Source organism: Microchirus variegatus (genome assembly GCF_963457635.1).
Source record: "Microchirus variegatus genome assembly, chromosome: 5".
Lineage (NCBI taxonomy): Eukaryota > Metazoa > Chordata > Actinopteri > Pleuronectiformes > Soleidae > Microchirus > Microchirus variegatus.
In genome coordinates, this window is record NC_139806.1 from 19,441,331 (window position 1) to 19,723,504 (window position 282,174).

Consider the following 282,174-nt stretch of genomic DNA (forward strand, 5'->3'; position numbering starts at 1 on the left):
TTAGCTTTGAAAAGCAGTTTGCACATTACTTTATCTTGTCAATCAGATTCCTGGAATGGAAGAGGTGACTGATAACTTGAATTAATTATTTTCTTATTGCATGCATGTGTTAATTCATGTTAATTTATGTCCCTTACAGGCCCAAGCCAGAATATCCAGAGTAAAGCGCCACCTCTGGCACCCAGATCACCACACTACTCTCTTTGCATATATTTATATCAAATGAAGAGTTTTTTTTCTTTTTTTTTAATCCTGTTGGAACAAGGACAGACTGCCAAATTAGATTTTTAAATGTACTTTTAATCTGTTCTTGTTTTTTTGTTTTTTTTCATTTTTCCCCGAACAACTAGACAACATGGAGCAGTGTTTACGGCTATGATGGGATTTTAAAGTTACAGATTATTTTTTATAAGCAAATCACACCCCTTTAAAGCATACCCACTTTGATTTAACGGGATGCTAAATAATATAAAGTCAACAGTTAACATGCAGACCCCCTTCGATCATTAATTCTTCATGTAGTAAATCTAAATTAATTAAATAGCCCATCATCCAAAGCGGGGCTTATGTTCATAAATGGGGCTTCTTCTATTTTTTTCCTTTTTTTTTTTTTTGAAGTGAATTTGAGCCGCTGAAATTGTGTGGCACGCACAGAGCACACTTTAAACAATTGCATTTCGCTAAACGTCTTTAAACATTTTGACAAATTTAACTTCCCCTGAACACACAGGATAAGAGGAAAACATTTCTCTGATGAGAACAGAAACAGCAAGAAGTTCTAACAAGGAAAAGCCTGCCAGGTGGCGAACTGGCTGCACCAACAGAACGCACAATCTGTCTGCTTCTCCTTCCAAACCATTGACAGCTGCCATCACCAGCCTTGCACACTCGCACTCAGTGGCTCCTCAGCTCCCTGCCCATCCCTCTTTAGTGTTTCCTGCTAACCTCCGAGACAGGGTCACCTGGCCCCCTAGTTGCCCGTCTGTGGGGCCCTGCTGGCCCCCTGGAGACCTGCCTGCATGGGGGTGCATGGCTAACAGAGGTCTAGTAAAGTCTCTTTAATATGCAAACCAAGGGGCTATTCCTTTGACCTGAGACCATAGCTTTTCTAGCAGTGAAATCCAAAAATATTCCAGTGATGTATAACCATCAGATGTGATTAACAGTTTTTGATCTGCTGGTTATTTGATATCTAATATATTTGGGTATTTTCTTCAAGCGGGTAAGTCATTTATCAGTCATGATTGAATGAGATTATATTCTCTTTATTTGGAAAACAATTAATACATTGTGCACTTTTAACATTTCTGCTAAATTGGAAAAGCATTCCTCTTCAGTAAAACCTCAGCACACTGATGCACAGAGGCTAAACCGAGGAGAGCTCCACAAAGCTAGCATTGCAACTGGGCTAAAAATAAAACCTGGCAAAGTTATTCTGATCCCTTATTGGTCCCATAGTTTGATTTCACATTTAGCATTTGCATTCCCCTCCGCATAAACATTTCATTCTTCCTCTCCGGCAGTACAATGAGACTTGAGTGACTTTGGCAGCAGATTTTGGATCGGTGCTCCTGAATCCACCAGTGTATGTTATCAGCAGGTAAACAAGCTTTCGAACAAAGCCATAATGGAACTGCAAGCAGCATAAAGAGGCTCATCTCAAAAGCTATACAACCCATCAAAGCTGGTGTCATTTCCCCAACACTGCACTGCAGCTGGAAAATGCATGGCTGTTAGTTACAGTTTAAATCGTCTGTCTATTTTCAGACACTTCAGAACTATTTGTATTGATTATTTACTTGTCAGTGAGAAGCCAGATTACCAAAATAAGACAACAGATTGTAATGTTTGCTTGATTCTTCTGTTTTGTTTTGTCGTAGGAAATAAATAAAAAAAAAAAACGTGTCATGCACTAAATTAATGGGATTTGCACTATAGGGTATTTGAATAATTATTTTCTACTGAAAATGTAATACTTCTGTCTATATTTGGAAGGATTACTGATGGCATTGAACTTAATGTGAAAATAATTTGCCTTATGTAGCTGTAGCCTACACTTTCCTCTCACAGATGCAATCTTGTTAACCACACGCATGAATGTCTGTCACCAAAGTTTCCACATATTTGCCTTTTGGGCCTCGATCATGCACAAGTAAACCTACGCACTCTCCTCCCAGTGAGTGGAGAAGCCTCAAAGCTTCCCTTTCATATGCTGCATTATTTCTATGGTGGTAATTATCCATAAAACTGTGCCATCAGATGTTGATGATTCCCAATATGAACCCAATAAATGTATTTAAAATGTGAAATTATCATTTTTATGTGGATATGTGTTACTAATAGTGATTATGTTCGTCATGTGGGTAGAAAATCAAGCATCCTTGTATCGCGCGCATCCTCACATATTTCGCAGACATTTCATCACACATTTAATCTGCCCCTGTCGAAGATTTCCCTCTGAACCTGTCGTCAAGGCAGAGAAGGGGACAATGAGGGATGAGATTATGAAGCATGTCTGTTAAAGCATGTCTGTTTGATCATCATTCTGTTTAGGTGAAGTTCTCTTCTTGGTCTCTTCAGTCCTTGACAGCAGATATATAACCTAATCTCTTTCCCTAACCCTTTTCTTCGGCATGAATAGGGAGGAAATGTGATGGCATTAAGTCGATTTACACCTTGGTTTGCAGTTTCAGCCTTAATGCCTCTTGGCTCTTCTTCAACACACTCGTCCCATTTAGAATTTGAAAATATAAAATGTTACGTCGAGGCTTTCCCATTTATTTTCATTTATCCACCATTTGAAGTTCATCCATATATTTACTTCACAATAGAAGGCTTGTTTATTTGCAGCTCCATCTATCGAGTGCAGAGTCAGAGATGCTGGGAAATAAAATACAACTTGTGCATTATCTTCAAATGCAGGCGATATCAGTGACAAAGGGCAAGATATGAGACTGCGTGACATTCTTTGTGAGTCGTCTCTGACACCATTTTGATATTTCTCATTTACTCATCTAAACCTTAATTTAGTGCCTCCAGCACATGTTGACATGCGAAGAAAAGCTATTATAATGCGCCTTTGAATTTCAGCTGATGGCATTTGAAAGCTGCATTAATAAACCTGTCCTCATACAATCATTGCAGTGCACAATGTGATGTAAATAAAAAAAAAAGTTCAAGTTGGTTTCAGACCTGACACCAATAACAGCCTTGAATCTGAATGTTTCCTATATTGTCAATAAAGAGTGTAAAATAAAATTAAAATGTAAAGACTTATTTTGCAGGAAACTGTTTATTCAATTCATTAAGAACTGATACATTATCCAAAATAAACATAAAATCATGACTTTATTTACATTGTCAACACTACATCTGCAACTATGTTTGTGTGTGTGTGGCCCAGGCCCAATTTACTATATAAACATTCAAAAGTCATTTTCAAGGTTTTATCTTCCTTAGATATTTTATTTGAGTATCATCGGTGTACATTATGTACCCTGTATGTTTGTATGAGTAGATCTGAAATGTTCTTGTATTTCCTCATAATAATAAATATTATATTCTCAGGTCTTTTAAATAAAAGTCAAACCCTTCACTCGTGAAATCTTGACTTATAACACATAGATTTATTTGATAACACAATTGTTCCTTTTGAATATATACAGATCGGTTAAATTAAATGCATACAAAATAAAAAACAAAGACGTAGACCATGCTTTGCTTAACAATAGACATTTTTATGGAATGTTGTATACAGCTAAAGAGAATTCATTGTGTGTTTTAAATCTAAAGTTTGACAGCAAGTCAATGGCTGTTTTAATGATGGAAATAGCAAGAGACTACACATGGCACTGGTAAATCCCATTCAGCCTGATGAGAGTGACTCCCAGCAGCACTGAGCTCAGTGGGGGGTGGTAAACATTTACACTAAGAGTCTGTCCAGTGCACATGGTTGGTGCTTGCCAGCCACCTCGGTATTGAATGTTGTGTTGCATATTTTGTCATTCAGGCCTGTCCCGAAATTGTAGGAATCACACCATCAATTTATGAAGGAGCCATCCAAATGTGACAACAGGCTTATGCTAAATGGAGAAAATAGAGCTAAACATTGTTAAAACACCCCTAGACCCACATGGTAGAGAGCGCTCGGCAGCGAGCTGCTATGCTCCCCGCTGTGAACTGGGAAAGTGATGTTGGTGGGCTTCCTTCTCCATGAGGGCCGCATCGTTCTTGGGCCCCGATTTGAAGCCTTTTTGAAGTCTGTTTTCTGCAGTAGCGTGCCAACATTAATGTTTCCACGAAAGCAAAAGTGCGAAATCAAGTGAATACACTATACTGTGCTATTCCACACCGACTCCTGAATCCCCAGGAATATATATATATATTTTTAAAAGCATCATTAAAAAGCCATTTACCACAGATACCCCAGCTAACTATATTCTTTGTTTTAGATCAATAAGCTGTAATGGAAAACAGTTTTCATTCATTTATACTTTGCAAAAACAAACTATTATTTTTTTTTTTTAATTTATTAAACAAAGAAACATTTCAAGGCTGAATCCACTTAATAATAAAAAAAAAACAATAACTGTCGGAAACAGCAGAATATGTTTGGGATCAATCCTTTATTGTTTCAAAACTTAATCTTTTACAATACAGTCATTTATTGTTACATGTGTGATTTGATGGGTAATGTACAATGTCCTCTGATAATGAAACACAGTCACAAAGTATTCCTTTCTACATATCAATATTCTACGATAGTGAGAAGTTTTGGGCTGATATACTTAGTTCTGACAGCTCAATTACTTCCCTTTTTCAGTTCAACAAAAGCATGGTTTTTGAAAGTGCATTTCAAGGATTGCAAAGACGACTGTATTTCATCAGTCGGCCGTAATGTACATGTCAGTATTGACGGAGGGCCATACTGCTTTGTGAGTAACAAACAGCGTTAACTACATTTCCAACTACGACATTTATCTGGATAAGTAAATCAAAGAAAATATATCAATATGCATGCCATGAACATTCCTCCATAAACATTTATAATAAATGTATATTTTTTTTTATCTTAATCGTGTTGATAATGACAGTATTTTCCACAAAAGGACAAATGCTGAAAATGAGAACTAATGTTTAACATCCAAATCTTGTTCAATTGTACACACAGGTCGGATGGCACAAAGCCACAGTGTCGATAGGGCGATGCCCTAATAAGGTTAATAGCATTTGGTCCACAATAATAAATCTGTGTTTCAAAGAAAAGCAAAAAAAAGAAGAAAGAAAAGTGGTAGAATGTGGGATTCTGAACTGAAAATCAAAACTGTTTGATGACAATCTCAATTCGTTCCATTTTTCAACAAAACCTGAATTCGTTTAATTCAAGTTATGAATTATATGATGACATGTTTCTGATCAGAAAAATTCTGCAATATAAATATACATTTTTAGCTCATTACTTGGCTATTATACTTTTCTGTTCCACGGAACAGCTTTGACTCTGTAGAACTTGGTTCCTAAAGGAACCTTGAACCTGTTCTGGGCCTGGTGAGGACAAGAGAGAGAAGGGAAGACAAACATGAAGTTTAACCTGTGTGTGTATACACAACAAAACATACATATATACATACATGTAAAACAAAATGTTGTATTATTATTTCTTTTTAAGTTTCTAAGTTTTCCTTGACAACGCCACCACATCTTAAGTTACAATACTGATTCTTAAATATTAATTAAAACATTTAATCAACAAATGAAGTCAGTACCTTCTTTGCCTGGCAATATTCCTTCTCCATCACTTTTCCAAGTACCCACGGCCGTCTTGAAGCCCCTGATGCTTCAAAAAAAAAAAAATAATAATAATAATTGACACAACAAACACTCGGTGAACCACACAAACACAAAGCCATATTTGAGCGCAAACACTGTACACAGTTACACTTGACATGTGAAACCTAATTAACAACCTAAATGCTAAACAGTGGCATCACGAGACCACATTCAAAAAGTGCATTCCTCATGAAGCCTGACCTGGTTTGAGGTCCAGTGCGGTGAGAGACTCTGAGTGGAGGAAGTAGAGAGTGGGACCGACTGTGAACAGCACGTAGTTATCGTGCCTTTCATCCAGGATGATCAGAACCAAATCGCCTACCTGGAAGCTTTAAAACATTAAGGAGGACAAAAAAAATGCTTACAAATACACCACACGCTGTTATTTATGTAACGCTTGTGTTTAATTTTACTGTATATAACGATATATTTTTTATTTATTTTTTTTAAAGATCCCTTCATAAACAACATGTTAGGACCATATGTTCCGGGTTTTTTCCCCACTTACTCTCTGATGGCTATTTTGTCTGAATGCCGTGACGACACAGACGACATGCTTTGAGACATCTACAAAGAAAAGGATTAGAGCAACATTACACATGTTACAGAAAAGCGGTAACAATGCTGACAACAAATTGCTTCCAAGAGGACTTAGTTGTTGGACATGTGTCCATCAAGAGATTTGCTAGAAATAGGCTTAGTATTTGTATTTATACCCAACTGACAGAATCACTGGAAAACTAATATGTTCTTTTGAATAATACAAAAAAAATAAAGTGTGAATTTTCTTACAGACAGTTAAAGTTAAAATTAGTCTTAAATTCCTCCCTGTACATATTCTAATGTCAGTCTTTTAAAATATGTATTTGTCTTCACTGAGCTCTGCGGTCTTCAGTGTCAAGATTTTACTCTTTGATGCTACTGCCACCTAGTGGAGCAGGTGTTACACAGCCCGTGGTGTTGGTGATCAACATACCAGTCTCTGACTGAGGCGTTTGTTTTCTTCTTCTTTCATGTGTAAAGTCTGCAACGGAAATTAAACTTAGTTTAAGTAAAAAGACTCCTATAACACACACACGTGGACACTGCGTTTTGCTTCAAAAGCAAATATTAAGGTGTGGACTCACCCTCTCGAGCAGGAGAATCCGCTGCTTCTCCTCTGACATCAGTATGTTGTCGCTGTAAAAGAGAAAAACGTACATTTGCTGAAAATCATTGTCTGAAAATGTCAACATGGTGATTCCCCTTCAATAACACAACCAACTCTCCATCATCAAATCATGAAAGGCTTTAAACGTATATATCTTCTGGTCTTGATGCAACTTTGGTTTCTTGAACATGTTTTTGTTTATTTTTTTTGTCCATTTGTCAGCAGGTATGAAAGAATTCTTTTGATTCTGGCAGTTTCACACATCGTAACACTTTCATTTTGATTCTGCCGCATGTAAGAGCAAAACACGCAATAAATGATGTGGAAAACAGTGAATGGGTTTCCTTAACAATATTATGTTATTTATAATATAAAGCAGGGGTCACCAACCTTTTTGAGTCAGAGAGCTACCTTAAGGGTAAAAAATAATATGGAGGGCTACCATATAATATTTTTTTGTTTGTTTACCATTTAAATGATTAATATTATGCATTCAACTGCATACACATTCCTTCCAGTGCTTACTCCTAACGATTACCAGTTTTTATAAACAATATCAAAGATATTTTACTGACAGATCATACGGATACATGCAAGTGAGGTGAAGTGAAGTGAGCCCGCGGGCACCGTATTGGCTGCCCGCGGGCTACCAGGTGCCCGCGGGCACCACGTTGGTGACCCCTGATATAAAGTATATATATATAATATTATATTTGACTGTATCATGTAATGTCACTTTACCTTCTTAAACCACAGTGTAATGAGACATTTCTTGAGATGGTAACCAATGATTTTACCAAAACCAATGCACATTTCATGTCATTCTGACATTTATCTAAATTGAATGGGAGAAATTTTAGATAACATGTTTTTTTGTTTGTTTTTTACCGTTACATTTTACTGCTAAGTTTAGCTACCCCAGCTAATCATAAAACAATACACTGAATGCTAAAATTTGAATGATAAAAATATTTTCCTTTTATCTCCCCCATTCACAACAGTAAGTGAATAAAAACACGCTTACTGGACTGTCACCATGCTGGCTTCCACTGCTGAATCAACATGTTCGTCATCTTGAATGGTTGCTACAGAGGCCAGTCTGTCGCTGTCGCCCGTGGACTCAGAGGAACAAGCCCCAGCAACAGGCAGAGCTCTGGCTGTGGCTCCTCCAGCCTCTGTGATCTCCAGAGCTGACAGGTGGGGAGAGAAGAAGGCAGAGGAGACCAGTGCTGTGCTGCGTAGGCGATTAAGCTCTTCTTCCAAGTATTTCTTCTCCTGCATGACACTCGCCCGGTCCTCAGACAGAGTCTCTATCAGAGCTGCAATAAGTGAAGATAAATGAGGAAGACTGAAAAATGCCAATCTCCAAATTAAGGAGAATATGATTTTCTATTTATTAGGTATAATAATAAATCAATAAATAAACATTCTCTTTATGTAAAATGGTCTTTAAACTTAAAAACTTGATTGGCATAAAGACCATTATAACCTTTACCTTTGTCCCTTTCCTGCTGTTGAGTAACTTTCTGCAACTTTTCTGTAATGTCATTGATGATCTGCTCCTTCTTCAGCTTCTCTCGGGTTAGAACGGTGTTAAAGTTAGTCTAGAAAAAAACAAAAGACAACCTTTTTATGTACATAAAAACATATTTGTAGAATATCAAAGCACAGATGTGTTGAGGAGAGGCCCTTTACTTGCGAATGTGTAAGGATTCTTGTTTTGGTGGTTTATCTTTTACGAACCTGTTGAGTTTCTAGGATGTTCTGTATTATCTTTTTTACCATTTACGATATTCGGTGAGGAAATAACTGTTAACAACGCTCCTATTGGTCAACACAACAGAAACATAGCAGCATGTCCATACATTTCAGTTTAATGTGCTTGAAAAATCCCCAGCCAAGTGTAAATGAAGCATAAGTGATGCAAAACTAAAATATATTAATGTGTGGACATGGCCTTAATATATCAGGGCATCTCAGTGTGAATAGAATAAACAGTCTGTGATTATTAAGAACAAAATACATTCCATTATATGATGAGCTCTTATACATACTCTTACAAAGACATTGGATTAAGAGAGGTTTAGTTGCCATTTCATTACACAAAAGAAGACACTGCATAATTACAGCCCTAATACGAACCTGCTGCTCTGCAATTAGTGACGTCTTGAGGTTCTGCATTTCCTCATTCTTCTTCTTCTCCAGGAGCTCCATCTGGGTCTGCAGGGAGGCCCTCTCCTGCTGTAGCCGCTCCTCCAGCACTGAGTCCAGAGGCAGAGGTGCTGTGCTATCTGTTTGTCCCTCATCGTGCAGTGGCAGGCCTTCGTCACTGAAAGGCACACAAGAAACTTAAATCCTGACAGGATTCAATAATCTTGTTATGCAAACAAAGACATTAATGGTTCATTGTTGGCTTGTTTACATTTCTGATCGTCGAGTCCCTTCTTAATTTAGGCACTTGGTGCGTTTACATGCATTTAAGAGGTCCAATTTCAGTCGTACTAAGACAACAAATTGTTTTTCTTAATGTAATGTAAATAAAAGTTAGCAACTAAAATCAAGCTTGTCTTATTCTTATGTATAAAAATTGATTGTGTATAACACACAAATGAAAGCCTGTTTGAAGTATATGTGTATGTTAATTTTATATTCATTTTTGTATGTGTCTTGTGATGGTAGGCATTTACCTTTGGGAGGACTGGAGCTCACGAAGCTCAGTCTCAAGTTGTTTAATTTTCTCTAACATCTGCCTTTCCATCTCCTCTTTCTGCTGCTCCAACTCTTTAAAGGCATCTGGTGATGGAACCTTGGCTGACTCTTGTTTTTCTTCATTTTTCTCTGTTGCTTCTCTGTCCTGCTCTACTTTTTTAGAAAGCAGGTCATTTTCTGCCTGTACTTTGTTGATGACAGTCCTCAGCTCTTGCTCCAGTTCTTGGAAATTCATCAACTCTTTGTCTTTTTCTTCATTTAGAGCAGTTTGCTGGTCTACTGCCTGTTTAAGTTGCTCTTGCAGCTCAGCATGATTCCTCTCGGTGTCCTGGGCTTGCTGCTGCAGAGACAAGAGCTCATTGCGCAACAAAACAGTTTCTTCCTCGTGTCTGTCCACCAGTTCTGAGATGCAGTTATCCTTCTCAATCCTCATGAGAGTCCTCAGTTCTGCTAGGTCAACTTCATACTCCTCATTTTTAGCCTGAAGCTGTCGTTTGACATTTTCCAACTCGAGGCTAAGGGCCTTGGTCTCAGCCTCTACCTGGGACTTCACAGCCTCAGACTGCTGAATCTTGGCCTCCTCAAATAAGAGCCTTACCGCTTCTGTCTCCGACTCTTTGAGGGCAAGCTCCTCTTCTACTTTGCAGCGGAGTTCTGCAAGCTCAGTAACACGTGCCTCAAAGTCCTTGATTTGGTTGTCCTTGTCTCTGAGAGCAGTGGCATGGAGATCAGCAGCCTCACTTAACTTTGCACTATTTTCAGCAGCCAGATGTTCCAGAGCCTCCTGATTGTTCCTGGTAAGAGCCTCCAGTTCTGCTTTGTGTTCCTGCTCCATTCTGACTTCCATCTCCTTTAACTGAGATTGCCTAACGTCTTCCATCTCCTGTCGAATCCTCTGCTGGCTACGTTCAATCTCAAAGTGCAGATTCTCAAGCTGACCTGTCAGGGAGTCTCTAGCAGCTGAAATCACCTTGATCTCTTCACCTTGATCACTGATCACCTGCTCCAGATTTGTGATCCGATCTGTGAGGTTGCTCTCCGTTTCAAGCCATCGCTCTTTCTCATTCTCAAGCTGAGTAAGTTCTTTCTCTTTGCGCTCCAAAAGTCCCTCTAAATCAAGCATTGCACGCTGGACATCTCGAACAATATTCTGATTTACTTGGTTTTCCTCCGTTAGTGTTTCAATCTGCTTCTCCAGGTCTTGCCGAACAGAGAGAAGCTCATTTTGATGCGTCTCCTTAAATTTAAGTTCATGAGTGTGGCAGAAGCTGTCCACAATTTTGCACACCTCTGTGGTCGTATACTTGAGGACGAAGCAAAAGTCATGCTGCTCTTTTAACGCCAGACCTTTTAAGTGATGGAGGTCATCCTTCACACTCTTCAAGTTGGATTGTGACTCCTCTACAACGGACTGGTACTTGTCAATGACTTGTTTAAGGACAGTGATCCTTAAATTTTCCCTCTCTAGCGTTGTGGTGTCCTGCATGCGCTTATGGTCGATAGCATTGATCACTGAAGAGTACAGTGACTCTACCATCATATCAGGGCTAGTGGGGTCACTGATAGGGTTCGGGGAGATAGGGTTCTCTTCAATCACAAACTCATTGACAGCTGACATGAAGTCAGATTCAGGGCTCTCTGCTAGAGAATCCAGGTCAAGGGAGCCCTGTTGCAGGACAGGATCCATGTTTGGATGAACAATGGTTTCAAAATCAAATGTCTGTGCATCGATGCTGTCTGGGGACAAATCCTCTAGAGGAGCTGGGACATGGACATGAAGAGGTTGGCAGCTGGGTCCCTGAAGGCTAAGTGAGGCGGGAGTTTTGGAGGACACCAGGCTCCCTGGTATACTTTCAGACTGTGGGGTGCTCTGACAACTGGATGCCTTGAAAACAAAAACAAGTGAAGGGACATGGAGAGAAGGGAGAACTTATTATAGGGATAACTGAAAAACTGAAACTACATCAAACATCTGATATATTCTGTTTGTCATACAGAGTCATTTTAAACTGTCTTGCTATTAAACACCAATGACATTCCATTAGTTTCATAACAAACCAGAGCTGAGTTAAAAAAAAAACTGATTCATATTGATCTTCATTTAAAATATGAAATCATAAAATCTATTATTCTGCCATTTCCTGTATCCTCTGCACAAGTCTGACCACAAGTGTGATCTACAGATTTGTTTGCCATCTGTGTCAAACAAATATCCCTACACATTACTTTTCAGATCTTTGGTGTTGGGTTTGTCCACTCAGGAGAACAATTTAGCTTGTTTTTGTCCAAATTGCAGTCACAGCGCTCTCTGCTGGACAATGGTAATTACTTCAAAATGTCGTATGCGTTTCTATGCTTTCAAACTTGAGCAGGGGTCAGTATTTAATGATGCACCAGGTTATACAGATTCCTATTTGTACATTTTTGCAGCACTTGTTCTGTGAAAATCTCTTTCATAACTGAGTCAAATTGGTGTGGAAGCTAAATTAATCAATATTGAACCAAATCAAATCAGGACCTTGTGAATATAGCAAACTAAAATACATAATTATCGATAACACAAATAAATGTTGTTGATGAAGCAATCATTACCCTTTGTTCACTTAACAAGTTGGTTATAGTTTGGGACATCTCATCCACACTCTGTGCTGCTTGGACCAGCCGGTGAAGGGAGTTTACGTGACGATTTAAGGGTTCAAAGTCACACATTGTAGGAATCCTGGAGAAAAAAAGGATGAGTCATGAATTCAAGGAAATATTAATAAATACTTTCTGTTTATGCTATCATTAATTCCAGGACGTTTTTGAAATTATATTAAAAGATGAATCTGCAAAATCGTCAATACATTTTAAAATATAAATAACTTTAAAGCGTTCCTATCAAGATGAGCCTGTCTGAATATTGTAGCTTGGAGCACACCAAACCTGAATGAACGAATAACTATCTCATCATCTAATCTGGGTGAATATAATTTTGACTGTTGAGTTTATAAGTTTCAAAGACTTAGTGTAGAATAAGGAAGGAAAGGGAAGGAATTAGAAATGCACTTTAAAGAGTTATAAAACCGACTAACTGCCTTTTCTTAGAAATAATTGTCTCTTTCAAGTTACTGTGTGTTCTATACCTTGAAAACACCTCATTTCCACAGAAATAACATTACTTTGCATAAAAGATAACTACAATATTTACATTTTCAAAAGGTACATAAACTTCAAAAGATAACCATTTCTTTTGATGATATCCTATGAATATTCTTAAAATTTTAAACCATTTGAATGAATGATTTAAACAACTGAAGTGACTTACATGAGGAAAGGCTGGACCTCTACAGGACAACAAGATTTCAAGTACTGCAACTCCTCAAGGGAGATGTCTGGGAGTTCATCATCAAACCCTCTGGGCCTTTGTGTCTATAAATAATAAATAGCAAATGAAGATGACCCTTAAATAATCTGTAATATTATACATGAAAATACTAAATTGATCAAAAGACAACATACGCAGAATGACGATGAAGGCCACGATTCAAGTCCTCGAAATAAACTATTTTTGAGGAAAGATTTCTCTGAAAAGAAATACAAGTTGGTTAATTTAATAGCACATCATGACTATTGTAATCGACTGATTTTTTTTTTCCAGACACTTACTGAAGAGTTTCCCAAAGGATTTCCTTTTCAGTTTCTCTGCCTCATACAGCTGTTCCCCATCCTTCACAAGCGCATAAGCCCACTGAAAAGATTGACAGTAAAAACTTTACTGCAACAAAATCAAAATAATTCTAACTTAACTGATAAGACAACATGTTTAAAAGTCACAAAACAAGAGGATCGTGTCATTCCAAATCAATGTCATATCATGCCCATAATTCAAAACTAAGAAGCCTATCTTTTTAAAAGAAACTACTTAAAACAGAGTTTTTTTTTTGGGGGGGGGGTAAAAAAATGCAACAGTTTGCAGGTTCCTTTTGTATCTACCACTGTCAACAAACCAAATCTCCGTTTAAGACAGATAAGCAAAACCAGGTACATTGATAGCTTCCCCTTAGCAAGACGCAAAGCAAGACAAAGAGGAAAGATGACCGTCATTATCAGTTGACAAGGAATATATTTATATACATACAGCTGCCCTGTCCTAAGATTCAATGTGAAGAGACCAAACATCACTGAAGGCCAATACAAGTCATTCATGTGCCTGCAGAAGAGGATGAGCCACATTAAATGGCACAAAGACACACAGAACTGTTCCTTTGTTTGGTCTTCACACAGGACCAACATGTCCTGAGCTCATAATGCCAGCTCAGTTCATGTTTTATCACATTTTGTTAGATAATTCATTTTATAATTGTTAGACAGAGGGGGTAAAACATATAATGCCAAGCATTCCCTCCAAAACATAAAAGCCCACAATAAAAGAACAACTGTTCAATTAGAGCATGTTTTTTAAGCACCAAGAGCTACGCATTTCAAAAAACTAGAGTGGCAAAAGAGCTTGCCTATTTATATCACTAACTATGTCTGAAAGCACAATTAACTTTTAAATAATGCTGTGCAGCACTGACCTCTTTGTAGTGGTGCATAAACATTTTCCTCCTGACGACTTCCACCACTGCCAAGCAGTACATCTGGGGCGCAGTACTGAGGGCCTCGACTACTTTCACTCTTTCCTTCAGCTCCATCAGAAGTTTGAGTAGAGCCAGAAGTTTCTCACTGTCCTGGTCTGCATGAAGCATCACGTAGCAGCACCATCTGTTTCAAAAACATTACCACCGTTTAAGTTGTAAATGAGACAGTGGCTTTAAAAACAAACAACAAAAATAGGACAAAATCACTATGTACACTAGGTTGTGTAATGAAGCAATTAGATCAGATAAGAGGTGGTTTTCAGCTTTACTTGAGTCTGACTTGAAGGTTGTTTGCAAGTTCTTGTTTGGCAGTAGTGCACTTCTTTTTGATTTCAAGCAGCTTCCTGTGGTTGTTCAGCATGATCATCAGCTGGTTGGTGTGACTCAGACACAAGTCAGGCAGAACAGATGTATCCTTCAGGTTTTCAGCCCGCTTCTGATTGGCCAAAAATCCCTGCAAGAGACAAAAATGTGAGCCCAACTCATGAAAAATAGAAGCTAAACAGAAATATTGTTTATCACTAACTATACATACCTGAGCAAGTTCTTTTTGTTCATTCACAAACTTGTTACAGATTTCAATCATTTGGTCTAGAGCGTACAACCTGTCCTCAAGCCCCTTGATGGACTTCATGTTTTGATTATCCAGCTTGGCAATTGTTTCACGGCAATCTGCCAGGAAGGGTTGAATGATCCGTGGGTCAAGCTAAAAGAAACACAATATTTCAATGAAGCCTTCTATGCATCCCATTTAAGACTTTACTACAAACACAACTTTTCCATTTCAGCTCATTGGTCTTAGACTCACCCGACTGATGGAGTCTAAGCATTTCCTAACAACCGACTCCACGTCGTTGGGTCTGTCTTGCACATTGATCCAGTCTAGTAGTGTGACATTGAAGGAGGATGGGTTAGCAAAATCTGGAGAGTCATCATCCAGTAGGGCAGCTCTCAGCTCACCACTGCCAGTCATTTGGTCTGCTTCCTGGTCACCACGTTCACATGTGGCCGCCCCTGAAGCAGAGCAGGACATCGATGACTTTGTCTTTGCCTCAGTGGTGCAAAGCACAGAATCAGTGGACTTTTCTTCTGCCGTCTCATTTGAATCCTTTTCTGTGGTTGAACTGGACTTCTCTATGCTCGCTCTATAACTTTGTCTCGTCAAACTTTCCAGCAAAGGTATCCTTGCCATTACAGAAACTGCTGTCCCTAACCTGTAAACAAAACAAAGTGTGAATTAAGAACAAACATTTATAATAAGCAAGCATAAGCATTTTTACTGTTATTTTAGTCTTTTAATTAAGCTAAAATTGTGATTATATTATTCAGCGTGTCAATGGTATCCTGCAGATATTAATTATACAGTTTCTTCCAATAAACAGGATAGGACATTCAAAGTATAAAATAGCATGTTCTTCTCTGCAAAACTTACCTTGTAAGTTTCAGCTTAATTTCTTCCAAGCCATGTTGATAATTTGTATATGAAGTGTCAAATTTCCAAAGCAACTTCCGATAAGACAGAGAGCAGTCATCCAGATTAGCCATAATGGCAGCCCAGCCTTGGTGTTGAAGGTGTTCATCATGAACCAAGCGTTCACAGAAAGAGCAAAGTTTTTTGGCAACTTCAAACATTTCCTAGAGAGGCAATATCAGGACAAGTTATCAGTATTAGGCCAGAGATGTCTCAATATCACACATATCATGTCTCAATGTCATGCATATTTAGAAAAGAAGCAAGCAAACAAAATGTAGGCAGCTACCAGAGCAAGTTGTGTTCGTGAGGCAACAGTGTGAAAAACAGCTGGCATCATTAGACTCTCCTCCACCTTGACCTGAATCTCACTCTCAATCGAGAAGGTGGTTTTGGGGATCGTTGGATCCCGGTCACACAAGATCATCTCTTTGTTAAACAGGAATATGGGGTTGGTTTCCTACAGATGAACAGCAAGTTATCAGTATAGACATCACATGAACAAGTATGCCAAAAAGGCAAATAATTAAAAAATAACAATAATAATAATGTATAAACTTACAGTGCCTGCACTGTAGCTGCAGACTCGTCTCTCTGCAGACATACATTCCCCTCCACTGACAACAAGGACTTGATGTTGTACTGCAATCTTATATTTGGTTTGGATGGCATGTTTGAGCTCCAGCACACTGAAATAAAGGATGATTGTATTTAGGTCACAAGTGCCAAAATGTACTGACCTGAAATATGTTGGGGGGGGGGGGGGGGGGACAAACTGCTTTCTTACGTTTGGACAGCAAGATCGGTATTAAATGTCAATGTGCTGCCATTGTTGACCTGGAACACATACAACTTCATGTTGGATCAGCCAGAGTTGTTCTCATTTGCCTCTCTTGCTCATTAGGTCACTCAAGGACACCCTGGGGAAAAAACACAAACATGAACATAAGATAGTTAATAATCTCAACTTTAACAATAAATAAGTGGTACTGACACCGAGTACAAGCACAAAGCAACATTCAGGACCTTTTGCGTGGTGTTTTATCTGGGCTACAGCAGAGACTATACATGTTGTCCTAAATAATTTATATGAACAATTACATTTGTAACATAAGAGGTACATTACTGCAGGGTATATTTTTCCTAGTTACTTGATATGAAAGCTTAAGTTGTCTTACCTTGTCTTTCTTTAAAAACATCATAATAAACATCATACTGTACACTTGTTACTGAGGTATATTGCATTTTAGGATATTTGGCATTGTCTCATCCCTGATAATATAATAATTTTAAAGGACCATAATTTCACCTTCCCCTTCCACCTAAACTTGTAGGGCTCTTGAAGTTTGTTGTCTATAGAATACTTGACTTTAGAAGTGTTATTTTAGATCTGCTAAGTTACTTGACTTCTCTATAGAAAAGCCAAGTTTAAGATATTTGATATGTCAAACTGAGTTCATGTTAAGGCTGTCAGATTGACAGGTTTCTATTATAGACACGCGCGTACCTATATAAAACCACGGAGGAGCGGATAAAAGCAAAAAGACAAAAGGACAAACGTAATAATACACAGGATAACAGCTATAAGGACGACATCATATAAAGGCACGTCTGTTAACACGGGTTTTAAATGGTGACTTTTAAGAATACAATAATACTACGAGCAGTGTCACCTCAGGTATGAATTACGCTTGTACAAACTATTACAATTACAGAGACCCACTTGACGTTGTCATTAACCTCGAGGCCGCCATTTAGACGTGGTTACAGTGTCATACAAGGAGCCACCAGCAGCTACACTTAGCAAGCTAGTCAATAATAAAGCGCTGACTGGTGCGCTAACTGGCTATTGGCTAACACAGCTGTCAGGCTAGCGCAAGACGGCTATATGGAACGTATATGATTTTGACAAATGCAATACGACTGGCCAACATAACCAATCAATGTCATGTATAATTGTGGTATTACAATAAAATGACTCAAATGTAATTAAACACGATTACGTGTCTTACCCCACTTTGATCGCATCTCCCCGTTCTTGGTCTCCACCTCGCAAAGGCGAGTTAGCTAGCAAACAAGCTAGCAACTCAGCTAGCTAGCTAACCTTATTTAGCTTTGCATACATAGAGGGAGCTTCCCAAGCCACTTAGCAAACGTCAACCGGACCAGATTTCTGAAATGGTTTACGACAAGACGGTGTAACACACAAGCTAGACTATCAGTTGTTTTTCTCAAGTAGCTAACTACGCTAACAACCTATCGGAGTAGCCCTGACTGTTTTGTTGTTGTCATCTGCTGGTGTGCGATCCGTGAACGAACTGTACTCTCAGCTCGTTTTTACTGGCTAAAGTCACAAACCGCTATTTTATTTTGACAATGATAATAGTGTCGCATTCAAAATTATTTGTATAAGTAAGAAAAAAACAAGATACATTTATTAAATATTGTAAGGTTTGGAATGCTTTTCAACAACCCACATGTGATCAAAGTGCTTTACAACATATCAACATTACAGGCACACATCATTAAAACAGAAAGGATTGTCATAAACATAGGCCAGAATGATGGATTTATTTGAATGTATTTAACCAATATGTGTGTATGGCTTGGTACAATTACGTTTAACATAACATTTAGACCCTTGAATGAGTATGTGGTGATAAAAATATCAAGAGTTAATAATTTAACATGGTTTGTACTACAACAGTTGTGTTCCATGTTTGTATTCATAATTCATTCATAATTACATGTTAATTGTCCTGCATATCTTCCAATCATAAGAAAATTACATCTACTAAACAAGTCGCTTCTACCGATTTGGTTCCAAAGGTTCGATTCTGAAAACTGCGTCGAACTTCCCATCAGTTGTTGCGTTCGTCACTGTATTTCTCCAGGTGCATTGTGGGAAATGAAGAGCGAAAACGCCGTGGTGTGTTTTGCTGCAACACTAGAAGGGGTGTGGTTAACACAAGGAAGGCTGCAGTGACTGAGTGGATCATCCGTTTGCTGCAGGCAGTTTTGGTTTGTCCCATATAAAAGTCCACTTTTTTCACTGACATTTTTATCGTGTATAATTTATTGTTATTATTATGTTTCAGGCTATAAACCTGTGACAGTATTCATCCCATCAACACAAACGGTGTATCCCCTGAAATATATCACAAATCAAATGAGAATCTTAATACTTCTAATAATAATACCATTATTAATACCAAAATCGTTCAGCCCTACCTTGCAAGGTATCACATATAACCTACAAATAAAAAAATAATAAACAAAATAGGCCAAATAATGGAAAATGTGGGTCAATTTTGGTTAATTATCTGATAACTGATCATCACACTGCTAGTTTAACTAATTTAAATGACCCAACACCAACTACTGCCTGTTCTTTGATGTCCGAGCTAAAAAAAAATATCCCACGTTATATCTGAACTGACTTCCTGTTGACAGAGTACAGCGCGTAAATGTACTGCCTTGAAGACAGTTTTGTCATGGTGGCCACTCTGGGTACTGCAACAAAAAATACTCCTTGGGCTCAAAAAGCAATTTTCCCATTGACCACAATAATAAGAGAACTAGTAAAGAGACGCTTGTAAAAGTGTCCAGAGGACACCTCGAGACATGGACTTTTTTTTTAATCATCATAAAAGTACTTAATGTTGTCATTATTTTCTTGGATAATAATATATATAATCCCTGAGTTCTGTGACAACAAAATGTAGTATTTTACAACATTTTTGATAGAGCATAGAGTATAGCAGTGAATGGAAAATCAACATTTGATTTGATTTATGTAAGGGAAATCAGGCAAAAACATCCCTGTAACAATACATACAAACTAATAGCCACAGTCAATTAAATAAAACATTACATTTTAATCTTTAAATACGTCAACATACTTACTTAGCGTACTGTATTCACTATCGTTGGTTTTGCCATTTACAGTTTTTCTCAGTCACTCATAATTAATAGTTCAACCTCCATGACATTTAGTCATTTGTGCAACTTGTTCACAGTCACTCAGGAATGAATCCCATGAACCCTCACAAGCATATGAACCAAGCAGGACAGTGTGTACCATCTCTGCAATTCTGTGACACAGAAATGGAAGGTCAGCATCGTGGAAGAGGGGTGAGTATGCGAGGAGGAAGGGGAAGGGGACAAAACAGGGGAAGAGGGAGAAGAGACCAAATACATAGGCAGATTCCTAATGAAATTAGAGCTACAGTTGTGGACCATGTTGTCAATCAGGGTGCAACTAAATGTTGGAAGAACCATTGTGAATTCAATCATTCAAACATTTCTTAGGTAGAACAGGTCTGTATAGTATTGGACAGTAATCCAACATCTCACAATATCTCACTAACTACAGCAATGTGTAACTGTAGTTTTCAAATGATGTTTTGAGCATTTCTCTGGTAGTGTCACTGAGTTCTGACCCTTTTTTGTTGCATTGGAAAACACTGAGAATAAACTGTCATAATGAAAACATGACAAAGTCATTTAACTATCTTGTTCATAAACGATGGTGTCAAGACTTCTCATTTTGATGACACTGGCCGTTTCAATGACATGAATACTTGATTTTGAGGAATGGACGATGCATTTTGAGCAAGTGACACGCTTTTGCAGATTATCCACTAGGTTTTGCAGTTTGCACTAATTGTTTTTAGAAATGCACGAACTGCTGTGCAAATGTTAATAGTGATGTGAGAAAAGCACCAAAGCGCCTGAGAAAAACTGCAAATCCGTCAATATACGCCTGTCATTAGCGTACTCCCATCATGCCTTTTCGCTGTTCATGGACGCGCCCATAAATCATCCATGCAATAAATGCAATAAATTATTGGTACAGTGCCAAACACCACAGAGTAAACAACCCGCTACTGACACCTGCTGGTAAAATCAAATACTGTCCTCGAGTCCAAGTCAAGACAGAGACTTTATTGTCATTGCACAAGTGCGATAGATAGATAGATAGATAGATAGATAGATAGATAGATAGATAGATAGATAGATAGATAGATAGATAGATAGATAGATAGATAGATAGATAGATAGATAGATAGATAGATAGATAGATAGATAGATAGATAGATAGATAGATAGATAGATAGACAGACTGACAGACAGACAGACAGACAGACAGACAGACAGACTGACAGACAGACAGACAGACAGACAGACAGACAGACAGACAGACAGACAGATAGATAGATAGATCGATAGAGATCTATCTTAGTTTAAGAAACAATACACGTAGCAAAGGTAAAAGCTATCCATCCAAACTTCCTTCAGTGCATTAGTGACACTGATTAACCTTTGATCTACGCAGGTGAAGCAGAAGCCAATCCCAGCTGACATTTGGCGAAAGGCAGGATACAGACTGTTTGCCAGGGCTGTACTGACAACCCACAACATATTGTATACTGAATGTCTTCCCTTCCAGTGTCAGTATCTGAGTATACATGAACATAGAGTAAACCTACACAACTATGAATGGAAATAACACTACAATCTATATCAAGACTTGTTTTTTTCTGTCTCTGATGGAAATCTAAGTTTACCAACAGTTTACAGTGCCTGTTTGGCACTGATACCACTGCACCTATTCTCAGATGGGCTCTGCTGTTTCTGGCTAAACATCCCAAAATACAGGGTGAGGAGCTTAGATCACACATGACTTTATCATAACAAGATGGAGCTAAAAAGGAGAAGTTCTATCTTTGTCTCTCTATCTCCGAGCAGGTCCAAGAGGAGCTCAGCAGGGTGATAGGGAGTTGTCAGGTGTAGGTTAAAGACAGTAATAACCTGCCCTTTGTTAACGCCGCTATCCATGAGACACAGAGACTGACCAACATTGACTCACATCACGAGCCAAGATGTCAACCTCCAGGGTTATGGCATTAAAAAGGTCAGACTAAAAAACATATTTTTTCTACGTGGAAACAGAACTATCCCTATACTATCTTTTTGTTTTTGTTCTTAAAATGTTATCTATGAACCCTGTAGTATATATGCAAGGACTTTATATGGCGCTGTAATGCTGCCACAGAAATACAACCAAAATCTAAGAAGACGTGGAGCATACACATAAACCTTGTGCACTCAAGTGGGGCTATGACATCATCCTTTTCCCATCCACAAAAAGTTAGGCGTGGTGTTGTGAGATTTTTTTCACTCTCTGACTCTTTCTGTATATGTATTGAATATTACAGTTTTCTGACCTGGTTTTGTTTTGCTTTTTATTGTAGAGGGCAGTAAAATCACTAAAAAGTCACCTTGTTTTAAATTTACACTTTCGTTTTCAAACATATCTACAGATATCTTGATTTCTTTATTATGTATGTATATATATACATATAGTAGGGGGTACTTGTGCCTGCATCATTTGGGGGTCCTTGGCCTGAAAAAAGAATAGTTTCTAGTATCAAAACATGTTATGGTAACCTTTTTTTTTCAAAGCTGATAGTTCTGCAAGTGTTATATCCCTTATGACACCAGGTGTCTAGATGAAACAATGGCCCATGTGAACAGCAACACAACATTATCATAGAAATGAGCCAGTGAGTTTACTACATAATTCATGTAATCACAGAGAGGATAAAGCAATCATGCATATAATCAGAAACAATAAATGATGGTGTCTGGGGCAGAAAGTAATAATCTGTTTGATATTGAGATGTTTTCAGAGCCTCTAATTTGAAGTTCGACAAACCCTGCTATTTCAGTTATTACCTATGACACTATTCGAAAACAAACAAACTGGAGAGTGGCAGAATGAACGATCACTGCTGCTGACAATGTTCACAATGAAAATGGAGAGTAATCACAGACATGTCTGTGTGGAGCAGTTCCGCCTTTGGTCAGCAGGTGGCGGGAGAAGGCTGACGATACCCCACACCACTGACAATGAGGCATGCAGTATGGAGCTGAAAATGTTTGTTGTGATGTTATAAAAGTATACAAGTTTGTTGTTTCAGACAAAGTGTACGTTTTCAGTGAATAACCACTATTCAAAAAAATGCTTCTAGGTCTTGAGGGATTCTTAAATTTAACTCATGTGTCATAAACCACAACATATTGTCAGCAGGAAAGATGTTGACTCGGAAAAACACAGTCAGCAGCACAGTCCAAAATGTAAAAATAATGAGCATAATGATCTTAATCCTCAAAACAGAGCTCTCTGTTGACTGGTGACTTTGCTCAGATACAATAATACTGCCACACTGAAGAATGAAACAGTGTCTGTCATAATGCAGCAGTTTGGAGATGTGCATATTTGATGTCTCTGCAAGTCTGGTTACACAACGGACTAAGTAAACATAATTATGTACACACAAAAGACAGCATTTCTGAGCATTAAAACAACAGCACCACATTTAAATAAGCTACATTTGTGTTGTCATAGTATGAAAAAGCAAGATTTTCATCCAAAACTTTGTTTGGTAGAAGTTCAAGGACTGGAATGATGTCTTTTTGTCCTCCACCAAATGAATCTTTTTGACATGTTCTATTAATACATGTATTTTCTGGATCAAAAATCCTGACCTGAATGACAGTCAAATTACTTTCATGCCTTTCAGCCAATCAGTCACTATCTGCATGCACGTCACGGCTGCTGCTGCTGCAGAGCTTGGACTCGTCTGTCATATATGGATAGCAGCTGTTGGTGTAAAGCACATGTGTACCAGCAGGTGGCTCTGTCTCTTCCCTTTAAACTGTGACCCATATCACACCACTTCTTTATGAGCATCCCTAATGTGAGGCTTTCCCTATGTGACAAGAACTACACAAGACAACAGAGTACATGCTTAGATTGTCTTGTCTATGATATTGTAACACATGTGGACGCGTGCAGAGCTGGCCCAATACATAAGCGGCCCAATGCCCCTGTGGCCACAGAGGGGCCCCTAAGAATGCTAAAGATGTTCTGTACCCAACAAGAGAGTATTTTGTAAAATATTGCATTATGTCAGGGGGGAGTCATAAAGATGTAATATTGTGTCAACAGACTGAAAACAAATGCTACTGCTGCTACAATCTGATCTTTTCAGACAGACTGCCAAACACTGTTATCTGCAAGTCATCGAATCAGATGTGTGTGTCTGGACATAACCAAACCCGTCTGCCATGGTAAAATGCATCAGTAAGAACATAAGCATACTCATGTTTGCTGTGAAGTAGAAGAAGAAATCTGAATAACATTGCATGTCAAACCACCTCTAAACGTGACGAGTCAAATTTGGATAAATTAATTTCATATGCATTATTGCGACACAGCAGTCTGGACAATGTTTCCTGTTGTGGTTTACAGGGTTAAGTCTATACTTCTGCTTTGGGCTTCAATCTTGACACACACGTGAATTGTTGATCATCACTTTCATGTCACTGCTTGTATATGGTGACGTTATACTTGTCTGCCTGCCTGCCTGACTGCTATCTATCTATCTATCTATCTATCTATCTATCTATCTATCTATCTATCTATCTATCTATCTATCTATCTATCTATCTATCTATCTATCTATCTATCTATCTATCTATCTATCTATCTATCTATCTATCTATCTATCTATCTATCTATCTATCTATCTATCTATCTATCTATCTATCTATCTCGACACAGTCTTAAAGCCCTTTCTCCTTTATGCCAGGATTGGACGGCCACCTTCATCTGCCCTTGGAATCCAGTCCCTGGCATTATTATTATTTTATGATTAACTCTAAACTTCGTCTGCTACATTATGGACTTCTTTTTTATTAATAAATGTCCCAGAAGACATGTCTGCACTGATGTGGGAGACAAGCGTTTCACTTTGCTGCTCCATCAGCTTTGATTTACAAAAACAGACGAATGTAAAGAGCTGGTGTCACACAGTATTTTGAAAATACTATAACATTCTGATATTTTATCATTCTGCCTTATATTTTTCTTTCAGGTTTTTTTATTTTTTTTATTTTATTAATATTTTATCTTTTGTCTCTTGTTATTGTGTCTGTAACCCTGTTGAATGTGCTGAAATTATGTTTTTTTTTTTTTTTTAGATCTCAATAGAATAATACTAATAAGACACCTATAAGCAGTAACAGCATCAGCACTCCTTATGTCAGATCTTTAGTATCTCAGCAGCATGTTTTCTTCCTGTTCTTTTTCTTTTGTGGTTGCATAACTGTCAGGTAGCTTTTATTATCATGATGTGCACGCTGCGTTTTTCTCCCCCTCCGCTCAAACCCAATCACACCCTCCCCCATCTCAAGTACAATTACGTGATGGGTGACGTTTCAGCGTGCGGAGGAGGGCGCTGGGCAGGGACCACTTGGACCAAAGAGGACTAAACGTTATTTCGTTCCATCGCAGAAACAAACGCATTGACGGCAGCGGAGCAGGCTGGCGCCTCGCTGAAGCAGCCGAGCCCATTGTCTCCTTCAAACAGGGCAACCACGGAAAAACGGCTTTGACTCAAACTGCGGTGTGTGGCCAGTTAAGGAGTGTCCAAGTGCTAGTAGGCATTGCGGGAGAAAGAAGGGGGGGCCGTGGACAGATCTGGCCACTCAACGAAAAATGAATCACAGTCAAGTTTTAGTAATATGAACAACAAGAGCCGCGTTGTGTTGTTGCAGTTGACGAACAACTATTGACGCGTGTGCTGCTGACCGTTTTCCACCGCAGCTGTTCGCGCGGACTTCTTTTGTTCGCGTCGCCCGAGTCTCCAAATTCTAGTGTGCACGTTTGTGTTTGAGCCGCCGCTGCCGCTGTGAGAGAGTCACAGACGTTCGCTGCCGGAGAAGAAACGACCGGAGATGAATTTTCAGTCCGGCGTCCCAGTGTCCGGTATCACGCAGCAGTCTCAACCAGCCATGCCCACTCCAGGCACCGTCCCCGCGCCCGTCCCAGTGCCCCAGTCCATCCCGTCCCAGTTCGGATCCGGATCCTCTGCGAGCTCAGGAGCCGGACAGTTCGGCTCGGGGACTGTTTCGGGCCAGACTGCACAAGCAGGCGGCCCAGCGGGCTCGCAGTATGTTTTGTCCAACTCAGCCGCCATCAGAGCCGAGATCCACCGGTTCGAGTCTGTGCACCCGAACATTTACGCCATCTACGACCTGATCGAGCGCATCGATGACCTGGCCCTGCAGAACCAGATCCGAGAGCATGTAATCTCCATTGAAGGTGAGTAGAGGGGACCACACTGGACTTCCATTCATTTAGGATTTGGGGGGACGGAGGGATTGTTGTTTATGTTATGTGTGTATACGTGTGTGTGTGTGTGTGTTTCCTCTCCTTTGATGCACACATTGTCATCCATTGGTTCACAGCACAGTGTCAACAATCACACTTTGAGGCTGGGGGGTGTAGCAGAGCTCATTGTCCTGCTGGAGGATTGAATTGCCCCCCTGCTCTGCAGTGAAATGTTCAAATGCAGTCACAAGAAGCAGCCTTAGCAAATGTAATAATAAGCTCCCCTCTTTTATATATTTATAAAAAAGAAAACAGGTTCTGCTGCTTTTAGAGGCTTCTGTTAAAGAGGATTCTGTTTTCCCATGTAACCCAGTGGAGTGAGAGTCTGAGGTTGACTGTGAAAGAGAGGCTTTAGGCAAATTGTGAAATGTTCCCTCAAAAGTAGCACAGTGATCGCCGTAAAACAATGCAGAGGCACATTCACACTCACATTTGTAACACCGGGGACAAGACAAGACAAGAAGGAATGATCTTGTACCCCAAAGGGAGGACGTGATAGACTGTGTCAACAGACAAGTTCTTTGTCACGCCGGAAATCAAGTCTAAATGTTATCAGCAGCCCAAGGAAGAGTGACAGTGAATCACACAAGCGTGCGGAACGCTATACAACAGTCTGTTAAATCCAAGTGAGGGTGATGCACTCACTGACAAAATGTGAGTGTCTTCAATTACGGTGGCAGTTTCTTAACATGTTCCTCTGTGCTCCTCACCCACACAGACATGCTGTGGCAGAGAGAGGAGCCTATACCTGTCCATCAAAATCAGCTGTCATGGGTCCTGACAAACTATTTTCAAACTGTTTTCAAATCGAAATAGCAGCTTGAAACAACGCGGCTAGTAAACATCAAAGGGCTTGTTGTATAAAATCAAACGCATGCATGCCAGAGTTCTCAATGTTGCATTACAATATAGTGTAGTTAAAGGGCCACTTCACCCAAAAAAAAAATAAAATGTGTTGCACATTTCCAGAGCTAAATGTGTTTTTCAATCATCAGACAGTGGATATGAGACACATGTCTCATTCCCACAACAACAGAGGACAATGGGATCGAAAACAAAAGCCCTACACGGCTCTACAGTGCGTTTCTGTCGTTTTATGAGTAAAATTTCTGAAAAAATTCTAATAAATACAAAGAAACCTGGTCAAATTTAATCTGTAATCCAATGTGAATCAAACATACACAGCAGCATCACAATAATTTTAAATTCATTCTTCATTTTGACCAAGTGAAAAAAAATTGGGTGAAAATGCCCTTTAATATTTTACGGTGCTATGTGGTAATCTTTTATCACATTTAAAGTTTAACACAGTGGTGCAGTGGCTAGCATTGTTTCCTAACGGCAGGAAAGTCGCTCTCTGTGTGGAGTTCACATATTGTCTCCCCGAGTGCGTTCTCTCCGGGTACTCTGGCGTAGATTATCATTATTATGGTACTAAATTGAGTTTTGTCTCTGTATGTTGGCCCTGCGATTGGTTGGGACTTGCCCGGGCTGCACTCGCCTTTCACACCCTATATCAACTCCTTCATGTGGAGGAAAAAGTTGTAGAAATGAAATGAATGAATGAATAACTATTGAACTGAAGCTGCAAAATCTCACTCTAATCACAATTAGATTCCCAGCATTGTTGAGCCCTAGTCTTTAGTCCTTCTTTGTCATATGTCTTCCAACGTTAGTTCTAATATTATAGTTGCTACTCCTAAAAGTCAATAAAGCACAAGTGCTTTTGATTTATTGTTTCATTTTAGAGAAGTCATTGGGACCAGCTTTGTTGTTGGTCAAAATTATGCGTTGACAGTGTTGGTGATAAGATCGAAGATAAAATGTCTAGCCGTGTTATTGGTTAGTATTTGACTTCCAATTGTCAATTTAACAAAGTCAACACTTTGTATTTCGGTCATCAATCCCTACATTTAGTTTCTATGAACACTTGAGAGCACACCGGTGGCAAAGATTCATCGTAAATGTGTTGTTGACTCCAATTGAATCAGTAGCAACTGGAGGGATGGTTTCCTAGGAGACGTTTTACCTCTCATCCATGAACTGAAGAAGCCCCTTGGCTTGACATTTGACATGTGACCTGGATGAATGAGAATCTACAGGGACGTGTTGTTGCATCCTAACAACATATCAACATGTACAGTGCATTGATTGACACAAAGCCTGCACGCTTCCTGGTAAATGCAGATTTGTCATATTTCATGGTTATCATCAGATCTAAAGATTGTCACAGAGACTCTAGATAGTCTTTCCTCTATGTGGAAGAAACTGAATTTACAAGTAGCATTGGTTATTTACCAGGATATCAGACAGTGATGAGACCAACTGGGTAGTTTTGTCTTGGTTGGAGAATTGGGAGTGTTATGAAGAGGTAGATTGGGACAAATCACAGCAGAAAATAATAGTATTCTTGATGTGAAAGTCAAAGATCAGCATGTCTCCGTTTGAGTGAAGGATACATGTATTCATTTTCTCTCTGATCCCTGAGTTTAGTTGCATAATTTCCTTGGCGAGGGCGTGCGTCTTATTTAGGATAACACTGGAGCCTTTTATGAGTTATTTCTTTTATAAACAGAAAAGAAATTGCTTGTTTTTATTCTCAAAACTGTTTTTGACTTTTTGTGTCTTCTTCCTCGGAGATGAGCCAACTTCATTTTGGCATACTATACTAATTGTGTGGAGTGGAAACTTAATAATTTGAATCTATTCTCTAACATAGTTATCTAAAGGCCACCTCTAACGTATTCAACACATATGAGATAATGATATTGACATTGATATTACAGACATTGGATTATTCACTGCAGTGAATGCAATCTAGACACAATCAGACTATGCTCTGTAACATAAAGACATGAATGTGACTGGAAGTAGTTGAAGGTACTGATCTCACTGCAACATCTCTAGGTCCTTGTATTTTTGTTGTGTGACTATTGAACATGAGCAAAAATCTTAGAAATACGTGATTCCAAAGTGATGCTCGCCAAAGTCAGTGCTCCCTGTTGTTGTTTGAGAATTGATTTCCCTCGGAAGGCCGTCACATTGTGTTTGTCCTTGGTAGCCTCGGGCTTAAAAACAAAATGATGTTGTGGCATTATGTTCACACTTGCAGGCTTACACAAAGTTCTAAACTGAAAAAAACATTTAAGCCCAAAGCAAAAAATATCCAGCGGCGAAAAAAAACAGTCAGAAATACCTTGCTACGCTGTGTTTGTGAATGAGTTTATGGCACTGTGAATACTGTATGTTGAAGGTCAACGTTGGAGAAGTGATATTTCGATGCATGCACTGTATGTCAAAGGACGTTGGAGATATTATGCCATACATTGCATTAGCTGAAGTGCTGAAAAGCATTTTCTTATGTAAGTGTAACCTTAAGAGGCTGCAACAGGAGACTGGCCAACTCATCTTCCCCTGCACTGAAGAACTGCAGATCTGTTCCTCTTCAAACTTGCATCATTGCAGAGTCTGTTGCTAAGGAACCAGTAGCTCATGCGTTTATCTGAAAATGCTGAAGAGAGTGAATACAAATTACAGCCTTTACAAAATGAATTCCCATTGTTACTTAGGTCTCACTGTTGTTTTGTGTAGTAATAAGAGCTATTTATGACAATGACACACCATGCTGGTTTTTCCTATAGTTTTTATGTCTTTCACTTGGTTAAACGAATCGGATCACATGCTGACTTCTCTCCTTTCTTTTAAATCATGTCCTAATACAGGAATAATGTACACCGAGTTCAATGAACTGTTGGAATGACAAGGCCAGGGACTGTGTAAGCAAAATATCTGTGCCAAAGATAGGTGGACAGCAAATGGATTGCTTAAGTATTTCAATAGATGTATATCTCTGCGTTTTTGCAATCCTGTATGTGCCCCAGGACAGATATTTACCTTGTGTACTTCATTGTGATGTGCTCACAGGCACACACCAGACTTCACATACTGCGATACCTGTGTCTAGACTCTCTGCTAATTTGTGTTAGTTTAATTCGAAGACACACCACTTAAATTATGAAAATACACTATGTGAAATGAGATGTTTTAGATTCTGGGTCAAAAGATAATCCAGTACTGCAGGATGTGGTTGTGCAAATATGTGTGGAATTGTCTGACAATTTTCAAATCATTTAATTACCAAAAAAGAAACTTACAAATGGTGAATTTGGGACTTTACCAGTTGGATAAAACAGCCTTGCGGATAAGAGAGCCTTTACTGATTTAATGCTACGGTGAATTTCTCATCTTACTTTTTATACCAAGTACCACCTGAGCAAATATTGAGCTCTCAAAGTAACACAATTATCGCCAACGTTAAAATACAGTGGTGTAAATAGGCTGAGCAAAGACTGTTCACAGGAGGCAGATTTATTCCCAAAAGGATAATTTGCTCTCTCATCGTCCTCTTCCTCACGCATACTTCACACACTGGTATAGTGACAGATGAAGTGAGAGATACAGTCACTCTAGTTATTATTATTGTTATAATTATTATTATTATTTAGTTTATTATTATTTTGTACCACAAGAGGAAGTTCACGTACCACCCGTGGTACATGTACGACAGTTTGAGAAACATGGTCAACAAGACTTGAGAGCAATAACAGTAAGAGAAAGAGATTGATAGATTGAAAGAAAGGTGGGTAACATTAGTGAAATATAATGAATACATTTGATAAAACACATCATTTTGTCGGTCTGTGTTGAAGCATCATAATTGATAACGGCGCCAAAACCTGTTCTCTTTGTCTTGACATTTCACTGTCCGTGCCTCTCCGCAGCAGCCATCTTAAGTTCTCCCTGTGAAGTAACGTTGATGATGCAGAAGAAACACGATGTGTGTGGAGTTGTCATCCATGAAATGCAAATGCAGCAGAGGATTGCACCACGGCAACAATCACGTGGTATCAGGTTAAACTCCCAGTTGTGCAAGAATTAAAAATAGCAGGAGAAGTGTAGGGGAAATACACTTGTTGTATAAAATAATGTGACAATGTTTGACAGTGAAGCTTACTAAGTATATTTAGTTTAAAGCTGCTGTGCATAAGCTTGGTGATTTTGATTGTTGTTGATGTTATTATTATTATGTCTCAGTTTAGTCTTTGTTAACAGAAACAATAGAACTTTATTTGTATGCATATATATGTATCATATGGTTCATCAGGCTCTGTCAAGCAATACTATCAGACTTGACTGAGGGAGTGTTTGTGTGTTTACAGCAGCAGCGCAGAGGCGGACAGAGACGAGAAGCTATTGTTTTTAAATTGCAGAACAAAGAGGTGTTTAAGCAGAAGTCGTGGACGCTTCTTTGTGTTTTCAGTTTTATATTTTCAAGATCTAAACATGGCTTTACTGAGAAACACTGAGAGAGTTGTGGTTTGGATGCAACTGCAACTTTAAGTCAAGTTTATGTTGCTCACTGCAGTAAATAAATCCATGTTTTAGAGTATCTGTTTATCCAATCAGGAGCCAGAACTTGACATAGAGGCGGTCCTCTCTGTTTCTGAAGTAGATGCTTCTCTGTCAACAGAACATGTTTGAAAGGTGACATAGGGAGAGGGAGGGGAATGATAATAGTAGCTGTCACAGCAGCTTTAATAGATATAGTTAAGATATCCAAGCTAATATCCTGCAGTCATCTGGGAAAATACCATGCCCCTACTGCTTCAACAATAAGCAGTATTTAGATGTGTGATTTTTTAAAAACTGAATTAAAATCTGAATCGGTGGACTGTGAACTTCAGTGGTAGGAAAGTGATTTGATTGGCAGGATGAAGAGAAAAATCCACATCACTCAGATATGGACACAGCTGCAGAGACTGTATCTATATTATGGTTCCAGTTATATTTTTAGCCATTCATATCAAAGTGGAGGAGTGTTCAATTAACGAGACGATGCCCTGGGAATAGTGTTCTTTGGTACCGCTTGCATTGAAGTTCAGATTTTCTAGCCTGCTTTATATTCTTGTCAAACCTGTATGAACTTCTTCTAGTTTTCTGAGGACTTCCTGCAGATGGATGAATGACTACTGGGCGTTTGTGGGCATGCGGTGCACAAATCTGCCTGTAGTGTGTGCTGCGTATATTGCAAAGATCACGAACTGCACGGATCAGCATCTGACAAGGCCTTTTAGCCGCAAGATGTCATTGTACTCGGTCTACAGCTGGCGGTGACTTCAGGACACTGACTCCTGTGTGTGTGTATTTTGCGGGGATTTCCTTGAGCCAAGTATTATGATGTTGCATTGTTGTCCTGTTATCATGTATCTTGAGTAATTACTCCATAAGCTCACCCAGGCATTCATGTCTGCAACATGCAGTCCAATGTCAGAGCAAGGGCAGTCACCTAAATCCACTGCTACTCAAGAGGGGTTCTCTGGATTTCAAGAAAGAACTAATAAGACCCACACAATGGGACTTTGTGTGCTCAAATGGCACTAGGGACGACACAGAGAGACACAAAAAGCACACAGATTGAAGCCTCGCAGCTCTCTGTTGGCATTGTGTGGCATCTTTGCGGCTCCCTGGTACACACTGCGTCTTCTCTTCTAGTCAATTGCCAAGGAGGACATGAGTGCTCATCTGCTAATCACAAGCAGAGAATTATGATAATGCATCTCTCTATTGCTGCTAAAGCACAATTCATTTCCTCATGACCACAGAGATGTAAAATGGAAATATCTTAATTAACGCTGTTTTTATTGGCTGCCTGCTGTAATCATACAGTGTTGAAAATCGCGAGACATGATGGTAAATGTAGTTTTTAGTAGAGCTTCAACAATTCATCGATTAATTGATAAAAAAAAAAAAAAATGAAAACAGGTTTTTCCATCTTCTTAAATCAATATTTCTAGTTGATTTACTACATATAACAAAGACAAAATGACACTAAAACTGAAAGAATATCATCCTTTTGATGTTTGGGAAACACTGATAACTTAAATAATCAACAGATTAATCGAAGTTGTATTTGTTACCTCTTAAGGACATTTTGTGGCACAAACACTGACCTTGTCAGGACCACTTGATCTCATGGAGACCAAAACCTGGCCCTAATGAGGCAGAACCTAATTTCTGAGGAAGTGTGTATGTTTGGGGCTAAGATCTGCAATGTTGTTAGTTTAAGGTGAGGGTTAGACATTAATTGGTTATAGTTAAGGTTAAGCCCAATTTATACTCCTGCGTAAAGTGCCCTACGTAGGTTACGCAGAGCCCACAGTGTCGTCTCCGACTGCACTAAATATTTTTTAAGTGTCCGTCACTCCGTCAAGGGACAACGGAGAAGGCAAGGGCTGCGATTGGTCCTCAGGACAGGCCGAGCTAACGCTGCTCTGTGTCGGCTCACACTGCGCACCGAGTGTCCACAGAGGCGGAGCTGATCACCGCCGACAACGTCGCTGCCAAACTACAAATACGTCATATCTTAACACACACAGCACATCTTTAGACTCTAAATGGCCCATTTCTCGGCTCAAATTATCTTAAAACTGCGCTCCGTGACACAGAAAAGTGACGGCCACTGTTTCATTGTTATTCCGCTGCAACAGTAACAACAGTCTTTCTCTCTCGGACACCATTGCTCACTGTAGCCAAAAGCACAACAACCTTGCGTAGCGACCCCTACTGATCGGGCGGGAAATTGCAGTGCGTATCAGGCACCACGACGGAGAACTATGAAGGCTCGAGGGGTCTCCGTGGTTACGCAGTCGGATTAACGCAGTCGGATTAACGCATTACGCAGTCGGAGAACTATAATGTGGCCTTTAGGGATAATGCTTTGTTTAGGCTGTCCGAAGGAATGGATGGAAGACAAATTTGATTCAAACCTAAATTTAAAGGGCTTTTTGAGGGTTAACATTTGTTTTTAGGGTTAGAATTGGGTGGGTTTAGGGTAAGGATAAGGGTTAGGGTTGTAGTTATGGTAAGGAGCAAGGGAATGTATTGTGTCTATAAGTGTCCTTACTGACAACACTAAAAGAATGTGTGTGTTTAAGTTAGCTGGACTGGACAGTTGTCTCTGAGGGCCATCTGTGTCAGTAGAATGCTGCTGCCACTTCTGGCAAAGGGAATCTCCACAATGTGCTCATTATACTGTATTTCCAAACTGTATCTGCGAATATGGATCAGAAACTGTTGAAATGTCTGTCACAATCACCAGCTGTGTCCTCTAACATGGTATAGCAATGTAAAATTCTGTTAATGTAGAATGCCTGTGTTTATATAGCAGAGTAGAGTCGCTCACTGAGTATTTACTAGTTGTGTAGATCTTGTGCCCAAATAAAGTCTCAAACAAATGCATCTGTGAAGCATGGAGTAGGTCCCCTCCCCCTGTTTTTTCATTATACTAATGCACTTCCCTATACCATAGCATGAGGATTTGCGGAAAGGACGAACAGTTAGCTGCACTGCACTTTTTAAATGTGAGAAAATTATTATTTTTTCTTACCAATCAGCATCTTTCACATTCGTCTGTTTTATGTATACTGACAAGCTAACACAGGGAAATTGTTGCAATGACAAAACTCCACATTTGAAGTGTTTTTAGGTTGTAGTTCACCAAGAAATACTGAAGTTGCAACATTCATCTCCCTGAAACAACAGCCAACCTTTTCTGCATCCGAGATGCATGTGTTGATAGCAATACTTTTGTCAAGGTTGTTTATTTCTGCTGCCTCAGTCCTTATGCCAAATTAAACTAGAATAAAATCCTGACTCTAGCGTTATCATTAATGCACGAACACGAGTGTTGTATTCTTATCCAACTCGAGAAGAGAAAATAAATAAACTAAAATCTCAAAATATGAAACTGTAGTCCGTTTCATATCAGACACGTCGTTTTTCCATTACTATAGTACCTCCTCAACAGTGGACGGTGTCGTCATAGCACGGCTGCACGTGGACGTCTTTGTTTTCAGTGTAGTGAATCATCCATCCATCTTCTACTGCTTTATCCTCCACATGAGGGTCACATGTCAGCTGTGCCAATCTCAGGTTGATAGGTGGGGTACAGGACAGTCTATCACAGGGCCACATAATGGACAACTAGCCACTCTCACAATCACACCTATGGTCAATTCAGAGTGTCCAATATACCTAATCCCCATATTACACATTTTCGGGCTGTGGGAGGAAATCGGAGAAAACCCATGCACACACAGGGAGAACATGCAAACTCCATGCAGAAAGGCCCTTGTTCCGACCGGGTCGCGAACCCTGGTCTTCTTGCTGCAAAGGCAAGAGTGCTAACCACTACCCCAACCACGTGGCCCTCATTAGAATCGGTGAATTAAAAAGATTATTTCAGTACGTCCTGTGTGAGCAGAGCACAGACTGCGCTTGAAACAGTCACTGAACTGAAATACGGCTGAACGGGTTGCCAGTCGGCTCACAGTCACTGGTTTTTAGCAATTACTGTCACTAAATACACCAGACTAATCTGTTAAACATTGAGATTTTATACATTTCCTTGCTAAATGTCGAAGATATATTCAGGACGTGATGTGTTGGACGTCGCTGTGGCTTGCAGTCTGTTGACGTCACATTTTTGTATCAGCTTGAACCTTACAAAAACCGATACCAAAAAAAAGATCCAGGTACTTTCCCTAATGGAAAAGCAAAGAAACCAAGTAGAGTCAAGTCGAGCCGAGTCGTGCTAGAACTGTATATTGGAAAAGTGCCACTGAGAATCACAGGCATGCCACTATGATGGCGCATGTCTTAGACTAATGGACTTCAGGGATGTACTTCATCTCGCTAAATGACTGATCCAGTTACTGAGGTGGAAAGAACTCCAAAGGTCTACAGCCTTGTTGATGTGATGCACGTGGATTAATCTGAACTCCAGATATGTGCATGAATCCTCCACGTCAGTCAGGGGAGCGATGATTATGCTCTCCTTTTTTATTAAAATTTCTTATTCTCTTGATGTCAGACTCAGATTGCCTGTAGCACCTCTGTGCTTTGCATGGCAAGTGTCAGGTTTCAGCCATGTTTAATCTCCGAGAGTGGTGTTGAGAAAACACTTCACGTCAGCTTTACTGTACGTCACTCGTTTATTCTTGGGAGTGTGGTAGTAACGGATTCACACCAGCAAACCAGGGTTTGCACTCCCCTGACTTTCAATAGACACCCTGTTTTGTGTTAAGCACATCCAATTTTGCTCATCAGCAGCCACAGAATGCTCATTACATCCCCACTGAAATGTGTTTTAACACTGGAGGCCAACTCTTGAGTGTGGGTCAGCAGCAGAGGTGATCCGAGCTGGTGAGCTGCGAACAGAGCCCCGGTCTGACGTTTGCGGGAGGCTCGCGGGGTCACGGTGTCATTTCTGCGTTAGCCCTTCTGTCCTCTCCCGACTGCAGCACCATAGTATTGGCTTATTGAATGTGACACTATCCTCTACAACAGAATGTCCTCCATTGTGCCATTAAACAAAGGCTCCCTCTCTCTCCCATTGATGCACTGCTAATTTTTTTTCTTGTGTTCTGAATGGGGAGGGGAGGTGGTGAGCAGGTCAGATTTTTTTTTTCAAAGGGAATGTAGAGTATACTCATCCCTGTCTCTCATGAGTAGAATGTAGAGGGCTGTTGTTGTTGTTTTTTGGTAGTCTGATTGTTAATGGATAGCGTAGGGTAGTTCTGATCTAATGTTTCACTGAGTGTTTTCTGCTATAGGATATAGGAAAAACAACGAGAATCCATTTTGTTTTAAATGACCATGTGATGGATGGTAACGAGGTAGCGTACTGATTTATTTTATAGTATTCACCACAGAATAAAGTTTTTTTTTTTTTTTTTTTTTTTTACCTCCTAGTAGAAGTCATTCATGTTAACTGGCAGAACAATCGGTTGTAATTTTAAAAATGTGATTGATTTGTTGGCTATTTAGGAGTGCTGCTAACTCTCATTTTCATTGATTAACCTGCTCGTCTTTTTACCTGCAAAATATCTGTGATGTGATGTCTTGAAACGTCTAGTTTTGTCTGAATAGCAGTACAAAAACCCAAAGATCTTCTGCCTACTAATCATAAATGTCGAGGTCAAACATCATATTTTGCATCATTTTGGAATAAAGTGTGGCATAAATAATAATTTTATAGATCTCTGCCTTTTAACTTAATACCGTCTCTCTGCAAACAATAAGAACATCAGTCATGTCTCGTCTTATTTTAAGTTTATTAAAATTTTTTGATTTAAGGTTGAGACAATTTAATTTTCTATATAGGCTCTCCCCCACCCCCCTAAATTGTGCATCCACCATGTCCTATGGTGGAAGTGCTCACATTTCCTGCCAGTGGGGTAGGGTTGGAAACAGATGGCTGCTGACAGAGGAAGGGGTTTGGAAAGCAGTGACTGAGCAACAGATGGAAATGCGCATATGCCTCCAAGTCCCCTCAGCCTGCCAGCAGTCCCGTGACTAACTGTGGGAAGATTCTGGCCTCATCCAGGTTGGGCATGGACAGAGAATCATGGTAAAGACTGAAGTGTCCTTCCAATCGTAATGGGCTCTGGAAAACTCACATTGGGCGGATACATATTTTATTTAATTGGAATGAATGGATGATTGGTGGCAATGTCTCAGCCTGGAAAACCGGAGCGCTTTGTTTTAAAAGTTATATTTAAAAAAAAAAAAAAAATAGAAGGAGTGACCTTGATTTGGTTGTGTTCTGTAGGAAAAATAAGCTGCAGTCACATTTTCTCCTCGAAGAGAAATATCTTACTAGGGACTATTTTTGGCCCTTAAGGAGCACATTTTTTGTCTGAGTAGGACATGTGGCCCAGAGGCTATAGTGTATAACAGTGTACAGCAAGTTATAGCTTTGGTGTTTGAAGTATTTTGCTCATGCTCTCAGAGAGCCATGTAATTGAGAACACTCGCAGTATTTAAAGGTTGTGGAAAATTGAATGTAATTCCCTAAGGAGCTCGGGCACGTGTCACATTTATCTCTGCATCACGTTGTTCTCAAGGACGTGTTTGTTTCCACATCAGGTTGTTGTCGTTTTTCATGAAAGTTACTTTTACTGAAGGCCTGCGCTATTTGTATCTGCATGTTACTACACTTTCCAGAGCACCCTGTAAAAATCAGACCTCTGCGAGGAGGAACTCGGTTCATATTATCTCCCGTGTCCACCAACCCAAGGGTGTATTTATAGTAGTTATTGCTCCGTGTTTATGTAACAGTTTCTCATTTGCTCCATCATTGGGCTGTGAATAGGAAATCTTCACTACATATTAGGGATGTCACTTTTTCCAAAAATCAAGTTTGGATGTATATTACGTGACGTGCTGCACACACAAACACACACACACACACACACACACACACACACACACACACACACACACACACACACACACACACACACACACACACACACACACACACACACACACAAAGACATTATTTATTATCACTCTTACTATTATTCAAATCAGGTTGAACCAACTGGCAACTGGTCTTGATGTAAGAATTTGAACTCTCATTTAGAATCACCATTTGGTCGGCAGAATCACCTTCAACCAGCTGTCAGTCCCACTGTTGTCCGACTATTCGTGTCGTACTTTATTGACCTCTAAACGGGAACATAATTTACAAAATTGACATCATGTTCTGTTGAAGGAGACCTGAAGCTACCGAGTGAGACCAATAACTCATGAGGACACTGGAGGACTGCATGGATTTTTTTTTCTTATGTACGGTATATGGGTTTAACACTGCTCTGTGATGCCTCCTTTACTCAGAGGCGCTAACAGATAAGCTCCCAGGTGAATCTGCAGATTTGCTTGTTACTGTGCCATCTATGGCACGGAACCCAAAATACATCCAAACGCTGCTTTTCAGATGCTCTTAAAGGTCAACCAGTGCTCACAGCAACCTCTACTACTATATCAGAGAGTGTGATGGGGTTCCAGGCTGTATATTTTGAACTCCCAGCAGGTTTTTTAAGTTTGAATTGCCTCTTGAGTTTGAACATTTACCTGCATTTCAGTTAAAAAGTCCCTATTGCATATTATTTTTCACAGTTTATTTTCAATGAACTGAGAGTAGTTAAAGTACTGCCAACGCTAGCTTGCTCGGAGTACGCCTCTTGTCAGTATAGTATGTTTAACATGTGCCAGCTGACTGTTATCACACAGATCCTACATTCCTTTTGTATGTGTCATTGTTTTGATGCTGTTTCGACTTGTCCCCTGGCCTTGTGTTTGCTGTCTTTTCACAGCTCAGGCACCATGCCAGGTGCTGGTTTCCCACCTTATTTTTTATTTAGCTGGTTATTGGAAAATACATGGTCATCATGGGAAAACAAATTTGCAGTGGACAGTTGGTTTTAATACATTGACAAACATGTTTGAATCAATGCTGAAGCATCTGTTCCTCAGCTCAACTCTGGATTAACTGTGATATTTTGGTCACTTGCTTTGTGTGTATCATAAAACTTGTTTGTTGTGTTGAGATGTTTTATACTGTGGGAATCATTAGAGAGGAAGTGCAGTGTGACTCCCCTATTTGCTGTTTATACTGCCGTTTCCTGCTTTCTGTGACTGGAATAACCTTAAGTTATTCCGCTGCTGAATCCCCTTGGTCATGACCCAGGACTGATGGAGTATGTGAACTGCATGCACAGCCCCTCTTGGAACACAGCGGTTGCCATTTTGGACCCAACATCTGAGGGGCTCTAATAGCACAGTGGGTTGCCTCCAGGCCGTAAAGATTCTTCCTTCCTGCAGCTTTCTTTAGCTTTATGGTTACTCTTTCTATTTGAATTTATATTTGTTTCCTTTGTGTCATTTATCAATACCAACGTGTTGCTTTAAATAGACCCCACAATGAATGGACTTAACGGTACACGGACCAGATACTGCCAATAACTGATATATGCATAACTAACAACAATAAAATAACTAGCAATAAAAACTGTGGAACACAGTTTGAAGCCCTTGATTATTTGTGGTGAGCAATAATCACAAGGGTCTAAGGCTACATCCACACTGGCCCCTTCTTGTTTGAAAAAAGCATTAGTTCTGCTCCAAATACGGCTGCTGTCCACACTAACCTACCATTTTAGACTCCAATGCTGCGGTCTCCTTTTTAGTTTGAAAACTCCTGGGTTGTCTGGACAGGCAAGAATGGGATACCTTTGAAAACGACAACATTGGTTACTCACATTGACTTTCTGATCGGTTCCTATTGGTCACTATTCAAGTATGAGCTGTGACCGAAAAGCTCCATGAACTCAGTTTCACCTTGTTTTCAGTGTAATAACAGGAATCTTTGATTTTACTTTTCACCCAATGGTAACCGGGAGTGACATCAGCTTCTAGAGTCTGAACTAGGGCAGAACGATTTCGGATGAATCTAATTGTGGTAATTTTGACAGAAATTGCAATATGATTTGTGATATCAGAGGGAATGGTACCTTTTACATAATTTTTCTATTTTTTTTTCAGATTTGAATGGAACTAGTGATTGAGACCGTTTTTCTCAGGAAAATGTTTACTGACGTAAATCATACGAGAAGTCGGCTCATTTTCACATAGACCTCTATTCAAATGGAGTTCCTTTTGCAACCATCATTCGTCATTCCCTGGTGGATATTCAATTTATTCTTACTTCCTGGTTGGCCTCACCGAGCAAACCGGAAGACTGCATCCTCTTTATGGTCTGTGCTTATTACCATTGTTGTTTTTTTCTAAAACTATATGCAAACAAATGCAGAGGAGAACATTGACTTCCTGTTTACACCAGCTTGTAGTGTACCTTGTCAGGAGACATGTTTTTAGGTTAGTGTGGACGACGTAGATAACTTCTGATGCAGAGCTGAAATGCTCGCATGGAAGCGAATAGTTTTTTTCTGAAAACACAGTTTTCAAATGAACACGTAGTATGGGTTAGCCCTTTATTTTCTTACTTTTCTAGAGCAAATATGGCGAATGTCTATGTCTGTAGGAAGGTTAATGACTTAATAGAGGTGTGTGTTTGTCCTGTGTTACAAACTACTGCCTTTGATACAAACCACACCACATTAATCTTAGTGTCAGATGACGTAACTGAATAAACTCTTATCCTTTATAAGTGTATTTTTTTTCACTGGCTGCCAGTTAAGACCAGTGTAACCATGGAGATTGAGAAGAAAAAGGTTTTTACCAGAATGCTGGATGTGTTTCTTCTTCTGCTTATTTTTAATTCAGCATTCACAAAATCAGACTGCAAACTGAGTTGGTATGCGAACAAACGCTGTGCTGTGCCCATTTGATACTTGATACGTTAAATGTTTCACAGTGCAGCTTCTCAACGGCTCTGGTTTGGACGATGACATTTTATTTTCCTCATTGAGGAGCCTGGCATCAAAAGTGCACTGTTCAGCAGCTTGACTGACTCTGCTCCGAAGATGAGTTCTCCCTCTCGAGTTTGTGTTTGTACACTGGAAAAAATTGCTGGGATTGAATAAAATATCTTTAAATTATAATGGAGGACGTATGACACACATCTATCCCCAGCCCAAGCATGCTGTTAGACCCATTCTTTTGAGAAAATGGACCCGCTGTTGTCTCGAGATGCACCCCGCTGCTGCATTTAAGTATAGAATACCCTTTGTATTCCTGTTGCAATACATTTACAACACATTTATTCCATCCTCGGCAACATCGTTCTGATGACCTGCAGCTCTGTTGCTGTATATCTACCAAAAATGTGTTTGAACGTAGTGATAACTTGCATTACAGATGTTTTTCCAGGGCCTCTCTGAAGGTATTCACACAACTAAATTGTGGCTTTTCACATATTTGGCTTCAAGAGACTTCAGCTCACAAAAGGGTATTGTTTTTTTTTTTGTCGGAATCAGACATAAAATCTGGCTTTGGTTTGAGAAATTGGCGTATAATGTGTGTCCAAGTTAATTCAAAGCCACATTTTGTCTGTTTAAACAATACAAAATCTTCCTGTGGTCTCTCCATGCCAATAGGGCTTTTAGTAAATAGGACCCTACCTTTAGTGGGCTGGCCAGTGAAAGCCTGGGCATGATTAGTGGTCCACTCTGAAAAGAAATCCTTGCCTTTTCCACATGGATTTTCAGATGACACATTTAGGATCGGGCCATCAGAAATGAAGTCTGTGTTTACATTATCAGGTCATTCAGCATCAGCAACCCATAGTAGTCTGTCCTCGTGCCTGAAACGAGTTGTCTAGGCAGAGACACTGAGAAGTGAACTGTTTTACTACTGCAGTGTACATGCTTTGGTGATGCATCGCTGCTTGAGCGTGGTGCAGCTCTGCTGGTGGATGGGTAGGCAGTGGCATATGTTATGTAACAGTTGTAGGTGGCTGGAGGTAGGTTTGTGGTGTGCATGTGGTGGTGCTCTGTGAATGTGTAAATGCCCCCCCCCCCCCCCCACACACACACACACACGGAGGCTTTTGCCCCTGACCTCGACATGAGTGATGATGGAGATGGATGTGTTGAGGGTTGTTGTGACTGTGTTGTTGGGGGTAGAGGTGGTGAAGGTGTTGTGACAGAGCCTCAGGAATAAGGTGTCAGGCACAGTCAGCTTATAGATTTCTCAGGGATTATAACTATCTTTTTTTCTGTCATCTCGGTATCTCTGCAGCCTCCTGTGCTGATAATTGACCTCATATCGCAGTGGGTGTTTGCTAAGACCTCTTTGTTTGCAGCTGGACCAGGACCAGAGCTCCTTATTTCTGTCAAAGAACGGCTCAGATCTCATCAGATAGAGTACCCAGAGGGCAGGTCGACCTGAGGATATCAGAGCCAGAGCTACTGGTGTGATGTATTTGGACGGCGATCAACGCAGGATTGATTGCAGCAGTGCAATCACACGAGGAAGAAATTTCCACTTCTTTCACAGTCGACTGCCAACATTAACTGAATTAATAAAATAAAATAAAAAGTTATTGAATACATTTTATTCAAAAACTTTTTGGAAAATGAATTAATTTCTATTTAATGTCACAGGGAGATAAAACAGGCATTGCGGGAAGGTCATTGCAATGCTCTCATTGGATGGTTCCTGTCTACAGACAGACTAGGCAGTGCATGGTATTATCGGCACAATATATACTTTAAAATGTATTATTCGATATCAGCAAACACAGCAAGATCTCCTGATATGACGAATGAATGACTCAAGCAGTAGGCCGGATAGGCGGCTGCCTCCTTGACTTCTATGCTTGTGTACCCTCTCCATCTATTACTTTTCTATGTTTATGGTTATTTTGCCTAATGAAGACAATCTGCTGCGACACGAGTATGCAAATGATGATGTTAATTTCACTACAGAAGAGACTAAATGACCTCTCCAGTTGGCTGCAGGGAAAATGTATATGTATCAATGTTTTTCATCAAGTTAGAGTGAAATAGTTAATCAGGGAGTCGAATTACTGCTCTTTACACCACTTTTATAATCACTTAAACATATGCTATGTAAAGTGTTTGCATTAACAAATATAAAATTGACAATCTCTACTTTGTTGAGTCGTGTTCTTAAATTTGCCAAACCGCTTCCTGCAGTCTTTAAATGCATATTTTTATTCAATGTAATTTCACCGGTTTTATTGACGTCATCCTCTTTATCCATCTCTACTATAACTTCTGGAATGAACCACTATAAAATGAAGAAAATATTCAGAACTACTATTTAGCCAGTGTTTTTTAATTTTAGTGTTTGCATTTGTCACTAATGGATCACAACTACTCACTGACATTTGCTATGAGTGCGTCCCACACTGCTTCTACAAGTCAAACTGGGTTATTTGCTATTGTTTTGATTGAACGACTCCTAGAGTAGAAATGTGGGGGAAAAGGTTATATTGTGAAATATTGTGTTTTTTTTGCATGATGATATAATAGCACTTTTCAGACACCAAGTATTGTTTTTTTTCTTTAGCATCTAATTTCTTGACGGATGTTACGAACTTTTGTGGATTAGCAAAAAAAAAATCAAAAATCATCTGACATTTCAGTCCACTAGAGGGTGCCAAGTGCTCACCCTCACAAGCTGTTGTGCGAGGATATGATGTTGCAACTACTCAGTATATCACACTATCGTGATAATATTGTATCGTAGTGTCTCTGGCGATTCCCACCTCTAACCCTAACCACATTCTCTACTTTTAAAGGTCCGGTGTTTATATAAATGAAAATTCTTTAGCGTGAGCCTTTTGTATTAACTATAGGCAAAGGACCTTGGTTTGTGCCACACTGTTTCTACAGAAGTCAGCTTTCAACAGAAGCTGGCTCCACAAACAAAGAAGAGCAAGATTCTTTCCGGTATTAGACGTCAAGAATTCTTCCACATTTGACATTTTTAGTTGTGTGTAAAAGTGTTCACATAGCTTGTTGAATACTTGGTTGTCATCTGGATCTTTCTCCGGCAGATTAATTATTAGTTGTAACCGAGCAACTAAGGCCACATCACACCACCTTACTGTATGTCACAGATCGAGTTTTATTCCACATCTCGTCTGTGTTATTTTTGTGTCTTAACCATTGCGTCCACGTCAACGCCGGTGGAAGTGAAGAAGCTATTATATGATGCAGCATGTGAATTGAGTGGTCTGCCGGTGACTCATTGAAAATTCTACGAGCTGCATATAACCCATGCTGAGCAATGCAACACCTCAGCCTGTACTGACTCAAGGACAGGGACCGCTACTGCAAAGCCAAACATGGAGTGGTTTTGGATGGCTGTGAGTTATTGGACATGCCGTGGAACTGAGCACTATACACACAGTCGTTTTTCCCTCAACATGGAAGCAGTTTAGTTTGTGTGGTTGTTTCTAAAGAGCTCAACTCCAACATCCTGGATCATTTGTCCTTGTCTCCATCTGGAGAAAATAACACCCACTCGCACCAAAAATGTTTTGGATCCCATGTTTATGAAGACTTTTATGGAGCTGAATTCAATTTTACAGAACCGTTACATAATGTTGGGAGTCTTGTATGAGCTGCCCAATATCAATCATATTCTGTTTTCTTTCGACACGTGATGCCGCTGCTCCTGGTGTGATTGTGTAGGAAATGGTGAACTGTTGTGCGTCAAAAGCTTAAATTACTGTGTGAGTGCAGACACTAACTCTGAGTAAGTGTACACACTGTGCGAAATGAAGAAGTTTCATCTATGTCGAAACTTGGACGCGGAAATGTCAAAGCATATGCTGATAAATTACACCCTGACGACGTTTGTTCGAGTTTTTATGAATAATTCATTGCATATTTTGACTTGCATTATTCATCTCCTTTATTGACTTATCATTGATAGATTGCAGTGTCATCTGCAAACAGTCAACTAAAATCATTAATTTTCAGAATATATTGATTGTTGCACTTATTAAACACAACGCCTTCTCTAGCAGGTGGCTCACTGAGTAGTTCTTTGTAAAGGTGAAAAAAAAATTGACAAGTTGACAGCAAACTGTCATTAGCATTCTATAGAGCTCTTCATAATATTAATGTAGTAATATTTAAACTTGAATGGTGAGCTGCAAGGTTTGGATTCGATCACAGGTTTCTGAATAATCAGCACACAATAATCAGTATATGCAGTGCATAGGAAAATAGATTTAATTTATTCATAATGAAAGCCACTGTCTTATTGAGCCACCTTATGATGTCGGAAGTAATTTATCTCCAACTTAACGTGTATTAATTACTAATCGATTTCCTTTCCTCTTTCCTTCCCCTAATGCCCTCGCTGCCATCGGACCCGCTTGATGAATTCCCAATAATGTGCAACTCTGTAGGTAAGTCACGCAAACGCATGACATTATGAACTGGCACTCTGCAGCATATTGAGATATATTGTTAAATGGATGGCCCGTTAGCCAGCCACAGTGGACCGTGTTTCACCTTACCTCACCTTACCTCTGCGCTGTGGATCCTGAAGCAGTCAAAGCCTCGACATATTGCCCTTTTACCCTGAGTATTATTAAGAGCCAGCTGCTGGATTGTATAAGTACCTGTGTATCAGTAAAGCTGCGCTTTGTGGCCACTACCATCTGGACATCGTGTGTGACAGCAGGTACAGAGGGGGTCACTGGACTCCATGAGGACTGAATAAGAAGCACTAAAATATTTGCGTTTCATTAACTCAAATGTCCAAAGAGTTTTAACTTTCGGACTTAATGTAAGACCCTTGAACGAGCCAATCCACCCATAAGGCCTCTAAATGTGTTGACTTGGCTGATTCCACATTCTAATCTGTTGAGGGATAATGTGCAAAAATTGGGGCCAGTGATTATCTTTGGTTTCTGTGCTGAGTAGATTCCCACAAAGTGTTATATTTCTAACATATGCACTGTGAAAGGAAGGGAACATATAGCCTAGAGTGGGATATAAGCAGGGCAGTAGTGATGACGCATTGAGGTCTAAGGAGCACAAATCTTCCTCTATCTTCTTCTGGAACATGGGGATAGCTCATCGTGATAACCACCAGACAGGATCACAGATGGGCTTGCCGTCCTCTCAGCTGGCCTACTTCCTTGCCTCTCTTCATACAAAACAATTTGTCCAAATCCTCCTGTTCCTGTTCTCTTGCTAAGTCAGCCGTGTAATTATTGTGTACAGTTTGGCCTTGGCGTCGGTGGAAGACACTTGTCTTACTGTATGCAGAAATTCCACAGGGTTACAGCATCGGTGGTGGTGGTGTCGGCGTCTGTGGTTGGAGCCCTGTGTGACATAAGTGATAGAAATACTCAAGTATAAGGAAGAAGAATTAAACATTTATTTTCTATGCTTATCTTTAGAAATCAGGGCAGCTGGTTTTTTCCCTCATCAGCGATTCCATGTGTTTCAACAGCATGGTTTCAGGCATTTTCTAACCCCTATAATCTAAAAAATAGAAGATATGAGACATAAATGCAAAATATACGCACAGAAGCCATACAAAGAAAATAATAATGCATATATGTACTATATAATAGTATGTAGTATAATAGTATATATATATATATTATATCACGTTTAAAAATATAAGGACATACGCCACAGATACACAGAGAATAATATATAAGAAATACATCCTTCACCGATATTTTTTTTTTTATATACTTGACAGGTTTTCTCTTTTTCCTACCATCTGAGTTTAACAATAACATATGATACATTTGATACACCTATCATCTCCAATCTGCATTTGCTGGCTCCACTGCACTTCCATATTTAAAGTCAAAATAATATATTCAATACATGAAACAGGGCGTCAAATAACCAACGTTGTCAAACAAACTTTTGGATGCAAAAAATAGTTGGCAACATTTATTAACTTTCTGTAAACATCAATGTGCAAACTCAAATATTGACTCAAAGACCACTCCACACAGGAACTAAATGGATTTATACACTTCTTTCTGGTCGCTTTCATGATGGCACAGAATTCTAAACCAGTAAATATTAGCTCAATAACACAGTTTCACTGATTGGGAAGTCTGTTACAAGCAGGGCCAACGTGTTATACAGCAATCTGTTGACATTTTCCACTACCCAGTTCCAGCACGGCTCAACAGGTTACACATCGACATGTTTTTTGCTTTTCTATTAGTTGTAGTACCTGGTACTTTTTTAAATACCTGCTTGGACGAGGTTCCAAGCGAGCCGAGCTGATACTGTGTGACGTCGACACACTGCCGCCGGCCACTGATTGGCAGAGTCTCGTCACAGGAAGAATCATGAGCGCAACGTCCGGCACAAGAATCGAACCGAACAATGCCGACCTGTGGATCAGTTAAAAACAGATGAAAATCACGAAAACGAGTTAATGTGCAACATTAACCAAGGAAATGTCTAAAATCTCTAATAGTCTAACCGTCTGGCATGTTTAGTGACAGCACTTCTCGGCCCCTGCAGCTGTATCTCAGTTCAGTGACTGTGTCAGACGGTCATGTAAGAAGCACTGAACGTTTCTGTGAACAAATCCTTTTTAATAAACGGATTCTAATGCTTCAGTATACACTGAAAACAGCTGCTATACAATCTATCTATCTATCTATCTATCTATCTATCTATCTATCTATCTATCTATCTATCTATCTATCTATCTATCTATCTATCTATCTATCTATCTATCTATCTATCTATCTATCTATCTGACGGGCATTTCTCGCTGACCGTTAGTCTGATCGCCCTATGATTTTGGATATGGGTTGAGCATGGCCCGATGGTGTGCATCCTTGATTTTCATGTTTTTTGGAGTAATTGTAATTTTTCGCTGAATTAGCACACTGCACTTTCGCTCAGTGTCGCAGTGTCGACAACGGGTAGGCAGCAGCTCATCAGCGGCAGCTGCGCTGTCCGGAGCAGGGATGTGGGAGTGAAGATGCCGTCCTCACTGTGGGTGAGACATTTTCACACAGTTCAACGCAGAATGTGGTGTTATACTGAAACGACAAAGTGGGTGTCCATTCACCATTACGCAACCACATATTTATTTAGCATTAGCATGCTACTATTTTGCGGGTAACTTGGCAAACCTGTTTCCGAAGGCAAACTAGCGAGGCTACGATTAGCATTAGCGTAACTGGCTGTGTTGTGACCGTCAGCCACGCTGGAATTACTTTACAAGGCGTATTTGATTTGCGTTGTGCCTAATGGAGTTGCAAAGTGTTTGTATTATGTTAGCCTTTACGTTCCTTATCATGCATTACCACAACTTAAAAATCTTCTTGAGCTCCCACTATAGGAATACATACTTCCTACGGGCACTGCACTCGTGCATTCAATTGCATACACATTAATTCCAATGTTTATATTATTATCACAGTTTTTTTTATAAATGATATCAATTATATTTTATCATATGGATTGATGGAGGTGATTTCATACAACATGCAGTTATCCCATGATAACAAAACATGCACAATTTTTCACCGTTTTTCACACACACACATGCTCTCTCTGTCTCAGTCAGCCATTAAAACTCTGCCGACACCTTATTGGATGTACCACTGTACTACCAAACCATGTAGAGTAGAGCCTTGCCGCGCTGTATAGTGGAAAAGCGCCAATACATTTTGATCACAGGCGGCAGGACATTGTACAGAGTCGGTGGAAAAAGAGCATTGGTTGTTTATAGCCGCGTCAAACTCGAAAAAAAGAATTCGCCATGAATCATGGACTGATTGCAAGATAGTAATTTGAGCTCGGCTTCAGTCATCTGTCATACCTGAGCACTGTCCGGTGCTTTATTTATATTTTCTGGCCTGTGTGGTAAAACCCTAAGCAATAATATTTGATTCAGTGACATGATTTACTTTTTGAAATGGTCAAGGAAGAATCCAAAGTGTAAAAATTGCGAAATAATTTACAGTAGTTTTGTTTTACTGCACTGATTTATTCTTGGTTGTCATGTGCAGTGTTTTATGGTTCTTATTAAATATATTCAGTGAAGAGGAATAAATCGTGTAGCGTTTATATCATGTTTGAACATTGATATGCTCGGGGGCTTGGTCTGATTCAAATGTTTTTTTTTTAAAGGTGCTTTTTATGGGATTCTTCTTATTTGGACAAACATCATGATTGTTTTTTTTTAAAAAACAGATGAAATATGAGGGGAAAATGATTCATCGGCCTTATTTACGCTTTATCATTTCACATCAGCAGTGTTTTTCATCTCACATGTGTGCAGGGTAATGCGATGTGTCAGTTAGAAGCATGAACATGGACAACCCTTCAATTTGACAGACTGATAGTGATCCCTACAGTTGGGCTACTTGTGGGTGAGAGGCGCATGTCATACGTCAACCCATTTGTGTAGATTTGGCAGTGGTTGGCCATGTAAGCAGCATCTAATGCATCGAAGTGTAATGAAAATCAAATTTCTTTTGCACGACAGACTCTGTTGATTTGGAGGCAAATTGTGTCTGTGATGTTGGGCTATATATAAATAAAATTGACTATGTGATGTAACAGCTGCTCTCACCAAATGTTTTGTGAAATTCGAGGCTCAACCAATCTCACATTGAACTCATCTTTTTTTTTTTTTTTTTTTTTAGCTTTTTATGAAGCTATTTTTAGCTATTTCATTTTTTAAAAATCACCCTAATTTGAAATGTTCTTATTGTGAAATCCAACTTTCGTCTACTGATCTTTCCAGTTGTCTTCTCTTTAGTGTTTGTAATAGTAAAGCAGAAATGGAAAGCACAAACTAAACAATATTCAGTGTATCAATGTGTTATCCAATTAAGTTGGATTTTAGATGACTATGAATAACTAATCAAGTCATCTAATAGTTTCCTATTCTTATGGTTGCATTAAAAGATCTGGGCAGCAATGTAGAGAACACAAACATTGGAATTGTTAGCAAATGTTATACTATATAGACTCTTTATTGTGCATATCAATGACCATTAGGTGTATTATCACTGACTCCAAGTCCAAAAATATGGGGTGTCTTTCAACCAGAAATTCGTTTGATCCCCGACTTTTCTCGCCTACTTGTCGATGTGTCCCATTTAATCTCAAATTGTCTGATATATCCAGTTAATTGTGGGTGGACGTGTTGTGGAGCTGGTCCCAGGCCTGGATTAATATAAAATTAATGCCAAATCAACAAAGCAGAAAATAAAAATCCACTGTCATGTCTCCTAATTGGACACAGCTAATAACTCAACACCTGTAATTACAAGTCGTATATAAATCTGGTTTAGCTCCTCAAGCATTGTTGGAGAAAACCACATAATATAGTTCAGTGTACTGAGCTGTATGTGCTGCAAGCGTGCGTTTAGGGTGATGCCTATTGTTGTGTGCTGTAATTGACTTGGAAGAGACGATGCTTGACTAAAGCATCTGGTGATGGGAGACTTTTGTGATCCAAGAGGCTCCAGACTTTCTCTGCTTTCTTGGCTTTTACAGCCCTGTTTCTGTAATAACTATATAATCAAAGACATGCAGTAGGAATCTCTCACCTCCTTAAGAGTTGCTCATTGCTTACAAACTGAATGGAGATATGTAAGATCTATGCCATCGTACTTATTCAATCAGGGGAATCATAAATCGTCTGGTACAGTCAAAACACAGTCGGCTGCTGCTCATCTCTTATTCCTCTTTGTCCTCCGCTCTCCTCTCTCTTACGCCTTCCTTTATGCCATCTGGAGGAGACTGTGAGATGCCGCTCTCATTTGTCCTCCAGCACTGAGGATTTGTAACTGTTCTCAGCTTCGAAGTGTATGAATATTGAAGACCGGAGAAAAGTCTTTTTTCCTTTGTCACATCAACACTGCTCTTCACATGTCTTTATTTCGCTTTGAGTCCATAATTTTTCTGGAGAGTTGCAAGAGTTGCTACTTTCCTTGTCTCATCAACTTTTCCAAATTAAGGGGGAAGCCTCCGACTCTGTGTTTCCTACTGTTTTCGAGCATTCCTTCAGCATCACATAGTTGGGTTTTGGCTGAAGCATCTTTTGAAAGTCTTCCAAAAACTTTTGAGAAAATAGAAGCTGATGCAACTCTTTCCACGCTAGTTGAATTTAGCATTTTCAGCCAGATGATTCGTTTTGCTGTTCTTGGAGTGTGAAATTTGCTGTGACGCTCTCTCTGTCTCTCTGTCTCTCTCTCTCTCTCTCTCTCTCTCTCTCTCTCTCTCTCTCTCTCTCTCTCTCTCTCTGTCTCCCTCCCTCCATCTTTTGCCATCTCTCATTCACTTTGCCAAACAATCTGTACCGCTTTTTTTCCCTCACCATCTTTTTCCCTACTCTCTTTCTCACTCACTCTTACTCAGGCTCTAAAATATTTCACCTCTATTTCTCAATCATTTTCAACAGCATATATCTTTTCAATCTTATATTGCACAATTCCACATGCTTTTACCTATGGCATTGATTTTAAAGAAGTCAATCTCCTTTCTCATTTTTTTTTGCTTTTTTTCATTTTCTCACATAAAAAAATAACAATATTTTGGAGCACACTTGTGTTGATTCTATTGCACCCAGTTTTCTTTCATTTTTCTAATGAACATCTTCAGGAAAGAATTAGTGCCATCTAATGGTGAGTGTGCAAATTAAAAACATGGAGGAGTGTGTCAAGACACTACAGTAGCAGTAGTAAATTCATATTGATTTGTGTAGCAAGCGTTTTCTTCGAATCGTGAAATGGATGCTCTGGTTTAGTTGTTCATTCCAGGCTGCCGTAGAAACATGGTGGCACAAGATGGCAGCCTTAGTAAATAGAGGCTCTTGTCTGAAGTACATATACACAGCTTATTCTAATGCTCTGAAAACCCAAATGATTTGACACACTGAACTTTAACTGAAGCGCGGAGAGCGGAGCATCCGGCCTCCATGGCCATGCCTGGCATGTGATGGGAGTATGAGGAGGAGAATGGGACTGAGCCACCGGATGTGTAGTCAGGAACCAGTCATCAATCTCTTCCTGATCTGTCTGTTCACCCCCCTGTTCATTACCATCTGGAGAGGATGCCAGGGACTGGCCTGGTGGCAGAATTGGACTCACAATCTTGGCGCGCTACCAGGCCATAGAGGAAAATCCTGCAGGGAAAAGGCCTTTCTGCAGTTCACACTTGTCTGTCCTGCGTCCTCGCTCTGCGGTGTTGGCCGGCAGCATGCGGTGCTGACGTAAGCTGCCCTGCCTCTCAACAAGACAACATCTAGCTCATCTGGCATCCAAAACATGCCCATAAGAACAAATCCCCTCGCCGTGGATTAGTCACAGGCTGTAGACAAGCATCAGCTCTGGGTTTATTGCAATCAAGCTGCACCTTGGATCGATGCTGTTTTTTTTATAATCTTTGCTGTTGCAGATTTCATTCAGCAGAATAAAAAGGATTTTCTCCCTTCTTTGCAATAAGCACCTCATTTAAAGCAGTTAAGGTCAAAGTCGAGGTAGAGGTGCCTGCACTCTTTCTAAGCTCTATTCCTTGGAGAGCACCGAACTGCCGAGAGCTGTCTTTCTCCAGGTAATGAGAGCACCAACCACCTAATAACTGACTGCAAACGTAATGAGCCCAAAGATGCACCGAGTATGTGTGCATGTGTTCATATACTGCCTGCTGTATTGACTGTCATGTGCCTCTCTCTGGGGAATGGACATATCAAGCAAAAATGGTAGTTGACAAGCACTGGATATTTTTTGACGGTTTTATACTCGCTGTGAGCTACAGAAAGGGACATTTTGTCTCTGTCAGTGCGGTTGATGAGCCAGGTGGAATTCAGGCTGCGTGGAGCAATAATTTAAGTTCACTCAGTGCACTGCTGGTGCCAAAACATCTGATTATCTGCCTTTTCCTCGCCTTTTTTTTTATTTCATCACCACAAGCTAGACAAACTTGCCATAATATAGTGGAGGCTACTGCTTTGCTTTCACCTTTTAAAATCCTGTCAGTTCAGTGTTACTGCAGCAGGAAGAAACAAGGACAGGGAGTTATAATTGGCTGTTTGAAGGGAATTGGATGTTAGTTGCCTGTGTGTGTGTGTGTGTGTGTGTGTGTGTGTGTGTGTGTGTGTGTGTGTGTGTGTGTGTGTGTGTGTGTGTGTGTGTGTGTGTGTGTGTGTGTGTGTGTGTGTGTGTGTGTGTGTGTGTGTGTGTGTGTGTGTGTGTGTGTGTGTGTGTGTGTGTATAAACAAAGTGGCCCTTGAATTAGAGCCACGACTCGCATCCCATGAAAGGAGCTCATCCTCTCTGATGAACTGCCTGTGATGGATTCCCTCCCTCCCCCCCTGCGATAATGTGGGTCACAAGCAAGAGACATCCTCCGGTGAAAACACGGATCAGTGAAGTCCAACATGACTTCCAAATTTCTCGCACAGCTACAATTTTGCAATAAGCGTCGGGCCTCAACGGCGACGACTGCCGCCAGGGGTTTTTGTAATGCAGAAGTCACGTCACCGTAACCTTCTCCGCCCTCTGAAAACTTTCAGAACAATCATTTACCATTTTCCCGGGTTAAGCGTTCATTTACACGCTCTGTAATTCACGTTCCAATATGAATCTCGAAATGGCGGCCAACGGCCATTTCTACACTGCCAGGAAAACCGTTTGAGTGAGCGCTGCTAAAGCCCTTATTTGTGTTTTTTCTTTTGGCCAAGGATTCGTCAAGTTTTAAAAAATAATTACGAGCTCATAAAATAATGCCTGCATGTAAGTTTGTAGTTGCAGAGACTGCTTTTACTGTTACAGAAGACGGCGGGTTATAGTATTTTGAACTTGAGCTACATTTCTTCACTCGTCTCCCCCTGATCTTACAGTTTCTCTGACATGACATTTTGTGTAATTTCCTGCTCCGTAATTAGGAAAGCTGAGTCAGAAACACAGTTTTTGTAATTGGGCTGCAGTCGCGCGGATTTGAGGTAGGAAAAGCATTAGTTTTCTAATGGAAGTTTCATCAAACTAAGTGTTGTTCTGACCTGAGGGCTAAACTGTACCTGAGCATTCTAAATCAACCTTTTCCCCCCAGTCTAAACCCTTTCACCTGGAAAATAGTGCATTTTGGGATGATTTAAAAACATAAACACAAGTCGTCAGTGGGCAAGGTTTTCGAGTACATGGATTTCCTTTTTCACATTGTTGTTGTGTCGTGTGACTGCAGCCACAGTAATCAAGGCCTCGCATGCCACTGTGGATTTGCACAATATGCGAGCGCATTGTTGGGTCGTGTAGTGGTTTGTAAGAAAAACAGAATGGAGCAATATGGTTTGTCCTCCCATAATGTATGGTTGGTTTCTCGCTGCGGAAGCAAGGCTTTCTCTTCTTTTGCCTCCCTCCCACTCTCTCTCTCTCTCTCTCTCTCTCTCTCTCTCTCTCTAACACTGCAAGGGTGAACGTGGGCGGCTGTACAGAGCATGACAGCAGTGCTCTGTTGAATGTAGACTAGGAATAAGGGAATAAAGAAACACAACACCCATGGAAACACTGAGGCAGTCTTGATAGAGGTGCTTGTTTGTCTTTAGGCCCGTGGCTTTGCAGCTGAGGCGAGTTGCCGCCACCATTTTGTTTTTGTCACTCCCACATTCAGAAGAAGGTTGATTGCACGACTTTATTTATTTGGAAGGCGGCGTCTTTAATTCACGACAATTTTATACACTCGTCCCCCAGTTGACAGTGTTGACTAATCGCGGTTGTTATCCGTCTGTGTTCGTGCCAAAGGATGTTTATATTCTATCAAACTTGGGATCAAACTGGTTACTATGTATGCCTTTATGTAAGCTTCCTCTTCCTTCCGTCGTTTGCGTCGCCCCCCCCCCCCGCTGTGATTTGTGCAGCGAGGGGCTCGGCAACAGTGACACTGATGAGCACAGCATGATTCCCCTTGTGTGTTTGTGCTTTGGGGTGAGTTAGCCTGTGTGTCACACCCCCTTTGACAGAGTAATGGCATGGATATATTCAACAGCAGCTGACTTGAATGAGCTTGAATATTATTTGGGATTGTGTTCTCCACTGCGGCAGATTTCAATTTCAGATTTTCGATTTTCTAACCTGCGTTGGGAAATGGCGCTGGTGTGTCGGATAACTGCACAGCGTTCAAACTGGCTGCAGAGCCGAGGCGACTTTGTGACGCGCTGAGTGATGAGTGACTGTGCAAAAAAAAAAATCAGCGGAGAGTAGATTATTATGTGGATGGCCTGCATGAAATGCATTTAAGATGAGCTGTTTCTGAATTATCTTCATACGATTTTTACGTGCCCACATGTCATTATATATGTATTAGGTACAACCTTGTCAGTTTGGATTATGCCAGCGTCAGTAATCAAAGGCGTAGTTTTATTTATATGAAGGTGTTATTATCTGGCATGAATATTTAAATGTTGTGTGTTTCTTTTAAGTATCAGGGCTGAACATGGGAGTTGCACATCCTTCAAAAACTCTCCCTTCTTGCCATTTTCTAAAATCAGGATTTATAATTTGTTTGTGTCTGATGAATGACTTGGATCGTGTCTTTGGCTTGAGTTTCTGCACATATTAATTGCTTTGTTGGAATGGGCACGCTGGAATTTAAATGATGAACTTTTTGGAATGATAATTTCTTTCACTCCCCGACGTCTACTCTGCGAGGAAAGACGAACGTCGTGTGTCACTGTGACAGCCGACAGCAGTGTTACAGCTGCAGTGTCTGCTAAATCACACATTTTCTCCGGAGAGCGAAGGGTTAAAATGTGAGAATGGGGTTTGCTCACAGAGGGAGACGGGCAGATGTCGGAAAAAGATTCATGAATGAATGGATGAATGGAGAATGAACTGTTCTGCAAGTAAAATGTAAAATAGAATTTGTCTTGACACTTAAACAGGCGCGAGGGTTTTTGAGGTTGCCTAGGCAACTGGTTGCCTGTGCGATGGATGGGCAAGTGGGTGTGGAGTCAACAGGGGTTTGTGGGCCGGTGAGAGTGGAGGCAGGCGATTGGTGCACAGTGCACAGTGCACACCACTCGCTGCATGGAGCTGCTGATGATCTGACAGCGGTGTGTTGACCCTCGTCCATCTGCCTGTGAAATGAGCAGGGTCACAACAATGAGGCGGTTGGGGAGTCTTTGTGCCACGCGGCAGCTGGAGACTGACAGTGGTTTGTGAAAACATCACAGCCCGGGGAACACCTGGCGACAGGATGTGTCCTCTGTTCAGCCTCTGATGAGTTGTAGTTTATTGTCTCGTGTACCTGTTGTGCAGAAGGTCACGTCAAGCTTTTCAGATCACACTTTTTGGCATGAGGTTTAAAATCAGCATGGGAACAATTATTTCAGTGATCAGTGAGTGGATGATTTCAGAGGTTCTAGCTTCTTGTTTCTGTTGATTACAAGTGATTATATTGTTGATTATATTGTGGCCCAGGCAGAAGTATGAAAATTGCTTGTTGTCAACAGTCCAAAACATGAATTTCTTCAAAGAAGATGTGTTCAATGAATCGCATTATTTGAATTTTGATTAATTAAGGAATGATCAAATTAATTGAATAGACTGATGTTTTCTTTTTATTTATAGAATATTTAATCCAGGGCCCACGGTTGGTGTAGTGGTTAGCGCTCTCGCCTTTGCAACAAGAAGACCCGGGCTCCCAGGTTGGAACAACTTCGAGCCCCAAGGGCCTTTCTGCAAGGAGTTTGCATGTTCTCCCTGTGTGTGCGTGGGTTTTCTCCGGGTTCTCCGGCTTCCTCCCACAGTCCAAAAACATGCAATATGGGGGGGGGATTAGGTAAATCGGTCACTCTAAATTGATCGTAGGCGTGAGAGAGAGAGTGAATGTTTGTTTGTCTCTATATGAGGCTCTGTGATGAACTGTCCAGGTACCCCACCTATCGTCCTATGTCAGCTGAGATAGGTACAGCACCCCCCAATAAAGCGGTAGATGATGGATGGATGGATATTTAATCCATTAATTAATCAGTCGTCCGTTGCTTTCTCTGACTCTGTATTTGAGTTGCTGCTGATGCAGAGTTCAGAAAGCATGAGGGTATTTCAAGCCAAAGGTAAAGGATCTTGTGGTCTTTTGTTCACTTTACTCTACACCGGAACCGCACTGACGACCCCACTGACCACACTGTCTGTGCTGTGAAAAACAGGTACGTGGAAACAACTAACCACCGCAGGTGCATTCACTAATGCATGCGTAATGTTTGCTTTGCTGTCATGAGCCTAATTATCATTCCTTGTAAACATTTAACTGCCCAGATCATTTGCACTGGGTAGTGTCTGAGTTAATAGCTAATTATTTACATAAATTGACAGCCTCTTCTGCTGCAGTTTTCTTCTCAGCCATTTTGTTCTTCCTTTGAGTAAGAGGCCGCTCAACAGATTCCACAGAGGACACACAGTACGTGGGCCACTACCCCACTGATGAGCCTCTTATGTAATAACTGTCTTCCATCCTTTCTCTGCATGCAGGTGGTGGGTTGTTTACTGTGAGCACAGGCTGGCAGAGTCTGCTTTAGCATAGATGTGGTTTATTGACTCAAGATCCATATTTTATGTTGTTGATGTTGTTGATGTGTGCATGAAACTTAAAGCAGGGTTTAGAAAACATACTAAACTATACTTTTTCATTTTTATTATCATAACAAGAATTCAGGAAAATATGAAAACAGTAATTCATATTTAATGTATATACAACAAATTCAGGTCTGTAGCTGCTGATTCCTATAAATATTTAGTATTTTCAAACTGCAACAGTGACCCCCTGTGGTCATGCCCTGCCACCGCATATATTACTGCTTTTCTTTTGACCTATGAGGTGAATCCCAGTTGACAGCGGAACAAAGAAGGAGGTATTGAAGAGAGGCTACTAAAGAGTTTCTGCAACGGATGACATTACCCATGAGCACCTGGGAGCCAGAAATAGAGGGTCTCTTTACTGTTGTGTTACGCTTGTCTCTGCTCGGTACGTGGGCAGAGCTTATGTTGGGATTTAGATGAATCTCCTCCGTTTATTGTGTCAAGGCAGTACTCAGTTGTTGGCTAAAGTCAGATTAGCTGTTTGTTTACTCTCTGCAGCTGTCCCTTCTCCAGAGCCTCTGCACAGATGCTATTATTATAATAATATCTATTGGTATTTATCTCTGGATCTAGCCCCCGTCTATTTGGGATGTCTGAATTGGTTGAGTGAACTGGGACAGTTGCGACATTTTTGCCAAGCGACCCATGAGATTTATTAAACGGGACCCTTTTTTTTGTACATCTTTATCCCTGCAGTGAAGTTATTTCTGTTGGTTTTTGTGCCACAAGCCGAGTCCATGACTGTGACTGTTGCCTCCAGCTACTATTGAATATGTTTGCTGACACAGATGCTCATTGAGAAGTGGAAAGCGCACCTGCACGGTCTTCACTTTAGCCACATGTTCGTTTTTTTTGGTAGTAAGACATAATCTCTCACTTTCTAATGCTCACACATCGAGCTGAGCTATTTCGGGTAAAATATGGAATTGGCATTTTTGTAAAATACACTTAATTTGCGATATTGCCTTTAAGACAAAAGTAGCTTCAGTACTCACTAAAACTAGAAAAGCACTCGGAGAGCGCAGCCCTCCGCCAAGGCAGCTCGGTGCCTACAAAATACACATTGCTGGCGCGCCTGGGTCGGACATCGAGTGTTGTAACCAGTGATAGTGTTTACGGATTACGGCCAAAATGTAATCACTTGTTCCTGGTCCCATTGCGGACATTTCCTGAAAATATCATCCAAATCCGTCTGTGACTTTTCGAGTTATGTTGCTAACTAACAGACAAACAAACAAACTCCGGCAAAAACATAACCTCCTTGGCAGATGTAAAAATGACGGAGCCGTTATTGTAACCATTGTAATATCAACGACTATGCACTAATGCTAGAATAAGAACACAAAAAGGAATTGTTACCAGGCGTGCTACTTTCTATTCTTTTCATAATGGATTCATTTGTTCAAAAAAAAAACCCACTCAAACCAATTAATCGATTATCAAAATAGTTTAATTTAGTAACCAATTCGTCAAATCAAACATTTATGTATTACATTTTAAAAGGAATAGAACATAGACCAATTAAAAATAGAAAATGATTAAATTCCAGCCTGTGTTAATTGGAACCATTTTTTTTTTTTAGCCCTGCTTGCGTGCATAAAGTTGATGACTTTACTCTTGAGTAAGTTTAGCCTTATGAAAACTTGGATATTAGTTATCTGTGCTGTGGATCCATTACAGCATGAGTCATGGGCGGACCATTAGAAGAAAATGGAGAAACCAATTGGATTACAGGAGACCAAGCGGTTTCTTACATGCGAAGTGGATAATCAGCAGCTCAGTCTCCCACATATCTTTTATTATTAGAATGATTATTAAAATAGCCAATATAGAGTTTATTCATGGTCAGTGCGCCATGGGGTCCCAGCAAGCAGCGCAAGTTACTCAGTCTCAGTAGTGTTTGCTTCACGGTGAGCGTGCATGTGTCATGACTTTAACACTGTCTGTGTTCAAAGTAAAGTCTGCTTAGGGCTGAGGAAGTGAAAGTCAGTTGCAAATCTGGTCGAAGTATTACGAGCAAACACGAATTTACTCTGCAAGTACTTTGAGAGGCAAGAAATGACCACCGAGATAGACAACACGTACGGTCTCTCGTTTCTTAAATGTATCCTCGTGGGTTTTCGTTCACAGTGAAAACATCAAATATAGATACCTTAACAAGAATAACATCTATCTGCTACGGCAGCGGACTATAAAAGAACTGTTCCATCACTGACAGACTCGCTGTCGCCCGCATTTACAATGAGGATTGAATTAATATCCGCCTGTTTGAAAGCTTCAGGATCCACCAGTTCATCACTGCTTTAATTTATGCATTAGAATAAAAATCACTTTTGACTCTATCTGATCAGCGCTCCGCTGTAATATATCAGGTAAGTATGATGATCCTGACATCACCATGACAGAAAGGCTTTGTCTTCCACAGCACACATTAGGGTTGAGGAGATTATCACTTGACGTCACTTTAGGATTAAACAAGTGATGTCACCTGAATACATGCATGGATATGTTCAGGTGCTGTTTGGCTGATTATGAAATATGCCACAGTCAGAGATAAGTAACATTTAATAGAGCGATGTATCATCTGTCTCCTTTACTTTCAGGTATGAAACTCTTTCTCAGCTTGTTTTAATTTAAAGTTAGGCATTTTCAGGGACGAAAAATCATCTGTTTGTACCTGTTTAATGGAACCCAGTGCATGGCCTCAGACTGTATACCACCACAAAGCAGTAACATCAAAGTACACAGATGATTTTAATGTGACTCTAGTAGGTTTTGATTATGCAAATCCCTCTTTTGTAACTCGTCACTTCACACTCGAATTATGACAGTTTGGCCTCAGAACTTATTCTGAAGCACAACCTTTATGTCTGTTGTTGCACAAAGGTTTATCCCTTTTTGAAGATTAGTTTCTTTGCACAGGACGAGGCTGATTCATGCCATTTAAACAGTGGTTTCCAGGAGATTGGGGACATTTTGGGTAAACATTTTGGGTAGACAGAATTCTGGCATTACTTTTATATTTTAAGTCCTTGTCTGTGTCTTCTTATTAGTCAAATATGTACAGAGCCACTTCATGAAATAAAAAATCAATGTACTGAGAGATTTGAATGCCTGCTTGAGAAGATTCGTGCTTCTTTTGTTCACTGCTTGGCTGGCCTTCAGGCGGTTTAGAGCTGACATATCGGATACCTTTCTTGTTCGGAAAAATACCATAAAAGGTGGTGTCATGAAAGCCTGCCGCGAGTGACAAATATCCAGGGTTTTGTTCTGTCATTCATAAAGTTTTTTTTTTAGTTTTTTTTATCAGCCCTCCAAATGTAGCAACTCTGTTTGACTAGACTCACGCACACCACATGGGTGATAAGAGAAGGGAGTCTGACATCGATATAATGCCGGCCATCCTGCAGCTGTCACATTATGATGAGGAGCATAACTGACACTGCTGCTGCGCTGACGATCTCATCGGCGTGCAGCCGCATCAATGACCAGGCAGCCGCTTCAGATCCGATACAGTCGACGGCTCCTATTAGTCAAAAATAACCGCAAGTTACATGAGCCTTTACCTTTTGATGCCCACACACTGACCTTGACTAGCAACTGTTCCAACAACCCTCGTCACAAGTGAGGTAAATCAGGCACAGAGCTGGGATCCCTGCTACTTTTCTTTTTTTTTTTTTTTTGCTTTGCACCACGTGGTTTCTTTCCACCATCACAGTGAAGCTGTTGAGTGCTGTAGCACCTTTCAGCAGGTCCCCCCCGCCCCTCTAGAGCTCACACCTGTCTCCTCCTGCCAAGAATCCAGAAATAGTGCACTGCAGCAGTGTGTTTCTCTAGGGGTGGGTTTCCATGTGACCTCAAACTATAGTACCTACGGAATTGCATGCATAAAAATAGCAGAACTGTCGTCTTCTCCAAGTCGGGCATTGTGTGTGTGTGTGTGTGTGTTTGTGTGAGGGGGTGGAGTTGGGGGGGCTTCCCCCTGAATTGCATTAATCTTGGAGTGACTGCAGTTATTTATCACACAGGATTACACCGAAGAAAATCACATTATAGAATCACATCTTCCCAGAAGGTGTGGGTGCAAATGAAGGCGGTGAATCTTGGTGGTTTTTGAAGTGGCAGTAATTCGTAATGGTCTAGTTAAAGAACAGGTCTCCCCTTCTCCTGGGGATGCTGCTGATGCAGTGTTCAGTAAGCACGAGGACGGTGGAGGGCCGTGGGCGGGTAGCATCAAGCGAAAGGATGGAGAGAGACGCAGAAGGTGGGAGGAGGAGAACCTGGAGGAGATCGTGTTATTGTGTAATTTCTGCTGCTAAGGATTGTTTTCCAGGAGCTGAAGGCCTAAATTCTCAGCTCATTTGGCTCCTCCTTTCACTTTGGATTACTAAGTGTGTGTGTGTGTGTGTGTGTGTGTGTGTGTGTGTGTGTGTGTGTGTGTGTGTGTGTGTGTGTGTGTGTGTGTGTGTGTGTGTGTGTGTGTGTGTGTGTGTGTGTGTGTGTGTGTGTGTGTGTGTGTGTGTGTGTGTGTGTGTGTGTGTGTGTGTGTGTGTGTGTGGGCTCAAACACAATCCTCTTCACTGGCTGGGAGAGAAGTTGGCATTCATTACAGTGTAGGAGGTTATGACACTTTTAATCTCAAAGAAGTAGTAATGTAGAAAATCTACACTGAACATGCTTCTGCATACAATATACTTGCCATTAAAGTGCATTGATTGAAGAGGTTTCTGCTAAATGAAAAACTGGGCCCCAGCATGAACATCTCAAGTGCACCGTGTTTCTCTTTTGAAATCATTAAATGCTAATTCATAGCAATTAAATGTAATTTTGGTCCTTTGCTACAGTTGGTTCACATGGAAATGTTCTGGAGTGTTTGGTACGTTGCATGACATTAGTGCATCAGTGTGGTTCGGACCCTGTGTTGCACACATTTCACTTAAATCTGAGAGGTGGTGGTGACTAGGGCTGAAATTCTGATTTTGAAATCACAATACAGCCTACTGCAGTTTTCAAATCACAGGAGGTGAAAATGTGTGTCAAAATATCCATCCATGCATTTTCTACCACTTTCGGCCTCAACATGAGGGTCACAGGGGGTGCTGTGTCAATCTCAGCTGACATAGGGCGATAGGCGGGGTACACCCTGGACAAATCACCAGTCCATCACAAGGCCACATAGAGAGACCATTCACTGTCTCTCTCACACCTACGGTCAATTTAGAGTGTCCAATTTACCCAATCCCCATATCGCATGTTTTTGTACTGTGGGAGGAAGGCGGAGGACCTGGGAGAACATGCAAACTCCATGCAGAAAGGTCTGTGTTAAAACCGGGTCGCGAACCCACGTCTTCTTGCTGCAAAGGCAAGAGCGCTACAACTATAGCTGAAACTATTAATCGATGAATCGATTCTTAATCGATTACTAAATGAATCGTCAACTATTTTGATAATCGATAATCGGTTTGAAGCTTTTTTCATGATTAAAACAAGACTCCTGATTGTTTTAGCTTCTTAAATGTGAATATTTTCTTTGTTTCTTTGCTCCACATAAACAAAGAAATCATTAAAATTGAATAATTTTGTTTTGTGGACAAAAAAAGACATTCGACGAGAACATCATCATTTCCAGCTTTGACAAACACTGATTAACGTTTTTTTAAAATTTTCTGACATTTTATGAACTAAACGATTCCTCGAGAAAATAATCGACAGATTAATCGATTACCAAAATAATCGTTAGTTGCAGCTCTAGCGCTAACCACTACACCAACCGTGTGGCCTGTGTCAAAATATCATTGTAGATTAATTGTTGTCTTGACCTATACACGTCTCATTCTACAGACGGAAGAGAACATCTTTGTTTCTCACAGATCTGCACAAATGTCACACATTTCATCATGTCCTTCTGAAAGAAAATGAGAGTAATGATGTAAAAATGATCATTCCCTCTGATATCGTGAATCATATTCTGTCAAAATAATCGCAATTAGATATTTATTCAAAGTCGTTCAGCCCTAGGCCGCGGCATGAGCATCTCAAGTGCAGCGTATTTCTCTCTTTTGCTCATTAAATGCTTATTCATTGCAATTAAAGGGACAATGTGTAGTATTTATGGGTTTATATAACCCAAAATCCACTTTTTTATACATATTATGTGCTCCTGCATTGTCTAGTCGCTGTATAATAGTTTTTGTTTCATTTTCGTAGTGTTTCAAAAAGTCATGTAAAATAACATGGTCGCGGGCCGCTGTTGCATAGCCACTGTTAGCAGCGAGACGCCATGTTTCTACCGAAGCCTGTAAGGACAAACGCGAGAGAACAAATCAAGCGTCTCTTTACTTGTAGCGGAAGTCCCGCCTCCACTCTCTCCGCTTCGTCTGCTATGGCCGCGGTAGCGCGCCCTCTCCCTTGCCTCACGAACCTCATCTGCTGACACGGAGAAAGACGACGAGGACGACATTTGACCAGCTGAGGATACCGTAGCGCTCAGGGAAGGGAGGGGGTGAGCAGAGCAGCAGGTCTTTGTTGTAAATTTCAGCCTCTCCTCTAGATGGCACTATAAACTACTTATTTCCCCTTTAAATGCAATTTCCTTGACGAAATGTCCTTTGCTACACATAATTGTCTGGTACGTCGCGTGACATGAGGGCATCAGTATTGTTCTGACCTTGTTTTGCACACATTTCATCACTGAAAACACTGAGGTGGCGGTGACTGCGCCATGTATTTGCTTCATGATCTTAAGTGTACTTCTATGGCAGGTGCAGAGCGGGACACTCTCCACAGAGCTGCAGGAGTTATTAAAAATCTCTCTTTGGTACAACTGATATCCGCTGCCATTAAATTGACTCCATTCTGACACCTCCCGTAGGGCGAGCTCCCCCTTGTCTAATAAAGATGGCTTGTCAGCATTTGGAAGAATTCAATCTCTAGGCTGGATGTAAGTGTGAGCAAGTCCTCTGTAGTGACGCAAAAAAAGAGTCTTTTGATTGATATCAGTTAATATAAATTCTGAGTACATTTTCTATTTTTGCCTGCAGGTTGAATACATAGCACTCGTCGTCTCCCCCTATTTTGATATCTCTAACAAACTCTCGCCCCTCATAGCTCGTCGTACTTTTTTTCGCTTTGCTGATGTGGTGTGACGAAAAAAGCATGTTTTTGAAATAACCAATATTTCTGTTTAATTCTTTCACAAGAATCAGTTGTCAGAACCTGACGCTGCGGTAAAATATCAACACAAAAAAAGCACAGAAACTGCATATTCGGCACAGTGCGGTGGCCTGCAGAGAATCTGATCTTCTCATCAGCAGTTTTGATGACCTCACGAGAGGATGTACTCATGCTGTACTGTTGTATTGAACCGTTTTTTTCCCCTTGATGTCCCTACTGACTTGGGTGACATTATATCAAATGGCCTCCAGCAGGCCTCATTCCTCAAAAGCTAAATTGCAGGTAAAAAAAGAAAAAAAAGGGCTCTGGCCATTGGACCATCGCTCAGTGTCTCCATGTCCTTTGTAATCACATTCAGGCTCACCTTGACCTTTTGTCCACGCTTGCATCATCCGGCACTGAAGCAAAATGAGATATTTCCTCCTCCAAAGAACCTTGCACATATAGAATGATATGTCATTATGTTTAAGGGCACCTAAAAATATCACAAGGTGGATGACATGTAGCTGCCCAGTGGCGACTTTGACAAATGTGAGCTGTCACAAAATGTCAGTAATTAGGTTACAGATGTAGGTGCTCCCCCCCCCCCCCAAACCAGCTTCCATGTGTAATTCAACCTCTGGAGATGATGACTGAGCCTGCATCTGGCTGAGAATATTCAAGTATTTATTACATATTTTATTGTAGTGCTTACAAATAATGAGGTTTATGTTCTTTATTTTCTCAGTAAATTGGTGGAGGCAATCTGGACACAGCAATTTGAATATTTTGAAGCTATTTAGCCCCTCTGTCTTTTACATTTACCCTATGCATCATTAATAACCACTCTTCCACCGCGCCTGTCGCACTCCCGGTCGCATAACACGAGCTGCTGGAGTGTGACATAATTGCCAGTCACCTGTTGAAGTTAATCTCCTAGAGATGCTTCACAGAATGAGGTTTTCAAATTTTCATCAGTCACAGATATGCATAACAATTAATCTCACGTTGAATACAGAATCTATGGTGCGTCATTATCCTGGAGCCATTCTCTGGTGAAGGAGTGATTGCATAATGGCTCGTGGTTAAGCCGGTGGCACTAGATCAAGGGAGGAACACTGAAACACTGAGTCTTATCACATAGTTTTATTTTGTAAATATGAACTGCATCACCTTGATGGAAATAAATAAAGTCAGCAGCTGCTCCCGGTTTGCATGTTATTAGCACCGGTGGAGGGGGGGATTATTGGTGAATGATGGTATTCCTTCTGGCTTTTTGTAAAATGGTGTTGTCAACTTCATAATGAAGCTCCCAGCCTTTTGTCTCAGCATGTATGGGCGGAACAGGCACGGAGACAAAAGATGTGGGAAATTATTACATGGGAGCTTGTGCCCAAACGCGTCGCTATTCTTGGCCTTCTTATTCTAATTGGAATGAAAAAAAACCTTGAAAGGTGTAAAAACCAGACACCTGGGCAGAATCAAACATTGAATATTGTAGATTCAATGCTTCCTCTATGATGGACGTACACTCACCAGGCACTTCATTATCAAGTACACATGTTCAACTGTTTGTTAATCAGCCAATCATAGGGCAGTGTCGAGTGTTGCTGACCCGCATTGCAAGGCTGTTGCTTTGTTTTTCCCATGTTGTCTGCTGCAGTATCAGAGAAGTGGTCGAGTGTCCAATCATCAGTCATAATCGTATCATGCTATGCGTATATAAGGAGATAACCAATCAAATCATGTTTATGTGTGTAGTTCAAACACAACACAGCCCAAATGGAGCACTAACGACGAGGTTGTTCTTCCTACTGTTCAGGTTTCTGTTGGACAAAGTGCATTTAACAACTCTTGCTACATAGTCAGCCATGCCATACACAGCTCTGTTAACCTCTGGTTAGCTATCGTTCACCAGGCCTGCCCAAGGTCAAGCATTAAGAGAATAAAAATAATAAGAAAAAAATGTAAATATCCAGTGAGCTGCAGTTCTCTGGGCAAAAACATGTCTTGTTGATGCCAGAGGTCACAGCAGAGTGTCCAGACTGGTTCAAAATTATAGAAAGTAGGGGTGGGGGGAAAAAATCGCACACATAGGAATAGCGATTCTAATCATCCACAATTCTGAATCGATTCATAAACTTCAATAAAAATCGAAAAAAGAAAAAGAAAAATTCATTTGCTATTTTGAAAAAAACACACAAAACACCAGCTTGTGTGTTTTGTGTACAGTTTATTTTTGTAACTTCTGGGAGAAAAGGGCAGCTAGCCTTAGCTTTTATTTATGCAAGTTATTTTTTGTACAGTATTTAAGTTTTTATTTGTTTTGAATTAATAAATGTTAACTTTTGTCTTAAGTTTGCCTTTGTGTGATCACATTATCACATTATCTTATACAAACTGTGTTGTTTTGATGCCATAATTTGCCTTAACACACTATGCATTGTATCAATTTTTGAATCGAGAATCGGTTGAATCGAGAATCGATTTTGAATCGAATCGTGACCCTAGAATCGGAATCGAATTGAATCGTGAGCCACCCAAAGATTCACATCCCTAATAGAAACCCACCAGTAACTCAAAAACATACTTGTTCCAACCATGTGCAAAAGTCCGTTTCTGACCGCACGACGTGTTAAACCTTGAAGCAGATGGGCTGCAGCAGCAGAAGACTACACCAGACACTTCATGTCTAATGATGTGACTCGTGAGTTTGAACAACACATTAATCCAGAGCTGCTGAAGATGTTTCTGAGTAGCACCTAAAGAGCATCATGACCACCTAATATAGAAATACAATCGCACAAGTTACTGCACTACGTCGTAACATCAGTTTGTGGTCGACTGATGCCGTGACTGACGGTTCCATTTATTTTAGCAAGTGCAAGAATAGATGCAAGAAATACACGAGGTGCAGGAAGGCAGCTGAAACCCAGATGGTGCAGGACATATTACATATGTTATCATCCGAGGAACGAAATTGGAGATAGGAAATGATACACGATCACATGGGATATTGGTGGTAGTTCAATGTACAACACTTCCAACTCGGAGCTGTTCTGTGATGTAAAGGAGTTGCATTCAAATTGTGGGTTTCAAACTTCACATCACTTCCAACCTCTCATAGATAACAAGAGGCTGGTGCTTTATAGGAGAAGACCAATTACATCGTATTATAGCAATCACTGGCAATTATTTTCACTGAAGTGATTCACCAAATTCAAGCATATTTTATCCCAGCTCCCTGAGGATGACCTTAAAAGAGGCCTTTCTGTGCTACTCTGTAATAATACCAAAAATAATACTGATACTGCTGCCACTCCTACATTAAAATAAAGATGACAGAGAGCAATACCACATCAAAGCTATTGCATAAAAGTGAGTCAAAAGCAGGTTTTAAAAGATGACACCAGAAGTGAGCGGGGGTTTGCAAAACTAATGTGTAGAGGAGGAGGAGGACTGGGAGCTACCAGCCCACACAAGCCCGCCTGTGAAAACAGTGCATCTATGTGCGCAGCTTCCTCCTACCTCCTCTCACTGGTCATTTTGTCATCATCATCAAACCATTATGTTGCCTTTGTGTTCCCCAGTCCATTCCCAAATCACTGAAATGCACACGTGTTTCTATTTTCCGTACTCACCCTCTGCACCTTGTATTTCTTCAGCTGAATCAAAGACATCAAAGACACAGTAACATTCCGTAAAGTTTGTTGTGGTGGTTGTGATAGATAAAAAAAAAAGAAAAGAAAAACGCATCAGGAAGTCAAGATTGACACCTGTTTAATAACGAGTACACGTTCAGCTTCAGGCATCAAAACACAAACAACGCTGACACTGATCTGTGGCATTTTATGTTCAGTGTTGTTTTGTGTCTGAACAGAATGGGAAGATAAGCAGCGAGCATTTTGAATGTCAAAGATTCTAATAAGAGGACTTAATGTTGAATATATGGCTCGAGATGCACTTGCTTTCACTGTCTCTCTCCCATTCACCGATGCTTTGCTTCTCTTGTCTCACACACACATGCTATACAAATGCCGAAGCGCTCTCTCAAAACCTGAATTTTACAGACAGAAGCGTCTGGAATTTTTCACAGCCTCCCACAGACGTCCTCGAACCTATCATTTTCTCTGCAGTGGAGCAATAGTGACGTATGCTTGTCGCTAGTGCAGCTGAATTTTAAAAAGCTCGACACCCACGCTCAGTACCACTACTGCAAGCCTAATTATCATAAACTTTCCTTGCTGTCTGTAGCCCTTCTGCCTCTGTGTACGATTCTCCTGTCTTACTCATTTGCCAACATTAATTCAGTGTCGAAGCAGAAACAAGGGTGTGAAAGGGGCTTTTGGTAAATGTGTGTCTTTTTCTAAATTGGCAGGTCATTGTGTAATCACTGTTGCTGTGTAATCATCTGGGTATGTGTGTGTGTGTGTGTGGGGGGGGGGAGAATCAAAGAACATGTTTTCATCTTTTGACCGTGTGTGTTTTTTGAGTGCAGTAATGCATGTGTTCATTGCATGCACAGATGCACAGATTGTCTCGGATCACACCCAAACTGCACCCTAACTGTTTACACGTATCGTCTGTGAGCGTTTCATGTCGTGGAATTTGGGTAGAAACGTTGTGTCGTGCATTTTCATTTCACTTTTCCCGGGAGCAATAGGTCCTGTGTGTGTTCCCTTATCGCAACATTCAGAAGCTTCTGGGGGAGTTCACTGTTTTTCAGACCTGTTTGTATTGTTTGCGGGGAGCAACAGTGAGTGTTAATTATGCCTCCGAGAGCCGAATAGTCACGCCCCGGAAAAAAACATCCATGTTCCACAGGAACTTACAATTAACGGTGATAATTTATTCCCCCCGTTTTCTTAAAGATGTAGCGACAGATTTTCTTTATTTTCTTCCTCGTCGTGTTGCCAAAGTTTCATGATCTGGCAGGGAATACCTAGTAGGTTATGTAAGATCTTTGATATATTGAATGACTAACATGCACCTGAGAAGTAACGACTAGAATAGTGCTCCACAAACCTCCATCGAGAGTGTTAGTTGCAAATCGCAATATTGTTCATAGATAATAATGCATTACCAGCTCGCAGTCAATATAACAACCCATGTAGCTCAACATTAACAAATCACTAGACTCGATATCTGGAAGAAGTTGGATTATTGAGGGACGTTTGGACCTTTAAATTACGTTATAATAATTCTAACACAATTGGAGCAGGGAATAAATGAAACAGTGCAGACATTCGTGGAGTCATGTACCAATCTAATGATGATGATCTCACTGTGGCTTGATGGAGCCCTCTCCATTGCTTTAATGAGCATGTGGGAAACTTCAGCTCCCCTTCTCGACTCGTTCATCCTCCTTCAAATAAAGCAAACTGCAGCCAAACTGCTAATCAATTAATTAAAAAAAGTTAAAAGCAACCGTTCAGTAGATAACATGCATAACTATCAGTAATAACTGATTTTTTTCACTTCCTACGAATGTCCAAATCTCCTTTTTTAAATGAACCGAGTATCATCATATAGTGTTTCCTTCAGCTTTCTACCGAGAAGCATTTTTTGATTGCAACCGGCTATTATCAGAAAACCAGACGATGGCATCAGGAGTAATTTTGCTAATACGACTGCAGCCTCGGGCAGAATCTGGTACATGGGTCTATTAGCAGTTCAGAGCTGGTCCGTGATGACGCTAATCACAGTTTCTGACTCCAATGAGATTAGACAATCTCCTCAAGCGAGGACTCTTTTTCTGAGAGCTGTGAATAATTTTCTTCACCGTCTTCACCATGTTGGGCTTCCTGTGCACGGACATGTTGCTCACGTGGGGCTATATTTAAAAAGCATGACATCAATACCTGTGAAAATCATTCTGTTCTCATAAAAAAAGATTTGTCATGCAAGGCTCTCGTGGAACGCCGAATAATGAGCTTGACGTGTTTGTGTGTGTGTGTGTGTGGAGCTTTTGTTTGTGCGAGGTTGTGTCTTTCTACGTGGTACTGGAGGGGGATGATGAATGCTAATCAAGCGTGAGTTGTGATGCTGTGAGAATGTGGTTGGCCACACCTGTTCGACAACAGCCTTGTGCCCGTCCAATGCTGATTATTTTAGGGCATCTAATGTTCCTGTCACCAGAGGAAGTAATCTGGCTGTCATGAAAGCGTGTGCATATGTGCATGGCTGACTCATTTCCGAGTACTGACTAAGGGTTTGGGCGTTTTACTCACATTGCATCATGAGATCTGTTAGACTAACACCAGAGTTCGTCCCGCAGAGTGTCTCTGGCCTTATATAAACACACCAGTGTTGCCAGTTTGACACGTCTGCTGTTGAGACTTATTGATCTTTGCTAATAGGTTTTCAAAGATGATCACAACCCCTGGAAATTGCCTAAGCCCCGAACGTAATTGTCTCTTACTACAGTCTGTGGCTGCAGTGTGACGGCGTCTCAGTGTGCTGATTTAGTTTCAAAAGTTAGCTCAAACTCTGACTTGAGCGCTTTGCTTTTGACAATACTTTAAAATGCAATCTTCAAATCAATGTGAAGCTCCTATCTGTTGGGTTTATTACATCAAATCATCTCAAGTGAAATTGCAAATACTGTTGAATAACCAGTGCCCTCACAGAATTAGATACAGAAAATACAGAAAATGTAATTGGGTTTTTTCCAATAAAGCTATACAGTAGTGCCTGCTGTGAATTTGATTTGTGTGTTATTTCACATAAAATAAAACAAGCTAAAAGTTTCTACTCTTTTCTGATTTAGTTTAGATAAGCTCTGTAATACGTGCTTTTAGGATTCTCAGTGAAAATAATGTCATTTTTTTATCATTTATATTTACTGACATGTTTAGATTGCTATTAGAGTTGCCAATAATAAAATATAATGGCGTCAGTTTAAATGTACCAGGTTAGGTCTGAGGTGAGTGTAGTCCTAAGTGAAGTAAAGCTCATGTCAGAGCCTTGTTGGCAAAACAAGGACATAACACTCGTGTTTGTCACAGCGATGCATACAGGAGATAAATGAGTACGTCATTCACAAACAATCAGGCAGATGTGGAAACACATGCAGAGAAGGCGGCTGGTAATTCAGGAACCACAAAACATGCTCATCCAGTTTTTCTGAAAAACCCTCCCAGCTGCCATCAAGATACGGTTACAAGAGGGAGAAGCATTGAGCTGTGGGACAGAGGAGGAGAGAGGAGCACACACAAGAGGAGCTCTGTTAACCTGGTCAGCACTTTGAAAACCCCAGGATTTACCACAGCCCAGGTTTCCTCTGGATCGAACCACAACAAAGGAAAACAAACAGGATAGGGGTTTAACGTTAATCCTATCAGTGTTTCTGATGCAGGACATTGCTGAAACGACACCTGCGTTACACATTACCACAGAGGAAGCGACTCCAAGTGAACTGTGACACATGGTTTCTCTGGGCCATTTCTGCTGTCTGTCCAGCAACTGGAGAGAATTCTGCTGGTAACGACATTATCAGGTGTGCATGGAAGACGCATCATGGCCACAGCATGATACAACTGCCAAAACAGTGTTGGAGTCATGTTGGCCAAAAGAGGATTTACATATTCTGGATGCGATTTTCACACAAGTGCCCTTAAGAAAGAAGAGGACAAGGAAAAATGACAATAATCTGGAGTGATATGATGTTTCAGGCACCCTGATGTTTTCCTTTTGAATTGTTTTGTGAGTCATGGAGAAGGCCCTGAGGTTGTAGATAGACTATGTTGCTGTGCTTCGGGAGTCGTAGACGAAATCGACACCACCGTATCCAGTGGAGCGAAAAGGACCGTTTGCTTGATGATGAGCCCCGTATCATTTCAAACCCCTGCTACCTGGATGAAGGTAAAAAAAAAGTACCCCAGCAAAGTTGGCTTAGAAGATGTAATACTTACACCTAAACCTAAACCTAAAATCACTTTCGAGCCATCGTGACATGTTCTTCTGGTAATATTTCATACTCGCTCACTGATGAGAATCATCAACGTTGTCTGCTCGTACATGTTTTGTGTTGTTTTCGTATATATAACACAAGAGCAGCAGGAGGTATGAAATGGCTAACTGGATTCTGCCAGTTAAAAGTAATATCATTTTTGAGTGAGTGTGTTTTCTTCAGAGGGCTTTATGGTGTTTATTTTTCTTCATGAAAAAAGTTTTTCTTTTTCAATCAATTGCTGTAAAATTCCCATTTTGGCACAAAGCTGCTGAGATGCTTGAAGCTTCATAGTTCTACTGGATTTCTCACAATGACGACCTCAGAATGGACAGCCAGTGTTTCCATTTTGTTCTTAATGTTTTCTTCACCAAAAGCCCTTATGAGCTTTAAAAATAGAATGTAGTAATGCACGTATCCAATGTTGTATATAATACATACATATAATGAAAATACATTCATAATATCAACAGAATGTCCTATATAATAGCCACATAGAGTGTTTTCTGATTAGGGATAGTGTCAAAATCAATGTGTTTGGCTACTTATAGCAGTGTGTTTGAATCTCAATTGGTATTAAGCTGCCCTGATGGAAAATTACCCATCTGGGTTCTATCAGCATTTCTTTATCTTGTTGACCACAAGGGGGCAGTGTTTTAATTCTAACAGCACGTTAATGAAAGCTGCAGTGCTGGGTGAAGTAAAAGTAAAATCTGGCTTCAGTCACATGGCACTCTTTATGGTCCATGGCTCTTTTTCAGTTCATGAATGCATCATAAAGCATCCAACAAAGACTTAAAGCATCTCCCATCACCATTAGATGCTCCACAGTCTATCGTGGACACACACTGAGAAGCTGAGATTGCATGGAAGTTAATGTCCAATGCAGTGTACCATTTTCTTTAACATTTAACTACCAATGCTTAAAAACAGAAATGACAGTTTCCTCAAAATGAATAGCTGTCGGCCAATCTTGGAATGAAGTTGAAGCTCTCCCACATTGTGTAGGCTGTGGAGTGGGAGCCACAGGAAGCGTGGTATGTAGTAGTTGTGTGGAGACTCTCATATTACCAATGCAGGTTCCGTTTGTAGTCGTGCTCTCTTTGGTCCTGTGGTGAGAGGCAGACTTTTTTGGTATTCCTGTTTTCCCCTTACACAATAGCTGACCATGGAGTGTGTGCCACCTAAACAGTGTTCTTTAAATTTTGTGATAATAAATGAATAAAATACTTGGCAATTGCTCTGTCTTCTTGTTCCATTAAATGTGGAAAGGTGTCCCCTTAAAGTGTGACAAAGAGTCTATTAATGGTTGCTGTGGATTTGTAGTCTTCTTTGTTAACTACAGCAATGTGTTATCGGCTGTGTTTTCTCATGACCTCATGTTCACTGTAGTCTGCTCATTTCTCTGGGGGCTTTCTAGCAGCTCGGGACGGTGTGTTTAATGCCTGTGGGATCCACTCCTTGTTTTCCATGTTTCCAGGGGGTTGGAAAGCAGCTGAAAGTTCAAACAGAGACACACTCCCTCATGCTCTGCATGGAAAGAGCTCTGAGATTAAGAGGTTTGTCTGCACTGCCAACAACAGGGATCGCTCACTGTTCGTTCGTAACTTGCCAAAAAGGAAGGGTTATTCCTTCTTCTTCTTTTTTTTTAAAAGTTGCAACTTTTGAAGACATCACAGATTGGACTCTGTTGCAAAACATTCTGTGGATAACCTGCTTTTTTCCATCTGCTTGTACAGGACAGGTAGAACAAAGTGTGGGGGAATTACAGCTGTGTGAGTCTGCTGAGTAAAGGAGCCAGAGGATGCAGGTGCCAGCGAGGCTTTGCTTTAACTTCTTTGAAGTTTTTTCCCATGTCAAAGGTGACGGATTATGCCTGGCATAGGAAGTTAGTTCTCCAATGAACGGCTTCATGAGCTGAATCTCAACAACTTACTGGCAGAATGTGAACATTTGCCCATGCTATGCGCTTGTATTAGTGTGTGAATAAGTGATGCATGTGTGAATTTGTTTGAGTGAAGTGCCATGCTATTCTTCAGTAGTGGGCCAGTGGATGCTACCCCAAGGAGTATAGCCATTGACCAGCTGCAGCAGCAGGGGAAAGCAGCGTATCACAGCTCTGTAATCCTGAAGGAAACACAGGGAGATGCACCGGTGTCCATGCTGGGAATGGGCCAGATCACCCGCACCCTGGTGGATATTTGCCAGTCAGGAGCAGAGGTAATGAGTTTAATGCCAATGGAGAGCAGCCCCAGGTTGGGCAGGGCACAACAGGAGCTCAACAAGTGGCCATCCCTGAGCCGTACAGGTAGACCTGGGAGGCCTAGAGAAGAGGTTGTTGTGGAGGAGAATGAGGAGGAGTTGGAGGAGGTGGAGGGAAAAATGAGAACAGACAGGTTTTCAAAACAACTCTCCAATAACCTGGGGAACTCCTCACATCAAGGAAGAGATGTGGTAGCGATAACTGCTCCAATAGGCACCCATGAGCAACGCAATCAGAGCTCAGCGTCACACTCTGTCACTGTTCATGCCAGAGGGCTTGTGTTTGGAGAAAATGGCACCATCTCAGGACACAGCACTCTACCGCGGGCTGTGTTGCGAAGACCGCATCAGGATGAAGCCTCACTCAGGAGGAGAACGGTGAGCATGTATGGCGACCCAGTTGAGCAGCAAAACGTTTCTCAGCCTGAACAAGAGAGAGTGCTACGGAGGCCTAGAAGTGTTTGCATCCTGGCAGGCCCAGTCCTGACGGCACCCCAGACCCTAAAACCCCTCAAGAAGGCAGGGGTTTTAGAAAGCAACCTGTACAGGAGCAGGAAGGCTGAGCTGAGGGCAGTGGATGGGCTCAATCCAATGGTCTCCGCTGAGGTGACCCCCAGGGGTCGTCAGAAGAGCTGGAAGCCCCGGCCTGTCAGCATGACAGTGCTGGAGCTAAGAAAGAGGGGATCTGATGATGAGATTGACAGCCAGAGGAGCAGCAGTCACACAGGCAGTGATGGAAGTTTTCTCAAAGGGGGCTTCCGTTGGAGGCTATTTGGCAAATCACCTCAAGATAAGAGCAAAGAGAAGGACAGTGACAAAGATAATAAATCTTCTTCCAAATTCAGCAGAACTGATTCTTCAAAGAGTACACTTAGCACTTTGCGAAGGAGCCTCAGTCTGCGCATCAGGAGGAATCGGCCTCGGGACAAGGTTACTTTAGGGTCTGAGGGGGAAAAAAAGGAGGGCTCTCAGACTAAAAATACTGTCGAGGAGACAACAATGCCTCCACGGCCTTTCTCGTACCTCACAGGGAGAATGCTTCCAAATTCTCATGAGCAAATAGAGGATGGGGGCATGCAATACATTCATTACCACAGTAGGGGGAAGGTCAAGGTAATGGAAGTACCTCTCTGTCCATCAAAACTGTCCTCCAAACCAGTTCTGGAAGAACCAAGCATATGGCAGCTCATAGCAAATCGTTTTCGGAGGAAGGAACAGCAACACACTGGCAAATGTGAGCCCCAGCAGTCACAGAGCAAAAACACTAGCCAGTATCCCTTGGCTGGTAATAACAAGTCACAGCTCATCACCATAGAGACTCTGGTAGGCACCGACTCCCACAAAGGTCAAGGTAAGACCCACAAGATTTCTTCATTTATTTCTCTGCTCAGTTCTACATTTCAACCCCTCATTCACTGCACAGAGAAATGAGGAAATGTGCTTTTTCTTTTTTTTTAAAAGAGCGACAGGCAAATGAAAAACACATGGGGAATTGTGAGTTTGGATTGAGTTCAAAAACGTCTGGTTCCAGAGTCCTTCTGGAATTTCTATTTCGGGTGCTTTATTTCTCAGTGCTCTTTGTGTGTGAACCGCCTGTTTGTATGCACTTACACAGCAATTACTTGGTTTTACACAAGATTTTTGAAGTTTAGTAAATGAGTAGGTCAATAAAGTAAACCAGTGACTGATAAGAATTTGTTATAATGGGTTTGTTTTACAGTGGTTCGGCTGTGGTACAACACAACCCCAGCGCTGTCTCTGTGTCACCCAGACACAGGACGTGATAGTCTCTATAGTGCTGTCTGTTGACTTCACAGTGATGCAGCTGAAAGCAATAGCATTAAAGCAGTTAGTGGCTCTAATGGGGATGCATTTGGCTCCCTAGCAGGGCTAAATTAAGAGGGCTTACATGTTATAATGATGGGGCGAAGGGAAGACGACTTAAGCGCTGTGTTTAAAGGTTAACTCTGACACTGGGTTGTGTTTGTCCAGTTGCCTGCAAGAGCAGTGAACTGCAAATATTTGTAACTCTGAATTAATAGCCGTGACTTGCTACATTTTCTACGTTAAGCCCCAATTTTACATCTTCATGTGATGGCCTAATTAGTCGACTGTGACAACTTAATGACTTCCTTTAGTGTCATGTTACGTACACGGTACATTCACTCTCATTAAGCCAACCTTTGAACTACCATTTCAGATATGTAATCATCTCACTCACGTAAAGCTTGTTATAGGTTCTGAGGTCAAACCCGTTGGTGTCTATTTGTATTTGTGCATGACATGTTTCCAAGGATACCTTTTCCTTTGTGGGGGAGTTTCGTCACATTTCTCCATTTATTCCACTGCAGTCAGTCAGTCAGTCAGGCACTAGGAATGTAGGTGTGCCGATCAGCCTGAGCAAAGTAAGGTGTTCAATGCCCTGGGTGGGACTTGGTGCCTGTTGCTACCTGCTTAAGTGTTTGCTCCTAAATTAAATCCAGAAAGCTGAAGCTCAGCCCTCCCACAACTTAACACATGCACTCACACACACATGTGCATGCACTCAGTTTAAATGTGTCCTGACTCCTCATGATAACATTGGGGGAAGGGCAGTAACAGGGTGAGGGGGTTTGAGGTGTACAGACTGTGTCCCCACCCCCACCTGTGGATGAACAAAGCCACTCTGTTGTACTTGTGGAAGCATGAGTGATCAGTGAACTGAGTGGAGGGATGGGGGGGGGGGGGCTCTCTGTTTATCTGACTTGGAGAATGGTCAGGAGTGCAGTTACCTAGTGAGGATTGATGTGCTGAGGGGCTGTACACACAAGAACAAGGAGAAGTTTTGTATGGTTTCAGGTTTTTAATCCACAGGAACCAAAATTTTGGGAGCTCTCAAATGCCATGTTTTGAAAATTGGTCCCAGAGTGAAACAGATCTCAAAACATCGTTTATACTATGGTTTGGGGAAACAATGAGGTCATAGCCCCACATCGATCTTGCTCTTGCATTCGGTGTCGCTTGCTTCATCGTCGTTGTCCTCCGCTTGTGTTTGTTTGCTTAATGATAACTTGTGTTTTGTGTTCGTTTTTCGTTCCCCTGGCTGGCGTTACAGCGCCATATACAGGCTTGGCATATGTACTACATATTTGAGTGTGTGCGACATCGCTTGAAACAATTCCATATGTACAAAAAACTTGTTTATACTTTCGAATATACTAATTGCTTTAAAATAAAATAAAAAATGTCATGGCCTAAGATTAAGCTTTCTTATATGGGGCTTCTGTGTTTGTACAGCAACACAAAATGACAAATCTGCCCAAAAAAACAAACATCCTTCTCTCTGTTATGTCATGCTATCATACTTCCGTGACTCGCATGGTTAGTGGAGGAGTTGTGTGTTTGTCTCACCATCACTAATTCTTACACACCATACCTTTACTACCCTAATAGAATTTGTTTTTAAGCACCTGCTGCTGTAAAGTCTCCTCTTGGGTATGTGTTTTGTTTTGGCAGGTGAATAAATTCCTGCTCTTCTCCCACAAAGAAACCACTCTTAAATTAGTTGGGAGTTTCGGTAGCGCTCTAACATTTGTTGGTGTCTGCAACGCTGTCTTTAATTCCTGGTGGATTGTTTCCATCAACATGCTCTCCTGCTCTGTTTTGTGTCGCGGGACAGATAAGCTAAACCTGACACATTCCTCTCTAAGCTCCACAAATTGAGTCAATCAACCTGAGCATTGTCCTGCAAGCTTTTCGTGAAAACCCAATTTGCACAGCTCAGGTTAAATGAGGATGCTGTTTGAACCACAACGTCCAATTTATTTTCAGGGGAAGTAATCAATGCTTGTCAGCAGACAACACGAGGCTTTAAGAGCCTAAAGTAGGCCAGGCTATCCAGGCTGCATTAGACTGGCAATGCACAACTATTTTTACCTTGTTTTGTGCTTATTGTTTCTCTCACTTGCCTTCTTTGATAGGTACAATATAGTGATGATTTGGCACCCAGTGGAATAAATACAATACAAGCTCATACTAGATTCTTTGCTGCGTAAATTAGAGACCAGTAAACAATAAGAAGAAACTAGGGGACCGTTTTTGTTAACATGTGCGTGAAAAATGTATTCAGACATGGAATGTTGCTTGGTCGTGAGGTTGGGGAAGTAGAATTACTAATTGCCAGCTAAAATAACACTCTGTAATTTATGACGGTGGGAAAGCATGGCTGGAAAGTCAGTCAAAGTTGGAGTGGAAGTTTCGACCTCAAGGTTGTCCTCTCTCATCTCAAAAACCACTTTAAATTCACTGCACATACAAATGCATGCATGTGTGTGAATGTGCCCACACTTAAATAACCATATGCGCTAGGTTTTTGCTCACATTGCATTTTCTTTTCCTCATGAAACGGAATAAGTGGGTGGATGGGGAGGGTTGTGCTTCGCTACCTTCAGTCTGAGCGGTCATATTTATTCGAGTAGACATGAGCAGTGAAGTGAAAAACCTGACAAACAAGCTGGCAGCACAGTTTTCCCCTCACAGAAACAAAGACACTGGTGTCCTCTGTAAGCATCACACATGCTGGGGCATTCAGTGTCTGTCGGCATTCTGGGACACAGTGATGTGGCGATGCTCATATTCAAAGAGTGACGTAACGCGGCGCACATGGATTCAATTTGGGCTTACATTTACAGGCGACCAATAATGGTTGCACTGCAACGGCTCCAGTGATGGCACAAGTCATGCATAGGTCCTATATTACTATTACTAGTTAAGGCATTATTTGTGAAATGAAACACAGGCGTTCTAGAACATATTCAACAATGTCTGTGTTGGGTCCTAGATAATCTGTGTAGGGTATTTGTGAGTTTTAATGTCTTTGAAATGTGGTGCTTTTTCAGTAATTAGAGGAAAGTTGTGTTATCTGGTGATCAGCTTTTGTTTGAATGAGTCCATCTGTGAAATTCTGATACTGAGGAATATGAAACATGTGGCTGTTTTTGTTTTTGATTTGATTTGATTATTTTAATCTTGTTTTTCGGCTCATTTGTGTTCATGTCGGGTTACCACAGCAACTAAAGCTAAAGACTGGATCCTTTCGATGTGTTTTTCTAATTGTTAGTTGAACTCTTTTTTTCTTCTTTTTTTTTTTTTAAACAACCCTCCAATTATGTAGATATGAATATGAATGTCACGTTAAGTACAGAGAACACGTGGGAATAATGGGGGTGCAGACAAAAACAGGAAATCCAAGGAAATGAGGCAACAGATAAAGCTCTTGGAGATATCATCTCCAAGAGCTTTGACCTGTAGTCGGTTTCCTGCACTTAAGAACCAGATCATATTGTGTGTCTTCGTTCATGTCTTGACATGTCACACCTGCGCTGAGAGGGCTCCAGATGAGGCACGTGTTGTTTAAACACTACTCTGCACAAAGCTTGGTGAAAGGCCCCTCTGTTTGGGAATCACTCTCCTCCTCTCCTTCCTCCTCCTCTCCCTTAACAATTGAGATATCCAGAGCAACACAAAGCTCTCTGTGGATGTAGAGGTCAAAAAACAGACAACATTTTGGCTCCACTTGTACTAAGTAAAGGAGTTTTTGGCTCAGATTTGCTTATCTGTGAATCACGTCTACTTTTAACGCATATTATTTTTTGAGATAAATATTAAATGTTATTTATAGTGACAGTGGTTACGCCGGTGTGTCATTCTTCCATAGTCACATTGCCTGCGGCACAAAAAGAAAACCACTATTGCTGCAACAAAGAGGCTTACTGTAATGATGGGTCGCTGTTCGAGGATGAACACTTTAATTGTTATGGTTTGGACATCTGGGTGGTGGGGGGGGGGGGGGTTTGGTGGATCATTGCACACCTTGTTACCTGGAGACAGGGAGTCTACACTTGTGTATTAGAGATAGAATCTTCTTGGTGGAGGGTTTAAACCCAAAACAGGAAGGTGACCTTAGTTCTAATAGCTGTTATGACACAGAACCATGTACTCCATCTCTGTGGGAAACTGGCACAGCTTGCTGAGTTGTCATTTGTGTTTTTACTTCTAAGGGGTTTGCGTTGCATTCTGAAGCTAGTGCTCTTACCCAATGCCCATTTTCTCCAAATGTCAACATGCTGAATCAAGCCTGTTAATAGCTGTCCTTTCTTAAGTGGATTAACTAAAATCCTCCTCAGAAATTGCACTGTGTTGAAACCTTATATTGAGGCGGCCTGCGTAGATTGCACTTACACGGGCGTTTCACAATTCCTTCTTGGCAGTCGGGAACTTTTATAAGTCGTAAATACATAAATAAAACTGAGAAAATAAGAACTGAGCAAACTGGTGAGGGAGATGGAAAACTCTTTGTGCACTAGTCGGTGCTTTGTTTCCTTGATGTCTGAATTCAATGACGACTGACTTACAAAGAACATCCAATACTCCAAATATGACTCAAATGATCAATCAATAAAAATCAATATATGAAAATTAATGATTTTGATTATACTCACCCTAAAGATATGGCAAAAATAGGTTAAAGTTTAGCTTGTTAAAAAGTTGTGCTGTCAGTTACACGCATTATTAACAGCGTTTAACGGCATCACATTTTTTTGTATCGCAAGATATATCGCCTACCAAACTTGTTTTCCACATGCCGTTGCACCAACTAGTAACATTAGAAAAACTCCACCAACACCACACTGGATCTAGCTAGACCGGAAACAAAACAACAGGCACGCTGCACACTTGTTTGGGCTTGCTTATGCTTAAAGACGCCATATGTAAGAATGTGGCCAAAACGGTTACTACACTCAAATTCAAAATACAGAGGTCTTTTAGGTTTAATTTTCTCTGCCATTGTAGCTCAGACATAACTGGCAACCCGTGGTTACTCTGCAGCTGAGACCCTACTGACTGCAATGATTGCTAAAACATGATTTCAAAACATTTGATTTGCAGTCCGCGAAAGATTTTTTTAATGTGAATATTTTGGCTGTACTGTTGATGGTGAGTTCAGTATGTTATGACAGCACAATTAAAAAGCTATAGCTTCTTAACCATGTGACTTCTCGACTTCAGTCGGCCTGGGAAAGCAAGCCCCTGCAAACCCCTGCAAACCCCCAATCTTCTAATCCCCTTTGCAATCTCTGTGGATAACCTTGTGTGCGGGGAAATTAAAGATGATGGTAAAAGGACACAGTGAAAGGATGCTAAACATTGTGTATTAAAAAAATCAATCCTCCTGTAGGTTAACGTGCACTTACACTTGACAAGACTGTAGATGGATTTTGTCATATCTGTTTAACAGATGAACAATCCATCATGAAAACCTGTTGCACACAGCGACAGATAGCCTATAAACTGCAGCTGCAAAGACGTTTACCCATCGTCCAGTGGGAAATACTGTTGATAATGTATTGCCTGTAGCTCAGGTCAAGTGAGACACGGATGAATGGATTACTTTTCAGTGCGTCTTGACTTAACGTCTTTTCTGTCCTTCTCTTTTTAGACTCTTTCGTCAACAGTCAGGAATGGACATTGAGTCGGTCAGTGCCAGAGCTGAAAGTGGTGAGTAGCGTTTGATATTCCTCTGCTGAGTCGCCCTCACGTGTTTGATAGCATCATTGTCAGCGGGAAAGCACGTTCTGTCCATGTAATACTGGTTTTACATTTTACGGCTGGACTTTTTCCCCCTGGCTCATAGTGGGTGATTTTTAATGAAATGTGTTGGCATGGAGACGAAGGGTGGCTTGCAGCAGAACACGAGCTGAGTGACAGTTTTGGGCTTGACTAGTGACACATTCTGGGTCGGAGCCCACCTGCTAGTGAAGCACACACACAGCCCCTGCCAAATGCACAGCTTACATCCACACATGATTTGATGTCTTACACCCAAAAAGACAAGCAGCCTTAAAAATATCAACACCTCCACTCTGCCAGTCGATATTTTAAATCTGCTTTCATTGTTGGAACAGAGAAAAACTTCAATGGAAGGAAAAAGAGAGACGTCACAGCAAGTTCAAAGACTAACGTGCTTCTTTTTTTTCAAGTACTTGAAATGCATTTCCTTTTATATTTCTAAGGTGTTAATTGGAAGCCTCCACATTGGGGTTTTGGTAAGTGGACCTGGTGAGACTGATTAAGTGTTTCCAAAAAGCAATCATTCTTCTCACAAGTTTCTCAGAATTGCTCTTCAGCAACAAGGTCACACAGAACAAGAGTTAGTCTTTTGATTTTTTTTTTTTCAATGACGGTTATCAGAAGTCTGGACAAAATATGGGGGAAAAAAAACACCAAAGTATCTGTGCGACATGACTGTGAGCTGCACCCTGCTGTGGTAAAAGAGCGAAGGAAGCTTGGTTGTGGTCCAACCTTACCTTTATTTTTATCTACACTTTGCAGTATTCCTAGGTCAGAGTTAAGCAGCTACAAAGAAGAGTAGAAGTTTTCGACTTGTATAGTGCTGATAGGGCAATTTGATTTCACGACTTTATACCAGCAGGTTTACAAAGCCGGGCAGTTAAAAGCAGCAGGAACACTCGGTCTGCTGTAGGTTTAAAGTCGATTTTTGTTGACTCATAGCTTTCACAGCACACAGCCTACAACTTTTGCTAACTCTCTGCTTATTCATAGTTTATTCTGCCAGGCTGATAACCTTATGATAAACGTACATACTCCTGTAGTAGGTAGGGTTAGAAAGACACAAATGTCCCTATAATTAGAACCAGACCTGACTTTAACACCCACTAATGATCTGAAAAAGAGGGCCATGGTGGGTGGAGGAGGAGAAGGAGGAGGAGGAGGAGAGGGATGTTGTAGCCTTTGTTCTTCCCCAGACATGCTGGCATCATCAGCCCACCCTCCACCATGCATCACCCTGAAGGCACCACTGTAGTTAGGTCTGGTCTTGACTCCAGGGACAGGAAGCAGGGACTGGTTGCAGCCACATCGATGTTTGCTGAGGACTTTCCTCATTATGTTTCAACCTCACACTGCCTGCATATAGAACCAAGCCATCGCCTTTATTGTTTTGTTCCTTAACTACAAATAAAATCTATTCCTGCCCTCCTTATTCTTTCTGGAGTTTGTTTTGCCACCTTCCGGACAACATTTGTTTTCATTATCATTTCCATGTGTGGAGTACGAATCTACGTGAGAAGCACAGAGTTCCTTTTTTATTATTATTATTCTAGTAAAAGCTTATCTCTGCATGGTAATTACAGCCTGAACAAATTCTTACATAGATATTTAAAAGAAGAAAACAACACAATAATAAGATAATAAGATAATAATAATAATATAACAAACATGGTATCCCTTGATTTGGTTACTTGGAGTTTTGACCTGGATGTTTGATGATATAACTCATCAATACAATAATGATATATTCCTCAAACATTTCTTCTTTTGTTAATTTGATTACATTCCTGCATACAATATGAACAAGTCAAACTGTATGTCAGTGTTTCATTTATTTTGTCCTCGTACTGACCTTCCTTTGTGATGCGTTTGAGGCGACTTTCACAAAGATTTGATATTTGTCTGACAATTTTATTACCCTGTTCTTTGGACAATGGTTCAATTTTCAATAACGCTGTGATTCAATTTTTGTTCCTGTGGAACCCTCCATTACGACAAAAAATGGGCAGGTTGAGGGATTTAGGACACATTTCAAGGCTGTTGTCAGATGAACGCCCAGGACACCTTGTACTCTGTTTTCTTTCTACAGATTCACCATTGTGGTCCTTTATGTCTGTATAAGCTTGCGGGTTTAAACATTTACATCATAATCACATTATTTTGCTCTTGGCCTTGCAGGGCATTGTGGGAAATCTGTCCAGTGGGAAGTCGGCCTTGGTGCACCGGTACTTGACAGGCACATATGTGCAGGAGGAGTCTCCTGAAGGTAAGAGTCTGCTGGAGGGAGGTGTGGGTCAGGAAGTGATTATTGTGAACATGTCGTACACTGAAAAATGAAGACATAAGCCTCTTTCACACTGAAATTACCTGGTAAACTTGGGATTTAAAAATGAGGATGCTTTTCAAGACCATAATTAGAAAATCAAGCATGTTGGCACTGATTGCTGCACTGAATGGGTATATTGGGATATTACATGAAGCCACTGTTCTGCATTCTGCCCCGTGAGAGTATTACTAAAATTATACAAATTATATATATATAATAACAAGCCTCTGGAGCCAAGCTTTAGAATTGGTGTGTGGCTCAATGAATAGATTTTCTTATCACTTCTCCACAAACACTGCAGAGATAATGACAAAACTTAAATACTCTCAGTAAATTAGGGCTGTGAAGGTCACTGTTAAATCAATAAGCTTGAACTAAACGTCATGATTTCTCAGGGACTGTAAATGAAAAATGTTATCTCTGTCACAAACCTTTCACTGCCTTGATGTCTTGATGAAGAAAGAGCCAGAGTTTACCCTCAATATGAGGTCCCATCTCTAGAAAAACACCACTTTTCAGTTGAATTCATTGGTTACAATGTGATATATATAGTAGAACGCCCCCTTCTGGCCTGAAATGTAAGCCCTCTGTATAGAATTCCGCAAAGATGTTGGCAAACCCAGAGATGGCTGATGATCTTTGAGAGGGTTTGCAGTGTTTCATTTCTGTGTAATTATAGTGAGGATGAGACATGAAGTGCATAATTAGTTTCTGGCATTTTGCTGCACCAAAGAAGGAAAATCATCATCGCTAAATTAGTCCTTGAGAAATCAATGCTGGAAATGCTGGAAAAATGAAACATGGGTTGTTGCTGTAATCAAGTGTGGTGTTGGGTGGGGTGGGGGGGGGGGGGGACCCCGACACATCACCGTGTGTTGCTGTGATACAACATACCTGTCTCATGATTAGCAGCTGCTTAAACACTGGCTTCACGTTCAGTCAGGTCATTTACATTGTAGCTGTAGAATGTTTGCCCAGCGGAGAACGATTCAGCCATGACTGGTTTCTCAGTGTTTTGTTCCTGGGCTTTTGCTATGATATCTGAAAAAGAAAAAAAAAAAGAAAAAAGGTACCGGGGTGTGTTGCCATGGCAACACCGGATGGAGCTCTGTCGGCTTGTGGCTCTGTGTCAAGGTCTAAGCCTCTTCGTAAGCAGTGTGTGTGCCTACTGCGTGTTAACTGTGCCTACCAACTCTCTGTCTCTCTGTAGGCTTCGGGGCGATTAGTCGAGCTCTTTTCATGTGTGGTTTAACAAAACATGCAAGATATTCATCTTTCATTTTTTTTATTAAAGAAAGAGGAGAGCATGTTAGTATGCTTCGTTTATTCTCAGCACTGGTTTTCTTTCTTTCTTTTTTGACATGCTTTTAATTTGTCTCTAAATAAGGACAACCGTATCCTGTATGATTATGTAACTGAAATGGTGATTCCAAATTCCATGGTCGTACACATACTGGCTTCACATATACATGTGAAGCCAGTATAATGTATATATATATATATATGTGTGTGCTGCCAGCTTCTATACAAAATCTGCATTCTGATGAATCTGTTTTCTGTGTCATTCTCGGTGTAATGAGATCCCCCCAAACCCCACCCCATCCCCCCTTTTTTTTAAGACATGATCCGTTCCAAAGATCTGTGAGTCTTTCTTTCTCGCTTTCTCTTTCTCTCTCTCTGTTATACAACCACCATCCACCTCAACTCAAGAGCCTGTGCTAAAGGCTGGGGGAGTCCCACATTTGCCAAGCAGGCTAAAGTGGACTTAACAGGGTGGAAGTGTAGCTCATGTGGAGATGTGCTTTGCTTGCACAGACAGGAAATCTTCCTGCCTTTTCAAAATTACAGTGATGGCCGACTGTATTGTCCCCACAGCTCCTCTTTGATGTGAGATCTGTGCTTGAACAGCACCATGTACAAGTCCTCATTATCTAATCTCATGAAGGTTCTAGCTAGCCTGCATGCTTATGTAATTCCTGGGAAAGAGTAACAGGTGTACACTTATTTTTCTTGCCTTCACACCTGCTGTCAACAGTTTTTGTCCACGATCAGAATTTGTACATTATGCATTATTTGCTTTCAGCATATTTTTCTAATTCATATTATTGTTTTTTTCATTCTGAGCTCTATTCTCTAGCTCGCCGGCGTTCTAATTTCCAACCTTTTTAATCTCCAGAGAATCGAAAAACTATTCGCTTTATATGTTAAAATGTAATTTACTGTATAATTCTCACTGTGGTCTCTTGTTTATCCACAGCCAGCGTTAGCTAAAATATGTATTAGAATAGAAATGAAGAATGGGAAAGAGAAAGCCAAGGTTGCATTACACTTATCCAGTGCCAAGTGTCAGCTCCTTTAGTCCTGTCCTGGGGGCATGTGTGACCCAAGACACATCAGTTCAGAAGAGTTTCTCTGCCTCTGATTTCCATCTCCCATCGTTTCCTTTCCCTCCCGTTTAATCTCCGAGTTTAACTGCGAAGATGTTCAAACACATAAGAGACATAAGCAGACGAAGCCTGATGATAAAATGAAATAAAATATATTTGGATTTTCATGTTTTAATTCATGATTTTAAAAAGATTTGTACAGCTGCCAATTTACCTCAAAGTAGTGGATGTTGTGTTTCATTTTGTATGCTCACACATGTTTGCTGTGTCCTGTTTTGAACGTCTCTCTTCGTTTTGGCCCAGCTTCTTTTTTTTTTCTTTTTTTTTACAGCACTAGATCAGAGAACACTGTGTAGACAAAGTAAAAAAAAAACACCCATTGTATTTATTTTATCATAGGCAGGGGCAGACAAATGTAGTAATTAACTTAAAAGAAGAGATAAATGTCTGACTGACATGGGCTCTGCTTTGATTTCTTTTTAGAAATGTGACTCATTAGTTTGGTCTGAAGAATGTCCCCATACTTTGTTTATCAAGTGAAAGTTGGGTTTCTCCAGGACTTGTGTCAGTGCTGTGACAGGGCCACTGAACTGACTCCCTGAGCAGCTGTGCATTAGACATGCTAAAAGGCAATTTCTCGCCCACATAATTGGCTCCACAGAGACCTGTTTTCCTTTCGGCATATGATCACAACAGCTACACATTCAGGTCTAAATCAAGAAGCTGCATTAAAGCTCACACGCACAACACCAAACTTAGTCACGCCAAGCTGTGTTTTGATATTGAATTTAGTTGCATTTGATTCGTCGTCATTATTTTTTATGATTAATGAATGGAAAAATGTGTCTCCAGTTGTGGTTGACTTGAGAAAACCCCCTGGAACTGAGTTGTATCAAGAAAGACTCTGTGTTTGTTCTCTGTCTGACTCAACATATACGCTCTGTTTTCAGGGGGACGGTTCAAGAAAGAAATAGTCGTGGACGGACAGAGCTACCTTCTCCTGATCCGAGATGAAGGCGGGCCACCAGAATTACAGGTAACACTGTTAATTCCTTTAAACTGTCTCTCTATTGTTGCAAGATGAGTCACCCAGAGGCCGTTGGTGCAAACTCCCATGCAGACGGGGACTTGTTAAGAGACACGCCGTCATTTCACTGCAGCGCCGTCTGAGGCCGCGTGACCACACTCTGTGGCTGTTCCACCAAAAGCACTTAAAAGGGCAGCAACAGATCAATGAGCGTGCCGAGCCAAAAATCATTTTCTGTGGTCAAAGGGACAATGCGGCACATAATTGTCCTATTAGTATGTGAAAAACGGAGAGTCACCGAGCCAGTGTTTCATCCAGAGTGGGCCACTATTGATAATGTGATAAGACACTGCTTCATGGTTTGTTTTTTTTCAAAGGGGATAAATGAAGGAAGAGATTCCTGCCTTGTTTAAAGATAGAATCAGATTATTTCAGTTATTCTTTAATCATGATTTTACAGGGTTAGTTGTGTTTTCTCACCTACTTTCAACACTTCCAGGGCTTAATTATGTTTCCTAAATGTATTTATTTTTTGAAACGAGAATAGACACAGTGTTTTGATTATTTTTAAGTGGATGTAAAAATATAGCGATGTAAATTAAGAGTATAATAATGCAATATTATGTGACATGTGGAGTGGAGGCAGAAATGAGCATGAAATGGAAATACTGTAATACATTAGAAGTGTCTCAGTATTGCAATTAAAGCTGCTAAATTTAGTTTTTTTTTATATAAAAAACACTTAGTAGTGGGCAGTGTGAACGTTTGAACTCCCACGCAGAAGTGCCACTGAACTTCACTGTTCCACTCAGCGCGTCAGGATTATTTTATCTTAGTTTTTTAAAAATGTTTTTATTTTATGAATTGGCTGCTTTTGATTCAGTGTCTTTTAACATGAACACAGTGTTGTGTACAGATGTAGGAGGAAGAAAAAGCCAGACCCCATCTAGCAAAATAAGTAAGCAAAATGGAGGGTGAATTTTTAACTTTTGTGTCATGTTCAGAAACAGGATCCTAAATTAATACAGTCCTTTATCTGCTGTGCCGTGTGGAAACGAGCAATTATTTTAAAATGATACAGCACCGCGGCGATAAAACTGTGTATCCCTGGTGTGTAAATACAGTATATAACTGGCTCTTATTGCTAAGTCGCCAAAAAAATAATATAATGCAGGTTTAAACACAGGCCATTTTAGTTTGTGGAGTTATTTCCCACCACTCATGAGAGTATTCCATCATTTAACACTCTTATATTAGCAAAGAATAATGATCAACATATGAGTTACAAATATGTAACATATACAGTAAATGACTGTGGCTTTTATGTGCTAAACCTGCAGTAAACAGACAGTAAGAAGAATAGTAAAAGTATGAAGCAGCCACTCCTCGGTGATGACACGTTAGACCTGCTATTGGCTTCATTCACAAGATCCAGTGTTTCATGTCACGTGTGATCTCGGTGTTTTTAATGAGCACCCACAGGTACCTGGCTTGGCAAAGGTCACAGTCAGAATTACGCTCGCCTTCGCTTGCTCAGTGAGATCAGGGAATAGAAATGAGTTCAGCTTAGTTGTCAGCTGCCTGTATAATTAGTGGCATAATTAAAGGCCTCCATTATGTTCCCACTCACTGGAGGCTGAGCGGAGTTGTGGCTTGCAAGCCTGATTCCCCCCCATTCACTCCCTATGGGGATCGGAGGGTGAGATGTGAAGGCTCAATGAAATAGTGGGGAATACAAGGGAATAGTTATCACTTGATTGTCAGCGTTGGTACCACTCTGGGTTCTGCTTAGTCTCTTCCTTACAATGGTAGGTGATTACGATTGATTTCCTCCGCCCATGGGAAGCGTCTCCCCGCCGCTAGATCGTAAAGTATACGCAGAGTTGATGAATGTATATGACGCAGCAAATACAAGGATTCTAACATTATGATAGCAGTGGGAAATACAGAAAAATCACCAGGATGCAGCAGCGTTTGATCATTCACTGTCACCTCACCCGCTGTAAAACACTGCATCATGAGCGTTGCTACACTGCCCCCTTCTGTCCTTACATGTGAGCTTCACCTAAGAGATGGAAACATGAATCTCACCTCAGCTTTATTTATATCCAGCCTCTCGTGAAAACATTCAGCCCACAGTGTTTCAAATGGCAGGATGAAGCACAAAAACATGAAATACCACAAAATGTAGGCTTTATTCAAAAGTCTTAGACAGCCATTTGTTGTTCTAGCAGTGCTATCATGGCCATAAAGTGTCATTATTTCTCAATCGCATTAGTGGAAGACGTCCAGTTTTAAAATAATACATTTGTCAGAAAAAAAACCTATTTCTACAGGATAAAGTGTCAATTATTTGACCTATGTTTGAACAATAGCACAATTTTGGCTTTCGTAAACCTGGAACCATGATTCATTTAACTGGTAAAACCTGTGTTTGTCTGTATTTCATGTTGACAAATATCTTCTGTAAAAAAAGTTTATTCACTAGTTTATTCAATATATATAGACATGCTTGGGCTTTATTCACACATGTTGTATGATGAGTTAAACTCCAAATGCCAACATTCAGAATCTGACAGACCTAAAAACAACGAAGCTGGTGGTGCTCAAAGGCTTTCACACTTCAATTTATTCATAAAAAAAATGATTGACACGTATGGTTACACACATGTTCCAGTTTTCCTGTGTCTTCATTGTTGTGAAGTTTCAAGTTTCACATCATTTCATAAGCTTTTCACAGACACACGACCCATTCTCGTGTGTGGAGCGGTGGCAGAAACGCGTGCGAATGTCGCCCGCGTTCTAACGAGGCAGGTTTTATTTCACAGTGCGTCAACAATCCTCCTCTGCTTTGTCTTCAGTTTGCTGCCTGGGTGGATGCAGTGGTTTTTGTCTTTAGCCTGGAGGATGAGATCAGCTTCCAGACGGTCTACAATTACTTTCTGCGCCTCTCCAGCTACAGGAACACAGCTGAGGTCCCCATGGTCCTCGTTGGAACACAAGGTGTTTGCCCTTCATCTGATATATTTAGGTTTTATGAAAATATGGAATAATACTGTCTTTCAGGATGTGTTTTCTTATACAGTTTTACACTATGACTGGGATGAATCCTCTATTTTTCTCGCAAAAAAGATCTGACATTTAAGTGATCCCAATAATAAGCTGTCTTCTGTGAAACCAAAGGCTGATATTCATGACCTCGTTGTGACGTAGAGCTATTAGAGTATTTGAAATACTCCTTCTGAATACTGAATATTGACATACTCAACCTGGAGACTGACAACTTAATCTACAACTTAGAATAACCCTGACTGAAAAATGATGGTTTGTGATTGAATGTGCAGCCACAACACATTGTGGGACTTTTGGTTGACACACACAAAAAACAATTTCCTCCAAGTTAAAGGTCATTTCTCACCCCGTTCTCTTAGATGCAATCAGTGCTGCCAACCCCAGAGTGATCGACGACTCACGGGCCAGAAAGTTGTCAAATGACCTGAAGCGCTGCACGTACTACGAGACCTGCTCCACCTACGGCCTGAATGTGGAGAGAGTCTTCCAGGATGGTGAGGCAGATGTTTAATGAGGTGGACGGGCATTAGATGGGGAAACAAAAAAGTGTGGCTTGTACACGATGATGGTATAGTTTAGTGTAAAGTGAACTTTGTTTATTTATCCTCAGGAGTTAGCGGTCCTGCACCATGATAAAACAATTAGGCTGCATTTACACTGATGACCATGTCTCATGTTGCTTATATCTGATATCTGATTTTTTTTGTGATGACTTGCTTACATTGTCTTTTGAAAGTATCTGAAATCCTGAAATCCTGAAATTGGTTAGTTGGCTGAAATGAAAGTCAAAGAAATGTTGAAATCCCTGCCTTGAGGCTTAAAAGGCTTAAAAGGCATGAAACCTTGGCATGAGTCCATTAGCTTGTTGCTAAAAAAAAAACTGGCCAAAAACAAAACTTTGAATATGTGATTTTGATTATTCTGTGACATTTACAGACAAAATGAAACCAGTTTATTTCAGCTTATCACCTTATTGCCAGGCTGTACTCGCTGTAAAACCAATAGCTGCATTTATCGACTATAATCTAAATGATTCTTGCTGACCAGTGGACAACCACTAAACCAGTCACATTTCTGATTGTTTGGAAAGGCCACAGGATTTCACGACCAAATCCACAGCTTCTAGTACATGGATGTCTTCCCATTTAAAGAAAAGTGATTGTAAATGCATGTTAAAGAGTGATATAATTGATCAGCTATGACCTCTGAGGATTAGACGATTAGATCAATACCACCTTGAAACACCATTGTTTTTGTGTTCGTGCAATTAATTTATCTTTCTTTTAATGCCAGACTAATTACTAAGTAAGTACTTCATGCCATTTATGAAATCTGCTCATAAACGCTTGGCTCAAATTGAGCAGTGTACATATGCAGTAATTCTCTCTATTCTGCAAGGCTCAGCCGTTGTGATTGTCAGTGAACAGCAGTGGGACATTAACACACTCACTTCAATTAATGACACAGGGCTCATATTTTAAATTCAATTTAATGTAATTGGCAAACGGCCCCAAGTAGTTACAGATGCTGAAATCACGATGTAAGATTTCATATAAATGTGGCGCTCGAAGCGAGAGACCAGTTTGTGTAGCGTTGCCTTTAATTAGCGAAATATGCTTTTAATGTCTCTGAAAATTAAGATTTTCCCGGATCCATAACCAAAGTGATGTGAATTTCATTTGAAAACTTGACTGCTTTTAACTTTGGCACATTATCCCAGAGGCTGCAACTCCTTTGAAAGCCTGTCAACCTTTCACAAAACATCTGAATATGCAACGCAATGTTCGCTTTGCATGTCATTGACTGTTGATGCACAGGCAGGCATGTTGTCTTCCCGCCCTGTCTTAATTGCTTCCTGAAGCCCAATTTGAAATAATTAGAAGAGATGGAGTGCTGGCTGACTGGTAGGAGTTGCTGTGCATCGTGCGCTTCCTCCTCCGTATTTTTGCCGCGCTACAGCAGGCAGCGCACGATGGTCCCAGCTGTCAGCACAACTTCAAATCATCTCTCTTTTTCCTGCTAATTCACGTCACGCTCCCGCGAACATCACCTCCCTCCCAGTCCCTCACTCGAGTGTGCCGTGAATTAAATGAGTTGCACCAACTGCGTGGCAAATCAGGATGTTCCGATGGCAACAATAGTCTCATTTGGTTAACATCACGGTGTAGAGTTCAGTGAGAGACAGGAAAAAATTGCAGCTACCATTTTGTGTGATTACTTCTCTTGGAAATAGAGGTACCTTTTTGTCCCCGGGAGACGCGTATGAGCCATTTAGCATTATGTTGCTTACTACCTGACTGGAAAACAAATGACTCGAGGGCTTCAGGTAATGTGCTCATGTGGCTCTGTGTCTGACTGGAATTAGCTTTGCTTACTTTGGGGAAACAGAAAGTAGTTTTCAGTGTTTGTGTTGTAGAGCACTCGAGACATGACCAGCATCTCTAAACACTGTTTATACCAGTGCAAACATACAGTAGTGTCCCTGCACTGACCTTTTTGTCAATACAGGGACACTAAGGGATTTGTGCCATTGCTTTGTTGACAATATACTAAAGTAGATTAAATTATATTATAATATCTCTCCTTAAAATCTAGAGTACACATTAGGCAGATGTATCCAAAGATAAAGGCACTGATGATCAGTTTCCTTTTCTTCTCCCATAAGATAAGATTTGGTCTTTTAATGATTGTACTTACTTACTCATGGTAATTGTTAAAGCCAGAGTGTGAGACCTTTAAATATAACAACCAATGGTCAAACCATTATCAAATGAGTTTACTGATTCCGATTTAGCCTATTAGCTGCTCATGACTCCCTCTGTGTTTCTTAGTATAGCGGTGTTTTTTTTACCTCGTGTTGCCTGGCGACATTCCCGAGCTGCACATACAAAGTGATTGTTGTTGGTTTTTTGTCAAGATAGAGGCAATAGTTACACTGTGCTAATAAAGTCAGAAGCCTGCAAACGGGTAAAAAAAACAAACAACGGTCGTTCAACCGTTCTCGTCTCCGTCCACTCCTGCACTGCTGCTGTATACTCACAAACGCTCCCTCAGTCCAGTCACGTCTGATGGGCTTACATGTCAGAGTCAGTTTTCAGATGAAAGACACAGCATATAGATAATGTTACATCGCTTCCGTTTATGAAGAGCAAACAGTGGCAGAATAATAAAATCAACAACAACAAAAAACACTGAAAACCCAGCTTTAACTGCACCTTGTGTTCACATCTTTAGTGTTTTACATGTGAATTATTTGAACTTAAATTGTCAAACTCAACACTATTTGGATGTTTTCATATTTCTGATTAAATGAAAACAAGTCAAAGGTCCAACAAGAATATTTTTGGTTAAATGTGTTATCCATTCAGAAATATAGCTCTTTTTATTCTCAAATCAGTCAGAATTTTCCTTTCTTGCCACAAGCCCTGAAATATAGTCTGTTACTGTTGTAAGGGAGAGCTGTTACCAGTTCTCTACAGAAACAGTCAAAGTGCCTCATCTTTATGTTCTCGTCTCTTGAAGAAAAGAAAAGAAAAAAACTTTAACAAACTATTAACTGCCACTCTCTCTCCTCCAGTTGCCCAGAAGGTCGTGGCCATGAGGAAAAAGCAGCAGCTCTCTATTGGACCATGCAAATCTCTCCCTAACTCTCCCAGCCATTCATCTGTCCCTGCTGCATCTATTCCTTCTGTTCACATTAACCAGGTAATAAAAACATTTTCATAGACAGCAGCACTCTGTTTTACTGACTGATCATGAAGGGTACAAATCCACAGGACATAAACGTCCACTGTTATGTGATATTGTTATATCTGTCCTAAATTAACCTGCGTGTTTGTTGTTTTTTTACTCTCCACTTCTGATTTCCTCTCCATATTTTCCCCTCTCGCTTCCATTCTCCCTTCTTCCTGTGTCTGTTTGGTCCTCTTAATCTCTCCAACTCCCCAGGCGGCCAACGGTGGGGGTGCATTCAGTGACTACTCCTCCTCCGTTCCCTCCACCCCCAGCATAAGTCAGCGGGAGATGCGCATTGAGACCATAGCTGCCTCCAACACACCCACGCCCATCCGCAAGCAGTCAAAGCGCCGTTCCAACATTTTCACAGTAAGTATGCGACAGCTGATGCAAAGCAACACCCACTCACACTACTAGGAGGCTCATTGCCAAGCACACTTTGTCCACCAGAGGGAGACAGCAGGTAGCTCAAAATGCTTCAAAGCCACCTCTCCTGCCTCCGATAGCAGGTAATGAAAGCGTCTTGTTCACACGGCACTACGGGCAAAGGAGAAAAATCAACAAATTATCTTAGTTCCCCTAAAAGAAATATCAAAGAAAACACTGTGGAAAAAAAAACATCTCAACTCTTTTTACTTCATTTCTTTTTCTAATTGGATGTAGTAAGTGCACATGGATTAAGTTTTCCATCTCACCCGTATCAACCTGGGTCTTAAGGTTTGACTTCCCTCCCAACACTGCTCTCTTTTTCTTTCTTTTTTCTTTTCTGTGCAGTGATGTCCTTCCCACTTGGGGAGAGATGGCAGCAACAAACTGCGCACTATTGCTCTTCTGCCTAAGATAAACTTAAAAGTCCAATCTCTGGCCTGTTTACACTGTTTATACGGCACGTGAGCCACTTTTAACTGCGTAAGCTTAAACGGAGAAACACTCCATCTGCCCACTAAACTGACACCGAGTCTAAAGAACTCCCCCAATTCTGAAATCGGCCACCGAGATTCACTACCACACCAGTAACCCGACCCCCTGTCTGACTGCTCTATACCCCCCTGTCCTGTTGTACTTTCCCTTTGCTCTAACCAAAAACATATGTGTGCACTAACTCAAATTTCCTTAGCTGTCCTAAGCTTGTCTTTTTACTTGTAGCCCCTGCCCTCTTCCTCTACCCAGTCTGCATCCCTCTTTTCTTCCTTTCTCTTCACTCCTACACCAGCCTCCCGACTCTCCTAATCTCACATAGCCAGACCTCGGTCTCTTCATGCTCTCTGAAGTGGTTGAAAATCCGACCGTGAATGTGATCGAACCAATTAAGTCATTCTTTGACAACACACACAAACACACAAAAAAGACTTAATGCATTTTTCAACCCACAACTCAACTCCGTTTTTTCCAAAATGTATTCCTCAGTTTTTTGTTTTTTTTTTACTTTCATGAGACAGAGTTCAAGCTACATGAGATTCCCTCTTTCCTAGCTCCTCACTGATACTCCTCACATCCTTTCCCTTCCTTCTCCTCCTCGCCTATTTCCTGCTGCGATCTGACCCCATCCTCTACCTCCCGCCTTCTTCTCTCGCCCCACCTCCTTCTAACTAACTCCCTCTGTAACCTCTCTATCCATTCCTTCCCATCCTCTGTGTCTCTTACCGCCTCCTTCACCCTGTTACCCCAGCTGCTGTGGGAGCTGCAGACTTTGTGGCCTCTGAGCAGTACAGGCTGTGTGCTAGTTCCCCTTGTTGTCTCCCTTCCCCCCCGCTAGGTAGTGACTAACCATGTCCACCAGAGAAATGAGCCTCTCCCCGTCCGCATCATGGAGATGCCGAAGCACGCCACCTACCCAGTGTGGGTGCCGGAATGGCAAGCCGAACGGGAGTTTCAGCTCATGACCTTCTGAGGAGCGACGAGACCTGGGTGGGAGGAGGGGAGGGTGAGGGAGGAGGAGGAGGAGGATGATGGAGGAGGAGGAGGAGGGGATGGAGAATTAACAGGGTGATGTCGACATGTCCTCAGTGACACTTGAAGAGTGCGATGGGCTAAGGAGAGGAAGACTTACAATGCCAACGTTTTTTTTTGCCATTTTACAAAACAACAGAAAAAAAGAGAGAAAATACTCCATCAACACAAGAATGTCAAGGATCTCCCTTTCATAGTGTTGTCCCTTCTAAAAAAAACACACAAAAAAACAAAACTGACCTCTGTGTTAAAAAAGTTCCTCTAAAGGTCCTGCTGACAGCTTGCCAGTTGCCATTCATATTTTCTAGCCTCACTCCTGTAAAAAAAAGAAAAGTTCAGTCTGTTCATTTTTGGGAGTTTTAAGATAAGAGCTCAGTGGAAGAAAATATGCCTTAATGTCGCCAGGGAGATGAGTTTTGTTGAACAGCAGCAGACTCACACCTCAGTCAACACACGCAAGATTGCTGCGAGACTTATACACTGTCATGGCACTGGCATTGGGACTCTTGAAGTTAACAATATGCTTGCAATGTGCAGTTAATGGCGTTAATTCAGTGTTGGAGAGTAAAAATGAAGATCTTTTTGGCCCAAATTTAACATGACGACAAAAGCAACACAAAAGCCCCTCACAATAGATCAATAATAGAAAATGAGTTTGGCTGTTTTTTTAAAGTATGTTATTTAAACTCAAAGCTTTACTACACAAAATCTTATCGCTCTTGTCTTTTCACCGCCATCATAAATCTATCTTGCCCATCAATCACATCCAGTCAGTTTTTTACCATATCTGTCTGCGGCCACTAGGTGTCAGCACAGTACATGTTATTCTTTCCTAGTGCTTCCATGGTCAAAAACTCTGAACAATCTTGTTTTGTAATGTCAGTGGTTTGTTTCCCTGACGTCTACAGACTTGTCTGTCCCTTTTTTGTGTCGAGAAGCACACTGTTTGAGAATCGAAGAGTAATTATGGCATTTTTTATACTTCAATTACATCCCACCCGTTCATTTATATTCATAATCCATCCATTTATATTAATGTCCGTTGTTCCGTTTATCGCCATTTCATATATTTAGTGCATTGAATTGTTGCTGGATCTCAGCATATGAAACAAAAAAAAATAAAATAAAATAAAATAAAAAATAACCATTTGACACTGTTTTTCAATATTTGCAGATTTGTGCTTCTGTTTCCAACCTTTCTTCAACAAAAAGGGCTTTCCAACTCCTTCCGAATTAGAAGAGCATGATGGTTTAAAACAAAAGAGTCCCCCTGCTTTGCCAATCCTGATAGAGCAGAGTTTATTGGTTGAGGACTTAAAGGTTGTCACTGCTTTAGCCTTGCTGCTTTCTTGCATTTAGGGTAATGCATAATAGCGCTCGCACTTTGTGGAATGCGTAGGACTTTTGCGTCTGACGCAGGCTCGAGTCGAGCCCAATGCGAGCGCGTGAACTTGCTCAAAGTAGACCGTCATTTATCAGGACGTGAGACAGACTTTAGGGACTCTTCTGGAAACGCCCCGTCCATCCCCACCCCACCCCCCTCTCTCTCCCCCAACCCCCCCACTCTCATTCAGACATCCCACACAAAAACACGCTGTGCAGTCAAGTCACTCTTGGAACTGTTATCCAGCCGCCCAAAGGACACAACCTTTCCTTACATGACATCAAACTGCCTTTTGCCATAAATAAGGACTCAAGGACTAGAGGTGCCAAGTTGTTCTTTTGTTCTTCCTTTTAGATTTCCCTACATTTCTTTGGTCTGTTCTTTTTTTCAAAAAAAAAACAAAAAAAAAACTTTATGATTCATTCCTGCTTTTCAGAGAATATTTGAATGGAAATATGTGGTATAAATGTGTTAAACATAGAGGTATTTTAGATCCAGAGAGTTATTAGGGGGTAATTTTATGAAGGCCTTCATAAAAAATCTGGGTAGAGTGTGTCAGGGTGTTAAATATGACAGAGATAATATATGGAAAGTTGCCATCAAATGAAAATGGGTTGCACCGACTTGTATGAATGTAGTTAAACTTAACCTTTGATTTGATTTATTTAAATTACTTAATTTATTTGCACATTTATTTATTTTTGCTTTGTGTTTTATTTAGTTTTTGGGGACAGAGATTATGAACTCTTGCATAATCGCTTTTCTATCATGAAGGGATTGACGGAAAAAAAAAAATATAGACTGCTGTATATCTTGTATTGTATTTTATTTACGATGGTACTCTATACAAAGTACATGCATATAAGGAATATATGAAATAATGCCTTTATTGTCCATCCTATATTTTGTGGGAACTGCGATGTTTGGGTCAATCTGTTGAATATTTTGAAGTGAACCTGTGACTTGCTTTGTATGGTGTCTGTATAGAAGCTAAACAAGTCATCATTAAAAAGAAAAATAAAATGTTGGAAAAAAATATAAATGCCAGAGTTGGTTTACTTGAACTCAGAGTCTACCTCTTTTCCATTGGTGAGTGGACATTTCTCATGTTCTGAGTGAGACCATACACACTCATGTCTGTCCCTGCCTGTTCCTCATCTCTTTATTTGTGTCGGGGTGGGAACGTTTTTTTTTTTTTTTTTTAACATGATTTGTTTCTATGCAAGGTCTAATTTACTACCTAACCACTTGTTTTTTTCCCCACAGGCCTAATCAAAACTGAAAATGTTACTGCATTTATTTATGTTTTTTGAATTCTGTAAGGTGACACTGTTTTATCCCTGCATTAACCGTTAATGTCCCACCAGGTTTTACAGGTCAGGAGTCAGAGGAAGCTTCATGTACTGAAGTTGCTCTCAAAAATAACACGTTTTCCTTTCTCTCCCTTGAAACTGTGATAAACTGTGACTTATGTACCGAGCTGCACGAGCCAGTTGTGCCAGTGCAGCTTTGCTAAAGGCACAGCTGAAGCTCCACTGCTTATAGCAGCAGTTGGTCTGCAGGTCTCAGAGGGAAGGATCTCCCCCCTCCTCCTCCTTCAAAGGGTTTCAGGGCTGAGTCATGACTCAATGTGTGGTCGTCCTTGGTCTCCTCTGTGTTGAGATGTGTCTAGTGTGGTCTTGGTTTGGTTTTTTTTCGTTTTTCTTTTTTGAACTTGCACGTCAATGTTACTGCTGTTTGTTCCGCTGGTCTGCTTGTCTGTTTCATTTCGAGCTTCTTTTGAGACTTTTTATTTGCAACGTCGAGTTTCTCCACAAATGCTCCAAAACACACACACCTCACTCCACTGACCCCCACTCTTTTTTCCCTCTCCTACACACACGCACACAGACACACACATCCCAGCATACTGTCCACAACTACACCCAAAAACTCCCCTCACTACCCCCCGAACTCCCACTCTGCCTTATCGTCTGTGCGTCGCTTGAGTTGCTGATTGACTTTCTTGTTTTCTTGCAGTCACGGAAAGCCAGTGAACAAGCAAAGAGCGTTGAGAGTAAAACAGACAGCATAGGCAGTGGAAGGGCCATACCTATCAAACAGGTGAGCACTTTTAACACTCCTCTTTGTGCCCAAACATGTTCTCTTCTCGTGTGTTTGCCTCTCATATGCTGAGCTTTGAAGATTTTAATCACACAAAACAATGTGGATTATTTGGTATATCAGTGTACAGTACGTTGTTGTCACCACTAGATGGAGACATAATACAAGGTAACATAATCGTACCATGCCAAGTGCAAGTGGCGCTCAAGAGAGTGTAAGGATAGGGATTTAGCAAATCAGTTCTGAAAAAAGAAAGAAATATCCCAACACTGCACCTTTTATGAAGTCAAATGTACATAGTTTTATATTATTATTTTATACTAATGGAAGAATAATCGGAAATATTAAATATAGATAACTTGTCTTTCTCAGATAATTTAGGCCTATCTCAGATTTTTAGTTATCCTGTTAATCCATTAATTTGAACTCATTCATTTAGAAGATTATTCCAACTGTGTCATCAATTTCAATAATAAAATTATATTTGACATCCTGTATTATTATAATAATACTTTTAATATTGAAAAAAACATTTGAAGTGTGAATACTAATGTTATTGTTGTTCATAATTGTGTGTGGGTGATATTTCCCCATAAATGTTCATTCATGCTCATCAGTACCATCACCTGAGATAATTGTTAATTTGGCATAAATTTAATTTGATGTCCCAGTAAGCATGGTTTTCTTTTCTAGTCTGGCTGTTTTTAAATGTGATTTTACATTATGTTACTTACATTAATAATCAAAGATGTATTGGTATAACATTCTATGCTTTTTTTTCTTTCCATTTATTATTTTTATTCTTAAATTATTATCTCCATTTTATTTCTTTATATATATATACATATACCAGATAGGTGAATACTAAATGACACATTTGAGTAAGGGTACAGTAGTTTCTACTATGTAACTGTCACATTGATTAGTAATCACTCATGATTGTGTGAGGGCTTTTGAAGAAGGGTCAGCACCCTTACATTATCCTCTTTACCTACAAATGATAGAAGATAAAACATTCAGCCAGACCTTTTCCCCTGTTTGGAAGAAAATTGCTTTGGTCCAGCTGAAATAATGGCAGGGGAATTTTTCCAAGCCCACTCACTCAATCACAAAATCTAAGCTATAGGAAAACCACGGTGAAACAGATACAGTATCCATGGCCTGGAAAGAGTAGATGTTCATATCATAAATACAATTTTATTTATATTTAGTTTGTAAAATAAAAAATATATATATATATATATTTGTTCTTATCTTTCAAAAGAAATTATACTTTCAGCATTTTATTTCTGCGCTACCCCAAGAAAAAAGGCACTAAAAATCACAATAAAAAAGTTTTAGTTTGCCAAACATGGCATTTCTATTTGATCTCGGTAAAGCAGTTAGGTTTTATGTAGATTAGTGTAATTCCCTGCAGAACCTGGCTAATCTGCGGGTTGATTTTCAGATTAAAAAAGAATCCCCCTCAGAGCAATCTTTACTGTAAACTATCCCATTCTTATCTCATCCATTACAAGAGTCGAGGGCCAATTTCCTTCAGTGTCATAGCAACTTTTGACAAGATAACCAATCCCCCTCTTCTTCTTGTGGTGGTGGCGGGGGGCATGAAGACAGGGGGGGAGACACACTGGTGTGACTAACTCATCTCCAGGCCAGTCAAATGCACAATCAAGGAGATCAAAGTGTCAATGTGGCTTTAATTACCACTCCCCACCTTACACCCCCCACCCTCTCCTCACCCCAGTGGCCTAAATTACCCCACCCCACTCTCTCTCTGTCGCCCTCTCTCTCCTTCTGGTCCTCACTCCTGTCACCCCTCCCACCCATTAAAATAGTGAGAGAGAGGATAACAATGCATCCACCACTGTGGAGCTCCTCAGCTGTGAGTGCATTCCCGCCCCATCGCCGACCCCTCCCTACGCACACACATATGCCCCCCCCCCTCCCTCCCCTTCCCAGGCCTCTTACAAAGGGCCGGCCTATCAGTCAGCCACAGTGGCAGGATGCAGCTTTTCTCCTGGTCGTCTGACAAAAGGAGGGAAAGACGTTATCTCCTCAGTGTAGATATGACAATTGTGTGGAGACACCGCGCACGTCTGTCTATGGGCCTGTTTCCTTATGTCGCACAGGCTGAACACGTTCTTGTCTGTGTGTGTGTGTGTGTGGAGGGGAAGCACTGGACTACACACACGACCCTCTGATGTCAAATTATCGTGCTAAGACCAAATTGAACGAGTCCAGTGTCAATTAATTATTTTCATCCAGAGGTATTTTAGAGTCAGAAGCAGAAAAACTTTGTCTGCCATGTGGATGCAATTTCAAAATTCAAACTAGAATATACTATTTATAAAACTAGTAAAATACACTCTGTACTAGAACATAATTTAATGACATAAATGTAAAAGTGACATAGTGTCTGAAATATCAATTGCCAAAATGGATCGTGGAATAATTAATCGTCATGTGTAGACATAATTGTCTTCATAGATCCGCTTCACAACGCTGATAAACACGGTGTACAGAGCCCCACACTGATTGTGTGTATAGATTTATCTGTGCCTCAGTTAAGACCATGAGATGAGCAGCATATATGCTTGTAAAACATGCATTATAAAGTTGCTAGAGGCCGTGTGACCGGATCATTTACTTTGTATGATTAGAGGGCCATTTAAAAAGTGTTTACACTTCTTGTATTGACTAAATTGAGAGGAGTAGGAGCGGGTAGTCTGCAACTTATTGATTGAGTGACACAATGTGTCCTTCTGGAGAATTATCAAAGGTGTCAGTTACTAGTTAAGCCATGATTATGTAGATTTTTTTGAGCTATTAAAGATACATTTCAAAACATGCAAAACCATAATTAAATATCCTTTTAATTTAAAATCCTTTTTGACTTCTCTCACTGACAAGGAGAGGAGAATTTTATGCTGCTCAATTCTTGAAATTGATTGTTTTCTCATTGGTCTCAGTCATAGTTTTAAAGCAATGCCTTTGTTGGATAAGATACTATTTGAAAACATTAGTTCTCACTCGGCACTGATTTGTGCAGCAGGGAAATTGCCGTGGGAATAATACACAACTCCTTTATATGGACTTGAGGCTTTACAAAATGCATTTTATAAACAAAAACCAGGAGTAGCGATAAATGTGCAGAAGTCACAAAGAAGAACAAAATAGACCCTTTTTTCTTTTTGATAAAATAAATGAGCCAAGCGAACTTTGAACTTTGACGTATTTCCACATTTCGCAAATTCAATCCGATTTAAAAGAATTTGAGTACTTTTGACTCGGGTGAGTTTTCTATACAGTCTGTCGAGGTTGTGCTGAAAAAAAAAGATTTAAAACGCTCTATATTGCACATTCTTATAGCCTCTGAATATGTTTTAACATAGTATTATAATAATAAAACAGCCTAAATACTCTTGTGTTCTAAGGGTTGGTCTAAATTAATACAATTTAACTTGTTTATTTTAGTAGTAAAGGAATATTTCAGACATATTTGATGGTGGACACCAGGAAAAGCCTATGAAAACACTCTGAGAAGATTTGGAGAATCCCAAACTCTTGCCCCCCCCCCGCCATCCCACCCTCCAAAAAAAGAGCGAGGGTTTGGATTAGGGTGATTGTCGGCAAACAGCCTGGTGCCCAGGTCACCAAGGGTCAGCTCTTCCTGATGTGTTAATCAGGATTAAAGCCTGCAGGATGGGCCTGGCTAGCAAAACACAGCCCCTTTAACCCCCACCCGCCATTCCTACACACACACACGCACACAGAGGCTGTGGCTGTAAAAGCACAAACATTGCCCCGGCTTAATCCTCTAATTAAGCGGGCCCCTCCTCACTGTTTAACCCCAGAGAGCCTCCTGGCCCGTACCCTCAGCAGCATTTGGTCACCTCCAGCAGAGGAGCTGCATTGTTTACCACTGGATTAACTCGGCAGATAAGTTCGCCCTAAAAGGCCTCAGAAGATAAAGTAGAATAGAATAAGAGCCGAGTGGGCTTTGAAGAGCGGAGATCACACTCCCTAATTCCAGGATTGAGAGGTCTTTCAGAGTTCAGCATGTTATGTGTATGAATGCAGGGAGGAGGTTTGGCAAATTGGATTGTCTCCCTCTCTGAATGGTCACTGAGGAACAATCCAACCTCCAAATCAAACGTCATATTCAAAATAAGGATTAAAAGATATAAATGTGGTATAATATGTGTAATATAATGTGTACAAATAAATAAAGAATGTGTGTTTAAGAGGCTGTAATTACAATTAACGGTCTAATTTTAATCGCCTGCCTTCTAATTATCACTCACATTGTTGTTTGTTTGCCTCACGTCTCACCGTAATGAAAGAATTCTATGTAACCACCCTAACAAATGTGTGATAACGACAATAACGATGCCATTTTATAGTATTTAACATCCATAATGGCTCATATCATCCACCATGCTGCTTTGAGAGGAGCATATGCTCACCGTGATGCCTTGTCTCTTACAGGGAATCCTTCTGAAGCGAAGTGGCAAATCCCTCAACAAGGAGTGGAAAAAGAAATATGTCACACTGTGTGATAATGGCGTCCTCACTTACCACCCCAGTTTACATGTGAGTGTGAAACCTACACCCCCCCCCCCCACACACACACACACACACACACACACCTACCCCACACGCCTTCCCCATTTCTTTTTCAATCGGCTTTATGTGTTTGTTGCACCACTGTTTGCACTCGAGGGTACTGCCGGAGGTTTTTAATGTCGGGCGTTTTCAACCGCTGAGCACAATTCTGTTTGATTCGATTACATTTACAGCCACTGCTGAGGTGAACCGGATCTCAGCCACGTAGCCTTCGCGCTTTCTGCGGATGTGTATCAGCAGTGTTGGCTAAACCTGTGACTTCAAGCTTAGTGTTAAAAAAGCCCGGTGTCCTAGTGGTCATTCCGGACTCCCCGTGGTGCACATCCCCAGCGCTGGCTAATGGAGACATGGCTGTGCTGCTGTGTGCCCGCTGCGCCCGGGCTCCATGCTGGCTTGTATTTATAATGGTGCTCGCTGCATGGCAGCAGAGCCTGACCAGCCTCCCACATCCATCTTTGTCAGAGTCCCGCTGGGCCGCTAATACCTCTTAAACACTCGGCTGGCTGGCAGCACACAGCCTGGTGCCACACTCGGCGTTTGCCAGTCACTCTCAGAAATCACTCTGATTCCTTCAATCACCCTCCAATATTTGGTATGTTTAGACGTATGCGTATCCAGGTAAAATGAAAGATGTGTGCAGCGTCCGGTGTCTAATGAGACAGCTGCAACTTTTATGACAAGCCCAACAGTTACACATGAACCCTGTTTGTGGCCTTGTTGCACTGACAGTGTGTTAGCGGTTTAATTTACAAGCAGTTATTAGTCGAGTAGTGGTGTGCTACAGTGATGTATGTAATTGACTGAACGGGCTATCTCTTGATCATTACAGCTATTACAGGTCATCGGGACAATCTATGAATCTATGAATCTGTTGACTTTTGGAGAAAGGTGAAATAAGGGAGACAGTTACATTAGCGCAGTAACGGCTCAAGCTCATTTGGAGCAGTGGAGCAGAGAAGGAGTAAGAAAGAGAAAAAAGGGGAAGAGAGCGATTGAGGGGAGAAGAAAGGAGGGAGGGAGGCAGACTGAGAGTGAAAGAGGGGAACCTTTAATTTCGCAGTCAGCCAAGCCATCCACACAATCACCTTCTGTTAATTCTATCTGCTACATCAATTAAATTGTTTGTAGAAACTAATTGAATGTGGCTTAATCACACATCTTAATAGCTTTGCACGCTTCGATCTGGCTGTTAATTCCAGCAATAAAATGAAATGAGAGCGCTCACTGGGTAATTAGCGAGGAGGCTTGGGAAAGAAATGAGTGCTTTATGACACGGTAATAAAGCAGAGGAGCCGGTGGGGGGACGGCAAAGGCCGAGCTCGCCTCTATCTGGGTCTTTTTCTGCTGAGCCCAATGATTTTCACCTTGGCTTCCCACATTTGGGCGGTAGTCGCTTTAAACCAAATCAAATAGCCAAATTGAAAGCGAATGAGACTGTTTGCATACATTAAGCCTAACATCTTGCTATTTGGAGAGACTGCGTGGGCACAGGTGATGTATAATGGCTTTACAATAATTTTCCCACTATCACACACAGCCTTAGTGCAGGGTCTAAGGTGGGTTGTGACTAATGGTGATGGAAATTGTATAGTCTCATAGTTTGTTTTCCTTCCATAATTCCTGGATTTATGTTGGTCCACTGTGTATAATCAGTTCCCTGAGCTCAGTGAAGTAGTTGTAATATTTGGACTCTAACATGTGTAGAGTGCAGAACACTTACCGCTGTTATTCCTGTTTCTCGACTTAACACAGGACTACATGCAGAATGTGCATGGGAAAGAGATCGACCTGCTGAGGACCACAGTCAAGGTTCCCGGGAAGCGACCACCGAGAGCGGTGGCCACCGTCGCACCCACTGCTAGTCCCAAAACCAACGGGCTGACCAAGGACCGCAGCACCCTGCAGCTGGGCATAGGAAACACAGGTACACATCACTGCCTCCTTCAAAAAGTCAATGTAAAGAGTAAAAGTTTGGTTCTTTTGCATTTATTATTTATTCAAGCTACGTTATATCAATCTGTTTCCAAGAGCCAAAAACATTAGTCATATCTGAAGATAATAATTTGATGGTTCTAGTTTTGTGGTATGAGCTTTTTTAGCATTTTATCACCAAAACAAAGAACCTGAAAGCCTCACCTACAGCGTTAGGAAACGGTGATTGTAATCTTTTAGTACTTAATTGACAAATGATGGGCAGATTAAAAAAATAATCATTAGATCCAGCCATAGCTTGAGATTTATGCAAATGACGCTTGTAGAAGCGCCCAAATGAAATTTATCTAAATTACATTTGTACTGTGTGTACTGTTTTGTCAAGTCTGGAAGTTGTTGTTCTAAAGTTAGTTACGCATAAACATAACCTGAAAGGACAGACGTGTCAGGTAAACAGGGATCTGATACATTCAGTGTATTACTAAGTGGGGAAAAAAGCAGTCAGAGGTACGACGTGTAATGGTTATTCAATGAGTCTTTTATTACCGTGCTAATTTTCTATGTAGTCTGTTTGTGATTATTCATAAAAATGGCTCCCAACAGGTTAATTATATGCTTTTGATATGTTTCATTCATGCAAATTAGCTGCCTCATATTATACACAATGATGACTTAATGATCATCTTTTTCAGAAATCTATTAATTCTCGAAATTATCATACAGGGAATTGTCTTTAAATCACACGTCTGTATTTGAGAATAACACAAAATCAAGGTGTGGAGTTGTTATGACACTGACCAAGTTATGTTTCACCCTCTGTGGAAGGCGGGTCGTATCAAAGATAGTCTGGTCCTGACCCTCGTACCAGAGTTTCTCCACCTTAGAAGTTTTTTATAAATAGCGCCTTTTTTACCCCAGCACTCGGTGCCAGCGGAGTCTGGCGGGTGTAAAGAGTGGAAGTCAGTGATTGGATTGGGGGTTTTAGGATTAAGAGTAATTAATACTAATTAGCAAAGTGATCCCCAGAGGGAGGTGGGGCCCTTCATCAGCTGTGAAATGGGCACAGTGTTTCCATCGCTCAGGCTACATCTAAGCGTCAAGAGTGTGGGTACGGTGCCAGAGATGGGTCAGCGGGGACCATTAGCACTGTCCAGGCCAGTTACCATTAAACCTGGCCAAAGTTCTACCACTGCTGAACGGGTTAATCGCTCAAAATCAGACGAATGTAGGAGTTTACACAGCAGAGGACATTGGATCAAGGTTGCTTCATCCCACAAACTGTTAACCTTGAGTGTTGGGTTGAGTGCAGTCATCGGGGCAGAAAAGGGAGCATGAAAAACAGGCCAGACACGGGTTCTTGGAAAATTGTTTTCTCCCTCTGTTTTTTTTTTATTCTTTTTTTTTTCTACAAACCATTATTTTCTCCTCGTGTTCATGTCTTGGACAAGATGCCTCAATGACAAATTTAAGATCGTCAGTTTCCATCCATTTGTGCATCAGGGAACAATGTGAGGGAGATTTGCCTTAATCTCCACTTAGGAAAAGAAAGGTTACAAATCACATCAGGTCTCTCTCCGGGTGGAGGACCCTCTTCTGATTATGCGATTGGGATTTTGATTTCATTAGACATGCAATTGATGAAGGGAACAAAGGGATAATTTTTTATTCACCGCATCCAAATCACAAGCCTTGTCTTTGCCTTTGGTAATTCATTCATTCCTTAGCTCTAAAGACCTTTATAATCACTGGGAGAAGAGGGATAGTGACAGAGGGAAGGAGGGGTGGAGTGGATGGGGGGGAAGCTGGGAAGATGAAGAGGAGCGGTTGAGAAGACGGAGAGTAAATGAGAGAACGCATGCGCCCAGGAGTTTGCCAAGCGGCCAGGTTTAATTCCTTTGCTGGGTGTGGAGCGGAACCATTTTAAATATGATCCTCCCTGTTAACACGCATCCTGCCATGTCACCAACGACAGATACATTGTGTCAAAGTATTAATGGGCCCAGTCACTTTTAATCAATCCTGTGAGCGGGGGGGAAAGTGTTGAGCTCAGTTCCTTCCTCACTCTGCACCACAGTTTTTTTTTTGTTTCCTCCAGAGCTGCTCTTTAACATCGTAGTCTGATATAATCTGACCAGCACGTTCTGACACTGCTGATGTCTTGTCCTTTGTGTGTTTTTTTGTAAATCTGTGGATTCCTCATCTATTTTTTGTCCGATACCCTCAAATATTGGAGGTGTAAAGTATCTTGTATGAAGTGGAATTCAAATATGCGATTGTTGAATTATCACTCATTTGTAAGGCAAATAAACAAGTGTAACTTATTCAAACATACATTTACATCTGTAGTGTTTAGTTAGTGCCAGAAGCTGGATATTATGTTAATCCAGCAATTTTATGGGGCAACTTTTCTGCTCACTTGTTTCCATAGTTTCTATACACGCTTTGTAGTGTAAAGCAGCTTTGACTGGTCACCAAGATATACACCATTTTATTCACCATCTGTCCTGTTAAAATATAGTGTTTTTAACTCCTATGAAAACAATGGATTTCAGTAAATAATATTTCAATAAAGAGTTTAGCTGTGCTCTCTATATAACATGCCCTGAGATCACGTCTGTCATCATTAGAGCTATAATTATAAACTTAAAATAAAGTGGCCACTGAGGTTGCACTCACTGAAGAAGGTGTAAGAGGTGTCCTGGTTATAGTTTACTGTGACAATAAATGTACTAAACATAATCCATTTTCTACGCCATAAATCCAGACAAATAGGTGTGAGACATAAACGTGTATGGAGAGATGCACAAGTGCTCTCAATACTGCGTTGAATATTACCAAGCTTCATCTCTGTGGAAATTGCATCAAAATGTTGTCGCCCCCACAGTGACACAGTAGCGTAAGAGCAGTTGCGTGGCTCTGACAAATTAATTTACATTACATTAAACTGAAATGAAGGGGGGAAAAAAAGATCGTAAATTGATTCCGAAAGTGAGATATTTAAATACGATACGGAATAAGGCTTGTATGCCCCGCACAAGAGTGAAGTAATTATTGTAAAGTTGTTTTGATGCATATATTGTGTGAAATTACAGTGTATAATTCAGGGATGCAGGGGTGCGTCTGGGCGGTGGTTGGGATGATGGTGGTGGATTACACACAGCAGCAGATGATGTGCTGCCCGGCCCACATTAGCATGAATGCTTCATTATCCCACTACTTGTACATAATGGCAACAACTCCACGGAGGGGTCAGGCCTCGTCACGGCTCATCAGCTCACTGACGGCCCGGCCTAAAGAGAAATGAGAAGCAAGGCAGCACTGCTCCCCGCTAATCCATCGCCTCTACTTAACACCGCAGCCCCAGATAGCCTGCAGTACACGCTACTATATGGCTTTTGTTATCTCTATATACACGTGATGATAATGTCAGCACCAAATACTCTTTATTAGGGTTGGTACTTTGTAAGTTTTCATTAATCCTGACAAGAAATGTGCTGGAGGTGACATTTTGAATCAATAAATTATCAATTTACACTTCTTCTTTTTTTGCTAGTAATTATATTTTAATAATAACATGAAGTATGTGTATTCATATCCATTATTTCATTAGATATATTCATATCACAATTTAAAGCAGTCAATGTAAAAATCCTGTTAATGTGATATTATCTCACAGCATGGCTACCCAGTGTCATATTATTAAATATGATATTAATTCCGATGTTAGCCGGTTTTAGTTTTTATTACTTTACATTACCGTATATTTTGCATTTATGCCTAAATCACTTGTAGACCGTGCATGGCGTAAAGTAGCAGAAAATGAAAACACACATGTACAACAACGCACACAATTATTCTTTCTTTCCCTCCAAGGTGTTAATTGCTCACCTCAAAAAATAATCTACAGATGCTATAGATATAATTCATAGTCGGGTCTGATTCAAGAAGCATCAGGAAACTGTCAACAATATGTTCGTTTCCTGTCATTTTCGCAGAAGGCCTTAAGGAAACTGCACATAATCATCTCCTAAATCATTCTGCTGTAGTAACGTTATTTATATATATTTTTTACTAACTATATTACCTGCCATATTTGTATTTGACTCTCTTTTGGTGTCTGCAGTTGCAACATCCAGCCATTAAATCTGATCCTCTGGACCTCAGAGTACAGTGCACTACTACAGTGAACTGCACTCGTAGTCCACTATAGTGTCATTACATTAAAAAGGTCACGCAGACCTTTAGCCGGCTATATCTGCGTTCAGTGTACAGTGCTCTTTTAATGCCACCAGCTGATTATTTCTCCACTGTAATTACATTATCCTCCCCTTTATGCAGGAGTGGTCTCTGGGGACTAATGGATACATCCATGTATAATTCATTAATCATTAGCATCCAATCTGACAATTAGACGTGATTGTTGAATTTTAAATATCAATCGAAGTTGCCTTGTAGTTTATGGGGTGTTTTTTTTTTTTTTTACCCCGTCTCATTTTTAAGGCATCTAAGAGACAAACTTGGGGAATGAAGAATGTAGAAGAATCTGATATTTGTATTTGTGTTTAATGAAATAACAATGTGTTATTGGTGTTTAATCTCAGATCACGGCTGGAAACAAAGCCACACTAGTGTTTATTCGCTCACACATTTGTAAATGGGTTTAATTGAGTAATGATGCAAGCAATCAGAAGTCCAGAGCTTATTTTATCTCATTCATCCATCACTTTTTCTCAAACAAAAGTTTCACATTTTCATTTTAGTACCCCTAAAACTCCTCGGCTCTGTCTCCTCCTCCTCCTCCTCCTCCTCTGCTCTGATTTCAGCATGCTAATTTAGTCAGTGCTCCTCAGCATGATTCCCTCGCTCTCGCGCCCATTCTCGCTGCGATTCTGCTCCCTCCCCTCTGGGACCTGAAGATTAATATTCCTGGGCCCAACAAGATAATTACTGATACTAATTAGACATGATTATGTGAATTTGATACACTTATTACTCTAGATAATGAGTAGGACATATTATCCTAACAAGCACCCGTGCCGCTTAGTTTACTTTACACACGACCCACACACTATATTTTCTGTTATTGTCACCTCAATCAGAAACGGATATTCTCTTGTAATTATTGAATAAAAGGGCTTGATGTGTGATACCTATGCGACGGAAAAACACGTTGTGAAGAAAATCGGAGAAGTCTGGCTTTGTTTTTCTAAAACAAAACCTCTTAGGGTCAGAGCAAAATCTGCCTCATTATATTTGATTGCTTCAGTGCAACCTTTAAATGTGTCAACATAGGGAATACGTTCTGAGATCACTGTGACGTCACCTTAAATACGCTTTTACATATTTTTTTTTTTGGAGGGGGGGATCAACTTTCAACTAAATCATTTTGATTTATCGCATGGTTCTATTGGTTTATAGCATTTTTAATGCTTAAACAGTTCATCAGATTCCCTTCACATGACTGTAAGTGCGTCTACGGAGTTTTTCAGAGTAGTTAGGACGTGTTGTAGCGGCTGCTTGTGAACAGGAGGGAAGGACCTCACATGGCGCAGCCTAGCCCATGAATTAGTAAAGAGAGCCAGGCGTCCGTGGCTTGCCTGATTGGAAGTTAGGGAGAGAACGCCTGCTGACGCCAGTGGAGATCGATGTGGCAGTCAGAGGGATGAGGCGAGATAATTAGCGTTCAGAGTGTATCTTGTTAATTAAGGGCTAATTAGAGGCAGAGGGAGAGGGAGAGGGCTTCTTGTGTGTGTGTGTATGAGGAGGTTGTTTGACTGAGGGATGTGCACAAATAAGGTGGCAGCCGCATTAAAGTGCTGTAGAAACTACTGAAAAGCTCAATTACATCATTGTCACTTCGTTCGCGCTCAAAGAAAAACAGTTCCACAAGTTGAAAACTCAAAAAGCTTTGGGGAAAAAAATAAGAAGTGGGGGATTTAATGTGCTTGTGTCTGTCACTTGTCTTCCAGGTGCTCCTCACTCCAACAGCAGTACATCCCTCCAGACGGGCGGGTCGATATTCGGCGGCAGCAAAGACGGCATGCATCAGCGCTCCTTCTCCGTGTCCAGCGCCGACCAGTGGAATGAAGCCATCAACACGAGCACAAGCAGCGGAGCCCGTAAGAAACTCCACCCCTCTGCACATTCATCCTCCTAAGACTCATCCAGTTCAAACATTACCACAAAGTTCAGTGCATTTAAAACAAAACAAATGAGCCTAAACTTGAGGGATAGTTTGATGGAGATGCCATTTCCTGAATTTCTGACAGTCGAAAACAAGCCTCATTTTCATAATGAGGTGATCAAGGGCTGTGATGGCTGTGACCTTTTTGGCAGCAGCTCTTTGATAGAGGCGGCGCGTTTCACAGAAGAGGTGCAGCGTAGGTTCACTTGCAGCTACCGATGCAATGCATCACCTCTCACTGCCACTGTGTCACATTGCACCTCGTCACTGTAGTTGAGTGAAATAAGATAATATATTCAGCATGCATGTCTGCCCCCACCCCGTCTTTACCTTCCATCTTACTCTCTCACCCCCCCTCTCCTCTGTTTCCCTCTTTTTTTTCCGAAGAGGAAAATGAATGCTTTTCGGGGGTACCATTCATCACCAGTTATTTCCCTCTCTTTGTGGTTGGCAGTAAAAAAGCACTTAAATGCACATCAACAGAATAACAGTCATTTCCATGCATGTTTGCACTCTGGTAGTTCTCATTAGCGCGGCGGCGGCTCCCTCCCTCCCCATGGGCTCCCAGGGGCCCCGGCAGTTTAAAGAGCGCACTTTATGAGCGCCGCTGGAGTCCAACTGCATGGCCCTCGTGGTTCCGCAGACAAGCCTGTCTCTCATTTGGAGCTGCCAAACGATCAATTCTGCGTGGACGCAGGCACTTCCATCACCCCCTACCCCCGTCTCCCATCAGCAGCATGCCCAAAGCAGAATTACTTAGATTCGTGGGGTCCTCAAATAAATGAGCGCGACTGTGCGTTGAGTATGTGTGTGCGTGTTCTCGCAGAATATTTTTGTAGCTGTTTGTATGGGAGTATTTTCCACGGATCGTGTTTGTGCCTTTGTTATAATGTGAGTGGGGGAAAAAAAAACAAAAAAAAAACAGGCTTCATAGTGGATGTTTATGAATGTGTGTTTGGCAGTCGGTCTCCGGCAGACAAATAGGAAATCTTGAGCATTGCGCTGTGGACAAATAAGGTGGCTGGAATTTCCCATTTTCTTGATTGGTAAACTGAAAGCCCTCGATATTAACATAGCTCATTAACCAACATCCAGTCCTCAACTAAATCAAATCCATAATTTGCCCCATTATTCTATTTTCTTCAATTATTTTCATGCTACTCTTAAGGTAACCACAAATGAGCTTCAATGAGGCAAATGAGCTGAAAAATAATACATGAAACATCGCGTCAAATGATAGATATGGTGTTCGTCCTCTGTAATCAGAGCGTCGTCAGTGCAGATAGCAGAAGATTTGCAATGAGCAGTGGAAGCGGCGTCTATGCAGCTTCAAAAAACTTTCTCAGTTTCTTGTTGTTGTTATGTCTCCTCACGACTGAAGAATCAGAATGAAAACAGGAAAAATGCGTCTGCGGAGTGAAGCACGACGGGGTTTATCAGAAAATGTAAACTTGATTGAAATGCGAGCCTCTTTCATCCTAATGTGCATTCAATAATCAATAGAGGGTGTTCCACAGTGAAGGCTGCTCATGTTTTGCCATTTCAATTGACTTGAACCAAGCCCAATCACTCCATTATCCTTGGTGAAGGTTGCAGGTTAAAACAAAATGTGATTCTCAGATGCAAAAACAGCAGATTGATGATTCACTGGAGAATGAATGCATCTTAGCCATGTAACCATTTCCATATTATTTAAAGAATGTCCTCATTTGTAAGCCTATTGGCAGAAGCAGGGGTACTAACATCTCTTGAATATTGAGCGCAGATTTTTGATTAAATCCAGGCCCAATTTTTCTATTGCTTGCATTCATAAAGACTCCCATTCTTAATGCACCAGATGCTTGTTTAGATCCTGCTCTCCTTCACACACCTCAATCTTTGAACCTGAATTAAAAGCACGAGGCTCAAACAGCTGCATGAGCAATGATTGGAAGGCTGATGACAGTAACTAAAGTCATTGTCATAGTGTGAGTGATGTCACAAAGTCAGACCGTTACTATAAACCTGTCATCCTAATGTGTCTGCAATTCAACAATTAAATTAATAATAGCCCAACAATTTATGCTAAAAACTGTATTAGTTGTTGTTAAGCTTATGGGTTTGCTTAAAAAGTCCTTAAAAGTTGCCCTTAATTCATGTAGAAACAAAACAATGATTCACTTGCATCTGGGGATGAAATCATTAGTTGATTAATATTGATGCTGATCAACAGAAAACTTGACTTCAGTAAATATACTGTATTATGTGTTTTACACTCGCATCACCGTGTTTTTAGAGATCTTAGAACCATTGTGTTTCACTATGTTACTAAAGAGTTGCTAAAGAAGATCATTGTTATATAATGATCTTCTTTAGCAACATACACAATATCATTTTATAATACATTTGCACCACTTTGCCTCCATGAAATCTCTCCCCCCCCCATTTTTGTACGCGGTGTTAATGCATGTAAAGTGTTTTTTTTTCTCCTCTTAAGTTTGCATATCAGGACACAGGTAGTTAACGCACAGATAGCCTTTTCCTGTGGCACAGTGTTTTATATGTTGGCCTCCCGGCGCGAGGGTGATAGCATGTGGGGCGTTTGATTTCTACGTCAGGCCGTAATGAAGTTTGACATTTAGTTTGGAGAGAGCAGCAGAGCGCGATCAGGCCTTGATTAGTACACTCTAATTGAGGATAATAAGGGGAGGCGGTGATTGTTTCTAATTTTTGCCATTAATTGCAGCTGTTGGTTTTGATTGAGGACAGGCAGGGCTGCCATGTCAAGGGGGCTGGCGGAATCATAGTGCTCCTCACCCAAAAGCCTCTTGAATAACAATGAAATGACTCCCCCCCTTTTCTTCACCCCCTGTATCTCTCTCTCCCTCACCCCTTTTTCCCCTCTCCGTTTGGCATTGGTAAAGGAAGGAAGCTTTTAGTGGCCCCCTCTTTGTCTTACCCGCAGCCTTCATCCTGAAACATGTTTAAATTGTCATCTCCATGGTGGCAGTATAATACACTGTAATCACAGGTTAGGCTGATACCGTTCTGCTACCCAGGTGATCTTGGTGGAGTAGGAAAGAGACTCCTGATCCCAGTGTGCTTCATTACCCAGCTTGGTCCTGATGGCCCTCATACTCACTAATAGCCAGCTAATAATGCCAGAGTGAATTCTTGGCTTGCAGAATCAATCCAGCTCCAACTTCATAGTTCTCAACTTGCAAGAAATTACGTACTAATCAGAACCACTAAGAACCACTTTAAAGGCAGCAGACTTAAAATTATATAAACCAATTAGGGCTGCGCGATATGGCTAAAAACCTTACCACACTATTACATCAGTCGATATTGATAATTAGCCTGGTAAAAGTCAGATGATTACGTTTTGAGTCCTGAGTTAAAGTGACAGAAAACTGGTTAGGTCTGATTTGTGAAAGATATTTTTCTTTATGGCTTTGTGACTTTCTAGTAAAATTCTTTCAGCTTACCCCTCTCTAGGGGTGGTCACAGAGGATCACCTGCTCTTTCAGTGATCTGCATATTTGATTTGGCAGAGAAATTTCACGCAGAATGTCCTCCCTGACGAAACCCTCCCATTTATCTAGGCTTGGGACCGGCACGAGGAGTACACTGGACTTGGCCCCTGTGGCAGGGGGCAAGTTAACTGGTTGACTTTCTAGTAAAATAAAGGTTAAAAAAATAAAACATTTTACAAATTTGATAACTGATAATTAAGATTATTTCATTATTACTCAGCCCTAAAATCATTAGGTTCCAGGTGTTTTGATATTGTTGATCACTGGTATGTCCTTTATACATTTGCTGTTACACACTTTGAGGCCGCTGTGTGCAAACAAAGAAAGGTATATCACCCATTATATGTTTCAGGTGCAGGATGAGCAGGGCCGGGGTCATTTTCCACAACATTAGGGGCAGAAATTGATAATTAGAGGTGTTTATGACACGGTCGGGGCCCCCGAGGGGCCGCCCTCCCCTTTAACCTCAAGCGACATTAAACAAATGCTTGCTGTCACATTGGAGGCAGGTTGGAGCTCAAGTCTTCCACCCGCCATACGGAGCTGTACTGGCGGGACAGACGCTAGGATAGAGAGGGAGGAGGAAGCAGAGGGTTGGGGAGGGGGGTTGCATTGAGGACCCCTGTGCCCCCAGCTGTCTGAGCCAGCTAATGACTCGTCTCAGGGGGGCTGTTGTAAGAGAGCAGGGAAATTGAAACAGACGCCTCGACTAAGAGCTGCTACATGTGTGGCTGTGTGCTGCCATTCAAAACACCAGAGAGCGCAATGTATGTAGTGCAGCTCAAGCATCAGTGTAATGTTTATTAATGTGATGACATATAATCAATATTTTTCTTTTTTTTTTTTTTTTACTGAAATACTGACCGTAAAGGATGGTCTTATTTATGTAACAAATTTGAGTTTTTTTTGCTTTTTTTTAATGAATTTGGTAAGTTTCCCAGTAATGACATCAGTGTTGTCGTCTTTGTCGTAATGCTGAATCTAAAGATAAGTATGGACACAGTAATGTGTGTCTCAGGTATTGCCTCCTATGTTTTGCCCATGTTCAAACAATGCATCCCCGAGCCTCTAAGCTCCACTCTTCCCTCATGTTAGCATCGTCAGTCCCCTGCTGAGCCCATCTTAGTCCTCCAAGACAGCCCCATCTCCCTAAAGGTAATGACCGAATTAGGCCTAATGTTGTACACTGGCTAATGGCACAGTGCCTCACATTATAGCATGTGCAACTGGCAATGACAACAGCAATAATCCCTGAGCCCCTTGTCCTCCTGCACTCCACCCCTGGGGCTGGGACGGTGCACAGGGAAATGAATGGAGTTTGCCACACTACAATGAGCTTTTGATGGGAGACAATGGAGGAGGCTGCCAGCACCACACAGGGTGGTAAGAGCAGAGCAATATGGGGCCCATCTACTGGCCCTCCCTCCCTCCTTCCCCGAGGCCCCTGGCCCCCACTCGCAGATTCATAATGGCATCCGGAGGGGGAGAGACGGGAAAGTGATGTCAAATGTCAGGAAATCAGAGAGATGGCAAGCTGACAACCCCCCTCCTATCGTCCTATGCCTTCTATCCCTTTGCCCAACGGTAGCACAGGTTAATATCACATTTATAAAATCACTTACAAGAAACAAAGCCAGCTCTTAGCCCCCTGTCATTCTCTGACAGTCATATAGAGAGCTTTGCTGCGGGCTAACAGAGGTAACCATTTGTTCACTGAGAGCACCGTACCTGTGCCAGAGTCACACAGTTACTTTTGGAGCACTCAAAGCCATTTTCAACTCTTACTCGTGAGGACACTGTCTGAAAGTGACAAGTCTGCCCCAGTTTTGCATGAAGCTTTTATATTGATACATAATCACACATATTTCCTCACTTGCAATTGAATGTTTTTTTCATTCCTGTGTGAATTACTTTCCTGGCAGATATTTGTAAAGTTGGACATGTATTCAGTTTATCGAAACAAAGCTTCATTCTCCTCATACTACCAAACCATCAATGAATTAGTATTTCAACTGCAAACTATTAACATGAAACACTAATACTTGTTTTTCTATCCATCTCCTTTCAGCAAATGGCATGGGCGATCCAGCAAACTCCAGTGTGGGCAGCGCAACGAGTCCTAAACTTGAGCCGCCTCCTTCTCCTCATGCCAACCGCAAGAAACACAGACGGAAAAAGAGCACAGGCATCACAAAGCCAGATGGCTTATCTGCAGGCAATGAAGGTACAAAACTTGCACTGCTGCACTAGTACTGAAATGACCAAAACTTCTGAAGCGGGAAAGAACAGGTGCCTAACTGGCCAAACATTCACCTATCAATGTAGGTTAATTTCCTATGAGTGCAAGTACACGGACAAATATATAACACTTTCAGATTTATTAATGATCTTGTGTCTATGTTGCGCACCCACATGTAATTTTCATTAGAGTCAAGGGGGAAAAAACAGTGAACTACATAGATACTGCCCAATCTCATTTATATGCCTTTATTTGATTTATTTATTGTGTATTGTAATTAAATACTCAGTATGCCAATCATGAGCTGCAGTCAGACATTAACTGAACTCACTTGGGTGCTGTGTATGTGAATCCACGGAAGTCGCTCACTCCAGAGATTCTCTGGTTAATGTCCTGGTGAGATTAAGCAGATAATACTCTGGAGAATCCACAGCGAGTGAAAGGATGAGTGTGAGTGTTTAAGCCCAGGCTCTTGAGGTTTTTGCAACCAGAAATTCACAGACGTCTCACTAGGCACACGTTGGATTATCTCAGCTGTCAGTCACACTGGTGTCCACTCCTGTACTGTACTGTACTATATTATCTATTGTCCTCTACATTGGAAAATAATTTACTATACTTTACTTTAAACTAGTGATTGAGACCATTAGCTCCTCAGGAATATGTTTACTGTCATTATAAATCAAGTGAGAAAGACTTCCTTTCCAATGAGTTGTCCCCTAGTGGCTATTCAGTATATTTTTACTTCCAGGTTGTCTTCATCTGAAAAACCACCACCACACTGTACTGTCAAAGACTGTGTCTAGTGTTTATCTGTGGTCCCACTCAGTCCATATCCCACTGTGTTCTTCATATGTCAACAGCAAACTCTGGAGAGTGTCCAGACAAAATAAAACATCATCCGTAGTTCCTGTCAGAAACGGCTACGAACACACTGATTGAGTTCATCCACTTTGAAGTCAACATTTTTTACATACTAATCAGGTTTCTCTGGTCATTGTGAAATAGAATATGTCATGATCTATATTCTAGAAGAATGCGTCTATGAAGTACATAAACGGTATGTGGTTCTGAACCTCAATGTGGCCCCCTGCAATGTGCTCTGTCACAGCCCCCTATTTCTTTTACCGTCGTATGAAAAGCTCCAGAAGCCGTTGCCCTTCTCAGCAGGGGAGTGGCAGTCGGCTCTCTACCCAATTAATAATGATTCTCCTGCCCAATGATGAATTGAGTACCCTAATTGGATGGCATTGTGAAAACACTGAGACGCATTTCAGAGGCCATAAAACTGATGTCACCGGGGCGATGATCAATCAACAAGATTGATACGCTGGATAACAACAACAATGGCATTGACACCTCCTAAATGGGGCCTAGCATTTATAATCATTATACTTTTTTATCATGGTCTCTGACAGCTGCTCTTTAAAGTCTGAATGGGTCTGTTGACCACATTGTTGTTGAGAGGGAACATCATCAGCATCATGGAGATAAGTGCTGTGAGATAAGTGGGGCTGCACTTGGCCCGTCCACCATGGTTCAGTGCTGTGTCCCCAAATATTATCAAGTTACACAAGTGGTCTGCCAGTTGTCATGTGACTTAGAGAAGTTTCACCATTGGTCTGCTGGCTAAGTTTTGGGAGTTTATACATTACAATAAATACATTTTGTTATAAAGCAGCATTTATCCATAAAGCACCGACCAACAAAAAGGGCTGAACAATGAATCATTTGCAAATGGAAATTGTAGTTAAAAAAAAAATGCAATTGGCAAAAACACAGCTGCAGCAATTTAATCATCCTATTTTTAAAATTTGTAGTACTTATGAAGAATTCATTTATTTGAGTTCACATGCTCTGGGCTTCAACTAGAGCTAAAACAATTGCTCAATTATTAATCGATTAGTAAATGAATCGACAACTATTTTGATAATCGATTTATCGTTTTGAAGCTTTTTTCATGATTAAAACAAGATTTGTGATTGTTTCAGTTTTTAAAAGGGAATATTTTCTGTTTTCTTTGCTCCACATAACAAAGAAATCATTAGAAACTGAATCATTTTGGTTTTCTGGACGAAACCAGACATTCAATAACGTCATCATTTCCAGGTTTGACAAATACCGATCAACATTTTTTAACGTTTCATGACATTTCATAGACCAAACAATTACTCGATTAATTGTGAAAAAAATAGACCGATTAATCGATCATGAAAATAATCGCAGCTCTAGCTTGTTTTTGTTTTGATAACATTTGAAATGTTAAATAATGTTGATCTGGAAATGATGATGTTCTCTAATATCTTGTTTTGTCCACAAACCTAAATGATTCAGTTTTAATGGTTTCTTTGATATATGGAACAAATAAACCAGATGATATTTACATTTAAGGAGCTGAAAAATCAGAGAACATTTTTTTAATTATTAAAAAAACACTTGAACCGATTAATCGATGATCAAAATAGTTGACGATTAATTTACTAATCGATTATTAAATCTTACTATTACTAAGACTTGTTGCAGCCCTACCCATCCTTGCTTCACAGTATAGTAGTTAATATGACTGTGTCATTTGGTAATGACTCTTCTTTTTAAAAACAATAACACAACAACAGCAACAACAAGCTTCACCTCCCTCTCTCTGCATCGGCTCTGTCCTGTGACTGGCGGAGAGGCAGAGCAGGAGTTTGTTCCACAGATGGAGGCTGTGTGCCGCGTACCAGACAAAAGCTGATTTCAGACACGCACTGCAACCCTGAACTTTTCGAGACTTTACTCAGAGGAGCCGTAAGTGTGCGAACGCAAATGTCCGAATCGCTTTAACTGGACATTAAGCAGACTCTATCCTGCCAAATCCCCCGTGCAAAGTCTGCGTAATGTTGGTTTGAGCCAGCGTACAAACAGATCAAGGGCTGAAACCATCTGACACTGGTCAGAGTGAAAATACAACAGCACCATGAATGTATTCAACGGTGTGTTCAGGTTCCAAAGTGGTTTTCAGCCACACCGTTTTTGTCATTGTAATGTTATGATACTCATGTTAGTTTAAGTAGTAGTGGGCATCATCCTTCATATTTTGACCAGTATATTTACAGAAGCAGTGTGCAAATCCCGGTGTCTCATCAAGCCCGTTAGTCTTTGATGGTGTGACTTGACTTTTTAGCTCCTGGTGGGTTGTCTCCTGTCAGAACTGCACCTTAAAACCTTGAATGAGTGATGTTTGGCATTGTCAAACATTGGCATATCTTATTGATGAATGTCCCACATTAGACGAAAATAGCAGACAGCTTTGTCCCGGACTTTCTGAGGAAGAAGGTTCAAGAGTAATCAGACTGTAAAAAGGAAGATTGTGAATGTTTCTCACGTTATCAAACGTGCACATTTTGTTTTCTATCTTCCTCACTGTTCCTTCCCGGTGAGGTTTTCTATTAGCATCAACCTGTCTGTTCTGCTGAATGCTTTGGAATACAGACGTATCACTTAAATATTGGATTCACCCACGTCTGAGGTGTGAGTTGCGTTTCCCGCTGAAATAGCGAGAGGAAGAGAGTGAGAGAAAGAGGGAGAGAGAGAGAGAGTTGGGATCCTTGAATAAATTGCTATCAGTTTGTCTCATTTACGGGGCAATCAGAAGCGTGCAATGCAGGCTGAAATTGAATTTTAGTTGCTGTGAAGTATCATCAATCAAAAGCCGCGTGAGTGTCTTAAGGTGAGAAATCATTTTGGCCAAACATGAAATGTGTAGGATGTACATGCAGCCTAGAGAAACTGTTGCACCATTATTTCCAAATGTGGCACGACAGTAGTTAGCGAGCGTCTTCTGCTTGGTTCAGACAATCCTAGAATGAGGCTTAATGACTCACAGGAATTTCAACACAACAAACAGGAAACACCTTTAAATAGGTTTGATTAACTCAATGCAGAATCCAGCTAATGGCCTTAAAAACCACGTTCAGGTCCCTGTCTTACTCCCGACCTAAAGCAGCCCAAACCACAACGGTTAACAGTTTCCTGTTTAGTGTCCTTGTTTGTTTTTATTTGCTAATGCACTTGTGCACCTGAGCATATTTAAGTTTGTGCAATTTGTGAAGGAGTCAGTGCTGCAGTTTATTTTGTGCCTCACACAGTGCACTAAGATTAATTGAAGTAAAAAAAAAAAAAAGATCCCACTATATGTTTTATTTGATATAAAGGTAAATGTATTTCATATCAACGTAAAGCCATATTTATTTTGAATGAATTTAAAGCCATATTTCGATAGTTTGTGAATCTGGCTACAGTGCTGTACTTCCTACCTAGGATATGCAGAATGGACACGGTCCCTAATATCCTATGCACTGTCAGAGCTGTGTGCTGTAATGAACTTCTCATGTGCTTAAAGAATGATGCAGGATGCATGGCGAGACAACTGACAGCCCCGTAATGTGTTTCCCAGCAGCCACCCGGCGACGAGCTCTCTCGGTGTGTCGCTCGCCATAAACCCACTGGAAAATCGATGGCCGATAAAGAGTTGTGTTCAGGGGGAGCCCCCTCTGATTAATGCAGACTGTCAGGGAGCATCATTAATGTATTTCTCTTTTAAAGAAAGTGTATCAAATACTCATTGTTTTGGGGCTTCTCGCTCGTCCACTGTGAGCAAGGAGGGGAGGGTGCAAAGATGGAGTGGAGTTGTGAAGAGAGTGGCATCTTCCTTATTCTTAGATATTTATGGGTGAAGATATTTTTACCCGTGCGAAGGTCACAGAAATCAAGGTGAAAAACGAGCTGGATGATTTTAACATAAAGGAGGTGTTAAGGTCTTAATTTACATCTTCATCACTAGATGTGATTTGATGCCATTTCAGAGAAACACATCATCAAAGTTATTATGCATTTTTGGAGCATTTTTGATTAAAAAGACCTACAGTTCAAACAAATGATAACAATCCAAAAGACTGAGGTCAGGTCACTTCATTTTGAAAAACTCTTGAATCAATTTAAATAAATACCTTATTTAATGAAGTATTCTCAATAATACTCTTTAATTAAAACACTTAGTTTTATTGTATTATTTTAACTGATTAGTTTAGAGTGGATAACAGCACTTCACTGGATTGTATCAGCAATTGGAGCAGGGTGGTAAAATAATGTTCATGTTTATTAAAGGATGGTGATGTTGTTTTCATGTCACATAGTGGCCAAGGTGCGATGTCATCTTTATTCATGAATTCAGTGCAGAAAATATGAATCGATGGCAACCTTCAGCGGTGTATGATAAAACGTATCGACATAGAGTATGTTTTCCCAAATTTGAACATAGCAATGAAATCCTTCCATTGCTTAACTTAAAACAAATGATAAAGCAAAACCAAAGTTTCCGAGGAGTAAACCGAAGTAATGAGATTACATTGTGATCAGTGGAAGCGTTGCTACTAATAGGTTAGTGGACAATTCTGGATCATTGAATATAGTTTGCCTCAAAACTTTCTCTACAACACTATTATCCTCACCACCTGCTCCCAGATGTTCTTCATGGGTTCAAAAACGCTGATGATTCCGACTCATTCAAAAGAACCAGAGCTCATATTTCCTCTTCGCTCTTCATCGCGAACCACGCTGCGTCCAGTTCTGATCAATAATCGTGTTACGTTTGCACGGACAGGCCAACTTAATCTACTATCCTATTGTCCTGTACCTTAGTAAACGAAGGGTTAATATCCTCTGGAGTCCAGCTGAGGATTAGGAAATGGAGGTTTAACTGCCTGTGCTAATGGTGGGTGTTTATCTCAATACTTTGTTTTGTCACTCCCCGACTCGCTCTCATTTCCGAAAGCTGTCCCTGGAGCCTCCACTCTTGTAATGGCTTAGCTTTCTGAGCGCCACAGTATGGAGGGAAAGGAATAACAAGATTCTCATTTGGGCTCTATACACACTGCCCACAGATACATGTATAATTGGCCCTGTTTTCATTCTGCTCTGTTGTTAAATGCACTAGCTATTAGGGTAGTGGTATTGGTGCTGATTTCATGTGTTTGTTTATTGTTGGAAGGTGTGCTCCTTGTTTGTTTGAGCATGTGCGCGGAGCCTGTAAAAGTGTTCAGGATTGTGTGTGTGTGTGTGCGTGCGCGAGTGAGTGTGTGTGTGTGTGTCAGATAGATAAAGAGTGTGCTCTATCTCTCTCTCTCCCTCCCTCTCTCTTCTTTCTGAGTTTGGTCGTGGTTCCCCTGGGGCCCCTGTCGCAGTAATGGCCTGCTCCTGATTGCTCTGATACAGGTTAGGAATATTGGCTTTAATGATGTGTAAAATGAGCAAGCAGTGCCTGTGACATTTACAGATGGCACCGCCTTGGCCTGTTCTTCCCAACTGCTCGTTAATTCACGGGAACGGCAAGCACTTCTTTAAGTGACTGCCTGATGCATACACACGAAACAACAAAACACATCCTGCACACACCACAACAATCCCTCACCTTCTGCACCTCTGCACCTTGTCATCATTTCAGCCAAGTGTTCACAACAAAATGGATTTAAAAAAAAAAAAACACACAAAAAAAAAACGAGGGAGTCCTTAAGGCTAAAAGGTGTTTGCGAAGTCCTTTTCGGAGGGTTTGTCACACTAGTCTCCGGAGCTTTTTGAGAGGCTTAGACAGAATAGATGCTATGCTGCTGTATAGACAGTCCAGCTGGGCTCAGCACCAACAACCCTGGGGTCATAATCTGGTCCACAGGTCCTCAGTGGTGCATCTGCAACATATACACCATAAAAGAGGGATTGCCGTCCTCGGGTCACCCTCTCATCTGTGCGTGTTTGATTTTCAGGTCAAACATATACTGTACCTTTTATATTGTACAGCACATCAGAAACGGTAACTGTTTCCTCTAATGACTGACTTTCATTGTGTATAACACTTGATTTCAAGGAAAGGTAATTCTAGTCAACGTTGTTGCTCGATGCCATCTTCTCATAATGTGCAGCTGTAGAATTTTCCTGTATTCCAATATTTTGTTGCACAGTCACTGTCCTCATGTTGGTTTAATATCTTCAGATTCAGCTGTCTGACCAAAACACCTCCATTTCTTGCACTCCTGTTGTCCTTTTTAGTTAGTTAGTAACTCAAAATTTATTATATCAACATCTCCATCAAATGTATTGATTAACAGCTATTGATACATGTACATAAATTGTAGATGTAGTTTACTGGTTTCTTAAGTGTTATGTGAGGAGTAATGGTTACACTATTCTCTCCTTTTTGTGAAGCATTAGATGTTTTGTCCTTTTTGGGCCAGTAACATTTAGTTTGATAAGCTCATAAGAATCCCAACTAAATCCAAGTAACTCACAACTCTACTTAATAAATGTAATTTGATTGCAGTCAGTCAATATTAAAAAGACACTTACCGCTTATTTTTGTATCTTGAAGCTGTTAGTTATCACTGAAGTTTATTAAAGTGCTGTTTTAGCAGCCATGAAGTATCTGATGAACACCATCTGTAACTGAGCATTTCTCCTGTGAATGGTGGACGACGGGTATCTTTATCTTTTAGTACCTTTACATGGCTCTCTCTGGCCATTACACTCCAATCTCCTTTTTTTTTTTTTTTATTACACTATGTTAATTAAGGAAAATCATATTTCGCTCATTCTTCACAGTTGGGTTCCCCGTTGCCTTTAAACTGTGCGCTGCCTTGTCCGCCCACTGGCAGGGCTCTGTTAATTTATTTCTAATTGCCAAGAACTTGTTGATTGTAGGCTCATAGACAGATATGGTCAGGAGGTTAATGCCCATGTTAATGTGACAAGGTGATCGCTCGTCTGCTCGCCACGTTCTAACTGCGATCGTTGAGTAATAACAGACGCACTAATGGCCCTTTTACAAGCTCATCATGGCAGGTGCCTGTAAGATAGCGGCGATATCTTTTAATACATTGTTCAGACTCTGATTTACTGTCTGTGACATCAACACTTTGACCTCAGAGATGGATGGCATTTAAAGTAATATGAGTGTGTTGGAGCTGGATGTAGTAACGATACCGGTGTCACACATAAAAGATTCCTGCTGCACACACACACACGCTCTCTTTAGTGAGGGAACTGTGTCTCATGTGCATTACTTTGCATGGAGAATAAGATTTGTTTCCCTTGTATACTCATCAGTTTAAAAAATCAGCCATCCATTGCTTTTTTAATCTCCATAATGAAAGTGTTTTAATGCCTCCAATTTATTGCCTGGGCAGCCAACAGAATAATTAGCTTTGTTCAGGTTTTTTTTTTATTTTTTTTTTAGAAAAAACAAGTATAAGAACATTTTAGTCTGGGAGCCACAAATTATAATCAAATGCACATGTACCTAAAGATACACTGGACTAGAGGAAATTGTATTATTTACCAATTAAACAAAAATTGACCGTCTTTTTTTTAGGTTGCTTAGCTGCTTCAAATGAAGGATGATATTATTGTTTTAAAACATCTCGCTCCAAAAAGCAGACTTTTCCCACTGGAAGTCTAAATAAAGAGGCTCCCAAGTCTTTATTGATTTTCTGTGACCTGTAGTCAATTTCACAAACTAAATCAGATAATTGAAGTCGGTGTCGAGCTAATTGGATTATTGCTTTTCCCCTGAAGAGCTCGCCCTCCGCCGCAGCACAGGGATTGCTACATTAGTGGCGTCCATCAGGCATCTGTCATTTAATGTTACAGGGCTGTTGTCTTGCACCACGGAGGGCAAGCACATTAAATACGGGCGCGTGATTCGTCTGAAGCTCTTTTTCACCATCGAGATCATCAGTATTTTATAAGGAACGAAGTCGGTCAATGTCAAAATGTGTTTGTGAAACTTCATGACAAATGATGTCAATACTTTGGGTAATTATTACAGAACAGTCGGAGCACATCAGGAGATCTAATCCCACAACATGTAGTGGATCAAATCTACACAGGGAGAAGAAAAAAAAAAAACATCCCCTGTGTGTCGACTTGCCTCCAGTCCTGCAAACATGCTGTATGCAAATGAGACGACTATTTGCATAGACATAATTAGGTAATTACAAATCATTTGGCTATGAGCTCAAGCATGTGCAGAGACCAGAGACATTACACGAGTCACATTGTACAGTACAGACTTAATGAATTGCTTCCGAACAGCGGAGGCATTACAGCATGTGTTGGAACATATGTTGTGTCAGGCGTCTTGTTTGAAGACGACAGGTGACATTTTCATAAGTGTTAGTTAAGCGTGGATCGCTGATGTAGCAAAACCCTGCTGTTTCGCTTTTGACCGCATATGAACATATGAAATGAGCAAGATTGGGATTTACATGTATAACACTCGACAACCTGCCCCTGTTCATTTTGTGATTGTCAAGGGGAAAAAAAGTATCACTCTTTAGTCTTAGAAAAACAGTTTTGACAAAAATTATTGGTTTATTTCCCTCCCAACAAACAAACACCCAATATGTAGTTTAGTCTCAGATACAGAAGGCCGAATTATCAAAATGTCAGAGTTTGCAGTTTTTCACAAAAAAAGATGGTTGAAGAGTCTCTGTCACATTCAGATTTCCCCAAAATGTCAACTCAATTATTGCCACGTCATACTTTAATGCTATCTGACCAAACATCATCCTATGCAGCTGGGGCGATGATAGCTCTGTTTCAGAGCAAGTCGTCTTTCAACTCAAAGGTTGTGGGTTAGATTCCCGGCTCCACTAGTCTATCAATCAATCAATCAAATTTTATTTATACAGTCCTCAGTTTACAAAACACAGTTTGTCTCACGGGGCTTCACAGGGTTGGTAACATCCTCTATCCTTAGACCTTCGACCAGGGTAAGGAAAAACTACCAAGGAAAAAACCTTATAACAGGGAAAAAAGGTAGAAACCTTAGGGAGAACCACATGTGAGGGATCCACTCCCATGTCGATATGTCCTTGGGCGAGACGCTTAACCCCATGTTGGTCCTGAAGGCTCCAACGTGTGAATGAGTCTGAAAGATGAGTGATAGAAAATGCACTGCGTTGTATGAAAGTGTGAGTGAATGGGTGAATGGCAAAACTGTAGTGAAAAGCAGCTTTGAGTGATCATCAAGACTAGAAGCTGTGACAACGTGGGGGGAAGAAAAAAATGACTCAAATGTAGAGAAACTCTTTGAGCTTAGTTATTACAAAAGTGCAGGCAAGATGAAACTCTCTTGTGACTTAAAAGAGTCATCAACAACTACAAAACTGATTTCCTGAACCAGTAAACTCACCAAATGTATTAGAAATATAATTGTGAGGCAGAGAAACTTGCTGCAACACAGAGATGTGTTTTCATCAGAGCTATAGGGAGTCTCTCTGTAAGCGCACAGGCACACAATGGTATAACACTGATGATAGCTGAGTGAGTTTTTAAGGGGAGTGGTTGTCATGATTTCTGTTTATCCACAGGTGGGAAGACTTTTAGTGACCATTCCACAGTGTGCTGTTATGTCTGCACCATGGAAAGCTCTCCTGACACTCTAATGTTATACATTTTAAGGAACTTCACTTTTAACCTCATTTTCTGGACCAATTTAAAAAGAAAAGTGATGACTAGAAGAACACAAACTGATGGAAAGGAGGAAAGGAACTTTATGCATTATACAAAATCACAAGGTCGTCAGAGCTGCTGCGACTGAACGCGCTGCCGCACAGGACCAACCTGACCCAATGTGGCTAACATTCATACATGTTTTGATGGTGGAGCCATCGTATTTCCACTCCTAGTATTTATTTATGAAATAAATAAAGTCTACTTCACACTGGTGGAATGATCTAGAGAGTGCTACCAGAACAGGGATGTCCCCCTCTGTCATCAAGAAGCTCTTGAAGACCCAGCTTTTCCAAAAGCATCTTCTGTCCAAGCACTTACCTTAATACCTGTCCCTGCACGATCTCCATCTGCACTTGGATTTCCCAAGACTTATTCTATGTATCTTATTCCTCTTTTGTGAGTCACTTTGGATAAAAGCGTCTGCTAAACTTTAGGACACGTCTGATCTAAATGCTAAAGTCGTCAAAAAAGGCATGAAATCATAAAATGTATTTTAAAATTTGGAAAAAGGAGTCATTTTAATGTGTCGCTGGTGAATGGTAATCGTGATGATCTTTAAAGTTGTTCCACTCTATCAAAAAAAAAAAAAAAAGGAATCAAAATGCATTATGTTTAGGCCTCATCAAACAAAGCAGGTGCCAGGAAAATCACTTGAATGTTGCTGAGTTTAACAGGAGCTCATTCCACCGTGCGCTTGTGCATAGATGGGCTTCAGTCACTGAGCTGTGGCGCTGATTTGCAGAGTCAGATCGTGCAAGCCGCCGTGTGTTGTTGCTCATTCTACTGTGTTCCCCTTCACTGTGGTGACAGGTGATTTTCCATCATACAAATGTGAAACTGAAAGAAGTCTAAACCTGTGCCAGAATCCGCTTTGTCCCAGGAAACAGAACTATCACCCTTCAGTTCACTGCTAATCATACATTTCCCTTTGTTTTTTCAGAGCAAGAGGATTCCTTTGAGTTCGTCATTGTGTCGTTGACGGGTCAGACGTGGAACTTTGAAGCGTCCACGTATGAGGAGAGGGAGCTGTGGGTCCAAGCAGTCGAGAGCCAGATCTTTGCCAGCCTGCAGTCTTGTGAGAGCATCAAAAATAAGGTAAAGAAATAAAGAAATAAAATCCCAGGAGAAGTGGCCAGAGTTGGCAATTTCCCTACAATTACAGCAGCGTCACTGTCCTGCGATTCTGCTGCTTCATTTACATTCCTCTTTTTCCCTCCCTTCTCTTCAACCTTTATTGTGCCCTCATCCTCCTCCGCCTCTCCTCACCCTCTACAAGCTGTCACATGTATGAGGGTGTCAGACAGGTGCACCGCAGTGTGGGGGATCTCTTATTAGTACTGACAGACATCAGAGATAGAACACGGCTTGTGTCAGCATGCTGGGGAGACACGGCCTCATTTTCATATTCATATTTTCTCTGCCTCAGTCTTTTCCCTAAGACTTTGAAACACGTCCTTCCTCCCTCCCATCACTGCTCATTTATGATCTGAGTCCGGCTGTAATTGTTTGCCTTCTCTTACTCCTGCGGTGATTAGTTCGAGCTGACTTGTTCTTTCCCTCGTTCCTTACAGTCTCGGTTAGGTAGCCAAAGTGATGCAATGGCCATTCAGTCCGTACGGAACGTGAGGGGGAACAGCTTCTGTGTGGACTGTGATGCACCCAGTGAGTATTAATCTTCATAAACCCTGATATCATATTGATTAAGGTTAAAAAATTAATATTATCTGTATGTATTTGAAGATTAAAGCATTTTCTTTGTTTCAAGACAACATCCACACACGCATATACTGTATATACTATACTATACTATACTACTATACTGCTAAGTGTTTTAGAGTCCTAAAACGTTTTTTTAAAAACTGCTTTCTTTGTTTGAAAACTGGCTTTGGACACAATAGTTACCTGCACAGTTCCCTTTTTGGTTGCTTCTTATCAACTGACTCACAGGCTCAGTTTCACCTAGTTCCAGAGCTTTTAAGCAAACAGTTCCACTCAGACAGAATTGGCTTCCTGTTCACACCAGCATGCACATGTCTCATGTACCCGATTGGTCACGTGAAATAAGTTTTTAGGTGTATTAGTATGGACGCAGATAACTCCTGAAATTGAGCTTAAATGCTTGTCTGGAAGCAGATTGTTTTTAACTTTTATTGTATGGATGTTGGCTTAGTCATGGTGGGTACTGCTTGGTTCTTCCCTTGCCCACAGTTTATCTAAAATCAAATCAAAATTCAAATACTGACTTTTTTTTTCAAAGCTAATTTGATCAGTGTAGATGCAGAGTCTACACAGTTCCAAGTTTAAAAATGAAAGTTATCTCGATAAAATGAGATAAATCCATCCATCCATCTTCTAACGCCTTATCCTCAATGAGGGTCACAGGAGCGCTGTGCCAATTGTCCTGCTTTTAATTTTTTGGAACACATGAACTGTGCAGTAGAATCATTACTCAACCAATTCGCCAAAAAAAAAAAAGAGAGATTTGCAACAAGAAAAAAAGGGAGATCATAAATCTCTGTTTCCGACTAATGAATAAAGCGTTGCTTGTCACTTCTCTGACTCCTTCACTGTCATGATCCATTCCCGTCCTCTCTCATGCAGACCCAGACTGGGCCAGTTTGAACCTGGGTGCCTTGATGTGCATCGAGTGCTCAGGCATCCACAGGAACCTGGGTACCCACCTGTCACGTGTCCGCTCCCTGGACCTGGATGACTGGCCGGTGGAGCTCAGCATGGTGATGACTGCCATTGGAAACGCCATGGCCAACAGTGTTTGGGAGGGCGCTTTGGAGAACTACAACAAGCCAGGGAGCGACAGCACCAGGTTAGCAACCCCTCTGCAAATAAAAAGGTGCTGCTTAATGAAGCATTCAGAGATTACAGAATGAGAAGCCCGCGCTGCCTTCCCTCCATTAGCTGCCATTTATTAGCCACCCACATTTCAGCGCAGGCACTTGAAACCACAAAATGCTTCATAAGAAGCACCAGGGGTCCATAAGTGTCAGTCTATTGAGCCAGGAACACAGTATTTATGTTTCAGTCAATCCTGTTCACAGTCATCACAATAACTCCAGCAGAACCTTGTTGGCATCTACTCTGTGTCTCTTTCTTCAGCTCTGGATATAATGCCTTACATTAATTTCCACCACTTTATCTGTTGTCCTTGCACTAACTCGCCCCGAAACCCCATAATTCATGAAAGGAGTGTTGTGTGTGTGACATTTTGCACGTACCAGATAAATGCCAAGGCTTTGCTCCGAGTCCGTCAAGTTTTGCCACCTGACGTGTAAGCGCTAATCAAGAAGAGATCTCATCATCTAAACCACATCTGAAGCCTAAGCCCATTTATTCCTGCTTAAAGCTACAGTGTGTAAACTGTATTGGTGAAGTTGCATGTTGCAGCTGAATATCAATGACATTTGTCCATCGTGGGCTAATGTAAATGTAGTCCCAACTCATACATTACAGGTGAATACACTAAGTATGAACATTTTATTTTCAATCACTCAATGAACCGGTGGATACAGATGGGAGTTCATGTAGCCCACTAACTTAAAACCCTTTCACACCTAAGTGTCAAAATGTCCGACTGGCCTTTTTTTTTGCTCATTGTACTCAAAAAAAAAGGGCCAAAAAATGTCCCGTGAGTATGTGCTTTTACTCATTTTTATTCCAGAACACTTAAAAATGTTAATATCTGGCACTTATTTACAATTTATTGCATGTTAAAAGAGTGTATTGACAGTTTAAGGTCAAGAAAAACTTGAAACATGTAGTAGTTGTGCATGAATATAATATTTTGCATTTTAATTTTGAAATTTGAATAAATTTGAGAGTATTTGTCTCTCAATGTGCAATAACAGGCCAACAGAACTGGAAACTATGTACCTCGGCAGTGGTTTTATCAGATCTTCAGGTCATTTTGTGCAAGTGCAAGTTCTTAACTTTCAGAAACCACAGAAATTTTTCTGATAGCACTAACCGTTGCATAGTTACGGTAATGTAAAGAACGCTTGCCCAAAAGTCTCACACACACACACACACACACACATATATATATATATATATTTATTTATTTTTTATTTTATTTTATTTTTTTAATAACGCACCTTCCACCACTTAACCCATGCTCCCTTGCCCTAACTCACCCCGACGGCCTGTGTTTGCTTTCCTCTGAGGAATCTGGTAGGAGGATTGTTTATCTCTCAGTGACAGGTGAGACCTGCCGTCCCAGTCTGACTAATGACCTGCTGTGTGGCTGTGCAGGTAATTAAGCACACCATTATGGTTAACTCCACCCCCAGAGCCAGGCCCTCGGGCCCCCGAGCTGACCTGTCACATATCCATCACACGAGGCCGGGTCATCACTCCGTCTGTCACAGCAAAGACTGTCCGGAGGCTCTGCCTCGTGGCATCAGACGGTTTTCACGTCACAGCTTTGGAACTTTGTTAGGAAAAGTCACATACAAATAGCAAGACACTGATGTTTATCGTTACTGCTGCGGTTGCAACAGTCGATACACTTTAGAAGTCATGAAAATGTTCTAAAATACAGTATAAAGGCTTGAGAGGGGACACATTATAATATACTATATTATTAGAATTAAAAAGTAATGACACCACATGAATTAATGTGTCATTCAGTGGCATGACCGTTGTGTACTTCGTTGATAATAAGATTTGATAACAGATCAATTAATGGAACATTTTTATAACCTTTTTTTTAATTGTAAAAGGTTAAATCAAAACAAAAAACAATGTAGAAATGAAGTATTTTATATTTGACAGATTGGGGAAAAAAAAGCTTCACCTGAACTGATGATCTGACCTCTTCACAGTCAATGTTGGAAAGAGGAACGATTCCAATGTCTCCTTCCTCCTTCAATGTACATATGGGCTTATAATTTAGGGCATTATTTTTGCTGATGCAACAGTATATTACAAAAGGATTGATCCAAAATCCAATCCAACTTTATTTATAAAGCACAACAGATACAAAGTGCTGTACATCAGAGATAAATAAAACAAATAACAACATGAGATGTAATAAGATGTACATAATGTCTGTTTAGACCTTTTAAATTGTCAGTTTTTGTCTCCAAGACGACTCAAACTATCAGCAGTGGAGAAAATCCCAAGACTTTTCCAACATGCGTCACCCAAAATACTGTTAAAACCTGTGACATATCCATGTTATCAGGAGTTAGTAAAGGTTATTATAAATGAATAATATGAGGCCCAGCTTTAAACAATAATATCAACTAAAACACTGTTTGTATCTGAGCGGTTTTTCACTCCTCTGGGAAATGTTTTTTCTCTTAAATCCCTGCTCCGCTTTTTGGCCAGTTCAGAGCTGAATGATGGCCTACAGTTATTTATTGAATGGTATCTGTGCTAAAGTGCTCCACCGTGGACTTGATGAAAGATTATTGATGTTGATTCCTCTCCCGACCACTGTCAGTCCCACGTCGCCTCGAGCGGGAAGGTTCTTCATTGTCTTAAAAATCCGATCTTGTCCCCGCAGCGGCATCTCCATTAGTTTCCACTGTCAAACAATAAATCTCATTTTCGGCGTAACTAATCCTCAGACAAAAAGCTGCTTTTGTAAATATCAAACATGGCCACTGGTTATTGAGATGCTGCTGATTTTGTGGGCCTTGTGGGCCAAACGATGATTATTTTTGCTTTATCGTGAATGATGAATTAAGACCACCTAAATGTTTTTTTCACCTTCTTTCAACACAATAATTCCTCACCGGACTCCTGTGTATGATTCTCATGACGCACATATGGAAAGATTTTAATTGTGTGACATCAGTGACATGAAGCAGCTTTTTGATGGCACAGTCAGGCAGTGTACGGCTCGCGACTCCCACTAAACATTAGTGACACCTAATCTAAACGATTCAGTAACTACCTGAATATCAACTCGGTATCTGATTGAATGTCTCCTGCAAGACTAGCTTTACCCCTTTGCATTTTTGAGATTTAACTTAAAAGCATTCATCCACAAGATCGGTTTAGCTTATGATATTCAGGATCAAAAGAACACAATATACAGATTTGTCGTACGCAGGTCCGCACAGCAACGCTGAGATTACTGACTGATTACAGGCATTTAAATTGGAAACACGCTCGTGGTGTTGCACACGAACATGCATGTCAGCATCACCTGCATTTCCTCTTTCCACTTTCTAAAGCGTCACCTGTGATACTGCATTTTAATGGCTTCATAAAAATGCTAAATAAATAATTAGATTATGCTTTCAGCATCAGAATGTATTTTTGGATAGCCATGTTTGTGGAAAATCTATTGGGCATGATTCAGAGCGTACATTTTCTCCTAATGAACTAAAAGGTTACTAATCTTTTAATAAATGCTCATCCTGTTTGAATTAGTTAGAAATAGTCTAAAATAGATTTGAAGTTGTCTGCCTGTCTTTTTCCCACACACTTCAACCAGGCCAAACCATTTAAAACAACCCAAAGGTTGTTCCTGACTATAACTTATACTAAATTAACAATTAATTAACCATGAAGACATTAGTTACAATTAATAACTCATTTACCCATGATGCCTCATTAGGAGCTGATACTAAGTGGGTCAGAGGCAGAAGTCATATCTGTCTGTGCTGATGGCACATTTATGGAGACTCTGTATTGAGGCTGATCTCATATTGTGTGTGTGTGTGTGGGGGGGGGGGGGTTGTTGCTTTAATTAGCACCTGGGAGTCACTGTGTTTTGCATGTTACCTCTAATTGCTTGACATGTTCATGTTAGAAAACACCACACAACTATTTTGACTGATACTGTGGGGGGAGGTCCAACTACCGACTGTACCCCCTCTACTACCACAGACACAATAAACACACACACACACACACAAACACACATAGAGACACAACTTCTCATTTGGGGGAGATGTCCTGGAGCGTGGACGGATGTGGACGGCTATCCCTCACTGACTCGGGCCTCTCACTGTCACCCTCTGTAGGCTCCGCGCCGCCCTCGGCCACAGGCAGGTAATAGCTCTGATGAGAGCCCTCCACTTTGTTTCAGAAATAATTTGCCACTCCTGCCGCCTGCAGGGGCTGCGTGGTAATAAAAATGAATCACTCCGCTAACCTCTCCAAACCTGGCCCCGCTGCCGCTTTTAACCCCTTGTGCTCTGGCGGTGGCATCGTGGTTTCCGTCCTCTCAAGCTGTTTGTTGTGTTTACAACATCAGCGGTCAGGCCACTGGACCCCTGTTAAAGGATTTTTGTTCTCACATTGGCCTGTGTCCTTAATGCTAGTCCCTAAAACACAGAGCAAAGATTCCCGGCGACTCACAGGTTAGGAGTGCTGAAACGCCAACTCACAGAAGAGCTGTTAGAATAGCCGGCCTTGCCAGGAGCCCTGGTGGAGGAAGAGTAATTAATTAAGACAAATTAATGACTGGGTCTTCCCCTGTCCTCCTCTCTTGCTCGGTTTCTCTCTCTTCCTCTCTTTTTCTCTCTCTCTAAATGAAACCCACAGGTCAGTAATTAGCCCTGTGTGGGTGGAATGGTACCACAGCCTCTAATTGCCCACATGCCATCAGGTTTTGGAGCCAGGTAGATGCAGAGGAAGGACTGATTCATTATGACGGAGTCCATTCTACCACGCAATTCAGTTTCAGCATTACAAGATCATCAATAAATATTCTTACAAAGTGAGGTGAATTATAAAGGATACATTATTGCTCTGGTCATTCCCACGTTGTTGTCACTTCACACTTCCACATGCACATATGGTCATGGTTCCATTCATATACCCATAAGTCCAGCCTTTCATGTACAAGTTTCCATAGTTACCATCTTCTTCGTCATTTAAAAAAAAAAAATACAATTGCGTAAAGTGTCGACTTGTGCTCGCACTCTTCCGCACGGGCCATCGTGTTTACGTCACGCAGTCTCCAGCGGACATTCGCGCAGACACAGGATTCAGAGACGTGTCGGGTTTGTGTAAAGCAGGCTGCATACACAAGCAGGGTGTGTGTGCGTGTCGCCTCAGCTTTGTGTGTGACGCGAGGGGTTCAGCAAGGGTTAACAGCATGAGCATTTAAAGGTATTAGGTTTGCTGGCACAAAACACATCCACTCCATCATGAGGGGTCTGACAACCTCATTAATGTCACAATATATTCAGCTCTATAGAGCCCAACACGGCAAACCCTCTGCTTGTTCTCTCTGGTCATCTGTTCACTCCGCTTTCTGGTAGCAAGAAAAGCGGCATCTGTCCCACTCGTGGAAATATTTGTCTTAATTCTTTCGCAGCCGTTTTTCTTGGAGCAGAACATACCATGTCATCACTGTACCCGCTGGACCATAGGGGACCTTATTTAGCACTTTTTTGCTGCGGCATTTACTGTGTTGCTCCTTCATTTCTGGCCCTTAGCAACCTTTGATGCTTTGGGGCCCAGCTTTCTTTCCCTGTTGTGTTCGCTTTTTTTTCATCTGACGTTTTCCCTCTAAGCCCCCTCTCCGTCTTTCTGCTGCTGTCCCTCTTCCTTGCTCTCTGTCTCTTCCCTCCCCTCGGTTTGTGGAAGTAAAGCTGTTGGCTGTATGGGAATCAGGCCCATACAAGTTGCCCACCCCCACTGAGAGGTCTGTTCAGGCTGCTCAAACCCTAAGGCCCCCCCCCCCTCCAACCCCTCAACTTCACCATTTCTCCCCTTCAGTGCGTCTATTTGATGTGTCCGCAGTGAATTTGGATGCTCGGGGAAGAGTAGGAGGAGCCGTCGAACTTTGATTGTTTAGGAGGACTGTGTCTGTGTTTGAAAGATGGGATGGTGGTGGGACGGACATCCTCCTCTTCCGATGAACCAATGCACCTTTATTGCAGGCAGTCAGATTGGTCATTCTGTGGCTACTCCACCACTGGCTCCACCCCCTCCGTCTCAGTTTTCCTTCCTATAAATTCCCGTTCGCCTTTGTCTTTCAGGCTTGACTAATTATCCTTGTTTGTACCTCTTTATTTGAATTCAGTCATGTGTTCTTGACTCCATGGGCTGGGTTTAGGAGAATCATTCCGCCATTTGCCACTTAATTAAGTCAGGGTCAGGATCCATTCCTCAACAGAGAGCTGAAGGGACAGAGCTCTAATAGAATTATAAAAGAGGCCTTTCTCTACTGTTAAGGCTGCTTTTATCTAGGTGGGCTCTGCATAGGCAAATGAAAGGGGACACCAGGAATCCCATTTCCACTTACGACTCTGTAAGCATTTTGATGTTTGCCCAAGATTTCTTTTAAATAAAAGGCACTGAAAGCAAGTTAAACAATGATGCTCAGCTGTGAGATAACTCTGAATAATGGAGGAAGTTTGCGGCGAAACAAACAACATGGTCTCTCTGGCATTTTTATTGGGAACCTAGCAGTGCTCTCTGTCCCCTAAGCAACAGAGAAATTTAGAAAAAGCATGTGCTCCAGCCGGGGTGGTGTCTCGTAACTCATGTCCGTGCGTAACCTTCATGTGTATATAACAGTAACCATCAGTTGGATTTCCTTAATATCCCCCATGCTGTGAAACTTCACTCTCTTTTCCCTTGCCACCTCCCCTCCCACTCTGACCAGGCGTTTTGACATGCTAAATCTTCTGATTTTATTTTTCTTCCTCCTGTGGTGAGGAAGTGTCCTTTTCAAGGGTCTCAGTTTCCCCCCGACTGTCTAAACCCTACCTCTGTTTGGATTGTTGTTCTATTTCAAACAAAAGACAGAGGGGATTACCATTTCACTTCCTTCCACTCTTTCTTTCAAGTGGCAGCAGCTGGGGGATTTTTTTTTTAAACACACTGCTTGCTTGCTTTCTTTCTTTTTTTAAAAGTGCATATCTAAAAAGAGCTGTGGTTGAATTTAGAGCCCAGCATCAGTCGTGAGCGAGGCTTGGCTTTGGGCTGGTTTTGCAGCAGAGGCTAACAAAGTGTCCTCGGGGCTCCTTTCTGAGATGTTGACGTCTTCTTAATGGCTCTCCTCAGCCTTTTTGTTTTGCATCTTGGTGCTAACTTTCTGCCTCATTTAGCTCATATCAATTCACTGGGCTCCACAGATCCAGCATCTCATTCACGGCCAAGCTTTCTGCTCCACACTTTGTGGACAGCAGCTCTGACAAAGCTCGGTTTTAACCATGCTTTGGCCATGTGTTTGTTAAAGGTTTGAGGGTTACTTTATAGGTTACAGAGTTTTCAAGACATACTTTATCCTCTTTGGCAGTAAAAAAGACACTTGTTTTCAAAGGGTCCACCGGAAATAAGAGGGGAGGGCGGGACAGCCCCTTCCTGCTCTGAGCCGTCCACTGATTCTAAGACCAATTGATTTGCTAACAGGATTGTCCTCACATAATGACTGAGTAGGGATTGATGGAGGTCTTACACCATAAAACTCCGAGCCACTGCAATTGCCTGCCATTAGAGTTGTATTGTTGTTCACATAATACCCTCCATCCTTAAGAAAAGATTTGCTTATGGCATAGCAGGGAAAAAAGACTCGCTCCTCCACATTTTCTTCCTCCAGCTTTAAGACAATTTTAAGTTGTTGGTGGAAGTTGCTTTACGAGCTTCCAGATGTGTTTTGCAGTTCATCATTTTGTGCTTGGGTGCTGATACAGGCTTGCCCCTTTTACATCACATCCAACTCCTGTAGTAAGGGCGAGTGTCGTGCTCCTGTGTGCAAGACAAACTGCTCTGTGAAGTGAGTCTGGCAGCTGACATATGAGTCTCAAAATGGTTGCTGTCTGGGGTTTGTTGGCATCCCCGACATCGAGCCACTAAGGTCGTAATCAAGGAGCGTGGCAAATGTTGAACCACTTACTCATTCAAACGGCTGCTGTAATTGGAAATGAGCTATTTGGTGGATATGCTTGTCATTTATTATATTAATATTTCTTTGTTTTTGAGATGTCACCCCGGATATCCTGTCCTTGTCCCAATAACACTTTTGACGTTTTGGTAAACTGTCTGTAAAATGTAAATTCATACCAATTGATACATCAGGATCAATGTGGGGTTAAGTCTTATGCCCAAGGACACATAGACATGTGCCGGACCCGGGAATTGAACCCACTACCTTCTATTTGAAAGACAAATGGCTCTACCACTGAGCATGCAAACGTGTGGAGTTTGCATGTTGTCCTACTTCCTCCGACTGTCTGGAAACATGTTCCTCTCCCTATGTTGTCAGCTCATGTGGAGGATATAGTGGTAGAAAATAGGATCATTGTGTGTGAGGCTAATGTATTCTTCTCAGTTGTATTGAAATTAAAATAGAATTATTTAAAAACCTGGGCAAATAAAACCAAATATGTAATAAAACTAAATATTGCTAATTATAATTTTAATAGACCAATAATGATAATAACATAATGTCATATGAACATGTTTCATTGCTCATCTAAAAGGTTTATTTTCATAATTAAATTGAACTCTCTGGGTGTTTTTTGTTTGTTTGTTTGTGGCGGGTTTTTTTTGTGATTGCAAAGAAAACAAATTGAAGTGGATTAGATTGTCAGTTAGCACTGGCTACTGAGCCTCTGCCCATTGATGGAGAGCCCCATGAGAGAGGTGTCACTCCAGCTAAGCGTCGCTGCTTAAACTTATCCGTGCGAACCGTCGTCTCTCTGTCACTCATCCACAAACCCAAACAACAGCCTCTTTCTGCTCCTCTTATCACACCGACCGGCAGGGTCACAGGGTTAGTGCCACACTGGGCATGCTCAGTCATTCACATATTGATATTGATTTTATTTTTCCTTTTTCGTATGAGGGCAGAGCATGAAATGGGGTGAAGATGGAGAGCAGTAGATAGAATTCTGCCTGGCGATATACAGGACAGAGTCTTCCCCCAGTCTCTATTCTCTGGTGCAGGCTGGAGTGACGGAGCCCCACATCGCACTGTTCCTCCCTGGCTGCCATTCAGCCCCATCGATCTGACTCTGGGCCCAGCCACCCCAAGGGAGACTGGGGCTTAGAGACACACTGCCTCTTTTGTGGAGGATCCATCAGTTCAGACTGACAGCCGACAGTGCTGATAAAAAAAAAGAAAAAAGAAAAAAAACAACGTCCCACTCCTTCCTGTATTGTCCACAGCAGACATGCTGTTCAAGATGTGTAACCTTTAGAAAGCTGGCCAGACTATAACCGCCTTTCTGTCGACAGTGATCACTAAAAAGTGGAATATTGCCCAAAGTGTCGCACCCTCTGGCATTCACTCATCTCTCCAGCCAATCTCGCTGTATTATTTCCCACTGTGATCACAGGGGCTTGTGGTTTTCCTGCACTCAAATGTGACTTTACACCAGTGAGTCTCTCAGGCCAATTACTGTAATACTTCCCTTGTGTTTTTTTTTTTTTTTTGCCTTTGAATTATGAGATATGCATTGAAATTTCCTTAACCCAGTCACTAAATTGCATATAGCATGTTCATCATGTTTCACCCTGCCTGACCTGTAGCGTCCCTGTCATTTCCGTCTCTCCAGGGAGGAGAAGGAGCGCTGGATCCGAGCCAAGTACGAGCAGAAGCTGTTCCTCGTAGGGCTGCCCCAGTCTGACGTGCCCTTGGGGCAGCAGCTGCTTCGGGCTGTGGTGGAGGACGACCTGAGGTTGGTGGTGTTGCTGTTGGCCCACGGCACCAAGGAGGAGGTTAATGAGACCTACGGGGACGGAGACGGGCGCACCGCTCTGCACCTATCCTGCGCCATGGCCAATGTGGTCATCACACAGCTGCTCATCTGGGTGAGTGAGCGTCTTTGAATAAAAAGTGAAAAAGTCGGTAGTGTAGACATCCTGAGGTTATGCATCCAAGTCATGCTGCACAGATCAATGCCAAACTTTGAAATGTGACGTTTTTCCAAATTTCACAAATTAAAGGTGATTCATCAGGTGATTCATCAGATTGCCTGTAGGTTGTGCTGAAAAAAAGTTATAAGTTTATTTTGCACATATTATAGTGTCTGTGTATATGTTTTCGTATAGTAATGAATATTATATAGCAGCCTGAATGCTCTGTGTTCTAAGGGTTATATACTGTATGAAAAATGTGTAACCAACGAAAATACTGTCTCAATTTCTCCTATAATTATTACCACGTAAATCATTCCAACAAACTTCAGATAGAGTTATTCAGAAACGACAGCTTCATAAAACATAGCACTTTCATTGACATTTTTAGTGTGGTTGTTATTGTCAAGGTTCCAGAAGTTCAACATACTGACTTATGCTAAATTGCCCAAAAACAAAAACCTCTAAATTCACAGAAAAATAATAAATAGGGTCTGAAATAGCTAAATGTGTGTAAAATGATGGAAAATAGTGTTGGGGTGTTTCTGTGTGATGTTATGTTTGGACCAAAATTATGTGACATCAGCGCTTTAATATCACATGATGTGGTAAAAAACATTTTTTTATTTTTCCAACTCTAATGGAAAAGACAAGGGAAGGAGAAAGAAAGAAAGAAAGAAAGAAAGAAAGAAAGAAAGAAAGAAAGAAAGAAAGAAAGAAAGAAAGAAAGAAAGAAAGAAAGAAAGCCAGGCACCAGATGGTCAGATTAGATGGGATGTAATGTTATCAGTTACTCAAGCTTCAGTGTAATATTACAGTGATTGTTATCATTTACAGGAAACAGGCTCTTCTAACAACAAACAAAGCAGCAACAATGCATCTGCTTAGCAAAAATGAGTGAGGATAGAAGGGAAATTCTTAAGTTTCTAATTATTGCAGAGAGTTTGTGTTGCGATTAGTTTGAAGGGTTTTTGCACTTTATAAAAAAAACATGTCTTTTGAAGGATCGAAAAAATATGGAATTCTTTTATTTGCTTCCACAGTACGGTGTGGATGTGAAGAGTCGCGACGCTCGCGGCCAGACGACGCTGTCCTACGCGCGGCGAGCCGGTAGCCAGGAGTGTGCCGACATCTTGCTTCAGCACGGCTGCCCCAACGACACGAGCACGCTGACCTCGGTGCCCACGCCCAACATGAGCCGCCGCAACCCCAACATCAACAACAACAACGCCCAGTGTGAGCTCAACCGCAGCATAAGCATCATGTAGGAGCCCGAGAGCACACGCAGACAGACACTGAAAAAGAAAAGAAAAAAACCTGCACCCACCTATTATCTCTTCCCTGTACTTCCTCCTGTTTCACACTGTGTAACCCAGCATAGGCAGCAAGTGCAGAGATGAGTGATGGACCATTGTTAATATTCCACGATGCTGAAAATAAGTGGGGGTCTGTGAGGTTTCGGACATTGTACATTGTTTGTTTTATATTGTTATTATTTTAATTGTTTTCGTTAAACTCATTCAGTCTTGATCTTCTTGGAAAGATCATGATCAGCTTTAAGCTTTGTGTTTCTTAAGCGTCAACCAAACAAATGACTTACTTAGGCATTCATACCTACCCTACGAAAAGCATTTCCTTAATGCTTGAACATTTCCTTTTATGTCTCCCTCCCCCGCGCAACGTGAGCTGATTTCATAATGAGCGTGAATGAGAAACTTCCTCGAAATTTTCAATCCTCGCCTCGTGATAACGTGAAACTGTGAGGAATAGTTGCAGAAGTGACAAAACACTGATGTGGGAGAGGAAACTAAATCTACCACAATATCAATGGCTGTTAGAGCTTTAGTAATGATGCATGTCTTCAACGCAGCCATCAAACTCTTGACATACTATTCATATACAAAGGCAAAGCAATAATAGCTGAAGAGTCCAAATGATTCTGATATTTAATTCAAAGAAAAGGGAGTTTGGTTCATCATAAAGATGTTGATTGTAGAATCCCCAGTGCAGAGAAAGTGAGTAATTTCCTTAGCCACCCTTATCATGATCCTCCAGTAAAAATGTACATGACTATAAAGGAATTAAGGGGCATAATATTTTACGACCACTGAGCCGCATGGCTTTGTAAGCGTGCCTCTTCAATCAGAATTCATTCAAATTCAAGAGTGTGATTGAAACAGTGAAATTGCACCATTATCGTGTCTTTGTTGGAGTGATTCTTCCATTGACTAGATTGTGTTGACATTGTTTGACGTAGATTCATGCAATTGCAAACCACCGTGCGTACTGGAATATCTATCGATCGTCTCCTGTGGCCAAAGGCTGTAAAAATGGTAACCCGGAGTGCATTTTCCTCTGATATTGCTGTGAAATACATACAAAGGTACTGTGCGTGTGTGTGTGTGTGTGCACACGCTGTACGGTACGACACCTGTGTGCTTTACGTCTTTGTTTGTGACTTTGTGTGCAGCAGAGAGCGACCGGATATTTCTGTTAATAAACGTTGGAGGAAGGACACTGTGGAGCAAAAGGTGCTACAGTGAAGATCTGGGAACATAACTGTGTTTATTAATGTACAGAAAAAAAAACAAAAGAAGAAAAAAAAAAAGTAGTTCTTGTTCCATTGCCTTTTTCCTTTTGAGAACAGTTTTACTTCACTCTTGACTGTTAGAGTTAATATGAAAAATTCTCCTACGACTTAACCCTATAAACCCGTCCTTATCCTGAGAGACCGTCAGCCTAAAAGCAGGGAGTCAACAAAATGCATTCAAGTGACTGAAGCTAGAGTGATATTTAGGGAGTAGAATAAGAAAGGTTTTTAATTAGTTGGATTCTCTTTGCATTGTTATAAATATCATAACCTTTCAGTCAAATGATTTTTTTTACCTGGTGTCGGCACGTTTCCCGTTTATTTAACCGCTATTTTAAAGATTTGAAGCTGTCTATTTTATGGGTTTACAAATGCAGGATGAGTGTGTTTACAGAGCGAGTTATTAACTTGGTACCTTCAATTGAATTTTGTTGTCGCTTTACAATGTTTTTGTTTTCCTCAAAATAGGAGAATAGTGAATAGGTGCTACATAGTACAGACATCTGTGCGTTTATGAATTTGCAAACAATTAAAAAACTGAAGTTTGACACTTTGTGAGGTTATGTTTATTTGCTTATTTTCTGAGAGTTGAGTCAGGAGGTGAATGGTTCTCTCACGTCCGCATTCTTACTTTACGTATGGAGACGATTGGCTCAGTCGAGCCATTCTTTTAACTCTTTTATTGTATATTATTATGTATGCATTAGACAAAGATACATGACATTTCCCTATGCTAAGGTGTCGTCCTCCAGAATCCTCACAGAAGGAAAGCAAATAAACATCATTTACTGAAATGTCAAAAATGTGAAACATCACACACAACCAACCACAAATGAACCAGGTACCTGCACCCTACTGTCGTACTGGCCTTTACTTGACCAACTTATTTTAAGTCCACTTGAGTGCAGGAGGAGGTTACTGAAAGAAGTGTAATGTGTACAGTGAACTGAACCTTTATTTACAAACAGTACTGTAGATGCAGAAAAAAAACAACTCTTAAAACTGCCCGTCCCCCCCCCCCAAACTCACCATGACGTGTACATATTAGCTTAATGCCTTTATCTTAAAGACAAGCTCAAGTTAGAGAAACAAACTGAACTGGTTTTTTAGTCCTCTTGACTTATGAACCGATTTTTTTAATATGTCGCTTTTGTTTCTCCTTCGGCTTCTTTTTGAAGGTACTTTTGTTTGGTCTGGATATTAACTGACCATCTATGGTACTTGTGTATAATGATGTACATTTGACATATTTATAATGCAGTATGTAAATATATTTTTTTTTTGTTCTGTTCTTTTGTTTGTTTGTTTTTTGTTCAAGTTCATTTTTCCTATTGTAATTTCCTTTTACGTTGAGGACGTGAAACAAAGCAAAAAGCTAAAGAGTAATTTGTTGTATGCTTGGATGCTTGGCTGACTGTTGACCTATTAATAAACACTCAACAATGTAGCCTTCCCTGGATTTAGGGGAATCAACGCATTTGTCTGGCGTATGTGTGTTGTTCATTCATCATCCATCACGCTCCTCCTGTCGCTTCTGTACCCGATCTACTGAAGCCTAACAGAGAAGGTGAGGCTCTCTCTCAAATTAAAATTCTTCCCCCTTCATTTCAAGCAGAAATGCCATTTCATGTTATCTCCTTTTTCCATGTGCCATCATCATCATCATCACACCGTGTGCAGAAATTCAACTTTCCTGGAACGGCGAATCTCAGAATAACCTGCTCTATCTCGAGGTAAGTAAAAGCAGCCGCTCCACTTCCTGCTTGTGGGACCCCCAACAGTTGCTGAAAGAGGATTAAGATAAATGGCGAGCTTAGTGTCAGTCAGCATAACACTGTAGGGAAAAGTGAGAGGTCTCAGTGTTCAGAGGAGTCAAACCCTTACTAATCCACTTCTTATTTCCCGCTAATCTTGTCTCGGCATATCTTCATCCCCTTCCTCTCTCTGTTGGCTGGCATTGTTTGTGCTTTTATTACCTGGTGTCTTCTTCCCTTAACACTGGCGTGACATCGAGCCACAATCCACAGTCGCGCTTGAAAGGCACCGAAAACTTCCTTTCTTAATCGGCTTCTTGCTGATTGAATTCACTGTAGAGCTGCAACTAACGATTATTTTTGTAATCGATTAATCTGTCGATTATTTTCTCGATGAATCGATGAATCGTTTGGTTCATAAAATGTCATAAAATGTTTAAAAAAAATGTTGATCAGTGTTTGTCAAACCTGGAAATTACATTGTTCTTGAATGTCTTGTTTTGTTCACAAACCAAAATTATTATAATATATTATTTTTAATGATTTCTTTGTTATGTGGAGCAAAGAAAATTTAAGAAGCTGAAACAATCAGAAATCTTGTTTTAATCATGAAAAAAGCTTCAAACCGATTATCGATTATCAAAATAGTTTGCGATTAATTTAGTAATCGATTAATAATCGATCAATCGTTTCAGCTCTAGAATTCAGGTCCTTCCACAGCTACTTTTCTAAAACTGGGATATTTGAGGTCACGTTACAGCAGACATTTCTTCTATTACTGTTTCTTACTTATTATGTCAACAACTTCTGAGGCGATGAAGCCCCTTAAACCTTTTACACCTGAATTAACTATTTTTGCTCACTTGGGAAAATGGAACTTAGTATCTACCTGTTTCTGGCCAACTAACCCTGACTTTTAGCTCAGTTGTTGGTCTCCACCCATCTCCCAAGGGAAATACCTGGCTCTTCAGCTGTTTTAATGTCCACAAGTAGTTGCTTTGTTTTGTTGTTTGTTTAGTTTTTTCTCTGGTGCCGGGCAGAAAACATTTGGTGAGTTTTGTCTCTCCGCTTGAAACGACTCTGATGAGTGAGCTGAACGTGAACCACAACAGCCGCGTTAAGGGCCATAAAGCCAAAACAGTGACAAGAGTGTTACAAGTGCTCTCTGAGTTCAGGAGAAGCTGCAGAGTCTCACGTTAACTCTGACAAAATCCATACACATGTTCATTCATTCATTCAGGTATAAGAATGTGTTTTATTGTTTGACACGTGGCTATTTAATATTCACCCACTTATTAGCTCTCCCATTATTAAAGGGAAGGGAAACTTGGGTCTTCACAGCTTAATTGTTTGAATTTGTGTCTGCTGTTATTATCTGTGTGAGAGGAAGAAAGTACTTCCAAAACTTAAAACACTCTTCTGTAATAGTTTCTTATTCTTTCAGCACTGGGCCGATTTAAAAGCTATTCTTTCAGCTTGAAGCGACTTTGATTTGAGTGACTCAAGTTTTATTGACTCGTTTACCTGCAGCAACTGATATTTTAATGGGTGAAAACTATTAAATATAGCAGCTATAAGATTTGACACTGGTTCTAAAAGTGCTTAAAATGTCAGACCTTGGTCACACTGAACTGAACGAGTGGCCATTTACAGTATTCATCGTCGGCCTGAGGAAATATTACCACACATAGAAAAATCTGCCCTGTAATTTATTACCACGCAGGCCCCGGCCACTTGTGTTTGTTGTGGTGAGACTAGAGAGCTGGCTTACACTGCTGTGTGTTTTGATATTTCATCAGGGCCTGCTAAACAGTGAGGAGGGCTCTCTGCCGCCCACCTCTCCTCAGACAAATTGCCTCCGAGATTGCAGAGGTGGGTCTGAGGCTGATGGATGGGTACACAAAGACCTGACGAGACCATATTTGCAAACATTAAATCCATATTTCCATAACATGCAGGATCTGCTTGGCCACAGGCCACTTTAATAGCCTGTTTAGCAAACAGTCAGCGATGTGCCATCGCAACATAAATGTTATTTCAAGGTGTCGTTAAGCGGCGGTTTGTCTTACGCGTTTGCATCGGTTACTGTTGCTTCCTCTTTTTTGTAATCCTCCCATCAGCCTTTAACCCCTTTAACCAGTAATTACATCCGCTCCACTCTCTCCATCTGACCATCTCTCCCCTCCATAATCCCCCCAGACCTGAACATCCATTTATCAATTTCAGCTCCATCATGTCTAACCAGTACATCTGTGTTGCACTCTGCCCTTTCTGACTGCCTCAAACCCATGTCTCTGTCCTCATTTCCATATCCTTGAACCTCTAACTAATCAGCCGATTCCACCAAGTCTCTGCTTCACTGTTCTCCCCCGCTGCCAGCCCGACTCTCTCATGCTCACCAAACTAGCTTCTCTTCATTCTCTTCTCACTTTAGTTTTACATAAATGCTCTGTTCCCATCACTCTCCCACCATTCTCCCCTTTTTTTCTTCTTCTTCTTCCCTCTCTCTTTCGCTCCCATTCCCCGTTGGCTTTTGCCTGCATTTCTCTGTTAATTTGCCTGAGAATGCATTAGCTGTAATGAAGGCTGAGGGCCGAGGGAATCCTCCAGGGTTCCATTAATCATCCCCCCTCAGACAGGCAACCTTGATTACAAGTGGCAAGAAATTCATTAGAGCCGGGCCTCTGACAACTCTTATCTCCGCCACTAGATCTGACTCATTAGGCAGCCAAATTAAAGCTATGATGGCCCTGATGAAACTCATCGCTTGTTTATCTTGTGCGATTTGATGCATCTGCCCATACATCACTGTAGCCACCACCGTCCAGACCCTCCCAAGAAGTCAGGCCTCCAGTCAGCGCTGAGCAGTCTGCACACTCACACAACCAGCGAGTAATGAGCATCCTTCTCTACGCCTCACACACACACACACACACACACACACACACACACACACACACACACACACACACACACACACACACACACACACACACACACACACTCTCTCTATCCAGGTGGGATTTTTAGAAATGGTTTAATGTCTTTGCTGGAGAAACGTCTGCTATTTCCATTTGTGATTCAAGTAGCAGAGTGGCAAATAATACAGTTAGTGACTTGAGACACACTTAAAGGTACAGTGTGTGGGATTTAGCCACATTTATTGGTGAAGTTGTTTCAGTTATCATGAAAACTCACACTGAAGAAAATAATCCTAATTTCACCTAAAATTTCACCTAAATGAGACTTTGATTATTTTATTATTAGGTATTTATTACTTAATGATTTTCATTATGCAGACTCTGCAAATTGCCAACTTTGTGAGTTAATATTTACACAATTCAAAGAATCTCACTCTGTAATAAAGCAGGAATGAAATAAGCTTCCACTCGCGGCATCTTGATAACAGCAACCAATTTTAAAATGACCGTCTATGCTGTGTCATGGCTCCTCATTGTCCTCACCACCACCACCACCACCACGCAGCTCATAGAGACAGAAATAGCCGCTGCACTCTGGCACAACGTCGTGGAATTGACTATAGTGTATTAGTCAGCTCTAAGTCAGGACTATGATAAAACTTCCACTGCTCCTTCACACGGTCGTCACTCCTTGAATCTAAGTGCCACAGTCGCAATGTATGAGGTGGACAGTAAAATAAACTTCACCACTCATGGGTGCACAGGTCATGAAGAGTCAGTTTATGCTCTGAGGTCAAACTGAGATAAAAGTTATTTTTCATCCATGAGAGGGAATAGGATAAAAGTGTGTTTCCTGGTGTACTCAAGAGCATATATTTGTGACAGCACCTAAACTCTAAAAGAGAATATCTTACATTAAAATGTTAATATTAAAGAAAAAACTATTTGAAGAATCTCACTATCATAATACTTCAACAGGTGCTGCAGGGGAAAAAAAGAAGCATGTGGCTTGAGGAATTTGGTCTTGGTTTTAGAAGCTGCAGGGAAATGATTCCAGCATCAGACTCTCCTGGAAACAGTTGAGAGAAACGTGTAAACCCTGCAGAGTTTGCATAATGAACACCGAGCCCTCTTCTGCGTCTCCTGTAAGAGGATCGCTATGTGCTTACACAATAATTTTAGTCACCCATTATTTTAATATTGCTGCTCCATAATTTCACGTCACCGTGTGAGTTTTCATGTTCCAGTCTGAGTGAGCAGCTCACGGTTTTCACTTGTTTATGTCGCTGTCTTGCAGATATTTCAAAATATTTGATTTTTTTTCCTTATGTGTCCTCCGGGAGCTTTTTTAAAGGCAGATTTTTTTATTATTATTATTATTATTATTATTATTATTATAATATGTAATAAAAATGTAATATTATAATTTGCAAATACAGGTTTTAAGTTAGAGTCTCCACAGGTGGCAATATTTAAACATACATATTAAATCAAATGTCTAGATATTATCTTGATATTAATACATTTGCACATTATTTAAGAAAAGCCCTGTATTGTGTGAGACATTTATATTCCTGAGTGGATTTAAACATATCATAAGCCTCTTTAAGTATCTTATTTAATTAAAACACAGTCCTTTGGTGTTTTCCCTCACATTAGAAAGAGCTGCTGTGGGATTCTCGTTCTCCGTTGTGACTGATGGAGAAGTTCATCACAGTGTGTTGAATGTGCTCAGTCTAATGAGGATCCATCAGTCCACTTGAGACAACATGGCCTCCTAAAGACAAATCAATCACTGCTGCTTTTTAAATGACCCATCTGCCTTTCAGGTCCTGATGTTATTGGGAGGGGGGAATAAATGTAACATGATGTTAGATTTTTGAAAAACTTCAGTGAACATATATAGATTAACAATCTGAATTGAAAAAAAAAAATCAAGTGTCATCCATAATTTTTGTTGAAAACCTTAAATTTATCAGAAATATTTTCATTAAAATCTTAAGTTAAATTCTGCAGGATTACAAAACAGTGATCATTCCTATTTGAGGTGTGTTAAATCACATTATAGCAGCCTGGTGGCGTCTACTCTGTCTTTTAGTTCAAATAAATAAAAAAATTAAAGTCACTCTTTAAAAAATGAAAAAATAAAAGTGAAGGCGACATTTTAATAATTATTACATGTGTTTCCACTAACATTAAAACATATAGTTTCTCGAACGTCTCGCGAAAAACAAAAAATGATTCAATCTGGATCCAAACGTTCGTATAAAGCGATTTATTAGGTCAATATACTTTACACTTGTCCCTTGTTTGGTCATAACTTCCTTCACATCTTGTTTTTTTTTCACATATAGCTGTCAAAGGTGGATCTACAGTTGACAAAGTAAATTTGAAACGTCTTAAATTACATGCTTAACAAATTGTACTCAACACAAAAACAAAAAACAAACCGGGAAAGAAAATCCAGAATAGTTTCACCAAATGTGGACATGCACATAACCAACAGAACATTATGGCCCTACATATAAATACTTAAAAAATCTTTACAGTCTTATCTCATAGTGCCCATTTATATTTACATATTCACAGAAGAATAAATAAAAATGACAGCATATTGCCAAATATTTGATCTGTCTGCAAGAATCCTCTGCTCAGTCTCACCTCTCAGACACGAAAAAATACAGAATCCCCTTTTTTGTGCTTCATGCGTTCAACAAATTAGTGGAACATAGAGTCAATGTAAGTGTTTTTTTTAATTATTATCATTGTTGTTGATGATATTGAGTTCATGGCCTGGTCCCTTGCTCTATTTGTTGATGCTGACTCCTCACGGCAAACCTGTTGACGTGCACGGGGATTGGCACCACGATTTTGGGATTACGCACCGGTTCCCCTGAGCGGTTGTTGACGTTGCCGGCTTTGATCCGTTTCCACTTGGCCCTGCGGTTCTGAAACCAGATCTTCACCTGGACCTCGCTCAGTTTAAGTGCGTGTGCGATCTGGGAGCGTTCCGTCAGGGACAGGTACTTTTTACAGTGAAACTCCTTTTCGAGTTCGAGCAGCTGTTCGCTGGTAAAAGCTGTTCGTCTCCTCCGGCTCTTCCCCGCCGAGCTGCCGGGCGGCAGCGCCTCCTGCGAGCCCGTTTTTAGTTTGCTCTTCTGCGACATGGAGCCACAGTTGTTCCCGTCCGAGAAACTTTCGTTCTCGCTGTCCGCGGAACTGTCCTCTCTGTCGCTGCAAACGGTGTCTGCTGATTTTAAGTCCAGCTTCTCGTCGTCTGAGCTGTACAATTTGGTTTCACCTAAAATGAATTAAAAGCAGAAAACACACGTTAAGTCATTTATTTATTTATTCATTAGCCAAAAACGACCATTACGCATTTTGTTAAGACATCATTCACTGCGTGTTGAGCTCACTGGAGACAAACAACAAAACATCATCCAAATGTACAGTAGAAGGACTTATTTTACACATTTTGGCCACTTTGTTTACAACTTAATGTATCACTCAGTATATTTTCCTTTATTTGCCTCCAGTATATTTTAAATTTGTCTCCAAATTTTTAAAATACAAATAAATCAAAACTTTTTTTGGTTGAAAAACTAAATGCTATAGTTCCACAATGGATGATTAGTTGTTATTGTTGTTATTGTTATTATTATTTTAATTTGTGTCAGGCAACACTTGTTAGATAAGTGTCTTCATCCTCACTGATTCCACTGCTCTTCAGAAACCAAATAGTCTGGATTTGGATCATTGACCTCAGCTCTGGAGCATTTTACGCACAGCGGTCACTGTATGTAGTGGAGATAAGTCGCGAGGCCGTGCTTACCTGATATTGTTTGGAAAGTTTCAGAGAAGTTGAGGAGATCGGAGCTCTTGTCCCGGCTGTGCAGCTCATCGGAGTGCGGACTCTCTTGCCTCCTTGCTCCTGGATCGACGGCGCTCAAACGCGGACCGGGAAGTTCCTGTGGCGGGTAGAAACTGTCCGGTGGATCCGAGAAACTTGGCATGGTTGTGGTGAGCGCAACCATGGAGGGCACCCCCTGTCCCAAACTGGCACAGAACGTGTTGGTGAGTCGCCCCGCAAAAGAAGCCAAAGGCGCAAGTGGAGGTATACCAGACGATAGAGGCGAGTGGGATAAAGCTTGTGGAATAACCAAAGGTCTGTATGGCATGAACATGGGATAGCCCGTGTAGAGCAGGTGTCCCGGTCTGGGCTGAGGAGTCCCTATCAGGGAGTCGATAGAAAACGCCGTTCCTTGAACGCCGGGTCTCTGCATTTTGCAGGTGGACACTTTTGTCGGGGTGGGAAAAACTTGGAAGCAGGTGTCCTCCTTTTCCTCTGCGACGCGCAAATTAAAAAAAAAAACTTTTCAGTTCACAGACGCAGAGTGGATTGAAAGTAGATCCTCTGGCGTGTTGTCATCCCTGGGATTGTAGTGGACTTCCTTCTCCGGATCTGTGCGCTCTGTGTGCGTCGGTCAGTGCGCAGGACGCTTTGTTGTGAGAGCCACTGCTACCTTTTGCCTCTTATTTGTCACACACTGTGACATAAACACACGCTCTCTCTGTCTCTCTACCTCTCCCGTCTCTCTGTGAGACTCTAACCTCCGCCCCTCTCCACTGCACCGCGTGTGTGTGCGCGCGCAGAGAGAGAGAGGGAAAGAGAGAGAGCGCGCGCATTGGTTATAATCTGCAATACAAGAGGGATGAAAGGGGGGTGTTTCCCTGGGGGCTCATCCATCTTCCTCAAATTACGCTTCATTTCCTTATTCAGCCTCTGACTTTTTGGCCGTCTTGAGAGGCGGTAGTTTCCCAGTGGAGACCAAATAGACGGGTCGCACCCCCTCCAGCCCTCCTCCCCCTGTGCCAGGCTCACCATTGACTGCTAAAACTGTGTGAGAGAGACTGCTCCAGCCCTTCCCCTTCTATAATCGTTGACCACACCAACCCAATCAGCTATTATTAATTTTGATTGATGATAAGTAATTACTCTGGATTGAAGGGACAGCCTAAAACAACGGTGGCTTTTGTGGGGAATATTGGGGCCGATGGGCATCAGAGTCAAGAGGAGGAGGAGGAGGGAGAGGAGGGAGGAGAGAGAGAGAGAGGCAGATGTTTCTCCGCTCTCTGTGCCATTCTCCGCGGCTAAAAACAATGTGTTTGGCTGCAGAAAAAGAAGTGCTGCTGCAACAATTGTTCCCTGGAGAGAAATACTCTGCGCGAAATTAGATTCAGATAAAGGGAGTGTATGTGAGGTCAACGTTACGCACGCACCGCGTGGCCAAAGTCAAATCTGTATGGATTTCCACTTCCACTTAAAAAAAAAAAAAAAAAAACTCTGGAGACTTTTGTTGTTGTTGGTATAACGCTATGTAACATAAAAATGTCAAAATGTCTCCTACTGATCATCTGCCAGTTTAACCGAGAACATTTTCAATTAATGGAATAAGACACATTTTTACTTTGCGCTTAAGGAGCATGGTAATTTATCCCTGATTCAAAACGCACGTGGAGAGAAAAATCACATTTTCTTCTCTCTTTAAACTGTGTTTTAATCGCAGATCATTTCACCTTTTAAATGGCTATTGGAACTGATGATGATTAGCCCTATTGAGTCCTGGGTGTCCGGGCTCTCCAACTGGTCGTCTGATTGCACGAGGACACAAACATATCACCAGCGGCTCTGATTAGCAGTGGAGGGCCAGGCTAATTCCTGTAATTGCCAGTGACTTCAGCAGCACCTCTCTTTGATCTATTGAAACCATTTGCTGAGACCCTCTGCCTTTTCTCTGTGAGAGCTTCAGTAATGTGACACTGATCATCTGGAGCCTGGACGCACTCTTTTATTTTACGCATTTAGTCACAGTTTTCATCTGAAATTAACTTAAAAAAAAAAAAAGGGATTAATGGAATGGATCGGATTTTATGACTTTTATCACGTGCGCCTTAAAACTGTTAACACGTTCACATTATTTTCTTGATAATCTACATCAATAGACAGACGACTGAGCATAATCTTAATTTTCAAACAACACACACAATAATTAGATAATATTTGTTTTAAATAAACTAATTCCTAGAAATGATGACAGGTGTATTTTTTTCAGATTTTGTTTGACGCCAACTGTTTTAATCATATGATCAGATTTAATATTGTCTGCCTTTTCATAATAAAAGCACGCATTATGGGAAACAACCTGTCTAAAACGATGCAGTGCAGGCTCTGTCTGCAATCCGGCTTTTATCATAGACATTATATTTCGTTTATTAACGTTGCTTGCATACAAAAAATATAATATTTTGGTTTTTAAATATATAATTTGCATTGTGAATTTTCCTTTTCCACTATAAAACCTATGATGGTGAAAAACATTAAGCAGCACTAAGCATGCGAGAAGACTGCGGAGTGTAAAATATATCAAGACATGAGAAGTGACAATGGTGGAATATTTTATTTTATGCCTGTTCTTCATACAAAACAAATTAACAATCGTATAGATGTGAATTATACATATTTAATAATGGATAATTTGAAGTAAAACACAAAATTACCCTGGGAGTTAATGTTCAATTTTGATTATTATCTATAAAAAATAAAAACAATTTAAAATATAAGCAAGATAGCATATTCACTATCAAGTGCAGAAATAGAAAAATGTGATCACACATTAAATGAAATGTAAAACACAGTTGCATGTACTTGCTTTGATAACCTATACTTTGTCAACTCAAGTCTATAGCGCCCTCTTGTGGTGCTATGGACAAAGTCCAACACATTATACTGTGCTGAAAGATTCATATGGAATAAAAGAGAAAATAGCAGCTGCTTCTTCTCACAAGGTCACCGGTGGCACAAAAATACAATCCACATTATTATACGTGTGAGCATTGTTCTCTTCAGTGGACGTAGCCTCTGAATTCCAGGAGCAGGTAGTTCTTGATGAAGGTGGGGAGGTCGAGTTTTGGCACCACCAGGTGCACTCGGCCCTCCAGGAAGCTCCTGAGTTTGCAGCGTGCCAAGTGCTGCAGGGAGCGAGGTGTCAGCGTCAAGGAGAAAACTGACTCATAGAACTCTTTGTGCTCCTGATTGGACACAAACAGACATGAAGTCAAGTTCAGTTGGTCAAACACTGATGTCATAACTTCCAATGAACCAAATTGTACTGAAAAAAATAACTTTATCTACACTGTCATTATAATGTAGCGTGTGCCACACAGTTCCACACCCAATGTTTTAGCAATTATTTATACTTTTTAACATCTTAATAATAATAATAATAATTTAGAAATCACATTTCATTGGAGTTTATGTGCATCTTTTTGTGCATGAAAATACCCCTGAAAAACGAAAGAAAAGCACATCAAGGGCAGAAAACGACTACTCTAAAGTGCTTGCCTTAAACGCCTCTGTAGGAACGGACTCGACCCAGGTGTCTGTGACTTTGAGGCGACTGTAGGCGTTGAGAAGAACCTCGATAGTGTGTGGAGACTCAGCACAGTGCTTCAAAACCTAAAAGACAACACCACAACAGTTAGCAGAGCTCGGCCACAGGATTCATGTAGCTATCATTTCAGGTCATGCACAAGCTTTTGACTCGTTCATGAACATAGAACTGAAGAAATAAAGTAATTAAACACTTGTGAAATGAACAGATTGGTCTTCCCTCCAGGGGTTTAACTGGAAATTATGCAATTAGTGCTAATTAATCTCCTATTAACACTTGCCTAATTAGGAACCATGCATTTTGTCTTGTGCACGTGGGTTCATTGATAGTTGTAGTCTGTTTCCCGCAGAGAGAGCAACACTTCATGTTGTGTCATGAAATGGAAGATTCAAATGTGCAGAAGTCTGGATTATTGCAAGGAACTGTTTCGTGTTTCAAGACTCTTACTCAAGGTGTTACTTGGTGCACTGTGGCTTTATATAGATTTTCATTTCTCACCACTGGTAGAGCTCCAGGCCACACGCGGATAGAACCATGGTTGAGCAGAGCACGGACGATCCTCTCAGGGTGATGGGAAACCTTGTAGCACACCACCTTTAGAATGTTGTGCAGGGCAGTTTCACCACCGTAGTCCATGTCGTTAACATGGGCCCCGTTAGCCAGGAGCAGATCCACAATGTCTGGATTTGCGCTCTTACAGGCCATGTGCAAAGGAGTGTGTTTGTCTTGGTCCGTCGTGTGGACGTCAGCCCCCTCTCCCAGCAGCATCTGGCACACCTTGAAGTAACGCTGGAGGTCCTGAACCTGCTGAGGCTGAGAACAAGCGACATTGAGAGGGGTGAGACCCTCCTCGTTCTGTTTGTCCACAGTGGCTCCATATCGCAGGTACAGCTCAGTGTGCTCTGGTAGGCCGTTCCTGGCCGCCACATGTAAAGGCGTGTCACTTTCATCCAGAGTGGGGCCACCGATTGCTGCTCCATACTGAAGCAGATATTTGGCACATCTGCAGACAGAAACACAGAACCTTGAAAATGACTTCAAAGTTGAAGTCATTTTACACCATCCAACTTTTTTTTTGTCAGAATGTTTGATGATATTGTTTGAGATATTACTTCGACGCCAAAATATCCACATTTCATCTATGCGGCACTTCCATTTCACCTTCTCCATTCACCTGCCAGCTATTTGTTTTCATTCCCCCTCAACAGAGGTGGGTGCTGTTACAGTGAGACGTCTCATATTCCTCTAATAAAAGTGTAATTGATAAGCAACAAATGCACTCCTGCTCAGTTCAGTGCACTCACGGGGGTTGCAGCTACAGCTTTACTGGCTCTTTGTACTATATGATGATAAATGTTACTTGTTTCACTGTCTTTATGAATGTAGAATTAATTAGCAAAAAAAAACAACTTTACCAATTAAATACACTCAGGGAGGTTAGAGATATACAGCAATAAGAATGTTCTACAGCAACTTGACCTTAAAATCATAGCACAATATTCCATCACGATATTGCAATCACTAATGATATTTCACAGAATTTCAAAGTAAAAGTGTTTGTTCTGATTCTGCACGATGTGTAGTTCGAAACAAAAAAAACATATTTATGATGCAAACTAAATGTAATGAATGAAATAAAATAGAATGAAAAAATAAGGAAATAATAACATAATGATAATAATTTTATGTTGAATGTAATACATTAATTATTTTTGCTTTCACCTTCTATGTGATAAAGTGGTGGACCGCATGGAATTATTTGGGGGGCCACATTTGAGACCTTTGTACTTATTTTAATAATAATGATTGTTTAAAATGACTATTGTGTTATTTTATAATATGAATATTATTATCAAGTTGATCAACACACTTTAATGGGCCACTTCACCCAAAATATAAACAGATAGGTAAATGTGTTATTCGATCATCAGACAGTGGATCTGAGATATGAGTCTCATTCCCACAACAACAGAGCACGTTGGGATTGTTAACAAAAAAAAAAAAATGTCTAAGTCACTTTACTTTTATGAATATAAGCTCAGAAAAAAATCTAATAAATAAAATAAAAAACTGGTCAAATTTAATCTGACTATGTTATAGAATGGGAATTAAAACAGTATCATCATAAGGATTTTAAATTTAATCTTCATTCTAGACTGAAAAAAATGAATAGTTACTATGACACACATTTATAATTATATTTGTTATGCACTCAAATGGGATCAGGGATGAGATGAATCACTGGTCTACACGTTCTTCTACTCACTCAAAAGATTCTGGACTTGTGCAAACGTGCAAAGGCATGAGGCCGTCCTCAGAGACAGCGTTGGCGTTAGCGCCGTGGATCAGCAGAAGTCTGGTGCACTCTGGCTGGCAGTTTTCACACGACTCGTGGAGGGCAGTAGTGCCACCGGGTGCGAGGTCTACATCGGCCCCACGTTGCAGCAGTAGTTTCAGGCAGTCTGTGAAGCCTCGACCGGCTGTGATGTGAAGTGGCGTGGTCAGTTCCTGCTCATAAGTCAGTGACCACAGTCCTGCAAGAAGAACGATTCACATTCAGTTACTCTGCCAAACAGATAAGTTCAAGGTTCTCGTCATTATAGCATATAAAACAAAGTTACAACATTCATCTGAATGTCATCTGAAGGAATCAGCGATCACAGCTTTAAAATCAAGCACTGGAAATCTTACTCAGGCCTCTGTAGTTAAATCTGAAGCTCTTCCATTCCTCTATGTTGCTGGTGTCATAAATAGCATCAACAAGGTAGTCATACTCGTCGTCGTCCAAAATGCTGAGAATCATCAGTTCGTCACCAACGATCAGAGAGTTCCAGAAGTGCAGGACAGAACCCGTGGTCTTGGCTGTGGCGATCACGTCAGTGCGGTAGGCCTTTCGTTTGTGCCACTTAATCTTAGGTGCTACATATGCCATACTGGAGCTAATTAGTTTGTTTTTAACTGTGGTGCGAGTGTGTTTTATCCAGAAGGAAATAAGCACTTATGAAGCTTGTTTGTGCACACAGGGCTATTTCAGGCAGGGGCCAGGTGATATTTTGCTTGACCCTGGGAAACTTGCCAGTGCAACGGTCTTGGAGCCAATAACTACTGCTCTTTCCATCACATGATCACTGACGCAGTAAATCTGACTTGCACGGTGCATTCCGATAATGTAGAAGAGACACACACTGATGACGAATGTAAAATCACTGGTAAAATCTAATGTGGCAACTGCCAATTTATGTTGTGAAGTTATACAGGATTTTGATTTCATTTTACTGATATACTTTAGTTTACTATTATAATTTCTGGTTGAGAAACAAGCATGTACACGCAATCTTAAAATGATAGTCTTTATTTCAAAACAAAACAGTAAACTATTTATTGCATCTCAAGTGAAAGGCCATAGTTTTATATCCAGTGAGTCCTTATTATATTGTCTTATTATATAGTCGTTTTTCTTTATTTGTGTTCAAATAAAAAGTAGTTCCACATTTCGGAAAATGTGTATGCCATGAGCTATTGTGTGCCACATCGTAAGAATCCCTGAAATATTTCAAGACAGATGCTGTCTCCTACCTTCCCCACTGGCGACCCAGCGCATGTCCCCTCCCTGTGGCTCAATGATGAGGTTTGCCGTGGATCCTCTAGGAAAGAGGCGCTGCATAGCCTCCAGGTCTCCTGTATATAAAGCATTCTGAATAACCACATCTTGGCACAATGCTGGTGGAAGAGCAGAGCTGGACCTCAGCGGTTCTCTGTCCCTGGCCTCCCTCTTCCACATATAGCTATTGAGATGATGGTAGGCCATCTGCCTCTTGTACTTGTATCTCTCCAGCATTTCCTCGTCAAGTTCAAGAGAACGCAAGGCTGTGGGTGTGAAGACAAAGCTGCCTCGCAGCATGCTGAATGGTTTGCCTTCAACAGATAAAAGCGGTTGCCAGCGTTAAAGTGCAAAGACCTTCTAAACAGACCTTGTTGTTTCACTCTCTCTCTCTAGCTAATGTCCACTATGTGCCTGCTGGCTGTTCACAGGGTTGGTTCACAGAGTTGTTGTTTTGATATTTGGTATGAGACCCTCCCTGCAGTGTGACAAGTAATGCTATTTTTATGTCTCACGTGCAGCCATTCGAGCCTCCCATGTTTGCCTCCAGCCAAGTTAAAGCCATGAAGTGACTCTGTCAGGCTGCAGGTGTCAAACAAGTTGAAAAGCCTTGTTCTTTGTAACCACAAAACAATGACCTTGTTGGACAAAACTTTAAGAATATTTTAGGGTGCTAGTAGTCCAAATAGAGGATTTTTATAAATTGCTACAAGAACATTAGCAGGGTATAAAGGAATATGTAAATTAAAGCTGCAGTATGTAACATTTAGTGGATTTGTTGTTGTTGATTTTTTTTTCATTCTGCCTCTGCTCTGGTCTTCATGAACAGACACAATGTTCCTATTTTTGATATAATGTGTATGCTGCGTCCTTTATTCTGCCGTAACGTAGGTTACGCAGAGCCCTCTGCGTCGACGGAGAGCCTGTCGGAGAGCCTTTGCGTCATCTCCAACTGCACGATATTTTTTATATTATATATTTTTTAAGTGTCCGTCACTCCTTCAAGGGACAACGGAGACGGCAAGGGCTACGATTGGTCCTCAGGACAGCCCGAGCTAAAGCTGCTCTGTGCCGGCTCACAGTGCGCACCAAGCGTCCACAGAGGTGGAGCCGATCACCGCCCACAACGTCGCTGCCAAACTAGAAATACGTCATAACACACACAGCACATGTTTAGACTCTAAATGGCCAATTTCTCGCCTTAAATTATCTTAAAACTGCGTTCCGTGATACAGAAAAGTGAATCGGCCACTGTTTCAACGCTCACTGTAGCCAAAAGCACAACAATCTTGCGTAGCGACCCCTACTGATCGGGCGGGAAATTGCAGTGTGTATCCGTCACCACGATGCAGAAGTATGAAGGCTTGAGGGGACTCCGTGGTGACGCAGTCGGATAACGCATTATCCAAAGTATAATGTGGCCTTTATGGCACTTTTCCATGTTACAGTTCGAGCAGAACTCAGCTTTTCTCGACTCGGCTCAACTCTACTATTACTATTACCATTACTATGTGAACGTGGGCATCATAGCATGGCTGCATGAAACTACCTTGATGTTGTTTTATAAGCGACACAAACGCACAAAGCAGTGACGAGCAAAGCAGTTGTTTTTGGTGTACTGAATCATTAGAATCAGTTCATTAAAACGATTACTTTAGTACAGACTCTGTCTGACACAACGTCACTGAACTAACTAACTATATGGATGAACAGGTTGTTTCAGCAGTGCTGTCGCTTAATACACCAAACCCCTCTGTTAAATATTGACATTTTAGAAATGTTCTTGCTAAATGTTGGAGATTAACACATGTTTTTTGGGGGATTTTTTAAGTCTTTTTAACTGATCTACAGTTCGGCCATTGTTCAGTTGGGGGGGGGGGGAGTACAATTTACTTCTGAAACTTTTCATAGATACAACATCTCATTTAATAGTGTAATATTGCAGTTTCCTCTGTCTGTCTCGATATAAAACAAATCATGAGATCATGAGCGACATGAGATCTAAACACCATTATACTGAAAAACCCAGAGAGGGTTGTGTGTAGCTGATAGACTTAATCAGCATCATGTGAACTCATTTGACAGTGGTTTGAATGTATTTGACCTTTATTAATATTTAAAAGTTATGTGCAATATTCTGTGTTTCTGTGACACCTTTTATTGTCATATTTTGCCATGACATTTGCTCTTAAGAAAAGCAACTAAAAAATAGAGTCTCTGTGATTATGAGTTTTTAAAAAAAAACAGTTTTTCTGCTCGTTTTTTTGTATTATTATTATTATTCAAGAGCCTTAATGGCTTTTATGTATCCACATGGCTCCCTGCATTAGAGCATTAGGCTAAATGACTAGCAACCGCTGTGTTACTCTGCCCCACGTGTCGTGTTCTGATGGTGGAGGGACAGTGTATAATTAAGCCTCTTCAGCCTTCTTCCTAGGCGTCTGACAAACATATCTTTTGACTGATGGGCCATTTGCTAAAGCTGGTAGAAATTCTACTCAGTAGCAAAAACAGGTCCAACTCTCTGTTGACACAAATAACTGTTTTTTATGTTAATATCTTTGAGATTTATGAAGACTGAATAACAAATTCTGATGTCACCATCGACTAAAATTAGCTGTATTGGAGATGAGAGTAATAGAACAAAATATGTCCATGATGTGATTCTGTGTTGAGTCTATCAGGATACATGCAATCTCTGCAGAAACAAGGTCTGTAGCACAGCTGGAGAAAGACATGATATTTGTGCAGAGGTTTTTGCCTTTTTTCCCCCATTTGAAAACACAGAAGCATAACTGCATCTCATCTATACCTTAATGACTGTTCGGGTATGGAAATCAAGGTCATTTATTTTATGTTACAGTTTGGTAATAGATGCCACATTAAACTGAAGGCGAGTAAGAGTTTCAACTTTGAAAACACACATTACCAGAGAGAGACTAGGAATATTGTTTTTGCGGCTGGAGTACATCCTTTTAAATGATATACATAATGAGTTTATAATATGCATCTGGGCTACCTCCTCTCTACTTTGATGTCTTCCAAATGGCCCGGGTGTCATCAGCAGAACATGTAGGCACTTTCCCGCCTCATTGACTCCCAAATGTATTTTAAATATCATTCCTGGTAACGCAATTATTTAAAACGCTGAACTAAACACTTACTAATGGGGAAAAAGACAGCGACTTCGATAAATTCATTTCTCAAATGGTGGGCATTCATGTTTCCTTTTTTTTTCCTTCTCTTTCCTCTGTGAAGCGGAGGCAACTCTGATGACAACAAAAAAAGAAAAACATCAGCAGCAGTAACAGCCCCTGCCCTGCCAGCTCCCTGTGGACATATTAGATTTTTGGTTTCCTCACATTATCGGTCAGTTGCTGTTTCTCCAAGGTTTTCTGCATTGTGGTCAAGTGAATGCCTCTCCCAAAGGCAGCGAGAGGCCGGACATCAGCAACAGCCCTGATGAGAGTGAGGCACTTCATTTCTGCAATCATAGGCAATTAGTTCCCTCTGATTATGTGCCTCTTAATGCTGTTTTGAGTACTGTGGCACACTGTAATACAGAAAGAGATTAAACTGTAGCCCTCCCTCCACACTGAGCAGTCATTTAATATACTGAGAACATAATGAAATGTACACAGTAATTACAGTAATATTAAATGCTAATGGCTTTGCAATTGGATCTGCTGTTAGTTTAAGACAGAGTCAGCGCGCCCAAACAAAGTCTAAGTTCAGAGATAGCATCGGCCATGACATCAGAGCACTCAGTTATTCATCAGGTGTTTCTTATTGTAATGATTCGTGTGTTATTTCATATCATACCAATCAGAAGGAGGCAAACGGATGCCTGGAATATGAGTTGTTCTGTGCTGGAAAGAGAAAGAGAGCAATTAATATGCAATTTACACACTTCAGCTCTCTCACAGGGAGTTAAACAGAAAAATAGGGTCAAAAGTTTTTTTTCTTCTGGTGAGAGAGTAACTAGGATGTCACCATGGAAACATGATGAGAAATAATCAGCGTGCTTAATTGGCTGGTGACATTTGCTAAAGAGAGGATGGTGACTGCATTTATGCATTTGTCTACTGGTTATTCAAATGTTCTTAATATCGTAGCAACTGTTTGGTCCATACAGACACATTTAAGTAGACACACAGCGTCTGCTCGAAGTCATCAGTGCCATTAAAGTGCCTTCCGACACTGCTTTATTTCAATCTATATACGTATATGGCACAGGCTTAGGGTGGCACCTTGTTTGCAAATCAGGTCTCATCACAATGCTTGATGCTTGGTGGAGAGACTAAATGAATTTGTAGAGGCAGAATTGAACAGTAGCTCCAAACTATTCAGTAGAAGCATGATTACTTTTTCCTGTACTATTCCAGCTTCGAGCCCACCACCTATAATGTATTGTATATCGGTCTTTGCAGATTCCAATTGTCTCTCAATGCACTGATCACCACGCAAATAGCCCCCTGTTTCATCATGACAATTGAGAGGTTCATATTTCAGCCTAATAGTCTTGTATAACTTTAACCATCTATCACAACCTCATTTCATTGCGGTTGCAGTTAATACGCGCTTCCCTGCCAAGTGGAACATTTTCTAATGATGCACTCACACAAAAACAAGGCAAGCCAGCGCGGGTTCTGCATCACTCAGTAATGCATCCATCCATAATATGTTCATAGCAGCCTGCCGAAAGCAGACAGTGATGACTACCAGTATAGGCATGGGCGTGAGAGGGGATATGAGGAAAGGGTGCAAGATACAAAACCTATAAATGGCCACGATAATCAAGATCAAGTCACTGCCATCAAAGACCGTATCCCCCTCATAATAACATCTGTAGATTTCATGTCATTATCAAAAAAATACCAGGAAAACATCTAAAATGGGCTTTTCAACAATAACAGTCAGTGGCTGGAGTCGTATTATTATAACAGTGATCCTGGCTTTGTTTGCAGGATGTTGATACAACAGCAGGCTTTACGACATCACGCTTTACATACATGTGCTAGCTTGTAGCCTAATATTTGAATGTAAAGCCTGATGTAAACAGCATCCTAATTAGAGAGAGAGCCTGATCAGCGCCTTCATTTTATGCAGATTGGCCTCGTGCAAATACTGGTGTCATTATCCTGTAATCAAGTACTATTCAGTTGACAGTGGCGTCTTTTAAAACACCTGATGAGAATGCACAACAAGGATTTAAGGTGGCATTATTTCCCCTAACAGTTTATAAATATGTCAAACTTTAAAGCTAACCAAATCAGGGATCTTGTCAAGAATGAATGCATCAGAGAGAAAAAAAAATTAAGATTACTTTAAAAACATGTCCTCTGTGGTCTTTTGAAATATAATTATAAGGATATTAAACACAATTGCTGAGATGAGAGATGATTACGGGTGAGTCACAGCTTGGTACTGCTTTTCCAACAAGCATAAAAAACCCAAAACTGTGAACATGTGTATAAATTTAATTGGCTGTTCATATAGGACAAAAATAATTTCTGTGGATGGGTTTTGGCTGTTTTATTTAGTAAAGTCAGGGGATACACTCCTGTTTTATATTATATCACATATCACATATCACAAATTATTCATTAATTTTGTACCACTCATAGTTGAGGGTTGCAGGGAGGAGCCAGAGGAGGTGTTCATTCAGGTCCGTTCATCGGGACCTAATATTAATAATGTAATGTAATAAACAGAACACATTTTATTTTCCTTGTGGCCAGTAGTAAACAATCACATTTCTAAGTATGGTGTAATATGTATGGGGTAATACATCACTCATGCAAGCAGATAATATTATTGTTATATATATAGTTCTTTTTTTTTTTTTTTTTTTTTTTTAAACTGTGAAGCATTTTGTGATTTTCTTATGCTCTCACATTAAATCTGAAGCCTCTATAGTGGTGGAAAATAATAATAATAACAACATATTGTTGAGTTCTGATAGTAGTGATTTATCAGCGCATTTTTGTTGTTGTTGTTGTAACATTACACTTCTCTGTTACTTTTAGAGGGAAATTATCATTAAAATATAGATTTTTTTAAAAGTAGATATCAATGTTTTTGGCATTTGTATTACTTTAAAGATCTGTGTGGTTCCATATAGTCATGTCAAATATGATTTAGCAAAACAAAAGTGAAATATTCTCTGAACATTTCAGCAGCAGTAATGAATAAAATAAAATAAAATAAAATAAGACCCATACATATACAGTATACAGTCACAAGAACATGTGCCACCATAGTGAATCTTACTTAAGTACAATGCTAAATGGATGATTGTTTTAGCTTTTATTTATTTATCTATTTATGTTATGCTGGCATTATAATTTGAGTTCTTTTTTCATCACTGGGTCTGTGACATTTCATTTCATTTCATGGTTGGATCACATACAGCAGATGACATGCTAAAACTCTGAATAAGCTCCTGTTTGTCATCAACAGTTACCAAGTCAACATCACACCCACCTGTCTATAATACCCCACCTGTCAGACCTGGTGTGCAGGTGCAGGTGCACTGACATTTTAGTTTGACACTGGATGATAAGACTAAATATTTGTTGTGCATAATGTAGTTAAGAGAATGAAAGGGGTCTTTATTAGAAATTCGTTACTTCAATTTAATTTAATAGATATTCCAAATAGCCCAAATAGCATAGTGTAAAAATAGTCTTATGGTTTGATATTAATAGTACTGAGCAAATACAAGTGTGTGCAAAATCTGGATGCACTATTGTAGGTTCCCAAGGAAATTGTATTTGTACAGAAACAGATCAAACCACTTCTTTGCATTATGGATTATTTAGTTTCTGATCGTTCTCTGACCTTTCTACTGACTAGAGAAGATTACACAAAAAAATTGTATGCGCTTGTACAGCAACTGTGTATGAATGGCAAATAAAATAATGGAAATAAATAAAATAAAATAAAAATCTATGATTAAGTAAGTGGATTTATCCATGGTTAATACTGTAAAAACTGATTTGACTATTAGTACCACTTGTATCCGATTGCACATGGGGATATTTTTAGCTTTTATTTCCTCTGTATGAATATGTTGTGCAATATCAAGTGTGTTGCCCCTGTATGTGAGAATGTATGTCGTGTGCAATTACTCCATCTAGTGGCCAATAGTGGTATGTTTAGAAACCCCCTCCGGTAAATGTAGTTTAAAAAAAATTAAAAATTAAAAAGAGAGAGAAAAGGAAGCTTTTGTGCGTTTATTGAAATCACAAAGTCACCGAGGCACAGGTTGGAAGCACCTGTCCAGTGGTGATGAAGGCTTCACTTGGAGCTGGTGTACTTGGTGACCGCCTTGGTGCCCTCAGACACGGCGTGTTTGGCCAGCTCTCCCGGCAGCAGCAGCCTCACTGCAGTCTGCACCTCCCTGCTGGTGATGGTGGAGCGTTTGTTATACTGAGCCAGGCGGGAAGCCTCCGTGGCAATCCTCTCAAACAGGTCATTGACGAAGGAGTTCATGATGCTCATGGCTCTGCTTGAAATCCCCGTGTCCGGATGCACCTGTGGAGACAGACGAGGACAAGTTCAGGGACACATCAGTGGCTCAAGTCGGCGGTGTGAGCTTCCTCCACTCACCTGTTTCAGAACTTTATAGATGTACATGGCGTAAGTCTCTCTTCGTTTGACTTTTCTTTTCGCCTTTTTCTCACCCGAACTCTTCCCCCTCTTCTTGGAAAGGTCATTACTCATGTTGGAAACGCAGTAAGGTTTTATGAGAATTAATTTTCTCAACTTCCTGGTTCTGGGCGCGGCTGTTTATCGAGCGGCGCTAATTGGTGAGTGATTGAGTTCACCTGTTGTGCGTTTGGAGCTGAGACTCTGCTTATTCTCCCATTGACTGTTCAACGTTCTAATTCAGGCGGTTGATAACGTTATTTAGCGTGTTAGCGTGTTTTCAGCAGCAGACAGTAACTTCAATGTCGAGGAATAGTTTCTGTTAAGTTCTAGCGACAGCGTGGCAGGGTTTTCACGGCGCGTCATCAAACCGGAAGTCGGTCGCCATTTTGGAGGTACTCCGCAGGTAAACAAAGCAGTAGATCCCGAAAGTCAAACAAAAGGAAATGATGAATTACTGCCGTGTTTTGGGCTGCACCAATCGGTCATTTTGAATAACATTTGGAGTTTTATAGACTACCAAAAGGTATAACAAATTAGGGAGAACAATGTCAAAAGTTATCAGAGGAAAGGAGGTGCTTGTGGTTAATGAAGCTAGACCAGGATCTCAAAAATCTGGACAACATCCAAATTTGTTCGGCTATTTCTTGTCAGGTAAATGATAGCAGCGGCTCTTAAACCTTTTAGCACCATAATAGTAGATATAATTATGTACTTTAAGGGGCAGTTCGAATGATTAAGTGCGAAGTAGCAAGGAGTTACAAATAACCATGCGCTGATCCCCGTGGTTGACAAAGGGTTTATCTAATTTTCTACTGTGATGATGTTGATAATATAATTCATTATAGCGTACAGTGTATAGAACATTTAGACTGTGGTCTGTGGACTAATGCATATCAATGCATGTAGGTATTTGAAATGAAAAACTCTTGGCTAACGTTACACCTTGGGTATTCGTGATATCATACAGTTAAGGTTAGGTTGAAGAAGACTCCGGGTTGTCATTCGTCCAAGACGAGGGAGCCAACTGGTATGGATCTGCACCACCAATAAACCAATTTAGTGGTTTATCTTTTCGCCTTCTGTTGAGCCAGTTGATACATTACAGAAATGTGTGATTACATAGTTCAGGATATGTGTTGGCACAACACATGGAATCTTGTTATACCATAAGTCATTTTTGGTGAGATTGAGAAAGGACATTGATGTGACCTACGTTCTACTATTTGGGGGCTATGTGTTGATTTTGTGTGTGTTGAGTGGAAATAGCCCCTAATCTCATTATATTGCTACCCAAGTTTCATATGCATAAATAAATTGAAAGTCTATTTCTAGTTTTCTAGTCTATTTTCTAGTATTGAAAGTTAAACCCTCATTTTTTTGTGCTTTCAGTTAGGATGTAGAATTCTAATTTATAACTTTACTTCTTGTTACTGAAAAACTATGAAAACATTGACTGTGTGCAGCAGATTTTATATCTTAATTTCAAATTAAGTATGTACTCATAGGAGTATGTCATTGTCTATATAATTTTTGTTGTTTCTCTACTTCTTATTGTATTATCTTGTGTTAATGATGGGTGAGGCAGCATGCACTATACCCGAGCCCTGAAACTGAAGCAGCTAAATGGAATCCAGCTTTAATTATCTTTATTGTTTATACCAATAATATATCAGGGTTGTCATGTTATGGATGGAGGTTATTTTAACAGTTTACACCACTGTACATATTAAAGATGTCCACTTGGTGGCAGACTGGTACCGCTTTTAAAGGCTTATGTATTCCAATGGTCAGTTCCATATCGCAGGTAGTTCAGAAAATAATTGTCTAATATCTAGGAGCCGATTTGTGGTCATGTTGATGAGAGATGTATGCAATCCTTTCCAAATGATAATTTGTTTACAGTCATTAAAAATTTATAATATGGAGTATAAGGCGGAATTAAAATGGGCTGTTGCTTATAATTTTTCAGACACAAAAGCCACAGATTAATTTAATGTACTGAAATATACATTATAATATAGATGTTTGGGACTAGTCTCCAGGCTTTACCTTTTACATGATGGATCATATAATTTTCATTAATTTGTTGGGCACATATTTAATTGTATTAAATAGTTTGTCCCTAAACTGTATGCGTCTCTTTGCACAGGCCAGGATGTATTAAAGCTTAGTAATAATAATATTTAAAATATAATCTCTCTTCACTGAGAAGAATTCGCCAACTATATACATTACATACTTTTTCATCAAGTCGTGTTAATCAGGGGTGGTAAATGTTAGCTTTAAAATAGTTTTCGGTCGCTCTGCCCTCTTGGTATGATTCACAAAATGTATTTTATTTTTAGTTAGTGTTCTTATGTTGTCTGATTTTGTTATTTTGGTTTAGTAGTCCATCCTGTGCTCTATCTAAGCCTGTGTTTTCTGTGGAAACTTGTATTTATAGAACATCCTGCCAAAAAAATTTTCTGCTGATTATTGAGATAAACATGTTTTTGCTCCAGGCACGTATTACCGAACTATGTTATCTAATAAAAAACAGTGTACGGTTGTTGTAGTCTCTTAGTAGCAACAGTGTTGTTGTGACTCTACGTGCCCTGTGTTTTTCATGTGCTAAATGTAGCTTGTGCATTTTACTCTTGCATAACCAGTTGCCCCATTGGGGCCCAAATAAAATTATTGAATAATTTATAGCCTGTTTGATGCTAAAAGTGTATTTATGTGTATTGTATTGTATTGTATCATCAATCTCACTTTAACACAGTCTTTGTGTTTTTTTGTTTTTTTTCACTTGGACTCTACAAACACGTCAGTGAGGCTCTACTGAATTTTTGAGATGCATCCATCCAGTGGACAGGTGAGCAAAAAACGAGAGAAAGCTGGTGCCATATCACTCCCCATAGGTTATTTAGGATATGTAGTGTAAAGTAGATTGACAGCAGTGATAAAACCTGAGCGTAGTAACATTTTCAATATGAAAGTGGTGCTGGAGTTGAATCTCTTAGAAGCTTCAAAAATGAGTTTATTTTTTATCAAACAAGGTATGAAGAGACATGTCATGTTGGTACACACAGTATTTTCATACAAGCTTGAGCAATATAACATTATTTTGCGCACAGTGATGAAATATCATTATGACTAGTTTTCAAGGTTCACTCATCTTTAGTTTATGAAAGAAATGGGTTTATTTGTACCTTTTGAGTGGGTGTTGTTAGTTAGTGGTAGGGCGATTTGTCTTTCAACTGGAAGGTCAAGGGTTTGATTCCTGGCTCCTCCAGTCTACGTGCTGATGGCTCCCTGGGTAAGACACTTAACCCCACAATTTCTCTGACAGCAGCATGTGAATGGGTGTGAAAGACAAGTATGAATGGTAAAACTGTAGTGTAAAGCAGCTTTGAGTGGTCAACAAGACTAGAAATGTGCAATATAAATTTAGACGGAGCATAATTGGTGCAAATATCCTTGTAAAATGTCCACCGTCCTTGACTATCTCTTCCGCTCTCAATTTTGTTCTCCACAGGCGTACAGCAGATATACTACAAATAAATAAGTCCTTATCGTGGACAACATTTAAACAAGGTCATTTGCAGCAACTGTCGCACGGTGAATAGCAGCCATTGGGTGAGTGTATTTTGAAGGCCGCCTTCTCTGTTGTCTGGGAGATTTTTGCTGTTTGGTTCTTTCATTTGTGAAGAGAAAATGGGAACAGGTGAGTGTGTGCACATCTGCTACTTCGATGTCTGTCTGACAGCCACAGAAAAAGAAAAATGTTGGCCCTTCTGTTTATCGCAACCTCTCATATCGACATATTGCTTAAGGCTATGAGGTGTGTGTGTTCTGTTGTGGTGTGTGTGTTTTTTCCCTGAAGGATTTGTGGCTTAATAGAGCAAAGCCTTGCCTGATACCTGCAGTGATTACTCTGTAGATGTCTCACAGGCTTGCAAACACTGTAACATATATGCATAAAAGCAACAATGTCAAAATATATATATATATATATATATATATATTTTTTAAATACATATCTTGATTCAGTCATTCTGATATGTATTAATTCAAACTGTTTTTATTACAGGTCCTGTTAAATGTGTTTGTGTGAGCAACAGGACATTGTATAGGAAAACAAATTGCTTAGAGGCTGAGGGAGTTTTTTTTTTTTTCCTTTCCTTTTTTTTCTGCACCATTTTTTGCATGCAACATCTCAAGGCACTTTACAGAGACCTAACAATATTATAGCACAAAACCAAGCATTTAGTTCCACACTGAGGAAGGACGTGGAGAAAGTGGTAATGAAGAATTCCATTTTTAACATCAAAAACTTTTAGCTGAACCAGATTTAGGGTGGGCGGCATTTATAGGTTTGGTTTGAAGGAGAGAAAATGGAAAAGAAAAAGAAAAAGAAAATGTATACTAAACATTTAATTACATACAGTTTGGTTTATATACAGTACTCTTTTTTATATCTTTTGAATTCTATGAGCTTTGGCTTTTGGAACAGTATGATTTGAAAGTTGGTCTCATATATTGGCAACCTTTCAATTAGTTAATCTAAGTGTATGTAATGCTCAAGCATTTCTTTAATAATCTAGCATAATAAACCTTTTTCACAGCAGATATTTGTCGACATGAAGTAGTTTGGCAAACACAGTAACATTAATTAGGGTTCCACTCCAGTTTTAAGAGAGCGAGAACCTGAGTAGGTGAGAAGCACGATATGTAATTATTTAAAATATGTCAAATATGTTTATCCTCATTTACTCTGCACGAGTCCATAAACAGGGAAAATTAGCACTAATTAGTCTAACAATTACATGTTAGGGACAGGGTAACAAACTGCATGAGGCTGAGGTCAGGTTTGGACAAAATGTGTTAAATTTGCACCTTCTCTGGTATTGGACAGACAAGCGACCAGAGCCAGGCTGATCTCTAGCATTATATGTATGTTGTGAAAGAACTGACAGAGCTGTTGAGGTCTTAACTCTAAAATTGCTGTATCTATGTTGGTTGTTGACTTGTGTAGTTGTACAGAGTGCTGTAGTGTTTTTCATATTTCTCCTGTAAGTCTGCAGCATCTAAGCCAATCTCTTAGCACTGCAGCAACTGTTGCTCAGCCCCCATGCAGTCTGGTTTACATACTATGGCTAAAAGATGATAGTCTTAACTTCTGGATTTCCTAATAATCCAAACATGAGAGAATATTAAAAAAAGAAATCGCACCCCTCTGCAGTGGAAGAGAGAGAAATGCTGTTACGTATCCAGTGCAGTCTGATTTTTTTTTTTTTTTTTTTTTACCTTCAGTAGTTCTTGTTCAATCATATTGGTTCTGTTCAGTGCAGTGTCTGCTGCTCTTTTAATTTCATGACTTATATGCTCTTAAATGTCAAATGCTTTACTGTCATGTTCAGGAGCAATCTGTCATGTGTACTGCTTGCCAGTTGTGCATAATTTGGCAACCTAAGTACTTGATTCAGCAGTGATATGTGTAATATCCTTGAGTGTATAATCCAAAGTTTATCATTGTTGTTCAGATAACTTGTCAAATCAGGCTAAACCTTTATTCAAAACATTTTCCCAAAGTGTCTGCCAACACTTTGTTTACAGCAGATATATGAGGCAGTCTTCATTTGTTGGATATCTTTATGACACTGAGTGTAGCCATTTATCGCATGTGGTCAATATTTCATTTACGTGTACAGTGTCCCAACAATAGTTCAAGGGATTAATAAACTAATTTGTTAGGGTCTTCCACAAACAGTGTACAGCAATAAGAACTTGAATTAATAATTGTAATTTAACAAGCATTATGTCATGGTTGCATTAGGGTCATCAAATCCTAGTAACTGCCTTGAATAAAGCTGACCCCTAGTTATCATAACCTGCTTGCATAAATGTATGTAGACCCAGAGTGGGTGGCCACTCTGAGTCACTGTGGAAAATAAGATGAACAAGATTAATCAATAAGTCAGGTGTGTTTTCAATTTGGATTTTTTTTCTCTTCATGTGATTAGTTTATAGTCAAACAAATGAATTCCAAGGCCCCAGAAATAGTATAGTGCCAAGCAGTGCCACAAGTAATACCATTCCTTATTAATGTTCACTGCATTATGATGTGCATCCTACCATCCACTTGAAAGCAAATTACTATTGTAAAGTCTACAACCTTAATCCTGCAATCTGCAACAACAGGCCCTCCAGCAAATATGAATTTGGAATTTCAGCTTTCTAATCTTTACATGGGACAAGGTTTCCCCATATTTGAAGAGAATTCAAATAGAAGCTACATTAAGAGTATTTGCACTGTGTAAATGCAGACTTGTATAATAATATCATGGCGACAAAAATCACGATTATTTATTGAGATTTTAAATAAGCTTGTATCACTGTGGACAATTCAACTATAGGCCATTTGCACAGCAGCCATTTTGACATATTTTAGCAGTGACAGTGAACCAGCTTGCTCACTGAATCTGAGAGAGCTAAATAGGGCTCAGCCATCATTTGATCATTTACACCAGTGATTTTCCTGTTGTGACATGTCAAAGTGGTTGCTGTGTAAAGGGCCCATTTATCATTGTTCAATTACTTTGAAATCATGTGTATAGTCACAGGATTTCACCTCATTGTTTCCTGTTTTACTCATTTAAACAATTGACCTTAATTCTTATGCAAAGGTTAATATCATGGAAAGACTCGGGCCTCTGCACATCCACCACACTCGACAAACCCATCCAGTCTCTGGAGAAGAAACATGATTGCTGCTGCTGGCTTGCTTAAGTGCTACATAATGCTCATTAAGGTATTCTGCATGTGCTTTTCTCAACAACATTGACTTATGTGACACTGCATTTATTATTTTCAACAGTTAATCGCAGCGACATATGTGACGCAGTTTGTTAGTGAAGACCTCGAAGCCCAGAGAAACTCTCACATGTTAAATGGACACAACTATCCATCATGGTGAAGAGGGTTTTAGCACATTATACATTATCAGTCGTGATACAAATAGAGCTGCTCAGTTGTATACATTTTAATGTATAACAGGACTGTAACCAGCCTTGAGCCATACATCAGTCTCTTCTAATGCAAACATCTTATCAAGTGAGGGACACTCTATTGGATATATTTGAAGTGTCATGATTTTATAAGTCATGAGAATGACATTTAATGACTTGTTTTTACTCGGGCTGCTCATTTTGGAGTCTCAAAAGTCTTTTTGAAATTGAAATATGTCAGATATTGCTCTGGCACAGCTGCTCGAACTCTTACCATATTCACTGTAAGGTAAAGAGTGTGATGGTAAATTTAAAAATACATTAGTCTATCACTATTGTGTTTCCTCCAGTGAATTATTTTCAGATAGCGTCTTGACTGTGACAATGCTGACATTGTATGGTTGACATTTCTCAGATGTTTTTGGATGAAAAGGTTTTCATAGTTTCATCAATTGCCAGCCTCTATAGTGTTGTGGGTAATAGTCTCTGCTTGGTTACTACGACTGAATATTGATTTATTCCTCAAGGACTGTGGTCAAACCGCTTCTTCTATTGTCATGATAATAAGACATTGCTGGGTAGCCAATGAGTGATAATCTTGTTTGGTCCTAGGAGAAATGAATAGGTTTCTCAAAATGGTGTGGTGAACTTTTAACCCTAATAAAATCACCAACTGCATTACTGGTCAAGCCTGAGACTCATATGTAGTCACGTGTAGTGAAGCATAACTTAGGACTGCTGTATCCAATCTGTGAAACACAAGTATGTTCCTTTCTAAAAATACTACAGAAAATAGTATATAAACTAGGGATGCCCCGATTGCCATTTTTGGGGCCGATTTTTAAAGAAGTTTGACCTGCCGATACCGATTTTAGCCGATTCCGATTTAAATTTTTTAAACCACTTTACAGCATACTGAAATATATATATTTTTGCATATTTTCTTTAATATAACATTTTAACATAGAAATACAATCAGTTCACATCCAATTTCCAACTAAAAATACAAAAAAACGAATCACTACCTGTATGTGTAGTTTATTTAAGTTTAAACATATTTCACAACATATTACCTACACACAAATGAACTAATGACCAAGAGCTCAGAGCTCACTCTCTCTCTCTCGCTCTCTCTGTCTCTCTCTCTCTCCCGCCCCGTGCCAACAATGCCTCACGCTCTCTGTGCACACAGGTTTAAATGACAAACAAACAAATGCTGAGTGCTGATCAAAAGTTTTGTGCAAGTGATTTAAGATCCTGACTCTTGTTCCAAATATGACAGGCTTCGTTCAGTGATTGAAACAAATATATAAACATTAATGAAACGTTTACATGCACGTGCCCACTCGCAAAGCAGACAGCTGTTGTTGTGTAATCAAATACACCGGTATGGCCGTATATTAAAAATTCATATCATAACGGAAAAAAAACAGTATTAGGTGTGAACCGGTATACCGCCCAGACCTACACTCTACTACATGTGCATGTAGTCGTGTGCACGTGTGTTGCTGATGCTGCGCGATGCGGGTGCATTTTGATCGGCTTAATAAAATCGGAATATTCTGACTGATCGGCCGGTCACCAATTTCGGCCGATCACGTGAAAATCGGCCGATTCCCCTCACTGGCCGATTAATCGGTGCATCCCTAATATAAACCTATGCAGTCACAAGAAACATAAAAAATATGAATAAAATAAATACACATTTTTAAAATTAAATTCAGATGTATCCATCAGACATGGTTAAGTAATCCTCTCCTGATTTGGTTATATATTTGTAATTGTTTTATTGCATTGCAAGGTTATTTTTGGACCTCTATTCTGTAAGTGCAATAAACATGCAACCTGTGGCATTTTTGTGTGTGAGCAAACAAGGCGACAGTGGCTGTAGGAGCAGACTGGAGAATAATAACACAGTGAAGGTGGTGTCCAGATTGAGAGACTTCAGCTGTGAGCACAGACACACAAGCAAAGCAACCATTCAGCAGTGGGATGGATCCTGACTACTAAAGAGGCGAGAGCGAGAGAGGGAGCGAGAGAGAGAGAGAGAGAGAGAGAGAAGGAGTGAGCGCGAGAGCAAGAAATGGGGGAGTGGTGGCAGAGAGAGAGGAAGCGAAAAAGAGAGTGAAAGGCTCCACACGGCAGATTATAAATCTGTATGTTAACAGGACTAAATCTGGAGGTCTTGAAGCAGCTTTACTGGTTATGCTGGTGGGGGGTGGCCATAAAGCATCAAGAGGTGGTCTTCCCTGTTAACTGAGGATCTGTGCAAATAAGGAAGTGGGACCCGTGGAAGCTGTGAACGCCGGTTGTCAAGCTCAGTGGTAGGTTGGTCGGAGGTCTCTGACCCTCTTATTTTCGTTTCTGGAAGAAAAGAGGACAGCAAAAGAGACACGAGACAAAAGACAGCAAGGGACTAGTGAGCCATTTCTCTCTTTATTACTTCCATTCACAAAACCATTGCATACCATTATCACAGCGATGTAGAGGCATTCTCTCCGATTGGCGGAGGAAGGGTCCCATTGACTGCTCAGGCTTAGCACCTCACTCCAAACGCTAGCCCTTTTCATTGCAGTCTCCGCCTCATCTCTCGCCTCTTTCCTTACGTCTGCTGTTTTCTCTGTTCGTCCCTCCTTTCTTGTCCCTTGTATTCTTGTCCCTTTCCACACCACTCAGGAATCAGGAAGCATTGCATTTTGGTAGAAGTGGGGGTTTCTGGAGCTGTCATTGTGTTTGGTGCCACTACAAAGGATAGCTGTGCAAAGAGTGAGAGAGACAGCTTTGGAGATAAAAAAGCAGCCTGAAAGACAAGGGGGGGGGGGGACCTGGGACTACAGGACCAGCTGACAACCACTGGAAGGTGAACTGTGATGAAAAGAAAAGTATCACAAAGACTGACAACCATTTTAAGGTAGCTATTCACTGAGACCTTTACCACGACTTGAAGGAATAAAGAAGCAGTGTGCTAAACTAGCACTGCCAGTTGGATCCTGCTTTTGCTGTTGCTAAGCAAAGTCACGAACCTGAAGTTCTTGGAGAGACGGTGTTGAGCATCACTTCACAGCCATGAAGGGAAGCTCAGAAGAAAGCATTGAAAGCGTCAGGCCTTCCAACCTGCAAGCTTTTGCAAACATATCAACCCTACATGGCATGAGTCACATATTTGCCTATGGGCATATGACATTCCGCCGGTTCCTTTGGACTCTTTCGTTCCTGGGTTCTCTATGCCTATTGATGATTGTCTGCTTGGATCGAGTGTCCTATTACCTGGAGTATCCTCATGTCACCAAGCTGGACGAGGTGGCAGCGGCAAACCTCACCTTTCCAGCAATTACCTTCTGTAACCTTAATGAGTTCCGCTTCTCCAAAATTACCAGAAATGACCTCTATCATGTGGGAGAGCTCCTGGCCCTCCTCAACAGTAACTACCAAATAGCCAATCCACACTTGGCTGAGCCTGAGGTTCTGGCTGCCCTAAAGGATAAAGCAAACTTTCAGAACTTCAAACCAAAACTGTTCAACATGACTGATTTCTATAACCGCACAGGTCATGACATCAGTGAGATGCTACTGCAGTGCACCTTCCGAGGAGAGGAATGCTACCCAGTCAATTTCTCCACAGTAAGTGTTCATTCTTATTTTACCCTGCTGTAATTCTGCACAGTATGTCTCCCGTTTTATTTCCTGCTGGAGTGGACAGTCTGTCTCCTTATGTTCAAATGATAGTGCTTGATTTAATGTTTGTGGAATATATTGGAAGCACAAGCTTGGTTTAAATGCAACTGGTACTCAAATACAGACCTATGTTAAAAAAAAAAATGTTGGTGTTGCTGCATTACATTTTTGCTAAGAACAGGTAGTGCGTAAACCACGTGGTCGTGGATCAGGTCCTGAAAGTAAATGCTGCCCGAATGTTATTTTTTACCAGTAACTTGGTTAGTGATCTTAACAGATTGACTGCCAAGAGGAAATAAATTATTTTGGTGTTGTATCGATGAAGCTCTGATGTCTAATGGGTGATTTAACTATGCATACAAGCCTTTGTTTTGGCTAATCATGCCAATGCCTCTTTAACGTGCAGTAGTTCAAACAGGTTTCTAATTGACTATTACTTTGTTGTGAGGATGTGGTCACTGTGGTGTCTTATGCTACGCCATTGTTAATTTTAATCTTACATATGTTCATCGTGTCCTAAATTATACATCAAAGTGTTATTCTGCTCCCCATCTATTCATCTATCAAGTCAAATAACTCTTCATTGACTATACATTATGAATGAATTCCACTTAACAGTAAATGGTTTCCTCTTGTGTGTGTCAACACTTTATCTTTATCCATCTGTAGACCAGTGGCCATTGTTTGATAAGACGGAACCAGCAGACACATTATTCCAAAAGAATCCCCTCCTGAGCTGATTATAAGCAGAATTATGGGTTGAGGTGACATTGGACATACCCTGTAAAATCACAGCATAACCATTTACTGCTGCTGAATTGTGATGGACACAGTGTTGGCTGTGTGATCTGAAAAAGTGGCAGATTAACGAGGAGTATCCATAGGCCTTAATGTAAAGCTTAAAGGTCACATAGAGTGGTCCTGTTGCACATATATGTTAGTTATGGAGGTCTACTTACATATATTAACTTGTTTTTATGGTCAAAAACCTCCTGGTTTCTGTAAAATAGGCGATAGAAATCCTCTTTTCTGACAGTGTTTTTCAGCCGCGATGTTTCAGAGTGAACTTTCACCCCCAGAAGACAGAGTCTTGTGATTGGCCAGTACTATCCAGCACATCCGTTCTCAGAAGCACAGCGCCCCCCTCTGGAACGGCGGATGCACTGCTCCTCATTATCAAAACATTGTTTTAACAGTGTTTAAAAATAGCTTCTTCACGACTCCCCGCCGCAGTCCCTTTTATGACTTTAAACCGGAGTCAGACCCAGAGTCAGAAGACACTGTTGCTCGTTAAACACCTCCACAACGGACGTTATTCTTCTTCTGCGGTTCAATGTACGTAACCGGATGTGCCCGGACTACCGCCCGGAGCAGGATGATCGGTTGTTTAGGAGAACCGCTGCTTACGTAACTATTACGGGATTTTCAGTGATCTCGTTGAGCCCCGAGATTACAATAAAACACAACGTTCTCAGCAATGGCTGAACTGTTTGTTTCGAACCGTCAGGCTTCATAAACAAGGTAATGACGCAGATACACACCAAAAAAAACAGCGATAATAGGAACTTCCGGTCTAGTTCCGCTTGAATAATTCTCAATTTGTGTCTGAAAATAAACAGGTTCTCTTTTGGTAAAATCATGTGCTTACTGAGCTTAAAAATAGCTCAACTTAATCCATCATTAACAAAATGTATTGAGAAAGTATGACCGTATTACCATTTTTTGTTAGAAAGAAAAGACAGACGGAGAACAAGTTTCCTTGAGTAAAATACAGACTCAAAAACACACCCAAAAGCTCTCCTCATCTCAGGCTGGATTTTATATTATTTTATGAAAACAAGAATATCCCCATTTATTACCTTTTTATTCATCTCCCTGTGCCTGTATCCCATCTGTTCAAGTGCAGGTTTGATGGAGCAACATCTAAATCACACATTTAAGTCACACTTAAATGAATGGGGGTATTTTTAAACCTGAGTGAACCCTCTAAAAAAGAAAGGAGTGTACATTTCTGTTGCCAGTGGTTGGTCAGTCCAGAGGTGTTTTTTTCCCACCACTGCATCACCTGTGCATGAAATGTGAGATCCAAGGTAACAATGTTACAGTCCTTACTAATTTGTACCTTTTACTTTTAGTCCCTCTTTCAAACCTGGTAGTGAGTGAAACATTTAAAGTTGCTAGTTAAATGAAGTAAGTTAAATATACTGAGCACTGACCAATGCCAACCGCATACCTCATCAAGATGGCGTGTTGCACTGGAAGAATTTACATTGCTGCCAAAAATGAAGCCGAAAAAGAATAAAATAACATGGTCATCTTGGCTTAAATCCCCACTGACAATTCATGGCAGAGTCATTAAACTGGTAGAGAATGCTGGAAAAAAAGAACTTGGGATTGAACTGGGTTTTTGACCAGTGGCAATTGTGTATAACTTACCCCTGAAGTGAAACTATCCACTCATAACACAATTTCTTAACTATACTTTGTCTTTAATCGACCCTGAATGAAACCCCTGAAGATGGCCAGGCTTAAGTGATCAGTTAATCATAGCTCTTCTCTAAGCAGATAAAACACTAATTAAATGTTTCTTTTTAATCCAAGTTCTTTTTTTCCAGTTTATGTAAAGATATTGTAAATCTCCATTTATGTGTACACCCAGGAGCACAGAAAAGCAACACACTATTGTGTACTTTGATTGCTACTACTTAATAGTCCAAAATGTATGAATTTGATCATGCTGTTATTTTGTTTTTGTGAGGCAAATGCGGTCTTGTAAGGATTGTTTGTCAGATTGGAACAGTCTTGATGCCCCATCCATCACTCTGTTGCATTGTTTAGATGGAGTGCCTCACCATAGTGTGTCATGCTCTCAGTGGGTAGAAATGTGCTTGTCAGGGCTTGGATGAGTGCCAGTGTACTACAGCCATCTAGCTGAGTGTTTGGTGCTGTATCTGATAATAATCTTATTCTACTAACTGAGGTGACTCTTGCTCACTAAGAGAACAACATAACCTGCTTCAGTGGATTTTTTCAAAATTCACTACAGAAAACACAAAATCAAAATAAGCACACCAGGCTGTATTTGGTTGATTTTATCTACTGATTATGTATTTGTGTGGGTTTTCCTTTCCAACCAGTATAACTTCAAATGTACTAATGTTCAGATAGTTGGCAAAGGAAATGTTCAATTATTCAAATTCCCCCACAGTTATGTTGATAGGAAGATTTACAATGCAAAGGACTGTGGGAGTGATGAGCCTTGACCTTGAATAAATGAAGGAAGAATCCCATCAAGTCTGGATTATGATGCAGTTGGGAAACAAAGCATTTAAATGTTTTGCACTGCAATGGATGGGTGGAAAGAGGGAGAGTGGCAATTTGTATATTTAACATTTAAATCTATTCTAATGATTTTTACGTGTCACGTGTGCTCTGTTGCCAGTGTCAAAAAGCAAATCATTTATAACCCTTGTGAGGCAAAATTCAAAAACGGTTTGTACAGCCATTTGAAATCAGTCAATTGAGCTTGTCAGAATATGAATGTTATTGTGACGTTGGCTCTGTTGTATGCTTGACAGAAGCAGCAGGGCAGTAATCTTCATCTTTTTAGAGTCTCATGGGCTTTAAATGAGCGTCTGACCATTTCCTCTGCTGTAAATTATTTTCACAATGAGCTCACTCTTTAGAATGATGAAACACATTTAATTTGTTGAACCACAGTTCATATCTGCTTCTTATCCTCACTTATCCCCTTGAGATGATACTTCTATATCTTGAAACCTCAGTCAGACTTATATTTGGATGTTGAAATGTTGCGTCAATGTTCAATGTATCAATGCTAATTAACCTATTTGACTTGATTATTCTTGTACCTCTTGTACATTCATTTGTGGTTGTATCTGGCTTTAAATGGCTCACTGTGAACAAAATGATTTAAAACATTTTTTCTGATACCACTGTGTGTGTGTAGCCAGAGATACACTATGTAAATGTCACCTCTGTCGATGATAGACAACTGATGGTGAACAACAGCTGTTCAGATATAGTGCTTCATTCTTCAAGCCATGATAGGTCACACGTCCCCCCTGGATTACATTTCTGTCCTTTTTTTCTTTTACAGAGTGTGTAAAATCAGTATTCATCATTACATTTTGCTGAAGTTCAGTCTTTAAGATGTGAGTTTTCTTTCATCTTATCATTCAGACGACAGCAGGTGTCATGGGTATGAGTTGTGGCTGCAGTTGAGGTGAGATTGAATGACACAGTGTGACTTGTCGATCTGAAACATTTTGGCAGAGCTCCTCCCCATTCAGAGGCTAATTTCAGCAGTAAAGCAAGTGACGCTAGAAGTCGACAGTGATATTATTGGCTTGTCAATGATACTGTATGACAGCAATGTTGTCATTTTAAAACCATTCATTGTTTGTGAAGCTGGTTTATTTGTTTACACTACTCTGCAGCAGCTGTGTTGGGAGAGTTAAATGTCACACTTAAGCAGATGCAGGTTCTGTTCTGTTAAGAGACAATTTGAGAGAGACTGTAAATGTGTCTTTGTCCTAAAGACTTGTCAGCGTAGTGTGACTTTATGCATCATCTTCAGTGTGAGTCCCACACTTGACTTGCCAGGGCGTAGATATTTTGCTTATGTATATGGTAGTTAACCCTTTGAATCCTTTGCATCCAGATATGCAGCATTTGCGGTCCCTAGTTATTGTGTTGCTTGACGCTCTGCTGTCAGACTGAATGCTCCACTTCAGTGGTAACTCTGAACTGCAGAGGTGAAAGTTTTCTGTATTTTTATATCCGCAAAACCATATCATTACTTACTCCACAGCACTCTGACTCAGGGAAGCAACAGTGAGAAGAAGAAAACATGCTCCACCGAATAATGTTTCATGAGTTTTTTAGCAGGTGATGAGTTGTGAAAAGCTTGCAGCAGCCACACTCTGGAAGCAAAAGAAAATGAGGGAAAATATGAAGTATGGGCTGCAAGATCACTGTATAGCTATTAAGGTGCAGGGCATTGTTGAAATGAAAAATCCATCACCATCCTTTGTTTCCTATCTCATAGTTTTTCTTCTAAATCTACCATGCAGATGAATAAACCCCTTAAGTTTAGTTATTTCCATACAGGTTTAGTTAAAAAAAAAAAAATGTTAACCTGCACACTTCCTCACAGAGCCTTCAAGAAGATTTAGAAGGCAACACAAGGTCGACGAGAATAAATCAGGCCTACTCGACTGTAAAGACGGTAATCGACAGGAAGAATACAAATGAGGGAGACACCCCAGTTGTGTTCATATCAGATGAGCAAGAGGCGACTGTACACCCCATAGCCTTATTGAGGGAGACTAAAGAGTGCTGCTGCTGCTTTTGCTGCTGTTCATCATCCGAGGGTCGTGGGGGGAGCTGGAGCCAATCTTTGCTTATGCTGGGCCAGAATACCCTGGTCTAGGTGCCAGCCAGCCTATCACAGGGCCCTAATGTATACACTGATCTCCATAATTACTCTCCAGTGTTCTGAAGTGATCTGTGCACTACTTTGTATGCACAGGTAATTATTAAGAATCTGTATTATTAAACAACATCAAGAAATGGATGTGTGTAATTTGAAAAGTGCAGCAGCAGCTTTAGGAAAAAAAATGGACATATACAGTAGCTGTGGTGGCAAATTATTAGGATTATTACAGACATGGAGAGAAGGAATATTAATGCATGTGTGGAAACGATCTTATCTAGCGTATTAAGTTTTAGAGGTATAGGCAGATTCTTGCCATGACTCAAACCAGGTCTAAACATTTATGGCACTAACCTTCATCTTTGGGGATTCTCAGTCATTGAGGTCATTGCATATTTGAGTGGTAGAGATAGCCAACTGGACTTGCTTCAGTTTAGTTTAATATGTTTCTTCGCTCATCCAAGAGGCTTCCTGAGTTCTCTTCAGTTCATTTAGACCTTTAGAGTTGGACAATGTTCAGTGAGATTCACACAGGAGAGTGGTGCATATACACATGTACTGTACATTATGTATAACTTGGGTAGTGGGATTTTATTAATTATTTATCTCATAGATAAAGACAGCATCCACTTTTTCCATCTATGGCATTAATAAAAAGTAATTAAAGCTCCCATAGAGTGGTCCTATCACACATATATTGAGTTATGGAGGTCTACTTGCATACATTAACTTGTTTTTATGGTCAAAAACCTCCTAGTTGCTGCAAACGAGTCGATGAAAATCTCTCCTCACTGAAGCTCTCGTCAGCCGTGCTGTTTCAGACTGAAATCTCACCCACAGAAGACAGAACTGTGTTGTGATTGGCCAGTAAATGAGAGCTTTCCCAACTGTCTTGTGATTGGCCAGGTACCTGGAAGTGACGTAATTAACACACCAGGTCTCAGAAGCGCAGCTCCTCCTCTGGAACGATGGATGCACTGCTACTCATTATCAAAACATTGTTTTAACAATGTTTGTCACGTCTCCCCACCGTAGACTCTTTTACGCCTTTGACCCAGAGTCGGAAGACTATGTCGCAAGTGAAACACCTCCACAACGGACGTTTTTCTTCTTCTGCGGTTCAATGTACACAACCAGATCCAGGAGCAGGAGGATCTGCTGTTCAGGAGACTGGATCCTTACGTCACGATTCCAGGCTTTTTCAGACCTCTTAGAGCCAGAGAACATCTAAACTGTTTGTTATGAAATTTTAGGGCTTCATAAACGAGGTAACGAGGCGCAGATACACACCAAAAAACAATGGAATGGAACAATTGGAATTACCGGTCCATGGAAGCTTTAATGATATATGTTGACTTAAATTAGGGATGGGGCCGATCCTATCCAGTATCAGTATCGGTTCCGATACAGACAGTTGACAGATCCGAAATTCCCGGTCCAACTGTAGAGATTTCTGATCCGATCCGTCTGTGCTTTAATGGTGTCTGCTGAAATGACTCTACAAGTGATTTCCTGACTGCTCTGCTAGCTGTTTGTAAAAAGTGGTACATATCATACTTGCCTGTATAAAGGAGTTTTAAAGCCTTATATAAAATCAACAATGATGATATTAATATTAAACCAAAGAGAGCATCCATATCATTTATATCTAAATTATTAATGATTTACTTAAATGCAGTGCTTCTTGCAAACAGTATCCTGTACACAGGATGAACTCAAGAATAAAATTCCCTTCTTGTGCCAATGATCCCTGTAAAGGATGAAATTAATGAGTCATAGTGGGCTTCTGTGACTGTAGTCTTAAGCAACAGAAAAAACTAAAGATCATGAGTCATTTTTCCTTTTTTCTTTATGTCTTAATTACTGAATAATTATCTTGCGACCTTGTCTTAATGTAAGAAGTTTAGTCTAGCTTGTACTCGATGCTCACTCAAATACCTTTTGTTGAACAAATTTATGTTATTTAAACACTTTACACATAGACTAACAAGTTGCTTGATAGCTCAACTATGTCTTCTACCCTGGAGACTGTCAGCAGTAACTTTTGCACAATGACTGATATTTGACTTCCAGTGCCACCTGAGGAAGATAAAACTGTCCAACTTAACTGCAGTTCTTGTCATTTCCCTCAACTCAAAGCGGCTACTTCCATCTGCATTCCTGTCAGGATGCCTCGAATGAGCCTAATCTCCGCCTGAGATTGCCTTATGTCACCACTCACATCTGACATCAGTAGATAACAGCATTAGTCATTACAGTTTATACTGCTGCCGCCATGATGACTCTCTAGGTATATCGGCAAAGACTTCCAACAAGGACTGCTACTGCCCTGAAAATTTAGTATTTAATGATGTTAGATTACATAAACTGCAGCTTGCTTGTAGGCAGTATCATGTGTGGTGATATTCATTATAAGCTACTCTTGTACATGATGGTGTTGTTTTTTTGTTTGTTTGTTTATTTTTTAATGAAAATTAACAGACAGTTTTGGACTTAATATTTTGATCACAAGAAAACTGCTTATTCTTGATCCTAGTTACAAAATAATACAAACATTAATATTTTGGGTTTGCCTCAGATATTACTCAGCAATACATATGGCTGGTGTATGGTATAGAAACAAATGTATTGCACTAATTATTATCATTTTACCATTAGTACGTGGATAAATTCTCTTCAGTCAAAAAGTGAAACCCAATGGAGCCACGTGGTTATAGAGTTATACTACGACGACGACGACTACTACTACTACTACTACTACTACTACTACTACTAATAATAATAATAATAATAAATGTTATACTTTTCTGAACAAATGTTGCAAAGTACTTAACACACCAATGAAGCCTAATCAAATATTAAAAGGCCTAGCAAGGAAAGACAGAAGCCCACCAGTTCACGCAATGAGCAAATCATTCAGTCATCAGCCTCGGCTGGTTGGGGTGAGAGGTAATTGGGGGACAGAGGAGAGGTGAGGGATAGAAAGGAGTAGAGAAAAAAGAGAGGAGTTACAAGGAGAGATGAGAAACTGAGATGACAAATCAAACACAACAAGTATGAGAAAATAAAAGTAGGAGGAACGGGAGAGAACAGAAAGAGGGAACATGGAGCAACAGCAAAAGAACAAAACAAAGCAATATAACAACAAAATAGGGATCCTAGAAAAGACTCCACAATAAAACCAAAAGGTAAAAATTGAGCTCGAAAAGCTGTTGGGGACAAGAGAGGAGGATAGCAGAGGAGGAGTGAGAGGACAGAGACAGAGAAGAGCACAGGAGCAGAAGTGCATGAGAGAGGGAGAGAACAATTAGAGGATGAAGTCATAGAACAATACAAAAGTAAATGACTACAGTTAGGCCAGTCATGGAATGTCTTATCTAACTTGTGTTAAAAGCCAGTGAGAAGAGATAAGTCTTCAGATCTTTTTTTGAATTCTTCAAAGCTCTGGGGCATATGGTAAAGCAAAGTAGTGGGAATGTTCAGAGCCAGCTTTCAGCCAGTCGATCCATTTTTATTGATTGATTTGGCACAAAATAGCTGATAAAAGTCAATCATACTGTTTGCGTTTAGAGTATTTGGCCACATGTCAAAAGGTCCCCGTTTGTCTCTATTAAAACACTGGAAATGACACAATAACTCTACAACAGGATCATTATCAAAAAGGCTGGCCAAAGGGAATTGGTAGTTATATGCTAGTGTACACACTATAAAACTATCTGACTATACTTTTTACTCTGTAAATAGAATCCACTTGATATGACTGGCAAGGTTTTGTATTGGGGGAAATCTTTGGAGGTAAAACCCCCCCAAAACAATTTATGATTTAAAGCCTCAGTGCTGAATAAACCAAATAAAGACTTATAACCTGACATTTATTTTTGCTCTGTAACTCTGTTCACACAGATATTGAAGTAAATTTTAGTGGTAGCAGGATTACGCACGCACGCACGCACGCACGCACGCACGCACACACACACACACACACACACAGAGTCACAAATACAATAAAAAATGTCTAATCTATTGAGAGGACATCACAATTGGAGCAGACAATGTATCTACTGTAAAATAAAGATTTGTTTAAAGGGTAATTCTTAAAAGCCCTCCTGAAACCTTTCCGCTGTAAAGGTCAGTCTAGTTTGATTTATGGATGATTTTAAAAGATGTTGCTTTCACAAAACGTCTATATCTTTTGGTGTTGCCTGGGTGAAAAATGTGTTCTGAACCCTGTGTTTGCATGAGTGCTTTTTCCATTAAAGTACAGCAACACTACAAGAAAGCATATATTTATATATCTGAATAAATACATTTTGCTTCCAACGTGTCCAGAATATTAATTTCCCCCCAACTCAATCTTGAAATAGGTGTGTCTTTTTTGCATTTTTGTGCATTCAAGCACTAATCACACGGACAGAACTGTGCTGGAAAATAATTTAACTTGTCATTACCTTGATTGTGACTTGCATTGCACCATCAAAAATAGAGCTACAGTGCTTAACTCATTAACATTCATGAGCTGTGGTGGTTCATTTATCTTCACCAACACTTGATTACTTTGTATCCAGGCTAAATTGTCAACATCTCCCTCTGTATAGTACAAGCCCAGTTTATGCTGGGTGATGTTGATCCAGTAAGTTTGACATACTCCAGGCCACACAAGTGTTGTAGGATATTACAGAATATCATAAGATATGTCATACAGTATATTTATATATTTTAAGTAGGGATGCACCGATTGCCATTTCTGGGGCCGATTCCGATTTAAATTTTTAAAAAATTGCTAAAAAATGATATTCAAATATTCCCTCTAAAAAAACACAGATATTCGAATATAATCTCATAGTATTTGCATCGCGCATCTGGTGTGCGTTGCATCCGCTGCATCTGGGGGCTGTCAATCAGCCAGACTGTCAGGTGATGACAGCATGACGTCAATAACAGAACAAACTAATACAACGAGGCATAACTACCTGTATATGTAGTTTATTTCACAACATATTACCTACACAAAAATAAGTAAGTGAACTGATGACCCAGATCTCTCTCTCTCTCGCACTTGCTTGCTCTCTCTCTCTCTCTCCCGCCCCGTGCCAAAAATGCCTCGCGCTCTCTGCACACACTGGTTTAAATGACAAACAAACAAATGCTGAGTGCTGATCAAGAGTTTTGTACAAGTGATTTAAGGTCCTGACTCTTGTCCCAAATATGACAGGCTTCATTCAGTGATTTAAACAAATATAAACATGAATGAAACGTTTACATGCAGAGCGCGCTCGCAAAGCAGACAGCAGCGCCGCGGCTGCGGGGATGTTGTGTAATCAAATACACCGGTATGGCGGTATAAATAAAAAATTCATATCGTAACGACTAAATAACCAGCCCTGCACTCTACTACATGTGCGTGTAGCCGCGTGCATGTGTGTTGCTGATGCTGCGCGATGCGGGTGCATTTTGATCGGCTTATTAAAATCGGAATATTCTGACTGACCGGCCGGTCACCGATTGCGTCCGATCACGTGAAAATCGGCCAGTTCCGATCACTGGCCGTTTAATCGGTGCATCCCTAATTTTAAGTGCATTTCCTTTTATTGCTTGGTGGTATGGTGGTTTGCATTAGCGCGTGTGTTCTTGGTTTGTGGTCACCAACTGTGCAACTGAATGACTGTTGTTTGTCATTGCATATTTTTCCTCATAATTGTTTTTAGTGTGCTTTATTATGCGATGGTGTTACAGGTTTCAAGTTTGTGAAACTGAAGCAACAAAAGATTATTGTCTTCAGTGTTCCGCTCTCTCTCCAGTCTGGGAAAACAGAGTTTTGGCGTCAGTAAACAAGAGAGAGCGAACCACCATCTTTTCCTCTGAATATTGATCTCATTTATTACAAAATTCAACATATTGAATAAACAATAAACATTCCCTCATGTACTCACATTTCACATTTCAATGTCCGTTAGCTGGTTCAAATAACAATACATAACAGTTATCTCTGTTTCAATAGGTGACATTTTCTTTACACACACATGCCAAACATAACCATCTTTGTATGAAAATAGACACCACTCTTGCTTCAGATGCAACAATCCGCAGCAACTAGGCCTTATTTGTATTATTTAAATAACAGTGTTTTCATACTCATGTACTGTTAAACAAAATAAACAGTCTACAATTATATTCATATAATGTATAACAAACCCGCTTTGGTTGTAAATAAATATTTAAATGACCTTAGACTCAGTGACATGAAATATATTACACATAGGGAAAACATTTAATCAACAATTTAATCATGTGCTTAACCACAAACCAGATATAGAATCTACTCCTGCCTAACTTCAGGATAAACATATGTGCAACAACAAGCACTCAACCTCAACAATTCTATCAGAATATGCTGATGAAATAAATAAAACAAAATAAATAATAATGGGGGCGGGGACACCTGCACAGAAAGTTACACCTACACCGCCACACACACACACCAAAACGGTCGCTCGCGCCGTTTTCCCTTTTTTTCTCTCTAACTCGTGATTAGAAACGTGGCTCTAAAACCCGTTTTTTTCACCTCAAGAATCCGACTTCGGACCGTTCACAGATATAACACACAGTTTCACAGTATAGGAGAACCCACTTTTAAAACTTTTACGGAGTACTGACCTGGGAAAACAGAGTTTTGGCGTCAGTAAACAAGAGAGCGAACCACCATCTTTTCCTCTGAATATTGATCTGAGGGCAGAGGGCGGTGTCCCTCACCTTTGAGGTCCGGGGTGAACGGGCACCCATACTTTGGTTCCGCCTCATTTTCCTTGGTTCCCCAGCGGTTTATCTCCCGCAATAATTAATAAAATATTGACAAAATTAAATTGACATTGAGCTGGTTATTGCCGGCACTAATAAAATAATATGTAATATTAAACTCATGTAAACAACAGACCTGGACGGCGTGAAACAAAAGATGACTAAGTATACTCACGTTCAGGTGTACCACAATGGCATGAATTACTGCTGTTAAAGGTCCAGTGTTTTAGGGTGCATTCACACCAGCCCTTCTTAATCGAATCGTAGTTGTTTGCTGGGAAAGTCTGGTTGGTTTTGGGAGGTGTGAATGCACGACCAAACTCTGATCCGCACCAAAGAAGCGAACTCCGGTTCCGCTTTCAGACATATAGTTTGATTGCTTTAGGTCCGCACTAGTCCGAAAAATGTTACAATGTAGCAAACAGACGTGAGTGCAGTTTGCTTTCACATAGTGAAAAAAGAACCAAAATAGAATGCAAAGGCCATAGGCACCGGAACCAGACTAACGCCCCTGATAAACATGGAGGAACATCTTTGCGTTGCGCTCATGGCGCTGATCCTCACGCATTACATTGCACGTGTAGGTAATTTTCTCCAAACAATTAATTTCGAACATGATACGCGGCTGCGACTCCAAACAAACCATGATTTATTCGACTCGTAGACGGCGCATTCCATGCCACTTCAAGGAGAAGAGACGTGCCCTCCTCCTGAATGATCATTTCATCATTAGCCGGCGATCTTCTTGCAGATCCATCAGGTATTCCATAGGTCTATCAACACAGCCTCGCCACACATTTTTCATCTTTTATGTGAGTACAGAGAGGCATAGGCTTGTTAGGAAGTTGTCATACAAATGGCAAGCTTGCTAAACAGAGCTTATGTAAGCGTCGCGTGGGTGTGACGTCAGGGGAAGGCGACATGTTTGTGTTGTCAGTTTATGGCATGTGAATAAACGGATTGTTGCCCAGCTCCAAAAGAGTATACTTGTTCCTGAGTTTTTGTCAATACAAAGAGTGGCTTTAGAAGCCTTTACATGTCGGAACGCTGCATTGGTGGAAGCGGTGTTTGGTGTGTATCCTGTTTTTTCTGGTTTTTACTATACCGTTTCGTCCCATTTGGTTTGGTTGCTTTCACACCAGAGGAACCATACTAAAGTAGGGCAGATAAAGTGGTCCGAAACCACCCCTTCAGGCAGGTCTCAGACCAGTTGATTTGGTGCGCACCAAAGTACCGAGATTGCGTTCACACCAACAAAAACAAACTGAACCAATGGGCCAAACATGTTTGGTGCGCACCAAATGCTGTAGGTGTGAAAGCACCCATAAATACCTAGGTCTCCGTTCATTTCAAGCGAACCAAAAGCAGGAAGCAGACTGGGCATTGTGGGTAAACACAAACAAAACATACGCGCATGTAGAACGTTAGCCGACAGAAATGGCTGAGCCCATTGTTGTAGCGTATATGTGTCGTATGTTCACATAAAACAATAGGATTTGATGCAGCTCCATGTTTTGCTCTTACGTGGAGGAAACAGAAGTTGTCCTGCATTAACCATAGATGAGTGAGTTTTTTTTTTCATTTTTTGTTTCTTCTTGATGCAGCGCCACCTCAGGTGAGGAGGGGAATACGTTTTAACTGGTTTTAAATGGTTGGTCTCGTTTTACTAAAGTGCAGCGTGAAAGCACCGGCTGAATGTTGCAACCCCCAGTTGAACAGAGTCCCCACCTGTACTGGGTCTAGCGGACTATTAGGTGTGAAAACAAGACTCCTGCTTAAAGTACCAAAGACCAAACAATGTTTTTTTATTTCAAAGCAGATCTACACTTTTATGAACAATCTTGGGGGTGGTATATTAAATTTCTGCTAATAAACCGTTCTTAATGTTATACACTATAATAGAATGTATCTTGGGAGAGATTAGTGTGGGCCTCTGAGCTTTACACATTTTCCTCTTTTTTTTATCATTATACCATTATTTATATTTAATCATGGCCCGTACCTTGTTGCATTCTGTGTGTATGCTATTTCCCCCAATGTTAGCTGAAATATGTTTGAGTGATACATGGCAGGTTCATGGCCCTCAACACACTAGTATTTTTATGAAAATCCAATCTTGCAGTGCAATGGCCAGAAATAGAGGGCTGCTCACAAATAGGCTTTGTAACAGGTTTATTTCGATACACTGTTATAGCCTGCAGCGGTAGAACATAGTGCAGTCACAAATACAACGCCGTTAGATGATGTGATAGCCTGCAGTCTTTGACCGAACAGAAGGTCACACCTCTGCCAAGCGAGGAGACCATTCAAGCATTTCTCTGCCTTCTCTTGTGTTAGAAAGTCCCTGAAGTTGCTTGAGATTTTTGGTCTGTATCGATGCATGGACAAATCTAAGACAAATCTTTGACCTGTGTTGTTATTAAGCTTAATCTATGTATGGCAATAGGCTGAAGAATATGTTGAATACTTGCTGCAAGTGTATGTGAAATGTATAAAAAAAATTATTGGAGCATTCATCTGCTGTTTTCTGCATATTTTGACAAGAGTGGTGTGGCCTCATTTAGCCCATCAACAACTTAGTATATAAATGTATAACTGCTAAAGAACCTGAGTGTTGGTGTTAAAGAGAAACAAAATCACATTAGCTGCAATTTGTCAGCTGAAAATACATCTGCTGATAAAATGATGGAGGAAAAGCAACACATTAACATCTTTTATAAAAGAGAGATAAGCCAATTTCTCAGGGATTATTTGAAAACCGAAGTAACCCAAGGTGCCCCCCACACCCCAACATCTTTTAAATCATCACCTACTGTCAGTGTTCTTAACTCAACACTAGTGAACGAATGACATAATTTGCTACAGAACCTCATGTCTCCCTGGAGTCTCCCTGTCCTTTGATATCATGTCAGAATGGCAGCATCTCTTGAGTGAGGCATCTACTTTGCTGCTTTTACAACTTCAGTGTTCAAACTCTGGATCTGGTAACAATAACACATACATTTTGAATGTTTATTGGTAAATTGAGAAACTTTTGTTTGATTGAACTACTTGGCCAACAATCATAGCACATGTTGAAAAATGGTTGAGTCTCTCGAGTCATGTTGTAACCTGTTATACTTATTTACCTTATATTTAGCAGCCGGTGCATACACAGACTTAGGCCCCGTCCTATTTCTCCCCCTTAAAATTTCCACTTGGTTTGGAATGCCCTCAACCGTAAATTCACCTCGTTGGTGGCTTCCCTATGGAATTGGGACACCGCTATATGCAAATTAGAGTAGTGAACGTAATGAACGTGCTAACCTTCGTCACATGTTGACGATTCTGAGTGCTGGGCAAATCAAAAAATTGCACTCTCCCTTGCTCCCCCCTACACGAGAACTCGCAAAATTTAGGGTTAAGGCAAACATTTAGGGTTAGGGGAGGTATTGGGACGGGGCCTAACAGTTTTGTATAGGTTATTTCTCTAGGAAGCATTATTGGTCCACTCTTGTTATGCAGGGATGAAAGGAAGTTAAACATGTTCCTTACATGTCCCATATAATAACCAGTGGCTTTAATTTGAAATAATGGTAATGTTTTTCAATTAGTTTCTATTCTGTTTTATTATTGGCTTGCCTTTATCATTCCGTTTTGAATTTTAATCTTGTGAGAGATAAATTGACCACTCTTTAATATGAAAGCAAATGAAATAGGAAAACAAATCCAAACTGTGAAGAATTATTATTCAGTCTTTCAGTCGTAACCACCTTTGTCTCTGTATTACAAAGTTGTCCTGGTTACTGAAAGATTTCAAAGGATATAGCCAAAGGGAATGTTGTTGGATTGATGAGGGAGCCCAGCAATCTGCGTTTGCTGCAGTGTGTTTTAGTAGTTTGAATGTTAAAATGCCTGACTGTCTTGTAACTGATAATGGCAGCTGTGTCAATAAGAAAATACTTAAACATGAATCACATTTGTCTGAGATGATGCAGCTTTTCTTAAAACCTTAAACCATTTGTTGCATAATTGTTTCCAACTAGATCAAAGCTTGACATTTTGGTTGACAATAAATCTGTTTTCCTTATTTAAATCTGGCCCCTTGCTATTGGGCACGTCTGTTGCCATGGCAGTGAGACATACCCCTCTGCTGTTATCATGAATTGCATTACTCTATGTTCAGCACAATTACCTGACTCATCTAACCAGCTTTTAAGGTGCAGCAGCACTCCTCCAACATTTAACAACCCTGCATCTCATGTTTTCTCGTTTCCTACTGCATTTGCTGCGAGGCGTCACTCTGTACAGAGCACTGATCACAGCGTTTGACCATGTTGACAGCAAAATGACATCTCATTTCCATGCAGATCAATATATTGGATCAGTGAACATTACAACACACGAAAGGAGGCACTCTACTCTCAAGGGAATCGATGTGAGAGCTTTAGCAGGGGGTGAGGGGGTTCAGAATATTTTAAGAGAGAAAATGTAGGTGGCTCCATGTTGAGGTGTTTGTCCTGGCTTTGATATTTGAATAAGGTTGTCTTAAAGGTCCACTGTTAAAAATTATTTGAATCTGGCAGAAATTGAAGATAAAACAATGTTACTTATTTTTTTATACATGCACAACCACTTGAATAATTGTTTTTCATCCCCACAGAATGAACCTTTTCAAATTTCACCCAAGTGGACAAACATGTTTTAAAGAAGCTGCATTTACAAGAAGATGCATGTTTCAATTAATCTCAATTTCAAATATAACTCAATACATTTTTGGGGCAATTTTTTTTTCGTTATCTGGTATTTACACAGGGGGGTATTCATTTGCAGTTCTGTCACTTTTACTCTAGATGAATGCCTGCTTACAAAAAGTAATTATTCATATTTATGTTATCTTGTTGTTCTATAGACTGTTATGTTTCCTCATTCTGTGTGCAATACCTTGCCGAAATGATTTGCCTTTGCAGATCTTGTGTAAAATTGGTGTACCATACATGAATGCCTTGTGTATGGTTTTCACATACAACACCAGTTTAGTGATTGATCTAAGTTAGGACAACTGTAATAAGTTTGTGCTTTGAGAGAAATGTTTGGAATCACTGTGCAGTCCACTGAGACTCATTATAATTGTGGAACTGGAGGATATAAAATAATGATTTGACTGGGGACACAATTCTCAGCAGATACAGTTTTGGAACGTAAAGTACCCAACACAACACTGCCACTGTTGCCTCACAGCAAGAAAGTTGCTAATTTGCTTCCCTGTCCGGGCTTTTCTGTGTAGAGTTTGCATGGACACTATAACTTGCCCATAATATGTGTGAATGAATATGGGCCGCCCTACAGTATGTCAGCTGGGATTGGCACCAGCAGCCCCGTGACTCATGTGGAGGATAAAGTGGTAGGTAATGGATTGATGGATGGATGGAAATATCCAACCTTGTGACGCTGTCCTGTGTTGACACTGAATGAAGGGTGTTTAAGTTCTGAATTGTCTATTGTCATTAATATTTGAATGTGACTTTGGGAAAGTTGTAGTTGGTATAATTTACTACCAATGGCACCACCAATTGTCAGTACCAGTCTGTGGATTAGCAGTGGTTTCAGTAATATCACAATAAATGCAGGCCATAGCTCATTGTATGGGAGAACAGTGACTAAAGGCAACCCTGCAAGAGATACCGAAAAAACAAACCCACAGATAGCACAGCACTCCAGCACTCGATTGTTATTATCTGCACTGTAATTGTAATGACCTTACCTGAAATGTGTTGTTCTGGTTCGTGCCAACAGGAGTTGTGACTCATCTAGTTTGCATTTTTCACTTATCTCAAAGTAGCGTCTGAATCTGTAGCTCTTACCCGCAGGGTTCATACCGCCTTGTCTCCCCCGCCTTTGTGTCCTGCTGATTCATACTTTGCTCAATACACCACTGGACTATTTTGATCATAAAATGGTGATTTCTTGGTATGATCAGACAGAGGGACTGATACTTAGTCCACATGTTGAATTGTGTTGCCTGTGCCATGACGATCACTGTTTGTTCTGTTTTTCTTTGTTGTCTATTAGTAGTAGCTCAAACTGAACATGTTAGCTTGTTTGGCTGTTAATACCTATGGTTTGAATAGCTTTGTTTTGAAAAACCTTTTAACGAGAGCTGTTATTTAGGTGAGTAGTGTGATACAGTAATGTCATAGATACAGTAATACATACAGTAATTACTGTATGTATTTACATTACTGTAAATACATACAGTAATTAATGTCTTAATTACATCTACATGTATTTACATTCTAGTAATTACTGTATCCTCTGGATACAGTAATTACTAGAATATTGTACCACTGCATTTGCAATAGCCCCTTTGCACTTCATAAATGCAGCAGTCGTGTAAATGTATATATACCCCAGAAAGTCAAAATAATATTTTTTTCTTTCTTCCCTCGTATCTGCTTTATCCTGTCTTTGTTTGATCTCTATATCCCCCTCTGTCTCTGTCTCCCCCCATATCTGCCACCAGTCTATTAGGAGTACATTTAAAAAAAAAAAAAAAAATGCTCCATTGCGAGCTGAACCTTTAATCTGTAATGGCTGGTTTTGTGGCAATAAGTCACTTCCAAATATAATCACAATGATATTACCTTTATTGATCAGCTGCTTTTGAAATATAATTTCTGCATATGGTAACTGAAGTTTATTAAGGAGCATCTCAAGCTATTGTTGTGTACATTTTGAAGTCTTCATATGTCAGTGTAGACCCACTGTCCACAGCTGAAGGAGATGTGTTTCTTTTCCACGGGTCGTGGGAAGGCTTTGTGCAGACAAGTCGATGTCTCCCTCACTCTGCTTAGTCAGGCCTAACACGCCTGAGGCAGATCACTCTCTGCCTGCATATAAATTAAAGCAGATAGCCTTGTCCATGCTTTATTATCTGCTGTGCTTCTGAGTGCTGTTTCAAACTTCGCACTGAGAGGTGGCGCTTATATCACAGAGGCTTAAGATGAGAACATGGACCTCATTCGCATGCTCTAAGCTCAGGATGAATGACTGTCATGAATTTAATAGATTTCTTGCAAATTAATGATCAGTGATTCAGTGACATGCTTCCTTTGCTACACAGCTCCAAAGGAAGACCTTTGCCCATGGTCAATACATTAGCATTCATGCACTTTGAAAAGATTAAAGAAATTGTGACATGCATTACTTCATGGATTTACCAAATTTTTCAAAAGAGATTTCTTTGTAGGTTTTGTTTTCAATGATTACTGGTTGTTATTTTGTAATTGGACACAAGCATCCGGTGTGGATCTGGAGTAAAACAAAAACTATGAGGTTAAAGCTCAAATTTCCAACTTCTATGCAATCCATATTTTGTGAACAGTATGAATTAGTAGAACTGTTCATTAACTCTTTCTTGATTTAAAGACACTGCAGGATAGTGGTCTTAAATGAGCTGCTTAATCTACCTGGAAACGTTCCTTCATGATAAAATCAATCCAGTCAGTCCATCAATATATCTGATGTGTATCACCTGATGAGAACCAGAGCCCTCAAAGACATAAAACAATTGTTCCTGGTAGTAATGTGGTAAACAAACAGTTTTAAAATCAACAGTTGGGAAACGTGCTGTACAGTAACAATAAAATAAAGAGAATAAACACATACACAGTATAAAAAGCAGTCACCAATGAAATAACATGAAAAACAACATGAATACCTTTAATACCTTAAAAGTCAAGGAAAAAACTACATTTTAAGAAGAGACAGCCAGTGAAGAGTCCTCCCTAATGTGGATGGGTAACTCATCCGTTTGTCAACCTCAGCTCTCTGAGCTCCATCCTTGTTTCTGGGACAACCAGGAGCATTTACTGTAAAGTTGAAGCAGGTCAGGAAGGTAGGGTGAAGAGAGGTGTTTAAAAGTGAATTAAATGATTTTTAAATGGTTTCTGTCACAAATGGGGAACCAATGAAGGGCAGAACAGATACATGCACTGACATTTGTGTATTCCACTTAAAATCCAGTTAGCAGCACTTTGGAATATATGCGGGTGTTAAAGAGAAAACTAACCACTTCCAAAATAAAGGGCATTGCAGTAGTCCAAATGAGTTGTGATGGAGGCATGGATCACCTTTTCAAAGTCATGGCTACACACAACAGACTCAGTTATTGCTGCCCCAACTGAAAAAAGCTGGATTTCATTACCCATCCAATCTGACATTTTATATTAGCCATTTGCAATCAACAGTATCACATTAACTGTGATTTAATTTAAAAGATCATTCATTCATAAATCAAACCATTATCATATTGATTTTCAGATTCACAGAGGTCAGTTTCACATGAACAGACACTGATCAAGACTTATAATGCATCCAAGAGTAAGACGGATTAAATTAATTTGTTGGCCACCACTGTCTCTTTTCCTTTTTTTTCATAAAGCCTAATTCTTCATTGTCGTATTCTGCATAATATCCAGCCTAACGGCTGACGAAATAACTGCATCAAACTAGTTTATGGTCTCTCACTCAAACATGAAGTGTTTGCGCTCTGGCAGAAATCGGTTACATCGGTTTTTACTGGGAACACAACATTGTACTGGTGGCAGTGCTGAGGAGCTGTGGCTTCGTAATCATGATCGTATTCTGCAGCATCTTATCTGCTCGATTATTTTCTCGCATCTGTGTTGGGTTTTTGCTAATCTAAATTGCTTCTGGAAAAGCTAATACAAGGGTTTAAGATGCAGAATAGAAAATCAGCCTTTGGCACTTCCATTATCCAGATGAACTCATTACGGGTCTGATAATTGTACTCTGCTGGCACAACTGATTGGAAGTGCTTGGTGAGTGATATTTCAACATAAGTTTATTTTCTGTATTTCAGCATAAGTTAATTTAAGACACTGAAGAATTGTTAACTACTCTTACTGGCACAATTGGAGCAATTTGCAAGGATTGTTATTTTATGACTGCCGATGCTGTTGTTATTACAATTTCGTTGGGACCGATTTTAATGTTTGATTCACTCACATATGAATTATTAAAAATAAAGAGTAAAGAATTAATTGAATTAGTCGAGACAGAGAAATAGAACATGTGCCAAGATTATCTAGATTCATGGGAATCTGCCCACAGAAATTTGGGAGTTAAAGTTGTGATGATTCAAACATTTAACCTGGGGAGAAAGAAATGTGTTTCTTTGTTTGTGTCCAGAAATAAAAAGAACAAACACAAATAAATGCAGATAGATAGGGATGGATGCAGATTGTTATGTTGCATTAGTCAATGATACCTTTTTATATTTATCAGAGGCAGTTTTGCTTGAGTTAGTATCTTGGCAGGGGCAATGCTCGCTTAAGCTGCTTTCAGCATGCAATGAAGTCCAGAAATCTTTTGGAGCTGAATGTGTGCGAATGCAAAAGCCCACAAATGTTGCTTCGGATATGTTCCAGACATTTCCCCTGCCATCCCCACATGTCAAAATGAAAATGTCCAAGCGAGCCCTTTAGTGAGAATACAGCAGTAAATTCACAGTGAGTGAGTGTCCTGCTTCCTGCAGCCTTCAACCTGGACACCAGCCTTCAACTGACTGTTCCAGAAATGTTTCTGCTGCTGTGAATGTGTCTGACACCAGACAGTTTCCTTCTGCTTTTGTCACATGTATACAGCAAAGAAGAAAATGTCCAGACCTAGGTTTTGTTGACAATTTGTTGAGTTAGTGTTTGAAAACAGACTCATGCTCCTCTTAATTTATCAGGTTAAGTCCTTCCTCATTTAGGCTTGTCAGGACTTCACTCAATCTCAGCATCCTCGGTCCTTTATCGGAAGCTCACTCAGTCTCATTCAGCAGACCAATTTCCTGTCTGGACTGCAAACCATAGCCCATGAGAAATACAGCGTGTGTTGGCTGGATGTCAGTAATGTGTGTTTAAGTGTGGCTCATGAAATGCTTTTTTTATGGGTATTGCTCTGATAATTTAATGCATTTTGTTTCCAGTAATCTCCGTATCACCAATAATGCGATGTGGTTCTCCATTTATTAATTTTCCCTCGGCTGCTCTGTTTAAACACATGATTGTTGCTGTTCATGCAAAGTGCCGAGAACTTCTTACTGTGCACTTCAGACTGTTGTGAAAAGTTGTAAGAGACATTAAAGGTGCCATATGTAAGAATGTGGCCAAAAACGGTTACTACATTCAAATTCAAAATACCAAGGTCTTTTAGGTTTTGTTTTCTGACGTAACTGGCAACCCGTGGTTGCTCGGCAGCTGAGACTCTACTGACTGCAATGATTGGTAGACGGCAGTAGGTGACGCCACATGCCAAAACATGATTTCAAAACATAAACATGATTTGTAGTCTGCAAAAGATTTTTTTTAAAGCAAATATTTTGGCTGTACTGTTGTTGTTGGTGAGTTCAGTTTGTTATATGAATATTATTCCTGAGTCTCTGTGACATATTAGGAGGATTTTATGGCCAGTTGATTTAGATTTATTACATAATGCACCTTTAACATCAATAACGTCACACACATCTAGTAAGCAAAATAAACTTGAAGTCTTGTTAAAATGATTCCATGATTCAGTTTTTCCCCCCAGGCTTGATACAAGTCCCACATGCCATCGGCGTGCTCTGGCAGAATTGTGCTAGTCTTGTACAAGGGGTGAGAAACGTCCTCTTCAGCCAGCAAGAGAACATTCTTCTCCCCTCCATTCACACAGAACCACCTCTTGCCAAGAGCCTCCTACTGCACTGCCACCTGGTCTTGTGTAGTGAGTCTAGTCACAGCCAGAGACCCATCCATAAGGCAGCCAGGATTCCTTATCACGCTGTAGTCCTACAATCAGACCTCAGCAAGGACCCTGGCAACAACTTGTATGAATAACTAACGGAGCATTAGTGCCAGGTGTGCTAGCTAATCTTCTTTGTGATTGAATTACAAGATTTAATAAGCAGAAAATAGTTGCCTTTTATTTCACAAACGTGTCGTACAATTAATGTCATCCTTGATTGAAGACACTTGTTGACATGGGCAACAGTTCAAATCAAAAAGATGTGTAGTCATAACTCTCAAGTCTGAGATCATTAAAAATGAATCGGGATTAGAAGGAACATTTGTGTTGATATAGCAGCCTTTCCAAAAAATTTGATTTTTATTGCACAAAAGCAAAGGCATTTTACACCAGTTGCATGCTTTTGATACAGGAGGCCAGTGACACACAGGGACAAGACATTATAGGTTGTTCAGTATGAGGAGAGTTGAGGCTGACCTTTTTAAATGGAATTTTCCCTAAGAGCAGTCACCAGTGACCAAATTTAAGTCTTCAATCTTGTAAATGTAAACTCTGACATTCAGAGCCTCTTCGTTTATCTCATTGATTCAGCAAACGTCAAGCACCAAGGCATTGCAAGTAAATTCCCTGCTTGCCTCCCCTCTGCCTGCCATTTTTCACCTCTTTTTAGGCGCGTGTGAATGATGAATACAAATTGTATGTGATATTTAAACAGCCATCACATTTGCCTAAATCGAACAGCCAATGCCTGAAGGAGGGTTGGCTTCAGTGGTTGCATACTAAAAGTGTCCTGTTGATCAGGGTCTTTTAATTTGCCCCACCATCTTATGAGAGCACATTAGCTGCACGCTTAGAGATGACAATGCTGCTGTGCTGTGAGGACTATTACTGAGGATTCACAGAGAATTTAGTTTAAATCAAAATTATCAACTAAACCTCTACTGACGTCATGTCACAGCAAATCTAATATGATATATATATTATAATCAGTACATCAGCAGCAAGTCTATGGTGATTTCTCAGTTGAATTACATTTTGAGCCTTGTCATGAATGGATTCTCTTGTGAGTGTTTTAAATACACTGAATAATAATATGAAATATAACAGAGGTCCCATATTATACCCTATTAACCCAAGTTAAAGTAGGTCCTGGTGCCCTAATGAACATGTCTGTGTCATGCTTTAGTCAAAATATCATAAGGATGAAGCACAATAGCAGTTCAATAACTCTGCCAAAACAGCCTTTTTCAGAACGCTCGGTTTTGTGCCTGGTCATTTACATGTGAATGGGACCCAGGTAATCACACATCCACTGCTTCCAGGGGAGTGTCGATCTAACTTACTATCCACAGCCATACTGTCGCCACTTATCACCTATTGTCATGCACCGTCGTCACAACCCCCGCTCCATATACCCCATAGTAATGTCCGTTTACCCGTTGTTACTGCGTTTCACCATAATGCATAGAGTGACCACGATTTTGGCTTCTCGCGATCATAAAAACATTAAAATCGAAGAAAAACGATTAATGCACCGCGCCGCATGTAAATTCCCATGCTAGAAAAAGACCCTGAACGCACCGGTGTTACTGCGGCTCCAACTGACGTGTGTGGATCAACAACACGAGGAGAGAACTGGAAACACGACAGAAAGGCAGCCTTTGGTTGAGAAGAAATGTAGGACAACATCTACATCTTTCTGCAGTGCTTTCAAACGCGTATATCACGATCCACACACGCCACTCGCTATACAGCGCACACAGGCACATAAGTGGTGCGTTCAAGGTGTCCCTCCAGCATAGGAATTTACACACACGATCAACAACAAAGGGCTTGTGAAGCTTGTGAACATTCTTTTCATAAATAAAATATATCCACTGGACACAAAAATCCTCTGAGGCTGGAAGTTTGTGTAAAACACTGTGCTCCGCTGTGCAGCCACTCTTCCTCCCTCGCCTGCACTCTCGTATTTCACAGGGACAAGGGGGAGCTACAGAGGAGCTGTGAAGTACTCTGCCTGGCGGGGTGCCAACATTCACGGTGAAATGTGTTGCTATGTCGTCATTCCGAGGGAGGTTAAAACATTGCGTGTTTTATCGCACTTACACAAAGTGGAACCACTAAAACATGACTGAGTCTTGTTTTTTCACATTTTGGGGACTGGTATGGCCCACTGAATCCCAAATACAAGTACTAAAAGATTTTGATTTTGCACAATAGGGGACCTTTAAGTTAGCTAACTGTTGCAGGTTATATCACCTGTATGCCTGGCAGATTATCCACAGTTTATCTAAATATGGTGTGTACTGGTGTGTGATAACTTCTAATTTCTCTCAGGCAAATAGTGTGTAGCTGCATGAAGTAAACCTGAATGTGACTCTACAGTTTTCCTCTGCCAAGTGTCCATAAAAACAGCACGATGAGTCACAGCACAAGCTTCGTCTCCCAGCCCAAACTGTGCATCATGTTGCATGTAGTGGATCTGCAGATTCATGTGAAAACGGATGAGGAAATGTGGGGGCACACTCGGCTAATTTCCCATGGCTGTGTGGCACATGGAGATGGCCCTGCCCAGGGAGCACCTCCCCTTATTGGGAGCACAGAAATTATGCACAATCCAACACAAAACTACTGCGATCAGCCATCCAGTCATCCTCAACAGCATGATCTGAGCCCTGGAGGCGCACTTCCCTGATTAAAAGAGGTACTCCCTCGTAATAAAGGTCTTAATGCTCCACATATTTTAAGCAACCTTTTTTTTTTACTAGTTCAGTGTCATAGAATGACCACTGTTTTAACACATTGAAGACTTGACTTTGTCATCTTGTTAAACCTTTACTAAGCCAGCTGATCTATTAATGATGCTTATATCTTTACTTTCTATGTAATATGTGGATAAATCTATTTTGCCACAAGCATCTGCCATTTTTTTTGTCATCTAAGATCATCCATAAACCAAACTGAGGCATATGTGTGTGAGAGAATCCCCATGTGTTACACTTGATCTGCATACCATAACATACTGTTGTCCATGTGTGGTGTCAGACAGAAAGCAACACCAGTGAGCAAATGGCAAGGCAGCTGCATTGTCCCTTTGTTCATTACTGAAGCACAAACAGTGCACGGAGCTACTGGAGCTATTTTTCTTCCTCTCAGTCTTTTGCTATATTGCAGCAATGTGGACTGGTGTTGAACATATGTTATTACTTGGACCTCTGTAGGTGGGATTAGGAACAAAATTAAAATTAAAACCACAAAGGGAATGCAGGAGCAGAGACGGCACCAGGCATTAGTGATTACGCTGGGAACAGTAGTGATTGCCACACCACTGTGTGTTTGTGTGTGTCTGCCTGTGTGACATAAAAGATGGGAGAAGCTTAGAGTGTTACTACAGTGTGTTGGTTTAGTCCACATGAACTCTCATCTGGCTGTGGTGCAGTGAAGGTATTTATGTTAGGTTGACACACCCAGATGCAATAATGGTTGCATCTGTTCTGTCAGCCTGACCTCGGGGTTCGCTCAGTTTACAGAGCACTGAGACAGTCCTTAGATCTGTGACCTGATTGTCAGGAGGCTTTTTGTTTTGATTTTAGTAAAGCTCCTCCAACTGTGTAGTGCTGCTTTATGATGGAGAGAGAGAGATATTCATGATCGAGTGATATTATTTCATGGGCATTTGCTGGCTACTGAACAAGATGGACCTTTGATGATTGTATAAATAGGGACAGATGGCTGGGATGATATGTAAATATGGCAGTGTTTGTACATGTGTTGACACTAGTTAAAAACTGAATGCATCAATTTTTATAGCTAAACCCTCAATCTGCTCTGTTTCCATGTAGACAATATTTGTGAGTGTTGTCATTTCAAATATCGTTCCAATGTGAGCGTTTCATGGGATTCAAAAGGGCAAAACTAGCAGCGTCAGATGTTTAGGGCAAATCAAAACAACTTGTATATACTTAACCAAATATGTATGTGTCACTTTTACTTCAACTCTTGTTTACGCTGCTTATTAAGTCACTGAGTTGCTTTTTCACAGTAAAATCGCACATACAATTCAAGGAAGTGACTTCTCCTATACAGCCAATTATTCATCACTTGTGCTCGCCTCTTTCTACAATCAAGGTTTGAAAAATTCTATGGGCCTCCTGAAAACAGCCAATAGATTATTATATGATAAATTCAGTTGACCTTCAAGAGATGCAAAACTAAAAGCTTTTCGCTTATTTCCAAGATGTGTGCATCAACATTCTACGTTGCAGTGTAAGGATATTTGTAAAAACAGATCCATCTGCTGTTGATCGTTGTTGTCGCAGCCCTCAGGCTACTTCTGTTGTGATGCTTTCAAGGACATGAAAACACTTGCTAACCACTGAGGTGTACAATCATATCACATTATGGCATAGCAGTCGGATGAAGTTGTTTTTCAGGGTATATTACTAGGCTACTATATAGAGTCATTTTGGCCTTTCTTAGCTGTCATACTCTTGGCAGGAAACTGAGCCAACCGCCTCACTTTTTGAAGCATGATTGTGAGTTGTTTGCTTTGTGCTGGCTAAAATTACACCTCAGAGCTACACATGTTTAAAATGATTTATGTTTTTATTAACAGCGGTAGGAATAATGTTTCCCCCTTGAGAGCAGATATGTTGCCAGTAGCAGCCATTGTTTAAGATAATGTGTTTCACATGGCAAAATATTTTGTCAGCAGTCTTTAAGTGTGCAGTTCTGACTTGTCAAGCAGTTTGCCCTGCAGGGAGCTCGGCTAATTGAAGCCACCGAGAATAGTGTACAAGCTCCAAATCGTTACACTTCTGCTGATGTACGAGATGAAGTGGCAATGCATGATCACACAATAGTGGCACAGCTCACTCCTGTGGTCACAGCTTTGAAATAGATGGATGGCGGGGAGAGATGAAGAGAAAAACAGACACATGTACAGAAATCTGTCATTCAACAGAAACGTGTTCAAGGGAAAAAATAACATTAATGCATAATTGGCCTCGACATTTTGTTACAAAAAGAACAAGCTGAGAAACGTTTTGACAAACGGGTACATTTTTCAGTATGGTACAGATAATTGATATCACATGACGATGGTTTCAAATTGTATTACAGTAGAACAATGCACTAAAGCAAATTAAATGATTTTATGCTGTGTACATCATGTCGATTAGGTTCCTCTTTCACTTACTAACTTGAAAGCTTTGACTGCCTTATGTTTTGTGTCACTTTGTAATACAGCTTTATATAATTGTGCAATAATGGTAATAAAAAAAATATGAATCATTTATTTTGCTAAAGATAAAATGCGGTTCAGTGGATCCACAGAAATGCTACAGCCAGCGTTGTTTTCTTTTTAAAAGCTTTTCTTCCTGATCACTGTCTCGGATGCATCTGCAATATCACCCTATTTATTCCCTGCTTGCAGTTTTGAAGCACATAAGGAAATTGGTGTCTGTAGTGGCAGCCAAATTCATTGCCACATGCACCTTCTCACTATTCCCCTCTCTGCGGGACAGGACAGCTCCCTGCTTGTACACACAATACTGCTGAGATGGCACCTTTTGCATTTAGGTTTATGATGTGAAGTCATCAGCTGCAGCTCAACACACCATGAAAAGACAGATGTTTAGTTGTCATTTTGTTGCTCTGCTGTACGGAAATAAAAAAAAAAAATGTTTGATAAGAAATGTAATTAATTTTGTATTCTTATCTTTTTTCTGCCCTGTGGCACCAGATTGACAGCTGCATGTGTTTGGGGGTCTATTAGACATATTTTTTTAAGTGTTTCTTACAGCTGTCATGTGCACAAAATTCTGAGAAAAGTAATTCTGAAAAATAAAATCTCTTGTAATTATCTTTTCTGGGCTCATTGCCTGTCCATACTTGAGTCCAGATTATGTGCAGCTTGGACTGCCTTGATTTGATCGCAGTATAAAGTTGGACTATCAGTCAGCCCAAGGCTTTCAGGAAGTTTAGATAAAGCCAAGTGGAATATTGACTGAGGCTCTGCAAACAACATAGGTACTAAAACACTTGGGTTGAAGCTTTTAATGTCTCCCTTGCCTTAAGTTTTCCTGGTCGCCGAAAATAACACGTAGTGTTAGATGAGATACTCGGTTACTCAGCTGACAACATTCTGTGGCATAAACAGTGATTTTAGTTTTTCTTCCAACTAAAACAGCTGATAGAGGGGAGTAAAGGAGTTCCAAGCTCATCGTTATTGCATACAGTTTTCACAGGGGCATTATTAACAAGCACAACCAGTTCATGCACTAATGCTGTTGTAAAGTGCCAACAAGAAAATGCAGTGTGTATTGTTTTTTTCTGTGTAATGAATACAGGGTTTTTTTTCATGTGGAAAATTCAGCACATTTTACTTAATAGCTTTTAAGATTTATTTTGTTATCTTGGTTTAACGCCAAATGCAAAGTATTTACAAGGTTCACTTTTACAACCACTTGTAACAGTCAGTATTGCTTAAGTACAGTACACTATAATGCATTGCTGTTTTTTATGAGAGCACAGTTTAATCATCATGGAAATGGTGACGCTGACATCATAATTTCTTTTTCTATAAGTTGTGCAAAAAATGTCAGAACAGTGTCTGAAATCCCTTAACAGTGACACAGCCCAATATCCAGATTTTCTTTTTTTAATTTCTATTTTGAAAAACAACACAAAACACCAGCTTGTGTTTTTTTGTGTACAGTTTATTATTGTAACTTCTGGGAGAAAAGGGCAGCTAGCCTAAGCTTTTATTTATGCAAGTTATTTTTTGTACAGTAAATAATTTTTTATTTGTTTTGAATGAATAAATGTTAACTTTCGTCTTAAGTTTGCCTTAGTGTGATCACATTATCACATTATCTTATACAAACTGTATTGTTTTGATGCCATAATTTGCCTTAACACACTATGCATTGTATCAATTTTTGAATTGAGAATCGTATGAATCGAATCGGTTGATACGAATCGTGACCCTAAGAATCGGAATAGAATCGAATCATGAGCCACCCAAAGATTCACATCCCTAATGCAAAATCAACTTTTTAATCATTTAAATCCTTATATTTGGGACTCTGGAGGCCCTATCGGTCGGCAAAGTGTGAAAAAAGATGACTCACTCATGTTTTTGTGGTCCTCCTCAGCATAAGTACAGGAGATAGAACACGGGATGTTGACTTCCACACTAAATTCCTGGAATTGTTGTCTCGTGGAGCTCCGCTTTGCCCTGGTGAGGGCAACAGTATCCGAAAGCCGGAAGTTCTTGAAAAATTCTATTCTTGGCTCCACAGTGCAGCACAGAGTCCTACACAAACTTCCAGCCTCAGAGGATTTATCTGTCCAGTGGATATGTTATATGACGGCAATGTGCCTGCCAAAGCCCGCAAATGATTACTTTTCCAAATGCTAACTGCTGTTAGCTCCCAGTAGCCTCTGTGGGTGATGTCATTTCCTGTCCCTTAAGTTTTGTTTTACTTTTTTTTAAGGTGGACCTAAAGAGATACTACTAAAGCGTGGGTTGTTTTGGCAGGGTGATTGAACTGCTGTGGTGCTTCATCCTTATGGTATTTTGACCAAAGCATGTCACAGACATGTTCATTAGGACACCATGGAACTAGTTTAACTTGGAGAAATAGGGTATAATATAGGGCTGCCACAAATTATTTTGATAGTCGACTAATCACTGATTTTTTTTTTTGTCGACTAATCGGATCATATGTAAATAGGTATATGCTAACTAAAAATTAAGACATTTAAGATGATAGTTCTTTAAACCTTTAATGAAATACGCTTGAAGCAAAAACCATAAAGTGCAAACAGCTGAGTAAATGGATGAGGCACTGTTATAGCGTTACTTAAAACACATTAATTATGTGTGCTAAGACAAATGAATCAAATCGTCATTGCTAATGTTAACGTTTACAGCTATCAATATGAGTAAGTAGTAAGTTAGCGCTCTCCATTATCTGCCGCTTTATCCTCCACCGGAGGGTCGCGGGGGGTGCTGTGCCTATCTCAGCTGACATAGAGCGATAGGCGGGCTACACCCTGGACAGTTAGCCAGTCATTTGCAGGGCCACAAATTAGCGCTCTGTTTACGCTAATGTTAGCAGCTAATTAGCCAGTTAGCTTGCCAAGATGACGGTCCCTCTTCATTGTTGTCAGCCACAACGTGCTTCCTTTTCAGCTCTGTTGCCGCCGGGTATCCATGATACCGGAGAGCCTGTCTGGTATAACTTCCGGTGACCACTACTTAAATTAGTTGTTGACGATTTTAATAGTCGAGATAATCGTGACTAGTCGACTAATTGTGGCAGCCCTAGTATAATATGACCCCTTTAAAACATTTATGTGGTGTACAAAATAGAAAGTGGTAGAAAAAATAGATTGTCTTACAGTAATGATAAAGTTGTCACAGTGTGGTGCAAACATAAACACACAGGACATTGATACAAGCATGGGTCATCATAAAAATGAGTACACCAAATTTGCTTTTGCTTTAGTTTTTGTATAATTGTTGATTCATGTTTTAAAATGGGCTGCTAGAGCTTTGTGTCCACTATATTCTGTAATAATAACTTGTGGGGTAGATGTCATTGTGGAGTGGGAGTTCAGAAGGGGAGGAGGGCTGCAGAACGCCAATATTATTTATTTACATCATTGTGCTGTGTTCCTCCTGCTACAGTAACCTGCTGTTTTCACTGGACACAATTACAGGCAGCAGAGCGTGGCCGCTTTAAACAGATATGGATATAAATATTGTTCACTCTCTTAAGAACTGTATTATCAGTGGGTGAGGCTGCAGTCATTAATTATCTCTCACTCACTTCATTATACGTTTCACGATAAGTGATGCCAGAGAAGTTTCATAGTGCAGGGGGTCAACTAATTCTGTGTTGGACCAGAGAGGGAAGGGTTGAGCTGAAAGTCCAGAGGAGCGCAAAGGCAGAAATTGGACCACTGATCTCTGTCACAATATTCAGGATCTTTTCTGTCACTGTTTGGAGCCTTGGACATCATTGAAAGGTCAGAGACAGTTGGTGGAGGAGCCAGTAAATGTTGTGTATACACACAGACTGACGGTGACACACCAATCCCATGCATGCACTTATCCTCCCACTCATTTGTACACAGTGACACACACAAATACCGGTGCAATGCAGCCTCCCACACACATATGCACATAACATAGGAATTATAATACAGAGATGCACACACAGTCATAATCCTTCTCACATCCTGAGCATTTCTATTAAAGTGCAACCTTTCTTTAAAGTCGCCATCAGAGAGCGTTTTCAACCTTTGGGTTTAAAGAGTTAAAGGGATGCTTGGCTGGTCTTGGCAAAGGAACAGAGAGAAGTTATTTAGCATTCAGGCATGAACAGTCATTATCTTCTTTAAAAAGTAAAAAAATGTCTCTTGTGAAAAAAATCACGCGAATAAAATCTTCATTCTCTGCTCTGAGACGGTGTGGCGTGGCACATTACAGCCGTTGCGCACACTTGCACACTATTCTGGCCAAAGTGGGAACTGGAGTCCGTGAACGTCAAGGTTCATCAGTGTTTCTACAGAATATTAACTTAAACACTCAGGTAACATGTAGAGAAGTGGCATTTTCACCATTTTGGTGCAGTTTACTGGCATATTACACACAAACAGAGCTTGTTTAGCAGCAGTCCTCCACCCTCTGTCTACCTCTTTCTCCTTATCAGCAGTACCTGTAACCTCACTGCAGGAGTCTGCTCTTCTTGCTGTTCCTCTACTTTATTTCCTCATCTGTAGGAATTCTAAATTAAGTGACAGAGCTGTTCTGTGTGTTTTTACATCGAGGTAAGTCACTTTTCGGGAGAAAGACATCTTGGCAATAGTGTAGGAACAGGTGCAGTTATAGCACACTACTTTATATAGGGTTTTTCATATTGCTAGTGTTTGAGGAGGAGTTATGCATGATATGGCTCCTGTGCGTCATGGAGCCATATCATTACCTTTACCTTTATAATTCTTTATTTCCACAATTCAGTCACTATGTTCTATATGATGTGTGAAGAGGAGAAACTCTGTATTTTCCTTACTGAGTCTTTAATTATTTAATGAGATGTTTGTATGTGTGTGTGTTTCAGTGTACATGTGTAAGAGGTCTATATAAAGTTTGTGATGATGGCAAAATGGAGTCCAGTTGAACTGTATGAATGCAGGGAGCATTTTGTATGCATCTTTATAGAGGCATAAAGATGTGTAACTGTATCCTGGAGAATTGCTATTATTATTGAACTGGCTTTGATGAAGTCATAAAGTTCGGGGACAACATACATTGGATTCAGTGCACTACATCACTAATGCTTTTATGTTGCTTGTTAAGATGCATAACTGACAAAACGATATGTCTTGATTTTGCTAAACGGTTTCCCTGCAGTAATCCGTCTAGGTTGACTCTACCTTTGCACTGAACGTGAAGCAACTGATGTTTTTTCATGATTTTGCTGTTCGTGCTCTGAATTGAAAGTTTTTTCCTGGCAAATCAAATTTTCCTCCTGGCTCACATTGGTGAATTTCAGTGACAAAATATTAGATACATTTTGGGATCAGTGTATTGTGCAAAAGCAAACATTACACTTAAAATAAATATCACCTGACACTCACCCACCTATTCAAATAGAACTGATGTCAGGTACTCTGTTGTGGTCATGTCAGCCAGGCTTAGATTTTATTTCTTTCCCTTGTGCCATCAATTCCCATAATTCCAATATTCAGTTAGAGACCAAAATTTAGGATATGACCTGTGCCTCCCAAAATCCAACCACAGGTTACATCACCTACAGTGGTATGCAACCGTTTGGGCATTGGATTCACCTGTGTATGGAGGTCAAGGGTCACTGAGGTTACCAAACAGATTTTGGGTTCCAATAATTAGTGCTAAAGGTAATGAAATCAATAAAATGACATGGGTGCCTACATTTATGCACATGCCTAATTTTGTTTAAATAATTCTTGCACACTTTCTGTAAATCATATAAACGTTATTTCACTTCTCAAATATCACTGTGTTTGTCTCCTATATGATATATTTAACCAACATTTCTTTGGTTAAATCAATCAACAATCAATGATTTATAAAGGAAAATCATGAAAATTTACAGGGGTGCCAACCCAAACTTTTGCATACCACTGTACATGTGTCCTTCTGTCAAGCAATCTTCTCTTCACTAGGATTTTACTGGCACTGACATGAGAAATCTGCTATATCCAATATGCACAACTCCACATTCGCGAGAGGACTTGGACTTTACAACAGTAACAATCAATACTCGCTGATGTCTCTGACTGACCTCGCAACTTTTCACTCACTGTTTTCCGTTTTTGTTGAAGATCACATCTCTCATCCAAGAGTGTTCTTCAGTTATTTTTCTATAATCTGCAAGTTTCTTACAAGTCCTTTAACAACAGGTTCTCAGTCATCCATATTGTGTCACCCAGTTGAAGGAGCCTCTTAGAGGAAAGGTTAAACATCTTCAATAAAACTCAAAGTAATTAGGATTGCATATATCTATGTTCCTGAAGGACAAAACAACAAATTGTTTCTCTGCCATGGATTACTAACAGAAAATATGTCCCAAACAGGGACTGTCAGAAATGGAAAGGCTCTAAATTGACAGTGCATGTGAAATGCTTGGAAATATGATGAAGAGGTTAAAGAATCCATAGCACAATTTTTTTCAGGCCTTATCAAAAAGAACAGACACAACTCCAGGCCTTTATTTAATGATATGAACCGTACAGCATAGAGGGTCCTCCAAGTGTCAACATAGATACCTCCCCTGTGAAATGTGAAGCATTTTTAACTTTCTTTGTCAACAAAATCTCTATCATCACAACAAACTTTACCACTTCAGCACAGGAAACAGTTTCTTTAAAAAAAATACTTTAAGGATTTTTGAACCTTAATCTATGAAGAATCAGGATTTTTTGACCATTCCATTTAATTGGAATGTCTCCATTTTTGGATTGGTTTCTCAATTTTTAAAGTGGCTATTACAAGATCTCCTGGCGTAGCCATCTGCAAGGTACAGTGTCTTCTGTCCAGATTACCCATGGGATTCCTCAAGTATCTGTTTTTAGACTGACTATACATCTTAGTCCTGAAGGATGCTATGAGCAACCATAACGCAAGCTTCCATTTCAATGCTGGTGACACACAAATTAATGCATAATTCACCAAAATTAATATTCTCAATGGCTGCAACCTTGACATGCTGGATGGATCAACATTTCCTACAGCTAAATATTAATAAAACTGTTGGTAATTGGTAATTAGGGCCCTGACAGAGTCACCCTGAACACAGTCTGTCTCTTTTTGTAACTATAACCTGGAACTATATAAGACAATGATCATCACAGTTTTATTTTATTCTAATCCTGTCATACATGCACCATTTCCTTTCCATCTGTTACTCTCACATCTGAGCCAAAAATATAAGCTACATAAATTTCAGCTAACAATGGGAATTCATCTTTGTTCATGTCTCACAAGCCAAGTTCTCAGTTACAAAGCCAAAAAAGCAAGTCTGAGTGAGGCTGGGCTGCATCAAGTAAAAAAAGTCCGGACTTTTTGAAAGACCATTATGGTGACTTATGGTGAAGGGCAAGTAAACGGAAAAAAAAATAAATGAATTATTATGCCAATTCTGTAACATTGTTTTTTAATCTAATTGTGTTATTATGGCTGGGACTGTGTGTACTTACAAAACTAAAGTCAAGGCATTGCAATTATAGAGGGTGCCCCTCATTCGGTGGGGGCCTTTTTTTTCTCTGTACGTCCCTCCAAGCGGCCTCTCCGTATCCAATGCAGACTGGATAATTTCTCTATGTGAAGTTATATCCCCACATCCATATATGACACATACATAATGATCTTTAGGGTCGAGTACAGTCGCGATGAAATACAGGGGATCCGCGTAGATCTTATTAAAACGTGTTGACAGATTTTCAAGAGCACACTTTTCATTGTTTTCACTTCGGTCCCATGTTGGAATCGTTTTTATTTGTGTTCCAAACTGATCTTGGACAGACTCTAAGCGGGTATAGACAGGCGCGTGCTGGCCGCAGTTTTTTGCGTCCGTCATCACAACATCGTTTTGGTGGTTACCGGGGGAAACGGAAGGAAAAAATAGGGCATCTTTAGAGCGTTCTGCCTAAAAGTAGAGCGTCGAATTTATTTTTATTTTCAGTACAGTACAGACACCCTGCTGGCTAAAAGCCTGCACTTTGCTCCTGTCTTCTTCACATTACAGCAATCCCACAGTCAGTCTTATCCTCAAACTTCCCACTACCAGACCATTGACTCTGTTGAACACCACGGTTATATCCTGGTTGCAGCAAGTGTTGACTGATATCTTCTCCCTGGCACCTGCGGGTGGAGAGACTGCAGCTCTACGGGTGTGGCGGGCCATCGCAGCCGCTGAGGATGCGCGGACGCACGTTTAAGCGAAAACAGAATCACATATAGGCTGCTATAGTAACTTGACAACAGTTGAGACGTTGTGATATAGATGTGTGTGTGTTTGTGTGTGTAACTGCTGTTTTGAATCAGCAGCTGCTACGGTCTGCTGCTCTTCCTTATCGCCACTGCGGGCCGCACATACGTTAAACTTTGATATCAAGTGGGGGGCCACAAAATATCGTCCTCGTGTCTGAGACTACTGCTATAAAGAAACATGAAATGACCATGAACGTTTTAATATTTAATATATAAAAATGCCTTGGAGTTTCCTTTGACTTGTGTCAATCCAAATACCACCTCTTACCAACATAATGAGTCCAGGAAGTACTATAACCAAATAATACCTAAAAAAGTTCTTAGTTTTTAGTCAACTGCTTCCATGGGAAATGTCTCAAATGACCTGGTTAAATATTTTCTCTATTGATAAATAAAACAAAGTTTCAAATAGTTCAAGTTTAAGTTCAGGCAGGAGTAAATAGTCAAAATGAATTAATTAATTCCCTTCTACTTTATCCTCCAGATGAGGGTCGCAGGGAGCTGGAGCGAATCCCAGTGGTGAAAGGTGGGGTGCATACTGGACAAGTCACCAGCAAGGCCGACAGATAAATTGGCAACATAAAATCTGAAATTACTTGGAGCTGTATGAGTGTAACAGCGTGGGCAGCCTGCTCTTCTTTTTGAACCCTCAGACTTTTTGAGAGTTTCAAACATGCCTCATTTTGTCAGCACAAAGCCTTCAATGCTATTTCACTTGAAGACAATACTTGAAAAGCAGAACAGTGTGCAGCAATTGCAAATGAAAACTTGCTCTGCAGCAGTGACAACATCAGAAGAGGCACCGTGTTGCCTGCTGGTTTGATCGGGTGTCATTATTTTGGCTGTATAATTTTACCCCCAGCTCTCTACAGAACAAACAACATATGCAGCTCACATCTCCTTGACCAATCTATCCTCCACATTTGGCATGTAGCCCTCTGCTCTTCTTTACTCAGTCAATTTTTGTCCAAATCAATGTGCACACAGTTGCTGCTGTGAGCTGCTTCCCTTTCAAGCTGTATTTTAGCTCAGATTGGTGAAAAACAATTCCTTTTTATGCTTATTTCCAGTGTCTGGTTGATCAAGTTCCTTCACAGCTACAATTAGTTAGCCAGAATAGTTATATTTTATATATAATATATATATTATATTCTCCTTTTACACTGCTTATATGTTCAAGAATCCCATTCTCTGTTGTGTTAGTTCTTTGCAGTGAATTATGTTAGGAGCAAACCAGTATTTACTTACTTCCTCTTCTCTATGTTTTTCTCCTTCATATTGTACCTAGTTATTAAAGCATGGGAAGTCGGATCGGCATCAGCAGGGAGTGTGGATTTTTTTTTTCTGCACTCAAAATGTATTCCAACCTAAGGCTCATTTGTTGATATTCTGTTGCATTTTGACATGGTCTCCCCATGTTATTCCCCAAGGGGCTCAAAGCTGTAGTTCCTCATGGTGTGGTGTTTGATTGATGCAACCTCTCTCCATCTATGTGTGATGTGTTCACTGATGCAGTGGTTAGTGGTGATGGAGTGAGATAACCCTGCTGGAGCTGATCCAGTGTGCAGCTGACCCATGTTTCCTGCTCACACATCAGTTTTGCAGTTGATTCTTAAAACATGTTCCTCCTATATGTTCCTCCTCATTATGATGTGAGGGAATGTTTTACTTGGATTGGGAAAAATTATATCATAAGCAATTTGTTTTTAACTTCAGGTTTGTCTATAAAAAAGGTCTCCACTATTTCAATTCACATTTAAGCTGGTGAGTGATGGAGAGTTTAGCCTTTTTTTTTTTACCATCATTAGTGATTGACTTGACAAGTTTCTTCTTCTATTGGCTTCACCACAGCGGATCATCTGCCTCCATCTTGACCTATCCCAATCCCATGTGTCCTCTTCTGTCACTGTCCTCGTGTCCACAACATCCATGAACCTTCTGTGTAATCTTCCTCTTTTCCTCCTTGACCAGTTTCCATCTTCAACATCCTTTGTCCAGTATAATTACTATCCGTCCTCTGCACGTGACCAAACCATCTCAACCTCGACTCTTTCACTTTATTGCCAAACCGTCCCGACAGCTGTCCTTCAAATATGCACATTTCTAATCCTGTCCATCCTGGTATCTGCCAAAGAAATATCAGCATCTTCAGCTGCCACCTCCAGCTCTGCTGTCAGTCTCCAACCCATACATCATAGCATAACATCTCACTAATGTCTTCAAGACGATATGTTTTTATTGAATCAGATGATACATGTGATTGATTTGATGAGTGTAATAATGGAAAATGGTAGTTTGTAGATGTGTGCCAAAATTACTATATTCTACTCCTCAGGCAGTAGCTAATAAATACAGAGTAAAAACAAATACAAAAGCTGGTTGTAGTTGAGCTTTATCTATTTCTAACTTTAGACGCCTGCAAGTGTTGAAAGGTGAATAAGATTTTTAAATTGAGTCCATAACAAAACAGCTCCTGTAGGTGTAATTCTTATGTGACAGTAATTCGATTAACTTTTCTCATATGGGTTTGTGAGCTTAACATTGTTTGTAGCCACTGTGAGGTCATGTTACGCAGTACAAAACATTGCTATGAAATTTCGTGCATAACTGACATGTGTCCTCTGTAGTTATATCTACTTCTTTCCAGCAGATGCATAATAACCTGCATCACTGCATATCATAGGCCTGAATACTGGCAGGTCATTCTTTACATGCTCTAAAGAATATACACTACACTTCGAGAAAAACATTTTTCTCTTTGGCCATCTTCTGTGGTTTTGTCACACTATTTCCTCCTTTGTGTCATGTGCACATTAAAGACACTCACAGGCCAATTTATTAGGCACCTAATGAAGTGTCAGCAGTGTCTTCTGCTGCAGTAGCCCGTCTTCTTGTTTGTAACAAAGTTATTTCAGTTACTGTTGTTAATTCTTGAACCAGTCTCGCCATTCTCTTCTAACCTCTGATATGAACAAGGCATTTTCCCCCAGAGAACCGCCACTCACTGGACATTTTCTCTTTTATGGAGCACTCCCTGTAAACACTAGAGACGGTTGTGCTTGAAAATCCCAGTAGATCAGTGCTTTTAGAAATACTCAAACCAGCCCGTCTGACAACAGCAACCATGACACTTTCAAAGTCACTTAAATCACATTCTTTCCTCATTCTGATGCTCAGTTTGAGCTTCAGTGTGTCTCTTGATCATTTCATGCCTTAATACATTGAGCTGCTGCCTTTACCTGAAGATACCAAGTTAAACTTCACAGGTGGAAAAAGTATTTTCTGTCAGAACGGTTTTATTCAGTAATCTTTTAATGCTTGAAAATTCTGAAACTCTGATGCTCATTGACCTATAATAAGTCTCAGTTGAATGCCTCGACTGTGGCGGTTGAGTCACTGTTGTGACCATGAACACCCTAGAAAAACAACACTCTAATCTTCTGTGCAATATGGAACTGCTCCTTTGTTGTTGCACGAAGCTGACTTTGAAAACTTGGCCAATGTTCATTTGAATTTGCATCCAAATGAGCTTTATGCCATGGCAGGACTATCAGCTCTAACCAGAACATGTATTCAGAAAACTAGAAAATACTAGAAAATGATTCCAGACACTGTAGGTCTACCTTTTCTGACTTGATTCTGTACTGAGCTGCTCATAATTGTCACATTGCAAAATCAACCTGTTCTTCATCCTGTGATTCACCAGTGAATGTTAGTGTAACTCATTCAAACCCCTGCATGAGGTAAAGACAGGCTTGCATCCCGTAGTTCTTTCTACTACAAAGGTCAAGGGATTGGACTGCTGCAGAGGTTCAGCTCTACATGCTGAAATGTAGTAATTCTTATTACTCTAACAATAATATTCTGTTGATATAGATGTTGGATTTACTGGTGTAAACATTTTATATTGAAAATAGCTTTTCTTTTAGAGAATGCTACTTTTTTATTGAAATGGTTTATATCCCTAGACATTCTGTATTAAATTGACCATAAGATCTTTAAGTCACTGCTTATTAGTGCGTTGAGGCGGCTATTATAATGTCTTTTTTTCCACACTCACCGTAGTCTGATTTTGCGGTGAGTGTTGAACACATTTATCAGTAAAACATTAATGAGCAACTGAATCATTTCCAGTGTGCTGAAGTATTCAAATATTCTGAACTCTAGCAAAAATAATGCAGGGTTCACAGCATGTTGAGCTGAAAGCACATTCAAGATGCATTCAAGAAACCTCTTCAATGTTATTACTTCTGCAAACACACATGCAGTCCTAAAAGCTCTTTCACCTTGTGAGAATAGATGTACGACACATTAAGATTAAGATGTCTTTCAGTTTTGTGTCTTTTACAAGCAGTCACGTCAACTGATCAATGTTTTACAGTCAAACAAATATTTGAATAATCGAACATTGATGCCCATCCCGACTATGAGCTGTGTCACTCACTGTTCCAATGAAACATCAAATTTCTATTGGACAAGACATTGTTGAATACACAGTACAAATGAATTAATCAGTGTCTGACATTGTTTATGACCGTTCAATATTTTAGAATTGTTAAAGGTCCCATATTATGCAAAATTATGCAAAAAACGTTTTAATCATTTAAATCCTTATGGGACTGTGTGAAGTGTGAAAAAACATGACTCACTCATGTTTTTGTGGTCCTCCTCAGTCTAAGTGCAGGAGATAAAACACGTAATGTTGACTTCCAATCTCATTGGGATGCCACAATTCGCTAAATTCCTGGAATTCTTGCGGAGCTCCGCTTTTTCCGTAAAAAACACGCGAGAGTGCTGCGAGAGTGCTGCGAGGGCAACGTTATCCGAAAAATTGGTAGTCCATCAAAAGTTCTATTCTTGGCTCCACAGTGCATCACAGAGTCCTACACAAACTTTCAGCCATTTATCTGTCCAGTGGATACGTATATGACAGCCTCAGTCATATGTGCCTGCTAGAGCCTGCAAATGATCACTTTTCCAAATGCTAACTGCTGTTAGGTCCCAGTAGCCTCTGTGGCTGATGCCATTTCCTGTCTCAAGTTTTGGCAGGGTGATGGAACTGCTGTGGTGCTTCATCCTTATGATATTTTGACCAAGCAAGTCACTGACATGTTCATCAGGACAGCAGGGAACTAGGTTAACTTGGAGTCCTTTAATGTTGATGTTTTTTAATGTCATGGGTTATGCAAATTATATTTCATGATATGAGGCAGTGAAGTTCAGATTTGAAGATAAAGCTTTACATAGGCTTTAGGTCCTACTATAAAATGTGAAGAATATTTTGGTGGTGGAAAAAAAAAACCAACAACTTGGTGTCATAGCTAATCCTCATGATAGTCTTCATTTGCATATCAAGACCTGCATTTGTGCGTCGGTTTAATTATCCTGGAAGGTGCATTTAGTCATCCTCCTCCTCCTCCTCCTCCACACTGACATTTTACCCCCTAGCACAATTCATCTCAAACACCTGATCAACAAGCGTCTGCTTCACAGACCCTAAATGCAGCATACGCTATGATTCAGCACTCGTCAGCTCAGAAAACAAGTAGATTGACTGTAGGTGGGTTTCCATCAGCCTGTTTTTATGCATATTTTCAAATAAACAATGACTTTGTGACTCAAACGCCATTCCAGCTTCTTTTCACTGCACTGGAAAAATAGCAAAAGCGTCAAATGAGATTAGGTATGAGTGGACAGATGAGGAAACTACAACAGTCCTTGACTTAGTGCAAGATGTAGATATTACTACAGCTATCTATCTGTATCTTTGAAAATGTGGTTAAATTTGCAATATATCATAACAGAAACCAGTGAGTCTGATCCCCGATGACTGCCTTGAAAGAGTTTCTAAATGATGTATTGCAGTTTGAGGTGAAGGGATTTTTCTTTAATTCATTACATCTAAATCTTCATTGTCCCATTGATCAATTGCAACCCATGGGTATCACATACACAGATTAATACACAGATTATCTTCTGTCATGAAAACAAAGGCTCCTTTATGTTATTACTGTCATCATTGACTGTGAATTGTGTCACCTTTTGTTTCAAAATTATGTTTATTATTTGAGTCAGTACATCAACAATATAGCACAATAAAACAACTGATAAAGACTATCCCCTCATGGCATGTACTCACAAAAATATACTGATCAGCCCAGCTTAAAATTTAAACAGCATAAAACAAAAGCAGAAAATACTCACACCTTTTAGACAAAGTTGTAACATAGCAATGTTGCTTGATGAATGACTTTGACATTGCACTAATTGTGTTTTACATGACAATAGAGCAAAGAAATAAATTCACATCACACATATTATGTGTAATGTGAAAGGATTTAAGTGATACATCAGAGGATTACAACCAGACTCCTCAGCTCTACAGTGTTTCACCATATCATTCAACATTGGGGTTTGCCCCTTTGTTCTGCTGCCCCCATTTGTTCAGAGAACACATCATCACTTTATTGTGGACTAATTGTTAGCGTTCTCACCTAATGTGTATATGTACAGGAAAGAAAACAAAACAAAACACAAGTTATGTCATTATATTGTGCTAGAGTATATATATATATATATATATATATGTACATATATATATATACATATATACATAAATAATATAAATATGATCATATATTACTGTTAACCGTCATATACTGTACTAAATATCCACCTTCATAATCCTTATGGTATGATAATTTGTATAACTTATCACATTTTGCCTTATGTTGAAATGAGATTGTTCAAATGGAAAAATCCAGAAAATGTGTTTCTGCAGCAGATGTTCAAACTTCTGTCTTCATATTTCTGCTCCACTGAAGCAGAACCTTTGCTCGACTGCAGACACACCACCAACTTCAAATCGCTCTATTTTACCCGAAAGAAAGACAAAGCAAACATATATTTTTGTTAATACTCTAGATGTTACATTTCAACATTTAATTAAACCAAACCTGATTAATCCTCTGTGCTGGCCTTAATATTAAGGCAACGAATGGATGCATCATATTAGGTTGTGTCAGAAAATGTGCTCCCATTCTTTGCTGAACCTTCAATCATGAATACTGAGAGAACCAGCCACACAAGACGAGACCAGACTCATAATTACGAAAGGCTCAAAAAACAGTTGTTCTGGTGATGCTGAAGAAATGACTATAATGAGGTTTAATAGCAGTGACTTTCATTATATTTGTGTGTGTGTGCATGCACATGTATGCATATGTTTGTGTTAATGCAAAGGCCAGATACAGATACAGGAGCTGCTCTGAGACTCATTAAGTCAAGGCTCAAGGATAGTTTTGCTGTTGACAAATTGTTTTATTATTATTGTTGTTGTTATTATTATTATTCCAGTCCCAGTAATGTATGCTTTTCTTTGTTTGCAACAGGAAAAGTCCATATTGTTGCTCCTATTGCAATACATTTTTTTTAACAGAATTACAACTGGCAGCCATAGTGCTCTATATTTAAGATTTATCACTGTCAGCTGATCTGTGTTGATTTACATAAAATGTAATCACCTATACTAAGTGGATCTGAAATGAAGTTTCACTTTGGGTCTTCTTTAAACTAATTCTTTCTTGCAATTGCTCCAGACAACATCGATCTGAAGAGAATTATCACAGTCCCAATAGAAATAGACTGCAACACCGACTAAAGGAAAAGTGAAGCATCATGTTGAGATACCGCACTAAACTGTGACGAAGCAAGATGTTTATGCAATATGAATATGGTCGCAAACCTTTTTAATGCACCCTCATATCATACAGAGAGGCAACAATCAAAGAAGAGGACAGAAAACAAATTACACTCATTATTATTAAAGTACACACTGTCCAGGACATGGTCATAGACTAGTGTACAACTATTAACAGCAGACTATAACCAACCGTGCTCATATCCCTTTAATGTAGTAGTATAATTAGTAGTATAGTAGTAGTAGTATAATTTGGCATACTATTTTTTTCTTCTTTCTTGTATTATTTCAGATATTCTGGGTTTGTGTCATAATTTGTAAAGGAGAGGAAAAATAAGCCTATTCCTTTTTTGTTTTAATGGTATCACAGTTTATTAAGATGTAAGGTGTGTATCTTGATGTAGAGGCAAATAATAGAAAAAGAAAGAGGGCTCTGTGAAGGAAGCAGAAATTCACATGTACTCTGCAGCAACCAGCCAACCTATTGCACTCAACTTATAGGCTTTCCTGTTTCTGTTTTCCTGCAATCTTAAACGTTTTTTTTTTACAAGATGCTGCGGGTCTAGAGAGCTGTGATACTGCTGGTATAATAGAGATCTGTATCCAAAACCATCAAACATCCTGCACCAGCATCTTTCCAGTGATATATTACCCAAATTTCAAAAAGAAAAGAAAAAAAAAAATGAGGAGTTGTGAAAACAAACTGTGCCATGTGAAAGTCGTGTTGTGTTGTTGTCTGTCATTCTGGCATTTGGATTGATGTGACTGAACGTTGGATCTAAATATTAGCAATCTGTCAGTGAGTTTAACTTGGTTGTAATGATCAAGCATGTCTTGAATAAACTGGGTGTAATAGACCTTTCTCAAAGCTGATATTTGAAATAAACACAGGTTTTTACCAATAACTTTAATCTTGATGTGTTCCAATAACGTGATTGAGAAATAACTATCCTGTAATGTCATTAGAGCATTGCCAAAACAACAAATCTAATGGTGGCCTGATACGTCTGCCGTGTAGTTCAGCAAGTCCTTGTGCTGGATATTTCACTTGTTGCACATGTTTGTTGACAATTATTTGTGTTACAGTCACACAATAACACAATTATGACTATCTAGTGATGCAATCTATCCACATTCTGTCCATATTCGGGAGGGAAAGTAATAATGTTAACAGAAATAACACTAATGATGATGAGGTTAGATTCTCATTAAACAGATGCCTGGAGGAAAGCAAGATAACAGCATAAACTTGATAGGTTAAAAAGATGGAGAAGACGGAACTGGCAGTTTGTAGCAAAGACAAAGAATGATGGAAACTGTGGTATCAATTTAATGAATCATGAACTTTGCATAATCACTTTGCGATGGAAGTGTTATCAGCGTACGGGAAACATTTTTGTTCCTGAATATCTAATTGACCTTGGTGTAAGAATTAATAGGTCATAGACTGAGAAATTCCAAATCAATTGTTAATTGTTTATACTCACAAAGCCTTTGAGTTTGTTTCAGTCTGAGCATATTTTCATATCACCAGACTAATCTTAAATCCTCAGTGCCTGAGTCTGTCGCCAACAACAGATACATCATATGTTGTTGTGATTATATTAATCTACTTCGATCAGTGCAGAGAAAAACAAATCAAATACTGGGGATATTAAAGTCTATCTCATTTAAAATTTCCCCCTGACACAGATGGGCACCCTCTCTGTAAAGTTTAATTACTTCTCATCACGTGGCGTGATGTTATTATGCTGTAAAATGTGGTCACTCGTGCCAAAACCCCTCAAACATGACCACTCATCTATGCATCCTATCACTTTAACACTTTTATTTTATAAAATCATGTTTTCTATTTACATATTAGTAATAAATCTGTGCATGTTGCTGCTTCATGCCCATTGACATGTTACTATAAATAGCCTGCAGGGTTTTATAACCAATGAAAAAGAACATGACATGACTGGATACCTCCCTCACAATTAATGACATGAAACACTTCATGCAAATTAGCTGTGGTCTGCCTTTGCTGGAAGATGAAGGAATCATTATCCTTTGCATTTGATCGGAACCAAATACAAATAAAATGAGAGTATACCCTCAGCCTTTAAATGCCACAGAAGTGTGGTTATAATTGTATGTATTGGTGATATTTCCAATTTAAACTGTTAAAAGTTATGTCAGTTATCCTTTCATTTCAATGGAATAGCAATAAAAAAAAGAAGCAATAATTAATCGCTTATATTTTCTGTCCTTCTATTTATTAGTTTTCAGTGTCTGTTGTGATTATACTCCATCTTCTGAGGCAATCAGAATGTGTACACGTGTTCAATAGAAAGAGTGGTTTGCCCAAGGCACTTGATTGTATTGTTTCCCTTCTATTGATTTAGGGGGAAATGAAAAGCATGATACGAGTGGGCTTCAGAATAAAAAGTGCATCCTCTGCTGCAGTGTATGTATTCATCAATGGAGGCATAAGGAAACTCGGAATCTACTTAACTAAAAAAAACATAAAGCTTATAATGTATCGTGTCTAAACTTGCAGGTTAATTGCGGTTCTCTATTACTTAGAAGCTGAATCTTTGTATTGAAAATCTATGCAGTTTGTCCCTTTAGTCGTGGAAATGAAGTAAGTTGCAAACATCTATTTTTACCCTGTGGGGAAAATCAGAATCAGTTGTGTACACACTGTTTGCATATATGAATGTACTTTACATAGTGACTGCAGCAGTAAGTGAGACCCTGTTCCTTGCTCTACATGCCCACACACATAGCTGTGTGTGTGGGAGGAGGATTGGATGACAAGTCCAGGATATATAGTGCTTGACTCAAGCTCACTTGGTATTCCTGTGTATTTCAAAAGCCACATAATTCACACAGATAGGCAGTTTTCATGCCAGGGCCCACCACGTGGAGCGTTCACTTTGCGGTTCATGTTGCATTGTAATGCATGAATAATATCCACTTTTGCCAGCTGTGAAATACACAGCAGCATCTAGATGGATGAAGAGGTGCCTCTTTGTGCTGCATCTATTTAATTCCCCACCCCCCAGAGCTACAGGCAGGAGCCTTCCCCAGCTAATGATCCTTCACAAATTAAAAGGCTGTTGCCCTGAAACCAAAGCCATCTCCTCCCATCCATCAGAACATGCAATATCATTGCACCAGTCTGTATTGATATTGACCTAATCCAATGTTTGCTGGTGACATGCAGTCACAAAAAAAAAGTGCTGTAAGGCAACAACGAGATCTAAAGACTAATCAATCACTAATATGAACAGCTTTCTATGTAATCTGACTTTTGATTATCTCTTTTATGTGGACATGAGTCAGTATATGTATGGCTATAATCATTATGTGAATAATTGTCTAAACCATCATTGTCAGATTACACTGGTTACATGTAATCTGTACATCTAATTCCTCTTTTTCCCCAGTTCAAAACATGTGATGACAGTCTGAAAAAAAGATTGTTCTTGAATTATAGACTGTTCATGGAGACAAATTGCAGTGCATCGCACAGCTTTTCTGTCACCTGCAGATTTACTTGAAGAGCATTTATCATGGGTGAACAGACTTGTGCACCTTCCCCCTATTGGTCATGGAGGCTTGGGAGTAATAGGTGGAAAGCCAAGTCCCTCTGTGCTGTCATGTACAGTTCCTCTCACAGACTCACATACCTCGCTGTAATCTCTCACACTAGTGAACTTAAATTAGAGTTAAATCCTCAGGTGTTAAGAAGGCATGTGCCCTCGTCAGTAACCCCAAGTCTATCTACTACTTCTAAGCACCTGTCCTGTTGTGGGTTTTTGCACGTTTAAGTCCGAACACAAACATTTAACGTTTTCAGATCAAGGTGCTGTCTCAGTGGCAATGGCAGCCATCATTTATGTTTGGGGGTGCAATTGTTAGTTGTTTAGTTTTGTTTACATTTTGTGCTACAAGTCATTTTGAAATGAAAGCAAATGAATGTGACATAAAAAATTAAATCTACAAGAATACAGACCTCACAAGTCTAATCTGGAGGCTCACCTCTGCTGCTAGAGCAGATCTGTGTGTGTGTGCGTGCGTGCGTGTGCCTGCACTTGTATTTGTTACCTCTTTAGAACCATTTCTGACATAAACACTAACCTTGACCAAAATCTGGTCCTAATGAGGCGGAACCTCAGAGCTAAGATCTGATTCAGGGTCATTAGTTTGGTATTAACTGGTCATGGTTACAGTCAGAGATAAGGCTTTGTTTAGGCTGTCCAAATCAACGGAAGTCAATACAATTAGCTGTACAAATGTGTGTGTGGAGCTGTGCGAGTCTATAATGTATAGCATTTAGCTCAGTATTTAACAAAGTAAAAGGTGTGATCTACTCTACACTGGACTGAAATTATAATATATATAATCCTGTACAATCCAGTCCAGTGCCAGACAGCTGTGTGACACACTCATCCTTTAATAATCCTAAAATGGCCAGTTGTTTATTTAGACCTTTCTAATACGCCCCCACGCACAAAAACACACACATTAAATCTTTCAGTGTAGTTAAGTTTGCTGCTGCTGTAATCTTCAACTTCAAAAACAAAGATGCACTTGAATTAGAAGGAATAATTCCTCTCTGACAGTGTCGACCAACACTGAATATCTTCTTTTATGTTGAGTTACACTACAAGTGTCTAATAAATTAGTCACTGACCAGTTAGTTTGAAAAAACATTCCATCCACTGTCGCTTTTACAGATACAGCATCTCTTTTCCACAATGCTGAATCTCTGACTAAATAAACATTGCCACCTGCTGCCTGCCTCTGTTAACTGAATCGAGGCTTACAGAGAGATTTTGGAACACATTGTGTCGGTGCGCTAACTGAAATGATGTTATTTTCACCATGACCAAAATACTGTTGCTCATTTGAATGGGGGGAGGGGGTGAAAAGTGGAACTTTGAGAGCACAATCCTGTGCATGTGTCTTCACATATATCAACGTGCATTTAGCATCTTAGTAAAACGCAGGCACGCACACACACACACACACACTGAGATCCTTGAGCTGACATACACAGGAAATGCAGCTGTTTAAATCTTCACACTGTCTCAGTTTTAGAGGCATACAGGGATGTGGTATTGAAGATTATACTTACTGGGGGCGGTGAAAACAGTTTTGCGGCGACTGTATTGGTAGCAATCGCTCGGGTGTATGAACAGTGGTGCAGATGCGTAGCAGATAGCTTTGAGGCACACAGGAGAGCTTGTTAGGTGGCAGCTGAAAGGATAATGGAAGGTTCTGGTGAAAGGCCCAGATTAAAAAAAAAAAAACTCTACTGTATGTAAGCCTCCAATCCCTCAAATGAAGACAGTTGTATGGCCCTGTAGCAACTGTCAAAATGGAAAGACAGGGAGACAAAACTGAACTTAAAAACTGCTCTTAACAGTTGACATTATTTTACAGTCAGCTTCTTCACACATTGCCCAGAGAGACGAAAGCCAGAAAAGGCTATAAACAAGAAGGGGTATAATAACAAAGCCACAGAGCAGAAGGAGCAGAAGGAGCAGAAGGAGAGGTCAGTGACTGATGCTTGTTTCTCAAGAACAATTGCCTCTGTTGAGGATCATTTGTAACATATATAGTACATGACAGGTTGCAGGCCTATTGATTATATTTAAATTGGAGGAGGGTATGGAACGTTTCATATGTAAAAGCAGGTTGTGTCCTTGTTTTTGTCCTGCTTGGTTAATCGTCAGAAAGTCTGAGTTAGTTAATCCCATGGGGCTAAGAGATGCACGGCTCAGCAGGTCATTTTCATGGATTAATGTCACAGGTTGTAGTTGAGGGAATGTTTACTTACCCGATTTAATTGAATTTTTCATGCTCTGTACACAGCCATTACAGGCAAACGATGGCCTGATTAGTTAACTCAAGCCTGAAACCCAGTGACACCTCTGTGCCACACAAACGATTGCAAGGAAAGATTTGAGCAATTGGTAAAAATACAGACTTTAATGCCATTAACTCCAGAGCCCAGTCAGAGTATGTGCTCATTTATTTAGCCTCAGGTTAAAGTTGCCTGTGAGTTATACAGAAAAGGAGGTAATTGGTTTGAGTGTATTGTTCACACACCATGTCCACTTCTGTCTCAGCTCAGACCAGAACACTGCACACAAAGTTTTAAAGGTTTATTAAACCAAAAGGGAAGATAATCTCAAATATGTAAATCAGGAACATCGGGAGTGTGTGTGTACTGCACGGACAAGCAGGCACGGAGCGTTCATTTGTGTGGTACATCACATGAAAAGAACACAGGAAGGAGTGGTGTAGTGGTTAGTACTTATGCCTTTGCAGCAAGAAAACCCAGGTATGTGACCCGGTCAGAGCAAGGGCCTTTCTGTTCTCCCTGTGAGTGCTTGGGTTTTCTCCAGGTTCTCCAGTTTCCTCCCACTGTCCAAATCATGCAGTATAGGATTAGGACAATTGGACACTCTAAATTGACCATAGGTGTGAATGTGAGATTGAATGGCTGTTTGTTTTCTCTGTGTGTCCCTATAGATAATTGGATAATAAAAAATACTGCAAAGAAATAACACAAATGTTAGACTGTATAGTTTCATTGCAGAAATACACAGTCACAGATTTAATACAGGTAATAAAAGTGGTGCAAAGAATATAAATGAAGAGACAGAAACCAAAGACCTTTCCTGTGATGGGATCACAGCAGCAGCGACACCTGTCAACATGTCCATGGTTCGAAATATGAGCACTCTGTGGTTATTACATCTGTGTTCATGGGTCATACCATACTCATCTTTGAACTTTGTCTTGATCTCTGCTGTCTTTAAAATTTCATGTCTGTATCTTGCACAGCTGTGATAGTAATGCAGTGATGTCAGCAGTCCAAGATACGATTGATCTGGATTATAGCTCCTGCTCTAGTAAATGTCTCCATCACTGCACACACTTGCACACACTGAATTAAATGTATATGTAAAGGTTCTGGACTATTTAAGATTGTGTGAAGCAGCAGCTAAACTCAAGTTTATTGCTCTTTGTATTGGCAATATTATGTATGTTATTATTGTTTTTGTGCCATTTGGTGTGTTATAGAACTGCAGTAACTGCAGGATAAAAGACCAGGGCCAACGTAGTCAGTCCTCTGGACTCGTAGAAAGGTCTCCTGTAATTCACTCGTAATTTGCAGCAGTTTATACTGCAACATTTGAAAATGAAATTCCTGCTCAATGTACTGGAAAAGCATTTATATTATTTGTTTTCCATTCTATACATTCACTTCAAACATTCACTCATGGCAGAAAATATGTTTTTTTTTTCGATTTTATGGTTAGATAGGTAACTTAAACACTTGGTTTGGGTTGAAACATAAGACAGGATAAGTTTTTGCCTTCATTTTCATTTTGTTTTACCCCACTATGGAGAGACGACACAGATGGACCAGTGGACATAATCAATTCAGGCCAAATTGAATGTGTTAATCATGGCAACTGATAAATATTTAAGGTGTTAAAACTAAATGGTTGCAATCATTCAGCTGTAGTTTATTTCCTATGGTGGATTTGACCATGAAAGAATTTACACCATCTGAAGACAAATAAACCACAGTGTACCTTCAAATCCAGTAATTATAATATTATATTATATTTATATAATATTTATGGCATTGCAGTAGATAAAGCAGTGAGAGAAATCATTCAGATAGCACAAGGCGACATGCTTGACACTGTACCCTTGAGAGGAACTATTATGTCACAAATACAAATGTTAAATGAGGAAGAGAAGGCACAGAAGATGAAGATGTTAGAGCCCAGACAAGCACTGCACTGCTTTGAGTAATGAGTGTTACTTCATCACAGCACTCTTTGCAGATGAAGTCATTGCGCCAACTGGGAGTACAACACTAGAGTGATACCATAATTATATGAGTACAATCAAGATGTTATTTTATTCTTTATGTCTCTAATGGCCTTAATGGTTCTCTACGTTGGCCTGTTTTTCCGTTAATGCATATAAGTGCATACAAGTTTAGTTCACAGGGAGACTATAACAATAATAACCATTTAAATATGCATCTTCTGATTATGTTCTTTTTTGTAATGCAACACCTTTGTACCTTTGTACTCTAGCCTGCATATGTTCATGTGTAGGACACTCTCTGTTACTTGCAGTATTATTGAAGAATCTTTGCTTCCACCTGTTTTGTTAAAAACATTTTTACAAGCTTCAGTGGTAAGATAGGAAGTGTGATTAATAACAGCACATTAATTACATTATTATTATGATGATGATTGCACTTTTCTGAGAGTAATTTTGAAATTCTCCTTCATACCAGAGATAAACACATCAATAAGGATGAAATATCTATATTCTTGCTGTGTGTTTTAGGTAATAAAAAGCTGATTTAGTTATTGCCTCATCATGGTTTGACAGCAGAGATCTATCAAAGCACTGAGGTTTCCCAGTAAACCATTTATCTTTATAGTGTGCAATCAGAACACATATTAAGTCTTTCCTTATTTTTTTTTGCCAAAACAAATGTGTCATCCTGTCTTTATTGAACTGAGGGAAATGTAGTCTCTTCCCATTGTTTACTTTCACATTATTCTAAACCCACCGAAACAATAGCTGAGAATCCAGCCAGCACAGGTGTCTGCCAGTTTTCCTAAGGGGAAAGGACATCAGCAGCAGCAGACTGCAGGACAAGGCTCACTCTCACACTGCTTGCAGTTACTCTGTCTTCTTCCTGTTTCTTGCTGACATCTTTCTGACAGCTATTGTCACAATCAGTCTCCCTCCAGTAGCATATTAATTGTTTGAGCAGCAGCTGGCTGTTAGTTAGTTGGTGGCGAACTTCTCTTCTTTTCTCCATGCAAAGTTCACACCCAGACATAAATGAGTGGAGCGAGTGTTTCTTTAATGGCAAGAATGCACAAAGTCTAGTGTCTGCTTTTAACTGTCATTGCTAATCTGGTTATTTGACCTTGTTCACAAGTGTAAAGTCGGGGCAAATCAGGCCGTAACGCTAGTCTAATACTTAAGTGTAGTCGATAATATAAGCATTCCTTTACAACATTTGACCATAGAACTCCCTCTATAATGAATTATATACCGCTCAAGCTCACAACAAATCTTTAATCATGTTTAATGAGCTAGAAAATAAGAAAACTGGACTTGAACACCTGCTTGCAGAAATCTAAGTTGTTGTGATGAAAGCTGAAGTATCTCCATGACAACATTAGAAAATCCTATCTGCTGATAATTACTGCAAGGTGCAGCTGAAAGCTGTTGGGGAAAAATATAATATCTTTATTTGAAAAACAAATTTCAGGTGAGTGTAATTCCATAATTTATAAATAACAATAATATAATATGATATGATATGATATGATTATTTTATTTTATTTTTTAAATAGTTATAATAATGTACAACATGAATGCTACAAGAGTCATTAAGGGAGGGAGGGGTAACATTATTTTATCACAATTTCTATCCATCAAAACCTGCACTTAAAGTAAAACTGAAAGTAAATGCAAAATGATGACTGTTAAACCAGCAAAGGCTCTCACACATCTGCGTGTGAATGCATTTGTTTGGTCAAAGTCAGCAGCAAAGTTAAATGCACACCTTATCTGTTGTGTAGTATGATGCTATGATAGATTACAAATGTCATTATTGTTGAGTATAATGCGGGCTTACCTTCAGTGAGCCCTTTTTGCTGTACGGCATCATCATCATCATGGTGCTGTGATAATGTAGGAGAGCTGGTCATTATCATAAAATGAGACCTGACACATGAAGCGAAGCGTGGAAGCCCTTGTTCATTCTGCAGGGATGTTTTTCGTTGACATGGTCCTTTATCATTAACAACAGGACAGGAAATGCAACACTTGGATTGGCACGGCATCTCTCTGGAGCTCCGCTTTGAGCTCCCCATGCTACATGTAAACAGCATTGATTTTGGGAGTTAAAGCACCAACAAGATCATGTAGCACAAATTAAACTCAGCCAGCACATACAGCAGAGAGGAGCCTTTAATATCTGAGTGACAGGAGAGGAAATTGTTAATTATCACAGGTCAAAGATCGTCAAAGGCTTCAGTAACTGTAACATTAGATTTTCAGCTTCAAACATCTAATCATAAAAGGTCCTGTGTGTAACATAGCAGGGTTCACTGGCAGTAATTGAATATACTACCATTGTGTATTTTTTTGTAAGTCTATAATCACTTATTAAGTTTGTTTATAATAATTATGTAATTTAAGCCTTGCTTTTTGGAGGTCGCCATCTTTCTCTGTCGTGTACATTTCATGTTTTGAAGCAGAATGTTAACATGCAAAGGAGAATGGCTCCATCACATACTGTAAGCCCAATGTATGATGACTAGGAGGAAACGACAGGGAGAGAAGAATGGAGTTTTAAAATGTTGACGGGTTCAGGCCTCCATTGTTCCCTGATACACTTGAGAATGGGAGCAGTGAGCAAAGGGGTCCTTGGTTTGATGCACTCTACAGTTTCACCATTAGATGTCACTAAATTATACACTGGAAGTGGTTCCTCAGAAAATGCATGGGTGTTAATCTTAATGCCATATTGAAGTTGAAGTTATTGGTCAGTCCTTTGACTAAAGCTTTGTCTCCCAGTGACATCATTATTTAGAGGCCTGAGTATTTTTTTTGTCTTTTGGAAAATAGAATAACTTTTGACATTGACATATCATGTGATATTGGTTCCTTTGGAAAATGTGTATCAGCATTGTTCCCTGACTCCACGAGAAACCTATCCACTGCGTTCATTTCTGAAAACTTTCAGCTTTGAAGAGTCGAGGTATCTGCAGTCTGCAAGGATACCAATGTTATGTCAATGTCATTTTAGATAAGATTTTTTCTCAAGAGTACGGCTTCCATACTGTTCTTAAAAAAGGCAGAGGAGGGGGGAAGTCACCTTTTATTTCCCTTAACTATACTCACAGCTAATTGCCGCCTTATGGACAAAATTAATTCTTGAAAGAGCCTTTGAAGTATCCACAGAGAATGTTCCCTGCCTTTCATATTCATTGCGATTACTTTGGCAGCTACATGAAGTCCCCTGCTTGTGTCTGATGAATAACGGTCTGCATGGAATAAGGTATTAAGAATTATTTCATGACCAAAAGGAACAAAAAAACAACGTCATAGAACATGCTCATGCAACTCCAAAGTATGAAACCATTACTGTGCACCTGATATCCTCCCTGTATGATTTGCAATCTATCCAGGACAGGTCTTGGGGTCAATAGTGAAGTATTGAATTTCCTCATTACTCATTGCCCATTTCCTTTTTTAGCAAGAGAATCAGCTGCATTCTATGAGCAATTAAGTCCCTGGTTGCAATATTTGGTATTTTAAATCGGCAAACGTTGGAGAACTGCAGATATTAGGGATGTCCTCAGATTGTTTTTTTTTGTTGTTTTTTTTTGAATGAGTAGAAAATGCAAAATGCAAAAACTAACATGACTCAGCTTTGTATGTTGTGATTCAGAGACAGATTTTTGTTGCAACTGGATTCCCGGTAGAAAGAGATACTTTCTTTGGGTCATTGAGTATTTAATTACACTGTTAGGGAGTGATTTTGGAAGTCATTTGCATGTATAGTTTCATTTTAGCAAATATAGGAAATTGAAATTGTCATGTTTCATGATAATAAAATCAATAAAAATAATTAAGCAGTAGATGAATAATGAACTTGGGTTTTAATTTCAAATATTTCGCATGGTCAGCAGATGGAGTTTGGTCAGTTTAATATGAGTAAAAGGTGACTGAAAGTGTGGCCATTGATTGACCTTTGCTTGGCTGAAGAAATTGACACTTAAATGAACCTTGAAGCTTAACAGTCAGGACTTTTGTGTGTGGGGGTTTAAAACATCTTAAAGGAAATGCAAACATCCATTTCTATCTGGTTGATTTGCATATTTGTTCATCATTATCTCCCTGAAGCTTATTGATGCGATGTGTCATTAAACTAATAATGTCAACTCAGCACTTTAAGACTTGGCTCGTCTTCTCTGTTTTGATTTTGGAAATACATTAAAGGAGAGTGTGAGTGCGGGGGAAACTTATGCATTAAATGCTTGTGACTTGAAGTGTCTTTTGCACCATGATCTTTTCAGATTGAAACCTTTTCCCTCCACAGTTAGATTTTAAATGACCTTTCAGCAAGAGGAAAATTACATTATTTTACTCTCCTCCGTCACATCCACTAGGCCAACTCTGGCAGTTGGGATACATAGTGGCTGATGAGAAAGAACATTTAATCTCTGAAGGTAATCAGTAATCCTGACATGTGAATGCAGCCGACAATGGTTCCTCCCACTGTGGAGGGAAGACTATAGACTACAGAAAGCCAGAGTGAAGCCTTAACGCATGGAGCAGCTGATTTCTTAAGGCAGCATCAGCTAACTTGAAGCAGCTGGATAAAATCCACACTGTATTGATTGAGTGGTGGCTTGCACTTGCACTTTGCGCACAGTGCACCTGTTAATTAAAGGAATATGCTCTGACCACGTTTCCATTTACTGTGGCTGTGAGGTGGCAGATTTTTTACTGAAAGTGAAGTAATCAAAGAAAGGTAATCGAAGCAAACCATGCATGAAATTAGTTTGACGTTTAAAGCTCCATCTTCTTGTGAATTCAGTTACTGTCATTTGATACTTCTCAAAACAAAGTTCAAACATGATTCACGAAAAAAAGTAAACATTTAATTAAAATATTTGTATTGTTAAATGCAACAAAAGCTATTTGTTCACAGTCAGGTGCCATTTTCTTTTTGAATGCTCAGCATTTAGGTCTGTCGACTTGTTATTGTAGTCAATATCACTTAGTGTATGATTTATTATTCTACGTCTCCATGCCAGTCTATGAGATTATCTTGAATAACAAAGATGGTTTAATAACAGGTAAGAGGTTGCAGTAGGAAATCAGTCAATGGGTCTCAAGAATAGATTTATTAAAACTGTGGGATATTGCATTTTGAGCATTTCCATCTTTTCCTTGTTAAAACATAAACTTATGTTTCTTGAGATTCTTATTAAACAAAATCAGAACATTTGTCTTTGCTCTGGTTTAACAGTAGACCTAGTAATGTATTTAAAGTCCATCCAAGAACAACACCAGTGATATAATTATGTAGTAAGTGTAAGATAGCGCTCTTCATGTAGTGACAGTTAAAATATGAAAGTTATTACTTTGTAGTGCAACATAGGTCTGCAAAGTGTCTATACTCCTGTCTATACCCTGTTGTTTTGGTTACACTTCTTTGTTTCCTCCTCACACGTCTCACAGTGTTGCTTCCTGCAGCAGCAGGCAGCTGTTTTCAGTCAAAGAGCTCTGATTATAAAACCCTTTACTTTGCCTGTCCACCACTGAACTGAACATCAAAAAATAGCAAATTGCTGGTCCATATAACGGAGCATTTAGCAGCTAAAGAGCCAAGTGTTTCTTTAAAGAGTCGGTTGAGACACCAACGAAGCTAACGGGGCAAACGATATTGTACTAACGTTCACCAGCTTGTAGGAAACATGTCTGCAAATGAACACTGATGTTGCCGAGTGTCTTAAAAGACAACAGTTTGCTAACACATTGGTGTGTTTACAGTATGTAGTTCTCTGCGTGCGTGTGGGTTTTCTCCGGGTTCTCTGGCTTCCTCCCACAGTCCAAAAAAAAAGCATATTTGGGGATCAGGTAAATTGGTCACTAAATTGACCATAGGTGTGAGAGAGAGAATGAATGGCTGTTTGTCTCTATATGTGTCCCTGCGAAGGACTGGCAAAATGTCCTGGGTGTACCCCACCTACCGCACTATGTCAGCTGAGCTAGGCACAGCACCCCCCGCGACCCTCCGGTGGAGGATAAAGCGGTAGATAAATGATGGATGGATGGATGGATGGATTTATTCCCCTTTTAGGATGTAATGTGGTGCATCTACCGCTTTATCATCCACATGAGGATCGCAGGGTCACTGGTGCCAATCCCAGTCCATTGCAGGGCCACACAGAGACAAACAACTCTCACGATCTCACTGACGGCCAATTTAGAGTGTTCACTTAACCTCTGCATGTTTTTGGACTGTGCGAGGGAAACGGATGTAGACTCTAAATGGCTTAAAGATGAAATTTCACAAATGCTTGAAGGAAGTTGGTCATAGATATCTGCCAATTATCTGGAAAGCAGTAAGTGAAAGAAGCAGAGGAGGGACAGCACAAGGCTGATTTTGAGAGGAGGAGGACATGGGAAAATGTAGGACGACGGGGGACAAATCAAGGGGGAGGAAATGTAAATGCTGGAGACAGATTGATGTGTTGGTAAAGAAAGCTGACGCAAACAGGAAAGGCTGGATTAACCACTCATTGGAAGCACTGTCAGGTGATTAGAGGTGTGCTGAGATCTCCAGACATCAATTCAACTATTAATTTCATTTTAAACGAATGCTGCTTTGAGGAGAGTCAATATCAGTCGAGACAGATTCTCCTCACGGTGGACCCAAATAACCTCACGCCTGCATCCTGCGCATATACACCTCTGTCCATGAGTTGAATGTATGCAGGGGAGTGCATTAAAAATTGATGCTCTTACAAAACACGATAGGGAGGCTGCAGCAAGATGGATGATGGATGTTCCAAAATTAAAGGATCGGCTTTGTTGAATCCACTGTTTTTGATCATTTTAATTTATTTAAAGTTATGAGGATAGCACTTGCTTTGACTCTTTCATTTCTGAGTGGCTTATGTTACTGTATTACTGTATGTAATAGGAACATCCACACGCCCAGGAGGGGTGATGATGGCCAAAAAGTAAAGATCTAGTCTGTAACTACAAAGTGAGTTTTAAAGCTGGTTGCAAAAAGCTTAATGGGAATCATAAATGAGTAATACTCTGGCTCTTCAGCACATTATCGGTTAAGGTTTCATTAAGGGAAGTAGTAAACCCTTCCCGCATAGTAGCTTCTTAGTAATTAACAATAGATTATTATGGTTGTATATGGTAATTCTCACTTTGTGTGCATGTGCTGATGTAACTAAGTGGGCATTGCTGACATTGTATCTGCTAATTGCACACTTTTCAGAAAATAAGACCGGATAATTTCAGTGCAGGACCTCTCATTTGTTGTGCCTCCATTTGGTTTTTATGTTTTATTTTTACTTATTACATTGAATATGTTTGTATCTGGTCCATCAAATTGAGGTTGAAATCTAGGTGTGTTAGAGGTCACTCTTCAGTTTTCATCAATGCATCTCTGATGTGCCACTGTCTGGACCCAAGCAACCCACTGTGGGATCTGATCTTACTTCCCCAAATGAAACCGGATCCCTTGAATTCAATGTGCCCTCTAAGATCTTGCTGAGGATTGGTTGACGCAACAGTCCATTACTACTTCCAAGCTCTCGATATCAACCCATTCCCCTCCCTCTGGTGCAAAGAGGAAAACTCGACCCCGACTTGTCCAGCCTCCCTTGTTCATTTAGTCGGGGGGAATTCAGCAAGTCACCACTGCAGCAAGACCACGTCCTACAATCACAGAGCTTAACTTGGAAACTCTTTGGATAAAATGGGAGCCCCAGAGGAGGACACACCACGTCCACCATCAGACATCACAGTATTTGGGGCTAACTCTACGCTGCATGGCCTGAGCCACATCTTTCTGCCCGGTGGAGTGACTTTTCGACGGTTACTTTGGGCTGTCGCATTCTGCTCCTCCCTTTCCATCTTCCTCCTCCAAGTAGCTGACCGTATTATTGAATATTACCAATACCCCCATGTCACCCTCCTGGATGAAATGGACAGTCCTGTCATGTACTTCCCCGCCATCACCATGTGCAACTACAACCGCTATCGAAAGTCCCAGATTCGCAGGAACGACATCTTCTGGATGGCTGGGGTCCTGGGTGTGGAGCAGGGTGATTTTGATGACTTCATGGCTGCTTTAGGGCAGCCCACAGACAACAGCAAATTTTTCCCCAGCAAGACCTTCAACATGCTGGAGTTTGTGCAGAGAACTAGTCACAACATTGAGGAAATGCTGCTTGACTGTAAATACAGAGGCAAGGACTGTGGTCCAGAGAACTTCACCACAGTGAGTACGGCTCCTTCCGTGGTTCTAGACTCAAGTCAAATTAATGTAAAGTACAATAGAATTATAAGCCAAATCACTGATCCCTAGTCTAATTATAATATGAGAAATTATATCTTAATATATATAAGAATATGTAAATATTTAAACTAAATAAATCTAAATACAAAACGTATTCAATAAAAGGATACTATTTACCATTACTATAAAGTGAGAATTAACAGCCTTTAAAAGTTATTTTCCTGAATTCTGAAAGTGTCATTCTGTCTGCATTGAAATGAATTGCTTTGTTTTGATTTAATGAATGACATGACAGCAGAAAACAGCTGTAAGAAGAAGGGCTCTTTATAAAGTGAGCATTGTCATGGTGAGATTAGCACATCCACATCAGTTATCATTAGGGAAGAGACATCACAATTTTGTTGTCATTGCTTAATTGTTTCTTCAGTAATGGTCTTGTAATCCTACATTTTTTTAAATAATTAATAGCATGTTTGTGGAAAGATTAAGTCGCTCAGGGGGCGGAACAACAGGTATGGGATGTGTGTGTGAAGAAAAGGTTTCTGAGGCATACTAATGCAGCTGTGTGTTATCTTGTTTTACAAGAGCTGGTGCTTAAAGTGGCAACACATCTCCTTTCATTGTGTTGTCAGTACTTGCACTGTGTCCAATTCTTTATTTTGTAACTTAATGTTAGTCTTTTTTTTCTCAACGGAGAAATGGGAGTTTCCTTTCTTGACATCACGCATTATGATGCAAACGTATGCTGTTTAAGATCATACAATACCATATTTTAGAGGAACGATCATCTCAAGAGGCAACAAACGTTGGAGTGACACAAAAACAAAGTATTGTCATATTTATAATGAAAGTGTCATATTTGTTAACTCTGCACTCATTTTTGTTCAACACATCGTTTTGCCCTCAATCTTTCAGGCCTTTAGCAAAGAGATAAAATTATGTCAGCAGAATTTGAATGGAACTTAATCGTCATGCTGCAGAGACAGGGGAAGGATTGTATTTCGATGAAATGGGCCATTGATTTGAATGATGAAAGCCCAGCACCAAGATGAGGTTGTCATGCTGCACATTTTCTTTGAAAAACTGGCAGCAGTGAAACTGAGGCAAATGATTTATATTAATTACTTAGTACATCCAATAGTGGCAAAACTATTATTTGGAATGAGACAATGGTTACAAATTGATAGATGATGTTTGGCTTTTTGAGACAACTCCAAGCCTTACATCTGCTATAAGACAAAAAGAGACAATGGTGCAGTGGCTTTGACTCGCAAGATTCAAAAAAGTGTGAATGAAACGAGGCAGATTTTGTTATCAAGTGTGGTCAGTCAGATGACCTTGGCTCTTTCACATACCCACGCACAAAGGGCAGATTTCAGCTAAATGTCAGAAACTGGAGATGCTCTGGGGCCCCAAGTATAGAGGGGACTAATTAAAGATTCATGGAGCTGCCTGAATTCCCTCATCTCGGCCTGCTGATCTTACTGTGGGAGGCTCAGAGGCTCGTCCTCTCACAGGAGTTGAGATGTGATGGATTTGAGATTACCCACAATGTACCTCAGCAAAATCACTGCATGATGACTCACACCGGGGCCAGACAACATCTATCAATTAGTCAACTGAATTTCGTTAAAAGGATGAGAACATTTACTTTTAGGCATTTCGATATCAAATTAAACAGCACAACGTTTTAATAATTAAATAAAAAATTAACTGCGTGATAAATGAATCCCTGTATTATTATTTTTCTCTCCTCCTTGTGTGTTTATGTGTTTATGTCATTTGCATTTGTCTCAAAGTCAAACAAAGGAGCCATGGCAAGACATTCTCAGCATGCCTACAGTGACAGGAAACACCAGATGTTTTTAACTAATGAGCTGAATGTTGGCGCAGTGGTACTGAGAGAAAAGAGAGGAAATATCAGGGCCCTGAAGTGCAATTATTCCCCCTCACATAAATGAATGAAACATTTTTTTTTTTTTTGGTGAGAGGATATTTTAACTCACTGGAGGAGAACAATTCAGATATTAAAAGGCTGGCAGATGGTATATGCTGGAAATGTTTTACCCTGTGCTATAAATACACACAGAAGGGTAGACTTGAATGTCCCTATATCAGTCTGTGAGTGATAATGTGGTTTCTTCCAGTTGTCGTTCTGCGTGACTCTGTGTTCTACTAAAAATGTATCAGACAGTGAATATGACTTTAGGAGAACTTTCAACACAACCAGTTAGTCGAATAACTGTCGTAGTGAAGGCTTTATTTATTCATTAACAAAATTAAACTCCTGTTGCATCCACACCGTCTGTGAACTGGTGTGTATGTGTGTGTGTGTGTGTGTGGCTGTGTGTGTGTGTGTGTGTGTGTGTGTGTGTGTGTGTGTGTGTGTGTGTGTGTGTGTGTGTGTGTGTGTGTGTGTGTGTGTGTGTGTGTGTGTGTGTGTGTGTGTGTGATTGATTGTCTCATTAATACTCGGAGCGTAAACACCCCTAACGCAGCCCAACTCACTGCTGTGGATTAAAACTGCAACACGGGCTTTGACCACATAAATCATTTGTCAGAGTGTGTATATGCAGGACACATGCAGTAGTTAGTGTAATATCATTTCAATCGATCACCAGCTCAGTGCTTTGGTGAGTCAGTGCCAAGCAAATTTATCCATTTACTGTTGATATCATGTGCTGTGATTGAACTTCCTGTTAAGGTATCGGCTTCTGTTGAAACCAAACCTGGGGACCGTTGCTAATATTACATTATGGTGTGTCTGCGGTGTTGGGAGATGTGTTCGGGTTCTGCCAAACCAGAACCAGGATGTGGTGATACACAATCATCCATTGCAGTATGTTTTGGACGCTGTGTTTGGCTTTGGAGAGCAAAGGAAGCGCAAGTCAGGACTGAGTGTCAGACCTGTTCAGTAACAATGAGTTGAAGACGGAAGCAGTGGGTGAGATGAGTATAAAAGCAGAGAGGTAGTTTTTTATAAAAGAAAGATGGATAGCAACTGATGAGCAAGAAAGAGAGCTAAGAGTATGTGGAAATCAAAGAGAAAGGATGAGAGAGAGAGAGCATAAGGAGGCAGTGCTGTGCTTAGATTGAGGTGGGACTGGGACTCAGTTGAGGACTGACACCATTGTGATTCAGCCTGCTTTGGGGCCGAGCCAGTGCCGTGATGCACAACTGGAAGCTTTAGGAGAGATGAAGGGAAGAGGTGTGTGAAGGAGCACAAAATTATAATGCTGCCGAGAGTGTGAAGCGGGAGGGGTGAATGAAATAAAGCTCCGCTGTGCAAACAATGAAATAAACAAATCTTAGGCAGTGAGCGTAGATGACAGGCCGACTAGCAAATACCTAATATGTTTGTTCCATTACTCAGTGTCACTAAAGGCCAGTGTGAGAGCCAGTGTTACTGTAAGTGCAGTATTGGCAGTTCGATCAATGGCGCTGAAGAGAAGTAGTAAAGGAATTCATAGGAGGGATGCTGCACGCCGATGCTTTTTGCTGACGCGCACATTTGGGAGCAGACACTGCCAACGGCTGACATTGGAGGTGCTGGTTGACAGAAGCTCTTAAGTTAATTAGCTTGTTGGGTGGAGACACCAAACACAAGTGTGGCTTTGTCCAAAACCAATACTGCTGTTATGTTATGTTTTGTTATGTTATAGATTAGCAGCTTTCTGGCATGTTAACCATACAAAAGCATGTCTTAATGTCCAGATTATAATGCTTTACTTGATAATGGTGGGACAAAGTGACGGACCATGATTTCTTCCTTTGGATCTTGGCTTGCCTGTCGAGCCTATTTTTAGCTTTTGTTCCTACTAATGGACTATGGGATCTATATTCAACTCTCTTAGCCAATAAAAGCAATGCAGTGCTTCTTCCAAAGTATTGTATCGCTCTCTTCTTTCATGTAAACTGAGATTTCCTTCGACATTACGTGTCATTGTACAGGGAAAGCAGGACATGACACATTGTTTGAAACGGCAAAGGTTTTTTCTATATTTACAGGTAGAAAAACCTATAAATGCTGGATATGCATGTGCAGCCTTGGATGTTTAAGGAAAGTATTTGAGTTTTTGAAATGTTTACCTGGTGGTGGAAAAACTGTTCTGCAGGCAGTTTATACATTGCACTTTTGGGCCTCTGGCAAGTGCTTACTCTGCTTAATTTCCGAGCAAGCATGCAAAATAGATTCAAAAGCCTACAGCTGAGCAAACAAGATGAGGACATGCTAAAAAAAGAAAAAAAATATCCTTTGCAAATGAAAGTACCGGGGGAGGAAATTTCAGTAGTGACTTTATCAAAGTGTGACTGCAGGCTGCAGACTGAAAGCTTGAGTGACAGCACACCTATGTTCTTTTTAGTTGGATTCTGTCTGGATGGAACAGGGAAGAAAGACTCGGGTGTAGCCAACAGCATCTGTTTTTTTATTGATTCAGACTGCATCTGCTCTTCAGCCGCTCTGCCAGGGGGCATATACAGTACATGCTGTGTCAGAGATGTTAACAACTTTGGATTTCAAAAAGGTAACACTCCCTCCTGTTCTGCTTTTTTCCATTACTGAACCTGGAAAACAACATGTGGCAGAGAAAAAAATTGCGTTTTCCGAAAAATAAAAAGATGAGAAAGTTTAATGACCAATAACATATAAACTGAATATACTCTCCAAAAAACCCTTGGGGTTGGATTTTATTTTTTATCTTTCAAAGTACATGTCAATATTTCTCCCTTTTTGATTAATTTTATATGGGATATTTCACAGTATATGCCTCTCATAGCAAGAAATCCATTCTTGCCTCTCTTGCATTACTCAAACAGCATACAGAGTGGCTGTGCTACTTTCTAAGGAGGAGGTTAGTTTAATTTAGAGTCAGGCCACAAGATGTCTCCCTCTGCTTAAGAAGCTGCCCGTCCACCAGAGTGACAGACCTGATTGCAAATGCTTCAGGTTTTATTTTTTTTTACTGTGACTCTTGGTCTTAAATCACAGTGTAATGATGCTGCAGCTTGTTTTCTAGCCTTGACTTCAGCTCTGGAAATTCTTAGAGACTCGAGTTGTCAACTTTTCATGTGAATCCAAGTGTGACATGCTGCATTTTAAGTAAGCTCACGAAAGCACCCAGAACTGACAGCTGGGAAATTTTGATGTAATTTATTTGGAATACTACAATTCAGCTATATTTACTCGAGCTTTAAATATTAAAGGATGTCACGTTTTCATGTGTGAACAATTTAAGGCTAAAACAAGGAAGTGCTTATAAGACTATCTGTCAAATTAAAATGAATCGAATATATTAATTTCATGAATTTCATTCACATTCCTATGAATGACAAATACACACTTAATGAATTGCCTAATCAATCAATTTATTATTATGTGCTATTATTATTTTTTCTTTGTTGTATTAAACTTAATATGCATTATATACCTCAGTCACTATTAAATAAAATCATCTGTAACATCACCACACTTTTTCACAATATTCTCGCACACTAGCCCAAATGCTTCAAAAGATTCAGTTTTAATATCATACACATACATGTATGTCTTTTTGACGTTTTTATCCAAACAATTACTTGATCAGTTATAAACTGACACGAAGTCTAGATCTGTGTTTGTCTGCATGTTCAGTCCAACTCTACAGTAACTGGACATTCATTTAATTCGTTTTCTTTCTCCCCCTCTTTGTCTCGGCCCTGTCTTTGCTGGGTGTGTTTCTGATGTGTGACTAATTGCGGCCAGGATTTCATTTTGTGCTGAGCATTCTCACTGGGCCTTGACGGAGCTCTTTCCTTTTCTTTGTTCAAACTTCTCCTCCTCTAATGAGACCTATGGGGCTCAACTTGGCTTTGATATGAAAGAAAATGGCCGGTGTCATTCTCCGACAGCCTCAGGGTTTAACATAAAAAAAAAAAATTGAAAAGGGATTCATTCTTTTTCCACAGTTATTTCCCATCATGCTGCAATCAGTTGCTCATTTGATAAGTTGTATTATTACACCATGTTTTTCTAATTACATGCTTGAATATTGAGGCAGAGATGAAACGTGTTAATATTCTCAGGAAGAGAACAATAGTCATGTGTGAGCTGCAGTGTCTTTTCAATGAGGAGACTATAGAAGAAGGAAGAATCATTAACTTTTGCTCCCAGCTATTTATTTTCCTGACTGATTGCAGCCATGTGTTGATGGTCATTTTTTAATTAAATCATTTAATGATAATAACACACAAATATCTGTTTAAAACAATATTTAGACTTGACTCCAATCCTATGATCTAAATTTCTACAACATTGTTGTGCCATGTTACCTTCTAAAATTGTTTCCTCAACTTCCGAGTTGAATGGAAATACTCAGTCACCCATATCGACTCATAGTCTGTCTGATAACATAAGTGCAGAGGACAAAATACAGACTTCATAGTCACACACACTGTTCTTTACCTTGAGTATGTAGTAAGAAAAACATGCAAACAATATCTGTAATTACAGTGGCTGTGGTAATCAATTGAGTAAGGGAAAAGATGGCTGTGTGTTATGTAAATAACAGTCTGAAATAAGTGTCCCTTAGTTCTATTGGTACATTTCTCTGGTGTGGTGTTAACAGAAATGGAGAGAGTGGATCCCACTCAGAGAGCGCAAACCTCTTTCAAGGCTGCTCCAGTCCCCTATTTTGCAAGTCCCCTATTTTAATATTTTTTCATCTCCAGAAATTTTTATCCAAATCCATCCTTTACTCATGGAGTTACGCTACTCGCAGGCAAAGATGACCAAGATAAAGATAAAAAGGAGTGTGGCAATGATACTCAAGTGGCCAAAAATATGACTTATATGGCGTATTAATGCTGATGTTGTTCTGTGCAACTACGTAACATAATAACAACGCTATATCAACCTTTTTGATGACATGGACCATGGTCATCACACTTGCTGCAGCTAGTTGCTCTGCCCCCAAGTGGCCAAACATATATAATGCAGTGTGTCAATAATAAAAATCTGAACATTTTGACGTATTTCACTTTTGGCACTCAAATTTCAAGTCCTGTTAATTAAATTAATCATAGTGATTTTGAGTCCAACGCAAAACAAATAACTTTAACCTGCATGCATCACACAGTTGAAATCTGAACTGAAGAGCTACTACCGAAGACTGAAAACACAGATGTTAAAAAGACTAATGGTGACTCACATGTTGAACTGCGTGTAATGAAACTGCATTTCATTTCAAACCGCTGACGTTTGGGTAATTCAAAGACTAAAGAAAGCCACCTGCCTCTCGCCTCCACTGAGCTTGTATAGGACAAAATGAGCTCAAGCAATTAACTCGCAAGTTAAATGTGCCTCATATCTATTGACCGACTTCAAAGAAATGGAGAATAAAGGAAATCAATGCAGCTGGTCAATAAGTGGAGAAACCAGTTGGCCAGCTGTAATAAGGTGATATTGTTGGAGATACTGCCACTGCCACTCGTGCAGCATTACAATTTCCCCACCCCACTTTTTGACATATATTGTTTTTATTGTGCATGGATTTTACATTTACTTTTTGCATTTATTTGTTTTATTTCGATAGCACTTTGGTCAACTGAGGTTGCTTATTTCTACACTATAAAAAGTAAAGTTATGTTCATAACCCTCGAGTAATATTAGTAAAATGTTCATCAATATAACACCATGTTTCCCATAGTGAGACATCAAATGGGACATTAGGAATAAGAGGTTGAAACGTAAGGCATAAGAATAAAGCCAGGAGAAAATATACACGTTGCAAAGATACAACACATATAGTAGCCGTCAATGGGCTTATTCAGACAATTAATGTAGTTGTTTAGCTGCTGCAAAGCCCTTGAAGTTGCACACAGAGGACATCACAATACACAGTAGTGGAGTTGTTTCTTTGGGTTTTCTTTATTTTCCCAGCCCCTAGAAATCCATTAATGTTATCAGATTTTTAACCTTTGAACACGGAGAACATTGCTCGGCTTACTGCTATCTTTATTATGTATGAATAACTTTTTGAGCTATAATTAAATTGGCTGAGAATGAATTGTGATGTGTTGAAATAATCCTATTGAATTAAGTTCTGCATCTTAGTCAAATAACAAATGTGTTGGGGAAAAAAAGGCTTGTGTGACGAGTTCAACATTTTGAACGGGCTCCAAACTTGGCAGGTGACTTATTAAGTGCACCGATGGGTGCAGCAGTGACTTTGGCGGTGTTTGGTAGAAATGCAACAGATATAATGCCAAAAGAGCACCAACATAGAACATCTTCTTTTTTTTTAACAGAACTTTAGCTGTCTAAAAGTAACGGTTTTCACTCACCAAATAATTATGACGAGGTACATATTGAACAGGTACTGCATTAGTTTTAATTCATGTGGAAAAGGGAGCAGTTATCTTCTTCATAATGTGTTCTCTAGTAATGAGTGATGGTGTGAACACAGTTCATGTGTGATTATTACAGCTGAATCTAATGACATTTAGTTATTATCCTCACAGTAATCACGCGGCTCCTTCCTTCTCTGCACACTTGGCTTCACTTTCAGAATTGCCTGCAATTGGTTTTGATTGAAGCAAGGCAGTAATATAATGCCAGTTGTAATAAAGAATTGTTGCATTAAAACCACAGCGCACGCACTTAAACAGACAATACATTTCAATGCGAAGGGCACTCTGAATAAATCAGTGGTTATGTTTGACATTTTAAAGCACACTTGGTGGAAATTAGACGGTAGAAGTCTGTGGTGGGAAAGATTAAAAAGCTTTTCCTCTCTTGTGACAAGAGAGCAAAGAATAATTGCAGCCAAATAAAAGTGAAATGATGGGTCAAGGAAATTTCAAATGTAGTACGTGCAAACATTTACCATGAACACTGGTGTCTTAACAAAATGTTTTAAGATGTAAATGAAGTATGAACTTGACTCCAGCATTGCTTTTTACCACTGCACTAATTAGAATATTGTGGCTTGATTATTCCTTCCATACATAGTAGGGTATACTGATAATAAAATGAGTCATTACGATCATTTTGAATTATATTTAAACTGTGTAAAATCCTGTTATCTGTGGTCCAATCATGTCAGCCATGATCTAACAATATAAAAAAATATAGTTTGAAGCTAAGCTGAATCCTCTGATAGCCTCACATAATTAGAGCAAAGCCATTTTAATACCAGCCAGTGCCACCTCTGCATGCAGCAAAAATGTCAGCTCTTATTACAACACATTTCTGAAATTATATTTTAATCAGGCAGAGCAGGAGAACTCGTGATTTTTTACCATTTCATTTCTAAAGCAGTTTTTATATTTTCCCTTCGACTAGATCCCGTCTCCTTTTTAGTTTTCATTCTCTTTTTCCGTTTGCACAATCTTTATTACAATTATTTCTACTTTGATTGATACCTTCCCCCCGCCTCTTTTATACCATTGGAGGTCTACTTCATCACCGGAGGAAAACACTTTCATTCACTGGCTCCACCTCATTCTCCATTCGACTGTAGAGAGAGGCAGCAAGCTTTATATTCGCTTCTGCAGGCTGCAAGTCAACAGTCTAAAAAGCATCTCTTCAATCTGTGCAAAAAGGGAGGAGTTGGATTCTGGGCTGCTACAGCACAAAGAGAGAAACCAGTGAAAACTGCAAGTATTGTCTGGCACTGGAGAGGGAGATGGAGGAGTGAAAGACCTGAGCAACAGGGGTAAGCCTCACCGGATTTTCAAAGTGATTGCCTCTGCGAGTGAAGCCATCGCTTACATCTGCAATTTTCACATCCATTTATCTATTGATGAAGGACTGGTAATGGTTACGCATGATGGTTTTTGTTAATGGCGTGATTCAGCTGTTTTTCTCATGAAGGAATCATTATGTAAATCAATTTTACATCCTCCAAGGAATTCACTTCGTTTGTTTATATCTTTTTAAGCCTGAACAGTGGGACAGCTGTGTATTAGGACTTGGCTGCTACCTGGAATTTCTGCCTGGAGATGGCTGTGGGAAAAGCCGATTATAAATTAGGGAAGTACAGGGTGGACTAATAAAAGACTGCATCTACTAAAGAAGCACCTGCCCACACTTGAGCAATTATGGTCAAAGCATCCACATCTGAATCGATGGCCCTGGGGACACACAAGCGACATGATGCCCAGGAAACAACTCTCCAAACCAATGATTCCAGCTCTCTGAAATCAACATGGAAAGAGATCACGGTGGCTTTTATAATGAAGACCAAGATCCATGGTTTGAAGTTCATCTTCTCTGCAGACAAATCAAAACCGCAGCGTTTCATCTGGATGATGGCCTTCTCTGTTTGTGTGGGTCTTCTCGCTACCTGGTCCTGGAACAGAATCCTCTACCTGATGTCCTTCCCCGCTGTCACAAAGATCTACATGGCTTGGGCTCACAACTTGTCCTTCCCAGCTGTCACTTTCTGCAATAAGAACGTTTTCCGCGTGTCCACTGTGACCAAGCATGACCTTTATCACAGTGGATACTGGATGGACCTCATGTACCCTAATCACACCGTGATGGAGAGGAGCCTTTCAATTCTTAAGGACAACCAAAAACAGGGTCTCTTGAACCTGCTGGACTTCAGCAACTACACCCCACCCCCCGATTACCACATCAACACCACTGAAATGATAGGACGCCTCGGGCACCAGCTGGAAGACATGCTGTTGGAGTGCAGGTTTCGCGGCGAAGCATGCACCTACAAAAACTTCAGCACTGTATGTACAGAAAGAAACATGGCATTTACCAGGTGTAAATAGGAATGTTGTTCAAAGGGTGTATTAATAATTCATGCAAGCATTTGTCGCAGCTCCCTCCAGCAGGCTTTGTCTAAGGATGTTTTAAGGTGTTGATGTTTCAAAGCCACAAAAAAAGCCGGTCCTGTTGTTGCCTCTCAAACATGACAGCTTTTGAATTATTACATTTGTGTTTTCAGAAATTCACGCAAGGAATCAAAGCACAGACCATAATTTGTGGTGGGAAAATCAGTGTCCTCACCTGTCACTTCAGTGTGTACGGAATTTTTGAGTTGCCAAGAATATTAAGGGGGGGGGATTATTAAAAACGCAAATGTCATAAATCAATCCAAATTAAAATGTTACTTTCGCTAATGAAGCATCTGGAGGGCATGTAGAGTTACAGCTGAGTTTCCAATTTAAAACACCAGATGGAAGTCTACTGTACCTTTAACACAGCAACAAAGTGGGTGACAATTCCCAACCTGAGTGTTAATTAATTCAGACTGGAACATTCCCCAATAAATACTTTCAACACAAACTTGCAGCTTTTATGGCCATCAGAAAACATTCACAAGGCCAAATGTCTGTGGTGAGAGTTAAGCACGCATTCACAGAGGCAAATTTATTTTTGCAGCACTGAAAATAGTTCTGTGACCACGCTTCGTCAGCACAAGCACACGCTGGTATTAAACCATCAGACTTAGACGCAAATCCACACTAGATTAATCTAAAGTCAAGTTGTGAAAGTCCAACTGTGATAGCTTTAACTGGACTGAGACTCGTGTGAAAACTATGCGCTCTAAAAAACTCAGTTATCGCGGCCAGCTTGGGGTCATTATTGGGATTTACATTTGCTGTGTTTTGTTTAAGCAACACATGGTCTAGCTGTGCTATGACTCAATAAATGTCTTATTTTATTATCTTACCATAAATGGAAAAGAAGTTCACTCGTTAGATGCTTTCTACTCTTCTTTGCAGCCCTCATTATATAACCAGCAGGGGCAAAGGAGCAAAGCTTGGTAATCTGTCTCAGCTATATGTGAGTCTGTCTGAGTCTGGATATGGAACACTGACTTTGATCTCTGGAGATTGGCTTTGCTTTTGGCATGCTGGTTGAATTTTATGTCATCTGGCCACTTACCACAATAGTATTTTGGATTTGGCTTGGTTTTTGCTTTGATATTTAAACTGAATGCCAAATGAATTTATCACAGGTGGAGTGTAATTGAGGTGTGAATGATCAACAACAGGCATGGGAGGCATCTGAGCAGCAAAGTATCTGAATATTCCTGTATTTCCTTTTGTCGTTAATTGGTAGTGGAGGCCGGGGGTTCATTATTTCAGCCAAAAGCTGCAACTTAAACTGGTATGGGTATTATTAATGTTGGAACTATGCAAGCAAGTGAATACCTAATCAAAAGTGAAAAACTACCACACAGTAAAATTATTTTAATTGTCATGCATTATAGCATGAACAAAGTAATGTGGTGGTTTTTCACATTTTTGCTCATATTTTGTATTCCTGTTACTGATCAGCACCTACATTTTTTGTTTATTTGGGTGTGTGCAGGGTTTACAACACCTTACATCTTGCTTTTGAAATCTATAAAATGATCATATGGAATTGGTTGACTTGCATCTTGTCGTATTCCTACATTTCCTCAGCCTCTCAACCTGTATGCTTAATTATTTTGTCTTAAACCACGATGAAGAACGAGCTCAGTTCAAAATGTCAAGTCTAATCATGATAGACGTGTGCTTGTTTTCCTGTATGGACGATCATTTCCCAATCACTGTGAATGAAATGTCAGCCTGGTAACTGTGAGTGCAAGAGTAAGAGCTGAATATAAATCAAGACAGCTGGGTTCATTACATCACAGAGACATTTGATGTGAGCAAACTCACCACAGTGACTGCACATCAGTTGTTAAATACCACTGAGCTTTACTGGCACGGATTTGGTCTCTTACGATGTTTTTTTAAGTCAGGACACACACAAATGTATTTTACGAACCCAATTTAACTCCAGCCTCAAGTGTGTCTTCTTTAATGATAGCAAATAGTGCATTCGTTTTAAATGACTTAAGGGAAATGTGCAGGGAATGGGATAAAGTTTGGTAGTTGCTGCTGCTGCTAAGTAGCACTCATTAATTCCTCAAATCAGCGTCAGGTGTCTTTGAAGAGCTAGCAGTGGTTTCTCAGGTAATCACAAAACCTCTCCAATTATTGCCGGTCTTGGCTGACATGTGACACATGTGCTGTGCCGCTACTGAAACACTATAAAATGCACCTTCCCCCCCTCTTTTTCTTCACAGATTTACACACGCTACGGAAAATGCTACACTTTCAATTCTGGATTAGATGGCAACCCTTTGTTGACAACATTGAAAGGTGGCACAGGGAACGGCTTGGAGATCATGTTGGATATTCAGCAGGATGAATACCTCCCTGTGTGGGGAGAGACAGGTCAGTGGAGCTCTATTCACCATTCTGACATTTACAGTAACATTTGTCTTGTCATCTGAGCATGAAGATGTGTCACTTTATTTAAAGAAAACTAGATTAAATACAGTTCTATCCCTCTGCCAACCAGTCAAGCCACATTCAAATGTAAAATGTCATCATGTAAACGGCAGAAAATTCTCAGATAGCAGCATTTACAAGAATGGGAGGGATGTGAGGCCACAGTGACTTTAACCTTTTGACTTTTGGTCACCAAATTCTTATCAGTTCATCCTTAAGTACAGGTGAACGTTTGTAGCACATTTGAAGAAATTCCTTCATGGTGTTCTTGAGATATTGCATTCATGACAACAGGCTAGGATAGGACCTGAAAACATAATGACTCCATGCACCCACAGCTGTCGCTGGTGTGGAGGCAGAGCAAAAGCCCAAGATTCCTCAGGTCTCATCATTCATTGATATCACTGCTGCAAAATCTTTGCATTATTCTGCTCCACACACAACGTGACGTACAACTAAGTTTAAAGGCACATTATCTTGATATATTACATGACGTGGCATATTTTTCCTTTCCATGGTGAACCACAACCCTTCTGTGCCATATATTCCCAAGCAAACGAGCAAGTAATAAATCCTTGATGTAAACCTATAAAATATTGTTGTGCCCCACTAACTTATGAGTATTCTTCTCCACATTAGCTCCTGGCGTGTTTAGAAAATCTCTGTCCATATACAACTCACTGCTAGTGGGAAGGATTAAGGGCCACAGAGTGGGTTTCCATAGCCATCCACACCTTTTGTTCCATTTTCTGGCGTGCTGTATCCACAGATGAGACCTCCTACGAAGCAGGCATCAAGGTTCAGATCCACAGCCAGAATGAGCCACCCTTCATTGACCAACTGGGATTTGGTGTGGCCCCTGGTTTTCAAACTTTTGTGTCATGTCAGCAGCAACTGGTACCTAACGTTCAGCCTCCTCCCGTGCAACCCCCCCTCGCCTTTTTTTTTTTTTGCTCTGCTTCATTATGTGTTTGTCCTCAAACCCTCTCTGGCTAAAGCCCATTACACCTGTGTGACAGAGCATGGGGCAAAATCTGCTCTGTGATTAATCTTGTGTGGGAAATGCGCAGTTAAAGTGTTAAATAAATAAACATCCAATGAATCTGGGTACAATAAATGAAAGCAATGAATTATAGCAGCCAAGGTTCGTTGATCGACCAGGGCCAAGGAATGATTGGACGCAAGCGTACAAGCATACTGTCCTGATCTATGCCAAATAACCTCAGACTCTACAGCAGGCTACATATCTGGCAGAGTATATGTTTTATTTTCCATATTGAGCCTCAGTAACAAGAGAATATAAAAAAAATCTTATAACAGATATTTGAATGCTTTGAAAACTGTCTCTTGTGGCATGTTTGAAGAGCCAGTTAAGGATTTCACACAGACCTGGTCAGCTGATCAAAACATTAACTATGATATATATAACATCAACCTAATTAAAATGTTTTTGAACTGCGAATTAATCTCATAATTAACAGCCTTAAAAATACATTAAAACATGAGGGATTTTCTCAGCGGCATTAGTGATAATATTGAGCTATTAGCTGCCACTTCCACTCAGTTTCAAAGCTTTACTTTAAATTAAGAGGAAGCTCCAGCTTTAATGTGTCTTGATAGCAGGAAAGCTTGTTGTTATATTAGTTTAGTTTACACATCCACTAACAATTAAACTAAGTATCCATAGATGACCCACAGCAATGTGTTGTCTTATTGCACGTTATCAATGACAGCACAAAGGCCCCGTAGCAGATTTGTTGACTGTCCCCTGCTGCCAGTGAAGGATGACAAGTAATAACTATAGTTGAGTCTGAATTGATTAGAAAGCCTGAGTGAAGGCTCCTAATACTGATCTCACATGGATTTCCTATCCAAATGTAATGAAACTGTAGAGCACTCTCTTTTGTCTGCACTAGAATAACACACACTCTGTGGTTTCTAAAAGTAAGCATCGTCAGATCAGGAACATTTCCACTGTCAAACGGCAAAAACCCTCATTGTAAGTCAAGCAGCCGTGTCACAAAGGACTGTAGGTTTTTGCGACGATTACCTCTGAGATCAAGTGTATTTTTGTGCTCTAGGCTTATTAAAATTCATACCACACAGCCATTGCCTGTGAATTAAGTAATGGATACTCCTGCAGTAAACCAAATTCATTACTTTAAGAATTAATCGAGCCTACTTTAAATGATTTTGCTCCTAAAGTTAATGGTCTTGGTCAGTTCCTGAGCATGTGATAAAGGATCAAATAAAATCTTCACCCCTCTTTTCACAGACTAACATGGGATGATTGAGGCAGAATTTTGGTTTCTTGAAACAGACACTTGGACACCACAAATGTGACAAATTTTTATTTTATTTTTTAAATATATGATTTATAAAGTATGTCGCTCTCTCTCTGTCTCTTTCTCTTTTTTGTCTCTCTCTGTACATGGTGTACCATTCAGCCATCTCCAAAGAGAACAGAATCTGATCTGTTTATCACCATCACTGAAGTTTCCTCCAGGAAGCAGAAGTGCATGCTTTGTCATTAATAATCATGACACACGTTCCCATCCCAGTGTCGGCCACAAGACGTGTTTACGACCTAGAAGATGTGCTAAATGAATTAGGTCTGTCGTTAAAATCTGGCCGGCAGTGATTTCAGTCAGTCTCCGATGGTGCTATAGTGCGTAACAAGTTTTGAAAGCCCTTTTAAATGAGTTTGCTTTTTAATGCAAAACTGTCACTTATGCGTCAAGATGAATGTGAAGAATATGCCATCACATTTTGGTTTACAAATTATGTAAAGGAGATTTACTAGAGAGATTTCACGTGAGAGTGGGTGTTGTAGCTGTCTTGTTGCTGTGCTGACAACAGGTTGTCTGACTGTACAGAGGCGGTGACCACTTTCTCTCCCTTACTATACTGTTGCACCTCTCAAATCTTATTTTTCATAATTATGTGGGCTGTGTTCCCTCACCCCTCGCCCTAGATGAGACGTCCTATGAGGCCGGCATAAAGGTTCAGCTTCACTCTCAGTCAGAGCCTCCTTTCCCTCATCAGCTGGGCTTCGGGGTCACCCCCGGCTTCCAAACGTTTGTTTCCACACAAGAGCAGAGGGTAGCGTATAACTGTCTGGGCTTGCTGCATGCCAAAGATGGATAAACAACAAAAAAAAAACATAATAAAAAAAACAGCTACACTCGTGTCATCAGGTTCCATACTTTTCATCTGCTGGCATCCACTTCCTCAGCTCCAGTCTGTGTGGCTGAATAACATCTGCAGTCGCTCCTTGTCGCCATTGTCTTCTCTGTTGTAGATATCTTCATTTCAGCTTTAAGCCTTTCATCTGTGTCTGTATCATCATGAGAGCTTTTGCTTGGCTTTGCTCTTTTTACTGTCATGCATAGTTCTCTTCACATTTTATTTTTATGTGTCAATGGGTCGATTCACTGGACTGCCCCTTAATGTTATTTGGAGGGACCAGCAAATGTGATTCATTACATATTTTAATTTTTATTACCCACAAGGACACTGGCATCAGTTTGAAATCCAGCATTTATTGCACTATTGTTTTATCTCCAGTGTAACTCCAGTTATGAGAGTCTCTAGACTAGAACTGGAGTTCAATAAAGTCTTAATCAGGTTTGCCCATTTAAATTCACCTCCTCAGTGAATTGTACTCTATCTCTGTCGCTCTATATCGACTAAATGACATGACATTGTCAAGAGTTAGCCAGGTGGGAGCTGGTGGAAATGATTGGGAATTACAGTGAACCCTCGCTTGACAAAAGTGTAATTTCCCTGCGAGAATCGATTGTTGGCGAGCACCAACTGCAATTAGTGCTATTTATTCAAACGCCCAAGCAGGCATCAGTGCCCTTCATAAATAATTGGTTCATTTTAGTCCTGGAGATTTTTTGTAGGCATTGTTGTCGTAAATTGCTGTAAACAAGACTTTTAAAATGGACTGAAAGTCTTGCATTTGGTTCTATATCAACATGTTCAATCTGCAGAGAAAAATGTTGTTAAAGGAAGCTCCAAACATAATGCAAACATTTAATAATTAATGTGGACAGAAACCTTCACATTAATTAAAATAGTCCTCATTAGATGGTTCAATTAGAATTCCCCAAGTTACTCATAACGGCGGTGACCTTCTCCTCACCCCATTAATGAGTTTCCCCCAATGAGACCATGTGTATATACACTTCATCTGCAATCCATTCTAAAACTGACTGTAGACGCACACCGCTGTTTTAAATCGTTACTCAACAATAAAACCACCATCATTAACTCAATTAATTAGGAACTATTTCACTCAATATACCAGCGACGCATTTCTGCTCAATAAAACGATATTATCTGTGTAAAGTCTTGTAAATTTATTTGACTGTTCCATTTGATTACCATAAAAACTGTTTATTGTTCTGACTCTCATTCTTAGATTGCATTAATTTGTTCTGTTGCTTGTGGTGTCCTGTTCTGAAAAGACATATTTGACAGATTTATATTCAGCCCGTCTCTAATCCCATGGTACTCTGCCTCCTACTGTGGACTTGACCTGCATTAGTAATGCCCTGCATGGTGTCTGCTTGCTGCAAAACATGAGCAATAACGTCGTTGGACATTTTATGCACATATCGTCTCCGTGCACATTTTCATTTAAACGTATGCATATATTTTGGGGTTTTTACTTTACATTTGTCCTCTTGTCTGCATATCTGTGCTGCATTGCACTTGCTTTGTTTGATTTTGATTTTTTTTTTTTATAATTTGATATTGGTTGTGCTTATATACTGAGGGGAAAATGTGCCGTTTGCTCTTTCAGCTTCAGTACCTCCCTCCGCCTTGGGGAGATTGCAAGTCTACCCCCATAGAGTCTGAATTCTTCTCCACGTACAGCATCACCGCCTGCCGTATTGACTGTGAAACCCGGTACCTGTTGGAGAATTGTAACTGCAGGATGGTTCACATGCCAGGTATCAGTTTAGATTCGACTTAACAGATGGGAAATGGTGCATACTTTTGTGCCCTTGTGTGACACGTTCATATTCGATGTGTCATTATCTCCATGTTTGTTCTTTCAAACAGGGACCTCAACAGTCTGCACACCTGAGCAGTACAAAGACTGTGCTGACCCTGCTTTAGGTGAGCCCAAACTATCTGTACTGTAGATGAATCAAATATTTGTGTGATAGTTTTGCATACAGTAGCAGACTATCCCAGCCTTGAGATAATACCCCTGCAGCTTTACCTTGGGAATTATTTATTTATCTATTTATTTATTTATTTTTTAATCTCAGACAGCACTGAAGCAAAAATAATAAAGTTAAATTATTGTTTAAAAAATCCCATTTGGGAAATTTGTAATGTGTCTGTGCTTCACTGGCATCAAATAAATCCCAGAGTGCTTTTCTCTCCCTCTTCCTTTAGCTTCAGTTATTACTTGCTTTCATGGAAAGTGAACGATGGCAGCGAATGTAGCTTCTCCGTCGTGTGAAGATATTTTTAGCACAAACTGCATGCAGTGTGTTTGATTTGTCGTAGTCACCGCAATGTTTTTTGAATGACTTTGATCATCCACAGACTTTTTGGTAGAGAAAGACAACGATTACTGTGTCTGTCAGACCCCCTGCAACATGACTCGCTATGGCAAGGAGCTGTCCATGGTTAAGATCCCCAGTAAGGCATCTGCTAAATATCTGGCTAAGAAATTCAACAAAACTGAGCAGTATATTGGGTAAGTTGTGAGTTATTCAGGTAATGGCCTCTTTGCTTTTGTTCTGTTGATGGATGGATGTACTGTAGCAAGACCCAAGTCTCCATCGTTCACCTTCAATGTAACAATAACCAAAGATAGTTAGGAAATGTGAGTTATGGTTTAGTGTAGCGTAATCTCACTGGAAATATCACCTTTTGCATATGCTGTTGTCTGTCTTTTCTCCAGAGAAAATATATTGGTCTTGGACATCTTTTTTGAAGCGCTGAATTATGAGAAGATTGAGCAGAAGAAGGCCTATGAAATTGCAGGGCTTCTCGGTAAGCATTCTCTCAGTTTTGGGTCCACCGTGACAGACTCAGCACGCTCAGCGGGCCATCGCTGCTGCGTCTCACCATGTGTGAACACACATGGCGTTTGAGGTTTCTCCTCTTTGAAGTCGTGAAACAGGCTGAAGACATAATAATCTGATGCCGGGTTGGTTCTGATGAGACGTTGGGGCTGGATGCACTGAAATGTGATGCTTTTGCTTAGATTATTCAGACTGATATTAAAGAGGACATATTATGCAAAATCCACTTTTTAAACATTTAAATCCTTATATTTGGGACTCTGGAGGTCCCATCAGTGGGCAAAGTGTGCAAAAAGATGACTCATGTTTTTGTGGTCCTCCTCAGTCAGAGGAGTGCAGAGGATAAAACATGCGATATTGACTTCCGCACTCATTGGGACGTCACAATGCACTAAATTCCTGAAATTGTTGTCTCGCGGAGCTCTGCTTTGTCCGTAAAACATGCGAGAGTGCTGGCGAGGGCAACTGTATATGAAAACCGGAAGTCCTTGAAAAGTTCTATTCTTGGCTCTACACTGCAGCACAGAGTCCTACACAAAGTTCCATCCTCAGAGGATTTATCTGTCCAGTGGATACATATGTTATATATGACGGCAATGTGCCTGCTAGAGCCTATAAATGATCACTTTTCTAAATGCTAACTGACTGCTGTTAGCTCCCATTAGCCACTGTGGCTGATGTCATTTCCTGTCTGATAGAAAATTAAAAGTGGTTTCACAGAACGTTCAATTGCTGTACCTGCCCATGCTTTATCTGTTCATCTCTCGTTCTCTAGGTGACATTGGAGGTCAGATGGGGCTGTTCATCGGAGCCAGTGTTTTAACAATACTGGAAATATTTGACTACCTATACGAGGTAAAATTAAAAAATGAATAACCATTAATTCTTAATGATGTTTTTATACCAAGGATTATTAGTGGTTATTTTGACAAATGCATTCTCTCTTCCCTGCTTAGCATTTGATCATCCCATGTGTATCATATGCTGCTAACCTTACAATAACACATACAAAAAAAAAACATTTGGAGGATGGGTGGGGGCTCTGAGAGAAGTAGAATAACTTTGCCCAATCAAGCAATAGTTTGATATAATTGTCCACAGACTTAATGTTACACTAATCAGCCTGTGGTTGTGACTCTATAGTCAAAGATGTTTTCCTTTTACAGCTACATTTTTTCAGCTAATATTTCGACTGTACATGAATTAACAGTGTCTGTCTGGCTATGTTTCCTTTTTTTCATGTCAGTGATTGTGTATTTAGTAGATTTAAAATGTGTAATTTGATGGGTTTTTTTGCATTTAGGTGTTTAAGGACAAGGTTATGGGTTACTTCGTACGCAAGAAACGGCCACAGCGTTGCCAGAGCGACAATCTGGTAATTACAGTCTCTCAGAATGGATTTGACTGAATGAAATGAATGTAATGAGCTCAGGAACAACAGCAACAACAGCAGCAAGAGCAACACATGTCTGCTCATACTTAAAATGCTACTAATGAACAGCATCAGAGAGAAAGCAAAGCCACGCGTTATGTAACCATTTCTGCAAAAACTGTTTTTTTTCCAAGAGAGCAGTCATTATTTTTACATACATTGTTTGTTTGTGTTTTTGCACAGTGTGAATGCATAATCAGATGCATCAGAAATATTATTACAGATATATCAGTCTTTTATTTACATGGTGAACATCACAGAGAAGCACTGCAATGTAATGCCCTAGGAAAGCAAAAATCTACAAAGGTTTTTATAGATGAACTCTATATGAATATTTACAAAGACCAGACTCGATTAACTTGTCTCACTTGGCTTTTTATGGTTTGTCAAATTGTTTGACACTCGAGTGTCCTTTTCCCTCAGTGCATGCAAGTAGAAGTGAAACATCCAACCTCCTCTCCGCTAACTTTCATTTATGACTCGCCAAATTTACACGGATCTCACCTTCAGTCCTATGATTAAATGTAATTACAGTTCACTTGGAGCAGGAAGAACTGTTATATTGTGGCTGCTTTTGTCTGGCAGAATGATTAGAGCAAATTCAGAATAGATTCATGCGAGAGTAGATGAATGAGCAGAAAGCAGAGATGGATAAAGGGCTCTGGGACTCGTATTAACATTTTTATGATCAACTCCTTTACAAAGCCTTCGAGGCAATAAACCTATTTTAAGTTCAAAATGAAGTCGAGCATTGAGAGGCATTCCTCTCCTTTCCTAAATCACAGCATTTTGTTGAGCCCAGTGGTTGAACACAGGGCACCTAGAGGCACTTCCCCTGCTGACTGTTCTATATGATAAAATTATTTATGAACCAAAATTAACATTCTAATCAGCAAATGTGCTGCACATGATGCTGAATCTAAGCTTCATGAAAAGTTGTTGCGTTCAAAATCCGATCTATCTGATAGAAAACTGTTTTTTTCTGACGTTAGCTGACTTTTACTATTATTATTGACAGTATTTCATTATTTTGACACTTGAAAGTAAGTGTTATGCCTTCTTATATAAATCAATCCTCAAAAGTCCATAGAGTAAAATTATATGCTGTCCTTTACTATTAGTCATGTCAGTGGAAGTCATGTTCAAAATCTTGCCTGTATAAAAACTTACATAAATTATGACACTAAAACTAATTAAACAGTGTAATGATGGAACATTTAGAATATGTGTAAACAATAAAGTCAATAGTGATCATTCCCTATCTACCATGGACACATGCAGCTTCAAAACAAATCCACATTTGAAGCAATTTCTATTTGACCAGCACCATGTCAGATTTTAAACGATTTGTATCTTCTGTTTTCCTCTAAATGAGAACATCATTTCCAAAATGAACATCATGGTCTATTGAAGAAGAGCTGAAACTTGTGTTTACTGACGTTAATAAGACATAAGTCGACTCATTTTCCCAAAGGTTTTCATTCAAATTGATTTGAATGAAAAACATCTACTACAACTACTCATTTCACTGCATCACATAGGGATCAGTGATCATGTCCAAATATCGGTTAAAAGCACTGAAACAATAAACCACTAGACTCTGTAAATGACTTTTGAAACAAAATCTTAAAACCTCTCTTCTTCACTGCTGCTGTTTAAATTCAAAGCGATTAAGCAGCTTTTACTTCAGACGTTTCTGTTTGTCCCTCAGGATATTGGATCTAACAGTCGGCATCCAGCTTTCTTGACAGCTCTGTTTCTTTGTTGTATTAAAAAAAAAAAAAAAAAAAAAAAAGCCCAAGACTTCATCTTAAAAACAAAACCCCAAAACATGTAAAAGTAGGTTGTTGTGCAATTGTTTCTTGAGACATGAAAACAAGTTGTGTGTTTGCGTCTGCATGAATGATTGTAATTTTGCATGCTTGGTTGCCTCAGGTTCAGAAACTGGTTTGATTGCAGATGTGGGAAGAAGAACAGTTTTTTTTTTTTAGTAGAAGTAGATTTATGTTGACTTAAGCCAACATAGATGAGGAGGAGGTTGTGGTTTAGAGGATGTCACATTTTTCTGACACAGGTTTTTTTGCTTACTATATTCCTCTCCATTCATGCCATGCTGTATGTTTGTCTGCCAACTATATCCCATCATCTTTGCTTCTCTCTCTCATATTCAGTAACGAGTCCATTGTCACATCTCCACTCTAACAGCCTGACAATGAAGCGATGCATTTAGCTGCTTGTGACACTATTTATAGTTTGACTTTCATTCTCTGCAATGATTGTCCACATGTCTGAATGACAGTAGCTGCATTGTGCCTTCTTCCCCTGCTTATTAAAGGAGGGGGGGGTATGCTTCACTACTTGACTGCTACCATGGAGAAGAGAACATGCGCTCGCATTATTCCCCACTATTCTAACTAATAGCATTTGCACTGTGTTTATTTTCATTTCACTCACCCTCACCCATCTTTCTTTTCATCGTGTCTATTCCAGGAGTTTCCAGAGAACCCAACCAGCCCTGGTGTCACGCCTAATCATGCCCCCAGGTAGCACACCCCATCAATAATAGCTGCTCCCTCCCATGCTGTCCCTCTTTTTCCTACTAGACCATCTCATACATCATTTTTTTCCAGTGACTACAAATGATTTGGTTGCCTTTAATAGACAGCCATGAAAAAAAGGGGGGGGGAGGGGTGATCATCTATTTATTTATTTACCTCTGTGTCAGGAAAGGATAGTCTGGTGTGTGTCTGTATTGATTGAAGACATGAGTTGGTTGGATTCTCCAAATGCATAAAAAAAACCGGACAACTCGCTCCTTCCACTAAATAATGATGCTTCCTTTCCCTTAGGTTATAACGCAGCACTCCTGTGAGAACAAATGACATATTTATTCAATTATTGTACAAAAGAGCGGAGCCACATGAGACCCATTTTGTGTCCCTGCAGCCAGGATAACATCACTAGATGCATTTCTTTGTGACGTTATCACATGTTTGCGTGCAGTAAGTTGGCGCCAAATAGAAATGATCATTGTTGCTATGCACATATCAACATTTTTCTTTTGTAATGCACACACAGGGAAATGCAGTCATATGTGGATGTTTTCAACTTCCGTAACATATACAATTGTATATGTTAGTTTAAAATCAAAGACTAAAATATGCTGTTTTCTTTCTCCTGTCCCTCCTGTCATTCACCTTTCTCCTCCTCCCTCCAACTTTCTTTAAAACTCTTCACAACCTGTGGCTCATCTTTGAAACCTCCTCTTTGAAAATCCATTGTATGTGTTACCTCATTTATTGTCCACATGTCTATAATTCATTGTCTTCCATTATTATTGTTTTTCCACGTGTCTGGCTAAATTTCTCTTCTCTGCATCCTTCCACGGTCATTTTGGTTGCTGTTATTTTTCCCTGTGCATCATTTCCTTGACTATTCATCGTCATCACCCTTCCCCTAACCCGGTTGAACTCGTCTTCCCTCCTTCCCTCCCCCTCTGTTTTGCAGAGCACCTGTGACACACTCCGGAGTCACTCGGACAGTCTCGGATTCACGCCGAACATGTTACCTCGTCACCCGACTCTAGGCAACTTTGAGGAGTTTGCTTGTTGACAACATTAAGTAGGGGATGTGGGTGGGGTTGCACACCTGGGGACTTGACAGCAAACTGTGAAATAATTTGTGCATTTAACAGAAAAATGGGTTGATTGTATAACTCAAACACACATATAGTATAGAGTTTATCAATGCCTGAATAGAAATAGAATACTATCATCAGAGGAGAACAAAAAAAAGAAAGAAGAGAAACCACTTCCAAAACAGAACTCAGGTTTAACTGCCATGTCAAGGCATCAGCATTAATTTATTCATGTTTCATTTTTTTTATGGAATTGTTTTTCCTCTGCAGTCACTTTAAAGGTTCATACAATCACTGAAGATAAATGTGTCCAAAAGCGACTCTGACCCGTGTTGAGACGAGTTACTGTTGTGCTAGTTTTCCTGTGATCAAAAAGGTTAAAAAAAAAATACAAATAAAATGTGGGTAGGTGTGTGTAGCTTATCAGTGTTGTGTCTCCGGCATCAAACCGATGCCGTATTGAGTGACCTTATACCTGTCACTAGTTAGAACAGGAGTCTTTTTAGAAAAATCTGCTCGACGTTGAAGAGCCGATTGTTGGAGAAAAGAGCTGCTCAGACCTGAATCAAAACACGAATCCTGTGTTAAATGTTGCCTTTTGCTACTTTGAGGCGTTTAATTGCCTCGTTATTATACAACTGTGCTTATTCGATTGAAAAACAGAGGAGGAACTTGACTATTTGTGTATATATGCAAATATTCAGTTGTGCTCCACCTGACTCACTGTGTACATACAATTCATTAAGGTTTAAAAAAAAAATAAAAAAATAAAAGACAGAGCGAGTCAGGAAGAATGAAGGCTGTTGATTGTATCTTTATATAGCGGACATTTTTATTTCCATTTATAATTCCCATTTTTCTGGGAAAATGTTGCCATGGTGACCGTCACAAAATAGTACTAGCATTAAGCATGCTGTAAATGTTGGCCCCTCTTTCCTTGGAACCATCAGACCAAAAAGCGCCGGGCTTTCTTCTGCCTTTTCTAATAATTGTGTTTGCTCCTTATTGTGTCTTAAAAGGTGTTCATCAGCACAATGATAGTAATCTATTCTCTATTGAACATGAGGGGAGTTCAAAAAGGCCTGTTGGTGACATTCCTTCACTTGACAGAAATGTGTAAATAAACGCAACTAAATGCCATGAATATATAGTTTTCTGGTTATTATAATATTCCACCATGACTGAAAGCTGGAGACTTATTATATCTATTGCCTCAAAACATCCAAACCACCATGCACCTCAGCGTCATTCACTTAAGTTGATTTACAACAGCAATGCATTGTACAATTTTACCACTGTAACCTAATATTATTAATAATACTATTATATTATTATTCCAGAACATGTAATAAGTCACAAATCCCAGTTTGTGATGTATAAATGATCAAGTATAATAAACTCTATATTTACCCATCACACTCATGTACACAATGTTCCTTCTTATCTTCACGTCGGTCCACTTTGGCTCTAGTTCATTCACTGTTATTTCAATCCTTGACACCACAGTTACGGACTTGTAGGTACGCTTTCGCACCCATCCTCTATAAATACTTTATTGAATTATTTTTAAGAACAAAAAAAAAAAGGGAAACTTTCAAGTATAATGCCAAACAAGTGATTGGTGTTCATATTATTGTAGCTTTATTACTCTGTTGTCTGTGTATTAGATGACTGTTGATGTGAAGCACAAACCCTTGGAGATCAGCCATCACTTGAAAGCCAATGACTGGACGTCTATGGTTGTGACTACCTTTTATGGATGGAGTGTTAACCTCTCACTGTTACACGTGGTCCGTTCACTGCTCCAGCATTTTCAGGAATCAGAGGCTCCCCAAGAGGAGCCACAGACCACCTTGTGAAGAGACTGGAAATCTTTACCTTTCAGGAAACGAGATAAAAAAAAAAGGTGAATCAGTGGCATTGAGCAATAAGTGCACTGAATCAGACGCCACTGTTACTTAAATGAAATGATTTGATTTGGGATTACCGCATTCAACCGCGAGCAAAAGGAAATGACACAGATGTGCGAAATAGCAATCCATTTCCAAATTAAGAGACACAAATGCCAATTCATGCCACACAATGATGCTATTCTGAAGATGCTGCATTGCAATGATGATTTCAAGTCTGTATGTATCATGTTGTCAGAATAGAAAAGCGTAGTGAAAAAAAAAAAAGAGCCAGAAACCTACTGTGAAGTGTAGGATTTGCGTCGGTGTCGCTGGTCTTTACCTCTCCCTCTCACTCCTGCCTCAGCAGTCAAAGAACAGCAGAGTGGATCTGAACTGGCAGAAACTATTATTGACCTGTTTATGCTCATTAAGTAGACGGACTCTTACTGCATAGCTATGACCAAGTAGAAAACAATATTCTATACTGTTATTATACTGTACAGAGATTTGAGCTATTTTATTCTTACAGTCAACAATTAAACGGCACCTCACTCATTTTCTTCTTGCATGAACACTGTGTATTCCTATTATCCCTGGTCTCTAAATGTAATATTAGCCATGCTTTTCATTTTGTATTGTCCCAAGTGTATTTTTGGAGTCAGATGAATCAAAGCAATGTTCTCCATATCCTGTTGTGCACTCTTTATAATCTAATAATGATAATAATAAATACCCTTCTTCTAACTAGGCATGGTGGGGTAGTGCAATACTCGACAAAGGAACCGTCGTGTGCAGGTATGGAAAACTGAAATATCCATAGTTACACTTTTATTGATTCTAAAAAAAACAAAACAAAAAACTTAATGAGACTTGCAGTGAAGTACAAATGTGCCTTTAAGACTGGTTCTTACTGGTGACACCGAGATATTCATGCTCATGTGGAGAACTGGAGTTGCTTCATCTTCCTCCACGTGCTCTATGTGCATTTTATTGTAGATACTGTGATTTTAACTCTGAACTGTACAATAAATAGTTATTACACTTAGCGCTGTGTGACGTACTCAGTCGTGAACGGTCGAGAGCTAATCTCTGTTTAATCTCAGTGACATGAGCAGCCCACTGTGATTGAACGGATTCGATTGGTGCATGTTTTTTTCTATGAGGTTGAACATGGCTCAGGAAAATGTAATGTCAAGCCTTTTCTATTTTAACAGTGAGAATGAATCAATATTTGACTCTAAATGTGACAATTACAGCTCAAACCAAATCAAACAACCACTCAACAGCAGATCTCAGTATGTTTGTTACCATTGATCTGCATCTTTTGAACATGACCTTTTTTTTCTTTTAAAGTTATTCATAATGTTTCATTGCTGTGCAATAGAACATTATGAATAATGTTTCAATGAACTTTGGAGAGAAAGTCTGCTCTTTTCTAACTCTCTAAAGTGTAATCCATCTTCTGTTTCAGTCGGGCAACAATACATGTTCCCAACAAAGGAGTAAAAGATGTTTGTCTAAGAGAGAAGTGAATGACATCATTCTTTTAAGAGACGTTTAAGTATTAGTGTCTGTCCACATAGTACGTAAATGAGGACACGTCCAAAACATGATCTGCAGGTGCTTCACCACAGCACACACTTATGACTCAGATAATAAGTGCAACGCAGGATCTTGTGTAAGACCAATCCTGCTCCCAGGCTGCTCATAAGGTTCATTCTTAATAGACATTGGCCGCGTTTCCCAGATTCGTTAAGAAGCTCTTAACGCTAAGATCTTCTTTGGAGCGCTCTTAAGAACGCTGTGAAAGAAGAACGCGTTTCCCAGAGTCGCTCTTAGCTTAAGAAGATCTTTCACTAAGAAGGAAACGTAAGATCGAGCTGACCCACTCTTAACAGCCTTCTTAGCGATCAAATGTTCAGTGATCATAGCGGCTAGGGGCGTCTAGATTTCTAGGTTACAGTGATCAAGCCGCATCAGGGACATTTATATCCTCCACTTTTTGAAATAATAAAACAATGTTCAATGTTGAAATGCGCTCATAGCTGTGGACCACTGGCGCAAGAAACATAGGCTAATAGTAGAGAAGAAAAAACTGTTATTGAATTACACGTTTATGAGTTTATAGTACTACACATAATATAATTATAATAATAATAATAATAATAAAATAATATAATTCCTCATTTTCTGAGAGGCCCTCGTCCCCCTCAACATCAATGCCCCCTGTGATGCCTTCAGAGGCCGTCTTCCCGATTATGGACAGGACTTTCTCTTCATCGGGAGTGAGGGTCGTCCCACCCGATGCCAATTTCTTCCATTCTCACGTGTGCCAATATTCACGGGGGTATATATGCGCTAATGGGCTTGATTACTACTTGGATACACCTGATGGCACACACACACGTTATCAAAATGAACTTAATGCTATATCCACGTGCAAACACTTTGTTTGAGCGGGAGAGACGGTAACTTAGCCTTTATAGGGCTGTGTAACGTTGATGGGCGTGCGTACCATAGCATTAATTCATGCAGAAGCCCCTGAGCCTAATTGCACCTGTGTGGGGGGACCACGGGGCGCTGTGTGTGACTTATGCGCTGATAAAGCGGTGGGTGATCGATTTACCTGGCATCGATTGGTTCAGTTTCAGCACCACCGTGGTGAACAGCTCTCGTTAAGAGCTTCTTAAGAAGCTTATTTGGCTTGATCTTACGGTTCTCCTAAGAAGGCAGTTAAGAACGCGTCTGGGAAACACCCGTATCTTAGCGCTCCTTCTTAGCCATTCCTTCTTAAGAGCCTTCTTAAGTCCTTAAGAAAGATCGAATCTGGGAAACGCGGCCATTGTTTGTTTGTTTCTGAATGACTGGGTTGATGTGGAAAATCTGAAAATTGTCTTTGTAAGAAGTGTCTAATCTAGAAGTAGCAAATGCCTCCTGAACTGGATCCAGATATGTATTGTGTTTTTAACAGTAGACAAGTGGTATATATTAAGATATTAAGGAATTGAGAGCCATGTCACTTTCTTAATATGATGTGGTTTATGCTCCCACAGAAAAGTAAGAAAATGTTTAAAGAGGTGTAGAAATTTGTGGAGAGCAATATTTTTTAAGAGATTAGTGCAACCAGCCAATGAAAGGGACAGTGTTAACTGCTCATAAAAACCTTGTTTACAGTGTTCCAATAATGTGGAAATGGTGTTTTTGTTGCTGTGGAATTTTAGTGAGCACCCTGAGAATTTACCCCAATGCTCAAATCTAGACATTGGTGAATGTATGTCACGGCCAGCGTCCACTACACAGTCTCTAAAGATTCATTTTGAAGATGTTCTGAAAATTTTGATCACCTCTCATACTAATCCACAGCAGATGAAACTGTGGGCTTGTGATTGAAAACTCCAGAGAAGCTACTGAACGAACCTTGAGGAACAATAACTTTGCCACACGCCGTGTCCAAGCTCAATAATAATCTCAAAAGCAAACATGTATTTATGTCAACTTTACTGAATGTGGAGATTTCAGGAAACGGTTGAAATGCACAAAAAGGAGTAAATGACAAAAAGCATCCAGATTTCTACCTACAAAAGCAAACATACTAGCAAAGTGCAATCATCACTCTTCATTTAAAAATTGAAATTTAGGCTGTATGAAGAAACTCTACAGCAGTTCATGAACGTCTTGACATCATGAGATAAATTAACACAGAGCAGATGTTTTCTGATAAACATTATAGATCCTTTAAGAGGCTGTCAAAACACTACTGATGCGAGTATTATTAAAAGCATCCAAACGGAGTTTCTGTGTCAGGTGAAGCTGTGCTACATTTAAACAAATGCAAAGAAAGAGCAGACATTCCATCATTAATAAATACATGCATCCATTATCTCGTCTTAAGTAAGCAAAAACAACAATAAATCTGTTCTCTATGAACAAAGCTACTTCAAACAACTCCTTCAGGAAGCTTTTGTGGAACAAGTTGCACTGTAATAGTCAATAATAGTCAAATAACACTGCACGCTGTTGACCATGTTAACGTAGGATTGCGCAAAGCAATCGTGATAATAAAAATCATCAACCATGCTTTTTCCGCCATCTCTAACTTAACTATTACAAAAGAAGAAGAAAAAAAACCCTTATAATGACAATAAAGATGATGTCAAAATATTCAAATGTGTCACGAATGGCCCACTGGTCATTAACATATATTGGCCCATTTATTGATAACTGGCTGTAATCCCAGCTGTCAGTGTTCAACATAAAAAATATCAATGACTTCACGATTTTAAATAAAAACCGTCATTTACAAAGTGCACAAAAAAAAAAATACAAAATTATAAATTAGCCTCACATGTGATTATACAATCTTGTAATAGTTAGTGGGACACTGTATTGTTGGTACGTGAAACAGAGGAAACAGAAGTGTGTTCTGGTTTTAGGACAAACGTGTGAATCAATCAAATAAATAACAAAGAAGTGTGTAACCAGGCCTCAAACGATGACCACTTTGTTTGATAGAACAGTTCCAATCAGTCAAGTTGAAGTGTGAAAACCTGTGTACAGGCAAAAATACAATAATAAAAAGAAAATTACTAATAGATGATTATTTACTCTGGTGTAATTATTCCAAACAATATTTTATCCATCATTGTACCAAAATGACATGTTTCTGACCAAGAATTAAAAACTGTAAATGCCAACCCAAGCCTCAAAATTGTGTAACGTTCACTCGAGCCTTTAGAATTGGAAAAACAAATGCTAAACCTAGCATGTTCTATTTATCATAACTTAAGTTTAAATAGCGACTTTTTCAGCATTAGCTGCCCCAGGAACCTGAGGTCTCCACTAAAGCCAATATATGGATAAATACTAACAGAGAACACTGGTGTATCACACATTTATCAGTACCAGAGTATGTCATGGACAAAAACAACTACAAATGCCAAATCTAAGATAATTATAATTTAGAAAGTGTCTTAATGGTAAAATATTCCACACAGAACACATGTGAACACACTGTGTCCCGGGCAAAATTCTCAAATAACCAATCCTCATCAAACATGTACTTTAATTAAATTTGTCTGATATGGTTTTTCTCTCTTAAAATATGAATTGTGGAATTGGCCTTGAAATGCCATCACTCATCAGGTTACAGTTTGCAGCAGTGTTAGTGAAAGGCCACTGGCCACAATGCTGTACACATTAGAAGAAGAACAGAAACTAGTATACTGTAATAAAAAAAAGGCTGTTTGGGTCACTGATGCAGTTTGTGCTACCTGTTTGAATTTCAGCCTCTGATCACCAACGATCTTTTGTTCATTTCATGGTCAGCTAAAGTCAAATAATCACCACATGCCAATTTGATTCTCCTGGATCAGAGAGGCTTCGTGTTCTTCAGCGTCATCTCTGCAGGTGGAAAAGTTACTCACTGCAACACAGAGTGCTTCCTCCAGCAACAGTGCAAATAAACTAGGAGGCGTACAGTATATGTACCATATATATAATGAAAACCTTGTAGATCCACAAAAACTTTGTGACACATAGAGGCACAACTGACTTAATTGCTGTGGAGTGTTTGGAAAACTGATGAGCGACTGAACGTAATGAAACCAACAGAGCAAAGGATGATTGATTCTGGCGGCTGAGCTTCACCGAGCGGCAGCGTGGCATTTACGGTGGGCAGAAATCAGCAAAGTAAGGGTGCTGCAAGGCTTCCTCTGCAGAGATCCTCTGCACAGGATTACATTTCAACAGGTTCTGGGTGAGAGGAGAGGAGAAATGTTTAATGAAAGCGAGCAGAGAGATCAGATTTCTTGCAAGCAGAGACATGTGGTGTAGCTTACTGGCAACACAACGGAATCAGGAATATAGCTGCTACTTCCACAAAGATTGACAGAAAAAAACAACGTTTTTGTGAAAAATTACCACCAAAAGAATTGATGTTAGGGCTTTCCTCAAAATGATCCTGTCCACACATGACAAGCACAAAATACCATCATATGTGGGAGATGTGGACTGGGCTTTTAGTATTTGGGAATTGCATGTGTGCATCACCTATAAAACTAGCCCATTGTTAAAAAATTTAACTAAAGTTAGGCATGTTGAAAGGTGAAAATACCTGGAGTAGATCCCGTCCTGTGCTACTTAGTTTAGGGACCACATTCACCAGTGAGGTGGTGGCTGGATACATGGGATATGGCTGCAGGTAGAAAAAGAGGCAGTACAAGAAATTTCAGTTTGAGAATTCAGTCAAGAAAAATTTTAAAAATAAGCTCAGGAAACATCAATAATTTACCTTGTAATCAGGAAGTTTGGTCATTGTTTGCCACTGTTCTTCAGTTGGTGTCCCCAACAATGTTCCAAGTAGTTAAAGAAACAACGAGTTCATAAATAATTGATCACAAAACAGATCATTGCCTGTGCACAAACATGTGTGGTAGCCGAGGACCACACACCAAACGTCACTGTATATAATCGGGAGTATCATCATGTCAATACAAACTACAAAAAAAAAAGATATCTGAAGATTCTTTTCAACTGGTCGTCCACATCATTCCCAGGGAATAAAGGCCTTCCAGCATTAGCCAGCTCTGAATCACACAAAATAACATGGTTAAAATGACTGCATGATTAAGTTTGGTTTGGTTGTGTTCCCTAAAAGAACCACAGAATGTAAGGATACAACTGAATAGTGAAACAGGAGTAAACTAATATGTGTGGTCCTCATCAGCACCATTACACCTATCATACATTTATTTGGAAATGTAATATATTAACCCATCTCTCTTTATCTAATTTCACCACAAAATATTCACCCGTTTTAAAAACTTAAACAGGATCTAAACACTAAAACATTAGCAGCAGAGAAGCCATCATTTTGAATTACTATTATGTTTATCTGCTATTATATTATGCTGAGCCCAATCTTAAAACACCTCCAATATGTCTGGTGCCTTGTTGTTCTGGCATTTACACAAATTACCACTGAAACCTCTTTGCTATGCCATCGTCTCAAATGCAACAAACTTAAATGTCACAATATACATTTTTATTACTACTAAACATGTTTTGGTCGACTTTATCAAAGCTAAAGAAAAAGAAAAGAGACAAGAATAGAGTGACACAAATGGTATCCTCACTTGCATCAAACCACAATCACAACAAACCTGCAAATATGCATCCAGCAGACCACATGTCAATTGAGGTAGAATAAAGTTTGGCACCGAACAGCACATCTGGAGGCCGGTACCACAAGGTCACCACCTAACAAATAAATCACACCACAGTAAAAATAATTACAACAAATTAGTGTCAAACATTTAATTAAAATGAGATTCATCATGAAGCATCCAAGCCAGAGTAAGAGCTTACTACTCGAAAACGTGTGGGTATGGTTTGCATTTACATTCAGTACACACACTCTTCTAGTGTCAAAAAGGTAGTAGGAGTCTCACTATAATACATTCTTTAGTACAGATTGAACCTTTAACATGACCTTCCATCAAATTCTCAATGCTTCAAACTTTTCCCCCTCTGGGTCTTGTGTTTGTTTTATTTTCAGATCGTTGTCACCAGTGTCACCATGGGTCAACTGTTCCCCAAAATGAGACTGGCTCACTGAGCCCTCAGATCAGCCAACCAAAAAAGAAATGATATTTGAGTCCTGCCCATCATTTCTCTGATTACATCAGCAACAACACAAAAGCAACCAGCACTTAAACCACATGCTGAGGTGTGTTACTCTGTTCAATCACTAACTTCACAACTTAAATTTCAAGACCTCAGAGAATGAGACATTTTCATGAGCGACATTTGTACAGAGCTATATTTCATTTTCAGTCATGTCATCCAGCCATAAAACCCAGTAGAATGTAAACCGAATTTAAATGCCTGAGCCTAATTTATCATTAGATATACAGTAGAATGTGTCAAATGTTAACCTATGTCATTTCACACAGGTTAGAGATTTAAGCCTGCTTTGTTTATGTTAAACTATGTTTACTCAACTGACCTCTGCTGAGTAACACCTCACAGGAATTCCAAAGGCTCGAGCCAACCCAAAGTCAGCAAGCTTCAGCTCCCCATTCTGAAAAGAGAGAGGTGAAAACAAGTTACCAGCTGACAGCAACACTCACTCATTAACACACATTTAACACACATTTAACCAGACTTCAAATCAAAGTCCAATTACACCTAAAAACTCACTCTGTTGATGAGGAGATTCTGCGGCTTCAGGTCTCTATGAAGAACGTTTCGACTGTGACAGAAAGCAAGGCCTTTCAGCAGTTGGTACATGAATGACTGCAAAGTAAAAGCAAATACAAAACAATATTTAAGATACCATTTAGTGTTTTGTACTGTGCTAAGTTTAAAGAACTGTTGTTGATGTTTCACCTTCACAGTTTCTGGGTCCAGATCCCCATTGCAGCTGTCAAAATACTTCTTCAAATCCTGAAATAGTTAAGAGACACGCGTTAGCTTCAGGAGACACACAATCATACTCATACTGCAGGTTTAGGATGACTCACCTGATCACAATATTCAAAAACCAATGTTAACTTCTTGTCACTGTGCAAAACATCATGTAGTCTGAAAGAGACACAACAGTTTTAAATTGGCGTTTGTTTACATCTGGGTTGAATACATCCATCTGAGAATTCCCTGTCATGATTATCCTAAAATGACAATTGTAAAAATATGCTTCAGTAATTATTCTTCTCTTTAGTTTTTTAAGACTCTTAAATGTCATTATGGGGATCCTTCTGTCTGTATTCTTGTTTCATTCTAGTTTGTATCCAGCTACTCGAGAAATGTATTACAGATATATGAAATTAAACAACTTCATTCTTTCTAGGAAAAATGTTGTGTTCAGGGTTAGTCATGAAGGGGAACTTCAATTAACCTTTAGATTGTGGATATGTGCAACTGTATTAATAATGAGAATGAGATACCTACAATTAAATCTGACTAATCTTAATCTTCAATTTCCCTAAATTTTGGATACCTACATTATACTTTTTAAACTATAGATATTAAATTTTAACTTGTCAAAATGACAGTTCTGATATGTTAAACTTGAGGCTAGTCAAAATTGTGATGTGTAGATATCTCCAACTGGGTGTTCATGATCAAATTATCAACTATAATTATCTAAATAAATTTTGATTTGGAGATATATCAAATTGGAGATACTTGAACTTTCATTCAACTACATGTATCTCTGTAATTTTAGCCAGTAAAAAATTAATTATATGGTTGATGTTTACAAAGTTTATAAAGCGATTAGTAACATGTAATAACGAGTTGAACTCAGTCTGAGTGGAGGTCTGTCACTGACCTGACAATGTTTTTATGTTTTAGTTCCTTCAGAAGGCAGATTTCTCTCAGAGCAGAGCTGGGCACCCCCTGCAACAAATGACAACCACTGCAATTAGCACTAGCCTATGCTTATCACAACATGCATGGAATAAAAGGTTATATTCTAGAGACATACCTCATCGTCATCGTCCAGCCTCACCCGTTTCAAAGCCACTATTTCGTGGGTTTCTCTGTTTTTAGCCTTAAAAACTGTGCCATACGTGCCTACGAGGGAGAAAAAGACGAGTTAAATCCCATTCAGTCTTCACATTAGCTTAACGCATTTTACAAGTGTTCATAACGTAAACGTTAGTGCCCCTAATTATTCGGGCAGATTTTGTTACTTACACATTCAAGTGTAACTAAAATTGTCGCTTTGTACATGGTTGTGTGGGGCGTTATTTGACGCAGATACAGATATTTCAGTTTAGCCGTCGTTAGCTTACCCCACAACTACATGAAAGCTATGTTAGCAAACCCGACTAGCTAATGTTAACTTTATTAAAAATGCTCATGTAACTTACCCTCCCCGATTTTTTCCAGTTTTTCATATTTCTGCATATTTGACCAGACAAGCCAGCCTTGGGCCAGCCACCAAATTAGCGACTAAATAAAAGCCCCAGACTGGGGTTAATGAAGTCCTGATAGCTAGCGTTAGCTTGATGCTACACTTGGCAGCTTCTGAAGATCTGCAGCAGGTTTGTGTTATTGTCATCTAGAGGCCAAAAGAGGAACTGCAACATTCTTGTAGCCCCACATTCAGACAGAGGTTTTAAACATTCTTCTTAAACAGTTCTTTGGTCAACTAATATATATTATACGATATATAATATATATTCCTATATATATTACATATAGGAATGAAAAGTTACTAAGGTGATAGTGAATTGGACCTCTGCATTTAACCCATCCTTATTACACACTGGTAGTGAACACACACAAGCCAGGCACAGGACAGGAGCAGTGAGCAGCACTAATCTGCGCCTGGGGAGAAGGCACCCCAGCCCTTTCACTGTCCCAGGATTGAACCAACTGGATGATAACCAAAATAATTAATACCATCCAAAGCATGCATGCTTCATTCATTATACAGGTGTTTTCAACCATGTATTTGGATGAAAAACCATTAACATTCTCAGTATTATTAGTCCTGAAAAGGAAAATAAATACACTAGAGCAATCAAAACAGATTTTAAGAGTTTTTTTGTTTTGTTATACATAATAGTTTTTATTTCTATACATAATAAAATAAAACAGTGTTAAGACTGTACAATAGTGAAGTGTGTGGTAATTGTCACAGGCTGAACAGTTGGTCCAGTTACAAATGTTCATAAAATGTGATTTTCTCAAAAAGTAGACATGGAGATAGTAGATTTACAATAGATTTTGTACAACTCATCATGTTTCAGCAAGGGTCCTCTGCATTAACTCCAGTATTTATTATTGATTTCAAGTTCATTCCTGCCCCTCAGCCCTTTGCCTGCGGATCAGATCAGAATAAAGTCCTCCTTTGCTCAGCAGTTCCAGGTGAGTACCAGCCTTAAAAGAAAAGAGGGTAGATATAATTAAAGTCTATATAACATAGTAAAATGAGAAGCACCCAATACATCTCTAGGAATTACTGACAAATAAAAGTAGTCAACCATCCAACCCTACGGTGCTTCTTTGAATTTACAAGGTTGTCTAATAAATTAGGCAAGACATTTAATAGATTAGAACACCTCTATTTTTTGAGTACTTTCACTCAGCTACCTCACCTCCACAATACGGCCATTGCTCATTACACAGATAAGGTCAGCCCCTTGAATGGTGCTCAGCCGGTGGGCGATGATGAGCACGGTGCGACCGCTTGTGGCCCTGTCCAAGGCCTCCTGCACCACCCGCTCAGATTCCGCATCCAAGGCGCTGGTGGCTTCATCCAGCACCAGGATGCTGGGGTTCTTGATCAGGGCACGGGCGATGGCAACACGCTGTTTCTGGCCACCTGATAGGGTCACTCCTCGCTCACCTGAATTAAAAAAAAAAAAAAAAAAAGAATAAACAAAATAAGTAGTGCTTAGTAGTTACATGTCCCAGAGTTTTAAAAGCTTAAATGAAAACACTTACCAACCACAGTGTTATAGCCGTCTGGGAAACTGGTAATGAAGCGGTGAGCATTGGCTTGCTTGGCTGCATTAATGACCTCAGCGTCTGTAGCCTCAGGCTTCCCGAAGCGAATGTTCTCCATGATAGATGACCCGAACAGTACTGGCTCCTGAGCATTGAAAGACACAGTGTGGAGACAACTGAGTGGCTGGAAATGTGACTTATAAATGTGGATATCAAATCTATCCTTTTTTTAATGTTTACCTGATTGATAAATCCAATAACTTGACCCCTGAGCCAAGTCAGGTCGAGTGTTCGGATGTCAAGTCCATCCAGCATGACTACGCCGCTGGTTGGGTCATAGAAACGCTCCAGCAATGAAGCCACAGTGGACTTCCCTAAAAAACTTTGGATTAATAACTTAAGGCTAAACATCTTGCCACACTTCTACAACTAGAAAACTCAATCAATTACCTCCTCCAGATTCTCCAACAATGGCAACAGTTTTACATGGCGGCAACGTTAAGTTGAACTTATTCAGAATCTGATGGCCAGGTCTGGTTGGATAACTGTAAATACACAATAAGAAATAAATAAATATTACCATCTTATGTTACTACACAGATAATGTCTACATTGTCTTGAAGCTGAGGCTCCAACCTGAATGAAATGTCCATGAAGTCCACTCTTCCTGTCAGAGAATGGAACGGGATGCGTCCGCCCCCAGCAAGTGTGATCGTTGGCTTCAGAACAAGGTATTCAAACACTCGGGCACCAGCACTGGTTCCTCTCACCATCTGTAGCAATAAAATATGATTCTGCATCATAAATGTGTCATTCAGATAACATATACTGATATACATATGTATAGAATTCTTATTCACCTGTCCAAATAGGATAGAGATACTGGCCAGTGACCTAATCAGAGCGACATTACACATTATACACCAACACCAGCTACATGTAAGCAAATATTCAATAATGATAACAGTGATCATTTCTTTAGAAGCATCATGTGCGTTTTACCTCTGAACGGTCTGAGAAGCAACCAGGAAGGACATGAGGTCTCCAGGAGACAATTCATTTCGAGATATTAAGGTCCCTCCAGCAAGAATTGTTCCCAGTACAATGCCTGTATCGTTGACAAACAATTTTTTTTTTTTAATGTAATATCTGCTTTATCTGCAATGTGTTAAATAATTAATGTTAGGAACCAACACACTCACAATTCAGGGTGATATTTGACAGTCCCTGAAAAACTGCTATTCCAGTACCAAGATTTTCATTCATTGCACTTGATTTGTCCACTTCATATGCATATGACCTGGAAAAAAAAGAAAATTACATTAAATTAAAAAAATATGATCTAACAAATCTGATACACAGTATATTGTGGCTTTACAGCACTAGGCTATGAGCAGATCCAATTGTGCTCTCTTACCGGATCTCTCGCTCCTCCATGGCAAAGGCTTTCACTGTGCGCACATTACCAAGAGCCTCATCTGCCACTCCTGTTGCTTTTGCCACCTTGAATTTCACACAATAAAAAACAGCCAGGCATGAAATTAACTTATATTACAAACAGTGAAATAATAAAGATTAAGGTCAATGTCAAGTAAGGTCTCCCGCTTTCTGTATTTAGATTTGCAGCTCAAGACAAGGTGGGAGTTAAATTCAAGACACTGTGCTGTGCAGTCCATCTCCATCTGCACTTACCTGCTCCTGAGCCAAACGGGAGAGCTTGCGCAGGAATGATCCAATCAGAGCCCCAGCTCCCACCAGACAGGGAAGGACCACTGCTGTCAAGCCTGTGAGTTTGGGGGACAAGAAGTAAAGAGACACAAAACATCCAAGTGTCTGTGTCACACTCCGCAAACCCTGCAAATACACAAACATAGTAAATTAGTAACACTTACATATACTGCAGCCTATGTAGTACTGATCATTTTACAACACAAATGTACACATTATACCTGAGAAATTACTAATTTAAAAGACGACTTGAACTCCTGAATGTCAGCAGTCAAACGATTCACCAGCTGACCAGTTTTATTGGCATCAAAGAAAGCCACATCTTGTCTGAGATAAAAAAAAAAAAAAAAAAACACAACAACAACAAAAACAAGAACAATGATTATATTTTTGTCTTGCAGATGTAGTCTGTCAAAAAGCAGTACATATTATGTGACACCATGACCTAATGTGTTGTAATGGGTACCTCAGTAAGGAAGCAAAAAGAGTCTTCCTCATATCTGCTGCCGCTCTCTCCCCCACCTGGGAGAGCAGGATGATGTAGCCAGTCGTCAGCAGGCCCTACACAGTGGAAGTGATTAATGAACAGTGCAACAGGCCATTTTCCAGGAAAACAGCTGTGACATTCGTGAAGTTTCCTACACATTTCTTTAGAATGAAAGTGAGTGAATCTCAGCTTGTAAATGTGTGAGGGGGAAAAAACATCCTCCTAACTAACTAGAACAATTGACCATTATCAACCAATCACATCTGCAAGCCACTTGGAAAATGTGTTAACAAAAGGGAACACATTATTATGATGTAAATTAACATACAAACTAAAGCCTAAAAATTAAGGTATTACTTATTTCACAGATGTTATTTTATAGGTGTTGCTTGTATTACATTCACCCCCTGTATTTCTTCTTAGTTAATTTATGGCAAGTTAACAATACAATTATCATTCCTTGAAATAAACTGCAATTGCCTACTTTAAACGGTACATGTAGCCCAAGAAAAAAAAATAGTAGCTACACACAACATTATACATGCTTACAGCTGCGTTATTATTACAGCATACTAGCCCATCTTAGATTAAGTGTCTTTGACTGTTGTTGAAGTGCTGGCATATTATGTTGTGCTACAATGTGAAATTAACACATTTCTTCTGTACTTACTTGGACACCATACAGTGCAAGCAGTTTCAGAGCAGGACCTTGAATCTCATTGACAAAAGTCCCTGTATGTTCCCTCAGGTAACGTGCCACAACATTAACCAGATCCCCGAGCATCAAGGGGATTTGAATATTCAAGATTGCTGCACCAAAAGCAAGCTAAAAAGATGAAAAAAAACATTGGTTTAGTTGATCGGTAATCCATAACATTGTAAATGTCACTATCATGAGTATATGTCATATATGAACACTTATGTTACATTTGATTGAACAGGTAAGAGCTTACCACAACAGCTCCAAGGAGAGCAAAAAGCTGAGGCTTGACAAATTCCCACAGGATATGCCATTTGAACTCGGGTACAGGTTTTGTGGATACAAAATCCACCAGGTTATTGTTATTTACATCTTCTTCACAATGCGCTACATGACAAAACAGCCGAGCAGAGACAGTGAGTGCCACTGGTCCCAAGATGAACTTCAGAGCCACTCCTGGTGGTTTGGATGTGCGGGTGACAGACTGGCGGACAGCTCTCTGAGTGAGGCCCCAAATACGACTGACAGCATTTCCAGGCTGAGAACTGTATCCTGCAGATCCTGGAGATATATACCACCTGGATATGACAAAGAATGTACAATGTGACATCAATAACCTAAATCAAGGACTTTACAACACTTCACATTTCATTTAAGGTGACTTTCTTGATCCAAGGAAAGAAGTTTCGTTGTACTTATTCACATAAAATAAATCACTCAGATTTACGATTAAACTAGTTAGCTACTAGTGTATGAACATACTATTATGAGTATTGACTAACTGGTTAATCGTATTGGTGTATAAACTTAAGTATGGAAACACAACACAACACAAATATATGTACTGTCTGAGAAATCAGAAAAGGCTACCTTTATTCTAGAGTTATTTATCAGATAACGATCAGCTGTCATAAATGTTTCAACCGATCACCTTACCGTGACAGTTTCCAAATGTCTGCTGTTTTATTACATCGCTGGTATATCGAAAATGACCGCACTGGAGCAGCAATGCTTGCTTTACTACAAATGATCTGAAACATGTTAGTTGCTTATTTAAGAGAGAAAACGAGGTAATTTGGTCAAATATTCGTTAAGCTCTGCAGTAATCCACAGGATGCCTGTGGGCTGACATGTTGACTCTATCCCAGAATGCATTGCTGCGACAGTTCAGCAGCGGACCGCATGTTTACTGTGATATTTGGTATATGACAGTAGTGTCTTGATTTCACAACAGGAATTATGCTGACAACGTTTAAGCGATACGATATCAGATTACTTTTAGAAACGAGACGCAAGAAAAAATATGATTTGACTTTGTTCTGGAGAACTACAAACCCTGACCGGAAATGAAATCGTGTTACGCTACGTTCACGTACCAATTTGTAAAATCGTAATTTCCCAGTGAGAAATGCGTTCACGTCAACCTGTGAGTTACTGTGTGACTTATATCTCGGAAATATCTAGTTATATATCACACGTGGTGACAAGAACATTGGAGATTAAATAAATTAAATCAAATCAAATATTTTGGCCTAACATTCTACAACAGCTGCTATTTCTAGTATTACAAAGGACACACAATACACAGAATAAAATCAGTGAGCAAAATACCCCAACCCCCAAACACTTAACAGTTAAAATAACTAATTGAACACTTGTAATTGCATTTATTTTTTAAAAAAAGATGCCAAGTTTGCCAACAATAAACAATATGTGCATAAAATAGGTATACTTGTTGATG

At 40.0% G+C, this 282,174-nt stretch overlaps 8 protein-coding genes across 10 annotated transcripts; 2 read left to right on the plus strand and 6 right to left on the minus strand.

The window, feature by feature from the left end:
- Window positions 1-4,623: 4,623 nt before the first annotated feature.
- On the minus strand, window positions 4,624-18,040 carry rb1cc1 (RB1-inducible coiled-coil 1). Its single transcript, XM_083890428.1, has 23 exons — window positions 17,794-18,040; window positions 16,569-16,701; window positions 16,344-16,470; window positions 16,071-16,241; window positions 15,743-15,945; window positions 15,119-15,524; window positions 14,846-15,016; window positions 14,580-14,764; window positions 14,248-14,434; window positions 13,337-13,418; window positions 13,190-13,254; window positions 12,996-13,099; window positions 12,281-12,407; window positions 9,667-11,573; window positions 9,122-9,308; window positions 8,475-8,583; window positions 8,004-8,298; window positions 6,957-7,008; window positions 6,806-6,853; window positions 6,338-6,396; window positions 6,031-6,158; window positions 5,766-5,836; window positions 4,624-5,544 (listed from the first exon to the last, which is right to left on the minus strand). The coding sequence occupies exons 2-23, from the start codon at window positions 16,637-16,639 to the stop codon at window positions 5,467-5,469; spliced, it is 4,833 nt and encodes a 1,610-aa protein (XP_083746554.1). The 5' UTR covers window positions 16,640-16,701; window positions 17,794-18,040; the 3' UTR covers window positions 4,624-5,466.
- Window positions 18,041-25,536: 7,496 nt separating this feature from the next.
- On the plus strand, window positions 25,537-144,129 carry agap3 (ArfGAP with GTPase domain, ankyrin repeat and PH domain 3). Of its 2 annotated transcripts, XM_083890089.1 has the most exons (18): window positions 25,537-25,955; window positions 82,806-82,864; window positions 85,115-85,202; window positions 88,600-88,685; window positions 91,538-91,679; window positions 92,108-92,242; window positions 95,326-95,453; window positions 95,697-95,852; window positions 100,837-100,920; window positions 105,409-105,513; window positions 107,299-107,470; window positions 113,448-113,597; window positions 119,246-119,401; window positions 130,902-131,056; window positions 131,533-131,623; window positions 132,563-132,785; window positions 142,450-142,705; window positions 143,794-144,129. In XM_083890089.1, the coding sequence occupies exons 1-18, from the start codon at window positions 25,589-25,591 to the stop codon at window positions 144,016-144,018; spliced, it is 2,778 nt and encodes a 925-aa protein (XP_083746215.1). In that variant the 5' UTR covers window positions 25,537-25,588; the 3' UTR covers window positions 144,019-144,129. The 2 variants fall into 2 exon arrangements, with proteins under 2 accessions (XP_083746215.1, XP_083746216.1); XM_083890090.1 differs by lacking the exons at window positions 25,537-25,955; window positions 82,806-82,864; window positions 85,115-85,202; ... (1 more) ...; window positions 113,448-113,597; window positions 119,246-119,401 and having other exon boundaries at window positions 91,591-91,679.
- An 8,245-nt stretch (window positions 144,130-152,374) lies between these two features.
- On the minus strand, window positions 152,375-154,586 carry gbx1 (gastrulation brain homeobox 1). The gene is made up of 2 exons (XM_083890414.1): window positions 153,848-154,586; window positions 152,375-153,316 (listed from the first exon to the last, which is right to left on the minus strand). Exons 1-2 carry the CDS (start codon window positions 154,296-154,298, stop codon window positions 152,802-152,804), a joined length of 966 nt encoding a protein of 321 aa, XP_083746540.1. The 5' UTR covers window positions 154,299-154,586; the 3' UTR covers window positions 152,375-152,801.
- Window positions 154,587-156,464: 1,878 nt separating this feature from the next.
- Window positions 156,465-161,512, minus strand: asb10 (ankyrin repeat and SOCS box containing 10). 2 transcript variants are annotated; one of them, XM_083889018.1, is made up of 5 exons: window positions 161,043-161,512; window positions 159,733-160,000; window positions 157,965-158,469; window positions 157,418-157,531; window positions 156,465-157,104 (listed from the first exon to the last, which is right to left on the minus strand). In XM_083889018.1, exons 1-5 carry the CDS (start codon window positions 161,365-161,367, stop codon window positions 156,919-156,921), a joined length of 1,398 nt encoding a protein of 465 aa, XP_083745144.1. In that variant the 5' UTR covers window positions 161,368-161,512; the 3' UTR covers window positions 156,465-156,918. The 2 variants fall into 2 exon arrangements, with proteins under 2 accessions (XP_083745144.1, XP_083745145.1); XM_083889019.1 differs by lacking the exon at window positions 161,043-161,512 and adding an exon at window positions 160,158-161,007.
- A 6,857-nt stretch (window positions 161,513-168,369) lies between these two features.
- On the minus strand, window positions 168,370-168,795 carry h2bk1 (H2B.K variant histone 1; the record flags this gene model as incomplete). Its single annotated transcript, XM_083889352.1, has 2 exons — window positions 168,370-168,606; window positions 168,682-168,795. 2 exons carry the CDS (start codon window positions 168,793-168,795, stop codon window positions 168,370-168,372), a joined length of 351 nt encoding a protein of 116 aa, XP_083745478.1.
- Window positions 168,796-249,855: 81,060 nt separating this feature from the next.
- Window positions 249,856-264,115, plus strand: asic1c (acid-sensing (proton-gated) ion channel 1c; the record flags this gene model as incomplete). Its single annotated transcript, XM_083889438.1, has 11 exons — window positions 249,856-250,497; window positions 252,834-252,984; window positions 253,811-253,938; window positions 257,855-258,005; window positions 258,118-258,174; window positions 258,613-258,766; window positions 258,974-259,065; window positions 259,873-259,952; window positions 260,401-260,472; window positions 263,020-263,072; window positions 264,037-264,115. 11 exons carry the CDS (start codon window positions 249,856-249,858, stop codon window positions 264,113-264,115), a joined length of 1,659 nt encoding a protein of 552 aa, XP_083745564.1.
- Window positions 264,116-269,637: 5,522 nt separating this feature from the next.
- On the minus strand, window positions 269,638-276,068 carry cdk5 (cyclin dependent kinase 5). Its single transcript, XM_083889091.1, has 12 exons — window positions 275,934-276,068; window positions 275,546-275,634; window positions 275,390-275,457; window positions 274,581-274,641; window positions 274,447-274,503; window positions 274,258-274,353; window positions 274,064-274,138; window positions 273,219-273,315; window positions 272,571-272,642; window positions 272,348-272,406; window positions 272,171-272,251; window positions 269,638-271,809 (listed from the first exon to the last, which is right to left on the minus strand). Exons 1-12 carry the CDS (start codon window positions 275,968-275,970, stop codon window positions 271,723-271,725), a joined length of 879 nt encoding a protein of 292 aa, XP_083745217.1. The 5' UTR covers window positions 275,971-276,068; the 3' UTR covers window positions 269,638-271,722.
- A 672-nt stretch (window positions 276,069-276,740) lies between these two features.
- On the minus strand, window positions 276,741-281,473 carry abcb8 (ATP-binding cassette, sub-family B (MDR/TAP), member 8; the record flags this gene model as incomplete). The annotated part of the gene is made up of 16 exons (XM_083889300.1): window positions 276,741-276,948; window positions 277,167-277,417; window positions 277,516-277,663; window positions 277,759-277,892; window positions 277,969-278,063; window positions 278,155-278,291; window positions 278,379-278,412; window positions 278,521-278,626; window positions 278,721-278,818; window positions 278,936-279,021; window positions 279,211-279,372; window positions 279,468-279,573; window positions 279,713-279,807; window positions 280,404-280,559; window positions 280,687-281,011; window positions 281,370-281,473. The coding sequence occupies 16 exons, from the start codon at window positions 281,471-281,473 to the stop codon at window positions 276,865-276,867; spliced, it is 2,121 nt and encodes a 706-aa protein (XP_083745426.1). The 3' UTR covers window positions 276,741-276,864.
- Between the last annotated feature and the right edge of the window lie 701 nt (window positions 281,474-282,174).

What these genes read in the sequence shown, in the direction of transcription:
- rb1cc1 (XM_083890428.1), bottom strand. Translation starts at nt 16,639, where the DNA reads ATGAAGTTGTATGTGTTCCAGGTCAACAATGGCAGCACATTGACATTT. An exon ending in GGATTCTCCTGCTCGAGAGG is followed by an intron (nt 6,854 to 6,956) that starts GTGAGTCCACAC and finishes TTTCCGTTGCAG; the next exon opens with ACTTTACACATGAAAGAAGA. An exon ending in AACGCCTCAGTCAGAGACTG is followed by an intron (nt 6,397 to 6,805) that starts GTATGTTGATCA and finishes TTTTCTTTGTAG; the next exon opens with ATGTCTCAAAGCATGTCGTC.
- agap3 (XM_083890089.1), top strand. Translation starts at nt 25,589, where the DNA reads ATGAATTTTCAGTCCGGCGTCCCAGTGTCCGGTATCACGCAGCAGTCT. An exon ending in CTTACCACCCCAGTTTACAT is followed by an intron (nt 105,514 to 107,298) that starts GTGAGTGTGAAA and finishes GACTTAACACAG; the next exon opens with GACTACATGCAGAATGTGCA. An exon ending in GTGAGAGCATCAAAAATAAG is followed by an intron (nt 131,057 to 131,532) that starts GTAAAGAAATAA and finishes CGTTCCTTACAG; the next exon opens with TCTCGGTTAGGTAGCCAAAG.
- gbx1 (XM_083890414.1), bottom strand. Translation starts at nt 154,298, where the DNA reads ATGCAGAGACCCGGCGTTCAAGGAACGGCGTTTTCTATCGACTCCCTG. An exon ending in AACTTTCCAAACAATATCAG is followed by an intron (nt 153,317 to 153,847) that starts GTAAGCACGGCC and finishes AATTCATTTTAG; the next exon opens with GTGAAACCAAATTGTACAGC.
- asb10 (XM_083889018.1), bottom strand. Translation starts at nt 161,367, where the DNA reads ATGCTGCGAGGCAGCTTTGTCTTCACACCCACAGCCTTGCGTTCTCTT. An exon ending in CTGGGTCGCCAGTGGGGAAG is followed by an intron (nt 160,001 to 161,042) that starts GTAGGAGACAGC and finishes TTCTTCTTGCAG; the next exon opens with GACTGTGGTCACTGACTTAT. An exon ending in TTCCTACAGAGGCGTTTAAG is followed by an intron (nt 157,105 to 157,417) that starts GCAAGCACTTTA and finishes GTGTCCAATCAG; the next exon opens with GAGCACAAAGAGTTCTATGA.
- cdk5 (XM_083889091.1), bottom strand. Translation starts at nt 275,970, where the DNA reads ATGCAGAAATATGAAAAACTGGAAAAAATCGGGGAGG. An exon ending in AGAATCTCCTCATCAACAGA is followed by an intron (nt 274,139 to 274,257) that starts GTGAGTTTTTAG and finishes CTCTCTTTTCAG; the next exon opens with AATGGGGAGCTGAAGCTTGC. An exon ending in GTTGAAAAGAATCTTCAGAT is followed by an intron (nt 272,407 to 272,570) that starts ATCTTTTTTTTT and finishes TACTTGGAACAT; the next exon opens with TGTTGGGGACACCAACTGAA.